This window comes from Pogona vitticeps, chromosome 15 (assembly GCF_051106095.1).
Source record: "Pogona vitticeps strain Pit_001003342236 chromosome 15, PviZW2.1, whole genome shotgun sequence".
NCBI classification, from domain to species: Eukaryota; Metazoa; Chordata; class Lepidosauria; order Squamata; family Agamidae; genus Pogona; species Pogona vitticeps.
In genome coordinates this window covers 9,272,275-9,504,465 of record NC_135797.1, presented here as the reverse complement: position 1 = coordinate 9,504,465, position 232,191 = coordinate 9,272,275, and the positions used below count along the sequence as shown (strand labels likewise).

General features: G+C 45.1%; 2 protein-coding genes and 5 long non-coding RNA genes across 12 annotated transcripts; 5 read left to right on the top strand and 2 right to left on the bottom strand.

Annotated features, from left to right (window-relative positions):
- The first annotated feature begins 14,393 nt into the window (after positions 1–14,393).
- LOC140702813 (uncharacterized) lies at positions 14,394–54,414 on the top strand. 3 transcript variants are annotated; one of them, XR_013539341.1, is made up of 16 exons: positions 14,394–14,531; positions 17,852–17,952; positions 19,323–19,448; positions 21,251–21,416; positions 22,991–23,096; positions 24,510–24,671; positions 24,798–24,895; positions 27,028–27,291; positions 27,981–28,140; positions 35,643–35,803; positions 35,930–36,027; positions 37,659–37,802; positions 45,451–45,628; positions 47,140–47,221; positions 51,010–51,176; positions 54,120–54,414. It is a non-coding gene; the product is annotated as an uncharacterized LOC140702813 (long non-coding RNA). The 3 variants fall into 3 exon arrangements; XR_013539340.1 differs by having other exon boundaries at positions 19,323–21,416; XR_013539342.1 differs by lacking the exon at positions 37,659–37,802 and having other exon boundaries at positions 19,323–21,416.
- A 5,081-nt stretch (positions 54,415–59,495) lies between these two features.
- LOC144584868 (uncharacterized) lies at positions 59,496–79,878 on the bottom strand. Its single transcript, XR_013539348.1, has 2 exons — positions 79,040–79,878; positions 59,496–70,108 (listed from the first exon to the last, which is right to left on the bottom strand). It is a non-coding gene; the product is annotated as an uncharacterized LOC144584868 (long non-coding RNA).
- Positions 61,196–65,991, top strand: LOC144584867 (uncharacterized). Its single transcript, XR_013539347.1, has 2 exons — positions 61,196–61,275; positions 62,508–65,991. It is a non-coding gene; the product is annotated as an uncharacterized LOC144584867 (long non-coding RNA).
- A 1,796-nt stretch (positions 79,879–81,674) lies between the features above and the next one.
- LOC140702795 (uncharacterized) lies at positions 81,675–96,043 on the top strand. 4 transcript variants are annotated; one of them, XR_013539344.1, is made up of 4 exons: positions 81,675–82,884; positions 84,709–88,834; positions 88,961–89,060; positions 93,981–96,043. It is a non-coding gene; the product is annotated as an uncharacterized LOC140702795 (long non-coding RNA). The 4 variants fall into 4 exon arrangements; XR_013539346.1 differs by having other exon boundaries at positions 81,675–84,874; positions 86,999–88,834; XR_013539345.1 differs by having other exon boundaries at positions 81,675–87,115; positions 88,672–88,834.
- A 6,255-nt stretch (positions 96,044–102,298) lies between these two features.
- Positions 102,299–116,026, top strand: LOC140702792 (C-reactive protein-like). The gene is made up of 2 exons (XM_072983993.2): positions 102,299–105,176; positions 111,033–116,026. Exons 1-2 carry the CDS (start codon positions 105,113–105,115, stop codon positions 111,653–111,655), a joined length of 687 nt encoding a protein of 228 aa, XP_072840094.2. The 5' UTR covers positions 102,299–105,112; the 3' UTR covers positions 111,656–116,026.
- Positions 112,124–221,123, bottom strand: LOC144584866 (uncharacterized). Its single transcript, XR_013539339.1, has 2 exons — positions 220,276–221,123; positions 112,124–115,498 (listed from the first exon to the last, which is right to left on the bottom strand). It is a non-coding gene; the product is annotated as an uncharacterized LOC144584866 (long non-coding RNA).
- Positions 118,433–120,714, top strand: LOC140702791 (C-reactive protein-like). The gene is made up of 2 exons (XM_072983992.2): positions 118,433–119,016; positions 119,765–120,714. The coding sequence occupies exons 1-2, from the start codon at positions 118,953–118,955 to the stop codon at positions 120,385–120,387; spliced, it is 687 nt and encodes a 228-aa protein (XP_072840093.2). The 5' UTR covers positions 118,433–118,952; the 3' UTR covers positions 120,388–120,714.
- Positions 221,124–232,191: the final 11,068 nt, after the last annotated feature.

The following is a 232,191-nucleotide window of genomic DNA, read 5'->3' as shown; positions in this document are numbered from 1 at the left end:
ATGAGAGAGGGTGGGTCCGACACTCATGGTGTGGGACTATCTATGCGATACGGAGCGCCCCTCTCCTGAAGCCAGAAGCCAAGAGATGGCGTGGGGGGCAACCCCTTTGAGTCCATGGGACTATGACAAAAGTTGTGTTTCAGAAAGTTCTGGCCTGTTGCCTAACTTAAAAACCTTTGTTCCTGTAAGCAACGTGCTGGTGGGATGTGGGAGAGAATAAAGATGAAACTTTAAAGGTTATAAAGACGACACCTTTATTATTATTTCCCGCCGAAGAAGAGGGTCCGTCCCAGGGGAGGGAAGAACCTGTTCGCACTGGCGCCCAACGTGGGGCGGGCCCAGTGGCGGGAAATGAAGAAATTCTGGAAGTGAGACAGACAATTAAGAGAGAAGAGAAACTGATAGAGAATTTAGCTGAACAACAAGTGTTGATAACCAGACAATAACTGCAGCAAAATAAGGACGGTGAAAACGGAGAAAAAACATCCAAAGAAGTAAAAAAACAAACAAACATAGGTTTATTTATTTATTTATCTAATTTCTATGCCACCCACACTACCCAAAGGTCTCTGGGCGGCTTACAACATTTAAAATACAATACTGTAAGTATTCAACATTTAAAATACAATTAAATGTCGCGGGACCCATGCCTATCCGTATTCAAAAAATGAGTGCTACAGACGATCCTGAAGCATATTTGCATACTTTTGAACGGGTAGTCACAACGGCGGGATGGCCCAAGGAACAATGGATTTTGATTCCCTGTTTAACCGGTGCACTGCAAGAAGTCGTTGACACTTTGTCCTCAGCAGAAGCGGCGCAGTATGACATGGTAAAGGGGGCTATACTACAGACCCTAAATCTGACAGAGGAAGCGTACAGGAAACGATTTAAGGAGCTTAAATTGAAGGCAGGCATGCACCCTCGCCCCCTTAGTCATAGAATGAAGGCTAATTTAATTAGGTGGCTGCGTCCAGAAGAAAAGTCAAAAGAGGACATCTTGGAGATCTTTGTAATGGAACAATTAGTCATTACTTTGGGAACTAACCTCGTAATTAGGTACAGAGAAATCGGCCGAAGCGGTTGGAGGAAGCGATTCACCTGGTTGAAGATTACTGTATGGCTGAAGAAGGAGAGAGAGAACATCATAACCCCGCCCAAGAGACGTTCCACCCACAAGATGCTGTCGTCCCAGGACCAAGATATATGCATTGATTTCATGTTTTACAGAAGCCACAGAGAGCAAAGGGTCTGTCGTGCTAAGAAGAATTCAAAACAACATGCTGTCGTCCCAGCACCAGTTATATATGTCTTGATTATATACGTTAACCATCCTAGACACACAGAATTCATTAAAAATTCTAGAACGGCAAGAATAAACATCTGTAACTACAATATTGGAACACATTTCTAACCAGCAGAGGACAAGGAGGCATAGGTCCTTTAGCAAAGAAATCCAAGAATAAATGCTAATAGAGGACAACTTCTGTTTCCTGTTGAATACGTTAGCTGATCCACCAGCTTGTATCTACAAATGTACACAACGTAATGAGGCAGCTAGCAGACCAGGTGGAAGTAAGAACTTGTTCTCTTAAAAATAAGAAGTTGTGAGACATTACAAATTAATTTATCTGTTCTTGTAAATTTCCAGTCCATCGCAACCTTCTCTCGCCATGAACAATCACATTTTCCTTGCATGATATTGTTAACGATTTTCTAATTGATAAAGAGAGTGACAGTTGAATTGTCACTTTCAGGCCTACAATGAAATTTTCAAAGAACGGCAATACTGAGTGTGAAAGAACCATATGATCTATCACTCTTTTGAGGCATGAAGAGAACATTATCAGAATTAGACCAGGCTCTCTTTGAGCAGCATGTTGACCCTCCAATCCTGTTAGCAGGTCCTATGAATGCCAGAATAGGGGGAAATAACTATAAAATAGGAGATGCATTGGCACTTACAACGGAAGATTTAAATTGTCTTGCTGAGGGGAATCCTAAGGATCCGGGGATAAATAAAGCCGGAAAATCTTTTTTTGGTCTCCTTTATAAATGTCTCCTGTGCGTCTGTCATGGAACTGAAGGCTTCAGCAACATGGCGTCCCTTTGCTGGGCTTCCCCGGATGGATGGATGGACGTGAGACCCTGAGTCTGTCTCCTGGGAGCAGCCCCAGGAGGAAGGGTGAACGGCAGGTCATAGAAGGCCATTCACCCCTCAGCACTTCCTCTTTGTTGCTGGCATTGTTTGCAATAAAGAGAGTTCGCTGTTCGCTGTGGGCCGGACCTCACGGCTTCCATACTACGGATTCGGAGGGCAGCACTCGGCTCCCTCCTGCGGTCCAATATTTCCCTTTTTTCGTAATTTAATTTACGTTAGGATTACTTCCATTAGCCTTTCGTGACCACCTGCAACAGTTTAATGTGAGTTTTGAACAGGCAGGGTTTGGCCCCAGGAACGATTCAAGGCAAACGTCCGGCCTTGGCCTTTTACGCGAAGATCAGGGGCTTTCCTGACTATTTTCATCAGACTTCCGCATAGGGAAGATGATGGAGGGTTGGTCTAAGAAAAGAGGTAGGGCGAAGGATTCCAGGGCTCCTATATCGCCAGAGCTTTTGAAGGGTATTTGCCGAGATGAGTTTGAAATCCACCTATTCCGGACAGCATCTTTAATAACATTTTTTGCCGCCCTACGGATTAGTGAAGCAGTCGCTTCTGGAAAGGGGGACCAATCTAGGGCAGCCTTACAATTGGGCAATGTCAGGATAGAAGATAAGACGGTGCTGCTCCACATACGCCAATCTAAGGCTGATCGATGGGGAAAAGGAGCGGTGGTAAAGCTGGCCCAGTGTCATATGGCTCTTATCTGCCCAGTCAAGGCTATGGTGGAGTACTTGGAAATTAAGGGTGCGGAACTAGGTTATCTTTTCATTCAGAGCGATGGGTCCCCCCCCCCCCCGACGAACTAACAGTTTTGGGAAATTGACTGATCTGGTGCTTCAAAGGGAAGGGAGTCCAGGGCCTCAAGTTTGGCACGCACTCTTTCAGAATCGGTGTGGCCTCCACCGCGGCAGCCCTCGGCTATGGTGCGGAGGATATTAGACAGCAAGGTCGCTGGGCATCATCCTCTTATCGTAGGTATGTCCGGGCACTCCCTAATGTGTAGGCAGGGGCCTACTGTGTTTATGTCTTACAGGTGTCCCACTGGAAGCAGGACGGATACACATCGTGCTGCTGGGTCGCAGTTATGTTTTTTGGGCAGCGAAAGATGCTGCCGCATCCCCATGGGGGAGCAACTTTGGCCTTGATGCAAGCGCTCATTTTGAATGGAGAGGGCGCCACGGCGTGCTGTGGAATCAGCTTGGTCGGGCGGCTGCCTTCGGACGACACCCGCCGGACGTGCTGGTGATACACCTGGGCGATACACGATATGGCACGGTTGAGGGGCATCTACCCTGACATGCGTATTGTATGGTCGACAATCACCCCTCGTCTCCTTTGGAGGGATGGGAGACCATTTTTGCCCGTAAACACTGCCCGTCGCAATGGTAACAGGGAAGTCTGCAGAGCTGTTTGCAGACGCCTGGGATCTGTGGTCGGCCACCACAGGATCTGTTGGGATAGGCTAGAATTTTTCCGGTCAGATGGCGTTCATCTGTCCGAAGTTTGGATGCCTTCCAGGAAGACATCAAGGGGGGCCCGCTTGGAGAGCTAGATCAGCTTGATGGCGGGCATGGGACATAGCAAGGCTAGTCCCAGCGCTCTGGCGGGTGGTTTGGATTAAACAGGTATTTGAAGGAGCAAAATCAAATTGTAGTGGCAGGTAACTATACCTTATCCGAACGCGGATAGTGCAATTACAGTGCTTGGGGGGAAGATGCGCTGGGGACACACCCGGACCATCAGTCGGCAGACAGCGAGTGCCACGAGGTCCGGAGCGGTCAAATTTTGGCCGGGGGGGGGGTTTGCCACTGTTTTCAAGGGGGGGAGGACTGAGGCCAGGGTTTAGCGCATTGGTGGTTGGTTTAGAAGGGTCATTTTAGCCCCTGAAACCTGAATCCGCATTACGGCAGGACCTCCCCTTTACCAAATGATTGGCAACACTGATGAGATCTGAATAAAGTCGAATAAAGTGTGGCCCGTGTTTAACCCACATTCTCAGTCTCTCGTATTTATTCCTGGGTAAGGGGGAAAAAGAGGTAGACCCAGACTCAAGTCTATGTACATTCATTGACCCATTAAAAAAACAAGACTTACTTTATCAGAATGTTTATCTGAAATAATTTTCGCCAGTGCCCAGTTTGCACCAGCTCAGAATCTCTCAAACTTCAAAACTCTAAAGGCAATGGCCTCCATTTGTTTAAAATGTTGAAAAACATTATGCCTTGCCATACGCTTCGGAAAACTTTATTGAGTCCTATAAAAACAGAAAAATAATAAATTATTCCCTGTACAAGAACTACTCTTGGCATTTTTATTTGAAGGGTTAAATTTAAACCGTCTTAAGCTAAGAGAGTCATGCAATTTCACTTTCCTAGGCAAAACAGTCAAGAAGCTAAATTAAATTAGAAATTTCACCTGCCTCTAGTATTCTCTTTCTGTTCCTGTACAGAAGAGCACCGCAACAATGGACATGTTTCCCCCTTTCTAGCAGATTTACGCAACTAGTATGTTGCTCCTCCCTAGGCACCCGAAGTCGTTCCCAGTCCATGGGTCCTGTAGCCAAACCCACTCCCAACCCCCCTATGGGGTCTTCTCTCCCTTTTATCTCCACTGCTCCCGCCTCAGTCTCCACCCTCTTTTTCCTCACTATTCCCGCCAAATCGTCCAACGGCTACCCTTAGCCCACGCAATTCTTTCTCTGAGTCCTGGGCATCAGAACCCCATTGTCCAGTTCTTCTAGGTGTTGGCACGGGTGACATTTGGACCTCCTTTTCTGCTTCTGTTGGAAGGGACGGCACTCCGGCGAGAGATTCTTCTCTCTTGCCCCTAGTCTCACATTTTGCTGATGCAAACTGGGCATTGGGTGAGAAAACCACTTCAGATGAACATCCTAATAAAAGTCATTATTTTAATGTTAAAGAAGTGTGTTTGTCTATTTATTTGTTTCTATTCATGGAGAACTCCATCTATTTGCACCAGTAATAATATTCTGAGCTCGTGGGAACGGAGGGGGGAAACCCCAGGGAACTAAATGTGCAGGATTTCATTTCCTCAAGACTCCGACATTTAAGGCAGCAAGCAGCAGCAACACGACCTTCTCATGGTGCCTCCTTGCCAGTTCCCCTTCTCTCCGAAAGGCCAGGAGAGAGGAGGAGGAGGAGGAGGAGGGCAACGCTGCCCCCTCACCGCTGACAGAATGCTTTGTCAACAGTCGACAAACACCAGCCAGCCGAGGAGTCGCCTTCCAAGGGAGAAGCAGGGGGGACGCCCAAGTCCAGGCTGTGGCCAACACAGGACCATACCTTGGTGTTTCAACTGGGCCGGCCTTTGTCGACAGCACGCGATAAGACGAATAGAAGCTGCTTATATAAAAGAGCAGTTCAATTTCACTAAAATACAGGTGTGAGTCTGTGGGCCCAGGCAACTGATCATGTTATGCCTTAACTATGGGTAAAGCTGGACACCCCCCCCCAATGTGTGGGGGATCGGTTCCAAGCTGGAGTTGCCCAGGAAAAGTCATAGATCTACAGGGAGACTATTTGGAGGATCCCATGCCTTTGAGTAAATGAGAAAGGGAACCGCGGAAGGGGTTACTGCACCACCCGGAGAAAAGTCTGAAATTAAGAAAGCTAATACAATGGGGGAACGCAACATCCAATTTGCAGAGTTGGCAGCTAGAAGAACTGAGAGGGAAGATCAGAGGAGCGGGTGAACAGCAATGGGGCTGTCCAACCGCTCAGACAGTAAAATACCAACGTCAGCGATGCTGGCAGTCTAGGGCTAAAAGTAATGTTACCCGGGTAATGACAGATGTTTTGTAAAATGTACAAATTTGAGACGAAAAGACGGTGGCATTTCTTGATAACCCCTTTAATGTTCGCCATTAGAGAAGTACCTCCAACGTCTACTGCTTTTTCCCCTCTTGAGAGGATGTCTGGGTGAGATCCTCGAGGACTGTTGGATCTAGTGAGAGAAAAGCAGGAAAGACGAGCCGCCAGGAGCAGTCAAGCCAGTAATTGAGACGAGAACTCACTTAAACAAAGTGGCCAAATTGGCAAAAGTCCAGCTACAAAAAGGACGACAAGGGCAGAAGGAAAGATAAGATTTGAAAGTACGACCTAGACCACTCGAACCAGGACAAAAAGGGTGGCTGTTGCGACCTGCCGATAATGCAAAACTCTTTGCTCTTATGAAGTAATAAGACGCGTAGGGCAGGCAGACTATGAAGTAGTCATGCGTGACAGAAAGAAGATGAAAGGCCTTCTTCACGTTCATTTGCTGAAGGAATGGAAGGGGGGGGGGAAGAGGTCCTTTGGGGGGAGGCAGAAGAAGAAGACTTTGGACCTGAAGGAGTCATTTGTAAAAAGGAACCAGAAGCACTACGCTTAGGAGAGGAGTTGAAGACCGAACCAGTGGGACAGATAAGGACTCCAGAACAGGCGTTCAGAGATGTGTTTTCCTACAGGCCAGGGTCAGCTCCTACAGGACAGCATCAAATTCATACCCCGCCTCAAGGTCGTGGTTCAGGGACTGGAAACCAAAGGTTGCCCAGGACTGCTCCGGCCTCCCATCTGCAGCTGGAACCCGCTTGACCAAACGGTCAAGATTGACCAGAATCTGTTAAAGAAAAAGCACATGAACCTCAACCACATTTTCCCACCAGAAATGTGTAATGGAGGGGGTGCATGGAGGTGCCCCCAAACACATCACCAGGAGAAAAGGGGGGGGGGTCCAGAAATGTCCTTTCTTGTGTGATGTCTGAATTCAACCAGTCCTCAAGCCACTGCCCATTGTACCACCTGCCTTTTAATTTAAAATCCTGGGGCTTCAAGATGAACCCCACAGCTGGCATGCAAGCCCAAAAAGGTTCTCCACCACTGGGACTCTGACGGGATTTGATTTTGGCGCATTGCCTTGTGCCAGGGAAATTAGCAGAGGAGAGCTAGGCCACGTAGATCTGGGGAAATAGTGGGGTTTTTTGGCCCACAGCGGCACTCACCTATCTCTTAGCACACACCCCTTTGTAACTTGAACCCAGTATCGCCTTTTTTTCACCATTCCTTCTTTTTTGGCTTTATTTGAAACCTCTTGCAAAGTGGGATCATCTTGCTGCCACAGTCACGTCTGTTCGCGAGGCGCCCCTTCCAAAAAATCCTCTCCTCGATCTTTCCTCGGGCATTCTCCTTGGAACCGTTCGTTTGTGTCCTCCAACTGCAATCCAGACCAAGGAACATCTCCTTTGGGAGGCTCGGGTGCACCCCTCCTTTCCGTTTCCTTTCTTCTCCTGCTCCCTCAATGTCTGCCCAAGGTGTATGAGACGCTTCCAAGTCCCCACGAATACCCCTCGCCCACAACGTTTCTCCCAGATGAACGCCTCGGGGAGCCTCGACCCTGCCCCAGAGTTGCTTCTGCCCCCTCTTTGAACCCGATCCTTCTGGCTCCCAGTCCAATCCCAGCCATGACGGCTTGTCGGCAGAAGCTGGGATTGCCAACCTGGTCTGAAGTTCTGACCCAGCCCACGCCCAGGAGAGCTTGAGTGAGAGGGAAGGAAGAAGGACGATCCCATCCCCTGCCAGGACCAGCGGAAGTTCCTCCTTTATTCCCACCTCCCTCCTTGCGAGCGTTGGGGATTCCTCCTCAGTGTTGTGCTCTGGTGGCTTTCCCCCCTTTCTTGCCTTTCACCCCACCGCTGTATCCCACCCCCCAGGTTGGGCACGCAAGCCCAAAAAGGGTTGCCACCAGATGTTCAGATTCCTCTGAAGTCGAGGGCGCTTCCAGGGGTCTTTCCAAATCATTGATTAGGTCCTCCAGAGAGTCCCGGGGGCTGATCATTGCACTTCCCGGGGCTTCAAGATGAACCGCAGCTCAGCTGTGGCAAGCGTGCCATACGTTTGCCAGCTCTGACTTAGACCACATACCGATGAAGGTGACGGGACGAGCCCCGCGCTGAGGCCTTTGTCTACCCGCGGTGGGGGAGACGTCAGAGGACCTGCCCCCAGCCTCTACAGCGAGATCCAGCTGCCGGCGAACAAGAATAATCCAAGTCAGTATTTACAGGTGTTTATTCCTGCAATTCTTGGAGTTATAATGAACTTTGTTGGTGTAACATGTTTTACATATTATACAGACACATATAACTGGACCCTGCATGACTGCATGTTGTGTGGAATCCTCCTTAGCACGACAGACCCTGTGTTCTCTCTGGCTTCTCTAAAAAAATGTTGGGAAATGAGAGAAATTGCTTTTCTAAAGTACGCTATGCAAGAGACGTGTATCCCTGGGGATACAAATATGAAGAGCAGCAGCGCAGGTGCCACGGAGGTCCATTCCTTTCCCCCAGAACCGTTGGGGCTCAGCTTATGATCTGTTTTATAAAGGGAATTGTGATTGCAGAAATAACCCTGCCTTATGTCAATCTCCATGCCTTTTTTTATACTCCACCCAGCAAGAGGGCAGAAGACGGCGGTCCCAACACAAGCCCGGCCTCCCTTTCCATTCCAAGGTTGCCAACATCCCCAAGCCCAGATGGGGCCCAAATGCGAGACTGAGCTGAACAATCTTTGCTTTTTTGGGAGGGGACCAAATACAAAGAACCAAATCCTAGATCCCTCCAACATTTCAAGTCCCCACGAATACACCTCACCCACAAAGTTTCTCCCCCACGGCGGGGGAGACGTCAGAGAACCTGCCCCCAGCATCTACAGCGAGCTCCAGCTGCCGATGGGAGGCCGCCGAACAAGCACAGTCCATGTCAGACCATCTACCTCCTAGAGTGGTCTGGGAGTCCAGATAGGCGGGATATAAATCAAAGAAATAAATACCAGTGAAGGTGATGGGCCGAGCCCCACGCTGAGGCCGGAGCAGGGACTGGGGCGTCTCCGCCCATGGCCGAAAAAGAAGACGGAGGCCTTTATAAACTGAGGGTCCGAGAAGAATGCCTGGGAGGTTAAAGCTTGTGTTAATGGGGAAGAAAAAAGGGCTCCAGTGGCTCCTGGGTGTGGAAAGACTTTGGTGCGTCGATTGAGAGGCATTCATCTGGGAGAAATGTTGTGGGCGAGGGGTATTCGTGGGGACTTGGAAGCGTCTCATACGGCTTGGGCAGCCATTGAGGGAGCAGGAGAAGAAAGGAAACGGAAAGGAGGGGTGCACCCGAGCCTCCCAAAGGAGATGTTCCTTGGTCTGGATTGCATTTGGAGCACACAAACGAACACCATGAAATGGAGGGTTCCAAGGAGAATGCCCGAGGAAAGATCGAGGAGAGGATTTTTTGGAAGGGGCGCCTTGCGAACAGACGTGACTGTGGCAGCAAGATGATCCCACTTTGCAAGAGGTTTCAAATAAAGCCAAAAAAGAAGGAATGGTGAAAAAAAGGCGATACTGGGTTCAAGTTACAAAGGGGTGTGTGCTAAGAGATAGGTGAGTGCTGCTGTGGGCCAAAAAACCCCACTATTTTTCCAGATATATGTGGCCTAGCTCTCCTCTGCTAATTTTCCAGGTACAAGGCAATGCGCCAAAATCAAAACCACTTAGAGTCCCAGTGGTGGCAAACCTTTTTGGGCTTGCGTGCCCAACCTGTGGGGAGAAAAAGCGGGCCGTGTCCCGCTGCAGTGGCAGAACCAGAAGTGGGGGCAGAAGGGTGGATCCTGGCACGGAGGTGCCTCGAGACCCATTCCAGATCCGGAATGGGGTCTTCTCAGGTTTGGCTGTGCGGGGGTGTGTGTGTGCAAAATAGTGATCTGGCGACTGATGGCTTGCGTGCCGGGAGAAAGGGCTCCGCGGGCCAGCTGGCACAGAGGAATGGATACCCAAGTGCTCGTCCCAGCACCTTAATCGGTAGATGGTCTGACTAGGATTTTTCTTCTTCGCGCATTTGCCTTGTACCTGGACTATGACCATAGTAAGAGTCTGTCCAGGTAGAGCTAGGAAAGTGTGGGTGGGGCTTTTGGCCCACAGCTCCCAACCCCACACAGCCACTGGGATTGCTCCCGGAAGGGCCCCCTCCCACCCACCCCACACGGAGGGCTGGTGGTTCACTGGTAGAGCTTAGCAGGTTGATGGACCCAGCTCTAGTATCTGCCATAGCTTGTCAAAGGAGCAGAAGGATCCGTCCAAGATGGCGGCCGGGGGGGGAAAGCCAGGCGCTTTTTGGGAATGAGTGACACCCACCAAAGGTAGGACGAAAGCTCCCAGCCCAGGGAAAGCAGCTTCGGAAAGGCATGCAAGAGCAGTGCCCAAGGCGAGCCTTTCCTTTGATTGCAGGGAGAGGGGCAGACGTTCATTAAATGTTAGACAATCGGGGTCCACTGGTCCGAAGCCCGGTAATGGGACCTGGCACTTCAAAGGGAGGGAGTCCAGGGCCTCAAGTTTGGCACGCACTCTTTCAGAATCGGTGCGGCCTCCACCGCGGCAGCCCTGGGCTATTGTGCGGAGGATATTAAAGTCTTCATCCGGCAGACCCTGTTGCACAGGAACGCTCTGCTCTCCTCCTTCATCCTGGGCCGGGAATTGCCAACCGCCCCTCAGGACCCCCCAAAGCCCGCCCCTGCCCTGCATGAGGAGTTGTGCAAAGAGGAACCCCCAATGGATCTTCTGGTCGATGTCGCCTCGGGGGGGGGGGAAGGATTCCGAAATCATTGTAGATCACAAGCAGAATATGAGCCAATCGTGTGATGCAACAGCAAAAAAGGCCAATGCTATTTGAGGCTGCGTTAACAGAAATTTAGTCTTCAAATCCCATGAGTTGCTAGTTCCCCTCTATTCTCTCTGTAAAGGACAGCCTGTCAGGAAATGTGAAGTTAAAAGTTTTGATTAAAGATAGGGAAAGGTTGCAGTTTTCCAACCCTGAAATTAAAAGAAACCAAAAACAAGTCTGAATTTTAATCTCATAAAATTAACCAGTGTCAAAACTGTTAATGCCACCATGATGTCTTCATTGTGCCCAGAAGTAAGTCTAACTCAGAGATTTATTTATTTATAAGGCACCTTTCTCCCCATGAGAGCAAAGGCAGCTCTCAACAACTACGACTATAATCCACAGTTTTATAAAACCATATACATAGCATATTAAAAAACAATAAAACATATAAAAATAAAAATAAGATTAAAAACAAGTTTAAGACATTAAAAGATTTTTTAAAAAATCTGTAAGTTATTAAACAAAGCAAACCTGAGACACTTGTAGCTTAAAAGTTGGGCCAATCTGGCTTCTTGGGGCAGTGTATTCCAAAGACTGGGAGCAACCACTGAGAAGGCCCTCCCTCCTGTCCTTGCCAAAGGAGCTTGGGAAGGTGGCAAAGCCAAGACAAGGGCCTCCCCAGAAGAGCCTTCAAATAGCCTGGATAAATATAGGTAAATGACCAGTGCTTTGAATTTGGCCCAGAGACAGGCTGGCAGCCAGTGAAGCTGTTGTAATAAGGGAGTTCCACACGCCCTGCAACCAGCACCAGTCAGCAAGCTGGCTGCAGCATTTTGAACCACTCTTCAGAGGCAGCCCCATTTTTACCGCAGGTTGCAGACAGGACGCAACTAAGGCACGTGTCACTGAGGCCAGATGAAAGGGTCAGGCGCAGGATGCACCTTGCAGTGGGCTCTTTAATGCATACCCTAACGCAGAATAAAAGCGTAGATGTTTAGGCAGGCCTCCCCCCCCCATTACAGTAATTCCTGATTCTCTCTCTTCTTTCTATTTGATTTATTTCATATGTTTTCCATCTTTTAGAATTAATTGTGTTATAATTTTTTTATATTTGTGTTATATTGTATGTTGTAAGCCGCCTAGAGTGGTCGCAATGACCAGATAGGCGGGGTATAAATAGAAATAATAATAATAATAATAATAATACTGTTTAGGCCTCTTCTTGAGTCTTGTGTCTCTGGAGAAAAGAAGACGGGGGGGGGAGATAGGAGAGCCCTTTTGAAATACTTGAAAGGCTGTCCTACAGAGGAGGGCCAGGATGTGTTCTCCATCGTCTCAGAGTGCAGGACACGTCATGATGGGCTCAAGCTACAGAGAGCCAGAATTCGGCTGAAATGTCAGGGAAAACTTCTTAACTATTAGAGCAGTATAACAATGGAGCCAATAATTGGGGAGGTGGTGAGCGCTCCATAGCTGGAGGCATTTAAGAAAAAACAGGAGCACCCTCTGTCGGGTCTGCTTGGACTTGGATTCCTGCCTTGAGCAGGGGGTCAGACTGGGTGGCCTTCTAGACCCCTTCCACCTCCATGAATATTTTGATTCTATGCAGAGAAAACAGTGTTTGGACTCCAAATACGTGGTTCTGCTTGGAGGCTGCTGTTTAAAGCCATCTTTTTCCCTCTTCTAGAGGGTGCTCTCCCCTCGCCTTCCTCACTACGTAGCCCCCGTTCCCCTCGCCCTCACTCCCCTCACGCCGGCCTCATTTCCTGGCCCTGGCCTTCCCATGTCCGGATCGCCCCCTGGATTTTCGTCTCGTCCGGACCCCGCACCTCACCCGGGAGGGCGCCCGTCCAAGCTGCCGGCTCCAGAGGCCACCAACTCTTTCGCGGTGCCCACGCTGGACCCCTTCACCCATGGAGACTTCTCCGCCCCAAAAGAGCCACCCAGCCCGGTGGCTTCCAACCCTTTTTGCGGGGCCCCCGCTAGGCGGCTCTGCCCTCCTCCCTCCGTGCCAGGCTCGGTGGGCCAGCCCTGGTGGTTGGCATCTGGGGCCCCAAAATGAGCAGGCCCGGAAGAGGGACCCGCTTGCCTTCAGCTTGTTTTGGATGTGAGCAACGTACACGCCGACCATGCACTCGGCGCTGACTGGACAAGATTGGTGGTCAAACACTGGAAGCCCGAACCGCCGTGAAAACGGGGTGAGGGGGTCGGAAGTATTTCTGACTGTAAAAGGGGGCGAACCTTGAAGTACTCCGTGACCGGCCTTCTCCTCTCTGCCCTGACTCCCTCTTCCCAAATCCTTCCCATACCTTACTGGAATCCCTCTGCTCCTTTCGCACCCGGTTCTTCCTCGCGAGCGTCCCAAGGAAGCGAGGAGGGAATCTGCTGGACGTCGGTCACGCTCACAACAGGGAAGGGAAAAGGCCACCGGGTGCAAGAAAGGAGAGCTGTTTTCACTGCCTTTCCTTGTAACGAACACTAACCACTGAGCATTACTTTCCTGTCTCTGTTGCCCGCCCCCCACGCTCTCCAGAGGTGCAGACGTTCGGGGCAGGGAGCGTTCCCCATCGGAGAGCCATCTTCCTCCTGCCCTGGGTGCCCACCCCATTTGCCCCTGTGCCAAATCGACTTGTCACAACTGTGACGTGGGCGCTCTCCCTGTTGAACGCCGGGCGGGGGGGCCTCTTCAGCAGCCAGCCCCACACTCTTGCCATCCGTCCTCGCCTTGGGGGCGCCGTCCTTTTCGTTTTGACATCCCTCATGCCCCCCAAAACCAGCAGAGGAAAAAGCCAAGAGCTTTCAGCTTGCCAAAGCACACACACACACACACCTTTTGTCCCCGCTGGGTAAGCCTCCTGAGAGGCGGGGACGATGGGAGACCTTGCCCTGGCATCTTTCCTCAAAAATAGCTCCGGGCGGCGTTTGGCTGAGCGATGCCACAGGAGCGGGAGAAGAGAGCGCCAGGCAGCTGGGCAGTGGGGCCTGCAGAGCCTCTCAGGGTGGGCTTCGCCGCTGAGGGCGCTTCTTGGCCGCACTTCCATTCCCCAAAAGACCTTTGGCCCCTGTCCCAGAGGTGGGGGAGGGGAGGGCGTGGGCTGGGTTGGGCGTGGGTGGGGACAGGCCAGAGGCCCACCTGCCCTTCGAACCCGCTTCCCTCGTGGTCTTTGGTAGGGAAAGGAAGGGAGCCATGCAATCCGAAGCCAAAGCAAAAGCGGGCGCTCCCGGTTTCTCCGCCGGCAGCAGCTCCGATCATCCCCCCCGAAGAGGCTTCCCCGGGGGGGCTCACCTCATCTGCCCCCCCATGACTCGTCCTGCTCTCCTTGCCTCCTTCCCCTTCCTCCCAGGCCAGCGAGAACCTTCCCTTCGGAATGCGGGGGGGCCGGTCCGTTGCCGTGGAGATGCATCCTCCTGACCACGGCCGGACCGTTGGAACGTCAAGGTGGACCGTTGGAAGGCGAAGGCCTCGAGGTTTCCTGCGCCGCCATCTTTCTACCTCCTGGCTTTTTTGGAGCAAAAGGGAGCTGGCAAGGAGGCAGCATGAGGCCTTTAAAGGTCGCGTTTCTGCTGCTGGCCGCCTTAGCTATGGGCGCCGTGGGGAAATTAGATTTAATTCCCCTGGTTTCCCCGTTCCCACGACTCCTGCAATTGTGGGTGAGGATCAGGCGGGGGTCTTCCAGCTGAAACCCTGCCTCACCATCCTATTGGTGGTGTCTGTGATCTTCTTGGTCGGAGGTAGGATTTATTTACCTTGGATTTTTTTTACCTAAATGCAATTTAGCCATTGGGTGTATTCTTGGTTCCCCATTTTAATTTTCAGCACTGGTCTCTGTCCCCGAAGCCCAGGCATAGGAAGTAAGTCGGAAGAATCCCTTGCGTAGAAATCTGTTTGAAACAGGAGGAAGAGAGAGCACGGCACGGGAGCAGCGACCAAAGACATAGAGGAGTTGGAAAGGGGCTCTTAAGGCCATCCAGTCCAACCCCCTGCTCAGTGGAGGAGAGAAAGGCCCCAAATCCTTGAGGGAATAAAAAAGAGCTTCCCCTGACACACACACACAAAAAGAGAAGGCTTGAAATTTGGAAGGCAAGCCATTTGAGGGGAGGGCGGTCCAAATTGCTTGCATGTTCGTGATAACACAAGCCAGGGAATATCCTGGGAAGGAGACGACTTCGCCTCAGTTGCTCACTCAAAGAAGGCGACTTCTGTGGACGGAGGAGTTAAGGTTCATCATCTAAATGGGAGGGCCAGCATCACTTTACTTTTCTTACAAGGATCTTGCAATTTCTTTTCCGTCTTGTATCTCAGAAATATCTCTTTACACATTTTCCTAAAGCTCCTGTATGCAAAGGGACGTGGTGGCTAATTGGGTCCCTTTCCTTTCACTGCTTTCTGTCTGAGGATCATCAATATGTGTCAGGAGGCCAAGCTAGAAGTAACACCGTGACTAGATTTCTTTCTTTTTTAAAAAAATAAGATATGAGATGGGATGATTTAATCAGACAGCAGTATTGGGAGGGAAGGGAATCCTTTCTACTGTGCTTGTTTAACCAATGAGAATCTCTTTGGCAAAGCGGCTATTTGTCTTGCTGTTTGTCCATTTGTGCTTGGAAAATGCCTTTCTAAACTCTTAATCCGAGAGTCTTCGGCAAATTCATGTTGGGGCTTCTCTGGATTTGCCTGGCACCATATTTTGGAGTTTTTGATGGTTTTATTATTTCTAGAACTGCTAGTGGTAGTGCTGTGTAGTCTACCAGAAGTGTAATAGTTATTCCTCAAGGACATACAATGAGAGCATCAGTTCTGTTTTTGAAATGATATCCCATTTTACTGAAAGAGTGCACTGAAAGAGTGTGGGAAATGTTTTGCTTCAGTTCATGATGCTGGATATGACGAAACCGAATTTCTTTTCATTAGGATTTTGTAAACAGAGAACTAAATAAAATAAGTTCAGCCAATATTCAGATCTTATATTCCAACTTTCTTTTGCAGTTGAAATGCTAATATTAGGCTTAGTCAAGGGTGGGCAATTAATTTCTAGGGGGGGGGCTACATGAAAAATCTGAACGGTGTTCAGGGCCCGAACCAACTTTACTTAAAAATAAAATGAAACAGTGATGTTATGATTGTTTTTATTTTAAACTCGTTAATCTACAGAAATACTAAAGAGGTTTTTGTGGTATGTTAAAGATAAGCAACTGATCAACTTTAGGCAAAAAGCTATAAATGGTCTTGATGTTCAAAGCGGTCCAGGGGCCGGACAGGAGCGGCTCGCAGGCCGTATGTGGCCCTCGAGCCGCTCTTTGACCAGGTCTGGGCTTCGTGAAGAGATTCAGGTGTGTCTTTCTACACTGTGAAGGGAAGCAGCTGGTTGGCAGGGTCATGCTTTAAATTTTAAGAAATATTTTTAAAGTATAATTGTCAAAGAAAAATCCAATTTTAAAACTTTAAATTCTGATTTAAATCCAATCCACCTTGCTGGTCACTAAAGAGAAGGCCACGGCTACAGGATGTTTATAAAATAAAAATGCAAGAGTAGTGTGATCCCTTTATTGAACCACTAAAAATATCAAATGAATTGCCAGCGTTCATGGGGAAAATTCCCCTTCGTCAGGCTGGGCATCACCGCTTCATGGTACCACAGAAAAACTGTTGCTCAGAGTCCTAAAAATCCAGGGCAGGTCTCCGTCCTGGCCTGAGGTGAGTTCAGGCCTGGGTTGCAAACACCAGCCGAGGGGGGGGGGGGGTGTCTGCGGCCTTGAGCGCCATTCCTTGGAGTGCGGTTAGAAGGTTCCACCCCAAACTTCAAACAAAGGCTTATCTGTGCCGTTCATGAAGGGGATGGTGCCCGGCCAGATGAAGCCAAATTTCCTTATGAAAGCTTCCAATTTGTTTGATTTTTTTTTTAAATGGCTCAAGAGGTATCACCCTGCTTTTGCATTAGGGCAATCCTAAGGGACGCATAGCCATTTCCCTCGGTCAGTCTTACCAAACAGGGTGGAGAAAAATTAATAGTCTTTTAAAAATCAATGTTTTTAAAACTTCAAATTAAATAATGATTAAACTAAAAAATGATATTTGATTTAAATTGTCCAACCCCCCTCCGATTTTTTTTAAAAAATTAAATCTTGATTTGAATCAAACCCTGATACAAAATACAGTCTTTTTGGCGCTTGGCAAACCCCTTTTAACTCGTTGTAGCATTGTTTTCACATAATTAGTACCCCTTTGACCCTTTGTAGTCCTGCACATTCATATTCAAGGAACTGGTCTCAAACTATTTGTCAAAATTTATTTGATTGGTATTCCATGAGAGTCTCTTTTAATGCTTGATTAACAGCAGTTTTACTGCCGATCTTTCCCGGCCCTAATGATTGACGCCAAAGAAGATGTGAGTGTGCGGAGGGTCTCTTCTCGTCAGAGTCAATGCTCTGCCCTAGAGACGGGCACTGCCCGCTGTCCCGGCAGTTGGGTGCCACCTGGCAGGTCCTCACCCACCGGTGTGGTGCCAGCGCCCTGGATTCTGCCCCCCGCCTCCTCCCCCAGGCACCCCCCCAGAGAAGGAGGCGGAGCAGGAAAGGCTGCAGCGTTGCTTCCAAGAGGGTGCCTGCAGGAGGAGGTGGGGGGCAGGATCTGGAGCAGCTGGGCAACACCTGTGGGCCCGATCCACCAAACTGCGCTAAGTACCCATCTCTATCTACTCTGCTCACATCACCATGTCAAATTTTTGAGAATCCCTTTTTAGCATAGACTGAACCCAGCAGGACAGGATTCTCTGGAATGAGAAGACATGGACCTCAATATGATCCTTTTATTCATCTTCTGATCAGCTTATCAGGATGCTCTGATGAGAAGATGATAATATACTGTTTATCGAACGAGGGTTCATGTGTTACTGATTGGGTCGCTTCCCCACCCCCACCCCTGCATTGCCAGGCATATGAAAGCCCAGCTGGGTTACTTGCGTTGGATATGTTGTCCATTTCTGCCTCTTTGAGTCCTGTTGCTTAATTTCCACTTACTGTGTGTCTATTTAGCAGTCCTTTCTTTCTTTCAGCTCTGCTGAACATACTTTTTGAACCAAAAAATCCTCCTGCATATATCATCACATTTTTCATTGGAGTCGCAATTGGAACAGCAGCCCGTTTTACGTCGCAGGTACTGTGTCTGCACTTCATGAAGTGGGAGAAAACAAAGAAAGCAGACTATATATTTTCTTGTACGCATGAATAGAAAATAGTAGTTTGCAATTTGGGAAGTTTGTAGTTTGCGAAGGGTGTTCTTGCAGCATCAAAAATAAATTCCAGCAACAGGAAATATTTTTCATTTCGTAGCACAATAAGTACTGACAGACTGGAATATCCCCACCCTCATGCCGTACATAACGTGATAGCATATCAGTGCTCAAAAGCTTGGGCCAGTTGGAATCTGACCCTTTGTTGTTTCATTTGAAAAATACCGATACAATTCCACCTGGCCTGCTAGCTGCCTTATTACTTTGTGTACATTTGTAGATATAAGCTGGTGGATCAGCTAATGTATTCAACAGGAAACAGAAGTTGTCCTTTGTTAGCATTTATTCCTGAAATTCTTTGCTAGAGGACCTATGCCTCCTTGTCCTCTGCTTCTTAGGAAAAGTGGCTTGATATGTCCCCCCACCCCCGGTTTTGGTTCATTGTTTAGATCAAATTGATCCTTCACTTTCTGGTACCTTGAACACTTTAGCCAGGGATCTAGTGAGAGATCATTTTCTGGAAGATCTAAATCTTGAATATGAATTGCAAGCGCCTTGCAAAAAGCATGTCTCAGAATTCAGGAGCCATTCTACGTACCGAGGACAACATCTCGAGAGTGAAGAGCTCTGCTGGGAAATTTTAGATCTAAAATACACCTTAGAAATGATCCGTCTCCCGTCCTTTGTGCCCTTAACCTGCCTGTGGAGGGTTTTGGGGTTCCAGGGAAGGAAGCCCCTCTGGCCCCCAGCAGAGCCGTCTCCATCCTCCAGAGAGAGGTGGGAAGAGAAGGTGGTGGGAAGGCCGCCTACCAGGGCTTGGAAGGGAAACGGCTGGGTGTTTGCGGGGCGACAGCTGGATCCGAGGGCGCTGCTTATCCAATTGGGAGGAGGATGTGATCTGAATTTCAGAACTGGTTTTGGGAAAGTCGGTTCTCTTCTGGGAAAGAGAAGAAAAAAGAAAGGAGAAAAAAAAAGAGAAAGATAGTGTGATTTCCCCGGTACAAATCCAAATAGAGTTAAGATCAGTTCTTTCACTGTATCAAAAGTGTCAAGTTTTAAGTATTTTTAATGCTTTTGTTGCTTCAAATGTTTATGTCTTTGTTGCTCTATCAAAAAGCACTGTAAGCTCCTCTAGAAAAGCAGCACCAATCTACCTTCTCTCTGGTATAGAATATAAATAAATAGAAGCCTCACTTCTGTGGGGCAGAAGGGGGGAAGTATGTAATATCTTATCTATATTTTATAAATAAATCATTCTCAGCTAATGATACCTTCTTTTCATTTATATTGTCAGTTACCTTTGGTGAAGACCTTTTCTGACATTGATCCAGAATGGTTTTTCCATCTATTTACACCAATAATAATATTTACAGCGGCATTTCAAATGGATTTTCATGTATTCCAAAAATCATTTTGTCAGGTAAGTTGTATAATGTCCAGTTTCTTATTTAGAGGTTTACTGTCCTCACACACGAGGATAAGGACCCGATTGTCCAGAAATGTGTGTCGTCAGAGCAGTCCTTCTGAGGAACAACAGGGGCTTCAGGAGGGGATAATCCGAGGAGGAGGAGAAGTGGTGCAGATTGCAGATGTGCCTAAGTACCAGCTGTTTCTCCTCCAAAATCTCCTCCAAAGTCATTCCCCCATTGGTTCTGCATTATTGTTAAAATTATATAAATAAATTTGAGGAATCCTGTTGGAAGAAATCAATTTGCAACAAGCGGCTGAGAAGTAAACTGAGATTAATAGGTGGGGAGTTCCAAACACTTGGAAGTTTTCATTATATGTGATATGTAACATAAATTACTAAGGATTACTGAGAAAGCTATCAGAAAGTGAAAACGTTGACCCAGTGTGTAGCTGCTGTGAAAAGGGTTTTAATTTTGTACTGTTTTAATGCGGCTCCTTGGGCATAATAGGTTGATTAGGGAAGTATTTCTTTTATATATTTTGGAAGATTAGATTTGTTTACAATATTGTCAAAGAAATAGCTATTGCAGGACTTGAATGGATGCACCATTTTAAAATGATAGGCCAAGGAGCCATACGTCCTGTTTTGGGAACCATCTTTAGTTAATATAATCTATGTTTAACCTTTTTCTTCCTTTTTAATTCATCATATTTTTGAGTAATATATTGGATGCTTTTGACTGTTTTTATCTCTTTGAAGCATTTTGAGTTAAGGAAAGTCATGTATCTCGACAAATAATAAATAAACATGCACCAGATAAATGTCCACAGAGATTTCTTAGCGTGCAGGAATTCACTTTAAAAACTCATGCCTTTTGTGTAAGTGTGCAACAGGATTTCAACCAATATCTTTAAAAATGAATCTAGGAAATTGGGCTGTGGGCTTCTCATTTCACAAAGTAAAACGCTTCTGAAGTCCTTCACAGCCTTGTGGGACAAATATGCCCATGTGCAGCCCTGAAGCCGAAGGGTTGTGGAAGGTCCACATGCTTTCAGTGCCTGCTGCCAGACTGTTGGATGGCTTCAGGGGACATCCTGAGCATCCACTCTTGCTCAGAGCATTACGAGCATCCTCTACAGCTCGGGAAGAAGGAAGTGCAGCCACTAGAATGGAGGACTTGCTTGGGACCCCTGTGAGCAGGGTGTACATTTGACAAGAACGTATCGATTATCTGCAATGAACGTTTGGTGGGAGTCCCCTGTGCCTGAGCTATAGGGCCATCCTTGCCCACTCTCCTGTTCTGATGGAGGTGCTTCTTTCACCCCTGATTCTACTGTGGGTTGTGCTTTTTGTATCTGATGTGTGGGAACTGAGCAAATAGGCAGGAGCTGTGCCTAGTGGAGCATATGCTGAGGGGATAGAGTTGGGTGCCGTCACGACGTTAACCGGGCTATAGCACCGTCCCAAACTGAGCTTTACTCAGGCGTAGAACCATTCAAGGGGTTATGGGAGGTAAGTGAGTTGTTTTGTATGTGTTCATGAGCTGTTGTGAAATTGCAGTCAGACAAGGGTGAAGGGGAAACCTCCCTAATGTGTGTAAACGGGTTGATTGGTATAAATACATAATTCTTACATTCCCAAACTTTCAGTCATTTTGAGTTTCTTAACATTCATACTCCTATGGCATTAAAACTTCAGTCCTGCCTCCCTTCATTTAATATAAATGGATGTAGTAAATAATTCTGAGATACTGTAAATGATCTGTGTACATTTTAATTCCAATACTGTATATATATGTATTGTATTTACAGGTGTTTATTCTTGCTGTTCTCGGATTTTTAATGAATTCTGCTTGCATAGGATTGTTATCGTATAAAATTAATGTACATAACTGGTCCTGGGATGACAGCATGTTGTTTGGCATTCTTCTTAGCACGACAGACCCTTTGCTCTCTGTGGCTTCAGTAAAAAATGTTGGTAAGTAAGAGAAATTGCTTTTCTAAAGAGACGTCCATCCCTGGGGACACAAGTATGAAGAGCAGCACCGCACCTGCCACGGAGGTCCATTCCTTTCCCCCAGAACCAGCCGGGAGTGATTTCAAAAGAGATTAAGAGCCTTCATTTTCGATTTGCTCCAACTATACAATATTGGTTTTAACTAGAAATGGAGGTGTTCGTATACGAACATGAATACCCCCGTACTGGTGGTGGACATGACGAGGGTCCAGCCCCACACAATCTGACTCAGCATGCCATTTCCCAAGGGTAGGGTCTTGCACTATTTATTGTGAAAACACTTCCTCTGTTTCTTGAAGCCCACAACGGACAGATCTGCCTTGCAAGGAGACCGTTCGAGTGTCGCCTGCTGATTGAGGAAGAGAGGAATACCTGTAACGTGTGGACTGGTATAATTAGTTGCCATCTGCCTCCTTTCTGTCTAAAAAGGGTATAAAACCCATCTGAAATAGCCTATTGGTGTGCATCCCGGTCTTTGCACCGGCTGTATCTCCACCGGTGGAATACAGCTGTTTTGAATGCCTCGCGCGCTCCAGTTGTCTCTGGCTCCGACCCCCACTTCAAGAGCAAACCTCGAGGTGTCGGTTTAGCACACCCACAGGAGGAAAGGAGACACTTTCAACCACAGCAAAATGAAATCCAGTATCCGCAGGTGGTCAGTGTCTTTATTAGAGTAAACTTGCAAGTTGTTTCATCCCTGAATCCTTTTCCTGTCCTGGTGGGGTGCAGGAGAATGTGGAGGGGTGACTCCCAGGTGAACCGCTGGTGCTTAAGCCTTTGGCGTAGAAGAGGAGAACCGAGGCCACGGAGGCCAGAAGGCTGACAAGAGAGAGAGAGGAAGAGAAGGACGGTGAAGTAAACAAGGAGAAGGAAATGAATGAAACCTTCTTCGCCTCGGAAATAACTGGGGAGAAGAATTGCCTGTCATTTGACGGAGCTTCGCAGTTCTGTGAAACTGAAAGGCTCTTTGAATTAAAAATGGGTTAGTTCTACATAACGTAATGTTTGTGTGTGGCAGGGAAAGTATATCTACATTTTCCCACAGAGTTTATATCAGCTGAAGGATATAATGAGAGCCGAATTGCATATTTATTTTAAAAAAAGAGTACATTTCCTAATATTGCAGATTTCCTCTTCCAGACATGCAGTTCTCACAAAGATCCACATCTGCACCATCGCACTTGCAAATAAAGGTTGTGCTTCTTTTCCACTGACCAAGCAAAGGCAGTAGAAAGCATGTGGAACAAGTTTGTTCAATGTTCAAAAGATGCATTTTACATGTTAAAACACCCTTGCTCTATTGATGTACTAACTATATCATCTAATTTTTAGTCTGTGGGAGCTTTAGAATAGGTGCAAGGAGACTTAGGAATCTTTAAATCAGGATGTTATTCTTCATTTTTTTTTCTGGTTGATGATATGATAAAAATGATAAAAATACAGCTGGATTCAAATTGTGGGAATTCACACTTCTTTAAACTGTCTAACCACTTGTCAAGCATCAAATTAGACATGTTTCTTTTTTCGTTTCTTAGGTATTTATTAACCCAAATAGAGGTGAATCTTTGTTGAATGATGCTGCCAGCACAATTATTTTTCCATTCTATTCCAACCTAGTGATCCAAAATAATCCGGAAAGATGTAAGTCTATTGCTTCCTGTCATTTTTTTCTTGCATAAAGATACAATTTGTGCTGTGTCGTGACTCTAATTGTTAAATGTTAGAAGGGAGGTTATAAAGGAGATTAAGGAGGGAGGTTAGAAGGCAGAAGAAATAATGTAATGAAATATTTTTTTTCCTATGTATCTTTGATTTGTCAACGTGCATGCCACAATCTGGACATTCCCAGTGTTCGCAGAGTAGAAGCATTCCAAACCTGGAGACGTTGTGGAAGTTTATGCTTTAATCAGAAACCCAGTAGAGTGGGTGTCCTTCGTTTCCACTTAAAATAGTTCAGGCTGGTGATTGGGTATCATAAGTATCTCCAGAACACATCAATGTGACTCTGTGGTTTTGCTAACACGTGAAAAAAAAAACCCGTACTATGCATATCCTCATAGAAGTACGGTAGGCTCCATTGAGTTCAACAGAACTCTAGTTTTAGGCTTGATTTTTTTAAGTCCCAAAAGAAGACTGCAATCTGCTACCAGTAGACTATATTAGACGTGCGTGTTCTATACTAACAACGATGTTTAAATTTTAGTTTTCTGCATATTGCCCTCTGTGAAAGATACTGGTTTGGATCAGAATTAACGATAAAATCCTGTGTTTCTCTACTCAGAGGTAACTCCCAATGAGTGTCATTGTACTCCCAGATAAAAATAGACGATGAGTCGTGCTTTGGGCTGGGCTTAAAAGGTGCTTTCGTGTTCCTACTAAAGTCAGCACAAAACATTTCACTGAATTGAGTGGAGAAAGACTGAAGTCTAAGAGCCCAAGACTAGATGGTCAAGGGCCAGATAAGCATCACTAGAGCAGATGAAGTGATGCGGCAGTCCAACCCCTTCTTTCTTTCGGGCCATTCTTGCCTTAGCCTAACTTTTGACAGCCTGGGGGCTGTGTTCCTGGACTGCAAGAGATTTGGATCTGACTCTTTCACTGGGCAAATCTTAGCCAGCAGGGCAGTTCTGCCGGAAGATTATTCTGGTAGGAGATTTCTGAGGTTAGCTGAAAAGGTCTATATTTAATCTAATCCCTTCAGCCAATGGTCTTTGTGTGTCCTAATGATTTAAAAGGGATTAAAAGGTGCTTTTAAATACATATATAATTGGCCTGTGTTAACTCATGCTTTATATAAAGCATTTGGTTTGTTTAAATCTTAAATCATGCTTGACAGACAGACAGACAGACAGACAGACAGACAGACAGACAGACAGACAGATAGATAAAAGCATCTTATAAAAGATATAAAAAAGCATGAGTTAACACAGGCCAGTTGTTTGGTGCATAAGAGTCTTGAAGTACAATTAACTATAAAACAGTACTTATAATTCTTTGAAAATTAAAATAGTGTAATGCAAATAGCAAATGACTGAATTTTGTTTCCTTTCACAGTTCAAGCGATTTTTTTCCAACTGATTTTACAAATTTTTGGAAGTGCGGCACTGGGATTTTTAAGTTCAAAAATAGGAACCTACTTGTTTGCAAACATTTTCACTGATGAGATCCATAGAGCAATTTTGAGTTTGTCAGTGGCATACACAGGTTTCATCTTGGGTAAGCCGACCATGTTAATTCCTACCAAATGCAATGACTAATGCTTAACTTTTAGTAGAGACGTGTCTGAGGATGAATTGAACTACAGTAGTGATATTAATCTTTGGTCCTTTCTTCTGTCTCCAGCTGAATGCTTTGGGATGTCTGGAGTTATCGCTGTTTCTGCATTCAGTCTGCCTGGATGCGGTAAACTTTAGTCCAGGAATGGATGTGCTCCTTGATCAGTAAGTAGTATATTTACTATATTTCTACTTGAATAGTTTTGAATAGTTTTGTAAATACTTGCCCTTCCACATGTCATTTAAGGAACTTAAATGCAAAGAATTTGAAGTGGTTGTTGAGGCTGAAAGCTATTTTCAGTACATTGTGATATAGATTATCAATTTATAGAATTTCAATTGTAAATCCAACTCATAAAGAAAAAGATGCATAGTACTGAGGCACTAAAAGCCTTTAAATAGCATTAAGCGGTCACTAGAAACACTGAATAATATTTTTGCATTTTGTAAAAGTAAGAAGTACACTTACAACTTGATATAGTTGTAATTGAATAGTTTATTAGAGGCACAGAAGAAAAAGATGTTATCGGATAATTTGCCAATCTCGCGGCGTGAAAGGGGGCGATCTGTGGTCAGTGCCTGAGACTGCTTTCGCTCTGCAGTGCCTTTGGGCGCCTCAGATTGCACGGAAGCCTTTCAGATTTAAACCAAGTGCTTCTCGATTGCCACTGGCAGGACTGCGATGGCTGGCAGGGATCTGGCAGAATTGGCTTTACTTTGACAGGCTCCCCCCCCCCGAAGTCTGAGGGTCTCAAAGGATTCCCCAGGGCAAAAGGGAGCCCCGGGGAACCTCATAATTGAAAAGGAGGGAGATAATTAGGCTTCTCCTTACTTTACCCAAAAAAACATTTCACCTCAGGGAAAGCACTGCTTCAAGAACTTGGTCTTCCCCCAGCTTTCCACCGATTCTCCTACTGTTTACCCTAAACTTGTACCTCAGAGAATCGTCTTAGTCGACAGGGAAACTGACCTTTTCACACAATTCTTAACTCTTTGCCGAGTTAGAATTTCCAGCCTATAAATCCTACCGTACAGGATTTGCCAGAGACCTCCTCAGGAGTTCCAAACTCACCTCTACCTAGTCTCTAAATCCACCACCTAGAATTTTTCCAGACCTCTCCTGGTGTTTTAAAATCTCCTGGTGTTAATATCTCACAATGCTGCCACCAAATATGTGACCACCAGCCCTATCCTGGCTAATCACCTGTAAACTATCCCTTTTGTTCACTGGGTTTGCCTATATTCGTAATTCTTTACCATTACCTTAAAACGTTTAGCTCAGGAAATATGTCAAAACTCTTCCTGAGACTTATTTCTGTGTCCAGGCTAAGCTCTCTCAGTGACTCTTTACTTTACCCAAAATGTTTTTACCTCAAGAGTTCACTACACCACTTGTTTCTAGGTTCATACCGCATTCCAGCAATGCTTCTACTAATTAACCTCAGACCTCCCTCTGGACCTATTACAGCCAGAGTGGAGGAAGGCAATAGGGACAAAGGATTCTCACTAGTCTTTTAATTAGAGAGAATGGAAAAATACTCTAAAAGAAGCCTAGGGTTAAATTGGATGAGTTAGTAACTCATATTTTAAGGGAGATTCTAGAAACAGGGAACAGCGAAAGGTATTTCTGCACCACCAGAAGAAAAATTTCTGAAATTAAGAAAGCTAGTAACATGGGGGAACTGAAGGTTCAATTTTGCAGAGTTGTCAGCTAGATCAGTGGTTCTTAACGTGGGTGATAATGCCCCCCAGGGGGCGATTTCATTTTTCAGGGGGGCAGTAGAACGAAAAGGGGCAGTGTGGGGGCGTTGGAGCAGAAGGGGGCGGTAGGGGGGCGCTGGAGCAAGCCAAACCTGTGAAGATGGCTGCAGCCTTTTTACAGTGTGCATGAATATATATTTTCCTCCAATCTTAATTTAGTTTCAGAGTTTTTGTCTTGAAATTTTTAGTTCCTGCATTGTGGTTTGTTTATATACCCTTTTAATATTTCTTTTTCTGTCTTAAAATCTGCTTGCAACTAAATCATTAAATGTTCCTTTTTGGGGGCATTTCATTTTCTTGGAATTGAATTTTGTTTTCAGGGGTCATTGGATTTAAGTGTCTTAAATAAATAAATAAATAAATAAATAAATAAATAAATAAATAAATAAATAAATAAATAAGATATCATCACCATGGGGAGGGGGGCGATGATAACTTCCTCAATGACTCAAGGGGGCGTTTCTTTCAAAAAGGTTAAGAACCACTGAGCTAGATAACTGATTACATAGATGAAATGACATGATTTTGTATTGTAGGACTGGACATACAAGATGTGTGCTTGCTATTTTAACTTGCATTTGATGGATATCCCAAACGATGAACAATGTGACTATTATGATCCAATGACGGATGTTGTCATTCTTGTCCATGGTGCTGTAAAAGATTGTCAACTGGGCCAGTGTTACTATGCACCCTGTATTCTACTGAAAACATGCCGCCATGTAAGGAGAATTGGTGTCCTCATTTAGCCCATAGCTCAGTTTCAGCACCGGAAGGGAGAGAGCACAAATCCTGCAAAGGTAGGTTCCCTGATGGGATGGTAAAGACCGAGTCTTTGCTCCTCCCCTCTTTCCTGCTATTTGGGGCCCTTGTGCCTCTTGAATCCAAATGGGACTGAGCTTTCTCTCCATACTCATTCTAAACATCTTAAAATCTCATTTCTTTTCTCTTTCAAGAAATAAGCACCTTAAAAAAATGTCAGAAATATTTCAGAAACCATGAAGAAACTGTTTTAAAGCTATAAAATGTTCTTTTTTGATAAGTCATTTCTCCTCTTTGCTTTAATAGATTACTGCTAAATTGAAACTTCTCATGGTGGCAAACTGCCGCAAACCCACTTTGGAAACCAGCTCTAAAAAATCTTAAGGAAACGACTCTTAGCCCTTCTCCTTTCTGCTGGAGTTTTTTGTTTTGTTTTGTAGGTTTGCTTAAGTCAAATACTGCTAAACTGAAGGCTTCTGACATTGTGAACATCCACTGCTAATCCAGTTTGGAAATCATCTCTCTTCCCCCCCCCCAATCAGCTCCTTTAAAAATCTTGCAGAAATCCATTCAAAATGTTTTTCTTTGCTGGCTGTTATTGTTTAAGGCCAGGGTGAAAGCTTCCAGCCAGGAAAGCCCTTGCCGTCCAGTCCACTTTGGGATACAAAGTTAAACAAACAAACAAAAAACACAAACAGAATGTAGTTTTTGATGCACTTTTTTATAGCTGACACTGCCGATGAAGGTGATGGGATGAGCCCCGCGCTGAGGCCTTCGCCTACCCGCGGTGGGGGAGACGTCAGAGGACCTGCCCCCAGCATCTACAGCGAGCTCCAGCTGCAGATAGGAGGCCGGTGAACAAGAATAATCCAAATCAGTATTTACAGGTGTTTATTCTTGGAATTCTTGGAGTTATAATGAACTTTGTTGGTGTAACATGCTTTACTTATTATACTGACACATATAACTGGACCATACATGGCTGGATGTCATTTGGAATCATTCTTAGTACGACAGACCCTGTGCTCTCTGTGGCTTCTCTAAAAAATGTTGGGAAGTAAGAGAAATTGCTTTTCTAAAGTACGCTATGCAAGAGACGTGTATCCCTGGGGATACAAATATGAAGAGCAGCAGCGCAGGTGCCACGGAGGTCCATTCCTTTCCCCCAGAACCGTTGGGGCTCAGCTTATGATCTGTTTTATAAAGGGAATTGTGATTGCACAAAAAACCCTGCCTTATGTCAATCTCCATGCCTTTTTTTATACTCCACCCATCAAGAGGGCAGAAGACGGCGGTCCCAACACAAGCCCGTCCTCCCTTTCCATTCCAAGGTTGCCAACATCCCCAAGCCCAGATGGGGACCAAATGCGAGACTGAGCTGAACTCTCTTTGCTTTTTTGGGAGGGGACCAAATACAAAATAAATCCCTCCAACATTTGCAAGGTGAGATTTCAAGAAGCGGCTTAAGTTGCTTTGCCCCCCCCCCACTCTCTCCTCTCAGTTTCCCTGGCCCAGCAGATGGGACCCAAATGCTGATGCTTTTGCTCCCTGAGCTGACACAAATAGGATGCTGTCTGGACAGAGGAGCGCATGCTTTCACCCCGGACAAGCAGCCTCTGAAAAAGAAAGGAGCTAACAGCTGCATTTTCAGGCACACGGAGTACTTGTAGCAGTGGGAGCTCCTGAACCCATCCCCAAGAATCCCCACTGCTGTCTAGGGAGCCCCCTAAATCGTATGAAATGGAGCAGAGCAGAAGTGGAGCCTACAGAGGCCTCATCACTCTGGGTCCTGCAAAGTCACAGCTCAAAATTGGCATTTGGTCAAAGGGGGGGGGAGCATTCTGTGCTGGAAAACACAAATACCCCATGGATTCACACACACACCCAAGCTCTTGCTGGTCTTCACAGGACACCGTGATCAATCAGAACTATCTCACAAAGGCCCTTTGCCCGTCTGATCCATCTTGGAGCCTTTGCGTGCCTCAGATTGCAGGGAAGCCATTAAAAGTTTTTTTTAAAATGCTTCTCAATTGCCACTGGCAGGACTGTGATGGCTGGCAGGGATCTGGCAGAATTGGCTTTACTCTGAAAGGCTTCTCTGCCCCCCCCAAGTCTGAGGGTCTCAAAGGGTTCCCCAGGGCAAAAGGGAGCCCCGGGGAACTTCATAATTCAAAAGGAGGGAAATAAGGAGGTTTCTCCTTACTTTACCCAAAAAACATTTCACCTCAGGGAAAGCACTGCTTCAAGAACTTGGTCTTCCCCCGGCTTTCCACTGATTCTCCTACCATTTACCCTAAACGTGTACCTCAGAGAATCGTCTTAGTCAACAGGAAAACTGACCTTTTCACACAATTCTTAACTCTTTACCTGAGTTAGAATTTCCAGCCACAAGGCTTATAAATCCTACCGCACAGGATTTGCCAGAGACCTCATCAGGAGCTCCAAATTCTCCACAACATCTTTGGATCTTACTCCTCTACCTAGTCTCTAAATCCACCACCTAGAATTTTTCCAGACCTCTTCTGGTGTTTTAAAATCTCCTGGTGTTAATATCTCACAACGCTGTCTGCCCACCAGCCCTATCCTGGCTAATCACCTGTAAACTATCCTTTTTGTTCACTGCCTTTGCCTATATTCCTATTTCTTTACAATTACGTTAAAATGTTTACCTCAGGAAATATGTTAAAACTCTTCTTGAGACTTATTTCTGTGTCCAGGCTAAGCTCTCTCAGTGACTCTTTACTTTACCCAAAATGTTTTTACCTCAAGAGTTCACTACACCACTTGTTTCTAGGCTCAAGCCGCTTTCCAGCAATGCTTCTACTAATTAGCCTCAGCCTTTTACCTCAGAGAATGGCTGGGCTGTACTAGGTTTTCTCAGTGTCTCCTTACGTTACCCAAAAACATTTCACCTCAGGGAAAGCACTGTTTCAAGAACTTGGTCTTCCCCCAGCTTTCCACAGATTCTCCTACAATTTACCCTAAATTTGTACCTCAGAGAATCTTGTTAGTCGACAGGGAAACTGACTCGGGAAGAGTCTCTGCCCCCCCCCAAATCTAAAGCAATGGTGGATATCTTCTAGGCAAGTTTCTCTAGCTTTGAAGAATATTTCTAAATTCGGTACACCATCCCCTAAAGCTGGATGGCATGGATGCAAGTGTGGATGGAGAAAGAGTTCCCTCAGAGGAGCATGTGCTCAGCCCTTCTCCATCTTGGAAAACAAGGCCCTCCTTCCAGGACGAAGGCACATAAGAGGGAGAGGAGGGACTAAGGCACAAGAGCGGCCAATAGCAAGGCAGAACAGAGTGATTGGCAGAATCAACCACTGCCTACAGTTACACAAGGGATCTGCATACTCCAATTTATTTTTATTTATTTTTATAAAACTTATGTACCACCCATTTAGGACATGTCTACTCCAGGCAGTTTACACAAAATACAAGAAAAAAAAGATACAAACGTGATAAATGTAAACATAAATGCATTAAAGTTCTCCAACACGACTGGGATTAAATTGCGAAGCCTCCAACGTCACAGGCTTCAATGTTAGTATATAATGTTTACTAAAATGTGATGTAAGCAAAAGATACATTTTTTTAAAAAAAGACATATATTTTATCAGCTTATTTGATAGTGTGAAGGGTAAAAGGGGCTAAAGTGGGAGCTTCTGCTTGGCTGTTGGGACCCGATCAAGCCACCAAGTTCTTTGCAACAGCCCTCCTCACAAGGCTCTCTTTAAAAAAGAATAAGGCCAGAGAATCCCAGGCTAACAACGTCTGGCTAACGGTGACCCCCCACGTGCCTCTACATAAACACACACAAAAGAAATATAACAAAATGGTACGGGAGGGGGGAGGGGAAAGGTTTATTAACTGCAGACCTTAGTATTTCTGTACCAATGGTCAAAATATAGCTTTTGAGTGAAAAATAAAGAAGGCCTTTGTCTTACATATTCCAAGCAAGTGTTTGTATAGTGTGGATGTTGAAACTGTTTTACATACAGGATCATTTCATCCCTACTACTCTATACTAAAGGGATCATGATTAACTCCATATGACAGATGGGGAACCAAGGATGAGAGACAAAATGGCTGACCAGGCCACACAGTGAGGGAAATTAAAACTGGAGACTTCTTCCTTCGTCAGTCCACCACCTTCACAAGTCCCTCTGATGGGGACGCAGGAGAGAGACTTCTCTGTGGCTGGCCCCGGGGTTTTATGGCTTCCTCCCGCAGGACGCCAGACTGGCCCCACTTTTGCTCTCCTTCCGCATGAGGGCAAGGACCTTTCTCTTCAGGAAATCTTTCCCTCAGGAAGCAGCTACCTGATTACTGTGGTTTTTACATAATTATGATGCATTACTGCTTTGAATGGATTTTTAGAAGGAGGGTTCCAGCTCTTCTTCAAAATCGTTTCCCTCGCCAAGCCAAAGAAAGCAAAGCAACGTGGTCGGGGGGGGGGGAACGACCCCTCAAAAAAATTGGAGGGAAGAAGGGTATTCTTTTTTTAAAAATGCCAGAGAATCACAGGCTAACATTTTCTGACTAAAGGTGATCCCCTCACGCCCCTACACAAACACACACAAAAGAAATATAAAGAAATGGTATGGGGGGGGGGAGAAAGGTTTATTAACTGCTAACTTTAGTGTTTGAGTGGCAGTGGTCAAAATATAGCCTTTGAGTGAAAAATAAAGAAGGCTTTTGTCTTATATATTCCAGGCAAGCGTTTGTATAGTGTGGCTGTTGAAACTGCCATACAGGATCATGTAATCTCTACAATTCTAAGCTAAAGGGATTGTGATGAGCTGCATATGGCAGATGGGGAACCAAGGTTGAAAGACAAAATGGCTGACCAGGCCACACCGTGACTTCAGAGCCGAGGGGAAATTAAAACTAGAGACTTCTTCCTTCATCAGTCCACCACCTTCACAAGTCCCTCTGATGGGGACACAGGAGAGAGCCTTCTCCATGGCTGGCCCCGGGGTTTTATGGCTTCCTCCCGCAGGACGCCAGACTGGCCCCACTTTTGCTCTCCTTCCGCATGAGGGCAAGGACCTTTCTCTTCAGGAAAGCCTTCCCTCAGGAAGCAGCTACCTGAGTACTGTGGTTTTTACATAGATGATGCATTACTGCTTTGATTGGATTTTTAGAAGGAGGGTCCCAGCTCTTCTTCAAAATCGTTTCCCTCGCCAAGCCAAAGAAAGCAAAGCAACGTGGTCGGGGGGGGGGGGGACGATCCCTTGAAAAAATTGGAGGGAAGAAGGGTATTCTTTTTTAAAAAATGCCAGAGAATCACAGGCTAACATAGTCTGGCTGGCAATGACCCCACCCCAAATTTACAGAAGCATATACAAAAGAAATATAAATAAATGGTATGGGGATAGAAAGGTTTATGAACTGCAGACTTTAGTGTTTCAAAAGGAATGGTCAAAATATAGCCTGAAAAATAAATAAAGTCCTTTGTCTTATATATTCCAGGCAAGCATTGGTATAAAGGACCATGTGGCCTTTGAATGAAAAATAAAGAAGACTTTTGTCTCATATCTTCCAGGCAAGTTTCTCTAGCTTTGAAGAACATTTCTAAATTCGGTACACCATCCCCTAAAGCTGGATGGCATGGATGCAAGTGTGGATGGAGAGAGAGGGCCCTCAGAGGAGCACGTGCTCAGCCCTTCTCCATTTTGGAAAATAAGGCCCTCCTTCCAGGAAGAAGCCACATAAGAGGGAGAGGAGTGACTAAGGCACAAGAGCGAACCAATCACAGTGCAGAACGGAGTGATTGGCAGAATCAAGCCCTGCCTACTGGGACACCAGGGGATCTGCATACTCCAATTTATTTGATTTCGTTGTTCATTTCATTAGACTTACTGTATATACTGCCCATCTAGGACATTTCTACTTGGGCAGTTTATACAAAATACAAGGGGAAAAAAAGATACAAATGTGATAAATGAAAACATAAATGCATTAAAGTACTCCAACATGACCACAGCTTGTAAAATAGCCCCCCCCCAAAAAATGAAAATAGAAATATTAAAATTAATAAAAATAACCCTTTAAAAAACATGAAACAGATGGCACCGACTCATATCAGAGTGGATAGAGGAATCCTCTTGCAGTGGATTGATGGGCCTCCCCCGAGAGGTCACCTGGATGACCTTGTGGGTCAGGCAGATGACATTAATTAATTTATTTGAGACGCTCCAAGAAACAACATGGGCCCGAACTGTGCAGGGCTTTGTATGTCACTGTCAAAACCTTGAACCTGATCGGGGACGCCACAGGCAACCGGTGGAAGCGAGCCAAAGCTGCAGTGACGTCCAATTGACTCGCACCAACCACCAGTCTGGCTGCCACGTTCTGGACCCGCTGAAGTCTCTGGATCAGGTTCAAGGGGAGCCCCACACAGAGGGAGTTGCAGTAGTCAATCCAGGAGATAACCGGGGCCTGCAGCAAAGGTCCTGAGGGAGTCCTTGTCTAGGTAGGGGCGAAGGTGGACAATTAGCCTGAGCTGGTTAAAGGCTGATCTGGACACGGCTGCAATCTGGGACTCCCAAGAAAGATAGGGATCCAGAAGAATGCCCAAATTCTGCGCTTGACCTCTACACTGGAGGGGAGCACCATCCAACCTAGAGACCACCATCCCCAACCTCTCAGAGGTCCCTCCCCAGGAACAAAATGTCTGTTTTGTCCCGGTTCAGTTTGTTAGCCGTGGTCCCCCCCCGATTTTTTCTGATCCCCCCCAGGTCTTCCCATCTAATCCTACGTTTATTTTCTAACCACACCAAGCCTTTTAGCATTCCCTAAACTTTAAGGTACCACAGTACACTAGGACCCTCTTATCCACAGGATCAGCATCCGCGGATTCACTTATCCATGGTCTGAAAATATTGAAAATATTAAAAGAAAACTCCTAGAAATATATATATATATTGCTAAAGAGAGCCAGACACCTGCTATGTATAAACCTCCCTACTATTACAGTATAGTGTTCATTATAATCAGCGTTTTTCAGTATCCACGGGGGGGGGGACTGGGAACCAATCTCCCACGGACAGGGGGTCCTACTGTAAATTGTATTACACCCCTGAAGCACACAAAACAAAATATAAAACAATCTCTTCCTTTGCAACCATACCTTCAAGGGCCAAGAGAAGTATTCCTATTATTGCAGCATATAATTCCCTTGGTTATGCCTGAATTTGCATTAAACGCATTCCCCCAGAATTAAGACACATTTTTTTAATAAAAAGGGGGGGGGAGACTAACAGGGAGTTGAGAGGGAAATGACCCCCCAAAAGAAAACGGAAGCCCCCTTTTCTTTCCCCTTCCCGCACTTGAGCACAGCAAAACAAAAAACAACCTCTGCAAAACGCCCCATCCTCAACTGCCCTGCTCTCAGCCATTGCAAATGCAAAGTTGTGGATTCCTGTAAGGAGTCCGTCCATCTCACATTTGAGCTTCCTCTTTTCCTGCTGCCTTAAAGCTTTCCCAGCATTATGCTCTGTCCCCAGGGAATCCTCTCTTCTCGTGATGTCCCCAAAGTAGGGCAGCTTCAGTTTCAACATTTGTGCTTACATAGGAGTAGATCTGGTTCCTTGAATAGGCTACGTTTTTGCACTCTGCCTGTTCCATTACTGGCTGTCCCATGGATGACACTTAATAATGACTGAATGTAGAGAGTGGAGAAGGACTGAAGTCTAAGAGCCCAAGACTAGATGGTCAAGGGCCAGATAAGCATCACTAGAGCAGATGAAGTGATGCGGCAGTCCAACCCCTTCTTTCTTTCGGGCCATTCTTGCCTTAGCCTAACTTTTGACAGCCTGGGGGCTGTGTTCCTGGGCTGCAAGACATTTGGATCTGACTCTTTCACTGGGCAAATCTTAGCCAGCAGGGCAATTCTGCCGGCAGATTTATTCTGGTAGGAGATTTCTGAGGTTAGCTGAAAAGGTTTATAATTAATCTAATCCCTTCAGCCAATGGTCTTTGTGTGTCCTAATGATTTAAAAGGGATTAAAAGGTGCTTTTAAATACATATATAATTGGCCTGTGTTCACTCATGCTTTATATAAAGCATTTGGTTTGTTTAAATCTTAAATCATTCTTTATAGATAGATAGATAGATAGATAGATAGATAGATAGATAGATAGATAGATAGATAGATAAATAGATAGATAGATAGATAGATAGATAGATAGATAGATAGATAGATAGATAGATAAAAGCATCTTATAAAAGATATAAAAAAGCATGAGTTAACACAGGCCAGTTGTTTGGTGCATAAGAGTCTTGAAGTACAATTAACTATAAAACAGTACTTATAATTCTTTGAAAATTAAAATAGTGTAATGCAAATAGCAAATGACTGAATTTTGTTTCCTTTCACAGTTCAAGCGATTTTTTCCAACTGATTTTACTAATTTTTGGAAGTGCGGCACTGGGATTTTTAAGTTCAAAAATAGGAACCTACTTGTTTGCAAACATTTTCACTGATGAGATCCCTAGAGCAATTTTGAGTTTGTCAGTGGCATACACAGGTTTCATCTTGGGTAAGCCGACCATGTTAATTCCTACCAAATGCAATGACTAATGCTTAACTTTTAATAGAGACGTGTCTGAGGATGAATTGAACTATAGTAGTGATATTAATCTTTGGTCCTTTCTTCTGTCTCCAGCTGAACGCTTTGGGATGTCTGGAGTTATCGCTGTTTCTGCATTCAGTCTGCCTGGATGCGGTAAACTTTAGTCCAGGAATGGATGTGCTCCTTGATCAGTAAGTAGTATATTTACTATATTTCTACTTGAATAGTTTTGAATAGTTTTGTAAATACTTGCCCTTCCACATGTCATTTAAGGAACTTAAATGCAAAGAATTTGAAGTGGTTGTTGAGGCTGAAAGCTATTTTCAGTACATTGTGATATAGATTATCAATTTATAGAATTTCAATTGTAAATCAAACTCATAAAGAAAAAGATGCATAGTACTGAGGCACTAAAAGCCTTTAAATAGCATTAAGCGGTCACTAGAAACACTGAATAATATTTTTGCATTTTGTAAAAGTAAGAAGTACACTTACAACTTGATATAGTTGTAATTGAATAGTTTATTAGAGGCACAGAAGAAAAAGATGTTATCGGATAATTTGCCAATCTCGCGGCGTGAAAGGGGGCGATCTGTGGTCAGTGCCTGAGACTGCTTTAGCTCTGCAGTGCCTTTGGGTGCCTCAGATTGCACGGAAGCCTTTCAGATTTAAACAAACCACGTGCTTCTCGATTGCCACTGGCAGGACTGCGATGGCTGGCAGGGATCTGGCAGAATTGGCTTTACTTTGACAGGCTCCCCCCCCCCCCGAAGTCTGAGGGTCTCAAAGGATTCCCGAGGGCAAAAGGGAGACCCGGGGAACCTCATAATTCAAAAGGAGCGAGATAAGGAGGCTTCCAGTTCCGAATCCAGATTAGGGTGGAACAAAGTTCTGCTAACAGAGCATAAAGTTATGCTAACAGGATTTTGCCCTATGTGTTTCTTCTTTCTTTCTTTCTTTCTTTCTTTCTTTCTTTCTTTCTTTCTTTCTTTCTTTCTTTCTTTCTTTCTTTCTTTCTTTCTTTCTTTCTTTCTTTCTCATTTTTCCTTTCTTTTTTTCTTTCTAATCTCCAAATGCCAAATTATCACTTGAGATACCCAGTTGCTATAAAAGACAGTAGAATGTTCACCAGATAGTGAATCCACAACTGAACCAGTGGGGCAGGAACGTAAGAATGAACATTCACAGTTCATTGAGTTCAGCCCTGACTGAAATGACTGGATATGTGCAGCTAAACATAAATGGAGAGTACGTACAAAGCATAGAGGTTATACCCCAACACTAAAAGCATTATATTTTTGGAAAGAGGTGGGGCACATGATATAAACTCAGATGAAACCTACTGATGAGAATTTTATATAATATAAATTTATATAATATTAATTTATAATCCTGAAAGTGGTGAGTTACACTGTACAGTATATTTGAATTATGATGTTATTTGTCATTTATGTTATTGTTATATATTGTTATATTAAGGGAAAGGAAAAGAAAAAAAACATAAATGATGAAGAACCTGGATCAAAGCCACTCAAGTACAAATTAGAGACCGTAAATACTAGTTACCTCTAGTTTTGAAGGCAATGTGCCTCTGAATATCAGGGTTAGTTTGTTTTTTTAAATGGGGATGGTCTACCTCTTCAATTTGTTCAAAATATAATCCCAATTGCATCGTTGAACAACCTTTACTAATAGCAATCTTTGCAGCAGATGGGCAAGAGGTGGAAGATGCTCCAGATAAGTTAATGTTTCAGGTGATAAGTAGTTGCTGTATAACACTTCCCCAAGTGTCATGATTTAACATGTGCTTTTTCTTAAACAGATTATTGTCATTCTTGACCTTTGTGGCACAGTTTTTGATTTTTTTAATAATGGGAATTGTGATTGGACAGAAGACCTTTCCTTATATCGATGTCCACACTTTCTTTTATACAATAACGGTCTACCTTTCACTTATTCTTATACGGTAAGAATTGTTTTTCTTTTTGTCTTGTTTCATATTGCCCACCTATTCACAACTCCTTAGCTAAACACTCTTAGATTTCAGTCCTATGCATGTTTACTTAGGAGTAAACCCCATTGAACACAACAGGATTCACATTTGAATGGGTCCAGTATATCTAGCATTACACTTAGGTTTTTTTTTTAGATTTTCAATCTCCTTGAAACAGTCACTCCTTTTTATGTGAGTGAAGCTTTCTTGGGTGATCCACATGCTGAGAACCAGAGAGATTAGAGCAGGGCAACTTCAGAGGATTCGGGAGCCATTTTGACTTTCTCCAAAATCTCAATACTGCTCTTCACATAATTTGGCTCCCTCCATCCTGGGGGCAGCAAATCAGTAGAAAAGAACAAACTATGTTTGTGAATTGCCCTTAGCTACCAATCTAGCTCTGTATCTCAGATTCGCATCAGCATCAACCTTTCTCTTAAATCTCCACCTTCATCAAATTACTTTAGAATTAGCAGGTTGCTCACCTTCTTCATATACTTTAAGTTTCTTCAGTGAATTCAACTCCTCCTCTATTGCTTCCTTCCATTTCTCCTGTTCTACTTTTGGCATTTTACATATTTCTTCATATGTCTCTGGCTCAGTTACATTTAAACAGTAATATGCACTGGGTTTAAATCTATCTGCTGGTCTATGTTCTCTCGCAGATCTCCTTGGTATTACCCTCTCTTCCTCCTGAGTTTCCCTTTCCTCTGAAACAGAAGGGATTTCAACAGGTTCTCTCTCTTTCTTAATCTCCTGTTCTGGCTGTAAATTTTCATCTTCATCATTTTCCTTATTCTCTTGTATGTCTGGCATGTGGATGATAGGTTCAGGTGGCAAACTAATCTTATCCCAGTAAGCATGCTCATTAAAAGATGCACTGCTACTTACTATTACTTTGTTTGTATTAGGTAAACCAAATCTAAATGCTTTCTTATTCTGTTGGTATCCTAAGAAATACATTAGTCTAGCCCAGTGGTTCCTAACGTGGGCGATAATGCCCCCCAGGGGGCGATTTCATTTTTCAGGGGGGCAGTAGAATGAAAAGGGGCGGCGTGGGGGTGCTGGAGCAGAAGGGGGGCGGTAGGGGGGTGCTGGAGCAAGCCAAACCTGTGAAGATGGCTGCAGCCTTTTTGCAGTGTGCATGAATATATATTTTCTTCCAATCTTAATTTAGTTTTAGAGTTTTCGTCTTGAAATTTTTAGTTCCTGAATTGCGGTATATTTTATGCCCTTTTTATATTTCTTTTTGCGTCTTAAAATTCACTTGCAACTAAATCATAAAATGTTACTTTTGGGGGGCATTTCATTTTCTTGCAATTGAATTTTGTTTTCAGGGGTCATTGGATTTAAGTGTAATAAATAAATAAATAAGAAAGAAAGAAAGAAAGAAAGAAAGAAAGAAAGAAAGAAAGAAAGAAAGATATCATCACCGCAGGGAGGGGGGCGATGATAACTTCCTCAATGGCTCAAGGGGGCGTTTCTTTCAAAAAGGTTAAGAACCACTGGTCTAGCCTTCCTGTCACCTTTCTTTCTACAGTGGTGCCTCGCTTAGCGAGGTTAATCCATTCCGGATTAACCCTCGCTCAGCAAATCCATCGCTAAGTGAAATAAAAAAGCCCATACGAACGTATTAAAACTGATTTAATACGTTCCTATGGGCTTAAAACTCACAGTTCTGCGAGTTTCCTCCATTGCGGCGGCCATTTTGGATGCCTCGTTAGCGAGGCAAAACAGCGGTCAGCATTTTGTTTTAGCAGCGGCCATTTTGGAACCGCCGATCAGCTGTTCGCTATGCTTTGATCGCGTCCGCGCGATCAACGCATAGCGAAAAAAGCCCATAGGGGCCATCGCTGAGCGAACGCTCCAGTGATGGACTGGGACCCCTCGTTGTGCGGTTTCATCACATAGCGAAGCGCTCACTATGCGAGGCACCACTGTATTTTCTTTAGGGATATGCACTCATGCTGGTGATCCAAATACATGCAAGAATTTTAAATTTGGCTTTCTCCCAGTCCAGATTGTGTAGGGAATGTTGTTTATTCCAGTATGCCAAAGTATATGTATATTTATTTATTGTATTTATACCCCGCCTATCTAGTCATTTCGACCACTCTAGGCGGCTTACAACAAATGATAACAAGTTCTAAAAAATTTATAACAATTAATTAATTAGATGATTCTATAAGATGGGAAAAATAAAAATAAATCAGATAAAGAGAGAAAAAAAGGAAAGAGGACAGGAAATAACTGGAAGGGAAGGCCTGCCTAAACATCCATGTTTTTAGTTGGTTCTTAAAAGTACCCAGCGAGGGTGCAGCGCGAATCTCCGGAGGTAGGTTATTCCAGAGACGAGGAGCCACCGCTGAGAAGGCCCAGTTTCTAGTTCTTTCTTTCCGGGCCTCCCTTGGCATCAGGCTCCTCAGCCTCACCTCTTGGCTCGCATGGGTGACATGGGTAGAACTAGTTGGGAGTAAGCGTTCCGCCAAGTATCGAGGTCCTAAACCGTTTAGGGCTTTATATGTAAGCATTAACACTTTGAAGTCAATGCAGAAACGGATGGGCAGCCAGTGCAGCATGGCCAGAGTAGGAGAGATCTGCTGGTGTTTTCTCAATCCAGTAAGGAGTCTGGCCGCCGCATTCTGCACCACTTGAAGTTTCCGCATCAGCTTCAAAGGAAGCCCCACGTAGAGCGCTGTCTTTCTGCGTTTAATACCATGTTTATTCAGAATTGACAGGAACTTTGCATTAGTAAATTCTGTTCTATTGTCAATCTGAATTTGTTTAACTTTCTTTCCTGTTTTTATTTCAACAAATCTCAACCATTTTTCAAATTCTATATGGGTTGAGCTCTTATCTTTCATTAAATAACAGAAACCAAACCTAAATTTGTGGTCCTATATAGATAGAATGTATTTTGCTCCTCATAGGAATGCTTGTTTTGGACCAATTAAATCCATAGACACTAGATCTAAAATATTCTCTACTTGTATATTACTGTATTTATTAGTTGGAGCACATTTACTTTTGGCTATTTGACAAGCTTGGCAATTTATATACTTGTCACATGGTTTTAAATTTATACCAATTGAATTTTCTATCGTTTTACACAATGTTTTGTACTTAGCATTGTCAGCGATCAGCTCCCCTAGAGGATGCTTGACCGGTCGGACAGAGAGTAATTAGAAGCTTGTGTTCCCTCATTAGGCCAAGTCGAGTCCTGGTAACTTCAGCCAAAGGCTGCCCCAACACTTCTGCCTACAAGTCTGCCCTAAAAATATACTTCTGCAACCTTAGAAAATTCCAAAAAAGAAAGACACATAAGCTTTATAGTCAGTAGACATACTTAGCTCAGTCTGGGTAGGACTCAGTAGCAAAATGTGGCCCTATATTTCTCCCTTAGGGTAATGCTAAGACAGCTCCACTGTTCAAGAGACCAATTGATTTTTATAATTATTAATTTATTAAGAAAAATATAGAAATTCACAAAATAAAGTCAGTTTAATGCATAAGCCAGCATGTTATCATTTTCAAGGAATGATACAAAATATAAGTGAAGCAATAATTCTCTTTAAATACAAAAACACTAAAAATCCTAGAAAAATCACTAAAAAGCTCTATTAGGGTGGGCAAAGGCTTAAAGCCCCCCTTTTCTACCTAATCCCCTACATCTCTATCAGTCTGTTACCTGCACTGCACAGCAGGCAACAAGACCTAGCAAACTGTAGTCCAAAAAGGTCCAAAAATGAGAAATCAGGAAAAAGGCTTTTGTCCACAGTAAGAGTTCCTTTTTCAAGCTTAGCTGGAAACCCCCTGTAACGGCCTCCCTCTACCTCACAAAGGGGGGTCGTTACGTCACTCTACTTCACTCTTCTTTTCCACTGCCACCAACCATTCCCTCAAATAAGTAGCTTCAGGCCAAAATAGGATTCAAAATAAAAACTCAAGTTTATTGGGTACAAATAAAAGGAATGGTAAATCACTTATAATTAAATAATAATTCAATCACTATAATAAAGGCACTAGCATACACAGACTCTCACAATATATCACAGATCTCCTAACTCCTCTCTAAACCCTATCCAAGCCCTATCCAAGCCCTATCAGTCCCTATCTAAAATCTCTCACACACATTCACTCCCATTTATATAACAGCTCCACCCCTTATGTCCCACCCTCCGTCACACCATTGGTAGATGACTCACAGCTTTAGCAGTGACGGACAGGTGAGGTCATAGCTGTATGTAACACCCCCCTCCTTCTCCGTCTCTCACACTTTCATCCAATCACGGCATGAAGTCAGGTAAACAGACCCTCCTTCTCTTCTCTCTTCTCATGGGAAACAGGTGTTGTTTTCCTAGATCCGCCTGCACTCCGCCATAACAAATGACCAGTCTTCTTATCTAGGAATGTCCTCCTCAGGCCTACAAGAGAACATTCCCACATCCCTCTGCAAGAACACACTGTCAGCATGCAGAAATCATTTATACAGAGAACCAATATGGAATCCATTTTACATTGTTCACTACTACATATCCCATTCAGAAATTACATTCTAGCTTCAATAATCTAAACCATGACTTAGCCTTAAATGCCATAAATGAATACAGTCCTTATGGGGACATACATTTTCATAAACATTATTTACATTCACATTGCTTAACCTGTATACATTTGTTCTTATAAAATGTGCTTGTAAAACCTTCTTTTGCTAATGAGCTGACTGATATTAAATTATGCTTTAGCTTAGGCACATATATCACATTAATTGGTTGTGTTAGACATGGTAGTTTCACTTTACCTTTACCTATTATTTTGGCAGTCACAGCATCGGCCAAAAATACCTGTTGATTAAATACAGCTTGGAAATCGTAGATCAGCTTCTTATTTTTGCACATATTAGCTGTGGCACCCTAGTCAATAATCCATTCCTCATTGTGGTCTTTAGAGTTGTAAATAGTCTCTGTTAGATGTGATTCTTTGTCTTGTCGTGGCGGCTTTCTTTCTCTCTTCTTTTTAGATTTGCAATTTCTTATCAAGTGTTGTCTGGAACCACAGACAAAACATTTATTATTTTATTTATTTATTTATTTATTTGATTTATAGCCCGCCTATCTGGACTGATGGACCACTCTAGGTGGCTTCCAGGTTGAATAATTGAATAATTTCAGCTGTGACCTCCTCCTCCCCAAGTTCATTTGGCTTGTTTCTTTGTAATTTATGCTGATTAGAGGGTTTAGTGTCACGGAGTTGCATATTATCTTTCCTTTTCTGTTCCTCCTCCAAAAGCCTATTAGTAACATTCAAAATAGTCAGTTCAGCTTGGGGTAGAACCTCCAAGTTTGACACAAATTGGTCATATGTGTGGTCCAATGAAGAGAGAATTATGAAAGCTTCTTGTAGCTCTGTAAATACTATATTCTTTTATCTTAAATCCATGAGCATTGTTTTCATTTGCTCTAAATGTTGTAACATGCTCTCACCAGTTTGTAATCTGGTACAGAATAATTTCCTTGCTAACTGTATCTGACTCCCAATGCTGACTCTTACAAAGAGTCCCCTTGGATGAGCCAACACCTGCTTCACTGAAGTTAGGCCTGTAAGATGGATTAAGAGACGGTCTTCTAGAGTCAAGCCGATTATTGCAAGTGCTTTGCTATTCTGTACCTTTTTTCTTTCATTTAACACAGCTGGTGGATTTTCAACTATGTCCCATAATGACTCTTTTTGGAGAAGTAGCTGGACTTTCTGCTGCCATGTGGAGTAATTCTCCCCATTCAGCTTCTTTATAGTCAGTCCTGACTATCATTTCACTGGGCATTTTACAGACTGTATTTTAAAGCTGTTTCTACTTACTGCTGCAGCTTCTGCTCATTTTGGCTCACTCCCTCTGGATTCTCTCAGGTCAGCATTTACCTTGGCTGTGTATTCCTGGGCCCATAACCAGTGACAGAGTTGTAGCAGGTGCCAGGTGACACTAACAAGTAGAATTTCCAGATCGAAGAAGTCAACTAGCAAAGATACAGTTTTGATAGCAGAAATTATATTAAATCAAGTTTGTTGCAGAATATATACATACAGCTTTGTCCTTCTTCAGTCCAATGGTCATTCACAGCAATATCAACAGATTTTAGGCATTAATCAGTTCAGAGTCCTTGTAAATCAGTCCAGCAGTCAGAGTCTTCTCCAAGTTCTCTCCACGACGTCACATCAACACACCACCACCATAATGTGTGCTGAGGCTGCTGGCTTTATTCTTGGCTCAGCCAACCCTTGGTTTCCCTTCACAGCTGATACAAGTATCTTGTATCATCCCAGCTGTAGAAATTGTTACCTTTAAATTCATTCTTAGCATGGATCCTGACAAATACAGCATTTTTGCTCTTTACAACTGCTTTATACAAAACCGAATTAACAATTCCTTTCAGGTTTATATCAAACCTGTCAGAATACATCAATAATGATTTAGTAACAGGTTCCTTTATCTATTTTTTTGTACAAATGTAAAATTTATTTATTATTTATTTTATTTATTTTATTTATATCCCGCCTATCTGGTCAATTAAGGACCACTCTAGGCGGCTAACATAAATGTCATATATGTTTTGGTGTGGGCTTTTGGATTAAAGAATTTAAAGAATCAAATATCTCAAATGGACTATACCTCCTCAAATGTATGATTTTTAAATAGTTTTAAATAGTCTAGTGCAGAAAATGGAAAGCACAGTTTTAAGCTGCAAATTCTTTCTTGCTATTGAAATAATGGGGAGTTTTTTAACTGACCCACTGAAGCTGTTATCATTCATTCATTCATTCATTCATTCATTCATTCATTCATTCATTCATTCATTCGTTCGTTCGTTCGTTTGTTTGTTTATTTGTTTATTTGTTTATTTATTTTTATTTATATACAGTACATACATGCACGCACGCACGCACGCACACACACACACACATACATACTCACTCCATCTTTCCACTAAGAGCATTCAGCAGCTTACAAACTTCCTAGGAGAATAAAAACAGATTTTAAAAAAACAGATATTTCACTAAACTGTTCTTCAGTAGCTGTCATATTTCTAGAAAGAAGGCATTTGACTTTCCTCCCATTGCAAGTAGCAGTGTGGCTTCCTTGACTTGTGGACCATGGGAAGGGTTGGTGGACGATTGTAAGGACCTCGTTTTGTCCATTTGGACTGGGACACCACAGACCTCCTAATTAGTAAAGCACTGTAAAAGACAGCATATTGAAAAATCAATCAAAGTGATCTTGGATAAAATGGAAGAGCATTAAAATTAGCAAAACCTCTCAGCTAATGCACTTAATTAGAGTTATAGTAATAAGTTTCTTCTTGAAATACAAGGAAGTGGAATCTGAGACTTCCAGCAATCCATCTCTAGAGGCCTTTCTCCAGGTCATTCTGATATATTCAGACATATCACCACAAGCCAAGGGGAAAAAAGAGGATTGATAAATGCCATGATTTATTATATGAAAGCTGATATAATATGGATCTCTTGTCTAACGAATACATTTGGCAGTCATTTGCTTAATTTTTTTTAACAAATGCAATATAAACACATCCTCCTTAATTATTATTCTTTCTCTTTTTTTATTCAGTGCATTAGTTATGTGCGTACTGACTCCTTTCTTGAGCCATTTCGGCTTTGGGTTTAACTGGCGCTGGGGAGCTGTCCTTGTCTGGAGTGGCGTCAGAGGCACTTCCACTTTTAACACGGTTCTGGCATTTAGTCGAACCCCAAGTGTAAAGTCAGAAGACCTTGAGATTAAGACTACGGTAAACTTAAATACTTTGGAAATTACTTCATATACGTACGTCTATATGGTGCATTCTATATGTCTTGTGACGGAGGGATTGCAGGGAGTGATTACTGGAGATGGGAAACAAGTAGACCCTCCTGGAGACATCTTGCAAACGTTCAGCTCCAAGTGACCTGTACTTTTCTCACCAATGGATGGTAAGATCCTGCAGGCATCTGCCACCGAGAACTGGGCTGTTCTTTGTGGGCAGAGTAGTGTTGCGCAGAGGATTTACCTTTGCAGTTTAGACGTTTGCAGAATACAATTGTCCTTTGTATTCTTGATGAGAAAATGTCCACACTGGTAATTCTTACATCTGGTCCACTTTATTTTGTCCTTATTTCTAGAGTGCCAGTTCTGTTAACTCGCCACTTAGATCTTGTTCCCGCAAAAGCACCTCATTTACTGCTCATCAGTGGCCTCACGAGAAAAATTGTGTCCTTCCACCAAGACCCTAGAAGGACGAGTTTTGGAAGAGCACTGAGTTTTGGTTAAAAATATCTAGGTGCACAGGAGAAGTGCAGGGAGTCACGGTGCAGAAGTCTCCTCAGAGGAGACCCCCCTTATTGTCTCCACCAGTGGCTCTTTCAGTCTCAGTAACTCACCCTGAGACACTGGCAAGAGGAAGAATCACCAGCCGACGGTACAAAAAAGGGACCGTTTAGAGCAACAGGCCTCAACAGACTCACAGCCGGCTTCCAGCAGACATCTGCAGACTACATTCGCAGGGCACTAAGGGTGCACGAATACCAGCAGACTAAAAAGGCTGCTAAGCGGAGAGGGGAGGCTCCCTTTGAAATCAGAGGCGGGTCTCTGCTCGATGGATTGACCGTGGCCCTAGACCAGGAAGGTCCCTCCCAGGCAAACTTAATGAAAGGCAGCATGCAAGGTTGAAATAACTCTGGGAATGGATAATCTGTGGGTCCTGGCTAACGTTCCTTCTAATTTTCTGATGTTCCCGTGTGAGGCCCCCTCCCACCCCCTCGCAGGGAATTTTGGCCGCAACCAGAAGCCAATGGGTAGCAACACTGGCTCGGCTGTGCGGTCCCAATGCAGAACTTCAATGCTCACCATCGAGCCTTTTAATGTATGCCTTCAATTTTACTGACCTTTACTTTTTTGATACACACTTAAGGAAAATGTAAATTCAGTATGTCCCTTGACTGCTGTGATACAGAAATCATCTTCATTTTATATAGGTACTTTGATGCCACTGACCTATTATTATTTTAAGTTAGAGAGAGTTAAAAATTGTCTTGCTGTTTTGGTGAAAATAGCTTTAATCTTTCAAACGTAACTAGATAATTTTTGTAAGTGAAGTTACTGGGTACTAAGTGCTAGTGAGCACACTGGGACTGAATCAATATGCTTAGGATCATTGTATCAGAAAATGGCCTGATACGGGGAGGGGAATTAACAAAATATTGTAGCATTTTTAAAAAGTATCAAATTTGTTCTCTGCTAATTGTACGCATTTTTATATTTCAGATATTATTCTATTCTGTATCATCATCTTTGCTAACCTTGATAATTAATTCTACCACTGTGAAAAAGCTGGTTATCGCATTAGGTAAAATGTTTAATATATTCATTGTTTCTTTTGGAAGAATAATATATTTGTTGATCCTCTGATATAGTTTACAGAACAATTAAATAGTTATGGTCAGTTAAAAATTAGTTATTGAATGATGAAATGTGCTTTTTAAATTAAAGTTGCCTGTTCTGCCCAGAATATAAATTTGTCAACCCCTTTTCTTATCCCAGATACGTTATTTGTCAGAGGCCACCTATTCATATGCTTTATTCTGTCCGTCTTTTGTGCTTGTTTCACCGTCTAACCTTCAGTACTTAGACAGATATCCCATGTTCTCATTCCTGGATTGTCTGGGACATACTTTTGAGTAAGCAGATAGGGTTGTCCTGATTGTCCCATATTATTGCCATAAGGATGATGATGATGTAAATTATTGTTTCATGCTAAATGTGTGTAATTTAATTAAGTTAATTCAGGCTCTTACTCTAGTAGGAAAATAAACCTGTTTTTTTTTCTCATGGTTGTGTAAAATGCCGTGCAGAGATGGTGTGATAATGGGGTGGATTCTGGTTCTGAAAATCTGTCAGCATCTCTTAGCTCCTCAATTTTCTCTAGTTTGTTTCTGTCAAGTTACAAGCGTGACTTTGCTGAGCCTAAGCTATTACGTTCATCCGAAATAAAGTAGTCATAAGAAAATATAGCAAATAGTCTTGTTTTCTGTCTGTTTCACTTCGTTTGTTTAGTCGTTTAGTCGTGTCCGACTCTTTATGGACCAGAGCACGCCGGGCCCTCCTATCTTCCACTGCCTCCCGGATTTGGGTCAAATTCATGTTAGTCGTTTTGATGACCCTGTCCAGCCATCTCGTCCTCTGTCATCCCCCTTCTCCTCTTGCCTTCACACTTTCCCAACATCAGGATCTTTTCCAGGGAGTCTTCTCACCTCATGTGATGGCAAATGTATTGGAGCCTCAGCTTCAGGATCTGTCCTTCCAGTGAGTGCTCAGGGTTGATTTCCTTCAAAATTGATAGATTTGTTCTCTTTGCAGTCCAGGGGACTCTCAAGAGCCTCCTCCAGCACCACAATTCAAAGGCATCAATTCTTTGGCGGTCAGCCTTCTTTATGGTCCAGCTCTCACTTCCATACATCACGACAGGAAAAACCATAGCTTTTACTATTCAGACTTTTGTTGGCAATGTGATGTCTCTGCTTTTTAAGATGCTGTCAAGGTTTGTCATCGTTCTTTAATTTCGTGGCTGCTATCACCATTTGCAGTGATCATGGAGCCCAAGAAAGTAAAATCTGTCACTGCCTCCATATCTTCCCCTTCTATTTGCCAGGAGGTGATGGGAAGAGTGGCCATGATCTTAGAATTTCAGACCATTTTTTGTGCTCTCCTTTTTCACCCTCATTAAGAGGTTCTTTAATTCCTCCTCGCTTTCTGGCATAAGAGTGGTATCATCTGCATATCTGAGGTTGTTGATATTTCTTCTGGCAATCTTAATTCCAGTTTGGGATTCCTCCAGTCCGGCCTTTCCTATTATATATTTTGCATATTTTTGTTGGCCATGCTTTCTAAGGCCCACTTGACTTCACTCTCCAGGATGTCTGGCTCAAGGTCAGCAACCACCCTATCTGGGTTGTCCAGGACATCCAAATCTTTCTGGTATAATTCTTCTGTGTATTCTTGCCACCTCTTCTTCATGTCTTGTGCTTCTGTGAGGTCCCTACCATTCTTGTCCTTTATCATGTCCATCTTTGCACAAAATGTTCCTTTAATATATCCAGTTTTCTTGAACAGATCTCTGGTTTTTCCCTTTCTATTCTTTTCCTCTATTTCTTTGCACTGTTCATTTAAGAAGGCCCTCTTGTCTCTCCATGCTATTCTTTTTAAGTCTGTGTTCTGTTTTCTGTAACTTTCCCTATCTCCCTTGCATTTTGTTTCCCTTCCATTCTCTGCTATTTCTAAGGCTTCGTTGGACAGCCATTTTGCTTCCTTGCATTTCCTTTTCTTTGGGGTGGTTTTTATTGCTGCCTTCTGTACAGTGTTTCGAGCTTCCATCCATAGTTCTTCAGGCACTCTGTCCACCAAATTGAGTTCCTTAAATCTGTTCTTCACTTCCACTGTGTATTCGTAAGGGATTTGGTTCAGATCCATCTTTGGCTGCAGAGAATATAATCAGTCTAATTTGGGTATTGCCCCTCTGGTGATTTCTATCTGTAGAGTCACCTCTTGTGTTGTTGGAAAAGTGTGTCTGTGATGACCAGCTTGTTCTCTTGACAAAACTCTATGAGCCTTTGCCCTACTTCGTTTTGAACTCCAAGGCCAAACTTTCCAGTTGTTCCTTTTATCTCTTGACTCCCTACTTTAGCATTCCAATCCCCTAGAATGAGAAGGACATCTTTCTTTGGTATCAGTTCTATAAGGTGTTGTAGGCCTTCATAGAATCGGTCAATTTCAGCCTTTTCAGCATTGATCATTGGTGCATAAACTTGGATTATTGTGATGTTGAAAGTTCTGCCTTGGATTCGTATTGAAATCATTCTATCATTTTTGAGATTGTATCCCAACACAGCTTTTCCCACTCTTTTGTTGACTATAACGGCTACTCCATTCCTTCTATGGGATTCTTGCCCACAGTAGTAGATATAATAATCATCTGAATTGAATTCTCCCATTCCCGTCCATTTTAGTTCACTGACACCCAGGATGTCAATGTTTATTCTTGCCATCTCCTGTTTGACCACCTCCAGCTTCCCAAGGTTCATAGATCTTACATTCCAGGTTCGTATGCAGTATTTTTCTTCGCAGCATCGGACTTTACTTTCACTTCCAGGCACGTCCACAGGTGAGTGTCCTTTCAGCTTTGGCAAAACCACTTCATTAGCTCTGGAGCTACTTGGACTTGTCGTCTGCTCTTCCTCAGTAGCATGTTGGACACCTTTCGACCTGAGGGGCCCATCTTCCAGGTCATGTCTTTTAGCTTTTTTGTTTCTGTTCATGGGGTTTTCTTGGCAAAGATACTGGAGTGGCTTGCCAGTTCCTGCTCCAGGTGGATCCCGTTTAGTCAGAACTCTCCACTGTGACCTGCCCGTCTTGGGTGTCCCTGCACGGCATAGCCCATAGGTTCTCTGAATTACTCAAGCCCCTTCGCCACAACAAGGCAGCAATCCGTGAAGGGGTTGTCTCACTTACTCTGGGACAAATTTTGAAGATTTTGTGCTTTGTGAGAGATGTTCTGTCAACCATGGCAAATAGAATTTGTATGAATATTCACAGAGAGTATTTTGCTGGCCAATTCCTTAGATGTGGTCATTACACATTTTACATGCCTAGAAATCTATAGGAGTAGAGGAGAAAATGTGTGAGAGAAAACCACATGTGTTGCCTGCAGAGAACGGCCTTCTGTTTGATACAGAACAAATACAGGCTTGCTGGAGTAAAGTGGGCTTAACTTGAGTGCTGATATTTTGTAAGCTGCGCTTGGACTTTTTGGGCTAAATCTCTTCAAATAGCTCTGATTTCTCCCTTAAAAACATACTAGTTGCATAAATCTGCTAGAAAGGGAAAAACATGTCCGTCGTTGTGATGCTCTTCTGTACAGGAAGAGAAAGAGAGTACACGAGGCAGGTGAAGTTTCCCTTTGATTTAGTTTCTTGAATAAGTACTGTTTTGCCTAGGAAAGTGAAACTGCACGACTCTCATAGTTTAAGACTGTTTATATGTAACCCTTCAAATAAAAATGCCCAGAGTAGTTCTTGTAGGTATTTGCTGTTTCCTTACACTTCTTACAGGGAATAATTGATTATTTTTCTGTTTTTATAGGACTCTGTAATGTTAGTTTTCCAAAGCGCATGGCAAGGCATAATGTTTTTCAACATTTCAAACAATTGCTGGCCACTGCCTTTGCAATGTTGAAGTTCGATAGATTCTTAGCTGATGCAAACTGGGCACTGGCTGAAAAAATTATATCAGACGAAGATCTGGATAAAGTAAGTCTTGTTATGTTAATGCGAAAGAAATATGTTTGTCTATTTATTTACAGTATTTATATCCCACCTTTCTCCCATGGAGGACTTAACAAGACTTGCAACACGATTTAAAAATCAGATAAAGTTCAAACCCACAATAAAGTTCAATAAAAGATTATTAAATAAATGATTACATCAGAACAAACACAGGATTAAAGAAATCAAGGAGCTATTGAAAAAAAATTGCCAAAAAGGAGTATAACACCTACCATTGGGGGAAAAAAAGGACCTACTCACTATCCTCTACAATCAGTCATTGGCCAAATGCATGGGTAATAATAAACATTTCTCTGCCAGCAGAAGGGCTGGAGGGACCCTTTGTCCCCCTTTGGAAGGCCATGGAGGCCTTTATAGGATACGAAGGGCAGTCGGAATTATGTCCAGAAACGAACATGTGACCAGTGAAGCTTTTACGGTGAAGAACTGAACGCAGTCCCGTGTAGAGTGTTTTAAAGGAAGGCAAATGGGATATAACGAATGCATGTGTCACTGGTCAGACCGTGTGGCCACTTTCCAGAAAATCTCAGGGACTGGGAATTGGTCAGGGGCACTGGTCAGATATCAGAGAAACTGTGATGGAGATATACGCGGGTAGTGGATATTTGACCTGCTACTGCAAGAGGCACTCAGCGGTTCATGCAGAGAAGCATCAAAACACAACTACAAGGTCACGATGCCCTCTCCTCTGTTTCTGGCGGTTCCCAGGTCCATTTCTTTCCCAGCTGTACCTCCCTTGCCCCACCAACCGGCCTACTGCCTGCCTTGAGCGCTATCCCTTAAAGGCATTCGTTGAGCTCTGCCCCTTCTTCGGATACAAGAGTCCTTTTGCAGGAGACTCCACAGCTCAAATTCCCATGTTATTTGGTTCCAATGATTTATAGCGCATTTTACAATAACCTTTGCATTTGTCTCCAGTAAGTGATGGTAGCCTAGGAACAAAGTCAGCATGAAGTCTGAGATCTGGCTAATTAAAGTTATGTACCGTCAAGTCAGAAGTGACTTGTAGTTACCCCAGTAGGTAACGTCTGTAAGTAGAAGCAAAATTTCCCATAGGAATGCATTGAAAACCATGTATTTATTTATTTATTTATTTATTTATTTATTTATTTATTTATTTATTTATTTATTTATTTATTTATTTATTTATTTATTTATACCATGAAATTAATCCATATTGGAATGGTGGCCACAACTCGAAATTCTGTAAGTCAAAGCAAAATTTCCCATAGGAATGCACTGAAAACCATTTAATCCATTCCGGCTGTTTTTCGTTCTTATCTAGAGGCGCCATTCTTACATTGAAGCATTAGTGCCCACAGGAACTAATGCAAAGCCAGTTAATCCGTCCTCTATCACTAGGGGGAGAATTTTTCTTCTTTTGACCTAAGATGGACTTTAGTCAAAAAAAGGGCAGGAAAGGAGGGAGGGTGGAGGGAACTCCATCTAAACAGAACATCCTTAAAAACCAGCACCTTTTAAAGAAAACCAAGCACCTTTTCGTTTAAAAAAAGGGCAGGAGAACACCTTTTAAATAGAACACCTTCAAAAAAGACACAGAATCCAGCAAGCATTATTCCAGCACAGAACTCTTCATCATAAAAAGAGAGCATAGAGGGTGAGAGAGATAAGACAATGCATGGGGGGGGGAGAACCTCGAGTCCACAGAAAACTCCATTTTAAACTCCATTTTAAAGCCTGCCTGCCTGCCTGCCTGCAACCAGCAACCATTATTACAGCAAACAGATCCCCAAAGAAAAAAAAGACGTTGAAGCCACTTTTTACACTCACACATTTTAAATCAACCGAGAGGTTACAGTACACAAACCCTAGGGGCCACAGAATGCAAAAATAAATACATAAATTTTACATTTTAAAATTATACAGTCTAATTTTCACATTTAATTTTAATTTAATATTGCAGTCTACTTTTCACATTTTATATCCACACTGCAAGACCCATCAGGGCACAGAAACATAACCCTCCCACCTAGCCCTACCCCTCCACCAAGCTGCAAAAACCCCTGTACAGCACAGTAAATAATGTACAGTGTTTGTATTCACCCAGAACAGGCAGTCTCTCTGTTTTAAAAAAGTCAACAATCTAAAAATCCAAATTGTAAAAAAGCCAAAAAAATACAGTCTGTAGAGTACAGTATCAGGCAGTCTGAAGACTCTCTCCTTATCCACTCTCTAACTGCTGGGACGAGCAAGGTAGCAGAGAAACAGCCTCTCCGCTGGCCAACGGTTAACAGAAAGTTCAAATTTCACACTTTCCCCACCTCATTTTTTTGTTCTTATCTTGAAGCTCCGTTAGCAAGTAGAAGCAAAATTTTGCAAACGGAGCTGTTCGTAAGTTGGACTGTTCATCGGTAGGGACGCTTGTAAGTAGAGGTTCTACTGTGTAGTGTATTTGTTCTCAATAGACTCACTGATGAACACACTGCTCGGCTTCTGTCTATTTCATGAGATCTCTTGCTTCTCAGTGACAGGTAGAGTAGGACCCTCGGATCAGCTGGACCAATACCTGTGGTTTCATTCAACCACGGGTGACTGGTCAATTCTCACGGCCCTGTAGCTCCATTCCTTGGGTCCAGGGGCCATGTTTTCAGAATGCCAGGACGAGGTGGGAAGCAAGGAAGAACTTCCGCTCATCCGGGCAGGGGACGGGATCGTCCTTCTTCCTTCCCTCTCACTCAAGCTCTCCTGGGTGTGGGTTGGGTCAGGCCTTCAGACCTTAATTAGCTCTTCTCGAGTTCACAGAACCAGGAACAAAACCAGTAAGCACCAAAATATAGTTGAATTAGGGTGGCACCAGCTAACTATAATTTTAATGCCAAGATCGTTGATTTGATGTTGAGACTTCTAGTGAAAGTGATTTTACTTTCTTGTTTTTCCTCTCTGCAGTTAGATTCAGAAGAATTCAATCAACGGATGAAAAAAGGCACCCAAAGGATCACATTGGGGAGCCACGGACGGCCAGCAGCCAGTAAGGCCAAGGGAGCTAGACGCCAACAACGTTTGAGAACCGTGCCATGCATATTTATTCCATCCCGCAAGGACAGTCCAAAAATGCAGGATGCTGCTTTGTTGCATATCGACGACTGAGGAGAAGGTCTTTTTTTTTTTAACAGAAAGACCTTGCAGAAGACTTAACATCTCTAAATTGTTTCTTGAAGAATAAATAATTAGCTTTGCATCAGCTTCTGAGAACACTCTGTGTGTGTTTGTGTGTGTGTGTGTGTGTGTGTGTGTGTGCGTGCGTGTATGTGTGTGTGTGTGTGTGTGTGTGTGTGTGTGTGTGTGTGTGTGTAGGATAGGCCTTAGTCCGCACAATGCAGAAAGTGAGAGGGCTTCTGCCTATGAGCCCTGCTCCACTCCATCCTTGGCCCAGTGGATGGCTGCACGGCCAGTGACTTTTGTTCTGCCCAGAGGGCTCAAGGGATGAACGTGATGCTGAGGGAGGGAAGAGAGACCGAGAGAAAGGGAGGGAGAGAGAAGGAGAGAGTTGTGACATCCGAGTGGGGCAGATGAATAAACTGTGTGATGAGGAGAGAAGGATAAGAGGCTAACTCCCTCATCCGATCTTGGTGTCTGCGCTGATGGGAGGACGGGCTGTTTGTCCACTCACCAGATGGACGGCTAGTGCGTTTCAGGGTTGAGCTGATGGGATTAACAAGGTGTGTCGTTCTCATGGCGGTGCCACCATGTCTTCTTACACCCCAGTCAAAGGAAAGTGTACTTTTCTGCCCTCCCTGACTATTCGGAGAAGGAGGAGGACTTACACTCTCCAGCTTCCCTCACGCTTGCCATACATCTCCAGAAACCAGGGAAGCTTCCTCTCTCCGGCCCTGGTCACCTGAAGGAAATGTTCTCCAGTTATCCCCCAGTTCGTTTTCTGATTTCTTTCTTTTCTGGTCAGAGAACCCACAGCCAAGATCGAGAGATTTTCCCAGGCACTGGTGTAACTTGGGAACGTTTCCCCATCGCCAGGAGGGTTGTGTTATTTTGCAGTTTTGTTGTAACTGTGCATTCCTTACCAGGATGGCCTTTGTGCCCCATTTCTTTTCGGAATTGAAGCCAGGAAAGTGGCCACCATGACTCCGGCTCGTATATCCATTTTTACAAAATTGTCCTGCCCAGTACATTGATACGTTAGTAAAAGTATGTCACTGGTGTTTGTGTGTGTGTGTGTGTGTGTGTGTGCTTGCCATCCCATGACTGGCGAGTAAAGATTTTTTTTATGTCTCTGGGAAGATACATTGATACATTTGTCGATCGCCGGTCCTGCCACGCGGATATCCCGCGGCCATTGTGTGCAATGCACTTTTACAGGAGCTGCCAGTGTCACAGAAGACACAATTCTAATCTCCTGCATTTGTGAGATGTGTGTGTTGGACTAGATTACTCTCATGTTCTCCTTGAAGTCCAGAATTCTGTGTGTTTTGTAACTTTCAAGAAGAGTTCAGTTCTTCTCACATGTGTCACTTCCTTGTAGGTTGCCTTCTCTTTTTCTAATTTCGAAGTCAGTAGCTGTTATTGGAAATCCGTTAAAGAAAAGAGTCCCTGGGAAGATAATGGGGAAGCTTAATTGGGCCGAAGAGGAGGGACTGATCTCTGCCAACACTGCACTCTTTTTCTTCTACAAATTGGCTACTGTGCAATCCAGAGACGAGTGTGGGTTTCATGAAACAGGTCTTTCGTTATCCTGCCTAGTTTCGCCCTCGGTTTTGGAGCACTTGAAAGGCTGGATGGTCAGAATGGTTCAAGACTCCAGCGTAATTTGTTGACTTGGACATGTGAAATGGGACATTATGACACATCAAGCAGTACACATAGATCTTTCATGTCACTTTCGGGGGTAGAGTGGAGCCAGGACTGACGGGATTGCTACCTTCTGAGTGGCTTTATCTGCCACCACTACCCTTGAAGTTTCCCGTTCCCCCAAACTTAACTGAAGTCCTCACAGGAGTTGGGTGAGAGAAGTATTTTGGCAAGAACAGTGTACTGTTGTGACCCATCCTGTTGCAAAGCAAACGATTTGAGGGTTGTTTGGTTTTGAACATGGAATTAAGAGTTATTGACTTTACAAAAGACCTGTTCCTCATTTGTTAATACGGACCAGTACAGCTGCCTGCATTTTTGGACTTTGACTATCGGGGCTGGACATCCAGAATTACCACTACACCGCTGGCCCACCCTGGCCGTACTTTTCAGCAGAATCAATTAATAGTGTTAGTGGTTAGTTCATAGTCAAATGATAGGTGTGGTTGTATTGATGTGGAGTTACTGGCGAGTAACAAAATTGCCACCCTTTAGTATCAGAGGTAGTTTGTGGAAGATAAAGTGAAGCTTTTATCAAGCTGCATTTTTGAGCTTTGGAATACACAGGCTTGTGTCCAGTAAGGATCATCTTGCTGGTGGAAGGAGAAATTAGGCTGCTTTCCTACCTTAATTTTCTTTCTCCTGTGCTGTCCTCATTCTCCATTGCCACCACACCAAGCTCAGTTACCCAACTCACACTTAACAGCAGATCTGAAGTGGTCTGCAAGACGGAGGGGCATCACTGAAAACTGTCTCCTTCCCTCTTCTGAAAGGGGACAGTGCCTTCTATCAGTGGAGTGACTTCCACTGGATTAAAAACCTCAGCACCCTTTTTTCGTTTTCATGTCTTGTTTTGTGTTTTGCCCGTGGGTGATTGATTGATTACGCATCGTTCAGTCTCAAGAGACTATGGTAACGTGCTCTGCATGGAGGACTTGGAACCGCGTCTAGTGTGGCTGAGAAGGCCAATTCGAGAGTGACCATCCCTTCCACACTGTTGAGGTCCATTCCTAAGGCCTTCAGATCCCGCTTGCAGATCTCCTTGTATCGCAGCTGTGGTCTCCCTCTGGGGCGATTTTGCTGCACTAATTCTCCATACAGGAGGTATTGTCGAATCCGATGTCAAAGGGATCTGATGTTGAGCTATCAAAAACTACGGTGCCCTTCATTCCCCCATGAAAGGTCCTGATGATGTTAAAGAGTCAAGGTGGACATCCAATCTTGGGAAGTATTTGAAAAAGGCCCTCCCTGCTAACCAAATCAAAGGCCTTTGTGAGATCTATGAAGGCCACAAAGAGTGGCTGTTGTTGTTCCCTACATTTCTTCTGCAACTGTCGGAGGGAGAATACCACGTCAGTGGTGGATCTATTGGCTCGAAATCCACACTGTGATTCTGGATAGACTCTGTCTGAAGAAACCTGGAGCCTCTTCAGTACAACACGGGCAAGCAGCTTCCCTACAACGCTGAGAAGAGAGATGCCACGGTAGTTATGGCAGTCGCCCCTGTCTTCTTTGTTCTTATACAACGTGACCATGTTTGCATCCTTCATGTCTTGTGGTACTCCACCTTCCCTCCAGCAGAGACAAAAGACTTCATACAGCTGGGGGGTGATGATCTCTTTACAGCACTTCAGCAGGGATGTTATCCTTCCCAGGTGCCAATACTGTATATATGTATTGTATTTACAGGTGTTTATTCTTGCTGCTCTTGTATTTCTAATGAACTCTGCTTGTCTAGGATGGTTAACTCTTACAATTTAGAGACGTAACTGGACCTGGGATGACAGCATGTCATTTGAAATAATTCTTAGCACAACAGACCCTGTCCTCTCTGTGAGGTTTGTAAAAATGTTGGTAAATAAGAGAAATTAGTTTTATTAAGTACGATCTCAAAGAGATGTGGCTGCTTCGTATTCGTATCCCTGGGGATGAATACGAAGAGTGGAAGCACAGGTGCCACAGAGGTCCATTCCTTTCCCCTAAAACCAGCCTGGAGTGATTTTACAAGAGACTACGAGCCTTCATTTTCTATTTGCTCCAACTGTTCAATATTGACTTTAACCAGCCATGAGGGGTGACTGCTGTGAGTGTTTCCAAATAACTACCGTTTATACTTGAGTATAAGCCGACACAAATATAAGCCCAGGCACCCAATTTTACAAAAACAAAAAACAAAACCCACCTGGGAAAACTTCTTGTCTCGAGTTTAAGCCAAGGGTGGAAAATGCAGCTGCTACTGGTAAATTTCAAAAATAAAATTTGATACCAATCAAATTGGGAGGAGGAAGGTGGGTACATAGAATATGCAGAAGGAGAGAAGGATGGGAGAGAGTCCTAGGAGCAGACATTCCCCTAAAGATCTTTAAGAGACATAGCTGACAGGGAAGAAGGAGGGAGGGAATGGGCTTCCCTGGGCTTGTAAACAAAGACGCCCTCATTGTGACTCTGTTTAGAGTGCTCTTTGAATTACCTGCTGACACACTGCGGAGGAAAAACTTTTCGTCTACAACTCTTTCATTTGGACATAGACTGCTATTATCCTCCCAGCACGGCGTCTGCCTGCCAGTCTGAAAAATGCAGGGCACTTAATCCGGGTCATCGGACCACCCACAGAAGCTCCAGGTGCCCATAGATGAGTGGGGGAGTCCGGAGAACACCAGCACTGCAGGGGAGAACATGTAATTTTGACACTGACTCGAGTATAAGCCGAGGGGGTGTGTGCTTTTTCAGCATAAAAAATGGGCTGAAAAACTAGGCTTATACTGGATTATATATGGTAACTGGTGGTTTTTATCAAAAGAAGTATTTAACAAAAATAAATACAATTTGATTGATCAAACCAGAATACTTACTTAGCTTTCAGGCATATTTTCCTCATATGGGGCAACAGAGTGTCACTGCGCCTACTCAGGGTTTCTGTCTGCTCATTTCTGAACTGGCTGTAGATTTTTGTGGGGAAAGCCCTTCTGGAACAGAAAGGATGGCTGGGAAGACTGCAGCTCGAATGTCACCATCTAGCTGTAACCTTGATTTTATTCTGTGGGAAATGTAGTGTAGTTGGCCCTGAAACCAGCGTTCTTCTCGAAATACAGAGGAGCAAAATATGGCTAATTTAATGGCTGTATTTGTGTGTCCTCATCAAGTACTTGGGATATTGCATTCAAGAATGGATCCATGTTTTTCCAGAAACTGGGAAAATAAACTTTGACAGCTTGTACTTTATTACGGTCAAAGACCAGTAAAACCAAATCAATATAAAATAGATACATATAGTTACTTTACAAAACTGTAACTATATGTATCTTGTACAAGTTAAGATCAGAGGTTTGTAGAGATCAATTTTTTAATATTTGGACAAAACCAGGAAGCTGCAGTGTGTCGTAAATCAGGACTAGAATTTCTCTTGCCTGTCATTCATGACAGAAGAGGAAGAGGACAAAAGAGATGAATACACAAGCAGAAGATTAAGCAAATTTATTCTATGATTAAAATAAACAAATAAATCACAATTTATTGTTCAACCTTCAACAAGCTGATCATTCTTTTAAATGATTTTGAGATCTTGCAATTTTGAAAGCACTGGTGTCGTGAACTTTGGGGAAACTATTTTAATTCTTCAGGTCAGTTTTATTCATAAGTGGGGATGGGCTATTGATAGGTGGCAAAGAAAAAAAGTTAATTTTAAACAACATCTACAGGTAAGCAATTTTTTCTTTCGTTAACAACTGGAAGTTTAAACAACATGAAAGGCTAAAGAATCCTTCCTCTGTTTCTTGCCGGCACGCTTGAAGACCACAAAGTACATATCTGCCTTGCATGGAGACTGCTCGATTGTTGCACGCTGAGTGATCTTCTTAAACGTTTCACACATTGGAATCTTTTTTCTTCTTGGCCCTTTGGGCAAACCAATCGTCCTTTTTAAGAGAGAAAAAATGATTTGAACATGGTTAAGCACAAGCTGTAGGTGGCAAGAAGAACCATCCATCACAACTTCACCCAGAATGAAAATTGAAGAATTAGCCTCAGTTTTATAAAAGGTGGCTAAAGCCGATGAAGTCTGCCAATGAATGCAGTGGTACCCAACCTTGGGCCTCCAGATGTTCTTGGACTTCGACTCCCAGAAATCCTGGCCAGCAGAGGTGGTGGTGAAGGCTTCTGGGAGTTGTAGTCCAAGAACATCTGGAGGGCCAAGGTTGGGGACCACTGAACTATAAGGAACAAAGAGGAAGCAGACAGCAGTGACAACAGAGTTTTACGGGAAATGGCAGGGTGGGAAGAAAGAAGAGGCGCCTGAGCCGAACGCCAAGCCCCTCGCACCATGTCCTCAATGGGCAATCAGCCGTGAGGCCAAGGGAGACTAACCCCCTGCAGCCGTGGGGTGCTGGGGAGGGAGGGGTGAAGACAAGAAGCAAACAGAAGCCCCCGGGGAGTTTGAAGGGTGGGGGAGGCAGCTTGGTGGAATGTCTTCATCCCAGGAGGCTGTGGGTTCCAATCCTGGCACCTCCTGATGAAAGACTTGGTTTGGCAGGGGCGTAACGGAAGATTGCTCTGTCCAAAAAACACAGCCTCCAAACTTGTCAGAAGAAAGATTCTACCGTTCCATCTTAAATCTGCCATTTTGTTCGGTTCGCTGAGGACTAGGAACTTATTCCTTGAAAGAATGGGGCTGAGGAGCCTTTGCGAGGTTTCCAGGTTCTCTCTCCATTCCCCCCTATTTAAAAGAGAGAACGAGGCCCTCTTTCTGCCAGAAAAAGCCGTGGCTTCTCCTGAGCCCAGCTCAGCAGGTAACTCTGATCCTAAAGCAATGAAAAGGATCACGCTCACACAGAGATGCTTTAGCAGCAGAGGGAGGAAGTGGTCCATTTACACCTGGCCAACGTTTCCCACCTCGCATAAGCCGACTCGAGACAGACAGACAGACTCTGTCCAGCCATTGTGAGGATCTACGTCCAGCACACCAAAGCCTTCTCTCCACAATCTGTCCACTATTTTCCCCTCTATTCTGATTTGCTGCTTGTCAGGTTATGATCCCAGCTTCCCTTTATTTGATCCACCGAATGAACCCTACTGGTGTGATGTATTCTTCAGGTTCTGAATGGTAAAAATAACAACGAAAGTAAATCAAAAAGGTTTCTGATGGATTCTGTCTCAACTCTGCCCTGAACAAGCAAAGCACCGCTACGCTATGGGAGGTCCTGAAGCTCACGAATCCACCAGCATCACCTTTATCAAAAGAGAGGTACACCTGAAACTTGCCAAGATGCCAAGCAAATGTAGGGAGAGCCTCCCTCCAGAAAGTTGCTTGGGTCAAAGCGCCTGAGTTAGACAGAAGTGGAGGTTTCACAGGACGACGTGGGACCCTGTGGGGCTGTTTGGGTCACCGGACCCCTGCCCAGGCGGAGCCGCGTCTTCTCCCTGCTCCCAGCCAGCTTCACGGCCAGTTTCTCCGCAGAACAGAGATGAGGCAGACGTCAGCAAGCGCACTCCCAATTAACTTCTGAGTTTGGCTTGGTTTACTCTGAAGTTGGTAAACAGCTTGTTCCTGGGATTCCTGATTTAACTTTTTTCTCTCCATTCAAAAGAAGGGGCAAGAGTTCCCGCCTGCCAACCCCAGGAACAGAGTATACTTGGTTGGTATAGATTTAGGAATATATTCATGCCCTGGATTTTGACCTTTTGACCTTGCAGCATAGCTAGAAAGTAGCTACAGCAGTTTGATACCAGTTTAACTGGTAGAGCTATGTGAAAAGGGCTCCCAAGATCTGTAATTTAGTGAGGATTTTAGATCTTTTTAATTTTTTTTGCTATAGAGCTGTCATGACCTCCCCTGACCCACATGCTCCATGTACCTGCTACCCACCAAAATCAGGGGTTTTGACTAGAACACAATCCATCTAAACAGAAAGAAACCCTCCGCGTGACAAGGTGGATAAAGTGCTACTCAGCTTAATTTCGGAAACCTTTTATAAGCAGTTTGGACTTCTGGCTCTAGACCTGCCCGTCATTGGCATACAACCCCCGACAGATTAACTAGCAGAAATTTATCCATGGACGGCGTTCATGGCTCTCCATCCTGCAGTTCACAATGAGATCATAGTATCTATATGCCTTCTCTAAAGTTAACACACAGTCCTGGTTCACTTCAGAATTCATTAACCTCCACTGAAGTACCCTACATTTAATTTTCCTTAACTTGCCATTGCTCAACAATACAAATCAGGTGTTCAAGGGAAGCCACAGTAGCCGAAATAATATTTGTTATAAGAGAAAGAAGCTTTCCTTTGTGTGTCTATGAAGAGCCAAGTGGAGTGGGCTGCTATGGTCCTTCAAAATTTCTCGAAAAATCCCTTCCGTCACAATTCCTTTTAAGAGCAGGGCATGAACGTCCTCTAAGCCCCCAAATGCACACACCTTCTGCCATTTTTACACATCTCTTCAAATGCATGATTTAACTTGCTATTTGTGTTCCAGGATGTCCTGACTCTGGAGCAGAATGGGGAGCTATGGAAAGAACTCTGCCCATCAGCCAAGGGAGCCGTAAGGCTCTAGACGGGGGCAAACGGCTACACAAAGCACCAGCTGCCCCTTTACAGTTTTGTAAAGCTGTTCTTTGGGAAAAGCGGGGAAGTTCCACCAGAAGTACAAAGAGAGGGTTCTCTGCCCACACACCACCCTCAAACAACAAACCAGTAGACGCCCGCTTTAACTCCTTGCCAGCAGTGCTGCTGGACCTATTGTTAACCCATTTCTCGATAAATAAAATGTGTATTTTTGAAATACTTCCCCGCTGGTGGGTGCCTGTAGAGAATCAGACTCTAAGCGTGTATGGAGGCTCTTGAATGCGTCTGCATTTCCTCTTCGCATCTCTGCCAATCAGGCTGGCGTCGGTGAGAGCTTCCCACTGCCTGGGATGTCTCTCAGGGCAGTGCCTTCCGTACTGAATGTTTGACGACTGCTGGGAAAGCTCATGGTTTAGGTCTCTGACTGTGGAGCCGGAGGCAGGACTAGAGGGTCCTCAGGTTCCCTTTCGGCTCTGCAGCTCTAAGATGAGGTTCAAGCAGGCCATGCAGCAGAACATGGCCGTGGGAGAAACTTTGGCCTGTTATTCCCGCTCATCTTACCCCTGTCGGTTGTTACCCCACCTTTCTCCTTAAAAAGAACAGCAGCACTATGTTGTGTCTGAGTTCGATTAGTCTTGAGAGACTATATGGTATCGTGCTCTGTATGGAGGACTTGGAACAGCGTCTAGTGTGGCTGAGGAGGCCAATTTGAGAGTGACACAATCCCTTCCACACTGAAGACAAATCCAATCTGTCCCCTGTCCAGCTCCCTGATTTGGCTGCTTTCAGGACTGCCTCTTGGCCTCGGCCTGCCGGACAAGGGTCTCTTCAAATTGGGAGAGGCCGTGATGCAACACCTGCCTCTAGGATGAACGCTCAGAGATCAAGGTTTCCCATCTGTTAAGGTCCATTCCTTAGGCGTTCAGATCCCACTTGCAGATGTCCTTGTATCGCAGCTGTGGTCTCCCTCTGGGGCGATTTCCCTGCACTCGTTCTCCATACATGAGATCTTTTGGAATCTGACCATCAGCCATTCTCACAACATGCCTAAGCCAACATAGATGTCACTGTTTCAGTAATGTATACATGCTAAAAATTCCAGCTCATTCTAGGACTACTCTATTTGCAACTTTGTCCTGCCAAGTGATACCAAAAATGCATCGGAGAAAATGCATATGGAACGTGTTCAGCTTCCTCTCCTGCCCTGCACAAAAGGTCCAGGACTCACTGCAGGACAGGAGTGTGCTCAGGACACGGGCTCTATAGACCTGGATCTTGGTATATGCCGTCAGCTTCTTATCAAGCCATACTCTCTTTGTGAGTCTAGAGAACATGGTAGCTGCTGTGTCTGAGGATGTGCAGTCCTTTTTTTCCAGGCTGTTTTTAGATCAGGGTGGCTTTGCAACCCATTCATAAATATGCAAAGAAAAGCAGTTTTTTATAAAGGCAGGAGAAAGCAGGGAGGGACAAGACTTAATTTTTTAAAGGTTGCATTTTTTAAAGCAGTGGATGAGGAGATCAGTGGCATAGCCAGCTACATTCAGTCTGGCACCCAACCCTCTTCCCTCGCATGGACTTTGTATACCTTACGAAGTCCCCCCAATTAGTGGTTGTGAAGGAATTGGGGGGGGGTTAGGTACAAGGTGTCCCATTCCCCAGCTACAGCTGATTAGCATACCTCAGAGTAATAGACACCCCTAAGGCTGAGAAATGGGGAAGAGGTGGAGCAAAGCTGGCATGAGAGGAGCTGGATGTCAAGGATTTTGTTGATCTTTGCCCAGAGCTGCGATTATCTGGATTATTGGCAGCTTGGAGGTAATTAATGAGCGGGGATCCAGGTTCCCCTCGCCTTCCACTCATCACCTGAGCAGATCAGCGTCTGGCCCAGGATGCGAGCTTCTCAGCTGCTGCGTTGACGCGCTCATGTCCACTTGACAAGGGAACAACTCACCTACTCGCCTCTTGACATGACGGATGCGGCTCTGAGCCATGAACGGTCGCCAACAGGATGAGAAGGAAATGTCCCTGCCTGCCCCTGTCATGGGTACAAAGAAACTAATCTGCAAGGCCTGGCAGGTTAAACATCCTTGAGGCGTTTAGCCCATTCTGTCAGCTGCCCGGGGCTTGTGGCGCGAATTGGGGTCGAGCTGCACAGGCCATGAGGCCCGTTCCGAAGGCTGGCAACCTCAGATTCGTGTCACTCTTGAAGTTATTAGAACAGATTAGAACAGCTCAACAACACATGGCATTTCCTATAGACCTATGGTGTCATCAACGCACTCTGCACAGAAAAAGGGTTCCCTGCTCCAAACAGCTTGCAGGGTTAAGTCCAAAATTATTCCCTGAGAGAATCTGGGTAATTTATTTTTCTTTTACATCAAGAACCTTTTGAAAAGCATGTAGACTGTGCTAAATAATAGCATCCAACTGTGCCGGTTAGGTGGAGAAATATACATTCAAATATACAAGTGCTAACCAGATCAAATGCTTTTGTAAGGTCTATGAAGGCCACAAAGAGTGGCTGTTGTTGTTCCCTGCATTTCTCCTGCAACTGTCGGAGGGAAAATACCACGTCAGTGGTGGATCTATTAGCTCGAAATCCACACTGTGATTCTGGATAGATTCTGTCTGCAAGCACCTGGAGCCTCTTCAGTACAACACGGGCAAGCAGCCTCCCTACAATGCTGAGAAGAGAGATGCGACGGTAGTTATTGCAGTCGCCCCTGTCTTCTTTGTTCTTATACAACGTGACCATGTTTGCATCCTTCATGTCCTGTGGTACTCCACCTTCCCTCCAGCGTAGACGAAAGACTTCATACAGCTGGGGGGTGATGATCTCTTTACAGCACTTCAGCAGGGATGTTATCCTTCCCAGGTGCCAATACTGTATATATGTATTGTATTTACAGGTGTTTATTCTTGCTGCTCTTGTATTTCTAATGAACTCTGCTTGTCTAGGATGGTTAACTCATACAATTTAGAGACGTAACTGGACCTGGGATGACAGCATGTTGTTTGAAATAATTCTTAGCACAACAGACCCTGTCCTCTCTGTGAGGTCTGTAAAAATGTTGGTAAATAAGAGAAATTAGTTTTATTAAGTACGATCTCAAAGAGACGTGGCTGCTTCGTATTCGTATCCCTGGGGATGAATACGAAGAGCGGCACCGCAGCTGCCACGGAGGTCCATTCCTTTCCCCTAAAACCAGCCTGGAGTGATTTTACAAGAGACTAAGAGCCTTCATTTCTATTTGCTCCAACTGTTCAATATTGACTTTAACCAGCCATGAGGGGTGACTGCTGTGAGTGTTAAATGACTACCGTTTATACTTGAGTATAAGCCGACACAAATATAAGCCCAGGCACCCAATTTTACCTAAAAACAAAAAACAAAACCCACCTGGGAAAACTTATTGTCTCGAGTATAAGCCAAGGGTGGAAAATGCAGCTGCTACTGGTAAATTTCGAAAATTAAAATTTGATACCAATCAAATTGGGAGGAGGAAGGTGGGTACATAGAATATGCAGAAGGAGAAGGATGGGAGAGAGTCCTAGGAGCAGACATTCCCCTAAAGATCTTTAAGAGACATAGCTGACAGGGAAGAAGGAGGGAGTGAATGGGCTTCCCTGGGCTTGTAAACAAAGATGCCCTCATTGTGACTCTGTTTAGAGTGCTCTTTGAATTACCTGCTGACACACTGTGGAGGAAAAACTTTTCATCTACAACTCTTTCATTTGGACATAGACTGCTAAAATCCTCCCAGCACGGCGTCTGCCTGCCAGTCTGAAAAATGCAGGGCACTTAATCCGGGTCATCGGACCACCCACAGAAGATCCAGGTGCCCGTAGATGAGTGGGGGAGTCCGGAGAACACCAGCACTGCAGGGGAGAACATGTAATTTTGACACTGACTCGAGTACAAGCCGAGGGGGTGTGTGCTTTTTCAGCATAAAAAATGGGCTGAAAAACTAGGCTTATACTGGATTATATATGGTAACTGGTGGTTTTTATCAAAAAAAGTATTTAACAAAAATAAATACAGTTTGATTCATCAAACCAGAATACTTACTTAGCTTTCAGGCATATTTTCCTCATATGGGGTAACAGAGTGTCAGTGCACCTACTCAGGGTTTCTGTCTGCTCATTTCTGAACTGGCTCTAGATTTTTGTGGGGAAAGCCCTTCTGGAACAGAAAGGATGGCTGGGAAGACTGCAGCTCGAATGTCACCATCTAGCTGTAACCTTGATTTTATTCTGTGGGAAATGTAGTGTAGTTGGCCCTGAAACCAGCGTTCTTCTCGAAATACAGAGGAGCAAAATATGGCTAATTTAATGGCTGTACATATTTGTGTGTCCTCATCAAGTACTTGGGATATTGCATTCAAGAATGGATCCATGTTTTTCCAGAAACTGGGAAAATAAACTTTGACAGCTTGTACTTTATTACGGTCAAAGACCAGTAAAACCAAATCAATATAAAATAGATACATATAGTTACTTTACAAAACTGTAACTATATGTATCTTGTACAAGTTAAGATCAGAGGTTTGTAGAGATCAGTTTTTTAATATTTGGACAAAACCAGGAAGCTGCAGTGTGTCGTAAATCAGGACTAGAATTTCTCTTGCCCGTCATTCATGACAGAAGAGGAAAAGGACAAAAGAGATGAATACACAAGCAGAAGATTAAGCAAATTTATTCTATGATTAAAATAAACAAATGAATCACAATTTATTGTTCAACCTTCAACAAGCTGATCATTCTTTTACATGATTTTGAGATGTTGCAATTTTGAAAACACTGGTGTCGTGAACTTTGGGGAAACTATTTTAATTCTTCAGGACAGTTTTATTCATAAGTGGGGATGGGCTATTGATAGGTGGCAAAGAAAAAAAGTTAATTTTAAACAACATCTACAGGTAAGCAATTTTTTCTTTCGTTAACAACTGGAAGTTTAAACAACGTGAAAGGCTAAAGAATCCTTCCTCTGTTTGCTCCCCCAAGCCCCAAAATGAAGACGCAGACAACGAACGTTTGGTATTAAATATGGGCCACACTTTATTAGCCAAAACCGAATTCCTTTAAACCAAATAACACCAAATCCAAATTGAGGGGGCCTGCAGTAGTGCGGGGAAATAACACCCAATAATTCCTTCTATGCCAATGGGCGAGTCCCAGTCCCCAGGTTCCAGCTGTCTACCGACCGAAGGAACCTGCAAGGCTTCATTAAAAACACCCCGGACCTCCAGCCATCTCATTTAATGTCTTTTGGTCCAAAAGTGTTCCAGCGCATCAGTTGCCTTCAGCCCTGTAATCGCACGATCCGCAGGAACTGTCAGCACTAACACACTGTTTGCTTAATGAATATTACCAAAGGGAAACACCGTGACGACCAGTTATTCCCGCACTACCCGCCAAAACATGAGGACTAGCATCAGCTATGTCCCATGAGCCCACCAAAACGACCAAACTCCTCAAGCAGGCCCCCTCTCAAATCATCCAACAAAATGTCCAGTCCTGCCTCAGACAAGTGTACCCCATCCTCGCGGAAATACTCCAAGTTGGATGTTAGAATTCTGCAATGGCCAATCACAGAACCGAGGCCGCATTTGCTGACACCTCTGCACACTTCCTTATTCACCAAACGACGGGCATTATTTACCCTGTCCCTATTTTTAGCACCACGCCATTTTAAGCGCGGAATGATCGTTGACCAAACGATCCTCATCCTGGGATACAAGGCATGCAGCCTCTCCAAATCCCTCAATATATCCAATATTAGCGCCTTACCGGGCACCTGGGGCAAGTCATTGCCCCCCAAATGAACTACCAAGATGTCAGGAGGCGAACATCCAAAGGCTGTCACCCGTCCAAGTTGGATCCATCGCATGCCACGCATGCCCCTCCAGGTAATGGAGGCCTGGGCTCCCAGCCCTAAATCACTTCCCCAATGGGAAGCGGCAGCGTATCGAGCCGCCCAATAGATGTAGCTATGTCCCACAATCATAACGTTCCATCGGGCCTCCGGCATCTCTCCACCTGAAAGACAAAAACAACCCCTGCCTTCTTTCGTTAACAACTGGAAGTTTAAACAACGTGAAAGGCTAAAGAATCCTTCCTCTGTTTGCTCCCCCAAGCCCCAAAATTCCACGTTAGGCAATTGTCTGACATATTTACTGTAACAGCCCAATGACCAACGACCCAACTGTTTTATTCGTTCAGCGTCATAACCCAAAGCCGCTGCTGTTGAAGCAGCCCCTATTCTAAATGAATGTGTACCAAATCTCATACCCTGAACCCCCACTCTTTCCAGCGCCAAGTCCGTTAGATTCCAAAATTGATATTTTGTAAGGGGTGTACCATCCGCATGTTGGAAAAAATAACCACCAGTGCTCCCCCTTACTTGAATAAATTGAATTACAGCTCTCACCGGGCATATTTTGTCTATGCTACAACGCCCCAACCTTACCTGTCCCCCTTTTCCTTGTTGGTCAGTCTTTGATCTCCTAATCCTAAGAATAACCTGACCATTATGACTCCACACGTCTTCCCACTGCAGTGCCGAACGTGAGCTATCTGTTTTACTTAAGGCTACTAACTCACTAATCCTCAATGCCCCAAAAAATGCTACCAAAGATGCTGCACGAAAAAGCACTTCTTCGTATCCATCCCTACATATCATACTCCAAAGGTCTACCAGACTCTCTAATATCCCTGGTGATATGGGAGTCCTGTCATCCTTTGACCGTCCCCTCTCCCGAGACCATCCTTCAATCGTCTTCCTAACTCTAAAATCACCCAACCAATCCTTCAGACCTTTCGCCTTCGCATGAAATTTCAATGCTGCTAACTTACCCTGAATGGTACCCGGGGCTAAACCGACTCCCCCCTCGATCCCTCCCCACCATCCCCGAGGAACAGCCCAGCCGATACCCTGGGAGCTCCCACCAATTCCCAACCGCAGGACAAGGTAGCGACGGGTAGAGGGGGGGAGGCGGGGGAGGGAGCGCCTAACAGCTGATGGTCGGGGCTGCAGGCGCGGCCCGCTCCCCGCACCGCCTCCCGATCTCCCTGCGGCACACGAGCAAGCTCCCTCCTGCCGCGCCAGAGAAGGGAAGGACCCAACTCCCAAGCTCCAAACCGTCCAAAATACAGCCTGGCCACTGTCCCAAGCACCGCAAGAGCACTCCTCCGTCTCCGTCTGCCAGCAGCAAAGGGGCCCGTGTGACGAACCGGCGCTTCCTTAAATAGCGCCGGTTCGCGCCAATAGTCCCACGTGGCCCCTCGTCATCTGCGCTTCCGGAACCGGGGCAGCAAAACACGCTGCGGCTTACAGAGGCGTCTCCACGCCCCTCTCCGCGCGTACGTTTCTTGCCGGCACACTTGAAGACCACAAAGTACATATCTGCCTTGAATGGAGACTGCTCGATTGTTGCACGCTGAGTGATCTTCTTAAACGTTTCACACATTGGAATCTTTTTTCTTCTTGGCCCTTTGGGCAAACCAATCGTCCTGTTTAAGGGAGAAAAAAATGATTTGAACATGGTTAAGCACAAGCTGTAGGTGGCAAGAGGAACCATCCATCAGAACTTCACCCAGAATGAAAATTGAAGAATTAGCCTCAGTTTTATAAAAGGTGGCTAAAGCTGAAGAAGTCTGGTAATGAATAAGGAACAAAGAGGAAGCAGACAGCAGTGACAACAGAGTTTTACGGGAAATGGCAGGGTGGGAAGAAAGAAGAGGCGACTGAGCCGAACGCCAAGCCCCTCGCACCATGTCCTCACTGGCCAATCAGCCGTGAGGCCAAGGAAGACGAACCCCCTGCAGCCGTGGGGTGCTGGGGAGGGAGGGGTGAAGACAAGAAGCAAACCGAAGCCCCCAGGGAGGGGGGTAGTTTGAAGGGTGGGGGAGGCAGCTTGGTGGAATGTCTTCATCCCAGGAGGTTGTGGGTTCCAATCCTGGCACCTCCTGATGAAAGACTTGGTTTGGCAGGGGGGTAACGGAAGATTGCTCTGTCCAAAAAACACAGCCCCCAAACTTGTCAGAATAAAGATTCTACCGTTCCATCTTAAATCTGCCATTTTGTTCGGTTTGCTGAGGACTAGGAACTTATTCCCTGAAAGAATGGGGCTGAGGAGCCTTTGCAAGGTTTCCAGGTTTTCTCTCAATTCCTCCCTATTTAAAAGAGAGAACAAGGCCCTCTTTCTGCCAGAAAAAGCCGTGGCTTCTCCTGAGCCCAGCTCAGCAGGTAACTCTGATCCTAAAGCAAGGAAAAGGATCACGCACACACAGAGATGCTTTAGCACCAGAGGGAGGAAGTGGTCCATTTACACCTGGCCAACCTTTCCCACCTCGCATAAGCCGACTCGGGACAGACAGACAGACTCTGTCCAGCCATTGTGAGGATCTACGTCCAGCACACCAAAGCCTTCTCTCCATAATCTGTCCACTATTTTCCCCTCTATTCTGATTTGCTGCTTGTCAGGTTATGATCCCAGCTTCCCTTTATTCGATCCACCGAATGAACCCTACTAGTGTGATGTATTCTTCAGGTTCTAAATGGTAAAAATAGCAATGAAAGTAAATAAAAAAATAAATATTTCAGATTGATTCTGTCTCAACCTGATGTCTGCAGCCTGATGTCTGAACAAGCAAAGCACTGCTACGCTATGGGAGGTCCTGAAGCTCACGAATCCACCAGCATCATCTTTATCAGAAGAGAGGTACACCTGAAACTTGCCAGGATGCCAAGCAAATGTAGGGACGGCCTCCCTCCAGAAAGTTGCTTGGGTCAAAGCGCCTGAGTTAGACAGAACTGGAGGTTTCACAGGACGACGTGGGACCCTGTGGGGCTGTTTGGGTCACCGGACCCCTGCCCAGGCGGAGCCGCGTCTTCTCCCTGCTCCCAGCCAGCTTCACGGCCAGTTTCTCCGCAGAACAGAGATGAGGCAGACGTCAGCAAGCGCACTCCCAATTAACTTCTGAGTTTGGCTTGGTTTACTCTGAAGTTCGTAAACAGCTTGTTCCTGGAATTCCTGATTTAACTTTTCTCTCTCCATTCAAAATAAGTTCTTGCCTGCCAACCCCAGGAACAGAGTATACCTGGTTGGCATAGATTTAGGAATATATTCATGGCGTGGATCCTGACCTTTTGACCTTGCAGCATAGCGAGAAAGTAGTTACAGCAGTTTGATACCAGTTTAACTGGTAGAGCTATGTGAAAAGGGCTCCCAAGATCTGTAATTTAGTGAGGATTTTAGAACTTTTTATTATTTTTTTTTGCTATAGAGCTGTCATGACCTCCCCTGACCCACATGCTCCATGTAGCTGCTGCCCACCAAAATAAGGGGTTTTGACTAGAACACAATCCATCTAAACAGAAAGAAACCCTCCGCGTGACAAGGTGGATAAAGTGCTATTCAGCTTAATTTCGGAAACCTTTTATAAGCAAACAGTTTGGACTTCTGGCTCCAGGCCTGCCCGTCATTGGCATACAACCCCCGACAGATTAATTAGCAGAAATTTATCCATGGACAGAAATTTATCTCCATCCTGAGGTTCACAATGAGATCATAGTATCTATATGCCTTCTCTAAAGTTAACACACAGTCCTGGTTCGCTTCAGAGTGCATTAACCTCCACTGAAGTACCCTACATTTAATTTTCCTTAACTTGCCATTGCTCTGTAATATAAACCAGGTGTTCAAGGGAAGCCACAGTAGCCGAAATAATATTTGTTGTAAGAGAAAGAAGCGTTCCTTTGTGTGTCTATGAAGAGCCAAGTGGAGTGGGTTGCTACGGTCCTTCAAAATTTCTTGGAAAATCCCTTCCGTCACAATTCCTTTGAAGAGCAGGGCATGAACGTCCCCTAAGCCCCCAAATGCACACACCTTCTGCCATTTTTACACATCTCTTTAAATGCATGACTTAACTTGCTATTTGTGTCCCAGGCTGTCCTGACTCTGGAGCAGAATGGGGAGCTATGGAAAGAACTCTGCCCATCAGCCAAGGGAGCCGTCAGGCTCTATACGGTGGCAAACGGTTACACAAAGCACCAGCTGCCCCCCAGTCACCAGCTGTTCTTTGGGAAAAGCGGGGAAGTTCCACCAGAAGTACAAAGAGAGGGTTCTCTGCCCACACACCACCCTCAAACAACAAACCAGTAGACGCCCACTTTAACTCTTTGCCAGCAGTGCTGCTGGACCCGTTGTTGACCCATTTCTCAATAAATAAAATGTGTATTTTTAAAATACTTCCCCGCTGGTGGGTGCCTGTAGAGAATCAGATTCCAAGCGTGTATGGAGGCTCTTGAATGCGTCTGCATTTCCTCTTCACATCTCCGCCAATCAGGCTGGCTTCAGTGAGAGCTTCCCACTGCCTGGGATGTCTCTCAGGGCAGTGCCTTCCGTACTGAATGTTTGACAACTGCTGGGAAAGCTCATGGTTTAGGTCTCTGACTGTGGAGCCGGAGGCAGGACTAGAGAATCCTCAGGTTCCCTTTCGGCTCTGCAGCTCTAAGATGAGGTTCAAGCAGGCCATGCAGCAGAACGTGGCCGTGGGAGAAACTTTGGCCTGTTATTCCCGCTCCTCTTACCCCTGTCGGTTGTTACCTCACCTTTCTCCTTAAAAAGAACAGCAGCACTATGTTGTGTCTGAGTTCGATTAGCCTTGAGAGACTATATGGTATCGTGCTCTGTATGGAGGACTTGGAACAGCGTCTAGTGTGGCTGAGGAGGCCAATTTGAGAGTGACACAATCCCTTCCACACTGAAGACAAATACAATCTGTCCCCTGCCCAGCTCCCTGATTTGGCTGCTTTCAGGACCGCCTCTTTGCCTCGGCCTGCTGGACAAGGGTCTCTTCAAATTGGGAGAGGCCATGATGCACTGCCTGCCTCTAGGATGAACGCTCAGATGTCAGGGTTTCCCATCCGTTGAGGTTCATTTCTTATCAAGTCATAGTCTCTTTGTGAGTCTAGAGAACGTGGTAGCTGCTGTGTCTGAGGATGTGCAGTCCTTTTTTTTCAGGCTGTTTTTAGATCAGGGTGGCTTTGCAACCCATTCATGAATATGCAAAGAAAAGCAGTTTTTTATAAAGGCAGGAGAAAGCAGGGAGGGACAAGACTTTTTTAAAAAAAGTTTGCATTTTTTTAAAGCAGTGGATAAGGAGATCAGTGGCATAGCCAGCTACATTCAGTCTGGCACCCAACCCTCTTCCCTCGCATGGACTTTGTATACCTTATGAAGTCCCCCAAATTAGTGGTTGTGAGGAATTGGGGGGGTTAGGTATAAGGTGTCCCATTCCCCAGCTACAGCTGATTAGCATACCTCAGAGTAATAGACACCCCCTAAGGCTGAGAAATGGGGAGGAGGTGGAGCAAAGCTGGCAGGAGAGGAGCTGAATGTCAAGGATTTTGCTGATCTTTGCCCAGAGCTGCGATTATCTGGATTATTGGCAGCTTGGAGGCCATTAATGAGCAGGGATCCAGGTTCCCCTCGCCTTCCGCTCATCACCTGAGCAGATCAGCGTCTGAGCCGGGACGCGAGCTTCTCCGCTGCTGCGTTGAGGCGCTCATGTCCACTTGACAAGGGAACTGCTCACCTACTTGACATGACAGATTTTATTTATTTTATTTTATTTTATTAAATTTATACCCTGCCCATCTAGACACATGACTACTCTGGGCGGCTAACAATAAACATGTAATAAAAACAGTATAATAAAATTAAAAACAATAGTAATATAGTTCAAGATGGGAAAAAAATAAAAATAATCAAGTGATGACAGGAAGGAAAGCCTGCCTAAAAAGCCAGGTCTTAAGTTGGCTCTTAAAAACACCCAGCAAGGGAGCCAGACAGATCTCTGAGGGCAGACTGTTCCAAAAGCGAGGGGCCACTGCTGAGAAGGCCTGGTTTCCTGTTCTTTCTCTCCAGGCCTCCCTCGGCGTAAGGCCCCTCAGGTGCCCTTCCTGGTTAGAACAAGTGGTTTGGGTAGATCTAAGTGGGAGGAGGCGTTTCGCTAGATACCGAGGTCCTAAACCATTTAGGGCTTTATTTGTCATCCTTAACACTTTGAAATCAATGCACAAATGAACGGGCAGCCAATGCAAGGCAGCCAGAGTGGGGGAAATATGCTGATATTTTCGCGTCCCACTGAGAAGACTGGTCGCCGCATTCTGCGCCATTTCCGCATCAATCTCAAAGGTAGCCCCATGTAGAGCGCATTACAGTAGTCTAATCTCGAGATTACAAGCGCATGGAGCAAAGTGGTGAGCGCCCCAACATCAAGATATGGGCGCAGCTGGGCTCTGAGTAATGAACGGTCGCCAACAGGATGAGAAGGAAATGTCCCCTGCATGTGTACAAAGAAATTAATCTGCAAGGCCTGGCAGGTTAAACATCGTCGCAGCGTTTAGCCCATTCTGTCACCTGGCCTGGGCTTCTAGCTCAAATTGGGGTCGAGCGGCACAGGCAATGAGGCCCGTTCCGAAGGCTGGCGACCTCAGATTCGTGTCACTCTTGAAGTTATTAGAACACAGATTAGAACAGTTCAACAACACATGGCATTTCCTATAGACCTATGGTGTCATCAACACATTCTGCACAGAAAAAGGGTTCCCTGCTCCAAACAGCTTGCAGGGTTAAGTCCAAAATTATTCCCTGAGAGAATCTGGGTAACTTATTTTTCTTTTACGTCAAGAACCTTTTATAAAACATGTAGACTGTGCTAAATAATAGCATCCAACTGTGCCAGTTAGGTGGAGAAATATACATTCCAATATACAAGATAGGAAGACACACACACACAAACACGACTGCCTTGACTATGCCGGCCCTTGCCTTAAATTGACGTGTTTCATGTACTCTCCTTTCCAGCCTGTTTCCTGAATCTTGGGGACAATCGCTCCTGTTTTCCTTCGCCCACTTTCCCACTCATTTGCCCTGGAAATTACAGGACCTTCCAAAGACTCTGAGGCAGCTGAACCAAGAACAATGCCAAAAAAGGCACAAAAATACGACAGTCAGTGCCACCTTGTGAATAATCTGTGAACATCACCGCATGGAAAGGTTACTAGACTTCAAATACTATTTATTGTATATTTACTCAAAATGTGCTAGCTGTGTCTTGCATTTTAAGTCTTGTAAACAAACAAAAGCATACATAGAAACACACACTAGTTCCAGGCTTGTTTTAGTGGCACCAGATCCGTGTCCTCAACGTAGGCCAACCTTCCATTCTTCTTGGAGGAATTCCCTGACAGGGAGGCTTTATTGCATTTTCCAGCACCGTCCCTCTGAGCATAGGGTAGTACACATCCCTCTAATTCTGATACATCTCTCTCCTGTTTGTCAGGGTGAAAGGCTGCAGCCCACATGCCGAACACTGTATTTGTGGATGCTGCCCTTTTCTTGCCCTCAGAGCCAAGGGGATGATGACTGAGTTGATGGATTGGATGGAGTGATGGATTAGAACTCGGGAGATCTGTGTTCAAATCCCTGCATGGATTTGAAACTTACTTGGCAGATGGCACAAGTAAAACCGCTCCAAAATACAGCATCTCATATACCCCTAACTCTCTCCGCCTCCTTCTCTGGGGGGGCGCCTGGGGGAGGAGGCGGGGGGCAGAATCCAGGGCGCTGGCACCACACCGGTGGGTGAGGACCTGCCAGGTGGCACCCAACTGCCGGGACAGCGGGCAGTGCCCGTCTCTAGGGCAGAGCATTGACTCTGACGAGAAGAGACCCTCCGCACACTCACATCTTCTTCGGCGTCAATCATTAGGGCCGGGAAAGATCGGCAGTAAAACTGCTGTTAATCAAGCATTAAAAGAGACTCTCATGGAATACCAATCAAATAAATTTTGACAAATAGTTTGAGACCAGTTCCTTGAATAAGAATGTGCAGGACTACAAAGGGTCAAAGGGGTACTAATTATGTGAAAACAATGCTACAACGAGTTAAAAGGGGTTTGCCAAGCGCCAAAAAGACTGTATTTTGTATCAGGGTTTGAGTCAAATCAAGATTTAATTTTTTAAAAAAATCGGAGGGGGGGTTGGACAATTTAAATCAAATATCATTTTTTAGTTTAATCATTATTTAATTTGAAGTTTTAAAAACATTGATTTTTAAAAGACGGTTAATTTTTCTCCACCCTGTTTGGTAAGACTGACCGAGGGAAATGGCTATGCGTCCCTTAGGATTGCCCTAATGCAAAAGCAGGGTGATACCTCTTGAGCCATTTAAAAAAAAATCAAACAAATTGGAAGCTTTCATACAGAAAATTTGGCTTCATCTGGCCGGGCACCATCCCCTTCATGAACGGCACAGATAAGCCTTTGTTTGAAGTTTGGGGTGGAACCTTCTAACCGCACGCCAAGGAATGGCGCTCAAGGCTGCAGACACCCCCCCCCCTCGGCTGGTGTTTGCAACCCAGGCCTGAACTCACCTCAGGCCAGGATGGAGACCTGCCCTGGATTTTTAGGACTCTGAGCAACAGTTTTTCTGTGGTACCATGAAGCAGTGATGCCCAGCCTGACGAAGGGGAATTTTCCCCATGAACGCTGGCAATTAATTTGATATTTTTAGTGGTTCAATAAAGGGATCACACTACTCTTGCATTTTTATTTTATAAACATCCTGTAGCCATGGCCTTCTCTTTAGTGACCAGCAAGGTGGATTGGATTTAAATCAGAATTTAAAGTTTTAAAATCGGATTTTTCTTTGACAATTATACTTTAAAAATATTTCTTAAAATTTAAAGCATGACCCTGCCAACCAGCTGCTTCACTTCACAGTGTAGAAAGACACACCTGAAGCTCTTCACTAAGCCCAGACCTGGGCAAAAAGCGGCCCGAGGGCCACATACGGCCCGCGAGCCGCTCCTGTCCGGCCCCTGGACCGCTTTGAACATCAAGACCGTTTATAGCTTTTTGCCTAAAGTTGATCAGTTGCTTATCTTTAACATACCACAAAAACCTCTTTCGTATTTCTGTAGATTAACGAGTTTAAAATAAAAACAATCATGACATCACTGTTTCATTTTATTTTTAAGTAAAGTTGGTTCGGCCCCTGAACACAGTTCAGATTTTTCATGAAGCCCCCCCCCCCCTATAGAAATTAATTGCCCACCCTTCACTAAGCCTAATATTAGCATTTCAACTGCAAAAGAAAGTTGGAATATAAGATCTGAATATTGGCTGAACTTATTTTATTTAGTTCTCTGTTTACAAAATCCTAATGAAAAGAAATTCGGTTTCGTCATATCCAGCATCATGAACTGAAGCAAAACATTTCCCACACTCTTTCAGTGCACTCTTTCAGTAAAATGGGGTATCATTTCAAAAACAGAACTGATGCTCTCATTGTATGTCCTTGAGGAATAACTATTACACTTCTGGTAGACTACACAGCACTACCACTAGCAGTTCTAGAAATAATAAAACCATCAAAAACTCCAAAATATGGTGCCTGGCAAATCCAGAGAAGCCCTAACATGAATTTGCCGAAGACTCTCGGATTAAGAGTTTAGAAAGGCATTTTCCAAGCACAAATGGACAAACAGCAAGACAAATAGCCGCTTTGCCAAAGAGATTCTCATTGGTTAAACAAGCACAGTAGAAAGGATTCCCTTCCCTCCCAATACTGCTGTCTGATTAAATCATCCCATCTCATATCTTATTTTTTTAAAAAAGAAAGAAATCTAGTCACAGTGTTACTTCTAGCTTGGCCTCCTGCCACATATTGATGATCCTCAGACAGAAAGCAGTGAAAGGAAATGGACCCAATTAGCCACCACGTCCCTTTGCATACAGGAGCTTTAGGAAAATGTGTAAAGAGATATTTCTGAGATACAAGATGGAAAGGAAAATGCAAGGTACTTGTAAGAAAAGTAAAGTGATGCTGGCCCTCCCATTTAGATGATGAACCTTAACTCCACTGTCCACAGAAGTTGCCTTCTTTGAGTGAGCAACTGAGGCGAAGTCGTCTCCTTCCCAAGATATTCCCTGGCTTGTGTTATCACGAACATGCAAGCAATACCAGAGGAAATCTGAAAAGCATCTCCTCAAATTTGGAGCGCCCTCCCCTCAAATGGCTTGTCTTCCAAATTTCAAGCCTTCTCTTTTTGTGTGTGTGTCAGGGGAAGCTCTTTTTTATTCCCTCAAGGATTTCGGGCCTTTCTCTCCTCCACTGAGCAGGGGGTTGGACTGGATGGCCTTAAGAGCCCCTTTCCAACTCCTCTGTGTCTTTGGTCGCTGCTCCCGTGCTGTGCTCTCTCTTCCTCCTGTTTCAAACAGATTTCTACGCAGGGGATTCTTCCAACTTACTTCCTATGCCTGGGCTTCGGGGACAGAGACCAGTGCTGAAAATTAAAATGGGGAACCAAGAATACACCCGATGGCTAAATTCCATTTACATAAAAAATCAAAGATGAATAAATCCTACCTCCGACCAAGAAGATCACGGACACCACCAATAGGAGGGTGAGGCAGGGTTTCAGCTGGAAGACCCCCGCCTGATCCTCACCCACAATTTCAGGAGTCGTGGGAATGGGGGAACCCAGGGGAATTAAATCTAATTTCCCCACGGCGCCCACAGTTAAGGCGGCCATCAGCAGAAACACGACCTTTAAAGGCCTCATGCTGCCTCCTTGCCAGCTCCCTTTTGCTCCAAAAGGCCAGGAGGTAGAAAGACGGCGGCGCAGGAAACCTCAAGGCCTTCGCCTTCCAACGGTCCACCTTGACGTTCCAACGGTCCGGCCGTGGTCAGGAGGATGCATCTCCACGGCAACGGACCGGGCCCCCCGCATTCCGAAGGGAAGGTTCTCGCTGGCCTGGGAGGAAGGGGAAGGAGGCAAGGAGAGCAGGACGAGTCATGGGGGGGCAGATGAGGTGAGCCCCCCCGGGGAAGCCTCTTCGGGGGGGATGATCGGAGCTGCTGCCGGCGGAGAAACCGGGAGCGCCCGCTTTTGCTTTGGATTGCATGGCTCCCTTCCTTTCCCTACCAACGGCCACGAGGGGAGCGGGTTTCGAAGGGCATTAGGGCCTCCGGCCTGTCCCCATCCACGGCCAGCCCACGCCCTCCCCACCCCCACCTCTGGGACGGGGCCAAAGGGGGGGGACAGGGCTTTTGGGGAGTGGAAGGGCGGCCAAGAAGAGCCCTCGGCAATGAAGCCCCCCCCAAGAGGCTTTGCAGGAGGGCAGCAGGGAGAGCCCGCCGTCCATTTCTCTCCCAGCTGCTCTGAGGAATGCCGCGGAAGCACCAGGGAACCGGGCAGCCTCAGGGGGGGCGACGGATGCCACCGTCCCTGCGGAGGAGAGAGGCCTGGGACGTGGACTGCCAGCTCGGAAGTCTCCACTGCAAGCAGGGCCTGCGTGGGTCTCCCCCCCTGCTCCCCCCCCAATGCTTTGAGAGGGTGCCTTATATTGTTGTACCCTGTAAGGTCTTCTCCCTTCTGCTACACGGCTTGAATGGGTGGACTTTTCAGCAGGTTACATAAAACAGGCGCAAACATTTAAAGCCTGGACCTACTGCTGAATGGGAAGATTCTTTTAGATTGAGAGGCTGACTGATAAAGAAATATTAAGGCAAATGAACAAAATGGATGTGTCATATGTAACTTTCCGGCCATGCCCTCCTGATACGCAAGGCGCACCTCTTCCTCAGGAAGGTTTTGATCTGGTTGTGGATGAGGAACTCGAGATTGGAAGAAACCCTTTGTTCTGAGCAGGTGGGGTGGACCTCGAGCCTAACGTACGAAGGGCGAAGATGCTGCAGCCAGCTTTTCCGGCTTCCAAAGAATTGCGATGTATTTGGGGGTCAGTCTAAATGACCTCGTCAATTGTGACTTTTTAAAAAAGTATGTGGCAATAGTCAGTCATAAATTTGAGTTAAAACCAAAGGCAATACTAATAGTCAAATGGTGGTAAATATATTTCACAGAAAATGAACAATTTAGGAACAAGGAATTTTGCATATGAAAACAGTTGCTTATACTCCTGAGTAAAATGGATTAGCAGAGAGAAAACTAAGATATATTTTAGAAATGACAAGATGCATGTTAGCAGATGCTGGATTGCCAAATAAATTTTGCAGTGAAGCTATGGGACAGCAACATATATTCAAAATAAACTGCCAACTAAGCACAAAAAAAAAAAACAGTGTATCAGATTTGGCATAGAAAAATTCCATCTCTGAAGCAACGCTGCAGCTTCCAAGAGGGTTCCTGCAGGAGGAGGTGGGGGGGCAGGATCTGGAGCAGCTGGGCAACACCTGTGGGCCCGATCCACCAAACTGCGCTAAGTACCCATCTCTATCTACTCTGCTCACATCACCATGTCAAATTTTTGAGAATCCCTTTTTAGCATAGACTGAACCCAGCAGGACAGGATTCTCTGGAATGAGAAGACATGGACCTCAATACAATCTTTTTATTCATCTTCTGATCAGCTTATCAGGATGCTCTGATGAGAAGATGATAATATACTGTTTATCGAACGAGGGTTCATGTGTTACTGATTGGGTTGCTTCCCCACCCCCACCCCTGCATTGCCAGGCATATGAAAGCCCAGCTGGGTTAGTTGCATTGGATATGTTGTCCATTTCTGGCTCTTTGAGTCCTGTTGCTTAATTTCCACTTACTGCGTGTCTATTTAGCAGTCCTTTCTTTCTTTCAGCTCTGCTGAACATACTTTTTGAACCAAAAAATCCTCCTGCATATATCATCACATTTTTCATTGGAGTCGCACTTGGAACAGCAGCCTGTTTTACGTCACGGGTACTGTGTCTGCACTTAATGAAGTGGGAGAAAACAAAGAAAGCAGACTATATATTTTCTTGTACGCATGAATAGAAAATAGTAGTTTGCAATTTGGGAAGTTTGTAGTTTGCGAAGGGTGTTCTTGCAGCATCAAAAATAAATTCCAGCAACAGGAAATATTTTTCATTTCGTAGCACAATAAGTACTGACGGACTGGAGTATCCCCACCCTCATGCTGTACATAACGTGATAGCATATCAGTGCTCAAAAGCTTGGGCCAGTTGGAATCTGACCCTTTGTTGTTTCGGTTGAAAAATACCGATACAGTTGTACCTGGCCTGCTAGCTGCCTTATTACTTTGTGTACATTTATAGATATAAGCTGGTGGATCAGCTAATGTATTCAACAGGAAACAGAAGTTGTCCTTTGTTAGCATTTATTCCTGAAATTCTTTGCTAGAGGACCTATGCCTCCTTGTCCTCTGCTTCTTAGGAATGTGGCTTGATATGTCCCCCCCCCCCAGGTTCTGGATCATTGTTTAGATCAAATTGATCCTTCACTTTCTGGCACCTTGAACACTTTAGTGTATCTTTCCCCAAAGCCAGGGATCTAGTGAGAGATCATTTTCTGGAAGATCTAAATCTTGAGTATGAATCGCAAGCGCCTTGCAAAAAGCATGTCTCAGAATTCAGGAGCCATTCTACGTACCGAGGACAACATCTCGAGAGTGAAGAGCTCTGCTGGGAAATTTTAGATCTAAAATACACCTTAGAAATGATCCGTCTCCCGTCCTTTGTGCCCTTAACCTGCCTGTGGAGGGTCTTGGGGTTCCAGGGAAGGAAGCCCCTCTGGCCCCCAGCAGAGCCGTCTCCATCCTCTAGAGAGAGGTGGGAAGAGAAGGCGGTGGGAAGGCCGCCTATCAGGGCTTGGAAGGGAAACGGCTGGGTGTTTGCGGGGCGACAGCCGGATCCGAGGGCGCTGCTTATCAAATTGGGAGGAGGATGTGATCTGGATTTCAGAACTGGCTTTGGGAAAGTCGGTTCTCTTCTGGGAAAGAGAAGAAAAAAGAAAGGAGGAAAAAAAAAGAGAAAGATAGTGTGATTTCCCCGGTATAAATCCAAATAGAGTTAAGATCAGTTCTTTCACTGTATCAAAAGTGTCAAGTTTTAAGTATTTTTAATGCTTTTGTTGCTTCAAATGTTTATGTGTTTGTTGCTCTATCAAAAAGCACTGTAAGCTCCTCTAGAAAAGCAACACCAATCTACCTTCTCTCTGGTATAGAATATAAATAAATAGAGGCCTCAATTCTGTGGGGCAGAAGTGGGGAAGTATGTAATATCTTATCTATATTTTATAAATAAATCATTCTCAGCTAATGATACCTTCTTTTCATTTATATTGTCAGTTACCTTTGGTGAAGACCTTTTCTGACATTGATCCAGAATGGTTTTTCCATCTATTTACACCAATAATAATATTTACAGCGGCATTTCAAATGGATTTTCATGTATTCCAAAAATCATTTTGTCAGGTAAGTTGTATAATGTCCAGTTTCTTATTTAGAGGTTTACTGTCCTCACACACGAGGATAAGGACCCGATTGTCCAGAAATGTGTGTCGTCAGAGCAGTCCTTCTGAGGAACAACAGGGGCTTCAGGAGGGGATAATCCGAGGAGGAGGAGAAGTGGTGCAGATTGCAGATGTGCCTAAGTACCAGCTGTTTCTCCTCCAAAATCTCCTCCAAAGTCATTCCCCCATTGGTTCTGCATTATTGTTAAAATTATATAAATAAATTTGAGGAATCCTGTTGGAATAAATCAATTTGCAACAAGCGGCTGAGAAGTAAACTGAGATTAATAGGTGGGGAGTTCCAAACACTTGGAAGTTTTCATTATATGTGATATGTAACATAAATTACTAAGGATTACTGAGAAAGCTATCAGAAAGTGAAAACGTTGACCCAGTGTGTAGCTGCTGTGAAAAGGGTTTTAATTTTGTACTGTTTTAATGCGGCTCCTTGGGCATAATAGGTTGATTAGGGAAGTATTTCTTTTATATATTTTGGAAGATTAGATTTGTTTACAATATTGTCAAAGAAATAGCTATTGCAGGACTTGAATGGATGCACCATTTTAAAATGATAGGCCAAGGAGCCATACGTCCTGTTTTGGGAACCATCTTTAGTTAATATAATCTATGTTTAACCTTTTTCTTCCTTTTTAATTCATCATATTTTTGAGTAATATATTGGATGCTTTTGACTGTTTTTATCTCTTTGAAGCATTTTGAGTTAAGGAAAGTCATGTATCTCGACAAATAATAAATAAACATGCACCAGATAAATGTCCACAGAGATTTCTTAGCGTGCAGGAATTCACTTTAAAAAGTCATGCCTTTTGTGTAAGTGTGCAACAGGATTTCAGCCAATATCTTTAAAAATGAATCTAGGAAATTGGGCTGTGGGCTTCTCATTTCACAAAGTAAAACGCTTCTGAAGTCCTTCACAGCCTTGTGGGACAAATATGTCCATGTGCAGCCCTGAAGCAGAAGGGTTGTGGAAGGTCCATATGCTTTCAGTGCCTGCTGCCAGACTGTTGGATGGCTTCAGAGGACATCCTGAGCATCCACTCTTGTTCAGAGCATTACGAGCATCCTCTACAGCTCGGGAAGAAGGAAGTGCAGCCACTAGAACGGAGGACTTGCTTGGGACCCCTGTGAGCAGGGTGTATATTTGACAAGAATGTATCGATTATCTGCGATGAATGTTTGGTGGGAGTCCCCTGTGCCTGAGCTATAGGGCCATCCTTGCCCACCCTCCTGTTCTGATGGAAGTGCTTCTTTCACCCCTGATTCTACTGTGGGTTGTGCTTTTTGTATCTGATGTGTGGGAACTGAGCAAATAGGCAGGAGCTGTGCCTAGTGGAGCATATGCTGAGGGGATAGAGTTGGATGCCATCAGGATGTTAACCGGGCTATAGCACTGTCCCAAACTGAGCTTTACTCAGGTGTAGAACCATTCAAGGGGTTATGGGAGGTAAGTGAGTTGTTTTGTATGTGTTCACGAACTGTTGTGAAATTGCAGTCAGACAAGGGTGAATGGGAAACCTCCCTAATGTGTGTAAACGGTGACTATTCTAGATTTCAAATGGTTAATTGGTATAAATACATAATTCTTACATTCCCAAACTTTCAGTCATTTTGAGTTTCTTAACATTCATACTCCTATGGCATTAAAACTTCAGTCCTGCCTCCCTTCATTTAATATAAATGGATGCAGTAAATAATTCTGAGATACTGTAAATGATCTGTGTACATTTTAATTCCAATACTGTATATATATGTATTGTATTTACAGGTGTTTATTCTTGCTGTTCTTGGATTTTTAATGAATTCTGCTTGCATAGGATTGTTATCGTATAAAATTAATGCACATAGCTGGTCCTGGGATGACAGCATGTTGTTTGGCATTCTTCTTAGCACGACAGACCCTTTGCTCTCTGTGGCTTCAGTAAAAAATGTTGGTAAGTAAGAGAAATTGCTTTTCTAAAGAGACATCCATCCCTGGGGACACAAGTATGAAGAGCACCACCGCAGGTGCCACGGAGGTCCATTCCTTTCCCCCAGAACCAGCCGGGAGTGATTTCAAAAGAGATTAAGAGCCTTCATTTTCGATTTGCTCCAAATATACAATATTGCTTTGAACTAGAAATGGAGGTATTCGTATACGAACATGAATACCCCCGTACTGGTGGTGGACATTCCGCCAGTCTCTGTGGCCGGCATCTTCAGAGGACTGGAGTAGGAACCCTGTCCAACAGAGACTGGCGAAACATCAGGAAGAACAACTTTCAGAACACGGCCAAAGAGCCCAAAAAACCCACAACAACCAAAAGAGCAAAGCAATTGGTTTCTGCAAGTAGCTTTAGGTGAAACAAGTCGGTTTCTCTGGAGGCATTCAACAGAAGGGCAAAGAAATAACCAGATTTTTGTAAAAAAAAAAGCTGAGGATTATATTTTAGATGCACGGCTACATCATCCATTAGACCTGGACGGATTATTTTTTTACCTAGTTCAGAATCTCTTGTGCAGCCCCTCTTGAGTAGTAGAATGTTTTCTTTCACAAAAGTTCGCTTGTGGCCTTTACAGCTAAATGTGGCATTTTCGAGAGCAGTTCCGAAAGGGAAAGGTTGGGGACATTTTAATATTTAATGCTCCTTTAATGAAGGGCATTTCTCTGAGTTTCATTGGCCTTGCCGCACAATCTCTCACTTAGCCAGACCTATCTAAAGGCTGGCTAACCTCGCCAAGCTTGCCACAGAGTTGTTATCCCCAGAAGTCTTACTCAGGACGCCATTTCCCAAAGGTAGGGTCTTGCACTATTTATTGTGAAAACACTTCCTCTGTTTCTTGAAGCCCACAAAGGACAGATCTGCCTTGCAAGGAGACCGTTCGAGTGTAGCCTGCTGATTGAGGAAGAGAGGAATACCTGTAACGTGTGGACTGGTATAATTAGTTGCCATCTGCCTCCTTTCTGTCTAAAAAGAGTATAAAAACCATCTGAAATAGCCTATTGGTGTGCATCCCGGTCTTTGCACCGGCTGTATCTCCACCGGTGGAATACAGCTGTTTTGAATGCCTCGCGCGCTCCAGTTGTCTCTGGCTCCGACACCCACTTAAAGAGCAAAACTCTAGGTGTCGGTTTAGCACACCCACAGCAGGAAAGGAGACACTTTGAACCACAGCAAAATAAAATCCAGTATCCGCAGGTGGACTGTATCTGGTCAACTAAACATCAGAAAACTTGCAAGTTGTTTCATCCCTGAATCCTTTTCCTGTCCTGGTGGGGTGAGGAGAATGTGGAGGGGTGACTCCCAGGTGAACCGCTGGTGCTTAAGCCTTTGGCACAGAAGAGGAGAACTGAGGCCCCGGAGGCCAGAAGGCTGAGAAGAGAGAGAGAGGAAGAGAAGGACGGTGAAGTAAACAAGTAGAAGGAAATGAATGAAACCTTCTTTGCCTCGGAAATAACTGGGGAGAAGAATTGCCTGTCATTTGACGGAGCTTCGCAGTTCTGTGAAACTGAAAGGCTCTTTGAATTAAAAATGGGTTAGTTCTACATAACGTAATGTTTGTGTGTGGCAGGGAAAGTATATCTACATTTTCCCACAGAGTTTATATCAGCTGAAGGATATAATGAGAGCCAAACTGCATATTTATTTTAAAAATAGAGTACATTTCCTAATATTGCAGATTTCCTCTTCCAGACATGCAGTTCTTGCAAAGCTCCACGTCTCCACCATCGGACTTGCAAACAAAGGTTGTGCTTCTTTTCCACTGACCAAGCAAAGACAGTAGAAAGCATGTGAAACAAATTTGTTCAATGTTAAAAAGAAGCATTTTACATGTTAAAACAGCCTTGCTTCTAACTATATCATCTAATTTTTAGACTGTGGGAGCTTTAGAGTAGGTGTAAGGAGACTTAAGAATCTTTAAATCAGGATGTTATTCTTCATTTTTTTTTTCTGGTTGATGATGTTATACATGATAAAAATACAGCTGGATTCAAATTGTGGGAATTCACACTTCTTTAAACTGTCTAACCACTTGTCAAGCATCAAATTAGACATGCTTCTTTTTTCATTTCTTAGGTATTTCAAACATACTTATTAACCTAATTAGAGGTGAATCTTTGTTCAATGATGCTGCCAGCACAATTATTTTTCCATTCTATACCAAACTAGTGATCCAAAATAATCCGGAAAGATGTAAGTCTATTGCTTCCTGTCATTTTTTCTTGCATAAAGATACAATTTGTGCTGTGTCGCGACTCTAATTGTTAAATGTTAGAAGGGAGATTATAAAGGAGATTAAGGAGGGAGGTTAGAAGGCAGAAGAAATAATGTAATGATTTTTTTTTTCCTAACACTGAGAAGTTCCTACGTATGAGTCTTTGATTTGTCAACGTGCATGCCACAATCTGGACATCCCCAGTGTTCGCAGAGTAGAAGCGTTCCAAACCTGGAGACGTTGTGAAAGTTTATGCTTTAATCAGAAACCCAGTAGAGTGGGTGTCCTTCGTTTCCACTTAAAATAGTTCAGGCTGGTGATTGGGTATCATAAATATCTCCAGAACACATCAATGTGACTCTGTGCTTTTGCTAACACGTGAAAAAAAAAAACCGTACTATGCGTATCCTCATAGAAGTACGGTAGGCTCCATTGAGTTCAACAGAACTCTAGTTTTAGGCTTGATTTTTTTAAGTCCCAAAAGAAGACTGCAATCTGCTACCTGTAGACTATATTACACGTGCGTGTTCTATACTAACAACGATGTTTAAATTTTAGTTTTCTGCATATTGCCCTCTGTGAAAGATACTGGTTTGGATCAGAATTAATGATAAAATCCTGTGTTTCTCTACTCAGAGGTAACTCCCAATGAGTGTCATTGTACTCCCAGATAAAAATAGACGATGAGTCGTGCTTTGGGCTGGGCTTAAAAGGTGCTTTCGTGTTCCTACTGAAGTCAGCACAAAACCTTTCACTGAATTGAGTGGAGAAGGACTGCAGTCTAAGAGCCCAAAACTAGATGGTCAAGGGCCAGATAAGCATCACTAGAGCAGATGAAGTGATGCGGCAGTCCAACCCCTTCTTTCTTTCGGGCCATTCTTGCCTTAGCCTAACTTTTGACAGCCTGGGGGCTGTGTTCCTGGGCTGCAAGAGATTTGAATCTGACTCTTTCACTGGGCAAATCTTAGCCAGCAGGAAAGTTCTGCCAGCAGATTTATTCTGGTAGGAGATTTCTGAGGTTAGCTGAAAAGGTTTATATTTAGTCTAATCCCTTCAGCCAATAGTCTTTGTGTGTCCTAATGATTTAAAAGGGATTAAAAGGTGCTTTTAAATACATATATAATTGGCCTGTGTTAACTCATGCTTTATATAAAGCATTTGGTTTGTTTAAATCTTAAATCATTCTTAGATAGATAGATAGATAGATAGATAGATAGATAGATAGATAGATAGATAGATAGATAGATAGATAGATAGATAGATAGATAGATAGATAGATAGATAGATAGATAGATAGATAGATAGATAGATAGATAGATGATAGATAGATAGATAGATAGATAGATAGATAGATAGATAGATAGATAAAAGCATCTTATAAAAGATATAAAAAAGCATGAGTTAACACAGGCCAGTTGTTTGGTGCATAAGAGTCTTGAAGTACAATTAACTATAAAACAGTACTTATAATTCTTTGAAAATTAAAATAGTGTAATGCAAATAGCAAATGACTGAATTTTGTTTCCTTTCACAGTTCAAGTGATTTTTTTTCCAACTGATTTTACTAATTTTTGGAAGTGCGGCACTGGGATTTTTAAGTTCAAAAACAGGAACCTACTTGTTCGCAAACGTTTTCAATGATGAGATCCCTCGAGCAATTTTGAGTTTGTCAGTGGCATACACAGGTTTCATCTTGGGTAAGCCGACCATGTTAATTCCTACCAAATGCAATGACTAATGCTTAACTTTTAATAGAGACGTGTCTGAGGATGAATCGAACTACAGTAGTGATATTAATCTTTGGTCCTTTCTTCTGTCTCCAGCTGAATGCTTTGGGATGTCTGGAGTAATCACTGTTTGTGCATTAGGTCTTTGCCTGGATGCGGTAAACTTTACTCCAGGAATGGATGTGCTCCTTGATCAGTAAGTAGTATATTTACTATGTTTCTACTTGAATAGTTTTGAATAGTTTTGTAAATACTTGCCCTTCCACATGTCATTTAAGGAACTTAAATGCAAAGAATTTGAAGTGGTTGTTGAGGCTGAAAGCTATTTTCAGTACATTGTGATATAGATTATCAATTTATAGAATTTCAGTTGTAAATCCAACTCATAAAGAAAAAGATGCATAGTACTGAGGCACTAAAAGCCTTTAAATAGCATTAAGCGGTCACTAGAAACACTGAATAATATTTTTGCATTTTGTAAAAGTAAGAAGTACACTTACAACTTTATATAGTTGTAATTGAATAGTTTATTAGAGGCACAGAAGAAAAAGATGTTATCGGATAATTTGCCAATCTCGCGGCGTGAAAGGGGGCGATCTGTGGTCAGTGCCTGAGACTGCTTTAGCTCTGCAGTGCCTTTGGGCGCCTCAGATTGCACGGAAGCCTTTCAGATTTAAACAAACCAAGTGCTTCTCAGATTGCACGGAAGCCTTTCAGATTTAAACAAACCAAGTGCTTCTCGATTGCCACTGGCAGGACTGCGATGGCTGGCAGGGATCTGGCAGAATTGGCTTTACTTTGACAGGCTCCCCCCCCCCCCGAAGTCTGAGGGTGGCAAAGGGTTCCCGAGGGCAAAAGGGAGCCCCGGGGAACCTCATAATTCAAAAGGAGGGAGATAAGGAGGCTTCTCCTTACTTTACCCAAAAAACATTTCACCTCAGGGAAAGCACTGCTTCAAGAACTTGGTCGTCCCCCACCTTTCCACCGATTCTCCTACTGTTTACCCTAAACTTGTACCTCAGAGAATCGTCTTAGTCGACAGGGAAACTGACCTTTTCACACAATTCTTAACTCTTTCCCGAGTTAGAATTTCCAGCCTATAAATCCTATTGCACAGGATTTGCCAGAGACCTCCTCAGGAGCTCCAAACTCTGCAGGGCATCTTTGGATCTTACTCCTCTACCTAGTCTCTAAATCCACCACCTAGAATTTTTCCAGACCTCTCCTGGTGTTTTAAAATCTCCTGGTGTTAATATCTCACAATGCTGCCACCAAATATGTGACCACCAGCCCTATCCTGGCTAATCACCTGTAAACTATCCCTTTTGTTCACTGGGTTTGCCTATATTCGTATTTCTTTACCATTACCTTAAAACGTTTAGCTCAGGAAATATGTCAAAACTCTTCTTGAGACTTATTTCTGTGTCCAGGCTAAGCTCTCTCAGTGACTCTTTACTTTACCCAAAATGTTTTTACCTCGAGAGTTCACTACACCACTTGTTTCTGGGTTCATGCCTCTTTCCAGCAATGCTTCTACTAATTAACCTCAGACTTTTACCTCAGAGAATGGCTGGGCTGCACTAAGTTTTCTCAGTGTCTCCTTACGTTATCCAATACATTTCACCTCAGGGAAAGCACTGCGCTTCAAGAACTTGGTCTTCCCCCAGCTTTCCACTGATTCTACCATTTACCCTAAATTTGTACCTCAGAGAATCGTGTTTTTCGACAGATAAACTGACCTTTTCAAGCAATTCTTAACTCTTTCCCCAGTTACAATTTCCAGCCAACAGGCCTATAAATCCTACCACGCAGGATTTGCCAGAGACGACCTCAGGAGCTCCAAACTCTCCACAACATCTTTGGATCTTACTCCTCTACCTAGTCTCTAAATCCACCACCTAGGATTTTTCCAGACCTCTCCTGGTGTTTTAAAATCTCCACAGGATGCAGCATGTTTTGCACCAGTATATGAACACAGAAAGATTTTCAAAAGGAGTGGAATTCACATCACTCTCATAAAATTCACCTGGGATAGATCACAAAATTCAAATAGCAGCATAAAATGCAAAATTTGCAGAAAAGTGGTGTGAAATCAGATTGAGTTCTAACCTAAAATATACCGCCGCCGCCGCCGCCCCCCCCAAAAATGCACCTGCGGGTGCAAATTAGGTGCCTTCAGATACAACTGGTCCTGCTGGCTTGGGAGTTTACGTGGTGGGAAAATGTGGTTGAGGTTCATATGCTTTTTCTTAAACAGATTCTGGTCAATCTTGACCATTTGGGCTCAGCTTGTGATCTGTTTTATAATGGGAATTGTGATTGCCCAAAAAACCTTGCCTGATATCAATGTTCACGCCTTCTTTTACACAGTAACAGTCTAGCTTTCACTGAATCTTATACTGTAAGAATTGTTTTTCTTTTTGTCTTGTTTAATATTGCCCACCTATTCACAACTCCTTAGTTAAACACTATTCCAGTCCTCTACATGTCCATTTAGGACTAAGCCCCATTTCCCATATCATAACATCATATGTAGGGTTGAGGGTTGAAATGGCTGGCTGCCTTAGCCTGAAAGGCCAGTGATGCCAAAGGCCCTTGAATAGCACGAGGGGGCAAGCCTCGATCCCTAAGGCACATACAGAATTGTATACAAAATTGTACTTTTTCAAGGAAGAAGGCAGACAAGAGAGAGGAAGGGCAGAAAGTGTCTCTGCCCCCCAACAGAAAATAAATCTAAAGCAATGGTGTCTATCTTCCAGGCAAATTTCTCTAGCTTTGAAGAGTATTTCTAAACTGGATGAACCACCCCCTAAAGCTGGATGGCATGGATGCAAGTGTGGATGGGGAGAGAGAGAGGGCCCTCAGAGAAACATGTGCTCAGCCCTTCTTCATCTTGGAAAACAAGGCCCTCCTTCCAGGACAAAGGCACATAAGAGGGAGAGGAGGGACTAAGGCACAAGAGCGCCCCAATTGCAGGGCAGAACAGAGTGATTGGCAGAATCAACCCCTGCCTACTGAGATATTATGGATCTGTAAACTCCAATGTATTTTTATTTATTTTTATAACACTTACATACCACCCATTTAGGACATGTCTACTCCAGGCAGTTTACACAAAATACAAGAAAAAAAAGAGAAATACAAACGTGATAAATGAAAACATAAATGCATTAAAATTCTCCAACACGACTGGGATTAAATTGCGAAGCCTCAAACGTCACAGGCTTCAACGTCAGTATATAATGTTTACTAAAATGTGATGTAAGCAAAAGATACATTTCAAAAAAATTAAAATGACATATGTTTTATCAGCTTATTTGATAGTGTGAAGGGTAAAAGGGGCTAAAGTGGGAGCTTCTGCTTGGCTGTTGGGACCCGATCAAGCCACCAAGTTCTTTGCAACAGCCCTCCTCACAAGGCTCTCTTTAAAAAAGAATAACGCCAGAGAATCGCAGGCTAACATTGTCTGGCTAAAGGTGACCCCCCACGTGTCCCCTACATAAACACACACAAAAGAAATATAACAAAATGGTACGGGGGGGGGGAGGGGAAAGGTTTATTAACTGCAGACTTTAGTATTTCTGTACCAATGGTCAAAATAGAGGCTTTGAGTGAAAAATAAAGAAGGCCTTTGTCTTACATATTCCAAGCAAACGTTTGTATAGTGTGGCTGTTGAAACTGCTTCACATACAGGATCATGTAATCCTTATAATTCTAAGCTAAAGGGATCGTGATGAGCTCCATATGGCAGATGGGGAACCAAGGTTGAGAGACAAAATGGCTGACCAGACCCACAGTGAATTCAGAGCAGTGGGGAAATTTAAACTGGAGACTTCTTCCTTCGTGAGCCCACCACCTTCACAACTGCCTCTAATGGGGACGCAGGAGAGAGCCTTCTCTGTGGCTGGCCCCGGGGTTTTTATGGCTTCCTCCCGCAGGAGGCCATACTGGCCCCACCTTGGCTCTCCTTCCTCAAGAGGGCAAGGACCCTTCTCACGAGGAAGGGGGAAACACTATTATTTGTATTTTTGTTGTTGTAATTGTTTTGTTTTTAAAATAAAATAAAAAAATTTAAAAGGGAAGGAGGGGTCCAGCCCCTCTTCAAAACCGTTTCCCTCACCAAGCCAAAGAAAGCAAAGCAAGGTGGTTGGGGGGGGGACCCTCAAATAAATTGAAGGACCGCGCGAGGGAACTCTGTTTTTTTTTTTAAAAAAAATAGTGGTAGAGAGTCCCATGCTAAAATTGTCAGGCTAAAGGTGACACCCCCCCCCGCTCCGAAACTACACAAATACACACAAAAGAAATATAATGAAGTGGTACGGGGGGGGGGGGAGAGAAAGGTTTCTTAACTGCAGACTTTAGTATTTCTGTAGCATGGGTCAAAATAGAGGCTTTGAGGGGAAAATAAAGAAGGCTTTTCTCTTATATCTTCCAAGCAAGTTTCTTTAGCTTTCAAGGACCTTTCTAAACAGGGTAAACCACCCCCTAAAGCTGGATGGCATGGATGCAAGTGTGGATGGAGGGAGAGGGCCCTCAGAGAAGCATGTCTCAACATTGGCTGTTAATAATAGAAGATCCCTCCTTATTCAGTGTTCATAGTTTGAAATATCCTCTTTTAATAATATTAACCTCTGTAGTATATTCACTCATTCCATTTACTACGTGAAAATCCATGATGTATTTTTGATGTTGTTTATTCTACAGGCAGTAATGGGGGGAAAGGGAGCAGAACATTGATCAGATCTTGTTCATGAGGAAGGGGGAAAGGAGGGGTCCAGCCCCTCTTCTTCAAAACCGTTTCCCTCACCAAGCCAAGGAAAGCAAAGCAAGGGGGTCAGAGGGGGAGGGAAACCCTCAAAGAAATTGGAGGACTTAGGGAAAGTACTCTCTTTTTTTTCCAAAAAAATTACACCAGGGAATCCCAGGCTAACATTGTCTGGCTAAAGGTGATCCCCACACGCCCCTACACAAACACACAAAAAGGAATATAAAGAAATGGTACGGGGGGGGGGTGAGAAAGGTTTATGAACTGCTAACTTTAGTGTTTCAGTCGCAGTGGTCAAAATATAGCCTTTGAGTGAAAAATAAAGAAGGCTTTTGTCTTATATATTCCAGGCAAGCGTTTGTGCAGTGTGGATGCTTCGCATACAGGATCATGTAATCCCTACTATTCTAAACTGAAGGGATCATGATGAGCTCCATATGGCAGATGGGGAACCAAGGTTGAGAGACAAAATGGCTGACCAGGCCACACAGTGAGTTCAGAGCCGTGGGGAAATTAAAACTAGAGACTTCTTCGTCAGTCCACCACCTTCACAAGCGCATCTGATGGGGATGCAAGAGAGAGCCTTCTCTGTGGCTGGCCCCAGGCAGTTTGGGGGATCCCCCCCCCATACTGGCCCCATCTTGGCTCTCCTTCCACAAGAGGGCAAGGACGTTTCTCTTCAGGAAATCTTTCCCTCAGGAAGCAGCTACCTGAGTACTGTGGTTTTTACATAGATTATGATGCATTACTGCTTCAAATGGATTTTTAGAAGGAGGGTTCCAGCCCTTCTTCAATATCGTTTCCCTCGCCAAGCCTAAGAAAGCAAAGCGACCTGATTTGAGGTTTGTTTGGTTTTGAGCAAGGAATTAAGAGCCTTTGACTTTACAAAAGACCTGCTCCTCCTTTCTTAATATAGAGCAAGGAATTAAGAGCCATTGACTTTACAAAAGACCTGCTCCTCCTTTCTTAATATGGAGCACTGAAGCTGCCTGCATTTTTGGATTTTGTCTATTGGAGCTGGACTTCCAGAATTACCACCAACTTTGTTAACAATTGTAATTACCACTACACCACTGGTCACCAGTAGTGTAGTGGAGGAAGGAGAGGAAGCTAAACACCCAAATCATGCGCTTGACCTCTAAACTGGAGAGGAACACCATCCAAGCAAAGATCATCCCTCCTAACCTATTGGAGGTCCCCTCTAGGAGCAAAATGTCTGTTTTGTCCCGGTTCAATTTAAGCCTGTTAGCCCTGTTTCCCTTAATTTTTCTGGTCTCCCCCCCCCCCTCGTCTTCCTATCTCCAGTCCTAGGTTTATTTTCTGACCACACCAAGCATTTTAGCATTCCCTAAATTTTAGGGTACCACAGTACACTGGGAACCCCTTATCCGCAGGATCAGCATCCACGGATTCTCTTATCCATGGTCTGAAAATATTGAAAATATGAAAAGAAAAATCCTAGAAATATATATGTTGATGAAGTTGAAGCTACCCTAACTCACCCCCAGAGAGAGCCAGAGGCCTGCTATTTATAAACTTCCCTACTATTATAGTGTTCGTTATAATCAGCGTTTTTCAGTATCCACGGGGGGGGGGGGGGAGGGACTGGGAACCAATCTCCCACAGACAGGGGGTCCTACTGTAATTCGTATTACACCCCTGAAGCACACAAAACAAAATACAAAACAATCTCTTCCTTTGCAACCACATCTTAAAGGGCCAAGATAAGTATTCCTATTATTGCAGCATATAATTCCCTTGGTTCTGCCTGAACTTGCATTAAATGCATTCCCCCAGAATTAAGACACATTTTTTTAAAAAAAGGGGGGGAGACTAACAGGGAGTTGAGAGGGAAAGGACCCCCCAAAAGAAAATGGAAGCCCCCTTTTCTTTCCCCTTCCTGCACTTGAGCACAGCAAAACAAAAAACAACCTCTGCAAAACGCCCCGTCCTCAACTGCCCTGCTCTCAGCCATTGCAAATGCAAAGTTGTGGATTCCTGTAAGGAGTCCGTCCATCTCACATTAGAGCTTCCTCTTTTCCTACTGCCTCCCAGCTTTCCCAGCATTATGATCTTTTCCCAGGGAATCCTCTCTTCTCATAATGTCCCCAGAGTAGGACAGCCCCAGTTACAACACTTGCGCTTACACAGGAGTAGAGCTGGTTGCATGAATAGGTCAGGGTTTGGCACTTTGCCTGTTGTACTACTGGCTGTCCCATGGATGACAGTTAATACATACATGATTGAATTTAGAGCTTCCTTTGAGTATGAACATAGAGAAAACGCTGCGTTGCAAGCGCACATGACTTTGGAAACGAAGTGCAATCACCCTTCCTGCAATGAAGATGGATGTATATATGTAATAAAGTTTGTGTGTTTGTGCAGTAATTATAATAAACCCAATGGTTCAAGACTCCAGTGTAATTTGTTGGCTCAGAAATGTGAAAAGGGACATTACACATCAAGCAGTACACATGGATCTTTCATGTCACTTTTGGGGGTAGAGGGGCGCCAGGGCTGACCAGATTGCTACCTTCTGAGTGGCTTCAGCAGCCAATACTACCCCCTTCAAGGTTCCTGTTCCCCCAAACTTAAGTGAAATCCTCACAGGGGTTGGGTGAGAGAAGCATTTTGGCAAGAACACTTTATTGCAGTGATTCATCCTGTTGCAAAGCAAATGTTTTGAGGGTTGTTTGGTTTTGAGCAAGGAATTAAGAGCCATTGACTTTACAAAAGACCTGCTCCTCCTTTCTTAATATGGAGCACTGAAGCTGCCTGTATTTTTGGACTTTGTCTACTGGAGATGGACTTCTAGAATTACCACCAACCTTGTTAATAATTGTAATTACCACTACACCACTGGTCACCAGTAGTGTAGTGGAGGCAGGAGAGGAAGCTGAACACCCAAATTATGCGCTTGACCTCTACACTGGAGGGGAACACCATCTAACCCAGAGATCACCCCCCCTAACCTATTGGAGGTCCCCTCTAGGAGCAAAATGTCTGTTTTCTCCCTCTTCAGTTTAAGCCTGGTAGCCCCGTTTCCCCGCATTTTTCTGGTCTCCCCCCCCCCCCCGTCTTCCTATCTCCAGTCCTAGGTTTATTTTCTGACCACACCAAGCATTTTAGCATTCCCTAAATTTTAGGGTACCACAGTACACTGGGAACCCCTTATCTGCAGGATCAGCATCCACGGATTCTCTTATCCATGGTCTGAAAATATTGAAAATATTAAAAGAAAAATCCTAGAAATATATATATGCTGATGAAGATGAAGCTAACCGAACTCACCCTCAGAGAGAGCCAGAGGCCTGCTATTTATAAACCTCCCTACTATTATAGTGTTCATTATAATCAGCGTTTTTCAGTATCCACGGGGGGGGGGGGGAGTTGGAACCAATCTCCCATGGACAGGGGGTCCTACTGTAATTCGTTTTACACCCCTGAAGCACACAAAACAAAATATAAAACAATTTCTTCCTTTGCAACCACATCTTAAAGGGCCAAGATAAGTATTCCTATTATTGCAGCATATAATTCCCTTGGTTCTGCCTGAACTTGCATTAAATGCATTCCCCCAGAATTAAGACACATTTTTAAAAAAAAAAAAGGGGGGGGAGAGACTAACAGGGAGTTGAGAGGGAAAGGACCCCCCAAAAGAAAATGGAAGCCCCCTTTTCTTTCCCCTTCCTGCACTTGAGCACAGCAAAACAAAAAGCAACCTCTGCAAAACGCCCCGTCCTCAACTGCCCTGCTCTCAGCCATTGCAAATGCAAAGTTGTGGATTCCTTTAAGGAACCCGTCCATCTCACATTTCAGCTTCCTCTTTTCCTACTGCCTCCCAGCTTTCCCAGCATTATGATCTTTTCCCAGGGAATCCTCTCTTCTCATAATGTCCCCAGAGTAGGACAGCCCCAGTTACAACACTTGCGCTTACACAGGAGTAGAGCTGGTTGCATGAATAGGTCAGGTTTTGGCACTTTGCCTGTTCTACTACTGGCTGTCCCATGGATGACAGTTAATAAATAGATGATTGAATTTAGAGCTTCCTTTGAGTATGAACATAGACAAGATGCTGCGTTGCAAGTGCACATGACTTTGGAAACGAAGTGCAATCACCCTTCCTTCCAGGAAGATAGATGTGTATATGTAATAAAAGTTTTGTGTGTGTGTGTGTGCAGTAATTATAATAAACCCAGTGGTTCATGACTCCAGTGTAATTTTTTGGCTTAGAAATGTGAAAAGGGACATTACACATCAAGCAGTACAGAGGGATCTTTCATGTCACTTTCGGGGGTAGAGTGGAGCCAGGGCTGACCGGATTGCTACCTTCTGAGTGGCTTCAGCAGCCAATACTGCCCCTTCAAGGTTCCTGTTCCCCCAAACTTAACTGAAATCCTCACAGGAGTTGGGTGAGAGAAGTATTTTGGCAAAAACACTTTAATGCAGTGATTCATCCTGTTGGAAAGCAAATGATTGGAGGGTTGTTTGGATATGAGCAAGGAATTAAGAGCCATTGACTTTACAAAAGACCTGCTCCTCCTTTCTTAATATGGAGCACTGAAGCTGTCTGCATTTTTGGACTTTGTCTACTGGAGCTGGACTTCCAGAATTACCACCAACCTTGTTAATAATTCTAATTACCACTACACCACTAGTCACCAGTAGTGTAGTGGAGGCAGGAGAGGAAGCTGAACACCCAAATTATGCGCTTGACCTCTACACTGGAGGGGAACACCATCCAACCCAGAGATCATCCCCCCTAACCTATTGGAGGTCCCCTCTAGGAGCAAAATGTCTGTTTTCTCCCTCTTCAGTTTAATCCTGGTAGCCCCGTTTCCCCGCTTTTTTCTGGTCTCCCCCCCCCCCAGTCTTCCTATCTCCAGTCCTAGGTTTATTTTCTGACCACACCAAGCCTTTTAGCATTTCCTAAATTTTAGGGTACTACAGTACACTAGGAACCCCTTATCCGCAGGATCAGCATCCGCGGATTCTCTTATCCATGGTCTGAAAATATTGAAAATATTAAAAGAAAAATCCTACAAATATATATGTTGATGAAGTTGAAGCTACCCGAACTCACCCTCAGAGAGAGCCAGAGGCCTGCTATTTATAAACTTCCTTACTATTATAGTGTTCGTTATAATCAGTGTTTTGCAGTATCCACGGGGGGGGGGGACTGGGAACCAATCTCCCACGGACAGGGGGTCCTACTGTAAATTGTATTACACTCCTGAAGCACACAAAACAAAATACAAAACAATCTCTTCCTTGGCAACCATACCTTCAAGGGCCAAGAGAAGTATTCCTATTATTGCAGCATATAATTCCCTTGGTTCTGCCTGAACTTGCATTAAATGCATTCCCCCAGAATTAAGACACATTTGTTAAAAGGGGGGGGGAGACTAACAGGGAGTTGAGAAGGAAAGGACCCCCCAAAAGAAAATGGAAGCCCCCTTTTCTTTCCCCTTCCTGCACTTGAGCACAGCAAAACAAAAAGCAACCTCTGCAAAACGCCCCGTCCTCAACTGCCCTGCTCTCAGCCATTGCAAATGCAAAGTTGTGGTTTCCTGTAAGGAGTCCGTCCATCTCACATTTCAGCTTCCTCTTTTCCTGCTGCCTTAAAGCTTTCCCAGCATTACGATCTTTCCCCAGGGAATCCTCTCTTCTCATGATGTCCCCAGAGTAGGACAGCCCCAGTTACGACACTTGCGCTTACACAGGAGTAGAGTTGGTTGCATGAATAGGTCAGGGTTTGGCACTTTGCCTGTTCTGCTACTGGCTGTCCCATGGATGACAGTTAATAAATACATGATTGAATTTAGAGCTTCCTTTGAGTATGAACATAGACAAGATGCTGCGTTGCAAGCGCACATGACTTTGGAAACGAAGTGCAATCACCCTTCCTTCCAGGAAGATAGATGTGTATATGTAATAAAAGGTGTGTTTGTGTGCAGTAATTATAATAAACCCAGTAAAGAGACAATCCTTATCTATGAGTAAGTTATACCAAAATCAGTGGGACTGCCTTTTATTTAGATATTCGTCCTATTTTTATCCCACCTTTTCCTCTAGGAACTCAATGGGGTTTTTATAAAACAACTGAACAGACCCTTGGTACTTCCCAACAGGTCGTGAGCGGTTTCTTGCGAGGGGGAGAAGATACGACTTAGTGGAGGTGGAGGAGATGAAGGGTGTTTTCTGGGGCCGGGGTGTGTGTCAAAGTGCGGGGTAGCTCTCCGTGGGGAGGAGAGGGCTTGTAAAACTGCAGGGCAGATCCATCTTGGGGAAAGCTGGGGTAGGTCTCTCCCAGCGAGGAGAGCCAGGCAGAGCCTCCCTCACCAGGAGCAGTCTATCTGTGTGTACCTTGGTTGGCCATCCTTTGAGCCCTCTTGATGGCCACGCTGTGTTGGTAACTATGGTTAGCCAGAGTTACTTTCCTGGGACCCCAGCTGCCGGCTGCTCTGATTTCCACGCCACTGCCCCCCCACTGAAGGGGTGTGTGTGTCCATGGTCATGTCCCCCGCCCTCCATCAGGGCCCTTGAAAGGAAGCCATTTAGTCTGAGGGACTCCCTCAGCAGGTGGAGTCCACTATTTTCTTAGCATACGGACTTATCGCGCACCCCCAGCGTCCCCTGTGTGTTTTGCCTCTCACACAAGTCCACCTTTGGACACGACTTGTTCTTTACCCCTTTTTCGCTGCCACCAGAGGATATTATCCTCACTATATCAAAGATGAGTCTCACACTCTTGCTGCCAAATAAAACAAGATTTATTTAAGGATAAATAAGTGAATCGCAGAAGGAAAATCATAGATGTTCTATTATCTTTCATTCATTAAAACGTGGATTTGATTACTTAAAAGCTAGATTGTACTCCTTTACTTTAATCACAGTCTCAATATATGCTGCCTGTCTATCTACTTCTAATTCCTTTTAACTTGTTAATATTCTCTAACTAACTAAGCATCAAATATCTTATCTAAATACTTGTCAGGCTTCTCTCTGTCTAAACCCTCGATGGAGCAGGAGTGGCGTGTGGGCTGTCCGACACAGTACTGTGTTTTATCTTTGGGGAGGTGGGAGGTGACCCTCCTAGGTGGGGTTTGGAGAAGGCTGAACCAAGGGGGCAAACGCCATCTCAGAAGGTCCTCCTGGAGAGCAGAGTGGTTCTGTCATGGAGGAGACTGCTTTAGTGGTGGATGCCCAGTTGACCCTCCCAAGGGCGAGCCATCCCCACAGGAATTTACTGTGGCAGAGGAGGGCCTGGCCTCCGATGGTGGTGAGGGCAACCACAGTCTCGTCTCGGCACAGCCGCCGGCAATGGCTTCAACAGAGGAGGTTGGCCCAGTGGAGATGCCTGTGGCTGCCCTCCAGCCCGGAGAGGTGTAGGAAAATGGAGAACATCACAGGGGCTGCTGAAAGTGGTCGTCCGAGTCCGTTAGAAGAACCCGGGATGCTTTCCAAGTCAGCACAGGAGAGACAATGGGCAAGGGATGGAGAGGGTGTGGATGAGGAGTGCCCAGAGAGGGTGCCCACGATGCGGAAGGAGAGGAGCCATTGGGCATGGAAGAGGCCACCCCAGGGGAGGAAGGAAGGACGAGAAAGCACATAGGAAGCAGGCAGGAAAAGCTTTCCAGGAAAGCTCTCAGAGAACGGGACCGTAAAGAGAGAGAGAGAGGAGGACAGTAGCTCCGAGGATTTGGGCCCAGCCTTGGCGGAGGTGCCCATCGAAGGGGCACAGCCTGGCAAGGAGCAACCCAAAAGTCCAGACGCTCCTGCAAGACCAGCAGAGGCGCCTGGCACAGGTTTGCCACCACGGAATAGCCAACGGGCAGTGGCCTCGGCTGGAGTCTCCCAAAGAGACACCGAGGTGCAGACGGTCATGCCAGCATCCTCCTCCCGTCAGCATCCGGGTCGCCATTCCACTGCGCAGGGCCCACCTCTAAACCGTGTGGCTAATGCTGGCCGGGGTGGAGAGGGGGTGTCCGGTTTGAGGAAGGAGGCAGAGGTGCTTTATGGCCATGGCTGCCCAAGAAAGTTTTCAGGGGGGGACCTCCCGCTTCAATTCCTTGAAATGTGAGGAATCCTGGAGGAATCCGCAGGTTTTCTTCCCAGAATGCATGTGTCTGTCGTTGCCGCCCCCCGCGGGGGATCCTTGTGCCCCCTCCATCCTGCAGGGGCAGGATGGCTCCGGTGGAGTCACCCGTCACACCCTTGGCAGTCGATCTGGTCTGTGCCAGGACAGAAAGCTGGTGCCTGTGAGGTCCAGCACGTGCCCCCTGCTCACAGACTGAGGATCTGGACCCTTTTAGCTGCTCTGTGTCCTATTCCCACTTTCTTAGGTTTTCCTCTGGGGAAAAAAAGATATGGTGCTGCAGTGTACTATTCTGGATGTTTCGTTCCCTCCTTCCTCCGAACATCTGCATGAAATATCAGGGAGGGATATTAGGGAGAAGGGCATGATATCTCGTTATCACCAGGATTCAATGTTGTTGTTTTTCTCCAGAGACACGGCAGAGAATGCACACTTTTTCTCCCTTCTGGCCCTTATTTATGTGGCAGTTTTTAAAAGCACGGTTTTGATCTAGATCAGGGAGGAAAACTTCATCTGGCTAATTTTTAAAAGATTTGCATCTCACGCCATCTTGGCCTGAAAGAATCATGGGAGTTGTAGTGTGAAAAAGCAGAAGGGGCAAGGATTCCAAGTCAGCAAGGTACAAGAGAGCAGGACCGTGGACGTGAGCCAGAGAATGGAGTTGTTGTTTCCACAGATTTCCAAGCCTTCTAAGTACAAATTATAGAGGAACAGTGACAATGCGCTAATTGCGGAATGTTATGGACCCTAGAGGGCGTAGCTTTCACCAGAGGTTAAAGGCAATCCAAGAAGATATGAAGCAGACAGACAGCTTTGCAATGCAAACTTATATTGAATATTGTAGCATATACATCCAGCATTATCCATTTAGTACAGTCCTAGGTCATTCACAGAGTGGCAATTAGTCAGTCCGTTTTACCAAGCCAATAAATCAGAGTTCCGTGGCGAATACAAAGCCATGAATCCGTCCAGAAACATTTCCTCATTCTTCTCCTGTCGATCCACGCCCCACACGATTGAGTATACTGGAGCTGTTAGCTTTATCTACCTCTTCAGACGGTGATGTGCAGCTTATTGAAATCCCGCTCCAAGTTTGCAAGACACGGCTCCTCCGGCAGGATGTCTCCCAAGGCGCACCTCCGGCCCCGCACCTCATGCAGAACGCTCTCCAGATGTTCATCCATGGAGGCCAGCTGTTGTGCATAAGCTTGCTGGATCTGATTGTACGCAGGCTTGCAGGAGCTGGATTTCACTTGGATGCAGGCAAGGGCCTGAGGTGCTGCGCATGTGGTGCAAACATCCGGGTCGATCTCTGTGTCACACTCCTGGTTTGCCTGCCTGGGAGCGAAAGAGGAAAAAACATTGGTTTGTTCATTCGTTCGTTCATTCATTTCACTTGTATACTGCGCTGGCCAGTTTACAACCAGAATTAAACTAACATAAAGTAAAACAAATGGGTTGAAAAGCAAGCGGTTGCTTCTGCTTATGGACATGTTTTTAAATCAAATTAGTCTGGCAGGATTTGTTCTTGAGAAATCCTTGTTGGCTTCTAGTTATTACTGCACTGTTTTCTAGTTGGCTTCCTACTGACCATTCCATAATCTGTTCCAGACTTTCCCCTGGGAATGATGTCAGGCTGACTAACCTTTAGTTTCCAGGTTCCTCTTTTTGCCCTCTTTAGAGATTGGACCAACATTAGCCCTCCTCCCATCATTTGGCACCTCACCTGTTCCCCATGATAATAATAATAATGGACAGCGCTTCTGAGAATTCTTTGGCCAATTCCTTCAGTACTCAGCCCTGGAGAGGTGAACTTGTTCAGGGTGGTAAGGTCTGCCTTGACTATTTGTTTATTGATCCCCAGCTGCAATCCTGTCCCTCCCCCCTTGCACTTCACCTTTGTCTGGAGGCTCACAGTCTGGGAAACGACTGAGCTAAAATAGGAATTGAGCCACCGCTGCTTCTTCTATGTCATCATTTTTCTATTTTCATAGAGTAGCTATGCCACTATTTCTTTTCTTTGTCTTTTGCTATGCAAGTAACTGAATAATGCTTTTAAAAATTGATTTTAGTGTCTCTAGTTAATCTCAGCTCATTCTTAGCCTTTGCCCTCCTAATGCCACTTCTGCATTTTCTTGTTACTTGCCTGGTGACCTCACCTTCTTTGGACCTCCTATACATGCCTCAGGTCATTCCTGAGCTTTTTGTGAAGCCACGCTGACCTTTTTTTTGCTGCCTCCCACCTATTTTTCTCGTTGGAATTGTTTGTAGCTGTGCTTTTAGAATTTCTTTTTAAAGAAACTTTCACTCTTCTTCAACTCTTTTTATTGTTAGGATCTCCTGCCATGGGACCTTACTCATTGTTCTTCTGAGTTTATTAAAATTGGTTTTTTAAAAAATCCAGCCTATATGTATGTGGCTACACTCTGCTATGGTTTCCTTTTTGAAATCAAGAATTCTAGTAGAACATGGTCACTCGCGGAGAGAGTTTCTCCCTTAGTGCCACTTCCTCCATCAAGCCATTTCTATTGGTTAGAATCAACTCAAGGATAACTAACTAGTCCTCTAGTTTCTTTCTCCACTTTTTGTAGGAGGAAATTATCGGTCGCCCAAATCAGGAAGGACCATGCTTAAGAGAATTTACCCTCCCAACAGATATTCCGGTAACTGAAATCTCCCATCATTATTACTACATTGTGTCTCTTTGACGGTCTTGCAATTTGTTTATCAAAAGTTTCATCCACTTCCTCTCCTTGATTGGTAGCTGGGAGTCGACTCCAACTAATTGATCCAGATGCTCTCAATGGGACGTCCAATCTCCTCCTTCTTTATTTCTCTGCAGGAATGTGTATTTTTGACATATCCTGAAACTCCGCCTCCCTTCTATTCTTTCTGTTCTCTTTGAACAACTTATATACTTCCATTGCTGTCTTCCAGTCGTGGGAGTCATCCCGCTAAGTTATTTCTATCAAGAGAATAATTGGTAGAAATCTGTTATTGTTGTAGCAACTTCCTTGTAACGAATTCAGGATCCAGGTGCTCGAAAAACAGCAGAAAACATAAAAAATACAGTAAGCTTGGCCAGAAAGACTTTACATCAAAATGCAATGTATAAGCGATAAACAGAATTGAAATCGAACCTATAGAAATTCTATGCAAAGGGGTTAGATAAGGAGAAAAGGATTAGAAAGGAGAAAATGTTGCTGTAACCCTACCAGAACCTAAAACTTCAACGGTCTCTTGGGATTAATTCAGAGGAGGTTTGCAAAAGTTTTACAATTCAGGGGCTTGGTTTTATCCAGGCAGGAAGCTGTTTGTATAAATAAAAAGCCGGTTCTGCGTCCCTTTTGACCTCCAGCACAGCTCACTCTGCACAAAGTCAGCATGGCGATCTCTCCTCTCTGTCTTCTCGTTCTTGCTGGCTTGCTGGGATCCTTGGCTACCGAAGGTAAGAAATCTGATGAGACTGGACAGTGTACCTGCATTAAACCCTTATAGCAGTTTGATTCCACTTTATTTAATTGTTTATTAACATTTTATGAGTTTTCACTATAGCTACATTTAGGTCATGCTTGTTCAACATTGTCTTACATGGGCTGCTTATAATTATTCATTTTTGCATCTTAGTTTCTTAGTTGTCTCTTCAAAATGTATACATTTCTAAAAAGCATTTGAACCATTCATGTGTGCATTTTAGTGTATAATGTTCACTTCTGTCAGAATATTGCTCTCATACGATGTTCTTGAAGTATGTTATCAAAATCCTCTTTATATAATTGTTTAGCCATTTCTATCTCCACAGTTTCTGTCATGTCTATATCAATATCATATCTAATATATGTTAATTAAGTATTATTTGTTTTACCCCTTTCTTATATCTATCTTCAATTTACCTTAAGACCCACCTTGTTATTCCTGTATCCTGATCAGTGATCCTTTATTTCAGATTGCTTCCCTTTTCTAATATATAAGACATGTCCCCTTACAATTCCAGAAGTTAGGTGTATACATGCTTTTGCCTCTTTGTTGTGGGATTTCACTATTTCTAAAATTGCTTGAAGGGTAGATTTTGTTTCATCCCAAAATTTTCCTTGTTGTAACATGATATACCAAGATTGTGTTCCAAGTAAAAGTTGTCCAATTGCTTAATCAGTCCAATTTCATCAATAATTGATTCAAAACATACACTTCAATAGCTTGATCATCTTTAGGTTACATTTGAGCCCACTTTAGCTGCTGGGGCTCCACCCGAAGGGATGTAGTTTGGGGAGAGACTGAGCGTTTTCTGCTTGAGAGCTCTCTGGCTTTTTCCCCAAAGCCTAGATGGGCATTCTAAGGGTTTTGGCAAAGAACAAAATCCTAGGCGTCTGTTGGATGGACCCCACCAGCTGTTGGTGAGAAAACAAGGGCTGATCACAGACATACCCATAGATGTACTGATGGATAGATATATTACCGTATTTTTCCATGTATAAAACTATACTTTTGTCTAAAATCTTTAGACTAAAAATTGAGGGTCGTCTTATATACGGAAGCTGAAGAGAGAACAAAAACAAGTGGAGGGGAAAGCAGGGATCAAAGCGATCCTGCAGCGCTTTGATCCCTTTCCCCCTACACTTGCTAAGCCCCATTTAAATTTCTTAACTTTGGATTAGAAAGGGGGGGTCTTCTAAATGGGGGCATCTTATACATGGGAAAATATGGTAAGTTGTCTTTTTTACTTACAGGGCAGTAATGAAGGTGGAGCAACTGAGCCTTGGCCCCCAGGGCAGCAGAATTTAGAGAGTGTCAAAACCCAGAGGTGAATCTAAATGTGAATATTTAAAAAAAAAATAAACAGCACTACTTCCGGGCTCTGTCCACTTCCCTTTTAACAAAAGCATAAACGTTTTTATTTTGTGGGGGACCCAACTTTTTCATCCTTGTTCCTGGAGGGGGGTTCCTGCCCATGCTGCAGGATGATGGAGTGGATGAGAGTCGGTGCAACTCTCCCTGGGTGTCAGAACAGAAAATTCTACTTCTGTCTGCAGCCGAGGTGAGGAGAGGTCGATTGTGTATACAGTAAATGTTACGTGGAGGCAGGCTTCAGGAAAGGCAGGAGTGTAATAGATCAAGCCATCGTGTAATAAGCAAATACACTAAACCGCCTTACAAATATTTTTATGTCTCCTGTCAGCCTTTGACCTGACAGATAGAGATTGACAATGGTGTAAACTGGCTAAAACAAGCATTGATAGGAGACTCCTGTAGCTTATACAGCAGTTGCACACAGAAAATACGATGCAGACTGAGGTTCTGATTCTGGCTCTAGGGTGAAGCAGTGTTTGTGCCTCTCTGCCTTAAATAGTTTTAATCCGTTTTAAATAGTTCTTAAATAGTTTTAAACAGTTTTAAAAAGTTTAAACGGTTTAACTTTTTAATGTTTTTAATTGCTCCAACCTTTCAGTTTTTAATCTTGGCTCTGGAAAATCTTTTAACCTTTTTGGTAGTTGCAGCAGGATCCTATAGGGAGTTGGCCTCCCAAGCGGGGAGAAGCCCTAGGAGATTAGCCTGAGCCTCCTCTCACTCTCAAACCAACAATAACTGCTCCATCCAGCCATAGCACTGAGCTGGAAGACTATTAAAAGCAGAAAAAATAATCTTCAACAAGGAACGAGACTAAAGAGATGAGGAAGATCTTCTGGCTCTGCTTGGCGAATCAACTGCTATTTAAGAGACAGCTGAATAAAATGCTGAGCAAAGCCATCTACAGAGGACCTATTGGGAACATTGGGAATATCAGAAGACCAAGAATACGATCAGCTGTGATGGGGCAGAAAAGAATGTTCCCTTACATGGGAAGTGAGGCAGCAAATCTAGACCCCCATAGCCATTTAGGAAAACCTCATACAAAAACTAAATCCAATTCTGGTTTGCATTTTCTGTGAAGATTCTCAGAAACTGTAAAACCAATCTAAACCATGGTTTAACCATAGCTGTGCATCAGCACAACATTTATTAAACTGGCAGTTTCAACAATGCCAACGATTAGAAGGTCAGGCCAGAAGTGATGCCCTCTGAAAACTTTTGATATACTGTATATAAACTGCTGATACAACAAGCTAAGAAAGAATATACAGTGGTGCCTCACATAACGAGCGCACCGTTTAACGATGAATTCGCAAAGCGATCTGTTTTTGGGGATCGCTAATGCGATCGCATACCAATGTCTAGATAGGCAAAAACTCGCTTTGCGACGATCGGTAAGCATTTCGCTTACCGATTTTCGCAAAGCGATTTTTAAAAATCAGCTGTTCGGAGGTTCCAAAATGGCCGCTGGACTCCCAAAATGGCCGCACGCAGCGTTTTCGCGCCCTGCCCTCGCTTACCGAGGGCACGAAAATGGCTGCCGGATGGGGAAACATCGCATAACGGTGAGTTTTGGAGCCATAGGAACGCATTAAACTTGGCGTTTTCAGTTCCGTATAGCGATGTTTCCCCATAGCGACGGTTAATCCGGAATGGATTAACCTCACTATGCGGGGCACCACTGTACCAGAAAACTCTGGGGACAGTTAATTGAAGCAGCTAAAGATAAAAAACCATCCTTTGGGGGTTTAATCTCAGGTAGATCCTTGTATACCAGCAGACAAATGGGTCTCCTTTTTTTTTTTGCAAAACTGTATGAGGATGCTACTGACCCTTCCTCTCTAACAAGTTTAGAAAGCACCTCTAAATGGCCTGCTGTAACCCCAGGAGGGATTCCATCATATATAGCAGTGGTCCTCAACCTTGGGCCTCCAGATGTTCTTGGACTACAACTCCCAGAAGCCTTCACCACCACCTCTGCTGGCCAGGATTTCTGGGAGTTGAAGTCTAAGAACATCTGGAGGCCCAAAGTTGAGGACCACTGACATATAGAAGAACAAAAAAATGCCAAAGCCCTTGGACCAGATGGCATTCCACCAGAATTCTTAAAAGAAAATAAGGAGTTGTGGGCAACCTTTCTGGCCCCACTTTTTATGCATATTGATACCACAGGTGATATAGTGGTGCCTCGCTAGACAATGATTATCCGTTCCACTGAAACCGCTGTTTAGCGAAATCATTGTCTAGCGAAAAGCATTTTCCCATTGGAATGCATTGAAACCTGTTTAATGTGTTCCAATGGGGAAGAATCGTCGTTGTCTAGCGAACATCGGCCATAGGAAAGCCGCTTTGCGAACCGCCGATCAGCTGTTTAAATTGGTGTCTTGCGAAGCTTAGGTCCCGAAAACACCCGTTTTGCGAGCGTGGAGGGAGCTCTCAAAATCGTTGTCTAGCGAAAATCGGTTTGCGAAGCAGGGACCAAACATTGTCCAGCGAAATTCCCCCATAGGAATCACTGTTTTATGAATCGCTATAGCGATTGCAAAAAGCCAATGTCTAGCGAAAAAACTGTCATGTGGGGTAACTGTCTAGTGAGGCACCACTGTATACCCAGCTCCTGGAAAACAGCCACTGTAGTCCCATTTTATAAGAAGGGCAACAGAGAGGACCCGTCCAACTACAGGCCGATTAGTCTGCTAAACATCATAAGCAGGGCACCTTCTGGATACATTTTTGGATTGGATTGAGCAAGAGAACGTCATAGTGGCAGAACAAGCAGGGTTTAGGCCAGGGAGATCGGCAATAGATCAATGCCTAGTTATTCAACATCTCATTGAGAGACTAGGGGTACAACCTCCCTTTAGGCAGCCTTAGCATTCATTGATTTTAAATGGGCATTTGACTCCATATCTAGAATGCGACTCTGGGATAAACTGACAAAGTTCTCTATAGATAGAAGACTTCTGGGTCTTATAAGGGCCTTAGACGAAGAAACATATCCAAGGGTTAGATGCACATTGGCTTTGTGATTCCTTAGAACTCACTAAAACTCAAGTTACCGTATTTTTCGCACCATAAGACACACTTTTCCCCCACAAAACAGGGGGGTGGAAAGTCTGTGCGTCTTATGGAGCGAAGAAAACAGATTATATTTTCCTGTTTTCTTCTCCTAAAAAATTGGTGCGTCTTATGGAAAGGTGTGTCTTATGGACAAAAAATACCGTAGGCAGGATTCTTTGGTTTAACTCTCCATTTAGGCTCGGTTCCTGCCTCACTGCTTCTGCTCTTTCCAGAGGCCTCTGATGGGCCGTTATTTGCGGAAATGGGATGGTAGGAGATCGAGCTCATTAGTATGATCCAGTAGGATTCCTTGGATGTTCTTCGGTCTGTTTCTTCATTTGAATTATTTTTACCCTGCCTTTATCCTTAAAAGGACCAAAAGCTTACAACAGTTAAAAGCTAAAACAAAGTGCGTATACAAATATCTAAAAAGAATTAAACAGGTATTGCATTTCAAATAGTCAATAAAATCAATACTGAAAACATATTTTTTATTTTTTAAATTAAATTACACAACATAAGCCTACTACCACACAGTAAAAAACCCACAATAAAATGCAATTACATATCACATAGTGCCACCATCACCTTCAAGGGCTAGCATTAAACTTCATTCAATCCATTTTCTCTCCAAAAATTGTTTCTTCCCTCGGTGTACAGTGGGGTCTTGACTTAAGAACGGCTTGAGTTAAGAACATTTTGACTTAAGAACCACTCTCATAGGAAAATATTGACTTGACTTACATACTTAGATTTGAGTTAAGAACTGAAAAAACCCACGTGGGAGGCAGGGAAAGTGCAAAATTGGAACTTTCAGTTAACTGTTGGCCAGTGAAAAGGGTGCCTGTCTGTTTCCTCACTCCTCCCAGCGTTTAGAGAGTGGATTGGGAGACAGCCTTCAGACTGCCTGGTACTGCCTGGACTGTATTTTCCCTGCCTTCCCCGAACCTTTCTTGACCTAAGAAAAAAAGAGACAAAATATCCCCCTCTAGTGGTCGAAGACAGAATAGCAGCTTCCCATTAGTTTCTATGGACGGAAAAGAGCAGATACCGGTCAAATGGTTTTCAATGCATTCCTATGGGAAATGCAGATTTGACCTGAGAACTTTTTGACTTGAGAACCGCCTTCCAATACGGATTAAGTTCTCAAGTCAAGACCCCACTGTATACCCTTCCCTCTCCAAAATACATATTCTAAGAATACACTCCATATTTTCTTAAAATCATTATTTTTTGATTGCCAACTTCTTATTTTCATATCACATGTCAGTTTCCATTCTGAGTTACAATAGACTGATCTTCCATACATTTTGGGAAGTGCTAGACTAGATCCAAGTGACAACGGCCTGGGATCCTAAGGGGAGAAAGAATTTTAATATTTCTTGCTTCCCTGCAGATCTTCAGAAGAAGGTCTTCGTTTTCCCGATAGAATCAAACAACTCTGCTGTGTTTTTGAAGGCCCCGCTCCAGCAGCCGCTGACCGGTTTCACCGTGTGCCTGAGATCCTACACCCTCTTGACCCGTGGATACGGCCTCTTCTCTTATGCCACCAAGAGAAACTACAATGAAATCCTCCTCTACAAGGTCGACCCAAACGAATACAGACTTTATGTGGGAGATTCCGCTGTGACCTTCAGCCTTCCGGAAAAGCAGGGCTCAAAATCTAATTGGGAACACATCTGTGTGAGTTGGGATTCTGCTACGGGATTAGTGGCCTTGTGGGTGGATGGCCGTCCTTTGCCACGAACGGGGCTGAAGAAAGGTTACTCCATCAATCCCGAGGCATCGATTGTCCTTGGGCAAGATCAGGACTCCTTTGGAGGTGGCTTTGCTACCAAAGAGTCATTTGTGGGAGAGATGAAGGATGTGTACATGTGGGACAGGGTGCTGACCGCTGACGAAGTGAATCTTGTCTGGAACGACATCAGAGTTGATAACTGTCTGATTAACTGGAAAGACCTAGATTATGAGACCAGAGGTTATGTGGTTCTTCAACCTTCCTTGTTTCCGAGGTACTGATTGAGGAAATGTTCTTCTCTCTCTCTATCTTAAAGCAGTCTAAAAATTGTACAACACTAATTCAGTAAAGGTTGTTATGTCGATTTCAATGACCTTAAGACTTCGATGGACAAACTGTCAGCGTATTCTTCCAATAAAACTTTAATTTTGTTTCATTTACTATTGATAAGAATTTATACAAATCTCATCAAACAGAAATTCAACGAAGAATTTTGCAATATTTTCCATAGTAAACATGGCTGTCCTTGATGATTTTTTAAAGATGGATTTGAGAAAAATAAAATCTAGCATATTTTACCTTAACTGAGTGCTTAATTATTACAAATCTGTCTCTTTCTGAGAGGATCTACAGATGTATAAAGGGTGTTTTATAACCCTTTCTTAGAATTTTGTTTCAGTTGGTTTTGAAAAAATCTGGTAATGTTAATTGTATTTCTGTTTGGGATAGAGAACTATAAGATGAACAAATAAGACAAAGAAATAGAATACTTTATTACAATCAACAGATCAGATGTGAATAACACAGAACAGCCGCACAAGAATAAACAGAATCAATAAAACTATAATATACATTATGAGCAGCAGACTCTTGGGGGAACAAATTCCATAAATAATTGTTAAGAGCATTACCCCTACCCCCAGTTCATACATATTCATATACACATACATACATACATGTACAGTGGTGCCTCGCATAACGATGTTAATTGGTTCCAGGAAAAAAAAACGTTATGTGAAAACATCGTTATGTGAAGCACCGTTTCCCATAGGAATGCATTGAAAACCGGTTAATCCGTTCCAATTGGAACGGATTATCCGGTTTTCTGCCACACCCCATGGCTTTGATCTGACCCACGGTGGCTACCTCAGCCATGGCTGCTGGCAGACCAATGTCCATCAGTAACAATTAAAGTGGCCAGCTTCTCTGCAGCAGCACTAGTCTGCAGGCGAGAAATGGTGCCTTAATCCTGTACATATATACAGTGGCATAACGAGCGCCCCGTTTAACGAAAAAATCGCATAGCGATGGCTATCCCAAGGCCTCCTTTAGCTCTACCTCCCCTGGAACTCGGTTCGGCTTTCAGTGTACAACTTGTGAAACCATCTAGCTCCAGGTCTTTTGTCTCCCAAAAATCTCTTGGAGGCATCCTATATCAATTCCACAGCATACAAAATGATTATATCCGCTGACCGTTAAGACCACAAACATTTACATATACAGTACATTAAAATGCACAACAAAATGACATAACAGCGGTAAGATTGTACGTCTGATAACCATACAGACTCTAATCAGCTCCATATTCTTTACCATATCTCCAGTACTTCCTATTCTATCATTATCATTCAGACAGCTATCCCTTAATTTTTTCGCTAGCCGTCCAGACGTGGCCACTCTCTTTGTTACCTCCTTATTCCTATCTTCCAAAAGCTTCTGAAGGAGTTCCTTTCTATCTCTGCCATCCAAAGAAGGTATACAGTGGTGCCTCGCACAACGGGTGCCTCACACAACGATGAATTCACACAACGATGCATTTTTCTGTTAAATTTGCCGCCTCACACAGCGATGTTTCCTATGGGGGATTTTCACACAACGATGTCTCTTTTTTGTTCCTGTAAAAGTGTCTTACAATGTTTGGAAGCTGTTTTAAATGCTTGCACTGGTTAGCCCACATCCTGAACCCTATGCAAACTGATTTTGGTGTTGTTCTGACACTTTGTTAATTTATGATGATTTTTTGTTTTCTCCATTGGAAACCATTAGACAGACCATTCAATGGTTTTCAATGGAGAAAACAAAAAATCATCATAAATTAACGAAGTGTCAGAACAACACCAAAATCAGTTTGCATAGGTTTCAGGAGGTGGGCTAACCATTGCAAGCATTTAAAACGGCTTCCAAACATTGTAAGACACTTTTACAGGAGCGAAAAAGGACTTCGCAAAGCCATTGAAATGTATTGAGTCAGCTTCAATACATTCCAATGGAGGAAACATTGTTTCACACAGCGATGTTTCCTATGGGGATTTTCACTCAGCGATGGCAATCCGTTCCAATTGGAACGGATTAACCGGTTTTCAATGCATTCCTATGGGAAATGGTGTTTCACAGAACAATGTTTCACACAATGTTGATTTTTTTGGAACCAATTAACATTGTTGTGTGAGGCACCACTGTACAAGGTTTTATGAGCCATTCCCGGATCTGGTCAGAAGTTTTACACTCTAGGATGACATGACTCAGTGTCTCTATAGTCCCCTCACCATATACACATAACCGACTCTCGTGCCTTCTATTTTCAGGATACTCTAAATCATTTAAGTACGGCATAGGTAGCCATCTATTCAGGGAGTTTATTTTAATAAATCCTTTGGCCCTGTTTGTATCATGTTGTCTTTCTATATCTAAGATCCTTTGCTTAATCAAATTTTTGGCTTGGATCATATTCATTGACAATAGATATTGTCGTGAGAATCCATAATATCCCAGCTAACATTCCAGCATTTTCCGCCATGTTGGGACAAAGCAATCTTGCAATGTCAAATGGACTAGCCCTGAGGTATTATGATTCAATTTTAGGCAATATGTTATAGCAGCTATCCATAGCCTGGCCTCAACAGTTACTAGCCCAGCTTCCAGTCTTATGGCTGTGTTTGATGCACATATACGAACCTGTAATATGGCTCTTAGAAATTTTGACTGCTGTCTTTCCAGAACAGTCAAGTTAGCTGGTATACTAAATGGGGCTCCGTAGATCATCTGTGCTAATGATTTCATCATATAAAGTGGAATAGCAGCTGTCACATTTCTTCCCCCCCCACCTGCGTCCAGAAAATTTTTTGTATAGCTCCCATGCTTTTGGGGGGCATTTGTTATTGCATGTTTTATATGTGCATTTCTTCTAGATTACTATTGAATATAGGCTCAGGCACAGGTACATGAATTAGCTCAGTTGCTTCCAGTTGTAAGAAGCTGAAAGAGCTAGCTTTGGCCGTGGCTTTGTCAGTAAGTATTATTATGTCCCTACTGGTTAAGTCTGGGCATTCTTGCAAAATTCTGTCCTGTTGTGGCTTAAGTCACATGCTTGAAGATGTACAGTATTTGCTGGTTAGTTGAACTTGGTTAAGATCATTTGAATGTACAGTACCTGGTGGAACATCCATAGTGGGTTGTTTGGTAGTTGTGTTGGACGGGCAGTTCTTAAAAGGTGAAGGGTTGTAGTCTAAACCAGTGGTTCTTAACCTTGGGTTACTCAGGTGTTTTTGAACTGCAATTCCAAGAAACCCCAGGTGGTGAGGGCTTCTGGGAGTTGCAGTCCCAAAACACCTGAGTAACCCAAGGGTAAGAACCACTGGTCTAAACTATTTCCTTTATTTAAAAGGGGGCAGATCTTTTCCTTGTTCTCCTTCTCTGCTATTCCTTGGATGTTTCTACCTTGAAAAAGTCCACTCGTCATTGCCATGTCATTATCAGAAACTTGGAGGTGAATAAGGGTATCTTTCAGGGGCAAGTAAGCAAGGTTCAAGATAGCAGGACAGTGGACGTGAGCCAGAGAATGGAGTTGTTGTTTCCACAGATCAATTATAGAGGAGCAGCAAGCAACAAACGCCTAGAGGCCTTGAATCCGATGTTCCTCTGGCAAGTTTTCATGCGAGCTTTGGATCTTCGTGTCTCGAGTCTCTGCCTATGCTTGTCCCTCAATTTGGCTACTGGGGTTGGAGAATCTGGTGGTGATTCCGTTCTCTGTGCTTTTAATTGCCCAACTGAAAATAACACCTCAGATGCCAAATTTTCTTCGGCTGATCTCTCTCGGTCCTCTTGTGCCGGTAGGAGCGATCCACCTTGGAGGAATAAAAAGAGACACCCTGTTACAAGATGGGGGGAGGATACGTGGATTCATGAGAAAACGAGAAAAAGAGAATCAAAGAAAATACTGATTGTTAATATTTAGGTGCCAGGTGGAACTCAATAAACTGATTAAAAAACAACTGCAATTAGAAATAATAAAGAAAGACTATGACTATTACTGTGTGACAGGGGGTTTTAATGCTGTTTTTGACAAAGAACTGGATACAAAAAGACAAATTAACAAAAAAAAGAGAGCGAAGAATAATCTCAAGAAACTTTTACAATTGGTGGGAAAAATAAATATGATAGATGCTTGGAGGACATGTAACCCAAAGACAAGAGATTATACTTTTTCTTCTAACAGACACAAATCGTGGTCAAGAATTGATACACGTTGGATCTCAACAAGCTAAATGAAAGAACTGCAGCAAATAGACATTTTACCAAATACATTTGCCGGTCACAGTCCAATTTTATTACAACTGGTAGCAAACCAAAAGAATTTAATTGGAAGCTTAATACTTCACATTTAAAAAATGAGGAATTTATTAAGCAAGCAAAAAAAAAAAAGACATGGATTTCTTCTTCAAACAGATTTATGAGGCCGGAAACACCAATGAAAATGGTTTGGCAGGCAAGTAAGGCATTTTGTTTAGAGGAGTAGCCATAAGATTCACATCAAATCAAGAAAATGTATGATTATTTGTTAGAAATTAAAATGCAAGCTGAGATGGTCAAAGAATGTATAATTAGATGGGCAAAAAATATAGCACATAACATTGATATTGATCAATGGTTGCAAAGATGGCAACATAATATAAAGCTCACAAAATTGGTTAATTTCAAGGAGAACATATAAGATGTTTTATAGATGTCATATGACTCTGCAAAAACTATCAAAGATTTATATAGATGTATCAAATGTTTGTTGGAAGTGTGAAGCACACGAGGGAAGTTTTTAATCACATGTGGTGGACTTGTAGAGTAGCGAAGAAATTTTGGATAGGTGTACATACTCTGTTACAAAAAATATTACTTTGTAAGGTTCCACTAACCCCAGGACTGTTTTTACTGAGTATTATACCAAATATTATAAATAAGACAAAGAACTACTTAGTTATATACATAGTCACTGCAGCCAGAATTCTTTATGTTAAGAACGGGAAGAAATCGGTGATACCGGAACAAGAGGAACTTATTGAAAAGTTACAGGAAGCGGCAGAAATGGATCTCTTATCAGAAGTGCTGAAATACAAAAGGCACGATAGGATTTATTATATAAATGGCTTGAGTCACCAGTCTTTTAATAATATAGATTAAAAGGAGGACGTAAATGTAATTTAGAAACTGGAGGGCAACTATATAGCAGAAAAATGGAAAGTCAAGTTGATATGGCAACATATTTTATGTTCTCCCCCTGTTTCTTTTTCCTTTTTCCTCATATCCCTCCCTTACTTTTTGTATCCCCTACCCCAGTGGTCTCCAACCTGGGGCCTCCAGATGTTCTTGGACTTCAGCTCCCAGAAATCCTGGCCAGCAGAGATGGTGGTGAAGTCTTCTGGCAGTTGAAGTCCAAGAACATCTGGAGGCCCAAGGTTGGGGACCACTGCCCTACCCTATCCTAAATTGTTAATAAGACATAAGACATAAGACATAAGAAATTTATTTGTCATTGCGCTCACAAGTGGGTGCAACGAAATGAGGTGCTCTTCCCCAAGGTAAAACTGGACAACACTACAAAAAAAAGTTAAAATATACACAACTTTCACCATCCAAATATAGATACCCCGTTTTCTCTCAGCAATTAAAATTCCACCAAAAACCTATGGCCCCGCATTTAAACTCAATACTGCACTTGGGTAAAAACTGTTCTTGAATCTGCTTGTCCTTGCTTTCAATACCCTGAATCTCCTTCCTGATGGTAATAGTTTAAAGAGCTGATATCCCGGATGAGAGGAGTCTTTCAGTATGTTAGATATCTTCCTCTTACAACTGTTCTTATACAATTCTTCCAAAGAGGGGAGTGAACAGCCAATGATGTTTTGGGCCGTCTTGATAAAAAACAAACAACAAAAAAAACCCTCAGTTCAAGGGACTTCAGTCCCTTCCTGCCTTTTCCTCCCCAAGGCCTAGACTCACCTTTCTCCTCCTCCTCCTTGGCAGCATCGTCCACATCAGGATTGGGTCCGCCTATCCATCGCTTGAGGACGTGCGCAACAAAAACTGTGAGGCACAACATTTTGTGATGGAGACAGAGACACAAGACCGACTCTGAAACCTCCACGCTGCCTGTCCCTCAAGAGAGTGACTGTTGATCCGCCTCCTCCTGAGTAAATTCTGTTGTCAGAACATTGCTGGGCCAACGTTGCCCGCGTTGCCAGCAGGAAGAAGGACGCCAAGCTTTACCTAGCCGAGGGCAGCCTGGATTTTGACAGGACCCATGGTAGTTGTTCAGAATGATGGCCGGCAAAGGGCCCCTTCCAGCTCAACAGTTCTAAGAGGATGATGGTGGCGAAGCTGCTTCATTCTTTTCCTGCATTCTCCATGTTCTATTCCTGTTTTCAGACGGGCACCCTAATATTGCAACGCTCAGAGACTTAAACCACTGAGCTCTCCAGCCAGTTCTACTAACATCTTGTACGTCCTGGTTTTCTCTCTCATTAAAATGGTTCTTAAAGTTTCTAAAAATCTCAGTTTTTTCTAGTGCAGAAGGCATGTATACACTCGTTGTTATGGGCCATAGACTTAGGGTGATCCTAACGGGGCTATTTAAAGCGTGGTTTTACCAATTCCACACAGAAAGGATTTCTCCTTTCTGCCAATGACCAGATGCCGTACACGAGAACATGAACCAGACCCGTGTGGTTGTTGTTGGAATTGTTTGTAGCCCTGCTTTTAGAATTTTTTTTTTTAGAAACTCCCACCCATCTATTCTTGTTAGGATTTCTCTTTCTATTCTCTCTGTTCTTTTTGAACAGTTTAGATGCTTCCACTGCTTTGTTCCAGTTGTGGGAGTCATCTCACCAAGTTTTAGGTATTCCTCCCGAGTCACACTAATTGGTAGAAAACTGGAACGGTTGTAGCTACTCCCTAGTAGTGACTTCAGTATCCAGGGGCTCAAAAAACACAGCAGAAAACATGAAATTAAGCTTTGCTAGAAAGGCTTTACGTCAAAATGCAATGTAAAAGCGATAAACAGGAAACCAAGAAAAGGAGTTAGATAAAAAGCAAAGGAGCAGGAAGAAGGGAATGTTGCTGCTAAGCTCTGCACAGTAACTAGAATCTAAAATCTCTCCGGTGACTTTGGGGATTAATTCAGAGAAGCTTCCAAAGAGTCACTATTTAGGGGCTTGGTTTTTTTCCAGGCAGGAAGCTGTTTGTACAACTAAATAGGTGGTTCCGCGTCCCTTTTGACCTCCAGTCCAGATCACTCTGAACAAAGTCAGCATGGCGATCTCTCCTCTCTCTCTTCTCGTTCTCGCTGGCTTGCTAGGATCCTCGGCTACCGAAGGTAAGTAATCTGATGAGACTGGACAGTTTATCTTTGCTAAACCCACTTTAGCTGCTGGGGCTCCACCCGAAGGGATGTAGTTTGGGGAGAGACTGAGCGTTTTTCCACTTGAGAGCTCTCTGGCCTTTTCCCCAAAGCCTAGCTGGGCCTCATAAGGCTCTCGGCAAAGAACAAAATCCTAGGCGTCTGTCGGATGGACCCCACCAGCTGGTTGTGAGAAAAGAAGGGTTCATCACAGACATATCCGTAGATGTACAGCAATCTCTCCCCTCTGTCTTCTGGTTCTTGCTGGTTTCCTAGGATCGTTTTGCTAATGAAGATAGTAAGTAATGTGATGAGATTGGAGAGTGTATCTACACTTCAATCCTTATAGCAATTTGATTCCAATTTAGCTACTGGGGATCCATCCTAAGGAAAGTAATTTGGGGGAAAGACTGCGCATTTTTGGCGTGAGAGCTGGTGGCTGCCCTGAGCCCCTCCGAAGCTGAATGCTCCTTTTTATGGACCATTGATCTGATCCAACAAGCTTTTTAATATATTCTTACTCTCAGCAGACAGGGAAACCTTGACGGTTTAGCTGAAAGCCCTACTAGTCCACTCTCTGTTCCCCGAAAACCTCAACAGGTGCCCTTTGGGAGAACAACAAGAAGGACTTGAAGTTGGGGACAAACACAGTCCTAGACGACCACTTGAGATCCTAAGTTGAAAGGATTTAAAAAGAATGTTAATATTTCTTGCTTCCCTGCAGATCTTCAGAAGAAGGTCTTCGTTTTCCCAACCGCCTCAAACAGCGCTGCGGTGTTTTTGAAGGCCCCGCTCCGGCGGCCGCTGACCAGCTTCACCGTGTGCCTGAGATCCTACACCCTCTTGACCCGTGGATACGGCCTCTTCTCTTATGCCACCAAGAGAAACTCCAACGAACTCCTCCTCTACAAGGTCAACCCAAACCAATACAGCCTTTACCTGGGAGGTGCCACTGTGAGCTTCAACCTTCCGGAAAAGCAGGGCTCAGAATCGGATTGGGAACACATCTGTGTGAGTTGGGATTCTGCGACAGGGTTAGTGGAATTGTGGGTGGATGACCATCTTTTGCCACGCGTGGGGATGAAGAAAGGTTACGCCATCAATCCCGAGGCATCTATTGTCCTTGGGCAAGATCAGGACTCCTTCGGAGGTGGCTTTGATATCAACCAGTCACTTGTAGGAGAGATATCAGATGTTTACATGTGGGACAGGGTGCTGTCTGCTGATGAAGTGAATCTTGTCTGGAATGACAACAGAGTTGATAACTGCCTGATTAACTGGAGAGACCTAGATTATGAGACCAGTGGTTATGTGGTTCTTCACCCTCCTGTTTTTCCAAGCTACTGATTGAAGAACAGTTGCTAAACAAATCAATTCCCTTAACAGCTGGTCTTCTCTATCACTAGCTTAAAGCAGTCTAAAGATTGTACAACACTAATTCAGTAATGGTTATTATGTTGATTTCAATGATTTTAAGACTTCCATGGACAAACTATCAGCATATTCTTCCAAGAAATCATTACTTTAATTTTGTTTCATTTTCTCTTAATAAGAATTTATACGAGTGTCATCAACCAGAAATTCTATGGCAAATTTCCATATTAAAAATGGCTATAACTATGATTTTAAAAAAATTGATTCCAAAAAAATAAACATTAGCATATTTTCCCTCCATACTGCTTGATTTTTACATGTCTGGCTTCCTTCCTCCCTCCCCATCTCTCTGAGATGATCCACATCAATATGTTTCAATTCATTTTTGAAGAATCTATCAATGCTCACCAATTTCTTTCTATCTGGGATGGCAAGAACTATAAGATTAACAAGAAATACAGTGGTGCCTCGCTTAGCGATCACTTCATTGAGCGATGAAATCACTTAGCGATGGACCTTTGGCCATCGCTGGAGCGATCGCTTAGCGATGGCCCCAATGGGAAAAAAATGCTTTGCGATGATCGTGGGGAAGCGATCACTGCAAAGCCCCCATTTTTTGACAGCTGATCGGCTGTTCCAAAATGGCCGCCAGAAAAAAAATGGCCACCGCTGTTTTGCCTCACTTTAGAGGCACCCAAAATGGCCACCGCTATGGAGGAATTTCGCTGTGAGTTTTTAGCCCATAGGAACATATTAAACACGTTTTAATTTTATTTATTTATTTATTTATTTATTTATTTATTTATTTATTTATTTATTCAATTTATATGCCGCCCAAACTACCCAGAGGTCTCTGGGCGGCTTACAATAATTAAAATTCAATACAGCAAAAGATAAAATAATTAAAATACAATTAAAATACAATTAAAATTGCCATCAGACCCACAGCTAATATTATTTCAATTAAAAGCCTTCTGGAACAGGAAGGTTTTGACCTGGCGCCGAAATGTCATCAGCGTCGGTGCCAGACGAATCTCAGTCGGGAGGGCATTCCATAGTCTGGGGGCAGCTGCCGAAAAGGCCCTTTGTCTACAAGCCGTCCCTCTTACCTCCTTAAGGGACGGCTCTTTCAAAAGGGCCCCCTGGCTAGATCTTAACTGCCGGGTAGGTTCATATGGAAGGAGGCGGTCCTTCAGGTATCCAGGGCCCAAGCCGTTTAGGGCTTTATATGTCAAAACAAGCACTTTGAATTGGGCCCGGGCAGCAACTGGTAGCCAATGTAACTTATACAGAATCGGCTTGATATGTTCCGTGGCAGCTGCACCACTCACCAGCTGCGCAGCTCGATTCTGGACCAGTTGCAATCGCCGGACCGTCTTCAAAGGCAGCCCCACGTAAAGCGCATTGCAGTAATCTATGCGGGATGTTACCAGTGCATGTGTGACTGTCATGAGACTCCGCTCGTCCAGGTAGGGCCGTAGCTGGTATAATTTCCGCAGCTGAAGGAAGGCGCCCCTGGCCACCAAGTCCACCTGGGCTTCCAGTGTTAGACTGGGGTCCAGGAGCACCCCCAAGCTGCGGACCCTGTCCCTTAGGGGGAGTGTAACCCCATTCAGGGCAGGGAAATGGCCCTCCAGCCTGTCCGGCGAAGCACCCACTAACAGCACTTCCGTCTTGTCTGGATTGAGTTTCAATTTATTAACCCTCATCCAGTCCATTATCAGGTCCAGACACGAGTTCAGCACAGAAACTGCCTCACCTGGATTGGTGGAAAACGAGAGGTAGAGCTGAGTATCGTCAGCATATTGCTGACTCCTCAGCCCAAACCTCCTGATGACCTCTCCCAGCGGTTTCATGTAGATGTTGAACAGCATGGGGGACAGTATTGAGCCCTGAGGAACCCCATGACATAACTGCCATGGGGCAGAGCAACTGTCCCCCAGCACCACCCTCTGGACACGGTCAGCCAGGAAGGAGCGGAACCACTGTAAAACAGTGCCCCCAACTCCCAACCCAGCCAGCCTATCCAGAAGGACACCATGGTCGATGGTGTCGAAAGCCGCTGAGAGGTCCAGGAGTATCAACAGGGTCACACTCCCCCTGTCTCTCTCCCGGCAAAGGTCATCGTACAGGGCGACCAAGGCAGTCTCTGTACCAAAACCCGGCCTGAAACCCGATTGAAATGGATCCAGAAAATCCGTTTCATCCAGCAGCGCCTGGAGTTGCCCGGCCACAACCCGCTCCAACACCTTGCCCAAATAAGGTCGGTAAAATGAGTACCCAGCTTGCTGGGGGGGCAATGTGTAGCCTTTATAATTAAAATTGTAAACCGCCCGGAGAGTGCTTGTAGCGCTATGGGGCGGTATATAAGTCCAATAAATAAATAAATAAATAAATAAATAAGGGAGGTTCGCCACTGGTCGGTAGTTGACCACCAGCCTTGGGTCCAGGTTAGGCTTTTTAAGGAGTGGTCGAATCACCGCCTCTTTCAAGGCGGTAGGGACCACTCCCTCTCCCAGAGAGGCGTTCACGGCCTCCTGGACCCAGGTGCGAACCCCCCTGGCTGATCTTCCAATTAGCCAGGATGGGCAAGGGTCGAGCGGAGTGGTGATAGAATGGATAGATCCAAGCACCCTGTCCACATCATCAGGTCTCAACAATTGAAACTCATCCATTAATACTGGACCTAAGCACGGCGCACTGGACACATCCTCTGATTCTGCAGTAACTGTGGAGTCCAACCCACTGCGAATCTGAGCGATTTTTCCCTCAAAATGTATGGCAAACTCATCACAGCGAGCTGATGAGCAGTCCGGGACCTCCACCGGATTTCCCGGTTGAAGAAGATCCCGGACCACCCGAAACAGCTCTGCTGGACGACATTCTGAGGAAGCAATACGGCTGGAGAAATATTGCCGTTTCGCCAGCCGTATTGCCACGAAATAGGCCCGATAATGGGCTCTAAGTCGTGTTCGATCGGACTCCCAGCGGGATTTCCTCCACCTGCGCTCCAGCCGTCTCCCCTCTCGCTTCATCGCCCGCAGTTCAGAAGTATACCAAGGAGCTGTCTGGGCTCGGCGAGCAGGGAGAGGACGCTTAGGCGCAATCGTGTCAACCGCCCGGGTCATCTCCCTATTCCATAGGGTGACCTGAGCTTCGACAGGAGCGCCGACCATATCAGACGGATAATCCCCCAGAGCATTCAGGAATCCATCTGGATCCATTAGTCTCCGAGGGCGGATCATCTTAATAGATCCCCCACCCTTGCAGAGGGAAGAAGACGCTAATAGACTGAACTTGACCAGGAAGTGGTCTGACCATGACAATGGGGTCACGACCAGCCCCTCCACATCCAAACCACCATCTTCCAGTCCCATTGAGAAAACCAGGTCCAAGGTGTGGCCCTTCTCATGCGTCGGACCGATGACACATTGAGACAGCCCCATGGTTGTCATGGTGGCCATGAAGTCCTGAGCCGCCCCAGTCAAGGCAGCCTCGGCATGGATGTTGAAGTCCCCCAGCACCAACAGCCTGGGAGTCCTCAACATCAGGTCCGAGACTACCTCTGTCAGCTCAGGCAGGGAGACTGTTGGTACGCAGCAGGGTGGGCGGTACACCAACAGAATCCCTAACCTGTCTCGCGAGCCCAACACACAATACAGGCCCTCGAGACCTCCTCTCAAAGGGACAGGAAGCCTGGTCAAGGAGATAGAACTCCTATAGACTATAGCAACTCCCCCTCCCCGACCCTCCGAGCGACCCTGGTGCTGGACTGAGTACCCAGGCGGACATAGCTGGGAGAGGGGAACACCACCCTCCTCTCCCACCCAGGTCTCAGTAATGCACGCCAGGTCAGACCCCTCATCCAGAATTACATCATGGATGAGGGCAGTTTTATTTTGTACTGACCTGGCGTTCATCAACAGCACCGTGTGGCTCGAGGGTTTGCTGATATGGTCGCCTGATACCATCTGGTTGGGGGTAGAACTAGAAGAGGGGATAGATGTAAGATATCTAACCTCTCTTCTCCTATGCGGGCATGTCCTACCCCCACCGCCATTCCTTCCCCTACCCAGCACCACCTCAATGGCTGCCCCCTCCAACACCCTCCCCCCTTCCTGTTCCATTAGATCCACTGTGGGTCTCTTCTTCATTGCTGGCAATTAATAACAATTTAAAAACATTTAAAACATATATAAAATAAAACTTTTCTAAAGCCCCTTCTCTCCCTCCCAGCCATGTAGCTCATGTTGAGAGGGGGATGAGGCAGCCAGGAGCAGCAGGGCCTGATCCTGCAGGCACAGGGGAAGGTTGAGCCAGCTCCCTTGAGAAAGGGCTGGCATCCAACAGGGGCCCGACCACAGTTCCACTGCCTCTCACCCAGTGGCTGTGGCCGGCAGATGGTCTCTTGTTCCCTCTGTCAGCAGGCACTCTCGTCCGGTCAGGTCCCGAAGGAAGCTCCAGTTAAAACCTTTTTCTCCCCCTGGGCCAGGTGGCCGGTGTTGGTAGGGGATGAGGCGTTCCTACGGGCTTTTTAAAATCGCTTAGCGATTAAATCACTTAGCGATGGTTTTTCCTGCATGGATTAACGTCGCTAAGTGAGCCACCACTGTACAGATACTAACCAAAAATAGGTTGTTCTTCACAGAAAAGGATTTTTTTGTTTAGAATGTACATGTGCTAATTTAAATAGATTCCAATATTATAATCAAGTATTATTGTTGCAACTTACTGTATTGCACAAGACTGACTAGGTAACCACCTTGCAAAACAGCACTGAGAGACAGGGGAGGTATAATTCAATTACAGTGGTGCCTCGCATTACGTTAATTCATTCCAGCAAAATTGCTGTAGAACGAAAACATCATCAGGTGGTGCAGAATGTGGCGGCCAGACTCCTTACTGGAGTGAGAAAATACCAACACATTTCTCCAACTCTGGCCGCACTGCATTGGCTGCCCATTCATTTCCGTGTCGACTTCAAAGTCTTAATGCTTACTTATAAGGCCCTAAATGGTTTAGGACCTCGATACTTGGCGGAACGTCTGCTTCCACCAAGGTCTACCCAGATCACCCGTGCGAGTCAGGAGGTGAGGCTGAGGAGCCTGACACCGAGAGAGGTCCGGAAGGAGAAGACACGAAACCAGGCCTTCTTGGCGGTGGCTCCTCGCCTATGGAACAACCTCCCTCCGGAGATTCGCACAGCCCCTATGCTGGGAATCTTTAAAACCCAATTAAAAACATGGTTATACATCCAGGCCTTCCCTCCAGTCAATACCTGATTTCTTTCTATTTCCCTTTATTTTTTTCTTCTATTTTATTACAGTTATTATTGAACGACTATGCACATTCTTGAATTTATTGTTTTATCCTATATTTTAAGCCGCCTAGAGTGGACGAGATAGGCAGGGTATAAGTCAAATAAATAAATAAATAAATAAAGCGAAATTAAAAAGCCCATAGAAATGCATTAAAACCCGGTTAATGCATTCCAATGGGCTGGAAACTCACAGTCCAGCGAAGATCCTCCATAGCGCGGCCATTTTCTGTGGCTGTAGAGTGAAGAATCCATCCCATAAAAGAGCGGGGAGCCATTTTATTTACGCGGCAGCCATTTTGAAACCACTGATCATCTGTTTGAAAATCGTCATTTTAAGAGAATTGGTTCCTGAATCAGGGAACCAATCATCGCAAAGCGAAATTCCCCCATAGGAAACATCGTTTTGCGATCGCTTTTGCAATCGCAAAAACGTCAACATCAAGCAGTTTCATCGTTAAACGGAGCGCTCATCTTGCAAGGCACCACTGTAAATAAATAAGGCAGAGTAATGGGAGATATCAACTTCCATTATCCTGATATCTGTTGGGAGGCCAATTCTGCCAGGTACAGTCCTTCCGAAAATTCCATGTCTGTGTGCCTGATAATTTTCTCCCACAAAAAGTGGAGAAAGAAACTAGAGGACTAGCTATCCTTGACTTGACTCTAACCAGTAGGAACAACTTGATGGTGGATGGGGCAGTAAGGGGAACCCTGGGCAAGAGAAACTCTCTTCTAGTAGAATTCTTGATTTCAAAGGAAACATATGCTGGACTTGTTTTTTTTTTAAGCCAGTTTCATTAAATTTGGGACAAGGATAAGTAAAGTCCCATGGCAGGAAATCCTAACAAGAAAAGGAGTCCAAGTAGGCTGGGAGCTTCCAAAAAAAAATTCTCAAGGTACAAATTCCAACAATTGCAACAAGAAAAAAAGGTGGGAGGCAGCAGAAAAGGACAGTGTGGCTTCACAGAAAGCTCAGAGAGGACCAGAAAACAACAACAACAACAAAAGAAGACGGATAGGAAGCAGAAAGAAGGCCAGGACACCAAGGATGAGTACAAGAATGAGTATGTTTCGTTTCCACATTGAATTCAAGGTCACGATGATAACATTCAAAGCCCTAAACAGTTTAGGACCTCAGGACCTATTAGAACACCTGCTCCCAGCCAGATCGGTCCGTAATACCCGTTCTTCCCGGGCAGCGTGGTTGAGGACGTTGATCCCGAAGGACAGAACTGGAGGGAAAGAACAAGAAACCGGGCCTTCTCGGTGGTTGCCCCCCCCCGCCTATAGAACAACCAGCCTATGGAGATCCCTGCTGGGCATCCTCGCTAGAGAAGTTCAAAGGGGCTCTTCCGCCAGGCTTTCCTGGAGCACTAGGATCTCGCCCTCCCTTTTTACCATACTTTTTGCCATCCTCTCCATCACTCCCTTTAAACCACCTTTATTGACATCTGTTTTAATGTCCCTGTTTGTTATGTATTAATTTATTTTTATCGTGCTTTTTAATATTATTCTTTATATTGTTGTTAGCTGCCCAGAGTAGCCAGATGGTGTGGGATATAAATTTAAACAAACAAACAATACAGACAAGTAGCAAGGAAATGCAGAAATGGCATTAGGAGGGCAAAAACTGAGAATGAGCTGGGATTCGCTAGAGGCACTAAAAGCAACACACACCCACCCCACACACATTCTTCTGGTATGTGTGTAGCAAAAGCAATTTGTAGCTCTACTATATTTTTTGTGGGAATGAGTCCTAATTGCCCCAAACCCTGAAACTGCCTTTACTTTTTTGTAAAATGGAACTGCTTCAGGTTATATTAAAAAAACAGTAAGCCTTTTGCTTAAACCTACACATTTGACTGCAATTTCTTCAATACAATAATGCAATTCTACAGCTGTGTTGTCATTTAAACAACTGGAGATGCTGCAGGCACTAAATCCTGTGTTTGATGCACTTGGAGGATTTTGGTGGGTTTTCAAGTTTCTGCCTTGCAGGGTTGTTTTGACACTAGGAGCAAGAACCTGCTGGTTTGGTTCGCTGTGAATCACCACGGAGCATGTGGCTCAGAGGGTGCTGGGAGAAGGGCTTACAGGAAGCAAAACGTAATGGAGTCTGGAGGTACGTTTGCAAGTACGTGAAGGAAACCATACGCAAACAAACGATCATGCATCTATAACTATTTCCAAAGAAGTAGCCTTCTTGCACATGTTGTTGTTTAGTCGTTTAGTCATGTCTGACTCTTCGTGACCCCATGGGCCAGAGCACGCCAGGCCCTCCTGTCTTCCATGGCCTCCCAGAGTTGTGTCAGATTCATGTTGGTCACTTCAATGACCCTGTCCAACCATCTCGTCCTCTGTCATCCCTTTCTCTTCTTGCCTTCACTCTTTCCCAATATCAAGGTCTTTTCCGGGGAGTCTCCTCTTCTCATGAGATGGCCAAAGTATTGGAGCCTACGCTTCAGGATTTGTCCTTCCAGGGAGCACTCAGGGTTGATTTCCTTCAGAACGGATAGGTTTGTTCTCCTTGCAGTCCAGGGGTCACACTCAAGAGCTTCCTCCAGCACCTCAATTCAAAAGCATCCATTCTTCGGGGGTCAGCCTTCTTTATGGTCCAGCTCTCACTTCCATACATCACTACTGGAAAAACCATAGCTTTGACTATGCGGACCTTGGTCAGCAAGGTGATGTCTCTGCTTTTTAAGATGCTGTCGAGGTTTGTCTAGGAGTGGTGATCTTGAGCACTCCGCTGTTATTTCCTTTTGACTTTCTTTGTGCCAGGCTGGAAAATTAACCCTAAAGTGGACTTTTAAGGCCATCAGGCCGTGGATACAAATATTTGGAATTTTAATATTTGCTTATAACCATTTGGGCAGCTGAAATAGAATGGCACAACAAGGATAATTTTGGAATGAAATAAAATCTACTCTTCAAACAATATTAGATACAGTGAGATCTCATTATCAAGAGGCCAAATTATCCAATCAACACCAGAAGAACTATAGTCCGCAAGCAACAGGGAATAATAAAGAAGGAAATGGGAGTATCTCAGATGATGTATGCCAATCAAAGCAGCAGCTGGAGGAAGTTAATCTAAGAGAAATATCAGCCTTGGACCAGAGGAGAGTATTAGGGGAAAACAAAGGGAAAAAACAGCAAAATTAACCAAAAAAAGCCTGGAAGACCCACTGAAGATAGAACAAGCACATAAAGACATAAATCAGATCTACAAAATGATTTCAGAGGACATGAAAGATGACAGAATGCTTAGAGACACAGAAATATTAAATGACAAAAGAGAAATTAGTGAGGGAATTACCTAGAAAGATGAAAAAAAGGAAAACGAGGAAGGGCCCCTTAATATTGAAAACATGCATACATTTATCATCTGGAACTGTAAAAGGGTGTATTCTCTATATTAAAAAGGAGAATTAAATTGAAATAAGGGAGCCCTAATCAGAGTAAAGATGTAATATGGTGGTTTTTTATTTTAGGTAAACTAAACTAGATATAAAGCTGGGTCATGGATCTGGATCTCTTTTCAATAAGAATGTTATTAGAAGATGCACTTGGAGGATTTTGGTGGGTTTTCAATTTTGTGCCTCGTAGGGTTGTTTATATATATTTGTATTTTATGCGGTGAGCCACCTAGAGTGGTCTTAACCGACCAGATAGGTGGGATATTAAACAAACAAACAAACAAACAAACAAAAATAAATACATTGTTTTGACACTAGGAGCAAGAACCTGCTGGTTTGGTTCGCTGTGAATCACCATGGAGTCTGGAGGTACGTTTGCAAGTACGTGAAGGAAACCATACACAAAGAAACGATCTTGCATCTATAACTATTTCCAAAGAAGTAGCCTTCTTGCACATGTCGACTGGCAAAATTAAAGGGCCCATTTTCTCAACATGCAGTGACACGACGCAGCAACATCATCTCAAAAACGTCCCTGTTGAACAGGCGTGGCTGCGGAAATTTTTCCCCTTTAAAGATGCCGAGAGGAAGGAAGGCAAGATGCGAGATTTTCTCAGGAGACCATTTGATGATTGCAGCTAGTTGAGAGAGTCAATACGCATGCGCTACAGATGTAAAGAAAGCCCAAAGAACCAATGATGTGTCCTTAGCCGTATAAAACACACACAGACAAAGGGTCATAAAATGAGTCATTGAAAGTGGTATTTCATTTGAGTCTCTTTTTCTGTAAATAACTGAAAGGTAAACATTGCTTTGGGCATATGGTTGTTTCCTCAGAAGATAAGGGAGAAACCTTGTTTTATTATACTGTTTGCTAGATGGATACGTGTCTCCCTCCCATCAGTTAATGGCCCACATTCCCACGATAACCACACTACAGTACATAAGAAACTGCATTGGTATAATTGCTAATTCGAACAGACGCGGTGATGTTTCAAAGCTGAAACAAGGAGGGATCCCCTCATGTCCGCTCTCTCAGCTCCTATGTGCCCTTTCCCTCGAGTCTCTGTCAGGACAGACATGGAATTGTCGAAGAAAAATGGCCAGATATAAAATCTACAAAACAACAACAACATCTTGTGCTTGTTGTTTTGTGAGGGACCCTGTTAGCTAAAGGCGGGAAGGTGGAACAGCCCCTCCAGGAAGCATTCAGCCGAGTAGGATGATAAGCCACCTTCACCAATGGATTTAGAGAATGTTGATTTTAGCATAGCCGGTGGGAAGAAGACCTTAAGGGATGGGTTTAATCCTTCCTGGACGCAGGGCAGGCAGGGAAGCGGAACTGAAGGTGTGGGATCAGGTGGCTGTTCTGATCCCTTTCCAGAGTGCCGACAAAACGGTCTGGATTGCTCCTTTTTGCCAAGGACCAGATGGCGTACACGAGAACATGAGGCAGACCCGTTTGGACGTGTTTGGCCTAGTGACGGGGTGGGTCTTTTGTTTCCTTGTTCTTGTTCTTTCTCTTCCTCCCTCCCTCCCTCCCTCCCTCCCTCCCTCCCTCCCTTCCTTCCTTCCTTCCTTCCTTCCTTCCTTCCTTCCTTCCTTCCTTCCTTCCTTCCTTCCTTCTCTTTCTTTCTTTCTTTCTTTCTTTCTTTCTTTCTTTCTTTCTTTCTTTCTTTCTTTCTTTCTTTCTTTCTTTCTTTCTTTCTTTCTTTCTTTCTTTCTTTCTTTCTTTGTGGAAAAAGACTGGAGCAACTTGGACCGGATCCTCTTTGAACCGAAGGGTGTCCTTCAAGGGTCTGTGTGCAGTAGAGATTGCACCCTTGGAAGCAAACCTTCCCAGTGTGATCCGACATGATCTTCATCTTGCAGACGGATCTCGCCCCCAGAAGAGTTTAACAGGCACCTTCCACGAGGGCTTCCCAGGGGTTCTTTCTCCTGCTTTTACCCAGAACAAGGTCCACTTCTTGCTATTCCCTTCTTACTCTCATTCTGGGCTTTTATCTCTCCCTTTCACATATCCTTGTTTTCTCTTAAAGAGAATTGGAAGCCCCCCCCTTCCCCACCTCGTCTGCTCCTCAGGATGTGTCCCTGGGTCCTCCTCTTTCAACTCAAGCAAGTTCTCTTCTAAATCCTTGGCCATCAGATAGAGTGCACAATAGACAATCTTGCAAAAGAAAAAGTAGGATAAATGAAGAACATGACATGGCTTTCCTGTTTGAGGTGATTTTCCATTTGGCTTTTAACAATTGAGGCATATTAACACTGGAAACCTTGAAAGCACTGTAGATTTATTTGACAATTGGCTTAGTTTGCCTTCAAGAGGAATTTCATCTGCATGTGTACCAACAGTTCCGATGAAATGTTAGGTAGCAGAATCTTCAGTTGGAAGCGGCCTCAAAGGCCATCGAGTCCTACTCACTACTTAAGGCAGGAACTTCTTGCTTGTTTCTGTAGCCCCTATCAGAACATCTAAAAAATGAACTTGAGTGCTGACATTGACTTGTATACCACCCGTTAGGTTGATATACACTGATGCCTCGCATTGCGTCGTTAATTCATTCCAGCGAAATCGCTGTTGAACGAAAATGTCGCAATGCGAAATAAAAAAGCCCATAGACACGCATTAAAACGTGATTAATGCGTTCTTATGGGCTTAAAACGCACCATTCAGCGAAGATCCTCCATAACACGGCCATTTCTGGTGCCTGGTAAGCGAGGAATCCGTCACAGAAAACAGCGGGCAGCCATGTTTTTTTCCCGGCGGCCATTTTGAAACTGCCGATCAGCTGTGCGAAAATTGTGGCTTTGTGATGATCAGTTCCCTAAGCAGGGAACCGATCATCGCAAAGCGAAATTCCCCCATAGGGAACATCGTAAAGCGATCACTTTTGCGATCGCAAAAAAATGTGTCGCAAAGCGATTTCATCGCTAAACAGAGCGCTCGCTAATATTGATTGAAACTAGATTAACGGGGGCTACTCATTCTCCCTCGGTTTGCCTCAGTCCTTCAATTATTTGTTTTATAACTCAGATATCCTGTAAGAGAGTTTGTGATGTGTTTGCCAGCAACATATTTTGTTTTCCCCTTACCCTGAAGCAGACGGGATCCTGGAAGGGCTTTGATTCCAACGGGGGGTCTTGTAGGGTCCCTCTGTTCAGACGCTATCCGAAAATCTTCCTCTTTAGGCGGATCTGATTCAAGTGGGAGATCCTCTGACTGGCACTGATTTGGATCAAGCGCCAATGAAATCATTGGATCCTGCACAAGATACTTCAGGATTCTCCCGGACATGCTGCTGTTCTGGTGATGCAGATCTGGGTTGAGAAGACCATTTCGTTATTTCGGCCCAGCCCTGCCCCCCTGCTTCCCCAAATCTGGTCTGCTGCTCCACAGAGAACCCAGATGGGCAGGGTTGCAGTGCCAGCAAGAAGTAAACAATTCAGTCCAGTTCAATCCAGTTGTTGTTCTTTATTCGTTAAGTTGTGTCCGACTCTTCGTGACCCCATGGGCCAGAGCACGCCAGGCCCTCCTGTCTTCCACGGCCTCCAGGAGTTGGGTCAAATTCATGTTGGTCACTTCGGTGACACCGTCCAGCCATCTCGTCCTCGGTCATCCCCTTCTCCTCTTGCCGTCACACTTTCCTAACATCAGGGTCTTTTCCAAGGAGTCTTTTCTTCTCATGAGATGGCCAAAGTACTGGAGCCTCAGCTTCAGGATCTGTCCTTCCAGGGAGCACTCAGGGCTGATTTCCTTTAGAATGGATAGGTTTGTTCTCCTTGCAGTCCAGGGGACTCTCATCATGCCTTTCGCACAATGTATTCTGTATATAAGTTAAATAAGCAAGGGAGACAATATACATTGTTGTACTCCTTTCCCAATCCAGGAGTTCAGGGGACTCTCGAGAGTCTCCTCCAGCACCACAATTCAAAAGAATTCATTCTTCGGTGGCCAGCCTTCTTTATGGTCCACCTCTCACTTCCATACATCACTAATGGAAAACCATAGCTTTGACTATGCGGACTTTTGTCGGCAAGGTGATGTCTCTGCTTTTTAAGATGCTGTCGAGGTTTGTCATCGCTTTCCTCCCAAGAAGCAGGCGTCTTTTAATTTCGGGGCTGCTGTCACCATCTGCAGTGATCATGGAGCCCAAGAAAATAAAATCTGTCACTGCCTCCATATCTTCCCCTTCTCTTTGCCAGGAAGTGATGGGACCAGTGGCCATGATCTTAGTTTTTTTGATGTTGAGCTTCAGACCATTTTTGGCGCTCTCCTCTTTCACCAACAAGACTACAGAGAAGGAAAAAGCACCTAGCAGAGGGGCAGAGCTCTCTTTGAACTCAGAAGCAGGAGGGAACTACTGGTTGGTGCCGGTGAGATTGCCAGTCTCCCCTCCCAGCCCAGAAAGACCCCTCCCAGCGACACCTACTAAAAGATCCATGTGGTTATTACAGAATACCAATCCAAGAGTAGGGGATACTTTTATAGACCACTAAAAAAATCATAACAAAATCTGTGAGCTTTCGTGGATCAGGACCGTCCACTTCATCAGGCATGTATCCGTGTGAAGAATTTAAAGTCCAAAAGTTCATGGCAAGATGGATTTTGCCAGGAAAGTTACTCTTAGATGGCCTCTTAGTTTTAAAAAACTGGGGTGCGAATTCTCCTTCCTATGTGATGTCAGTGACACCCATCGACATGAATACCTTTCTCTGATGGCCATGGACACCTTCAAGGTCTCAGCTTTGCTCCAGCCTGCTCTCCTCCTCCCTTGCTTTCTCCACTCTGGGTTTCCCTTCGAGATCAGCTAAAAGCCCTCCGGTCGGATCAGAGCACCCTCGTGATCTGAAGACAAGAGTCCACTATGAGAGGCGGGTTTGACTGCACGCAGGGTCTCCAAAAGACCCAGATGGATCCGGGTTGGGTGGGAACCTTAGGGGCAAGGACTGGGGAGGAATGAGGGGTTGATAGAGTTGATTTGGAGGTTATCTATGAACAGGGGGATTAGAAATGTCTCAGAAAATGAAAAGTGCTTAGGTTGGGGTTTAGTGGGAGAATTTTCACCTAAGAAGAGGGGTGATGTGCTGAATTTTAACTTGGAAATTTCCAAAGTATTGCCTGTTGAAATACATCAGTTATTGCACCTCACCCTGGAATCTTATAATGAGGGTCAGTTTGGAAATGATTTAATAAATGAATAAATTAATAGTGAGCTTGTGCAAGAAGCTGACACCAAGGACAAAACTTGGGGGATCCGCCATGCCTCCTGGCACCCACCCCCAATGCCATCCACGGGAGAAGTGAGTGGCATAAAAGGCTCCGTCAGAGCCTTTTATCAGTGTGAGACTCATTAAAGACTCACAGGCAGTAATATTCATATTAATAATATCTTCTTGTGGGAACATTTGGGTCACCTAAGAGTGGTGCTTGTTCCTGCCTTGGGCCGGGGAAAGGTCCACACAGAGAGGAGAGATCAGTTCCTGCTGAGGAACCCTATTCGGAGCACCTCGGAGAGCCTCTCCCTTCGAGCGCCCAGTTATTGGAGCCTCTCGAGAGAAACACAGGCACTCCCGAGTGTGGTTGTACCAGGACATTACAGTCATGTGAATGTTTTAATTAAACAATCAGTAAATGACCTGGTGGGCCTTTCCTCTCCCAGGCTGCCTCTCTTCCCATCAAGGACACGGTGCTGACTTTGGTGGGATGCCAGTGTCTCACTTGGGGACACAATTCACCACAACCTGTTCACTAAGATGGCATTTCCAAAGCAGAAAAGAACAAAGGAAACACCCCAAACCCATTAAGAGGAACATGAAAAAGGGACAAGAGGAAGCCATTTCAAGGTATCTCAGGGTACCTGCCACGAGCTGAGAATTTGGAGAAGGGGAGAGATCCTTCTGGAACCACTTACGTTGGCATCAGGAAATTTAGGCGCAAGCCAAGAAATGTAGAAGGGTTAGTAGCATCATGTACTTAACGAAACTGGTACCGCCAACTTGGACCACTCCCTCGGAAGGCCAGAGCAAGTAGTATAAATCTCTCCCCATCTCAGCCTTTCCCAACATCACCCCTGGACTTCCTTCGGCTGCTTCTGCTCATCGTCTCCAGCCCTTGGTAAGTTACCTTCCAAATTCTCACGTAGGTATAGGTTTAAAAAATTTCTTGTTGTTGTTTTTTCTTTTCTTTGCAGTATGCAACAAATTTGCAAAACTCTTTCTAAATTTATTTCCAAAACTCTTGAGATTTCTTTCACACTGAAATTCAAAGGAGAGTCCATTTGACGGATTCACCTGCCCGGAGAGAATATTTCTTTGCTTGCTAAGCTTTCACATCCCAGCTGTGAATCTTTGCTCCTTTACCTTTTGTTTGGGGTGGAGAATCTGGGTTTCCACCACTGCTTTCTGACCGTGACCGGCAGGTGTGACAAAATTCTTCACACCCAACAACGACCTTTACGTCTCCCGTCCGGCCACTGCCGCCAGGTGAGAGTTTTGTTTGCCTCCAGGTTAGCAAGGATTCGTGGACATTTATAAACAGGATCCCTAAACAGAATTAAACTAAATAAATAGATGTTGTTGACCAAAATGAAACAGACACATTTTTGCCAGCCTTAATTATAAAAGGAAGAGGAGAGGAAGGAAGGAATTCCGTGGACTTGAAGCTTATCTCGGAATCTAATTTAAAAAAAAAAGATGTGCAGTCTATCTAAAATGTAGAGTATGTTAGTAATTCCCCATCGTCCTTGAGGCGAAGGGTGTCTTGGGATCCGTTCTCTACAGATGCTCGCCTGTACCTTTGGGGTGAGGTCTCCTTCCCGACCCCAGGCCCTGACCCTGATCCCAAGAGGGCTCTGAGGAAGCACAGCTTCTCCTCTCCATGGCCTGGGCTTGGACAGGAGCAGGGGGGGTCACAAAGAGAAGGCCCTTTTATCGCCCCCAATTTCCCAGCGTGGACAGACTCCTAGTCAGGGAAGAAACGGTAACATTCCTGGTGGGCTGATGGCTCCTCTCTCCCCTCTGTGTTCCTTAATATTTCCTTTGTCTCTTCCCCCCTCCAGATACCTCTCCAAGATGTCTCTCACACCTGGGGGATTGATGCTCACACTGCAAGGATACGGATCCGTTGCCAGTGGCAGGATGGTTGATTTCAATAGGCCTGGGATCTCTGGCCCTGATTTAATGAACACTGCCCTTCAACAGCCCCAGATAGGGTTCTCCCCGATCTTACAGTCTCTTATCTTCACTGTTGATTACTAGAACGTGGACTACCGCCAAGCCACCTTTGCCAATCTGAGTGAGTTCTGCTGTACCGCAAAATCTTCACGCTTCTGAGCAATTTCCTCCTTTTTGGACCGCTGGGGAGCTTCGGGACGTGGCTCGCCCTGGCCTGCCATTCTGCGACCCCGGAGCGGGTCCCTGTGCTCCCCGTAACGCTGGCCGACAGGGACCACTCGGCCCCTGGATGGGAAGGCGGCCACTTTTGTCTCCCTCCTCGCCCGAAGGGAAGCTGTCCTCCACCAGACTCACCTGGCCTCACCGTCTAACAAAAGTCACCCCCTGAAATTTCAAAAAAACCCTACACAAATATGGAGGCCGCATCCTGATGGTTGCTGTTGCCTTTTTCAGGAGTACCATCTCCTCGTCCGTTCACTTCATTCATCGAACTCTGGATCTCCCTTCTCATCGCCCGGAATTCATTGAGGCAATCAGGACTCACGTACAAGAACCCTCCACTTTTTACTCGCCCGGAACAAAGCAAAGGAGCTCAATGGAAGTCCACGAAGGCCATCCGCTCTTTTCCTCCTCTCTCCCCGGCCTCTCTTTCTCTTCCATGTTTCCTTCCTTCTCATTCTCCTGGATCACCCTCTTCTCTCCTCCATGCGACCTCGTGTGCTTTACTCTTTTTCCTTCAGGTTTTTCTTTGAGAGGGAGCATCCTCTCCGTTCCCCTTTCCCAATAAAGCTTGACTGCAGCATCACACAACGGCTCTTTCTCTCTCATTGGGTCTCCTCCCACTCTTGTCTCCCCTGGCCCGGGGGAACCCCACTCTCCCTGGACCCGAAAGAAGCCCCTAAGCTCGGGGCGGAAAGAAAGAGCATCCCTGCCAGCAATCTGGCGTGTCTTGACAAGAGCCTGAGCTTCAAAGAGACCCGGAAGTCAGAACTGGCTTCTTTGCTGACCACGGGGAGAGGGAGAAAGCTGGATTGGGGCCAGGGTGTTGCGACAGGAGCTTGGATCAGGGGGTGCAAAAAAAGCAAAAAAGAACAAGAAAAAAAAGAAGAAAGCAAAAGAGAACAAGAAAAAAAGGAAAAGGAAAAGAGAAATAAAAGGAGGCCACCCTTTCCACTCTGCCACAAATTTGGGTTTAGTTTAAATACAATAGGACCCCCATGTCTGCAGGGGTTTAGTACCAAGGCCCCCCTCCAATACTGAAAAAATTCAGATCATTGTAGTGAAAGACAGTATAATAGCAAATGCAATACGTAAAAAGTTCTCTGGCTCCCTTTCGTGTCCAGTTCTGATAATGACATCATAGAAATACAATTTCTCAAGTAAAACGAAGACATTGCATGTTCTCTGCCGCCCTCTAGCGGCCAGTTCTGCTAACGTCATCATTCATATACAGTATATAGTGGTGCCTAGCTTAGCGATGTTAATCCGTGCAGAAAAAATCACTGCCAAGCGATAACATCACTAAGCGGAAAAAAAGCCCCTAGAAACGCATTAAAACGCGATTAATGCATTCCTATGGGCTAAAACCTCACCTTTAAGCGAAGATCCTCCATAGCGCTGCCATTTTCGGTGCCTCTAAAGTGAGGAATCCATGATTGAAAACAGTGGGTGGCCATTTTGTTTACCCGGCAGCCATTTTGAAACCGCCGATCAGCTGGCCCAAAGGAAGGCTTTGTGATGATCGCTTCCCTGCGATCATCGCAAAGCGAAAATAGCCCATAGGGACCATCGCAAAGCGATTACTTTTGCAATGGCAAAAAGTCCATCACACAGCGATTTCGTCGCTATACAGAGCGATCGCTATGCGAGGCACCACTGTATATCTATCTTATATTTTTCTTTTAAGATTTCTAATATTTTCAGACCGTGGATAAATGAATCAGTGAATACTGATCCCGTAGGTAAGGGGGTCCTACTGTAGTCAGAATTAGGATTTGCTCAAACCCCTGAGGCCGATGGGGAGCCCGGTCCCCTTGGCATGGGAACGGACCTTCTGTATCTTGGTGTCCTCGGCTTTCCTCAACCAGGTGCCAGGCGTGAGGAAAGCCCAGAAAGGAAGCAGTCCTAGGAGACACTTCTGGAAAGATGAGAACATTTAGACGACACGGGTGAAGGACTCCCCCAATGGAAGGCGGGAGGACGGGGAGGAAACAGGGCACGCACTCACTCCTGCACAGCTGATTTGCGCTGCTGTTTGTGCACACGCTCATTCACACGAGAGCGCCCGCGCACTTGTTCGCTCATGCGCGCACGTGCGGGGGTGCCCCGCCTTCCCCAGCCGGTCCACAGAGTGAAAAATATTGGGGACCCCTGCTCTATATCACTGGTTCTTAACCTTGGGTTACTCAGGAGTTTTGGACTGCAACTCCCAGAAGCCTTCACTACCAACTGTCCTGACTGGGGTTTCTGGGAGTTGCAGTTCAAAAGCATCCGAGTAACAAAGGTTAAGAAACACTGCTCTAGAGCACCAGTCGAAATATATATATATATTAGGTTCTTCTAACTCTTCTTTGGACCTTAAACCACAGTCCTTTTTTAACAAGTCCTGATATCTTAAGAATTTCGCTTCTGCTGAATCCGGGAGACCAAAACCTGCTCTTTGTTTAGCACCTTGCATTGCTTTGATTTTAATTCTTGGGGTTTTTTTTTTTAACCTTGCCAAACAAGTCTCATAATTATCTTCTTAAGTTCTTGGGGAAATGACTGTTCTAATATCGCAGGAATTGTCCGAAACAAAAATAAAAGTTTAGGTAGAATATTCATTTTGCTGGCTATTCTGTATCCCTTTAATTAATTGCATATAATGGTCTTTGAATAGTGTACTTGTTTTCTTTGTGAGTTGCATTCCTAAGTATCTGACTCCCTTTTCTCCTTGAAAGTTAGTCCTCTCTATCAGTTCCTCTCGTAAGACCAAGCCCGGGCAGAAATTGCCGGCCGTGGGTCCCGCAAAGGGGCGCACTCCCATCTCTGGGTCTTTTGGAGGCCCTGTGTGCAGTCAAGAGGAAGACGGTTTGTGGGGTGGGGGGGCCATCGACTGTTACCGCCCTACGTCTGGGTTGAGATCTCAGCAGGTCAAGGTGGACAAGGTGGGCTTGTTGGGTTGGAGGAGAGAAAACCCACGAGAGGCGAGTTGTGTGAAGCTGCGAGAAAAGCTTTAAAGGGAAGCAAGAATCCCGAGAAGACTCAGACCGGAAAGAGATGGTGAAAGAAAAGAAGAAAAAGACAAGCATCCTCTAGACTGAGGGCAGGAAGAGTCTGGAAGCTGAGCAGATCAAAGAAGCAGGGAGGGATGGAAGGAAGGAAGGAAGGAAGGAAGGAAGGAAGGAAGGAAGGAAGGAAGGAAGGAAGGAAGGAAGGAAGGAAGGAAGGAAGGAAGGAAGGAAGGAAGGAAGGAAGGAAGGAAGGAAGTCTTCTCCAACTTTCATCAGGCGGCCTTTGCCTTTGCCAAACCCGTCTCTCATAGTGGACCCTTGTCTTCAGATCGTGAGGGTGCTCTAATCTGACTGGATGGCTTTTGGGTGATCTCGAAGGGAAATCCAGAGTTGAGAAAGCAAGGAAGGAGGAGAGCAGGCTGGAGCAAAGCTGAGACCTTGAAAGTGTCCATGGCCATCAGAGAAAGGTATTCACGTTGATGGGTCCCACTGACATCACAGCGTAAGGTAAGTCCCATGGACCTCTGACCCCACCAGTGAGCGGAAGGGATGAGAAAGGAATGGACAGAGCCCCGCATGTATCCCTTCGTTCCTGACGGTTGCTAAGCCCTTCCTCGGAGAAAAATACATGCACAGACCTCTTCTTCCCAGTGAAAAATGTTCATGTCCCCAAATTCAGACATTTGAGGCACACGGCCAGGTTTTTCTGAGCGGACGAAGGCCCTGCCAAGGCCTCCGTGGTATTAAAAAACCAGAATGATTGGCACTGGTTCAATTTGACTCACAGTTTTCTGAAGGCGAGGGAAATTCTCCTTCAAAAAGAAAGGAACCACGTTTTTTTTCCATTTATCCCTGTCAGATCTTTCGGAGGGTGACTTACCAAGAGCCGAGAAGAAGCGAGACAGCAGAAGCCAGAGGAAGTCAGAAGGCGTTGTTCGAAAAGCTCGAGATGGGGAGAAATATATACCGTTCGCTCTGGCTCTCAAAGCCGGCGGCTCTGGGTGGCAGTAGCCATTTTGTGAAGTATATGATGCTACTAATCACACTAAGCCTCTGAGGAGATGTTCACGCCTCTGGACGGGAGCGTAGGTGGTTCCGGGAAGGGTCTCCCTCCTCCAAATTAAGGTCCTTGTCAGGTGTCCGGAGGCATTTTGGGAACGCTTTGTCCAGGCGCTTTTACGTGTTCCTCTCAATGGGTTTTAGGTCCCTCCCTTCTTCTCCCACAGAAGTTGCCCTGGTGTCATTTTGATTGACAGGGGATAGGAAATACCCACACAAGGTGAGGGTTGAACCTCAGAGGTGGTGGCTCGGGATGATTGATGGAAGGAAAACCCACAATTTTTAAAAGAGGGACACCAAGTAGAGCCAAGATAATCTAGATCTAAGGTATAGCAGAAATCCCACCCGAGGGTGGCCCTTTTTCAACACGGAAGGAATCCTATCGGGAGCGATTCTGGTGGCATCTGATGGTGTAAATGGAGAGAAATTCAATGGTGACAAATACAGCCCTCAGTGGTGCCAAGTCTGTCACTAGAAGGATCCCACCAACACTCCATGATGCCTCTCAAGGTTCAACAGAATCGTTATTTAAAAGAGGCAAACGTCAGTTCGTGCTGAAAAACGGAACCCGCCCTTTCATTTGAGTGACCCACGATCAGCCCCCCCCTGCGGGACGGTCACTCCACTGCTGACCTTCCATGTCTGCTGATGACTTCTTCTGAAAGGATAGGAGGGGTTCACGGCTGTCAAAGAACTTCTAAGCATGGGGGGGGGGGGGAAGAAACAAGGGCAGGCATGTGGGCAAGCAGAGGTTCTGTTGACGGAAAGGAATCGTAATACGGGATCTTAACGAGCCCTTAAAGGATGGTAATGCGCCACTGGCAGTCTCTGTGGAGAATCGAACCTCTGCTTATCAATATGGGGTCAGGTCGACTTTCCGTATGATGAAGAAAGGGGAAGGAAAACCCAAGCAGGACCACATCAGGCACAGACCGGCCAACGCTGGGGGAGAAGCCCGTGCGAGATCTTCAGCCGACCGGTTTTCTGCTGGGAAGCGTCATTGCAAACACAGCCATGCAACAGCTCCGGATTTCAGCCGCGCTTGGCAGGGCCTGTGTTTCTCTCAGAAGGCTCCAATAACTGGGCGCTCAAACGGAGAGGCAATCCCAGGTACTCCGAATAGGGTTCCTCAGAAGTAGGGCCGGAGCTACTACAAGGTGAACCCTCAGTTTAGGGGATGCCTGTGTGTTTTTCTTCTTTCCTTTCACCATCCCTTTCCGGTCTGAGTCTTTTCGGGATTCTTCTTACCCATTAAAGCTTGTCTTGCAGCCTCACACAACCTGCCTCTCGGGGGTTTTTTTCCTCCTCCAAAACAACAACAACCCCACCTTGTCCACCTAGATATCCAACCGCCGAGAGCGCAGACCGGAGAGGGGCGCAAAACTGACCGCCGAGGAGCTCAGAATTGACCTGAGAGAGGCACAGTTTTATACAGGCTAGTTTCTTGACAAAAATGCAACTCAAAATATTCACAAATTCAGCTCTTGCGCTTTCTGTTTTTCCTACAATTTGTCTGTTATTGAAAATTGGTTGGGGGTGGGGGGGCGCAAGTCGTGAGTCTTGCCTAGGGCACAGAAAAGCCCAGAACTGGCCCTGCTCAGAAGGAAGGGACCCGACCTCTACCTGGAGCTTTCCCCGGCCCAAGGCAGGCACAAGCACCACTTAGGGGACCTAAATGTTCCCACAAGAAGATATGATTAATATTAATATTACTGCCTGCATTTCTTTAAAGAGTCTCACTCACTGAGGCTCTGACGGAGGCAGTCCCTCTTCCTTCGCCAGTAAATCCTTTGGTCCCCAAATCTCAAGGCTAATTGAAGAAGAGACCATTTGTTTCAAGGGACCAAACTGTTCCCATCATTAGTATGATGATGCCTCCCTTCCTTGCAGGCTCGTCTCCATTAACCTCACACAGGTTTCCTTCTTCTTTACCTGCAAAGCTGGCTCCACGGGGAACTGAACACGCAACCTCTAGCTCGGCAGCCAGAGACCTCGGCCAACGAGTGATGATTGATTCTCAAGTCAACAGTCCTGGAAGCAGCGATGGCCTGTGAGAGACCCACACCTGGCATTTTCAGGTGGGGTCTCCCTCCCTGCCCCGGGCACCCCAATAAATCTATGGGGAAACCAGTGCCAACAACTCTGGCTTTTTAATACCTTTTTTTTCCACTTAGGCAATGGCAGGGCCTTCTTCCACTCAGAAAAACCTGGCTGTGTATTTCAAATGTCTGAATTTGAGGACGTGAACATTTTACACGGGGAGGAAGGGGTCTGCACATCCCTTTCCCCGCACTGAAGGGCTTTGCAAACGTCAGGAACTAAGGGGCATTTGTCGGCTTCTGTCCATTCCTTTCTCATCTCTGCTGCTCCCAACGTCAGCGTGACATTGAATAGTAACGTGGTTCATGGGAATGTGAATTCACTTTCCTTTTCAGTTAATCCTTCATGTTTGCTCTGTCACTTTCCCCTCTTACCTGAACTCCTTCCAAGATGTTGGACATACTAAATGTGCAACCTTTTAGGAAAGCACCTATTCTTGTGACATTCCAAGGAAGCATTTTAACTTCTTTTGGGTGGAAGAGGATCCATCACTGGGTCTAAATAGAAGCGGCACAAAGGGGGGGGGTCGGCCTCTTGTTGCGTGCCAAAGACCTACAGAGCAGGAGACTTCACCGTGGCAGTGATCCACCAGAGAAACCGTGGTGGCGCTCTGGCTCTCCTTGGTCCGGACAGCGCAGGTGTAATCCAGGGACCCGTCCGGAGGCCTCTGGGCGATCCGCAGGGTGGGCTCTAAAGAGAGGACCGCCTCGGCCCGCTCTCCGTTGGACCGAGTGAAGTTCACGTCGCCTCCTCTGCCTGTCACGGCGCAGTGCAAGGGAATGTTGCAGGTCCTGTTCTCCGAGGAAATGGCGATGGTTGCCGGGTTTCGTTCTTCGCGGCCTTAGAATGGCAAAACCGCAGGGCAGATCCATCGTGGGGAAAGCTGGGGTACGTCTCTCCCAGCGAGGAGAGCCAGGCAGAGCCTCCCTCACCAGGATCAGTCTATCTGTGTGTCCCTTGGTTGGCCGTCCTTTGAGCCCACTTGATGGCCACGCTGTGTTGGTAACTATAGTCAGCCAGAGTTACTTTCCTGGGACCCCAGCTGCCGGCTGCTCTGATATCCACTCCACTGCCCCCCCACTGAAGGGGTGTGTGTCCATGGTCATGTCTCCCGCCCTCCATCAGGGCCCTTCAAAGGAAGTCATTTAGTCTGAGGGGCTCCCTTGGCAGGTGGAGTCCTCTATTTTCGGTCTGTACGTACTTGACGTGCACCCCCAGTGACCCCTGCGTGTTTTGCCTCTCACACAAGTCCACCTTTGGACACGACTTGTTCTTTACCCCTTTTTCGCTGCCACCAGAGGATATTATCCTCACTATATCAATGATGAGTCTCACACTCTTGCTGCCAAATAAAACAAGATTTATTTCAGGATAAATAAGTTAATCACAGAAGGAAAATCGTGAATGTTCTATTATCTTTCATTCATTAAAACATGGGTTTGATTACTTAGAAACTAGCTTGTACTCCTTTACTTTAATCACAGTCTAAATATATACTGCCTGTCTATCTACTTCTAATTCCTTTTAACTCATTAATGTTCTCTAACTAACTGACTATCAAATATCTTATTTAAATACTTATCGGGCTTCTCTCTGTCTAAACCCTCGATGGAACAGGAGTGGCGTGTGGGCTGTTCACCACAGCACTGTTTTTTATCTTTGGGAAGGTGGGAGGTGGGCCTCCGAGGTAGTCTGGAGAAGTAACCAACAAACGCCTAGAAGTCTTAAATCCAATGTTACTCTGGCAAGCTTTCATTCGAGCTTCGGATCTTCGCATCACAAGTCTTTGCCGAAGCTTGCCCCTCAATTTGGCTACTAGGGTAGGAGAATCGGGTGGTGACGCAGTTGTCTGTGCTTCCAATTGCCCCGTTGAAAATAACACCTCAGATGCCAGATCTTCTTTGGGTGAACTCTCTTGATCCTCTTGTGCCGCCAGGAGCGATCCACCTTGGAAGAATAAAAAGAAACACCCTGTTACAAGATGGGGTGAGGATACGTGGATTCATGAGAAAATGAGATTTGGGGGCTTGCTGCGGTGCAGCCGGCAGTTCTTGGAAAAAGCTCCCGGGAAAAGCTGGAACTGCCCAGTCTGGGGGTCCTTTAGATTTAGAATATGAGGGATCAAAGGGAAGACGAGGAGAAGTCTCTCTGAAGCAGTTGGTGAGCAACAGAGGTGAGGGAAGCCAAGCAGCAACCTGGTATTTCTTCCCTCTGAAGAAGCCACCCGAGTATAGATTGGATGCGGGTGCCATCTTTGGCAGTGAGCTGTGAGAAACCCACCCCCCAGAGGGGAGGAGAACAAACAAATACGGCGTTAAAAATTTACAAATTTAAAAGTGGTCTATTCACGGCTTGGTTTTTTTTTTCTTGGTAAAGGGTATATTAAAACTCACACAATCTCTAGGAATATTGAGATATTGTCAAGGAAAAGCCTGAAATGACCTCCAAAAAACCAAAGCATCAGACAAAGCATGGCAGAATACCACACAAAATTTATTAACAACAGGATTTCAACAAATAAATGAACGTCTCATCCAAATAGAGGATCAGATGAAAGAGATGAAAACTGGATTATGAGAAGCCAAACAACACATAATTGAAGTGAAATCAAAAACACAAGATCTTGAGGAAAAAGTGAGAGGTACAGATAACTAGAGTGAACCAAACTGAAGAAACCCTGGGGGGGGGGCAGTACAGGAGAATAAAAAAGGAAATGTTGATAGATTAATAATGCTAGAGATGGAGAGAGCAGCGAAGATGCTCAGATTTCAAAATATGCCAGAAAAGGAAGGGGAGGACTTAGAGATAATAATGAGTAAAGCCTTGGCTGCAGAAATAGGGGTGGAAGCAGCTGACTTCCATCTTTTTTTGGAAGCAACTTACAGGGCAAATACAGCATACACCAGAAGGAATAACCTACCTGCAGAAATTCATGTGAGATTTACAAAGCATTCAGAGACAAGGTTTGAAGAGTCTCACAAGATAAACAATTGATAATAGAAGACAAGGAAATAAATGCCTTAAAACAAGTTCCCTGGCAAATGAGGCAAAGAAGGAAGCAATATTCCACCCTTGCATCGTTACTGCAACAAATTGGAATTTCATACAGATGGCTGACACCAGAAAAAATGAGAAAAATCTGAAAATATAGGGAGAAGGAAAGAAGGAGGGGATACCAGAAGCAAGACCTCAAGAGAAATCAGATCAGTAATTAAAATCAGAATCAGATACAGAGCTCGGAGAAAAGGCAGTAGCTGAGCCAAGACGTACCAGAGCCACAACGAAGAGAAAACAGAAAGGTAGTAATCAACAAGACGACTAGAAATCAAATGAAGATTTTTTTTCAGTCCATATAAATGGCCTGAACTTGCCGCAAAAACAAAGATCTTTCTACAATTGCAGAAAAAGAAAGCTGATGTAATTTGCATTCAGGAAACCCATATGAAAAGAGCAGAGCAGAAATTGCTGGAATGTTCAAGGCTAGAAAAAATGTTTGCAGCTTCGGAGATAACTAAGAAGAAAAAAGATGTGGCTACGTATATAAAGAAAGAATTGGAACCAAAACTATTTTTTCCCTCAGAAAATGGAAGGATATTAATGGTGGAAATCCAAAGAGAATCAAGGAAAATACTAATTATTAATATGTAGGAACCAAGTGGAACTCAATATTTTTTTTAAAACAACTGCATTTAGAATAATAAATAAAGACTATGACTATTACTGTGTGATAGGGGATTTTAATGCTGTTTTTGACAAAGAACTAGACACAAAAACAGACAAATTAACAAAAAAAAGAGAGGAACAATCTCAAGAAACTTTTTACAATTCATGGAAAAAATAAATATTATATATGCTTGGAGGACATGTAACACAAAGACAAGAGATTATACTTATGATTATTTGTTAGAAATTAAAATGCAAGCTGAGATTGTCAAAGAATGTATAATTAGGTGGGCAAAATATATAGGACATAACATTGATATTGATCAATGGTTGCAAAGATGGCAAAATAATATAAAGCTCACAAAATTGGTAAATTTCAAGGAGAACATATATGTTTTATAGGTGGCATATGACTGCAAAAACTATCAAAGATTTATACAGATGTATCAAATGTTTGTTGGAAGTGTGAAGCACACGAGGGGAGTTTTTATCACATGTGGTAGACTTGTAGAGTAGTGAAGAAATTTTGGATAGGTGTACATACTCTGTTACAAAAAATAATTACTTTGTAAGATTCCACTAACACCAGAACTGTTTTTACTGAGTATTATACTAAATAATATAAATAAGACAAAGAACTACTTAGTTATATACATAGTCACTGCAGCCAGAATTCTTTATGCTAAGAATGGGAAGAAATCGGTGATACTGGAACAAGAGGAACTTATTGAGAAGATACAGGAAGCGGCAGAAATGGATCTCTTATCAGAAGTGCTGAAAGACTGTCCAATACAAAAGGCAACTGAACGATGGGATTTATTATATAAATGGCTTGATTCACCAGTATTTGAATAATATAGATTAAAATGAGAACGTAAATCTAAGTTAGAAACTGGAGGGCAACTATATTACAGAAAAATGGAAAGTCGAGTTGATATGGCAACATATTTTATGTTCTCCTCCCCCTGTTTCTTTTTCCTTTTTCCTCATATCCCTCCCTTACTTTTTGTATCCCCTACCCTATCCTAAATTGTTAATAAAATACAAACAAACAAACAAAAAAACCCTCGGTTCAAGGGACTTCAATCCCTTCTTGCCTTTCTCCCCAAGGCCTAGACTCACCTTTCTGCTCCTCCTCCTTGGCAGCATCGTCCACATCAGGATTGGGTCCGCCTATCCATCTCTTGAGGACATGCGCAACGAACACAGTGAGGCACAGCATTTTGTGTTGGAGACACAGAAACGAAACACAAGACCGACTCTGTGAAACCTCCACGCTGCCTGTCTCTCAAGAGAGTGACCGTTGATCCCCCTCCTCCTGAGTAAATTCTGTTGTCAGAACATTGCTGGGCCAACGTTTGTGAGGTCACACAACGCTGGCAACCTGAGCTGGCCTAGTGGGTTGACCAAAGGAAAAGGGCGAACCCTTGTATGTCGGTGACCTCCCTATTCGTAGATGCATGAAAAAAGGAATATCTCCCTTCTCCGAATCTCTGATACTGTTAAGCCGTGGTTAAGCACAAGCACCAAATAGGCTCATTTGTATAGATAGATTTATCCATCTTTTAAAAGATGGTTTCCCCACCTTTCTCCTTAAAAAAGGAGCCAAAACAGCTGAACATCCTTAAAATAAAAGATAATATTCAGTTCTTCCAAAAAAACCACACACACAGGTTTATGAATGTGGGGTCTTGAGCGTCTGTGTTCATGGGTCGAAAAGCCAGGAAAGGGCCCAAATGGCGGCACGATAGGACGCCCGCGTTGCCAGCAGGAGAAAGGACGCCAAGCTTTACCTAGCCGAGGGCAGCCTGGATTCTGACAGGACCCATGGCAGCTGTCTAGAATGAGGGCCGGCACAGGGTCCCTTCCAGCTCAACAGTTCTAAGAGGATGATGATGGCCAAGCTGCTTCCTTCTTTTCCTGCATTCTCCATGTTCTATTTCTGTTTTCAGACGGGCACTTTAATATTGCAACTCTCACGAGACTTAAACCACTGAGCTCTCCAGCCAGCTGTGAAACCATCTTGTTCGTCCTTTTTTTTTTCATTAAAATGGTCCTTAGATTAAAGTTTCTAGAAATCTCAGTTTTTTTCCAGTACAGAAGGCATGTATAGACTTGTTGTTGTGGGCCATAGACTTAGGGTGATCCTGATGGGGCTGCTTAAAGAGTGGTTTTACCAGTTCCCCACACGCTGTGGGTTTTAATGGCTGAGAGGGGATTCGAACCCAGGTCTCTGGAGTCTCACTCATTAATTTGGCCACTGCCCCACACAGGATATCACATATATATAGCTATACACCACTCCCAAATAAGGGAGCCACAATATGATAAGCAGCAGAGGCAAACCAAGTATCTTATCCAAATTAAAAATCCTCTTAAGGTATTTCTTAAAATGGAAAAAAACAGTGTTGAGATAAATATAATGAAGTCATAGGAACTCCCTGCTAGTGGGGACTGGGCCATAGCTTAGCAACCTTTTATTTTTGGACTACAACCCCTATTCTCCCCAGTCAGCGAGTTCTTGAACTGACAGGGCACGGTTTTCTCCCTGCTTCTCACAGGCCTTCAAACATCTGATCTGGGTCAGGGTTGAAAAGCAAGCGGTTGCTTCTGCTTATGGACATGGTTTTAAATGTACTGTTCATCGGTTCTTCTGTTTTATCTTTGCAAAAAAGTGGATTATGGTTAACACTCTTTTAACAGAGAATGCTAGCTCCAATAACTTCACTTCAAAAATTTTGTTTCTAAGATTTCGCTTTTAATGTTTTCAGACCGTGGATAATTGAATCAGTGGATATGGTCCCACAGATAAGGAGTCCTACTATGCTTGCAAACCACCCTGTTCCGCAAGTGTTTTTTGCATCCTGCGTCAGATGAAGACGGTAGCAGCTTCTGAAAACATGCATTGCATTGAAGGCCACCCAGCCTTTCTCAAAGGCAGGAGCCGCTATCCTGTATTTTCCGAGACTCCCACTGGCCCACCAATTCCCTGAAAATTCCCCAAATGAAAGCCTTGCTTGGAAAGCCTCACTAGGTGCCCTTCTAGGTGCGTCGGGTGAAATTTTTATTATGCTCAGGAGGCATGACCTGGGGAGTTCGTGCTGGGTCTGAACCGACTCATGCGTGTTTTCTCCTTGCACTGAGATTCTAGGGATTCGAATCCAAGACCTCTTCCACACAGAGGAAGAGCTCTGGGGAGGGGGGTCTTCTTCCCAAAAAGCACAAATCCTAAACTTTGTTTGTACTCGAACCCGCGCAAAAATCCCCTTTCTGAGCTAGACAAAAAAAAAACACACACAAGGGAGGCGACTGGAGGTTTATTTGGTCTCGCTTCACAAGTTTCAGGCTATCCCTCGCTGGGCCGGGCTAGACACTGTAGGGGTTTCCTGGCACGTGTGCCAGGAGGGGGCATGCCAGAGAGCTGGGCACGTGTGCAAACATTTCAAATTAGGGTGGCACAATTGTTGTTGTTGTTTAGTCGTTAAGTCGTGTCCGACTCTTCGTGACCCCATGGACCAGAGCACACCAGGCCCTCCTGTCTTCCACTGCCTCCCGGAGTTGGGTCAAATTCATGTTGGTCGCTTTGATGATGCCGTCCAGCCATCTCGTCCTCTGTCGTCCCCTTCTCCTCTTGCCCTCACACTTTCCCAACATCAGGGTCAAAAAACGGCTTGAAACTCAACATCAAAAAAACTAAGATAATGGCCACGGGTCCCATCACCTCCTGGCAAATAGAAGGGGAAGATATGGAGGCAGTGACAGATTTTACTTTCTTGGGCTCCATAATCACTGCAGATGGAGACAGCAGCCACGGAATTAAAAGACGCCTGCTTCTGGGGAGGAAAGTGATGACAAACCTTGACAGCATCTTAAAAAGCAGAGACATCACAAAAGTCCGCATAGTCAAAGCTATGGTTTTTCCTGTAGTGATATATGGATATGAGAGCTGGACCATAAAGAAAGCAGACCGCCGAAGAATGGATGCCTTCGAATTGTGGTGCTGGAGGAGGCTCTTGAGAGTCCCCTGGACTGCAAGGAGAACAAACCTATCAGTTCTAAAGGAAATCAACCCTGAGTGCTCACTGGAAGGACATATCCTGAAGCTGAGGCTCCAGTACTTTGGCCATCTGATGAGAAGAGAAGACTCCTTGGAAAAGACCTTGATGTTAGGAAAGTGTGACGGCAAGAGGAGAAGGGGATGACTGAGGACGAGATGGCTGGACGGTCTCTGCGAAGCAACCAACATGAAGTTGACGGAACTCCAGAAGGCAGTGGAAGATAGGAGGGCCTGGCATGCTCTGGTCCATGGGGTCACGAAGAGTCGGACACGACTAAACGACTAAACGAACGAATGAACGGAAGCCATTTCAAGGTATCTCAGGATACCTGCCACGAGCTGAGAATTTGGAGAAGGGGAGAGATCCTTCTGGAACCACTTACGTTGGCGTCAGGAAATTTAGGCACTGTGATGAGATGGGTTTTTAAGTTAAAATCTTTTAAAGGCATATGGGTTTTGTAATTATGAAGTGAGCCAGAGAGGTTCCATTTTGTTTCTTTGTATATAGTATCTGTGCTATGCTGACAAGTTGTTTTCTAGGCGAGCAGAGAGCATGTTATTCTGAAGGCCTGAGAAAAAGGACTCGGTGCGATTAGATGGGAATTGTTGTGACTCTTTGATAAACCACCGTAACCCAAATAACATCTGGTGTGTATGAGAAAGAATTCATGTGATGTAACAGGACTGTTTGCCTAGTAACGAACTCTGATTGGATGACATCGTGGGAAGGTGCATTAGGCCCTTGCCAGTTACTCTTGAAAAAGGAACTTTTTACCTATGGACATTGTCTTTCCAAGACCGACCTTTCAGTGATTCGTGACCTACATTTCAGCCATATGGGACTTACCCTGATGTCTTGAGACAGAGTTTGGTGGCCTACCTACATGGACTGGTTTCTATGCTTTGCTGGATTACTTTTGAACTTATGGGATTTTCCTAAGGACTGTGCATTGACTATTTTCTATGGACTGTTCTATGGAATATTCTTTATGGACTTCTTTTCTTGGAATACTCCATATGGACTATGCTCTTGTAATTTAGTAAGGACTATGGTACATTTACTGGATTTTTCTTTTCTAAGGACTATGGGACATATAATGGATTTTTACTTTTGTTTAGGGATTTTTATTCTATAGGATCACTGAGGACTATAGCCTTTTCATAACCTACATGGATTATTTTTGTGTTTTGTAAGATTTTTGAACTCTTTTATATTTTTCATGTTTTCTTTGCCTCACTACATCTTTGTAACTAAACAGCACAATGCTAGTTTATTTGTTTTGGTTTAATTTGGCTTTGAATATCTAGTAACATGCTTTTTCTTTAATAAAATAAAGATTATAAAACTCATTTGGTTTCCTGAACAGTACACTTGTCATAGGGTCATCTGAGAGTGCTGCCTCGGCCTAGCTTACTTAGAGTCCTGTCAGTGGTGCAAGTTAAGTCTAAGGACTACAAAGCCCACTTGACCTTTTCACAATAATATCTGAGAGTACCAGGGTGTTCTTATGTGGGCAGACTTGTGAGAAGGAGTATTGTAGCATAGCTGGCTGAATTGGACTCTTCAGCCCATTTTAGCATGTGCAAGCTCCTGATTGCTCTCTGTCCAAGCGTACACGTGTGTTTTCGAACCCGTGTTCGTCACATGGTGGCAGCTGCGCGATGAACCACGTGCTGGGTTTTGTAGTACCTCAGGATGACCAATTTTTGTTCTATCTAACAGCTTGAGTGACCCTGATCCACAAGCTAAGTTTTGATTGCAGTGGGACACTGAGGCTTCAAGGAGCTAGGTGCTTCCCTGGGTGTAAACAGTAATTTCCTAGGAAACGCTGTTTGCCAGCAGTTAGATCTAAAGGCTGTGGTGAGAGGTGTTAAATCTTCAGGCTGTGGTAATGTGTGTTAGAATCTGGGGTGCTCTTTTAAGAAAGAGATTCCCAGTGGGACAAGCAAACTGTTAGGAAGCAATTGAATTTAATCAGTAGGCATGTGCAGGTTGTTACAACGTTGTAGTGAGGAAATTCCAAGATGCATGTCCTTTATTTTTAGAGTGCTTGCACTCTGTAAAAGCAGCAGGTCATTTCACAATCTTAGGATTGCATAAATGACTCTGGCCACTTTGTTCTGGCTATATTGTTTTGGAACTTGCATCCAGGTTTTTTTTTCCTTTTTTTTTTTTTTTTTTTTTTTTTTGTTTGTTTTTGGCCTAAGCGTACTCCTATAATCTTAGGATTTGCCGGAGCACCTGGCCGTGTTCCAGACTAGCTCTGGGTCTCCCCACTACGATCTTAGGATCTGGCAGGAGTACCTAGTTGCATCTGGCTTGGCCTAGAGTCATGCCCTATGATCTTAGAGGTATCTATCTGCACCCAGTTCAGTCATTGATCATCTCTGTAATTCTAGGGTTCACAGAGTGATCACGGTTTTTCTTTTCTCTTCCTTTTGGATTTTTCAGTATTTTGGTTTTGGCAGCTGTCTGGCCTCTCACAGACCTTAGGGTCACCGAAGGGACAGCAGTTGGTCAGAAGTGCAGAAGAGATTTTTAATTTTATTTTGGTTTGGCAGCTGTTTGTTCTCTCGCCTATCTTAGGATAGCTGAAGGGACAGCAGTTGGTCAGAAGTGCAGAGGAGATTTTTAAATTTTCCTTTCTATTATTAGAGTTTTGTTTGGCTTTATCGCTGACCTAGCCTAGGCTAAAGTGCCAGCAGGAATGGAGGAGCAAAATCAGTCTAAAACCGTGGATTTACTCTTAGAAATGGCTTCGCAATTTTTCGAGGAAGCCAAGCAGAAAATTAGGGAAAGAGATTTCCTGATACGTGAGCTTTATCAGGAAAACGTCCTTTTAAAACGTTTTCTTAGCACAGAACCTGGCTTGATGCAAAGGTTTTTCCAAGTTCAGCAGGGTTCCTTTGGGGATTACTGCAATGAGACGCTTCATACAGTTGGAAGCAACCCTGAGATGCAAGATGTTTGTGTGGAAAGAGTTAACGAGGCCCAGTGGAATGCTAAGGAGCATTCCAGAGAAGACAGCGATTCATCGTCCGTCCAAACAGAGGATTTACAGGCCCTGGAGACGCGCGCAGAGAGAGGAATGCAGGAAAAAGTTTCCCGAGAAGCTGTGTCCTTGAGGAAATTAACATCGGGCGACCAATGCAGTGCATTGGAAATCAGCTCAGCACCAACGTCAGCTCTTTCTCAGAGCACAGGACAGGTGAGAAGTTCTGAAATAATTTGGGAGGAGACTATGGGTTTGCTAGAAGAAGGAGAGCAAGGGATTTTCCAAAGTAATAAAGCAATTGCTGGGACTGAGAGCTTAGAAGCAACAGGACTTGTGTCAGCAGATCGTGATGCATGTCAGATCTCAACCAACCCCCCTTCTCTTAGCCCAGAGGGAACAGTGAAAGCAGACCCTGTTAGGTTGGCAGAGACCCCATGTAATTCATGGCAGTTCGGAAGTAAAGAAAAATACCAAGGGGGTGGCCTACTCAAGGTACCGGAGAAGTCAGCTGAGGAAGCTGGAGGAGTGAAGGTTTTCTCAGAGTCTTTGCCCAGTGCCATAGGAGGAGTTATTTGTACAGAGACTTTGCAGCATGGACTTTCACATTGTGAGACTGTTTATAACACAACCAATGATGGGGGAAGCGCTAACTATTTGGGATTACAAAGTATTGATGTTTCTACAGAGACGGAAATCATATCTGAAAAATTTGGCCCAGTACCACAGTTAATCTTCTCAGAAAGATCTTCAGAAAGGAAAGCAGAGGTTTGGGACAATACTTATTTTCAACAGCCTATTTTCCAAGGAAGTGGTGAGAATGCTGATACTGTTTCTGAGGCTATGCAGAGTACTCCCGAGGGAACTTTGTTGCAACAGCGGCCTCTTGTGACCAAACCTGATAGCACAGCTAATTCAGTGATACATGTGTCCAGGGGTGTGGCATTTCTGGACCAAGGCGTGGAAGGCATTGATCAGTTTGGCCCAGGACAGATGTTGGAGCCTGTGTTAGCTAAACCCCAAAACGTCTTCTCGAATTCACCGGGAGAAACTGATGTGGTGAAACTTTTTATTACAGTCAATGAAGGATTTACTGCTGTTTCTGTTCCTATAGATCTAGAAGGGTCTAAGGGCAATTTAGGGTCTGGAACTGTTGAAAGGCTTTATCCGATTTTAATTAAAGGGGAACATCGCCCTTATCCATCATTTAATTGCCCTCAGGGAATTTACCAACTCAGAAAACTAGCACCTGGAATGGAAAATACCTATGTTACTTTTCAGAAATTGGTTGTAATTTACAGCCCTGATCCAATTCAAGCAGACCAAAATGCTTTGTCATTCTTAGAGAAACAGAGACATCCAAGCCCAAGATTAATGCAGTGGTATTTCAGATTGCAAACATATGATTTTGATGTTAAATGTCTACCAGTAAAAGAGGCTTTAATTCCCCATTGCTTATCTCGAGTGTTTTGTGCAGATGCAAGGGGAGAAAATGGCTAGAATTGTTAAAGCTCTGATGTTTAATTTTCTTGTTATTCTGTACGACTATGTTCCTGAGCATACATAGAGTGTTTTCTCTATTATTACTACATATCAGTATATTAGATTGTCAAGTTATTATGATGTTAACCCTTGTTTCACTATTTTACTGTTTGATAGCTAGAGTATTATCTGAGCATATGCAGAGTGATGTATTTGATTAAGTATACTAACTTGTTTATTCTTCTGTTTTTCAGACTAGTAGAAGTGTCTAACGCAAATTTCTATCATGTATGGTAAATTCTGTAATTATGATAGTTCTCATGTATCAATTGTTTTGCTATTTTAGAATCATATTTGAAATGTATTACTTTATGCTCATGTTAATATCTTTCTCTATTTTGTTACTGCTTAATTATGACATCTCATCTTATTCGGTTATCAAAATTAAAACTTAAATTGTTTAGGAATTTTGTTAATCTTCAGGGGGCTTGTGATGAGATGGGTTTTTAAGTTAAAATCTTTTAAAGGCATATGGGTTTTGTAATTATGAAGTGAGCCAGAGAGGTTCCATTTTGTTTCTTTGTATATAGTATCTGTGCTATGCTGACAAGTTGTTTTCTAGGCGAGCAGAGAGCATGTTATTCTGAAGGCCTGAGAAAAAGGACTCGGTGCGATTAGATGGGAATTGTTGTGACTCTTTGAGAAACCACCGTAACCCAAATAACATCTGGTGTGTATGAGAAAGAATTCATGTGATGTAACAGGACTGTTTGCCTAGTAACGAACTCTGATTGGATGACATCGTGGGAAGGTGCATTAGGCCCTTGCCAGTTACTCTTGAAAAAGGAACTTTTTACCTATGGACATTGTCTTTCCAAGACCGACCTTTCAGTGATTCGTGACCTACATTTCAGCCATATGGGACTTACCCTGATGTCTTGAGACAGAGTTTGGTGGCCTACCTACATGGACTGGTTTCTATGCTTTGCTGGATTACTTTTGAACTTATGGGATTTTCCTAAGGACTGTGCATTGACTATTTTCTATGGACTGTTCTATGGAATATTCTTTATGGACTTCTTTTCTTGGAATACTCCATATGGACTATGCTCTTGTAATTTAGTAAGGACTATGGTACATTTACTGGATTTTTCTTTTCTAAGGACTATGGGACATATAATGGATTTTTACTTTTGTTTAGGGATTTTTATTCTATAGGATCACTGAGGACTATAGCCTTTTCATAACCTACATGGATTATTTTTGTGTTTTGTAAGATTTTTGAACTCTTTTATATTTTTCATGTTTTCTTTGCCTCACTACATCTTTGTAACTAAACAGCACAATGCTAGTTTATTTGTTTTGGTTTAATTTGGCTTTGAATATCTAGTAACATGCTTTTTCTTTAATAAAATAAAGATTATAAAACTCATTTGGTTTCCTGAACAGTACACTTGTCATAGGGTCATCTGAGAGTGCTGCCTCGGCCTAGCTTACTTAGAGTCCTGTCAGTGGTGCAAGTTAAGTCTAAGGACTACAAAGCCCACTTGACCTTTTCACAATAATATCTGAGAGTACCAGGGTGTTCTTATGTGGGCAGACTTGTGAGAAGGAGTATTGTAGCATAGCTGGCTGAATTGGACTCTTCAGCCCATTTTAGCATGTGCAAGCTCCTGATTGCTCTCTGTCCAAGCGTACACGTGTGTTTTCGAACCCGTGTTCGTCACACCTGCCACGAGCTGAGAATTTGGAGAAGGGGAGAGATCCTTCTGGAACCACCTACGTTGGCGTCAGGAAATTTAGGCGCAACCCAGGAAATGTAGAAGGGTTAGTAGCATCATGTACTTAACGAAATTGGTACCGCCAACTTGGACCGCTCCCTTGGAAGGCCAGAGCGAGTCATATAAATCTCTCCCCCGTCTCAGCCTTTCCCAACATCACCCCTGGACTTCCTTCGGCTGCTTCTGCTCATCGTCTCCAGCCCTTGGTAAGGTACTTTCCAAACTCTCACGTAGGTATAGGTTAAAAAAATTTCTTATTGTTGTTTTTTCTTTTCTTTGCAGTATGCAAGAAATTTGCGAAACTCTTTCTAAATTTATTTCCAAAAGTCTTGAGATTTCTTTCACACTGAAATTCAAAGGAGAGTCCATTTGACAGATTCACCTGCCCGGAGAGAATATTTCTTTGCTTGCTAAGCTTTCACATCCCAGCTGTGAATCTTTGCTCCTTTACCTTTTGTTTGGGGTGGAGAATCTGGGTTTCCGCCACTGCTTTCTGACCGTGACCGGCAGGTGTGACAAAATTCTTCACACCCAACAACGACCTTTTACGTCTCCCATCCGGCCACTGCCGCCGGGTGAGAGTTTTGTTTGCCTCCAGGTTAGTAAGGATTCGTGGACCTTTATAAACAGGATTCCGAAACACAATTAAACTAAATAAATAGATGTTGTTGACCAAAATGAAACAGACACATTTTTGCCAGCCTTAATTATAAAAGGAAGAGGAAAGAAAGGAAGGAATTGCATGGACTTGAAGCTTATCTCAGGATCTAATTTAAAAAAAGAAAGAAAGATGCGCAGTCTATCTAAAATGTAGAGTATGTTAGTAATTCTCCATCATCCTTGAGGCGAAGGGTGTCTTGGGTCCGTTCTCTACAGATGCTCACCTGTACCTTTGGGGTGAGGTCTCCTTCCCGACCCCAGGCCCTGACCCTGATCCCAGGAGGGCTCTGAGGAAGCACAGCTTCTCCTCTCCGTGGCCTGGGCTTGGACAGGAGCAGGGGGGGGGGTCACAAAGATAAGGCCCTTTTATTGCCCCCAATTTCCCAGCGTGGACAGGCTCCTAGTCAGTGAAGAAAGGGTAACATTCCTGGTGGGCAGATGGCTCCTGTCTCCCCTCTGTGTTCCTTAATATATCCTTTGTCTCTTCCCCCCCCCTCCAGATACCTCTCCAAGATGTCTCTCACACCTGGGGGATTCATGCTCACACTGCAAGGATACGGTTCCGTTGCCAGTGGCAGGATGGTTGATTTCAATAGGCTTGGTACCTCTGGCCCTGATTTCATGAACACTGCCCTTCAAGAGGACCAGCTAGTGGTCAACCCAATCTTACAGTACTTTGTCTTCACTGTTGATGTCTAGAACGTGGACGACCGCCAAGCCACCTTTGCCAATCTGAGTGAGTTCTGCTGTACCGCAAAATCTTCACGCTTCTGAGCAATTTCCTCCTTTTTGGACCGCTGGGGAGCTTCGGGACGTGGCTCGCCCTGGCCTGCCCTTCTGCGACCCCCCCCCCCGGAGCGGGTCCCTGTGCTCCCCGTGACCCTGGCCGACAGGGACCACTCGGCCCCTGGATGGGAAGGCGGCCACTTTTGTCTCCCTCCTCGACCGAAGGGAAGCTGTCCTCCACCACACTCACCTGGCCTCACCATCTAACAAAAGTCACCCCCTGAAATTTCAAAAAAAGCCTACACAAATATGGAGGCCGCATCCTGATGGTTGCTGTTGCTTTTTTCAGGAGTCCCCCCTCCTCATCCGTTCACTTCATTCATCGAACTCTGGATCTCCCTTCTCATCGCCCGGAATTCATTGACGAAATCAGGACTCACGTACAAGAACCCTCCGCTTTTTACTCGCCCGGAACAAGGCAAAGGAGCTCAATGGAAGTCCACGAAGGCCATCCGCTCTTTTCCTCCTCTCTCTCCCCGGCCTCTCTCTCTCTTCCACGTTTCCTTCTTTCTGATTCTCCTGGATCACCCTCTTCTCTCCTCCATGCGACCTCGTGTGCTTTACTCTTTTTCCTTCAGGTTTTTCTTTTAGAGGGAGCATCCTCTCTGTTCCTGTTTCCCAATAAAGCTTGACTGCAGCATCACACAACGTCTCTCTCTCTCTCATTGGGTCTCCTCCCACTCTTGTCTCCCCTGGCCCGGGGGAACCCCACTCTCCCTGGACCCGAAAGAAGCCCCTAAGCTTGGGGCGGAAAGAAGGGGCGTCCCTGCCAGCAATCTGGCGTCTCTTGACAAGAGCCCGAGCTTCAAAGAGACCCGGAAGTCAGAACTGGCTTCTTTGCTGACCACGGGGAGAGGGATGGGAGAAAGGTGGTTTGGGGCCAGGGTGTTGTGACAGGAGCTTGGATCAGGGGATGCAAAAAAAAGCAAAAAAGAACAAGAAAAAAAAGAAGAAAGCAAAAGAGAACAAGAAAAAAAAAGGAAAAGGAAAAGAGAGAAATAAAAGGAGGCCACCCTTTCCACTCTGCCACAAATTTGGGTTTAGTTTAAATACAATAGGACCCCCATATCTGCAGGGGTTTAGTACCAAGGCCCCCCTCCAATACCGAAAAAATTCAGATCATTGTAGTGAAAGACAGTATAATAGCAAATGCAATACGTAAAAAGTTCTCTGGCTCCCTTTCCTGTCCAGTTCTGGTAATGACATCATAGAAATACAATTTCTCAAGTAAAAAGAAGACATTGCATGTTCTCTGCCACCCTCTAGCGGCCAGTTCTGCTAACATCATCATTCATATACAGTATATAGTGGTGCCTCGCTTAGCGATGTTAATCCGTGAAGAAAAAATCGCTGCCAAGCGATAACATCACTAAGTGAAAAAAAAGCCCCTAGAAACGCATTAAAACGCGATTAATGCCTTCCTATGGGCTAAAACCTCACCTTTAAGCGAAGAACCTCCGTAGCGCTGCCATTTTCGGTGCCTCTAAAGTTAGGAATCTGTGATTGAAAACAGTGGGTGGCCATTTTGTTTACCCAGCAGCCATTTTGAAACCGACGATCAGCTGGCTCAAAAGGAAGGCTTTGTGATGATCGCTTCCCTGCGATCATCGCAAAGTGAAAATAGCCCATAGGGACCATCGCAAAGCGATTACTTTTGCAGTGGCAAAAAGTCCATCACAAAGCGATTTTGTTGCTATACGGAGCAATCGCTATGCGAGGCACCACTGTATATCTATCTTATATTTTTCTTTTAAGATTTCTAATATTTTCAGGCCATGGATAAATGAATCAGTTAATACTGATCCCGTAGGTAAGGGGGTCCTACTGTAGTCAGAATTAGGATTTGCTCAAACCCCTGAGGCCGATGGGGAGTCCTGTCCCCTTGGCATGGGAACGGACCCTCTGTATCTTGGTGTCCTCTGTATCACTGGTTCTTAACCTCGGGTTACTCAGGAGTTTTGGACTGCAACTCCCAGAAGCCTTCACTACCAACTGTCCTGACTGTGGTTTCTGGGAGTTGCAGTTCAAAAGCATCCAAGTAACAAAGGTTAAGAACCACTGATCTAGAGCACCAGTCGAAATATATATATATTAGCTTCTACTAACTCTTCTTTGGACCTTAAACCACAGTCCTTTTTTAACAAGTCCTGATATCTTAAGAATTTCGCTTCTGCTGAATCCGGGAGACCAAAACCTGCTCTTTGTTTAGCACCTTGCATTGCTTTGATTTTAATTCTTAGGGGTTTTTTTAACCTTGCCAAACAAGTCTCATAATTATCTTGTTAAGTTCTTGGGGAAATGACTGTTCTAATATTGCAGGAATTGTCCGAAACAAAAATAAAAGTTTAGGTAGAATATTCATTTTGATGGCTATTCTGTATCTCTTTAATTAATTGCATATAATGGTCTTTGAATAGTGTACTTGTTTTCTTTGTGAGTTGCATTCCTAAGTATCTGACTCCCTTTTCTCCTTGAAAGTTAGTCCTCTCTATCAGTTCCTCTCGTAAGACCAAGCCCAGGCGGAACCTGCCGGCCGTGGGTCCCGCAAAGGGGCCCACTCCGATCTCTGGGTCTTTTGGAGGCCCTGAGTGCAGTCAAGAGGAAGACGGTTTGTGGGGTGGGGGGGCCATCACCTGTTACCGCCCTACGTCTGGGTTGAGATCTCAGCAGGTCAAGGTGGACAAGGTGGGCTTGTTGGGTTGGAGGAGAGATTCATAACTAAAACTGTGAGCTTTCGTGGATCAGGACCGTCCACTTCATCAGGCACGTATCCGTGTGAAGAATTTAAAGTCCAAAAGTTCATGGCAAGATGGATTTTGTCAGGAAAGTTACTCTTAGATGGCCTCTTAGTTTTAAAAAACTGGGGTGCGAATTCTCCTTCCTATGTGATGTCAGTGACACCCATCGACATGAATACCTTCCTCTGATGGCCATGGACACCTCCAAGGTCTCAGCTTTGCTCCAGCCTGCTCTCCTCCTCCCTTGTTTTCTCCACTCTGAGTTTCCCTTTGAAATCACCCGAAAGCCCTCCGGTCGGATCAGAGCACCCTCGCGATCTGAAGACAAGAGTCCACTATGAGAGGCTGGTTTGACTGCACACAGGGTCTCCAAAAGACCCAGATGGGCCCGGATTGGGTGGGAATCTTGGGGGCTAGGACTGGGGTGGACTGAGGGGTGATCGAGTTGATTTGGAGGTTATCTATGAACAGGGGGATTAGAAATGCCTCAGAAAATGTAAAGTGCTTAGGTGGGGTTTAGTGGGAGAATTTTCATCTAAGAAGAGGGGTGATGTGCTGAATTTTAACTTGGAAATTTCCAACGTTTTGCCTGTTGAAATACATCAGTTATTGCACCTCACCCTGGAATCTTATAATGAGGGTCAGTTTGGAAATGATTTAATAAATTAATTAATTAATAGTGAGCTTGTGCAAGAAGCTGACACCAAGGACAAAACTTGGGGGATCCGCCATGCCTCCTGGCACCCACCCCCAATGCCACCCACGGGAGAAATGGGTGGCATAAAAGGCTCCGTCAGAGCCTTTTATCAGTGTGAGACTCATTAAAGACTCACAGGCAGTAATGTTCATCTTAACAATATCTTCTTGTGGGAACATTTAGGTCACCTAAGAGTGGTGCTTGTTCCTGCCTTGGGCCGGGGAAAGCTCCACGTAGAGAGGAGAGATCAGTTCCTGCTGAGGAACCCTATTCGGAGCACCTCGGAGAGCCTCTCCCTTCGAGCGCCCAGTTATTGGAGCCTCTCGAGAGAAACACAGGCACCCCCGAGTGTGGTTGTACCAGGACATTACAGTCACGTGAATGTTTTAATTAAACAATCAGTAAATGACCTGGTGGGCCTTTCCTCTCCCAGGCTGCCTCTCTTCCCATCAAGGACACGGTGCTGACTTTGGTGGGATGCCAGTGTCTCACTTGGGGACACAATTCACCACAACCTGTTCACTAAGATGGCATTTCCAAAGCAGAAAAGAACAAAGGAAACACCCTGAACCCATTAAGAGGAACATGAAAAAGGGTCAAGAGGAAGCCATTTCTTTGGAAGTCTGCATTCAATTTTCTGTAACTTTCCCTATCTCCCTGGCAGACTTCCAAAGAATAGCAAGAAGAGACAAGAGGGCCTTCTTAAATGAACAAGGCAAAGAAATAGAGGAAAATAACAGAAAAGGAAAAACCAGAGATCTGTTCAGGAAAATTGGAGATATTAGAGGAACATTTTGCGCAAAGATGGACATGATAAAGGACAAAAATGGGACAGACCTAACAGAAGCAGAAGACGTCAAGAAGAGGTGGCAAGAATACTCAGAGGAATTATATCAGAAAGACGTGGATATCCCGGACAACCCAGACAATGTAGTTGCTGACCTAGAGCCAGACATCCTGGAGAGTGAGGTCAAGTGGGCCTTAGAAAGCCTGGCTAACAACAAGGCCAGTGGGAGTGATGACATTCCAGTTGAACTATTTAAAATCTTTAAAGATGATGCTGTTAAGGTGCTACATTCAATATGCCAGCAAGTTTGGAAAACACAACAGTGGCCAGAGGATTGGAAAAGATCAGTCTACATCCCAATCCCAAAGAAAGGCAGTGCCAAAGAATGCTCCAACTACCGCACAATTGCACTCATTTCACACACTAGCAAGGTTATGCTCAAAATCCTACAAGGTAGGCTTCAGCAGTATGTGGACCGAGAACTCCCAGAAGTACAAGCTGGATTCCGAAGAGGCAGAGGCACTCGAGACCAAATTGCTAATATGCGCTGGATTATGGAGAAAGCCAGAGAGTTTCAAAAAAATATCTACTTCTGCTTCATTGACTATGCAAAAGCTTTTGACTGTGTGGACCACAACAAACTATGGCAAGTCCTTAAAGAAATGGGAGTGCTTGACCACCTTATCCATCTCCTGAGAAACCTATATGTGGGACAGGAAGCCACAGTTAGAACTGGATATGGAACAACTGATTGGTTCAAAATTGGGAAAGGAGTACGACAAGGCTCTATATTGTCCCCCTGCTCATTCAACTTATATGCAGATTACATCATGCGGAAGGCTGGACTGGAGGAATCCCAAGCCGTAATTAAGATTGCCGGAAGAAATATCAACAATCTCAGACATGCAGATGATACCACTCTGATGGCAGAAAGTGAGGAGGAATTAAAGAACCTTGTAATGAGGGTGAAAGAGGAGAGTGCAAAAAACGGCTTGAAACTCATAAAAAAAACTAAGATCATGGCCACGGGTCCCATCACCTCCTGGCAAATAGAAGGGGAAGATATGGAGGCAGTGACAGATTTTACTTTCTTGGGCTCCATAATCACTGCAGATGGAGACAGCAGCCACAAAATTAAAAGACGCCAGCTTCTGGGGAGGAAAGCAATGACAAACCTTGACAGCATCTTAAAAAGCAGAGACATCACCTTGCCAACAAAAGTCCGCATAGTCAAAGCTATGGTTTTTCCTGTCGTGATGTATGGATGTGAGAGCTGGACCATAAAGAAAGCAGACCGCCAAAGAATTTATGCCTTTCAATTGTGGTGCTGGAGGAGGCTCTTGAGAGTCCCCTGGACTGCAAGGAGAACAAACCTATCCATTCTAAAGGAAATCAACCCTGAGTGCTCACTGGAAGGAGAGATCCTGAAGCTGAGGCTCCAGTATTTTGGCCATCTGATGAGAAGAGAAGACTCCTTGAAAAAACCTTGATGTTAGGAAAGTGTGACGGCAAGAGGAGAAGGGGATGACCGAGGATGAGATGGCTGGACGGTGTCTGCGAAGCAACCAACATGAAGTTGACGGAACTCCAGAAGGCAGTGGAAGATAGGAGGGCCTGGCGTGCTCTGGTCCATGGGGTCACGAAGAGTCGGACACGACTAAACGACTAAACGAACGAATAAACGGAAGCCATTTCAAGGTATCTCAGGATACCTGCCATGAGCTGAGAATTTGGAGAAGGGGAGAGATCCTTCTGGAACCACCTACGTTGGCGTCAGGAAATTTAGGCGCAACCCAGGAAATGTAGAAGGGTTAGTAGCATCATGTACTTAACGAAATTGGTACCGCCAACTTGGACCGCTCCCTCGGAAGGCCAGAGCGAGTCGTATAAATCTCTCCCCGTCTCAGCCTTTCCCAACATCACCCCTAGACTTCCTTCGGCTGCTTCTGCTCATCGTCTCCAGCCCTTGGTAAGTTACCTTCCAAACTCTCACGTAGGTATAGGTTTAAAAAAAATTCTTGTTGTTGTTTTTTCTTTTCTTTGCAGTATGCAAGAAATTTGCGAAACTCTTTTTAAATTTATTTCCCAAACTCTTGAGATTTCTTTCACACTGAAATTCAAAGGAGAGTCCATTTGACGGATTTACCTGCCCGGAGAGAATATTTCTTTGCTTGCTAAGCTTTCACATCCCAGCTGTGAATCTTTGCTCCTTTACCTTTTGTTTGGGGTGGAGAATCTGGGTTTCCGCCACTGCTTTCTGACCGTGACCGGCAGGTGTGACAAAATTCTTCACACCCAACAACCACCTTTTACGTCTCCCGTCCGGCCACGGCCACCAGGTGAGAGTTTTGTTTGCCTCCAGGTTAGCAAGGATTTGTGGACCTTTATAAACAGGATTCCTAAACAGAATTAAACTAAATAAATAGATGTTGTTGACCAAAATGAAGCAGACACATTTTTGCCAGCCTTAATTATAAAAGGAAGAGGAGAGGAAGGAAGGAATTCCGTGAACTTGAAGCTTGTCTCGGGATCTAATTTAAAAAAAGAAAGCAAGATGCGCAGTCTATCTAAAATGTAGAGTATGTTAGTAATTCTCCATCGTCCTTGAGGCGAAGGGTGTCTTGGGGTCCGTTCTCCACAGATGATCGCCTGTACCTTTGGGGTGAGGTCTCCTTCCCGACCCCAGGCCCTGACCCTGATCCCAGGAGGGCTCTGAGGAAGCACAGCTTCTCCTCTCCGTGGCCTGGGCTTGGACAGGAGCGGGGGGGGGGGTCACAAAGATAAGGCCCTTTTATCGCCCCCAATTTCCCAGGGTCGACAGGCTCCTAGTCAGTGAAGAAAGGGTAACATTCCTGGTGGGCAGATGGCTCCTGTCTCCCCTCTGTGTTCCTTAATATTTCCTTTGTCTCTTCCCCCCCCCCTCCAGATACCTGTCCAAGATGTCTCTCACACCTGGGGGATTCATGCTCACACTGCAAGGAGGCAGATCCGTTGCCAGTGACGGGATGGTTAGTTTCAATAGGCTTGGTATCTCTGGCCCTGATTTAATAAACACTGCCTTTCAACAGCCCCGGCTAGTGGTCTCCGCGATCGCACAGTCTTTTGTCTTCACTGTTGATGTCTAGAACGTGGACGACCGCCAAGCCACCTTTGCCAATCTGAGTGAGTTCTGCTGTACCGCAAAATCTTCACGCTTCTGAGCAATTTCCTCCTTTTTGGACCACTGGAGAGCTTCGGGACGTGGTTCACCCTGGCCTGCCCTTCTTCGACCCCGGAGCGGGTCCCTGTGCTCCCCTTGACCCTGGCCGACAGGGACCACTCGGCCCCTGGATGGGAAGGCAGCCACTTTTGTCCCCCTCCTCGCCCGAAGGGAAGCTGTCCTCCACCAGACTCACCTGGCCTCACCGTCTAACAAAAGCTACCCCCTGAAATTTCATACAAACAACACAAATATGGAGGCCGCATCCTGATGGTTGCTGTTGCCTTTTTCAGGAGTCCCCCCTCCTCGTCCGTTCACTTCATTCATCGAACTCTGGATCTCCCTTCTCATCGCCCGGAATTCATTGACGCAATCAGGACTCACGTACAAGAGCCCTCCGCTTTTTACTCGCCCGGAACAAGGCAAAGGGGCTCAATGGAAGTCCACGAAGGCCATCTGCTCTTTTCCTCCTCTCTCTCCCTGGCCTCTCTCTCTCTTCCACGTTTCCTTCTTTCTCATTCTCCTGGATCACCCTCTTCTCTCCTCCATGCGACCCTGTGTACTTTACTCTTTTTCCTTCAGGTTTTTCTTTTAGAGGGAGCATCCTCTCTGTTCCTGTTTCCCAATAAAGCTTGACTGCAGCATCACACAATGGCTTTCTCTCTCTCATTGGGTCTCCTCCCACTCTTGTCTCCCCTGGCCCGGGGGAACCCCACTCTCCCTGGACCCGAAAGAAGCCCCTAAGCTTGGGGCGGAAAGAAGGGGCATCTCTGCCAGCAATCTGGCGTCTCTTGACAAGAGCCCGAGCTTCAAAGAGACCCGGAAGTCAGAACTGTCTTCTTTGCTGACCACGGGGAGAGGGATGGGAGAAAGCTGGATTGGGGCCAGGGTGTTGCGACAGGAGCTTGGATCAGGGGGTGCAAAAAAAGCAAAAAAGAGCAAGAAAAAAAAGAAGAAAGCAAAAAAGAACAAGAAATAAAAGGAAAAGGAAAAGAGAGAAATAAAAGGAGGCCACCCTTTCCACTCTGCCACAAATTTGGGTTTAGTTTAAATACAATAGGACCCCCATATCTGCAGGGGTTTAGTACCAAGGCCCCCCTCCAATACCGAAAAAATTCAGATCATTGTAGTGAAAGACAGTATAATAGCAAATGCAATATGTAAAAAGTTCTCTGGCTCCCTTTCGTGTCCAGTTCTGGTAATGAAATCATAGAAATACAATTTCTCAAGTGAAAAGAAGACATTGCATGTTCTCTGACGCCCTCTAGTGGCCAGTTCTGCTAACGTCATCATTCATATACAGTATATAGTGGTGCCTTGCTTAGCGATGTTAATCCGTGCAGAAAAAATCGCTGCCAAGCGATAACATCACTAAGTGAAAAAAAAGCCCCTAGAAACGCATTAAAACGCGATTAATGCCTTCCTATGGGCTAAAACCTCACCTTTAAGTGAAGAACCTCCGTAGCGCTGCCATTTTCGGTGCCTCTAAAGTTAGGAATCCGTGATTGAAAACAGTGGGTGGCCATTTTGTTTACCCGGCAGCCATTTTGAAACCGACAATCAGCTGGCTCAAAAGGAAGGCTTTGTGATGATCGCTTCCCTGCGATCATCGCAAAGCGAAAATAGCCCATAGGGACCATCGCAAAGCGATTACTTTTGCAATGGCAAAAAGTCCATCACAAAGCGATTTTGTTGCTATACGGAGCAATCGCTATGCGAGGCATCACTGTATATCTATCTTATATTTTTCTTTTAAGATTTCTAATATTTTCAGACCGTGGATGAATGAATCAGTGAATACTGATCCCGTAGGTAAGGGGGTCCTACTGTAGTCAGAATTAGGATTTGCTCAAACCCCTGAGGCCGATGGGGAGTCCTGTCCCCTTGGCATGGGAACGGACCCTCTGTACCTTGGTGTCCTCTGTATCACTGGTTCTTAACCTCGGGTTACTCAGGAGTTTTGGACTGCAACTCCCAGAAGCCTTCACTACCAACTGTCCTGACTGTGGTTTCTGGGAGTTGCAGTTCAAAAGCATCCGAGTAACAAAGGTTAAGAACCACTGATCTAGAGCACCAGTCGAAATATATATATATTAGCTTCTACTAACTCTTCTTTGGACCTTAAACCACAGTCCTTTTTTAACAAGTCCTGATATCTTAAGAATTTCGCTTCTGCTGAATCCGGGAGACCAAAACCTGCTCTTTGTTTAGCACCTTGCATTGCTTTGATTTTAATTCTTAGGGGTTTTTTTAACCTTGCCAAACAAGTCTCATAATTATCTTGTTAAGTTCTTGGGGAAATGACTGTTCTAATATTGCAGGAATTGTCCGAAACAAAAATAAAAGTTTAGGTAGAATATTCATTTTGATGGCTATTCTGTATCCCTTTAATTAATTGCATATAATGGTCTTTGAATAGTGTACTTGTTTTCCTTGTGAGTTGCATTCCTAAGTATCTGACTCCCTTTTCTCCTTGAAAGTTAGTCCTCTCTATCAGTTCCTCTCATAAGACCAAGCCCAGGCAAAACCTGCCGGCCGTGGGTCCCGCAAAGGGGCCCACTCCGATCTCTGGGTCTTTTGGAGGCCCTGAGTGCAGTCAAGAGGAAGACGGTTTGTGGGGTGGGGGGCCATCGACTGTTACCACACTATGCCGGCTGCTTGTCTGGGTTGAGGTCTCAGCAGGTCGAAGTGGACAAGGTGGGCTTGTTGGGTTGGAGGAGAGATTCATAAATAAATCTGTGAGCTTTCGTGGATCAGGACCGTCCACTTCATCAGGCATGTATCCGTGTGAAGAATTTAAAGTCCAAAAGTTCATGGCAAGATGGATTTTGCCAGGAAAGTTACTCTTAGATGGCCTCGTAATTTTAAAAAACTGGGGTGCGAATTCTCCTTCCTATGTGATATCAGTGACATCCATTGACATGAATACCTTTCCCTGATGGCCATGGACACCTTCAAGGTCTCAGCTTTGCTCCAGCCTGCTCTCCTCCTTCCTTGCTTTCTCAACTCTGGATTTCCCTTCGAGACCACCCGAAAGCCGTCCGGTCGGATCAGAGCACCCTCGCGATCTGAAGACAAGAGTCCACTATGAGAGGCGGGTTTGACTCCATGCAGGGTCTCCAAAAGACCCAGATGGGCCCGGGTTGGGCGGGAATCTTGGGGGCCAGGACTGGGGTGGACTGAGGGGTGATAGAGTTGATTTGGAGGTTATCTATGAACAGGGGGATTAGAAATGTCTCAAAAAATGTAAAGTGCTTAGGTGGGGTTTAGAGGGAGAATTTTCACCTAAGAAGAGGGGTGATGTGCTGAATTTTAACTTGGAAATTTCCAAAGTTTTGCCTGTTGAAATACATCAGTTATTGCACCTCACCCTGGAATCTTATAATGAGGGTCAGTTTGGAAATGATTTAATAAATAAATTAATTAATAGTGAGCTTGTGCAAGAAGCTGACACCAAGGACAAAACTTGGGGGATCCGCCATGCGTCCTGGCACCCACCGCAATGCCACCCACGGGAGAAGTGGGTGGCATAAAAGGCTCCGTCAGAGCCTTTTATCAGTGTGAGACTCATTAAAGTCTCACAGGTAGTAATGTTCATCTTAACAATATCTTCTTGTGGGAACATTTGGGTCACCTAAGAGTGGTGCTTGTTCCTGCCTCGGGCCGGGGAAAGCTCCACGTAGAGAGGAGAGATCAGTTCCTGCTGAGGAACCCTATTCGGAGCACCTCGGAGAGCCTCTCCCTTCGAGCGCCCAGTTATTGGAGCCTCTCGAGAGAAACACAGGCTCTCCCGAGTGCGGTTGTACCAGGACATTACAGTCACGTGAATGTTTTAAGTAATGAGTCGGTGAATCAGTGAATGACATTGCGGGCCTTTCCTCTCCCAGGCTGCCTGTCTTCCCATCAAGGACACGGTGCTGACTTTGGTGGGATGCCAGTGTCTCACTTGGGGACACAATTCACCACAACCTGTTCACTAAGATGCCATTTCCAAAGCAGAAGAGAACAAAGGAAACGCCCCAAACCCATTAAGAGGAACATGAAACATGAAAAAGGTTCAAAAGGAAGCCATTTCTTTGGAAGTCTGCATTCAATTTTCTGTAACTTTCCCTATCTCCCTGGCAAACTTCCAAAGATTAGCAAGGAGAGACAAGAGGGCCTTCTTGAATGAACAATGCAAAGAAATAGAGGAAAATAACAGAAAAGGAAAAACCAGAGATCTGTTCAGGAAAATTGGAGATATTAGAGGAACATTTTGCGCAAAGATGGACATGATAAAGGACAAAAATGGGAGGGACCTCACAGAAGCAGAAGACATCAAGAAGAGGTGGCAAGAATACACAGAGGAATTATATCAGAAAGATTTGGATATCCCGGACAACCCAGACAATGTAGTTGTTGACCTAGAGCCAGACATTCTGCAGAGCAAAGTCAAGTGGGCCCTAGAAAGCATGGCTAACAACAAGGCCAGTGGGAGTGATGACATTCCAGTTGAACTATTTAAAATCTTTAAAGATGATGCTGTTAAGGTGCTACATTCAATATGCCAGCAAGTTTGGAAAACTCAACAGTGGCCAGAGGATTGGAAAAGATCAGTCTACATCCCAATCCCAAAGAAAGGCAGTGCCAAAGAATGCTCCAACTACCGCACAATTGCACTCATTTCACACGCTAGCAAGGTTATGCTCAAAATCCTACAAGGTAGGCTTCAGCAGTATGTGGACCGAGAACTCCCAGAAGTACAAGCTGGATTCCGAAGGGACAGAGAAACTAGGGACCAAATTGCAAACATGCGCTGGATTATAGAGAAAGCCAGAGAGTTCCAGAAAAACATCTACTTGTGCTTCATTGACTATGCAAAAGCCTTTGACTGTGTGGACCACAGCAAACTATGGCAAGTCCTTAAAGAAATGGGAATGCCTGACTACTTTATCCATCTCCTGAGAAACCTATATGTGGGACAGGAAGCCACAGTTAGAACTGGATATGGAACAACTGATTGGTTCAAAATTGGGAAAGGAGTACGACACGGCTGTATATTGTCCCCCTGCTCATTCAACTTATATGCAGATTACATCATGCGGAAGGCTGAACTGGAGGAATCCCAAGCCGGAATTAAGATTGCCGGAAGAAATATCAACAATCTCATATATGCAGATGATACCACTCTGATGGCAGAAAGTGAGGAGGAATTAAAGAACCTTGTAATGAGGGTGAAAGAGGAGAGTGCAAAAAACGGCTTGAAACTCATCAAAAAAACTAAGATCATGGCCACTTTGGCCATCTGATGAGAAGAGAAGACTCCTTGGAAAAGACCTTGATGTTAGGAAAGTGTGACGGCAAGAGGAGAAGGGGATGACCGAGGACGAGATGGCTGGACGGTGTCTGCGAAGCAACCAACATGAAGTTGACGGAACTCCAGAAGGCAGTGGAAGATAGGAGGGCCTGGCGTGCTCTGGTCCATGGGGTCACGAAGAGTCGGACACGACTAAACGACTAAACGAACGAATGAACGGAAGCCATTTCAAGGTATCTCAGGATACCTGCCACGAGCTGAGAATTTGGAGAAGGGGAGAGATCCTTCTGGAACCACCTACGTTGGCGTCAGGAAATTTAGGCGCAACCCAGGAAATGTAGAAGGGTTAGTAGCGTCATGTACTTAACGAAATTGGTACCGCCAACTTGGACCGCTCCCTTGGAAGGCCAGAGCGAGTCATATAAATCTCTCCCCATCTCAGCCTTTCCCAACATCACCCCTCGACTTCCTTCGGCTGCTTCTGCTCATCGTCTCCAGCCCTTGGTAAGTTACCTTCGAAACTCTCACGTAGGTATAGGTTTAAAAAATTTCTTGTTGTTTTTTCTTTTCTTTGCAGTATGCAAGAAATTTGCGAAACTCTTTTTAAATTTATTTCCAAAAGTCTTGAGATTTCTTTCACACTGAATTTCAAAAGAGAGTCCATTTGACGGATTCACCTGCCCGGAGAGAATATTTCTTTGCTTGCTAAGCTTTCACATCCCAGCTGTGAATCTTTGCTCCTTTACCTTTTGTTTGGGGTGGAGAATCTGGGTTTCCGCCACTGCTTTCTGACCATGACCGGCAGGTGTGACAAAATTCTTCACACCCAACAACGACCTTTACGTCTCCCGTCCGGCCACTGCCACCGGGTGAGAGTTTTGTTTGCCTCCAGGTTAGTAAGGATTCGTGGACCTTTATAAACAGGATTCCGAAACAGAACTAAGCTAAATAAATAGATGTTGTTGACCAAAATGAAACAGACACATTTTTGCCAGCCTTAATTATAAAAGGAAGAGGAAAGAAAGGAAGGAATTCCGTGAACTTGAAGCTAATCTCAGGATCTATTTTTTTTAAAAAAAAGATGTGCAGTCTATCTAAAATGTAGAGTATGTTAGTAATTCTCCATCGTCCTTGAGGCGAAGGGTGTCTTGGGATCCGTTCTCTACAGATGCTCACCTGTACCTTTGGGGTGAGGTCTCCTTCCCGACCCCAGGCCCTGACCCTGATCCCAAGAGGGCTCTGAGGAAGCACAGCTTCTCCTCTCCGTGGCCTGGGCTTGGACAGGAGCAGGGGGGGTCACAAAGATAAGGCCCTTTTATCGCCCCCCAATTTCCCAGCGTGGACAGGCTCCTAGTCAGTGAAGAAATTGTAACATTCCTGGTGGGCAGATGGCTCCTCTCTCCCCTCTGTGTTCCTTAATATATCCTTTGTCTCTTTCTCCCTCCTCCAGATACCTCTCCAAGATGTCTCTCACACCTGGGGGATTGATGCTCACACTGCAAGGATACGGATCCGTTGCCAGTGGCGGGATGGTTGATTTCAATGGGCTTGGTATCTCTGGCCCTGATTTAATGAACACTGCCCTTCAACAGCCCCAGATAAGGGTCTCCCCGATCGCACAGTCCTTTGTCTTCACTGTTGATGTCTAGAACGTGGACGACCGCCAAGCCACCTTTGCCAATCTGAGTGAGTTCTGCTGTACCGCAAAATCTTCACGCTTCTGACCAATTTCCTCCTTTTTGGACCGCTGGGGAGCTTCGGGACGTGGCTCACCCTGGCCTGCCATTCTGCGACACACACACCCCGAGCGGGTCCCTGTGCTCCCCTTGACCCTGGCTAACAGGGACCACTCGGCCCCTGGATGGGAAGGCGGCCACTTTTGTCTCCCTCCTCGCCCGAAGGGAAGCTGTCCTCCACCAGACTCACCTGGCCTCACCGTCTAACAAAAGCCACCCCCTGAAATTTCATACAAACAACACAAATATGGAGGCCGCATCCTGATGGTTGCTGTTGCCTTTTTCAGGAGTCCCCCCTCCTCGTCCGTTCACTTCATTCATCGAACTCTGGATCTCCCTTCTCGTCACCCGGAATTCATTGACGCAATCAGGACTCACGTACAAGAACCCTCCGCTTTTTCCTCGCCCGGAACAAGGCAAAGGAGCTCAATGGAAGTCCACGAAGACCATCCGCTCTTTTCCTCCTCTCTCTCCCCGGCCTCTCTCTCTCTTCCACGTTTCCTTCTTTCTGATTCTCCTGGATCACGCCCTTCTCTCCTCCATGCGACCTCGTGTGCTTTACTCTTTTTCCTTCAGGTTTTTCTTTGAGAGGGAGCATCCTCTCTGTTCCCGTTTCCCAATAAAGCTTGACTGCAGCATCACACAACGGCTCTCTCTCTCTCATTGGGTCTCCTCCCACTCTTGTCTCCCCTGGCCCGGGGGAACCCCACTCTCCCTGGACCCGAAAGAAGCCCCTAAGCTTGGGGCGGAAAGAAGGGGCGTCCCTGCCAGCAATCTGGCATCTCTTGACAAGAGTCAGAGCTCCAAAGAGACCCGGAAGTCGGAACTGGCTTCTTTGCTGACCACGGGGAGAGGGATGGGAGAAAGCTGGATTGGGGCCAGGGTGTTGCGACAGGAGCTTGGATCAGGGGATGCAAAAAAAGCAAAAAAGAACAAGAAAAAAGAGAAGAAAGCAAAAGAGAACAAGAAATAAAAGGAAAAGGAAAAGAGAGAAATAAAAGGAGGCCACCCTTTCCACTCTGCCACAAATTTCGGTTTAGTTTAAACACAGTAGGACCCCCATATCTGCAGGGGTTTAGTACCAAGGCCCCCCTCCAATACCGAAAAAATTCAGATCATTGTAGTGAAAGACAGTATAATAGCAAATGCAATACGTAAAAAGTTCTCTGGCTCCCTTTTGTGTCCAGTTCTGGTAATGAAATCATAGAAATACAATTTCTCAAGTGAAAAGAAGACATTGCATGTTCTCTTACGCCCTCTAGCGGCCAGTTCTGCTAACGTCATCATTCATATACAGTATATAGTGGTGCCTAGCTTAGCGATGTTAATCCGTGCAGAAAAAATCACTGCCAAGCGATAACATCACTAAGCGGAAAAAAAGCCCCTAGAAACGCATTAAAACGCGATTAATGCATTCCTATGGGCTAAAACCTCACCTTTAAGCAAAGATCCTCCATAGCGCTGCCATTTTCGGTGCCTCTAAAGTGAGGAATCCATGATTGAAAACAGTGGGTGGCCATTTTGTTTACCCGGCAGCCATTTTGAAACCGCCGATCAGCTGGCCCAAAGGAAGGCTTTGTGATGATCGCTTCCCTGCGACCATCGCAAAGCGAAAATAGCCCATAGGGACCATCGCAAAGCGATTACTTTTGCAATGGGAAAAAGTCCATCACACAGCGATTTCGTCGCTATACGGAGCGATCGCTATGCGAGGCACCACTGTATATCTATCTTATATTTTTCTTTTAAGATTTCTAATATTTTCAGACTGTGGATAAATGAATCAGTGAATACTGATCCCGTAGGTAAGGGGGTCCTACTGTAGTCAGAATTAGGATTTGCTCAAACCCCTGAGGCCGATGGGGAGCCCTGTCCCCTTGGCATGGGAACGGACCCTCTGTATCTTGGTGTCCTCGGCTTTCCTCAACCAGGTGCCAGGCGTGAGGAAAGCCCAGAAAGGAAGCAGGCCTAGGAGACACTTCTGGAAAGATGAGAACATTTAGACGACACGGGTGAAGGACTCCCCCGAGGGAAGGCGGGAGGACGGGGAGGAAACAGGGCACGCACTCACTCCTGCATAGCTGATTTGCGCTGCTGTTTGTGCACATGCTCATTCACACGAGAGCGCCCACGCACTTGTTCGCTCATGCGCGCATGTGCGGGGGGTGCCCCGCCTTCCCCAGCCGGTCGACAGAGTGAAAAATGTTGGGGACCCCTGCTCTAGAGCACTGGTTCTTAACCTTGGGTTACTCAGGAGTTTTGGACTGCAACTCCCAGAAGCCTTCACTACCAACTGTCCTGACTGGGGTTTCTGGGAGTTGCAGTTCAAAAGCATCCGAGTAACAAAGGTTAAGAACCACTGCTCTAGAGCACCAGTCGAAATATGTATATATTAGGTTCTACTAACTCTTCTTTGGACCTTAAACCACAGTCCTTTTTTAACAAGTCCTGATATCTTAAGAATTTCGCTTCTGCTGAATCCGGGAGACCAAAACCTACTCTTTGTTTAGCACCTTGCATTGCTTTGATTTTAATTCTTAGGGGTTTTTTTAACCTTGCCAAACAAGTCTCATAATTATCTTGTTAAGTTCTTGGGGAAATGACTGTTCTAATATTGCAGGAATTGTCCGAAACAAAAATAAAAGTTTAGGTAGAATATTCATTTTGATGGCTATTCTGTATCCCTTTAATTAATTGCATATAATTGCATATAATACTGTACTTGTTTTCTTTGTGAGTTGGATTCCTAAGTATCTGACTCCCTTTTCTCCTTGAAAGTTAGTCCTCTCTATCAGTTCCTCTCACAAGACCAAGCCCAGGCGGAACCTGCCGGCCGTGGGTCCCGCAAAGGGGCCCACTCCGATCTCTGGGTCTTTTGGAGGCCCTGTGTGCAGTCAAGAGGAAGACGGTTTGTGGGGTGGGGGGGGCCATCACCTGTTACCGCCCTACGTCTGGGTTGAGATCTCAGCAGGTCAAGGTGGACAAGGTGGGCTTGTTGGGTTGGAGGAGAGATTCATAACTAAATCTGCGAGCTTTCGTGGATCAGGACCGTCCACTTCATCAGGCATGTGTCCGTGTGAAGAATTTAAAGTCCAAAAGTTCATGGCAAGATGGATTTTGCCAGGAAAGTTACTCTTAGATGGCCTCGTAATTTTAAAAAACTGGGGTGCGAATTCTCCTTCCTATGTGATATCAGTGACATCCATTGACATGAATACCTTTCCCTGATGGCCATGGACACCTTCAAGGTCTCAGCTTTGCTCCAGCCTGCTCTCCTCCTTCCTTGCTTTCTCAACTCTGGATTTCCCTTCGAGACCACCCGAAAGCCGTCCGGTCGGATCAGAGCACCCTCGCGATCTGAAGACAAGAGTCCACTATGAGAGGCGGGTTTGACTCCATGCAGAGTCTCCAAAAGACCCAGATGGGCCCGGGTTGGGCGGGAATCTTGGGGGCCAGGACTGGGGTGGACTGAGGGGTGATCGAGTTGATTTGGAGGTTATCTATGAACAGGGGGATTAGAAACGTCTCAAAAAATGTAAAGTGCTTAGATGGGGTTTAGTGGGAGAATTTTCACCTAAGAAGAGGGGTGATGTGCTGAATTTTAACTTGGAAATTTCCAAAGTTTTGCCTGTTGAAATACATCAGTTATTGCACCTGACCCTGGAATCTTATAATAAGGGTCAGTTTGGAAATGATTTAATGAATTAATTAATTAATAGTGAGCTTGTGCAAGAAGCTGGCACCAAGGAAAAAACTTGGAGAATCCGCCACGCCTCCCGGCACCCACCCCAATGCCACCCACGGGAGAAGTGGGTGGCATAAAAGGCTCCGTCAGAGCCTTTTATCAGTGTGAGACTCATTAAAGACTCACAGGCAGTAATGTTCATCTTAACAATATCTTCTTGTGGGAACATTTAGGTCACCTAAGAGTGGTGCTTGTTCCTGCCTCGGGCTGGGGAAAGGTCCACACAGAGAGGAGAGATCAGTTCCTCATGAGGAACCCTATTCGGAGCACCTCGGAGAGCCTCTCCCTTCGAGCGCCCAGTTATTGGAGCCTCTCGAGAGAAACACAGGCTCTCCCGAGTGCGGTTGTACCAGGACATTACAGTCACGTGAATGTTTTAAGTAATGAGTCGGTGAATCAGTGAATGACATTGCGGGCCTTTCCTCTCCCAGGCTGCCTGTCTTCCCATCAAGGACACGGTGTTGACTTTGGTGGGATGCCAGTGTCTCACTTGGGGACACAATTCACCACAACCTGTTCACTAAGATGCCATTTCCAAAGCAGAAAAGAACAAAGGAAATGCCCCAAACCCATTAAGAGGAACATGAAACATGAAAAAGGGTCAAGAGGAAGCCATTTCTTTGGAAGTCTGCATTCAATTTTCTGTAACTTTCCCTATCTCCCTGGCAGACTTCCAAAGATTAGCAAGGAGAGACAAGAGGGCCTTCTTAAATGAACAATGCAAAGAAATAGAGGAAAATAACAGAAAAGGAAAAACCAGAGATCTGTTCAGGAAAATTGGAGATATTAGAGGAACATTTTGCGCAAAGATGGACATGATAAAGGACAAAAATGGGAGGGACCTAACAGAAGCAGAAGACATCAAGAAGAGGTGGCAAGAATACACAGAGGAATTATATCAGAAAGATTTGGATATCCCGGACAACCCAGACAATGTAGTTGCTGACCTAGAGCCAGACATCCTGGAGAGTGAGGTCAAGTGGGCCTTAGAAAGCCTGGCTAACAACAAGGCCAGTGGGAGTGATGACATTCCAGTTGAACTATTTAAAATCTTTAAAGATGATGCTGTTAAGGTGCTACATTCAATATGCCAGCAAGTTTGGAAAACTCAACAGTGGCCAGAGGATTGGAAAAGATCAGTCTACATCCCAATCCCAAAGAAAGGCAGTGCCAAAGAATGCTCCAACTACCGCACAATTGCACTCATTTCACACGCTAGCAAGGTTATGCTCAAAATCCTACAAGGTAGGCTTCAGCAGTATGTGGACCGAGAACTCCCAGAAGTACAAGCTGGATTCCGAAGAGGCAGAGGCACTCGAGACCAAATTGCTAATATGCGCTGGATTATGGAGAAAGCCAGAGAGTTCCAGAAAAATATCTACTTCTGCTTCATTGACTATGCAAAAGCCTTTGACTGTGTGGACCACAGCAAACTATGGCAAGTCCTTAAAGAAATGGGAGTGCTTGACCACCTTATCCATCTCCTGAGAAACCTATATGTGGGACAGGAAGCCACAGTTAGAACTGGATATGGAACAACTGATTGGTTCAAAATTGGGAAAGGAGTACGACAAGGCTCTATATTGTCCCCCTGCTCATTCAACTTATATGCAGATTACATCATGCGGAAGGCTGGACTGGAGGAATCCCAAGCCGGAATTAAGATTGCCGGAAGAAATATCAACAATCTCAGATATGCAGATGATACCACTCTGATGGCAGAAAGTGAGGAGGAATTAAAGAACCTTGTAATGAGGGTGAAAGAGGAGAGTGCAAAAAACGGCTTGAAACTCATCAAAAAAACTAAGATCATGGCCACGGGTCCCATCACCTCCTGGCAAACAGAAGGGGAAGATATGGAGGCAGTGACAGATTTTACTTTCTTGGGCTCCATAATCACTGCAGATGGAGACAGCAGCCACAAAATTAAAAGACGCCAGCTTCTGGGGAGGAAAGCAATGACAAACCTTGACAGCATCTTAAAAAGCAGAGACATCACCTTGCCAACAAAAGTCCACATAGTCAAAGCTATGGTTTTTCCTGTCGTGATGTATGGATGTGAGAGCTGGACCATAAAGAAAGCAGACCGCCGAAGAATTTATGCCTTTCAATTGTGGTGCTGGAGGAGGCTCTTGAGAGTCCCCTGGACTGCAAGGAGAACAAACCTATCCGTTCTAAAGGAAATCAACCCTGAGTGCTCACTGGAAGGACAGATCCTGAAGCTGAGGCTCCAGTACTTTGGCCATCTGATGAGAAGAGAAGACTCCTTGGAAAAGACCTTGATGTTAGGAAAGTGTGACGGCAAGAGGAGGAGGGGACGACAGAGGACGAGATGGCTGGACGGTGTCTGCGAAGCAACCAACATGAAGTTGACGGAACTCCAGAAGGCAGTGGAAGATAGGAGGGCCTGGCGTGCTCTGGTCCATGGGGTCACGAAGAGTCGGACACGACTAAACGACTAAACGAACGAATGAACGGAAGCCATTTCAAGGTATCTCAGGATACCTGCCACGAGCTGAGAATTTGGAGAAGGGGAGAGATCCTTCTGGAACCACCTACGTTGGCGTCAGGAAATTTAGGCGCAACCCAGGAAATGTAGAAGGGTTAGTAGCATCATGTACTTAACGAAATTGGTACCGCCAACTTGGACCACTCCCTCGGAAGGCCAGAGCGAGTCATATAAATCTCTCCCCATCTCAGCCTTTCCCAACATCACCCCTCGACTTCCTTCGGCTGCTTCTGCTCATCGTCTCCAGCCCTTGGTAAGTTCCCTTCGAAACTCTCACGTAGGTATAGGTTTAAAAAATTTCTTGTTGTTTTTTCTTTTCTTTGCAGTATGCAAGAAATTTGCGAAACTCTTTTTAAATTTATTTCCAAAAGTCTTGAGATTTCTTTCACACTGAATTTCAAAAGAGAGTCCATTTGACGGATTCACCTGCCCGGAGAGAATATTTCTTTGCTTGCTAAGCTTTCACATCCCAGCTGTGAATCTTTGCTCCTTTACCTTTTGTTTGGGGTGGAGAATCTGGGTTTCCGCCACTGCTTTCTGACCATGACCGGCAGGTGTGACAAAATTCTTCACACCCAACAACGACCTTTACGTCTCCCGTCCGGCCACTGCCACCGGGTGAGAGTTTTGTTTGCCTCCAGGTTAGTAAGGATTCGTGGACCTTTATAAACAGGATTCCGAAACAGAACTAAGCTAAATAAATAGATGTTGTTGACCAAAATGAAACAGACACATTTTTGCCAGCCTTAATTATAAAAGGAAGAGGAAAGAAAGGAAGGAATTCCGTGAACTTGAAGCTAATCTCAGGATCTATTTTTTTTTAAAAAAAGATGTGCAGTCTATCTAAAATGTAGAGCAGGTTAGTAATTCTCCATCGTCCTTGAGGCGAAGGGTGTCTTGGGATCCGTTCTCTACAGATGCTCACCTGTACCTTTGGGGTGAGGTCTCCTTCCCGACCCCAGGCCCTGACCCTCATCCCAGGAGGGCTCTGAGGAAGCACAGCTTCTCCTCTCCGTGGCCTGGGCTTGGACAGGAGCGGGGGGGGGTCACAAAGATAAGGCCCTTTTATCGCCCCCAATTTCCCAGCGTGGACAGACTCCTAGTCAGTGAAGAAAGGGTAACATTCCTGGTGGGCAGATGGCTCCTCTCTCCCCTCTGTGTTCCTTAATATTTCCTTTGTCTCTTCCCCCCCCCCTCCAGATACCTCTCCAAGATGTCTCTCACACCTGGGGGATTGATGCTCACACTGCAAGGATACGGATCCGTTGCCAGTGGCGGGATGGTTGATTTCAATGGGCTTGGTATCTCTGGCCCTGATTTAATGAACACTGCCCTTCAACAGCCCCGGATAGTGGTCTCCCCGATCGCACAGTCCTTTGTCTTCACTGTTGATGTCTAGAACGTGGACGACCGCCAAGCCACCTTTGCCAATCTGAGTGAGTTCTGCTGTACCGCAAAATCTTCACGCTTCTGACCAATTTCCTCCTTTTTGGACCGCTGGGGAGCTTCGGGACGTGGCTCGCCCTGGCCTGCCCTTCTGCGACCCCCACCCGGAGCGGGTCCCTGTGCTCCCCTTGACCCTGGCTAACAGGGACCACTCGGCCCCTGGATTTGAAGGCGGCCACTTTTGTCCCCCTCCTCGCCCGAAGGGAAGCTGTCCTCCACCACACTCACCTGGCCTCACCATCTAACAAAAGTCACCCCCTGAAATTTCAAAAAAACCCTACACAAATATGGGGGCCGCATCCTGAGGGTTGTTGTTGCCTTTTTGAGGAGTCCCCCCTCCTCGTCCGTTCACTTCATTCATCGAACTCTGGATCTCCCTTCTCATCGCCCGGAATTCATTGACGCAATCAGGACTCACGTACAAGAACCCTCCGCTTTTTCCTCGCCCGGAACAAGGCAAAGGAGCTCAATGGAAGTCCACGAAGGCCATCCGCTCTTTTCCTCCTCTCTCTCCCCGGCCTCTCTCTCTCTTCCACGTTTCCTTCTTTCTCATTCTCCTGGATCACCCTCTTCTCTCCTCCATGCGACCCTGTGTGCTTTACTCTTTTTCCTTCAGGTTTTTCTTTTAGAGGGAGCATCCTCTCTGTTCCCGTTTCCCAATAAAGCTTGACTGCAGCATCACACAACGTCTCTCTCTCTCTCATTGGGTCTCCTCCCACTCTTGTCTCCCCTGGCCCACGGGAACCCCACTCTCCCTGGACCCGAAAGAAGCCCCTAAGCTTGGGGCGGAAAGAAGGGGCATCTCTGCCAGCAATCTGGCGTCTCTTGACAAGAGCCCGAGCTTCAAAGAGACCCGGAAGTCAGAACTGTCTTCTTTGCTGACCACGGGGAGAGGGATGGGAGAAAGCTGGATTGGGGCCAGGGTGATGCGACAGGAGCTTGGATCAGGGGGTGCAAAAAAAGCAAAAAAGAGCAAGAAAAAAAAGAAGAAAGCAAAAAAGAACAAGAAATAAAAGGAAAAGGAAAAGAGAGAAATAAAAGGAGGCCACCCTTTCCACTCTGCCACAAATTTGGGTTTAGTTTAAATACAATAGGACCCCCATATCTGCAGGGGTTTAGTACCAAGGCCCCCCTCCAATACCGAAAAAATTCAGATCATTGTAGTGAAAGACAGTATAATAGCAAATGCAATATGTAAAAAGTTCTCTGGCTCCCTTTCGTGTCCAGTTCTGGTAATGAAATCATAGAAATACAATTTCTCAAGTGAAAAGAAGACATTGCATGTTCTCTGACGCCCTCTAGTGGCCAGTTCTGCTAACGTCATCATTCATATACAGTATATAGTGGTGCCTTGCTTAGCGATGTTAATCCGTGCAGAAAAAATCGCTGCCAAGCGATAACATCACTAAGTGAAAAAAAAGCCCCTAGAAACGCATTAAAACGCGATTAATGCCTTCCTATGGGCTAAAACCTCACCTTTAAGCGAAGAACCTCCGTAGCGCTGCCATTTTCGGTGCCTCTAAAGTTAGGAATCCGTGATTGAAAACAGTGGGTGGCCATTTTGTTTACCCGGCAGCCATTTTGAAACCGACAATCAGCTGGCTCAAAAGGAAGGCTTTGTGATGATCGCTTCCCTGCGATCATCGCAAAGCGAAAATAGCCCATAGGGACCATCGCAAAGCGATTACTTTTGCAATGGCAAAAAGTCCATCACAAAGCGATTTTGTTGCTATACGGAGCAATCGCTATGCGAGGCACCACTGTATATCTATCTTATATTTTTCTTTTAAGATTTCTAATATTTTCAGACCGTGGATGAATGAATCAGTGAATACTGATCCCGTAGGTAAGGGGGTCCTACTGTAGTCAGAATTAGGATTTGCTCAAACCCCTGAGGCCGATGGGGAGTCCTGTCCCCTTGGCATGGGAACGGACCCTCTGTATCTTGGTGTCCTCTGTATCACTGGTTCTTAACCTCGGGTTACTCAGGAGTTTTGGACTGCAACTCCCAGAAGCCTTCACTACCAACTGTCCTGACTGTGGTTTCTGGGAGTTGCAGTTCAAAAGCATCCGAGTAACAAAGGTTAAGAACCACTGATCTAGAGCACCTGTCAAAATATATATATATTAGGTTCTTCTAACTCTTCTTTGGACCTTAAACCACAGTCCTTTTTTAACAAGTCCTGATATCTTAAGAATTTCGCTTCTGCTGAATCCGGGAGACCAAAACCTGCTCTTTGTTTAGCACCTTGCATTGCTTTGATTTTAATTCTTAGGGGTTTTTTTAACCTTGCCAAACAAGTCTCATAATTATCTTGTTAAGTTCTTGGGGAAATGACTGTTCTAATATTGCAGGAATTGTCCGAAACAAAAATAAAAGTTTAGGTAGAATATTCATTTTGATGGCTATTCTGTATCCCTTTAATTAATTGCATATAATGGTCTTTGAATAGTGTACTTGTTTTCTTTGTGAGTTGCATTCCTAAGTATCTGACTCCCTTTTCTCCTTGAAAGTCAGTCCTCTCTATCAGTTCCTCTTGTAAGACCAAGCCCAGACGGAACCTGCCGGCCGTGGGTCCCGCAAAGGGGCCCACTCCGATCTCTGGGTCTTTTGGAGGCCCTGAGTGCAGTCAAGAGGAAGACGGTTTGTGGGGTGGGGGGCCATCGACTGTTACCACACTATGCCGGCTGCTTGTCTGGGTTGAGGTCTCAGCAGGTCGAAGTGGACAAGGTGGGCTTGTTGGGTTGGAGGAGAGATTCATAAATAAATCTGTGAGCTTTCGTGGATCAGGACCGTCCACTTCATCAGGCATGTATCCGTGTGAAGAATTTAAAGTCCAAAAGTTCATGGCAAGATGGATTTTGCCAGGAAAGTTACTCTTAGATGGCCTCGTAATTTTAAAAAACTGGGGTGCGAATTCTCCTTCCTATGTGATATCAGTGACATCCATTGACATGAATACCTTTCCCTGATGGCCATGGACACCTTCAAGGTCTCAGCTTTGCTCCAGCCTGCTCTCCTCCTTCCTTGCTTTCTCAACTCTGGATTTCCCTTCGAGACCACCCGAAAGCCGTCCGGTCGTATCAGAGCACCCTCGCGATCTGAAGACAAGAGTCCACTATGAGAGGCGGGTTTGACTGCACGCAGGGTCTCCAAAAGACCCAGATGGGCCCGGGTTGGGTGGGAATCTTGGGGGCCAGGACTGGGGTGGACTGAGGGGTTGATAGAGTTGATTTGGAGGTTATCTATGAACAGGGGGATTAGAAATGTCTCAGAAAATGTAAAGTGCTTAGGTGGGGTTTAGTGGGAGAATTTTCACCTAAGAAGAGGGGTGATATGCTGAATTTTAACTTGGAAATTTCCAAAGTTTTGCCCGTTGAAAGACATCAGTTATTGCACCTCACCCTGGAATCTTATAATGAGGGTCAGTTTGGTAATGATTTAATAAATTAATTAATTAATAGTGAGCTTGTGCAAGAAGCTGACACCAAGGACAAAACTTGGGGGATCTGCCATGCCTCCTGTCACCCACCCCCAATGCCACCCATGGGAGAAATGGGTGGCATAAAAGGCTCCGTCAGAGCCTTTTATCAGTGTGAGACTCATTAAAGACTCACAGGCATTAATGTTCATCTTAACAATATCTTCTTGTGGGAACATTTGGGTCACCTAAGAGTGGTGCTTGTTCCTGCCTTGGGCCGGGGAAAGGTCCACACAGAGAGGAGAGATCAGTTCCTCATGAGGAACCCTATTCGGAGCACCTCGGAGAGCCTCTCCCTTCAAGCGCCCGGTTATTGGAGCCTCCCGAGAGAAACACAGGCACCCCCGAGTGTGGTTGTACCAGGAGATTACAGTCACGTGAATGTTTTAATTAAACAATGAATGAATGACCTGGTGGGCCTTTCCTCTCCCAGGCTGCCTCTCTTCCCATCAAGGACACGGTGCTGACTTTGGTGGGATGCCCGTGTCTCACTTGGGGACACAATTCACCACAACCTGTTCACTAAGATGGCATTTCCAAAGCAGAAAAGAACAAAGGAAGCACCCCAAACCCATTAAGAGGAACATGAAACATGAAAAAGGGTCAAGAGGAAGCCATTTCTTTGGAAGTCTGCATTCAATTTTCTGTAACTTTCCCTATCTCCCTGGCAGACTTCCAAAGAATAGCAAGGAGAGACAAGAGGGCCTTCTTAAATGAACAAAGCAAAGAAATAGAGGAAAATAACAGAAAAGGAAAAACCAGAGATCTGTTCAGGAAAATTGGAGATATTAGAGGAACATTTTGCGCAAAGATGAACATGATAAAGGACAAAAATGGGAGGGACCTCACAGAAGCAGAAGACATCAAGAAGAGGTGGCAAGAATACACAGAGGAATTATATCAGAAAGATGTTGTGGCAACCCCAGACCTACTGGAGTATCCCACCCTGTAGTTATGCTGCCACCAACCATTCGCTCCACCAAGTCACCCAGACCAGGAATGGATTTTAATAAACAAAAGAACAAGGTTTATTGAAACAACAAACAGGGTAAATAACAGGATTAGGTAAATAGGATACTGGAACTTGGTATAGTCCCAATCGTACACATACAACAGATTGGTTCCCACGGAACACTTTAAGGTAACGCACAGACCCTGAACCTATCAGTTCTGGCTACCTAGATAGAAACCTGAACCTATCAGGTATGTACTATCTGGCGAACAGTTGTACCCAGTCTGACCCACAGTCTGACCCACAGACTCCAACTCCACTTCTCCACACCCGCTCTCTTACGATGGACTTCCCCCAAATATATATACAGTACAGCTCCTCCCCCCTGATGTCCCGCCTTCCACTCCCCATAGGATGGAACTTTCCCTCCAAACCCATGACAGACAGGTACCATCAGTGCTCTATGTGACAGATGTGGATATCCCGGACAACCCAGACAATGTAGTTGCTGACCTAGAGCCAGACATCCTGGAGAGTGAGGTCAAGTGGGCCTTAGAAAGCTTGGCTAACAACAAGGCCAGTGGAGGCGATGACATTACAGTGGAACTATTTAAAATCTTAAAAGATGATGCTGTTAAGGTGCTACATTCAATATGCCAGCAAGTTTGGAAAACTCAACAGTGGCCAGAGGACTGGAAAAGATCAGTCTTCATCCCAATCCCAAAAAAAGGCAGTGCCAAAGAATGCTTCAACTACCGCACAATTGCACTCATTTCACACGCTAGCAAGGTTATGCTCAAAATCCTACAAGGTAGGCTTCAGCAGTATGTGGACCGAGAACTCCCAGAAGTACAAGCTGGATTCCGAAGAGGCAGAGGAACTCGAGACCAAATTGCTAATATGCGCTGGATTATGGAGAAAGCCAGAGAGTTCCAGAAAAATATCTACTTCTGCTTCATTGACTATGCAAAAGCCTTTGACTGTGTGGACCACAGCAAACTATGGCAAGTCCTTAAAGAAATGGGAGTGCCTGATCACCTTGTCTATCTCCTGAGAAACCTATATGTGGGACAGGAAGCTACAGTTAGAACTGGATATGGAACTGTTACATAACAGCACTGATGTTACCTGTCTGTCATGGGTTTGGAGGGAAAGTTCCATCCTATGGGGAGTGGAAGGCGGGACATCAGGAGGAGGGGCTGTACTGTATAAATATGTGATGCCTGTGTGGTGAAGGGACACACACTGTGAGACACTGAGAGACACTGGGTTGTGACGAAGCAGCAGCTGGGAAGAAGAAGCTGTTGTGGGAGTCTGTGTGTCAGACAGGGTACTTCTGTGTGTCAGAGTACCAACCTGATAGGTTCAGGTGTCTGTTGGGTAGCCAGAACTGATAGGTTCAGGGTCTGTGCTTCAAGTTAAGGGTTCTGGGTGAACCAAACTGTATGCTTGTATGAGTGAAACTAAGCCACGTTACTTTATCTTATTCACCTGATTGTTTTATTTTTCCCTGTGTGTGTTTAAATAAACCTTATTCTTTATTTGTTTAAAAATCCATCCCTAGTCTGTGTGACTTCTTACAGGGAATGGTTGGTGGCAGCTTAGTGTAACTGTGTGACGTATCCCAGTAGGTCTGGGTTTGTCACATTGATTGGTGTCCAGCGTGTGGGATACGACTGGTCCAGTTGTCCAGTGGTCCAGCAAAGCCTTGGCAAGTGTGCCCAGAGCAAGGGGGGTCTAGTCAGGGACAGTTTGAGGCGCGTAGGTAATCTTCTAGGTGTACCTCACGGGGAGGTGCGCTAGTAGAAGAACGTGCCAACTGGGGAGACTTAGATTAAGGTGCTCTGAGGCAGCCTAGTTTTGGCGGGAAAAAGCTGAGGCAAAACTGCGTAGTAACAGTGAGCTAGCTTGCCAGCTGAGAGGCCCAGCAGAGGGGGGTAGGCTCTGACTCGATACTGTTGCAAGTTAGTGCTGAAGAACAGCAGCAATCTCTAGGGAGAGCTGGTTCTGAGGCAAGAAGGAAAAAAGTGGTCGTTTTATTTTGAGGCTTGACTTTTAAAGCAGCCTGTTCTGAGGGGGGATTATGCCCTTGACTCGAAGCCAAGTGGCAGACATGAGTGAAGTGAAAGACCCCCAGATTGACCAAGGTTCTGAGGATGAATTTGGCTCAGTGCAGGGTGACAGCACAGGAGAGCAGAACCCAGAACTCAGAAAATTGCTCATAGTCCAACAACATGAACTGAGGATGAGGCAATTTGAAGTGGAGGAAAAATTAGAGAGAGAGAGAATGGAGAGGGAGGAAAGATTGGAGAGAGAGAGAATGGCGTTTGAATTAAGAAAACTGGAACTGATGAACCAGAACAATAATAACAATAGGGATTCTGAGGGAGGCCAATTGTCTAAGGCTGACCTGAAGAAATTCCCTGTGTACCACAAGGGAGATTGTCCTGAGGTGTTCTTTTCCTTAGTGGAAAGAGCGTTTGTGGACTTCTCAGTGAGGGAAACTGAGAAGATGACCATCATGCGGTCTTTAATCAGTGGTAGCCTGGCTGAGGTTTATGCCGAGATGCCTGAGGAACTGATGAAAGATTTTGCAGAGTTTAAAAAACTGGTGTTTGCCAGACATGGGATAAATGCAGAGCAGCTGAGACAAAGATTCAGGTCCCTCACAAAAAAACCAGAACAGACTTTTACCCAAGTGGGGGCCCAATTGGTGAGGCTGCTTGAGAAATGGCTATCGCAGGAGGGAACAGAGACCTATGAGCAGCTTAAAGACTTGATAGCACTGGAACAGTTCTATTCAGTCCTGCATGGGGAATTGAAATTCCAGGTGAGGGAAAGGAAACCGAAATCTGTGGCAGAAGCCGCGGAGGTCGCAGATTTTATTTCCCAAATAAGAAAGCCCTTGGGTGAGGGGAAATCTGTAGGTAAACCCAGAGAAACCTACAGCAAGTACTCTCAGGGACCAGGGAAAAGCCAGCAAGGGGGAGGGGCCCATGGTGAAGGGAAGCCCTCAGACATGAAACCAAGACCTCAGATTTTGGAGGGAAAATCAAAACAAGATGAGAGAGAATCAAAATACACCAGAAAATGTTATTTCTGTCAGGGAAAGGGTCATCTAATCTCAGAGTGTGAGAAATTAAAGCAGCTAAAAGGAATGGTGCCTCAGAATTCTAGTGGGACCAAGCCAAAAGCTGTGTTCTGTGTCCAGAAAGAGCAAGGCTCAGTGTCACTGAGGGAGCCTGTTGCCATGGCTACTCAGTCTGGAACAGCTACCTCTGCTGATCAGGCTGAGGAAAATGGTCCTCTTGTGGAGGTAAAGCGCTGCTTGCTGGTGAAAACAGATTCTCAGTTGTTTGAGACAGCCGGGGTGGACGTAGGAATACTTGACCGTCAGTATAGGGGGCTGTGGGACACTTGTTCCCAGGTAACCCTGTGCCATCCAGATATCATCCCTAGGGAGTTTATAATCCCAAATGAGAGCATGAAGGTGGCAGGGATTGAGGGGCAGGTAATCTCTCTGCCAGTAGCAGAGGTACCTGTCAACTTTCAAGGCTGGAGGGGAGATTGGCGGCTAGCAATTTCATCGACTCTGCCAGCAGCCGTGCTCGTGGGAAATGACCTGGCTGAACATGTGAAACGGGTGCTAGTGATTACACGCTCACAAGCCACCACGGGGACAGTTCAGGGGGGTAATGATGAGCCAGAGGCGGAAGCAGAGGGGAGTTCAGAAGCTGTGGTGGAAACCTTAACCACAGACAGCAAATTTGGACAGGAGCAAAAGGCAGACGCCACTCTCCAAAAGTGTTTTGAACAGGTGACTGACGCCCAGCTAACACCTGAAACCCCAGTGAGACTTCTGGAGAAAAAGGGGATTTTATATAGAGAGACCCTGAGGAATATCTCAAAAGGGGGAGATGGGATCAGAAGTCAGCTGGTGGTACCTGAAAGGTATCGCCCCATGATCTTACAAAGGGGTCACTCTGACATGTCTGCTGCACACTTAGGGGTGAAAGGGCCCCTTGATTTGATCAAACAAATTTGGGAGCAGGTCACCCAGGATGACCCACAAGACGTTGTGACATACATAGACACCTTGATGAATGACCTAAGGAGAAATCTAGAGCTGGCAGCAGAAAACCTGCAGGCTCAGAAGGTCAGACAGAAAACATGGTATGACCACAAAGCTAGAGAGAGACACTTTGACCCAGGGGAGGAAGTGCTTTGGCTTAGGCCCTGCAGGGAGAATAAACTGCAGCTCAAATGGGCAGGACCATATAGGGTCATTTCCAAGATGTCAGACCTGAACTACCTAATAGAGCAGGAGGAGAACCAAGCAAGGAGGGTGGTTCATGTGAATGCCCTAAAACCCTACTACAGAGGGGAACAGAGGGTTTTATTCGCGATAAAAGCAGCTGAGAGTGAGGAAGCTGAATTACCCTTCTGGGAGGGTAGAGGGGAAGTAAAATACAACCCAGAGGAGGTAAAGATCAGTCCTGCACTCACCCAAGACCAGCAGCAAGAACTAAAAATGCTGCTTAGTAAATATCAACAGGTGTTTTCCAACAAGCCGGGGATAGTGAAGGGAGTGATGCATCGGATCCACACAGGGGATGCACCCCCGCAGGCAGTATCCCCATACCGAGTAACGGGACCCTATAGGGACAAGGTGCGGAAGGAGCTGGACGAGATGCTTAGGGAGAACATAATCGTCCCCTCTTCTAGTCCTTGGTCCTCTCCGATAGTCCTTGTGGACAAGCCTGATGGGAGCATTAGGTTTTGTGTCGATTACAGGAAATTAAACCGTGTAACCACTCCTGATGCCTACCCAATGCCCAGGCTAGACAACCTGATTGAAACCATAGGGGGTTGTCGGTTCATCTCATCATTGGACCTGGTAAAGGGATATTGGCAATTAAGAATTGATCCCAGGGATCAAGAAAAGACTGCCTTTTGCAGCCCTTTTGGTCTCTATGAGTTTCGAGTCCTGAGCTTTGGTCTCAGAAATGCACCAGCCACATTCCAAAGGCTGATGGACCAGACCTTGGCAGGGCTCAGTGACTTTACAGTGGCCTACATTGACGACATAGGGATCTTCAGTAATACCTGGGAAGATCACCTGATACACCTGGAGTTAGTGCTGCAGAGGTTAAGTGCAGCAGGGCTCACAGTAAAGGCCAGCAAGTGTCAGCTGGGTAGCCCAGAAATAAAATACTTGGGTCACATGGTAGGGGGAGGAGTGATAAAACCCCTGGAGGCCAAAATAGAAGCTGTTCGTGATTGGCCCAGACCCAACACCAAGAAAAAAGTCAAATCATTTCTTGGGTTGGTGGGCTACTACAGAAAGTTCATCCCGAGGTTTAGCGAGATTGCGGCTCCGCTGACCGATCTGACGAGGAAGAAGGCTGATGACCTCATCCCGTGGACCAGCGACTGTGAGGCGGCGTTCCAGAGGTTGAAGGAGGCGTTAATCAACTATCCTGTCCTGCGTGCTCCAGACTTCGACCGGGAGTTCATCATCTACACCGATGCGTCTAACAGCGGGGTAGGAGCAGTTCTGTGCCAGGAGGATGAGAATGGTGACCAGCATCCAGTGTCCTACCTGAGTAGGAAACTTCAAAAAGGTGAGAGACATTTGGCAACCGTGGAGAAGGAGTGTTTGGCCATAGTCTACGCGATCCAGAAGGCCAAGCCTTACATCTGGGGAAGACATTTTATTCTGTGCACTGACCATTCACCATTGCAATGGTTAAAGACAATGAAAACCCACAATAGCAAACTTATGAGGTGGGCTTTAAATCTACAGGACTATGACTTTGAAGTGAAGGTGGTCAGAGGGTCAGTGAACTGTGTTGCTGACGCCTTATCAAGAAGACCTGAAGAGTGAAGACGGCGAAAGAACATGGACTATGTGTATATAATGATGACAAAAAGTAAAATGTACCTGTGTTTTTTTTTGAATTTGGTTTGTATGAATAAAGGTAAATTGATGTAATGTATATGGTAAATGTTTAAATGCCTATTTGCTATGGTTAACTTAGAGTGTAAGTATGAGTAAGTATAATATGGTATGTATAACTGTTGTTGTGTATTTTATACAGGTTGTTTTTTGGTGAAAAGCACGTTAGCTTTCCCCCTACAAAACAACTTATAAAGAGGGGAGGTGTTACATAACAGCACTGATGTTACCTGTCTGTCATGGGTTTGGAGGGAAAGTTCCATCCTATGGGGAGTGGAAGGCGGGACATCAGGAGGAGGGGCTGTACTGTATAAATATGTGATGCCTGTGTGGTGAAGGGACACACACTGTGAGACACTGAGAGACACTGGGTTGTGACGAAGCAGCAGCTGGGAAGAAGAAGCTGTTGTGGGAGTCTGTGTGTCAGACAGGGTACTTCTGTGTGTCAGAGTACCAACCTGATAGGTTCAGGTGTCTGTTGGGTAGCCAGAACTGATAGGTTCAGGGTCTGTGCTTCAAGTTAAGGGTTCTGGGTGAACCAAACTGTATGCTTGTATGAGTGAAACTAAGCCACGTTACTTTATCTTATTCACCTGATTGTTTTATTTTTCCCTGTGTGTGTTTAAATAAACCTTATTCTTTATTTGTTTAAAAATCCATCCCTAGTCTGTGTGACTTCTTACAGGGAATGGTTGGTGGCAGCTTAGTGTAACTGTGTGACGTATCCCAGTAGGTCTGGGTTTGTCACAGGAACAACTGATTGGTTCAAAATTGGGAAAGGAGTACGACAAGGCTGTATATTGTCCCCCTGCTCATTCAACTTATATGCAGATTACATCATGCGGAAGGCTGGACTGGAGGAATCCCAAGCCGGAATTAAGATTGCCAGAAGAAATATCAATAATCTCAGATATGCAGATGATACCACTCTGATGGCAGAAAGTGAGGAGGAATTAAAGAACCTTGTAATGAGGGTGAAAGAGGAGAGTGCAAAAAGCGGCTTGAAACTCATCAAAAAAACTAAGATCATGGCCACGGGTCCCATCACCTCCTGGCAAATAGAAGGGGAAGATATGGAGGCAGTGACAGATTTTACTTTCTTGGGCTCCATAATCACTGCAGATGGAGACAGCAGCCACGAAATTAAAAGACGCCTGCTTCTGGGGAGGAAAGCAATGACAAACCTTGACAGCATCTTAAAAAGCAGAGACATCACCTTGCCAACAAAAGTCCGCATCGTCAAAGCTATGGTTTTTCCTGTCGTGATGTATGGATGTGAGAGCTGGACCATAAAGAAAGCAGACCGCCGAAGAATTGATGCCTTTGAATTGTGGTGCTGGAGGAGGCTCTTGAGAGTTCCCTGAATTGCAAGGAGAACAAACCTATCAGTTCTAAAGGAAATCAACCCTGAATGCTCACTTGAAGGACAGATCCTGAAGCTGAGGCTCCAGTACTTTGGCCATCTGATGAGAAGAGAAGACTCCTGGGAAAAGACCCTGATGTTAGGAAAGTGTGACGGCAAGAGGAGGAGGGGACGACAGAGGACGAGATGGCTGGACGGTGTCTGCGAAGCAACCAACATGAAGTTGACGGAACTCCAGAAGGCAGTGGAAGATAGGAAGGCCTGGCGTGCTCTGGTCCATGGGGTCATGAAGAGTCGGACACGACTAAACGACTAAACGAACGAATGAACGGAAGCCATTTCAAGGTATCTCAGGATACCTGCCACGAGCTGAGAATTTGGAGAAGGGGAGAGATCCTTCTGGAACCACCTACGTTGGCGTCAGGAAATTTAGGCACAACCCAGGAAATGTAGAAGGGTTAGTAGCATCATGTACTTAACGAAATTGGTACCGCCAACTTGGACCGCTCCCTCGGAAGGCCAGAGCGAGTCGTATAAATCTCTTCCCGTGTCAGCCTTTCCCAACATCACCCCTGGACTTCCTTCGGCTGCTTCTGCTCATCGTCTCCAGCCCTTGGTAAGTTCCCTTCCAAACTCTCACGTAGGTATAGGTTTAAAAAATTTGTTGTTGTTTTTTCTTTTCTTTGCAGTATGCAAGAAATTTGCGAAACTCTTTTTAAATTTATTTCCAAAAGTCTTGAGATTTCTTTCACACTGAAATTCAAAAGAGAGTCCATTTGACGGATTCACCTGCCCGGAGAGAATATTTCTTTGCTTGCTAAGCTTTCATATCCCAGCTGTGAATCTTTGCTCCTTTACCTTTTGTTTGGGGTGGATAATTTGGGTTTCCGCCACTGCTTTCTGACCGTGACCAGCAGGTGTGACAAAATTCTTCACACCCAACAACGACCTTTACGTCTCCCGTCCGTCCACTGCCGCCGGGTGAGAGTTTTGTTTGCCTCCAGGTTAGTAAGGATTTGTGGACCTTTATAAAGAGGATCCCTAAACAGAATTAAACTAAATAAATAGATGTTGTTGACCAAAATGAAACAGACACATTTTGCCAGCCTTAATTATAAAAGGAAGAGTAAAGGAAGGAAGGAATTCCGTGGACTTGAAGCTTATCTCAGGATCTAATTTAAAAAAAGAAAGAAAGATGTGCAGTCTATCTAAAATGTAGAGTATGTTATTAATTCTCCATCGTCCTTGAGGCGAAGGGTGTCTTGGGGTCCGTTCTCCACAGATGGTCACCTGTACCTTTGGGGTGAGGTCTCCTTCCCTACCCCAGGCCCTGACCCTGATCCCAGGAGGGCTCTGAGGAAGCACAGCTTCTCCTCTCCGTGGACTGGCCTTGGATAGGAGCAGGGGGGGTCACAAAGATAAGGCCCTTTTATCGCCCCCAATTTCCCAGGGTCGACAGGCTCCTAGTCAGTGAAGAAAGGGTAACATTCCTGGTGGGCAGATGGCTCCTCTCTCCCCTCTGTGTTCCTTAATATTTCCTTTGTCTCTTTCTCCCTCCTCCAGATACCTCTCCAAGATGTCTCTCACACCTGGGGGATTCATGCTCACACTGCAAGGATACGGATCCGTTGCCAGTGGCGGGATGGTTGATTTCAATAGGCTTGGTATCTCTGGCCCTGATTTCATGAACACTGCCCTTCAACAGCCCCGGCTAGTGGTCTCCCCAATCTTAAAGTCCTTTGTCTTCACTGTTGATGTCTAGAACGTGGACGACCGCCAAGCCACCTTTGCCAATCTGAGTGAGTTCTGCTGTACCGCAAAATCTTCACGCTTCTGAGCAATTTCCTCCTTTTTGGAGCGCTGGGGAGCTTCGGGACGTGGCTCGCCCTGGCCTGCCCTTCTGCGACCCCCCCCCGGAGCGGGTCCCTGTGCTCCCCTTGACCCTGGCTGACAGGGACCACTCGGCCCCTGGATGGGAAGGCGGCCACTTTTGTCCCCCTCCTCGCCCGAAGGGAAGCTGTCCTCCACCAGACTCACCTGGCCTCACCGTCTAACAAAAGTCACCCCCTGAAATTTCAAAAAAAAAACCTACACAAATATGGAGGCCGCATCTTGATTGTTGCTGTTGCCTTTTTCAGGAGTCCCCCCTCCTCGTCCATTCACTTCATTCATCGATCTCTGGATCTCCCTTCTCATCGCCCGGAATTCATTGACGCAATCAGGACTCACGTACAAGAACCCTCCGCTTTTTACTCGCCCGGAACAAGGCAAAGGGGCTCAATGGAAGTCCACGAAGACCATCCGCTCTTTTCCTCCTCTCTCTCCCCGGCCTCTCTCTCTCTTCCACATTTCCTTCTTTCTGATTCTCCTGGATCACCCTCTTCTCTCTTCCATGGGACCTCGTGTGCTTTACTCTTTTTCCTTCAGGCTTTTCTTTGAGAGGGAGCATCCTCTCTGTTCCCGTTTCCCAATAAAGCTTGACTGCAGCATCACACAACGGCTCTCTCGCTCTCTCATTGGGTCTCCTCCCACTCTTGTCTCCCCTGGCCCGGGGGAACCCCACTCTCCCTGGACCCGAAAGAAGCCCCTAAGCTTGGGGCGGAAAGAAGGGGCGTCCCTGCCAGCAATCTGGCGTCTCTTGACAAGAGCCCGAGCTTCAAAGAGACCCGGAAGTCAGAACTGGCTTCTTTGCTGACCACGGGGAGAGGGATGGGAGAAAGCTGGATTGGGGCCAGGGTGATGCGACAGGAGCTTGGATCAGGGGATGCAAAAAAAAGCAAAAAAGAACAAGAAAAAAAAGAAGAAAGCAAAAGAGAACAAGAAAAAAAAAGGAAAAGGAAAAGAGAGAAATAAAAGGAGGCCACCCTTTCCACTCTGCCACAAATTTGGGTTTAGTTTAAATACAATAGGACCCCCATATCTGCAGGGGTTTAGTACCAAGGCCCTCCTCCAATACCAAAAAAATTCAGATCATTGTAGTGAAAGACAGTATAATAGCAAATGCAATACGTAAAAAGTTCTCTGGCTCCCTTTCCTGTCCAGTTCTGGTAATGACATCATAGAAATACAATTTCTCAAGTAAAAAGAAGACATTGCATGTTCTCTGCCACCCTCTAGCGGCCAGTTCTGCTAACGTCATCATTCATATACAGTATACAATATAGTGGTGCCTCGCTTAGCGATGTTAATCCGTGAAGAAAAAATCGCTGCCAAGCGATAACATCACTAAGTGAAAAAAAAACCCCTAGAAACGCATTAAAACACGATTAATGCCTTCCTATGGGCTAAAACCTCACCTTTAAGCGAAGAACCTCCGTAGCGCTGCCATTTTCGGTGCCTCTAAAGTTAGGAATCTGTGATTGAAAACAGTGGGTGGCCATTTTGTTTACCCAGCAGCCATTTTGAAACCGACGATCAGCTGGCTCAAAAGGAAGGCTTTGTGATGATCGCTTCCCTGCGATCATCGCAAAGTGAAAATAGCCCATAGGGACCATCGCAAAGCGATTACTTTTGCAATGGCAAAAAGTCCATCACAAAGCGATTTTGTTGCTATACGGAGCAATCGCTATGCGAGGCAACACTGTATATCTATCTTATATTTTTCTTTTAAGATTTCTAATATTTTCAGGCCATGGATAAATGAATCAGTGAATACTGATCCCGTAGGTAAGGGGGTCCTACTGTAGTCAGAATTAGGATTTGCTCAAACCCCTGAGGCCGATGGGGAGTCCTGTCCCCTTGGCATGGGAACGGACCCTCTGTATCTTGGTGTCCTCTGTATCACTGGTTCTTAACCTCGGGTTACTCAGGAGTTTTGGACTGCAACTCCCAGAAGCCTTCACTACCAACTGTCCTGACTGTGGTTTCTGGGAGTTGCAGTTCAAAAGCATCCGAGTAACAAAGGTTAAGAACCACTGATCTAGAGCACCAGTCGAAATATATATATATTAGCTTCTACTAACTCTTCTTTGGACCTTAAACCACAGTCCTTTTTTAACAAGTCCTGATATCTTAAGAATTTCGCTTCTGCTGAATCCGGGAGACCAAAATCTGCTCTTTGTTTAGCACCTTGCATTGCTTTGATTTTAAGTCTTAGGGGTTTTTTTAACCTTGCCAAACAAGTCTCATAATTATCTTGTTAAGTTCTTGGGGAAATGACTGTTCTAATATCGCAGGAAATGTCCGAAACAAAAATAAAAGTTTAGGTAGAATATTCATTTTGATGGCTATTCTGTATCCCTTTAATTAATTGCATATAATGGTCTTTGAATAGTGTACTTGTTTTCTTTGTGAGTTGCATTCCTAAGTATCTGACTCCCTTTTCTCCTTGAAAGTCAGTCCTCTCTATCAGTTCCTCTTGTAAGACCAAGCCCAGACGGAACCTGCCGGCCGTGGGTCCCGCAAAGGGGCCCACTCCGATCTCTGGGTCTTTTGGAGGCCCTGAGTGCAGTCAAGAGGAAGACGGTTTGTGGGGTGGGGGGGCCATCACCTGTTACCGCCCTACGTCTGGGTTGAGATCTCAGCAGGTCAAGGTGGACAAGGTGGGCTTGTTGGGTTGGAGGAGAGATTCATAACTAAAACTGCGAGCTTTCGTGGATCAGGACCGTCCACTTCATCAGGCATGTATCCGTGTGAAGAATTTAAAGTCCAAAAGTTCATGGCAAGATGGATTTTGCCAGGAAAGTTACTCTTAGATGGCCTCGTAATTTTAAAAAACTGGGGTGCGAATTCTCCTTCCTATGTGATATCAGTGACATCCATTGACATGAATACCTTTCCCTGATGGCCATGGACACCTTCAAGGTCTCAGCTTTGCTCCAGCCTGCTCTCCTCCTTCCTTGCTTTCTCCACTCTGGATTTCCCTTCGAGACCACCCGAAAGCCGTCCGGGCGGATCAGAGCACCCTCGCGATCTGAAGACAAGAGTCCACTATGAGAGGCGGGTTTGACTGCACGCAGGGTCTCCAAAAGACCCAGATGGGCCCGGGTTGGGTGGGAATCTTGGGGGCCAGGACTGGGGTGGACTGAGGGGTGATAGAGTTGATTTGGAGGTTATCTATGAACAGGGGGATTAGAAATGTCTCAAAAAATGTAAAGTGCTTAGGTGGGGTTTAGAGGGAGAATTTTCACCTAAGAAGAGGGGTGATGTGCTGAATTTTAACTTGGAAATTTCCAAAGTTTTGCCTGTTGAAATACATCAGTTATTGCACCTCACCCTGGAATCTTATAATGAGGGTCAGTTTGGAAATGATTTAATAAATGAATTAATTAATAGTGAGCTTGTGCAAGAAGCTGAAAACAAGGACAAAACTTGGGAGATCCGCCATGCCTCCTGGCACCCACCCCCAATGCCACCCACGGGAGAAGTGGGTGGCATAAAAGGCTCCGTCAGAGCCTTTGATCAGTGTGAGACTCATTAAAGACTCACAGGCAGTAATGTTCATCTTAACAATATCTTCTTGTGGGAACATTTGGGTCACCTGAGAGTGGTGCTTGTTCCTGCCTTGGGCCGGGGAAAGGTCCACACAGAGAGGAGAGATCAGTTCCTCATGAGGAACCCTATTCGGAGCACCTCGGAGAGCCTCTCCCTTCGAGCGCCCAGTTATTGGAGCCTCTCGAGAGAAACACAGGCTCTCCCGAGTGCGGTTGTACCAGGAGATTACAGTCACGTGAATGTTTTAATTAAACAATCAGTAAATGACCTGGTGGGCCTTTCCTCTCCCAGGCTGCCTCTCTTCCCATCAAGGACACGGTGCTGCCTTTGGTGGGATGCCAGTGTCTCACTTGGGGACACAATTCACCACAACCTGTTCACTAAGATGGCATTTCCAAAGCAGAAAAGAACAAAGGAAACACCCCAAACCCATTAAGAGGAACATGAAAAAGGGTCAAGAGGAAGCCATTTCTTTGGAAGTCTGCATTCAATTTTCTGTAACTTTCCCTATCTCCCTGGCAGACTTCCAAAGAATAGCAAGGAGAAACAAGAGGGCCTTCTTAAATGAACAAGGCAAAGAAATAGAGGAAAATAACAGAAAAGGAAAAACCAGAGATCTGTTCAGGAAAATTGGAGATATTAGAGGAACATTTTGCGCAAAGATGAACATGATAAAGGACAAAAATGGGAGGGACCTCACAGAAGCAGAAGACATCAAGAAGAGGTGGCAAGAATACACAGAGGAATTATATCAGAAAGATTTGGATATCCCGGACAACCCAGACAATGTAGTTGCTGACCTTGAGCCAGACATCCTGAAGAGTGAAGTCAAGTGGGCCTTAGAAAGCCTGGCTAACAGCAAGGCCAGTGGAGGTGATGACATTCCAGTTGAACTATTTAAAATCTTAAAAGATGATGCTGTTAAGGTGCTACATTCAATATGCCAGCAAGTTTGGAAAACTCAACAGTGGCCAGAGGATTGGAAAAGATCAGTCTTCATCCCAGTCCCAAAGAAAGGCAGTGCCAAAGACTGCTCCAACTACTGTACAATTGCACTCATTTCACACGCTAGCAAGGTTATGCTCAAAATCCTACAAGGTAGGCTTCAGCAGTATGTGGACCGAGAACTCCCAGAAGTAGAAGCTGGATTCCGAAGGGGCAGAGGAACTCGAGACCAAATTGCTAATATGCGCTGGATTATGGAGAAAGCCAGAGAGTTCCAGAAAAACATCTAATTCTGTTGCATTGACTATGCAAAAGCCTTTGACTGTGTGGACCACAACAAACTATGGCAAGTCCTTAAAGAAATGGGAGTGCCTGACCACCTTATCCATCTCCTGAGAAACCTATATGTGGGACAGGAAGCCACAGTTAGAACTGGATATGGAACAACTGATTGGTTCAAAATTGGGAAAGGAGTATGACAAGGCTGTATATTCAACTTATATGCAGAATACATCATGCGAAAGGCTGGACTGGAGGAATCCCAAACTGGAATTAAGATTGCCGGAAGAAATATTAACAATCTCAGATATGCAGATGATACCACTCTGATGGCAGAAAGTGAGGAAGAATTAAAGAACCTTGTAATGAGGGTGAAAGAGGAGAGTGCAAAAAACGGCTTGAAACTCAACATCAAAAAAACTAAGATAATGGCCACGGGTCCCATCACCTCCTGGCAAATAGAAGGGGAAGATATGGAGGCAGTGACAGATTTTACTTTCTTGGGCTCCATAATCACTGCAGATGGAAACAGCAGCCACGAAATTAAAAGACGCCTGCTTCTGGGGAGGAAAGCAATGACAAACCTTGACAGCATCTTAAAAAGCAGAGACATCACCTTGCCAACAAAAGTCCGCATCGTCAAAGCTATGGTTTTTCCTGTCGTGATGTATGGATGTGAGAGCTGGACCATAAAGAAAGCAGACCGCCGAAGAATGGATGCCTTCGAATTGTGGTGCTGGAGGAGGCTCTTGAGAGTCCCCTGGACTGCAAGGAGAACAAACCTATCAGTTCTAAAGGAAATCAACCCTGAGTGCTCACTGGAAGGAGAGATCCTGAAGCTGAGGCTCCAGTACTTTGGCCATCTCATGAGAAGAGAAGACTCCTTGAAAAAGACCTTGATGTTAGGAAAGTGTGACGGCAAGAGGAGAAGGGGATGACCGAGGACGAGATGGCTGGACGGTGTCTGCGAAGCAACCAACATGAAGTTGACGGAACTCCAGAAGGCAGTGGAAGATAGGAGGGCCTGGCGTGCTCTGGTCCATGGGGTCACGAAGAGTCGGACACGACTAAACGACTAAACGAACGAATGAACGGAAGCCATTTCAAGGTATCTCAGGATACCTGCCACGAGCTGAGAATTTGGAGAAGGGGAGAGATCCTTCTGGAACCACCTACGTTGGCGTCAGGAAATTTAGGCACAACCCAGGAAATGTAGAAGGGTTAGTAGCATCATGTACTTAACGAAATTGGTACCGCCAACTTGGACCGCTCCCTCGGAAGGCCAGAGCGAGTCGTATAAATCTCTCCCCATCTCAGCCTTTCCCAACATCACCCCTGGACTTCCTTCGGCTGCTTCTGCTCATCATCTCCAGCCCTTGGTAAGTTCCCTTCGAAACTCTCACGTAGGTATAGGTTTAAAAAATTTATTGTTGTTTTTTCTTTTCTTTGCAGTATGCAAGAAATTTGCGAAGCTCTTTTTAAATTTATTTCCAAAAGTCTTGAGATTTCTTTCACACTGAAATTCAAAGGAGAGTCCATTTGACGGATTCACCTGCCCGGAGAGAATATTTCTTTGCTTGCTAAGCTTTCACATCCCAGCTGTGAATCTTTGCTCTTTTACCTTTCCTTTGGGGTGGAGAATCTGGGTTTCCGCCCCTGCTTTCTGACCGTGACCGGCAGGTGTGACAAAATTCTTCACACCCAACAACGACCTTTACGTCTCCCGTCCGGCCACGGCCGCCAGGTGAGAGTTTTGTTTGCCTCCAGGTTAGTAAGGATTTGTGGACATTTATAAACAGGATCCCTAAACAGAATTACACTAAATAAATAGATGTTGTTGACCAAAACGAAACAGACACATTTTGCCAGCCTTAATTATCAAAGGAAGAGGAAAGAAAGGAAGGAATTCCGTGAACTTGAAGCTTATCTCAGGATCTAATTTTTTAAAAAAAGATGTGCAGTCTATCTAAAATGTAGAGTATGTTAGTAATTCTCCATCGTCCTTGAGGCGAAGGGTGTCTTGGGGTCCGTTCTCCACAGATGGTCACCTGTACGTTTGGGGTGAGGTCTCATTCCCGACCCCAGGCCCTGACCCTGATCCCAAGAGGGCTCTGAGGAGGCACAGCTTCTCCTCTCCGTGGCCTGGGCTTGGACAGGAGCCATGGGGTCACAAAGATAAGGCCCTTTTATCGCCCCCAATTTCCCAGGGTCGACAGGCTCCTAGTCAGTGAAGAAAGGGTAACATTCCTGGTGGGCAGATGGCTCCTGTCTCCCCTCTGTGTTCCTTAATATTTCCTTTGTCTCTTCCCACCCCCGTCCAGATACCTCTCCAAGATGTCTCTCACACCTGGGGGATTGATGCTCACACTGCAAGGAGGCAGATCCGTTGCCAGTGACGGGATGGTTGGTTTCAATAGGCTTGGTATCTCTGGCCCTGATTTAATGAACACTGCCCTTCAACAGCCACAGCTAGTGGTCAACCCAATCTTAAAGTCCTTTGTCTTCACTGTTGATGTCTAGAACGTGGACAACCGCCAAGCCACCTTTGCCAATCTGAGTGAGTTCTGCTGTACCGCAAAATCTTCACGCTTCTGAGCAATTTCCTCCTTCTTGGACCGCTGGGGAGCTTCGGGACGTGGCTCGCCCTGGCCTGCCATTCTGCGACCCCCCGGAGCTGGTCCCTGTGCTCCCCGTAACCCTGGCCGACAGGGACCACTCGGCCCCTGGATGGGAAGGCAGCCACTTTTGTCTCCCTCCTCGCCCGAAGGGAAGCTGTCCTCCACCAGACTCACCTGGCCTCACCGTCTAACAAAAGTCACCCCCTGAAATTTCTAAAAAAGCCTACACAAATATGGAGGCCGCATCCTGATGGTTGCTGTTGCCTTTTTCAGGAGTCCCCCCTCCTCGTCCGTTCACTTCATTCATCGAACTCTGGATCTCCCTTCTCATCGCCCGGAATTCACTGACGCAATCAGGACTCATGTACAAGAACCCTCCGCTTTTTACTCGCCCGGAACAAGGCAAAGGGGCTCAATGGAAGTCCACGAAGGCCATCTGCTCTTTTCCTCCTCTCTCTCCCCGGCCTCTCTCTCTCTTCCACGTTTCCTTCTTTCTGATTCTCCTGGATCACCCTCTTCTCTCCTCCATGCGACCTCATGTGCTTTACTCTTTTTCCTTCAGGTTTTTGTTTTAGAGGGAGCATCTTCTCTGTTCCCATTTCCCAATAAAGCTTGACTGCTGTATCACACAACGTCTCTCTCGCTCTCTCATTGGGTCTCCTCCCACTCTTGTCTCCCCTGGCCCGGGGGGAACCCCACTCTCCCTGGACCCGAAAGAAGCCCCTAAGCTTGGGGTGGAAAGAAGGGGCGTCCCTGCCAGCAATCTGGCGTCTCTTGACAAGAGCCCGAGCTTCAAAGAGACCCGGAAGTCAGAACTGGCTTCTTTGCTGACCACGGGGAGAGGGATGGGAGAAAGCTGGATTGGGGCCAGGGTGTTGCGACAGGAGCTTGGATCAGGGGGTGCAAAAAAAGCAAAAAAGAACAAGAAAAAAAGAGAAGAAAGCGACAGAGAACAAGAAAAAAAGGAAAAGGAAAAGAGAGAAATAAAAGGAGGCCACCCTTTCCACTCTGCCACAAATTTGGGTTTAGTTTAAATACAATAGGACCCCCATATCTGCAGGGGTTTACTACCAAGGCCCCCCTCCAATACCGAAAAAATTCAGATCATTGTAGTGAAAGACAGTATAATAGCAAATGCAATACGTAAAAAGTTCTCTGGCTCCCTTTCCTGTCCAGTTCTGGTAATGACATCATAGAAATACAATTTCTCAAGTAAAAAGAAGACATTGCATGTTCTCTGACGCCCTCTAGTGGTCAGTTCTGCTAACGTCATCATTCATATACAGTATATAGTGGTGCCTTGCTTAGCGATGTTAATCCATGCAGAAAAAATCGCTGCCAAGCGATAACATCACTAAGTGAAAAAAAAAGCCCCTAGAAACGCATTAAAACGCGATTAATGCATTCCTATGGGCTAAAACCTCACCTTTAAGCAAAGATCCTCCTTAGCGCTGCCATTTTTGGTGCCTCTAAAGTTAGGAATCCGTGATTGAAAACAGTGGGTGGCCATTTTGTTTACCCGGCAGCCATTTTGAAACTGACGATCAGCTGGCTCAAAAGGAAGGCTTTGTGATGATCGCTTCCCTGCGATCATCGCAAAGCGAAAATAGCCCATAGGGACCATCGCAAAGCGATTACTTTTGCAATGGCAAAAAGTCCATCACAAAGCGATTTTGTCGCTATACGGAGCAATCGCTATGCGAGGCACCACTGTATATCTATCTTATATTTTTCTTTTTAAGATTTCTAATATTTTCAGACCGTGGATGAATGAATCAGTGAATACTGATCCTGTAGGTAAGGGGGTCCTACTGTAGTCAGAATTAGGATTTGCTCAAACCCCTGAGGCCGATGGGGAGTCCTGTCCCCTTGGCATGGGAACGGACCCTCTGTATCTTGGTGTCCTCTTTATCACTGGTTCTTAACCTCGGGTTACTCAGGAGTTTTGGACTGCAACTCCCAGAAGCCTTCACTACCAACTGTCCTGACTGGGGTTTCTGGGAGTTGCAGTTCAAAAGCATCCGAGTAACAAAGGTTAAGAACCACTGATCTAGAGCACCAGTCGAAATATATATATATTAGGTTCTTCTAACTCTTCTTTGGATCTTAAACCACAGTCCTTTTTTAACAAGTCCTGATATCTTAAGAATTTCGCTTCTGCTGAATCCGGGAGACCAAAACCTGCTCTTTTTTTAGCACCTTGCATTGCTTTGATTTTAATTCTTAGGGGTTTTTTTAACCTTGCCAAACAAATCTCATAATTATCTTGTTAAGTTCTTGGGGAAATGACTGTTCTAATATTGCAGGAATTGTCCGAAACAAAAATAAAAGTTTAGGTAGAATATTCATTTTGATGGCTATTCTGTATCCCTTTAATTAATTGCATATAATGGTCTTTGAATAGTGTACTTGTTTTCTTTGTGAGTTGCATTCCTAAGTATCGGACTCCCTTTTCTCCTTGAAAGTTAGTCCTCTCTATCAGTTCCTCTCGTAAGACCAAGCCCAGGCGGAACCTGCCGGCCGTGGGTCCCGCAAAGGGGCCCACTCCGATCTCTGGGTCTTTTGGAGGCCCTGGGTGTCGCAAACACGGGTTCGAAAACACACGTGTAAGCTTGGACAGAGAGCAATCAGGAGTTTGTACATGCTAAAATGGGCTGAAAGAGTCCAATTCAGCCAGCCATGCTACAACACTCTTTCTCACAGGTCTGCCCACATAAGAACACCCTGGTACTCTCAGATACTATTGTGAAAAGGTCAAGTGGGCTTTGTAGTCCTTAGACTTAACTTGCACCACTGACAGGACTCTAAGTAAGCTAGGCCGAGGCAGCACTCTCAGATGACCCTATGGCAAGTGTACTGTTCAGGAAACCAAATGAGTTTTATAATCTTTATTTTATTAAAGAAAAAACATGTTACTAAGCCAAATTAAACCAAAACAAATAATCTAGCATTGTGCTGTTTAGTTACAAAGATGTAGTGAGGCAAAGAAAACATGAAAAATAGAAAAGTATTCAAAAACCCCAAAAGCCATTAAAAAGAATACAAACAGTTCCAGTCCAGGAAATCATTAGTAAACAAAATAATCCAAGTAGGTTATAAAAAGGCTATAGTCCTCAGTGATCCTATAGAATAAAAACCCCTAAACAAAAGTAAAAACCCCTTATATTTCCCATAGTCCTTAGAAAAGAAAAATCCAGTAAATATACCATAGTCCTTACAAAATTACAAGAGCATAGTCCACATGGAGTATTCCAAGAAAAGGAGTCCATAAAGAATATTCCATAGAACAGTCCATAGAAAATAGTCCATGCACAGTCCTTAGGAAAAATCCCATAAGTCCAAAAGTAATCCAGCAAAGCATAGAAACCAGTCCATATAGGTAGGCCACCAGTCCCAAATGGCTGAAGAGTAGGTCACGAATGACTGAAAGGTCGGTCTTGGAAAGACAAAGTCTATAGGCTAAAAGTTCCTTTTTCAAGAGTAACTGGCAAGGGCTTAATGCACCTTCCCACGAGGTCATCCAATCAGAGTTCGTTACTAGGCAAACAGTCCTGTTGCACCACATGACTTCTTTCTCATACGCACCAGATGTTATTTGGGTTAACTGTGGTTTATCAAAGAGTCACAACAATTCCCATCTATCTAATCACACAGAGTACTTTCTCAGGCTCTCAGAATAACATTCTCTCGGCTCGCCTGGAATACACTTGTCAGCATAGCAAAGATACTTTATACAAAGAAACAAGATGGAACCTCTCTGGCTTATTTCTTAATTACAAAACCCATATGCCTTTAAAAGATTTTAACTCAAAAACCCATCTCATCACACTGAGTGCAGTCAAGAGGAAGACGGTTTGTGGGGTGGGGGGGCATCGACTGTTACCGCCCTACGTCTGGGTTGAGATCTCACGAGGTCAAGGTGGACAAGGTGGGCTTGTTGGGTTGGAGGAGAGATTCATAACTGAATCTGTGAGCTTTCGTGGATCAGGACCGTCCACTTCATCAGGCATGTATCCGTGTGAAGAATTTAAAGTCCAAAAGTTCATGGCAAGATGGATTTTGTCAGGAAAGTTACTCTTAGATGGCTTCTTAGTTTTAAAAAACTGGGGTGCGAATTCTCCTTCCTATGTGATGTCAGTGAGACCCATCGACGTGAATACCTTTCTCTGATGGCCATGGACACCTTCAAGGTCTCAGCTTTGCTCCAGCCTGCTCTCCTCCTTCCTTGTTTTCTCCACTCTGGGTTTCCCTTCGAGATCACCCGAAAGCCGTCCGGTCGGATCAGAGCACCCTCGCGATCTGAAGACAAGAGTCCACTATGAGAGGCGGGTTTGACTGCACGCAGGGTCTCCAAAAGACCCAGATGGGCCCGGATTGGATGGGAATCTTGGGGGCCAGGACTGGGGTGGACTGAGGGGTGATAGAGTTGATTTGGAGGTTATCTATGAACAGGGGGATTAGAAATGTCTCAAAAAATGTAAAGTGCTTCGGTGGGGTTTAGAGGGAGAATTTTCACCTAAGAAGAGGGGTGATATGCTGAATTTTAACTTCGAAATTTCCAAAGTTTTGCCCGTTGAAATACATCAGTTATTGCACCTCACCCTGGAATCTTATAGTGAGGGTCAGTTTGGAAATGATTTAATAAATGAATTAATTAATAGTGAGCTTGTGCAAGAAGCTGAAAACAAGGACAAAACTTGGGAGATCCGCCATGCCTCCTGGCACCCACCCCCAATGCCACCCACGGGAGAAGTGGGTGGCATAAAAGGCTCCGCCAGAGCCTTTTATCAGTGTGAGACTCATTAAAGTCTCACAGGTAGTAATGTTCATCTTAACAATATCTTCTTGTGGGAACATTTGGGTCACCTAAGAGTGGTGCTTGTTCCTGCCTCGGGCCGGGGAAAGCTCCACGTAGAGAGGAGAGATCAGTTCCTGCCGAGGAACCCTATTCGGAGCACCTCGGAGAGCCTCTCCCTTCGAGCGCCCAGTTATTGGAGCCTCTCGAGAGAAACACAGGCACCCCCGAGTGTGGTTGTACCAGGACATTACAGTCACGTGAATGTTTTAATTAAACAATCAGTAAATGACCTGGTGGGCCTTTCCTCTCCCAGGCTGCCTCTCTTCCCATCAAGGACACGGTGCTGCCTTTGGTGGGATGCCAGTGTCTCACTTGGGGACACAATTCACCACAACCTGTTCACTAAGATGCCATTTCCAAAGCAGAAAAGAACAAAGGAAACGCCCCAAACCCATTAAGAGGAACATGAAACATGAAAAAGGGTCAAGAGGAAGCCATTTCTTTGGAAGTCTGCATTCAATTTTCTGTAACTTTCCCTATCTCCCTGGCAGACTTCCAAAGAATAGCAAGGAGAGACAAGAGGGCCTTCTTAAATGAACAAGGCAAAGAAATAGAGGAAAATAACAGAAAAGGAAAAACCAGAGATCTGTTCAGGAAAATTGGAGATATTAGAGGAACATTTTGCGCAAAGATGAACATGATAAAGGACAAAAATGGGAGGGACCTCACAGAAGCAGAAGACATCAAGAAGAGGTGGCAAGAATACACAGAGGAATTATATCAGAAAGATTTGGATATCCCGGACAACCCAGACAATGTAGTTGCTGACCTTGAGCCAGACATCCTGAAGAGTGAAGTCAAGTGGGCCTTAGAAAGCCTGGCTAACAGCAAGGCCAGTGGAGGTGATGACATTCCAGTTGAACTATTTAAAATCTTAAAAGATGATGCTGTTAAGGTGCTACATTCAATATGCCAGCAAGTTTGGAAAACTCAACAGTGGCCAGAGGATTGGAAAAGATCAGTCTTCATCCCAGTCCCAAAGAAAGGCAGTGCCAAAGACTGCTCCAACTACTGTACAATTGCACTCATTTCACACGCTAGCAAGGTTATGCTCAAAATCCTACAAGGTAGGCTTCAGCAGTATGTGGACCGAGAACTCCCAGAAGTAGAAGCTGGATTCCGAAGGGGCAGAGGAACTCGAGACCAAATTGCTAATATGCGCTGGATTATGGAGAAAGCCAGAGAGTTCCAGAAAAACATCTAATTCTGTTGCATTGACTATGCAAAAGCCTTTGACTGTGTGGACCACAACAAACTATGGCAAGTCCTTAAAGAAATGGGAGTGCCTGACCACCTTATCCATCTCCTGAGAAACCTATATGTGGGACAGGAAGCCACAGTTAGAACTGGATATGGAACAACTGATTGGTTCAAAATTGGGAAAGGAGTATGACAAGGCTGTATATTCAACTTATATGCAGAATACATCATGCGAAAGGCTGGACTGGAGGAATCCCAAACTGGAATTAAGATTGCCGGAAGAAATATTAACAATCTCAGATATGCAGATGATACCACTCTGATGGCAGAAAGTGAGGAAGAATTAAAGAACCTTGTAATGAGGGTGAAAGAGGAGAGTGCAAAAAACGGCTTGAAACTCAACATCAAAAAAACTAAGATAATGGCCACGGGTCCCATCACCTCCTGGCAAATAGAAGGGGAAGATATGGAGGCAGTGACAGATTTTACTTTCTTGGGCTCCATAATCACTGCAGATGGAAACAGCAGCCACGAAATTAAAAGACGCCTGCTTCTGGGGAGGAAAGCAATGACAAACCTTGACAGCATCTTAAAAAGCAGAGACATCACCTTGCCAACAAAAGTCCGCATCGTCAAAGCTATGGTTTTTCCTGTCGTGATGTATGGATGTGAGAGCTGGACCATAAAGAAAGCAGACCGCCGAAGAATGAATGCCTTTGAATTGTGGTGCTGGAGGAGGCTCTTGAGAGTCCCCTGGACTGCAAGGAGAACAAACCTATCAGTTCTAAAGGAAATCAACCCTGAGTGCTCACTGGAAGGAGAGATCCTGAAGCTGAGGCTCCAGTACTTTGGCCATCTCATGAGAAGAGAAGACTCCTTGAAAAAGACCTTGATGTTAGGAAAGTGTGACGGCAAGAGGAGAAGGGGATGACCGAGGACGAGATGGCTGGACGGTGTCTGCGAAGCAACCAACATGAAGTTGACGGAACTCCAGAAGGCAGTGGAAGATAGGAGGGCCTGGCGTGCTCTGGTCCATGGGGTCACGAAGAGTCGGACACGACTAAACGACTAAACGAACGAATGAATGGAAGCCATTTCAAGGTATCTCAGGATACCTGCCACGAGCTGAGAATTTGGAGAAGGGGAGAGATCCTTCTGGAACCACCTACGTTGGCGTCAGGAAATTTAGGCACAACCCAGGAAATGTAGAAGGGTTAGTAGCATCATGTACTTAACGAAATTGGTACCGCCAACTTGGACCGCTCCCTCGGAAGGCCAGAGCGAGTCGTATAAATCTCTCCCCATCTCAGCCTTTCCCAACATCACCCCTGGACTTCCTTCGGCTGCTTCTGCTCATCATCTCCAGCCCTTGGTAAGTTCCCTTCGAAACTCTCACGTAGGTATAGGTTTAAAAAATTTATTGTTGTTTTTTCTTTTCTTTGCAGTATGCAAGAAATTTGCGAAGCTCTTTTTAAATTTATTTCCAAAAGTCTTGAGATTTCTTTCACACTGAAATTCAAAGGAGAGTCCATTTGACGGATTCACCTGCCCGGAGAGAATATTTCTTTGCTTGCTAAGCTTTCACATCCCAGCTGTGAATCTTTGCTCTTTTACCTTTCCTTTGGGGTGGAGAATCTGGGTTTCCGCCACTGCTTTCTGACCGTGACCGGCAGGTGTGACAAAATTCTTCACACCCAACAACGACCTTTACGTCTCCCGTCCGGCCACGGCCGCCAGGTGAGAGTTTTGTTTGCCTCCAGGTTAGTAAGGATTTGTGGACATTTATAAACAGGATCCCTAAACAGAATTACACTAAATAAATAGATGTTGTTGACCAAAACGAAACAGACACATTTTGCCAGCCTTAATTATCAAAGGAAGAGGAAAGAAAGGAAGGAATTCCGTGAACTTGAAGCTTATCTCAGGATCTAATTTTTTAAAAAAAGATGTGCAGTCTATCTAAAATGTAGAGTATGTTAGTAATTCTCCATCGTCCTTGAGGCGAAGGGTGTCTTGGGGTCCGTTCTCCACAGATGGTCACCTGTACGTTTGGGGTGAGGTCTCATTCCCGACCCCAGGCCCTGACCCTGATCCCAAGAGGGCTCTGAGGAGGCACAGCTTCTCCTCTCCGTGGCCTGGGCTTGGACAGGAGCGGGGGGGGTCACAAAGATAAGGCCCTTTTATCGCCCCCAATTTCCCAGGGTCGACAGGCTCCTAGTCAGTGAAGAAAGGGTAACATTCCTGGTGGGCAGATGGCTCCTGTCTCCCCTCTGTGTTCCTTAATATTTCCTTTGTCTCTTCCCCCCCCCTCCAGATACCTCTCCAAGATGCCTCTCACACCTGGGGGATTCATGCTCACACTGCAAGGAGGCAGATCCGTTGCCAGTGACGGGATGGTTGGTTTCAATAGGCTTGGTATCTCTGGCCCTGATTTAATGAACACTGCCCTTCAACAGCCACAGCTAGTGGTCAACCCAATCTTAAAGTCCGTTGTCTTCACTGTTGATGTCTAGAACGTGGACAACCGCCAAGCCACCTTTGCCAATCTGAGTGAGTTCTGCTGTACCGCAAAATCTTCACGCTTCTGAGCAATTTCCTCCTTCTTGGACCGCTGGGGAGCTTCGGGACGTGGCTCGCCCTGGCCTGCCATTCTGCGACCCCCCGGAGCTGGTCCCTGTGCTCCCCGTAACCCTGGCCGACAGGGACCACTCGGCCCCTGGATGGGAAGGCAGCCACTTTTGTCTCCCTCCTCGCCCGAAGGGAAGCTGTCCTCCACCAGACTCACCTGGCCTCACCGTCTAACAAAAGTCACCCCCTGAAATTTCTAAAAAAGCCTACACAAATATGGAGGCCGCATCCTGATGGTTGCTGTTGCCTTTTTCAGGAGTCCCCCCTCCTCGTCCGTTCACTTCATTCATCGAACTCTGGATCTCCCTTCTCATCGCCCGGAATTCACTGACGCAATCAGGACTCATGTACAAGAACCCTCCGCTTTTTACTCGCCCGGAACAAGGCAAAGGGGCTCAATGGAAGTCCACGAAGGCCATCTGCTCTTTTCCTCCTCTCTCTCCCCGGCCTCTCTCTCTCTTCCACGTTTCCTTCTTTCTGATTCTCCTGGATCACCCTCTTCTCTCCTCCATGCGACCTCATGTGCTTTACTCTTTTTCCTTCAGGTTTTTGTTTTAGAGGGAGCATCTTCTCTGTTCCCATTTCCCAATAAAGCTTGACTGCTGCATCACACAACGTCTCTCTCGCTCTCTCATTGGGTCTCCTCCCACTCTTGTCTCCCCTGGCCCGGGGGGAACCCCACTCTCCCTGGACCCGAAAGAAGCCCCTAAGCTTGGGGTGGAAAGAAGGGGCGTCCCTGCCAGCAATCTGGCGTCTCTTGACAAGAGCCCGAGCTTCAAAGAGACCCGGAAGTCAGAACTGGCTTCTTTGCTGACCACGGGGAGAGGGATGGGAGAAAGCTGGATTGGGGCCAGGGTGTTGCGACAGGAGCTTGGATCAGGGGGTGCAAAAAAAGCAAAAAAGAACAAGAAAAAAAGAGAAGAAAGCGACAGAGAACAAGAAAAAAAGGAAAAGGAAAAGAGAGAAATAAAAGGAGGCCACCCTTTCCACTCTGCCACAAATTTGGGTTTAGTTTAAATACAATAGGACCCCCATATCTGCAGGGGTTTACTACCAAGGCCCCCCTCCAATACCGAAAAAATTCAGATCATTGTAGTGAAAGACAGTATAATAGCAAATGCAATACGTAAAAAGTTCTCTGGCTCCCTTTCCTGTCCAGTTCTGATAATGACATCATAGAAATACAATTTCTCAAGTAAAAAGAAGACATTGCATGTTCTCTGACGCCCTCTAGTGGTCAGTTCTGCTAACGTCATCATTCATATACAGTATATAGTGGTGCCTTGCTTAGCGATGTTAATCCATGCAGAAAAAATCGCTGCCAAGCGATAACATCACTAAGTGAAAAAAAAAGCCCCTAGAAACGCATTAAAACGCGATTAATGCATTCCTATGGGCTAAAACCTCACCTTTAAGCAAAGATCCTCCTTAGCGCTGCCATTTTCGGTGCCTCTAAAGTTAGGAATCCGTGATTGAAAACGGTGGGTGGCCATTTTGTTTACCCGGCAGCCATTTTGAAACTGACGATCAGCTGGCTCAAAAGGAAGGCTTTGTGATGATCGCTTCCCTGCGATCATCGCAAAGCGAAAATAGCCCATAGGGACCATCGCAAAGCGATTACTTTTGCAATGGCAAAAAGTCCATCACAAAGCGATTTTGTCGCTATACGGAGCAATCGCTATGCGAGGCACCACTGTATATCTATCTTATATTTTTCTTTTTAAGATTTCTAATATTTTCAGACCGTGGATGAATGAATCAGTGAATACTGATCCCGTAGGTAAGGGGGTCCTACTGTAGTCAGAATTAGGATTTGCTCAAACCCCTGAGGCCGATGGGGAGTCCTGTCCCCTTGGCATGGGAACGGACCCTCTGTATCTTGGTGTCCTCTTTATCACTGGTTCTTAACCTCGGGTTACTCAGGAGTTTTGGACTGCAACTCCCAGAAGCCTTCACTACCAACTGTCCTGACTGGGGTTTCTGGGAGTTGCAGTTCAAAAGCATCCGAGTAACAAAGGTTAAGAACCACTGATCTAGAGCACCAGTCGAAATATATATATATTAGGTTCTTCTAACTCTTCTTTGGATCTTAAACCACAGTCCTTTTTTAACAAGTCCTGATATCTTAAGAATTTCGCTTCTGCTGAATCCGGGAGACCAAAACCTGCTCTTTTTTTAGCACCTTGCATTGCTTTGATTTTAATTCTTAGGGGTTTTTTTAACCTTGCCAAACAAATCTCATAATTATCTTGTTAAGTTCTTGGGGAAATGACTGTTCTAATATTGCAGGAATTGTCCGAAACAAAAATAAAAGTTTAGGTAGAATATTCATTTTGATGGCTATTCTGTATCCCTTTAATTAATTGCATATAATGGTCTTTGAATAGTGTACTTGTTTTCTTTGTGAGTTGCATTCCTAAGTATCTGACTCCCTTTTCTCCTTGAAAGTTAGTCCTCTCTATCAGTTCCTCTCGTAAGACCAAGCCCAGGCGGAACCTGCCGGCCGTGGGTCCCGCAAAGGGGCCCACTCCGATCTCTGGGTCTTTTGGAGGCCCTGGGTGTCGCAAACACGGGTTCGAAAACACACGTGTAAGCTTGGACAGAGAGCAATCAGGAGTTTGTACATGCTAAAATGGGCTGAAAGAGTCCAATTCAGCCAGCCATGCTACAACACTCTTTCTCACAGGTCTGCCCACATAAGAACACCCTGGTACTCTCAGATATTATTGTGAAAAGGTCAAGTGGGCTTTGTAGTCCTTAGACTTAACTTGCACCACTGACAGGACTCTAAGTAAGCTAGGCCGAGGCAGCACTCTCAGATGACCCTATGGCAAGTGTACTGTTCAGGAAACCAAATGAGTTTTATAATCTTTATTTTATTAAAGAAAAAACATGTTACTAAGCCAAATTAAACCAAAACAAATAATCTAGCATTGTGCTGTTTAGTTACAAAGATGTAGTGAGGCAAAGAAAACATGAAAAATAGAAAAGTATTCAAAAACCCCAAAAGCCATTAAAAAGAATACAAACAGTTCCAGTCCAGGAAATCATTAGTAAACAAAATAATCCAAGTAGGTTATAAAAAGGCTATAGTCCTCAGTGATCCTATAGAATAAAAACCCCTAAACAAAAGTAAAAACCCCTTATATGTCCCATAGTCCTTAGAAAAGAAAAATCCAGTAAATATACCATAGTCCTTACAAAATTACAAGAGCATAGTCCACATGGAGTATTCCAAGAAAAGGAGTCCATAAAGAATATTCCATAGAACAGTCCATAGAAAATAGTCCATGCACAGTCCTTAGGAAAAATCCCATAAGTCCAAAAGTAATCCAGCAAAGCATAGAAACCAGTCCATATAGGTAGGCCACCAGTCCCAAATGGCTGAAGAGTAGGTCACGAATGACTGAAAGGTCGGTCTTGGAAAGACAAAGTCTATAGGCTAAAAGTTCCTTTTTCAAGAGTAACTGGCAAGGGCTTAATGCACCTTCCCACGAGGTCATCCAATCAGAGTTCGTTACTAGGCAAACAGTCCTGTTGCACCACATGACTTCTTTCTCATACGCACCAGATGTTATTTGGGTTAACTGTGGTTTATCAAAGAGTCACAACAATTCCCATCTATCTAATCACACAGAGTACTTTCTCAGGCTCTCAGAATAACATTCTCTCGGCTCGCCTGGAATACACTTGTCAGCATAGCAAAGATACTTTATACAAAGAAACAAGATGGAACCTCTCTGGCTTATTTCTTAATTACAAAACCCATATGCCTTTAAAAGATTTTAACTCAAAAACCCATCTCATCACACTGAGTGCAGTCAAGAGGAAGACGGTTTGTGGGGTGGGGGGGCATCGACTGTTACCGCCCTACGTCTGGGTTGAGATCTCACGAGGTCAAGGTGGACAAGGTGGGCTTGTTGGGTTGGAGGAGAGATTCATAACTGAATCTGTGAGCTTTCGTGGATCAGGACCGTCCACTTCATCAGGCATGTATCCGTGTGAAGAATTTAAAGTCCAAAAGTTCATGGCAAGATGGATTTTGTCAGGAAAGTTACTCTTAGATGGCCTCTTAGTTTTAAAAAACTGGGGTGCGAATTCTCCTTCCTATGTGATGTCAGTGACATCCATCGACATGAATACCTTTCCCTGATGGCCATGGACACCTTCAAGGTCTCAGCTTTGCTCCAGCCTGCTCTCCTCCTTCCTTGTTTTCTCCACTCTGGGTTTCCCTTCGAGATCACCCGAAAGCCCTCCGGTCGGATCAGAGCACCGTCGCGATCTGAAGACAAGAGTCCACTATGAGAGGCGGGTTTGACTCCATGCAGGGTCTCCAAAAGACCCAGATGGGCCCGGGTTGGGCGGGAATCTTGGGGGCCAGGACTGGGGTGGACTGAGGGGTGATCGAGTTGATTTGGAGGTTATCTATGAACAGGGGGATTAGAAATGTCTCAAAAAATGTAAAGTGCTTCGGTGGGGTTTAGTGGGAGAATTTTCACCTAAGAAGAGGGGTGATCTGCTGAATTTTAACTTGGAAATTTCCAAAGTTTTGCCTGTTGAAATACATCAGTTATTGCACCTCACCCTGGAATCTTATAATGAGGGTCAGTTTGGAAATGATTTAATAAATGAATTAATTAATAGTGAGCTTGTGCAAGAAGCTGAAAACAAGGACAAAACTTGGGAGATCCGCCATGCCTCCTGGCACCCACCCCCAATGCCACCCACGGGAGAAGTGGGTGGCATAAAAGGCTCCGTCAGAGCCTTTGATCAGTGTGAGACTCATTAAAGACTCACAGGCAGTAATGTTCATATTAATAATATCTTCTTGTGGGAACATTTAGGTCACCTAAGAGTGGTGCTTGTTCCTGCCTCGGGCCGGGGAAAGCTCCACGTAGAGAGGAGAGATCAGTTCCTGCCGAGGAACCCTATTCGGAGCACCTCGGAGAGCCTCTCCCTTCGAGCGCCCAGTTATTGGAGCCTCTCGAGAGAAACACAGGCTCTCCCGAGTGTGGTTGTACCAGGACATTACAGTCACGTGAATGCTTTAATTAAACAATCAGTAAATGACCTGGTGGGCCTTTCCTCTCCCAGGCTGCCTCTCTTCCCATCAAGGACACGGTGCTGACTTTGGTGGGATGCCAGTGTCTCACTTGGGGACACAATTCACCACAACCTGTTCACTAAGATGGCATTTCTAAAGGAGAAAAGAACAAAGGAAACACCCCAAACCCATTAAGAGGAACATGAAAAAGGGACAAGAGGAAGCCATTTCTTTGGAAGTCTGCATTCAATTTTCTGTAACTTTCCCTATCTCCCTGGCAGACTTCCAAAGAATAGCAAGAAGAGACAAGAGGGCCTTCTTAAATGAACAAGGCAAAGAAATAGAGGAAAATAACAGAAAAGGAAAAACCAGAGATCTGTTCAGGAAAATTGGAGATATTAGAGGAACATTTTGCGCAAAGATGGACATGATAAAGGACAAAAATGGGAGGGACCTCACAGAAGCAGAAGACATCAAGAAGAGGTGGCAAGAATACACAGAGGAATTATATCAGAAAGACGTGGATATCCCGGACAACCCAGACAATGTAGTTGCTGACCTAGAGCCAGACATCCTGGAGAGTGAGGTCAAGTGGGCCTTAGAAAGCCTGGCTAACAACAAGGCCAGTGGGAGTGATGACATTCCAGTTGAACTATTTAAAATCTTTAAAGATGATGCTGTTAAGGTGCTACATTCAATATGCCAGCAAGTTTGGAAAACACAACAGTGGCCAGAGGATTGGAAAAGATCAGTCTACATCCCAATCCCAAAGAAAGGCAGTGCCAAAGAATGCTCCAACTACCGCACAATTGCACTCATTTCACACACTAGCAAGGTTATGCTCAAAATCCTACAAGGTAGGCTTCAGCAGTATGTGGACCGAGAACTCCCAGAAGTACAAGCTGGATTCCGAAGAGGCAGAGGCACTCGAGACCAAATTGCTAATATGCGCTGGATTATGGAGAAAGCCAGAGAGTTTCAAAAAAATATCTACTTCTGCTTCATTGACTATGCAAAAGCTTTTGACTGTGTGGACCACAACAAACTATGGCAAGTCCTTAAAGAAATGGGAGTGCTTGACCACCTTATCCATCTCCTGAGAAACCTATATGTGGGACAGGAAGCCACAGTTAGAACTGGATATGGAACAACTGATTGGTTCAAAATTGGGAAAGGAGTACGACAAGGCTCTATATTGTCCCCCTGCTCATTCAACTTATATGCAGATTACATCATGCGGAAGGCTGGACTGGAGGAATCCCAAGCCGTAATTAAGATTGCCGGAAGAAATATCAACTATCTCAGACATGCAGATGATACCACTCTGATGGCAGAAAGTGAGGAGGAATTAAAGAACCTTGTAATGAGGGTGAAAGAGGAGAGGGCAAAAAACGGCTTGAAACTCATCAAAAAAACTAAGATCATGGCCACGGGTCCCATCACCTCCTGGCAAATAGAAGGGGAAGATATGGAGGCAGTGACAGATTTTACTTTCTTGGGCTCCATAATCACTGCAGATGGAGACAGCAGCCACAAAATTAAAAGACGCCAGCTTCTGGGGAGGAAAGCAATGACAAACCTTGACAGCATCTTAAAAAGCAGAGACATCACCTTGCCAACAAAAGTCCGCATAGTCAAAGCTATGGTTTTTCCTGTCGTGATGTATGGATGTGAGAGCTGGACCATAAAGAAAGCAGACCGCCAAAGAATTTATGCCTTTCAATTGTGGTGCTGGAGGAGGCTCTTGAGAGTCCCCTGGACTGCAAGGAGAACAAACCTATCCATTCTAAAGGAAATCAACCCTGAGTGCTCACTGGAAGGAGAGATCCTGAAGCTGAGGCTCCAGTATTTTGGCCATCTGATGAGAAGAGAAGACTCCTTGAAAAAACCTTGATGTTAGGAAAGTGTGACGGCAAGAGGAGAAGGGGATGACCGAGGATGAGATGGCTGGACGGTGTCTGCGAAGCAACCAACATGAAGTTGACGGAACTCCAGAAGGCAGTGGAAGATAGGAGGGCCTGGCGTGCTCTGGTCCATGGGGTCACGAAGAGTCGGACACGACTAAACGACTAAACGAACGAATAAACGGAAGCCATTTCAAGGTATCTCAGGATACCTGCCATGAGCTGAGAATTTGGAGAAGGGGAGAGATCCTTCTGGAACCACCTACGTTGGCGTCAGGAAATTTAGGCGCAACCCAGGAAATGTAGAAGGGTTAATAGCATCATGTACTGAACGAAATTGGTACCGCCAACTTGGACCGCTCCCTCGGAAGGCCAGAGCGAGTCGTATAAATCTCTCCCCGTCTCAGCCTTTCCCAACATCACCCCTAGACTTCCTTCGGCTGCTTCTGCTCATCGTCTCCAGCCCTTGGTAAGTTACCTTCCAAACTCTCACGTAGGTATAGGTTTAAAAAAATTTCTTGTTGTTGTTTTTTTCTTTTCTTTGCAGTATGCAAGAAATTTGCGAAACTCTTTTTAAATTTATTTCCCAAACTCTTGAGATTTCTTTCACACTGAAATTCAAAGGAGAGTCCATTTGACGGATTTACCTGCCCGGAGAGAATATTTCTTTGCTTGCTAAGCTTTCACATCCCAGCTGTGAATCTTTGCTCCTTTACCTTTTGTTTGGGGTGGAGAATCTGGGTTTCCGCCACTGCTTTCTGACCGTGACCGGCAGGTGTGACAAAATTCTTCACACCCAACAACGACCTTTACGTCTCCCGTCCGGCCACGGCCGCCAGGTGAGAGTTTTGTTTGCCTCCAGGTTAGTAAGGATTTGTGGACATTTATAAACAGGATCCCTAAACAGAATTACACTAAATAAATAGATGTTGTTGACCAAAATGAAGCAGACACATTTTTGCCAGCCTTAATTATAAAAGGAAGAGGAGAGGAAGGAAGGAATTCCGTGAACTTGAAGCTTGTCTCGGGATCTAATTTTAAAAAAGAAAGAAAGATGCGCAGTCTATCTAAAATGTAGAGTATGTTAGTAATTCTCCATCGTCCTTGAGGCGAAGGGTGTCTTGGGGTCCGTTCTCCACAGATGATCGCCTGTACCTTTGGGGTGAGGTCTCCTTCCCGACCCCAGGCCCTGACCCTGATCCCAGGAGGGCTCTGAGGAAGCACAGGTTCTCCTCTCCGTGGCCTGGGCTTGGACAGGAGCAGGGGGGGGCACAAAGATAAGGCCCTTTTATCGCCCCCAATTTCCCAGGGTCGACAGGCTCCTAGTCAATGAAGAAAGGGTAACATTCCTGGTGGGCAAATGGCTCCTGTCTCCCCTCTGTGTTCCTTAATATTTCCTTTGTCTCTTCCCCCCCCCCCTCCAGATACCTCTCCAAGATGTCTCTCACACCTGGGGGATTCATGCTCACACTGCAAGGATACGGATCCGTTGCCAGTGGCGGGATGGTTGATTTCAATGGGCTTGGTATCTCTGGCCCTGATTTAATGAACACTGCCCTTCAACAGCCCCAGCTAGTGGTCTCCGCGATCGCACAGTCTTTTGTCTTCACTGTTGATGTCTAGAACGTGGACGACCGCCAAGCCACCTTTGCCAATCTGAGTGAGTTCTGCTGTACCGCAAAATCTTCACGCTTCTGAGTAATTTCCTCCTTTTTGGACCGCTGGGGAGCTTCGGGACGTGGCTCACCCTGGCCTGCCATTCTGCGACACACACCCCGGAGCGGGTCCCTGTGTTCCCCTTGACCCTGGCCGACAGGGACCACTCGGCCCCTGGATGGGAAGGCGGCCACTTTTGTCCCCCTCCTCGCCCGAAGGGAAGCTGTCCTCCACCAGACTCACCTGGCCTCACCGTCTAACAAAAGCCACCCCCTGAAATTTCATACAAACAACACAAATATGGAGGCCGCATCCTGATGGTTGCTGTTGCCTTTTTCAGGAGTCCCCCCTCCTCGTCCATTCACTTCATTCATCAAACTCCGGATCTCCCTTCTCATCGCCTGGAATTCATTGACGAAATCAGGACTCACGTACAAGAACCCTCCGCTTTTTACTCGCCCGGAACAAGGCAAAGGAGCTCAATGGAAGTCCACGAAGGTCATCCACTCTTTTCCTCCTCTCTCTCCCCGGCCTCTCTCTCTCTTCCATGTTTCCTTCTTTCTGATTCTCCTGGATCATCCTCTTCTCTCCTCCATGCGACCTTGTGTGCTTTACACTTTTTCCTTCAGGTTTTTGTTTTTAGAGGGAGCATCCTCTCTGTTCCTGTTTCCCAATAAAGCTTGACTGCAGCATCACACAACGGCTATCTCTCTCTCTCTCATTGGGTCTCCTCCCACTCTTGTCTCCCCTGGCCCGGGGGAACCCCACTCTCCCTGGACCCGAAAGAAGCCCCTAAGCAATGTGGCGTCTCTTGACAAGAGCCCGAGCTTCAAAGAGACCCGGAAGTCAGAACTGGCTTCTTTGCTGACCACGGGGAGAGGGATGGGAGAAAGCTGGATTGGGGCCAGGGTGTTGCGACAGGAGCTTAGATCAGGGGATGCAAAAAAAGCAAAAAAGAACAAGAAAAAAGAAGAAAGCAAAAAAGAACACGAAATAAAAGGAAAAGGAAAAGAGAGAAATAAAAGGAGGCCACCCTTTCCACTCTGCCACAAATTTGGGTTTAGTTTAAATACAATAGGACCCCCATATCTGCAGGGGTTTAGTACCAAGGCCCCCCTCCAATACTGAAAAAATTCAGATAATTGTAGTGAAAGACAGTATAATAGCAAATGCAATACGTAAAAAGTTCTCTGGCTCCCTTTCCTGTCCAGTTCTGGTAATGACATCATAGAAATACAATTTCTCAAGTAAAAAGAAGACATTAACTCATTATCCCCAGCCACCGGCTAACAGTTCCCCAGTGATCTTGTGCATAAAGGAATAGAAGGAAGGGGGGGATTAATTTCTTCCCGAACCCAAAGAACCATAAATTCATATACTCTTTTTTTCTCTCTCCTTGCAATGGTGTGATTGCCATGGGCCACAGGTAACTGGATTACTGAAAACAACAACTCTCAAACTGTGGCTTGGAGATGAGGTTTAGGATGACACAAAATAATTGCACTGGAATAAAGGAGAGTTGTTGGGTCAATGCGAAATCCAATGCAAGAGTAGAACACTAAAAAATAATAATCATACAATACATGAGCTTTCGTGGATCAAAAAGCTACTTTCTCAGCCTGTACCAGGGTGAAGACTTAAAATCCAGGAGTTCATATGGGATCTCTCCTCACTTCCCTTACCTCTTTGGACTCCGGTCGACTTAAAGAAGGATGTTGCACACCAAAGTCTTCTAATAAGACAGGTTTATTGGTTAACCATTCTTCAGCGTTGTTTATGTCCTCACTTTCCATCTTTGGTTCTAATAACGAGTCGTAGCTTTAAAACCTTTCAAAATGCATCAATTTCCCTTTTAACGGAAGGGGTGAAGAACTCAACATTCCTGGACTCCACTTGGGAGCAGTGCCCGATCCATCGGCTGCGTGGCCAGATAATATCATTGCTGAGGGTGGAAAATCCAGCCCACCTCTGGCTCCCAAACTCTTTTATGCCCGGATTCTGCCTCAGCCTCGGCGGTCGGAAGGGACTGGCCCCACGGATTCTCCCAGGGTTCTCCATACATCTTTGTCGTTCTTGTCTCTGAGCTTCTCTTTATTGCCAAGCGTTATGCTCCTTTCGTTTCTCTCTTTCCTCTGTCTCCCTCACAATAAGGTAGCTTTCTACAGACTTGTCTTTTCCACTCCTTTTCTGCATATTCCCTTTGGAAGCCGGAATTCTATCCATTCCCCTCTCCAGGGATCTTCTTGAATTATTTCCATCGGATCTTCCTTCTTTTTTACTCTCTCCACCTGCATCCAACAGGCTTCCACCTTTTTACCACGCTCCTCCCTTCTCTCCTTCCTCTTTATCCACCCTTTTTTCCCATCAAAGTGGTGACCTCTGGCGTTTGTGAACCTAAATGCAACTCCTGTAACTCTCCCACAAAGTTTGTTGAGTCTTTCTCAGTCTTTCTGCTGGGAGAGACGGATGGTACACTCTGCAGAGGGCCCTTGGAGATACAGTGGTGCCTCACATTATGACGTTAATTCGTTCCAGCAAAATCGATGTAGAATGAAAACGTCGTAAAGCGAAAATAGAAAAGCCACTGAAACGCATTAAAACCTGGTTAATGCATGCCAATCGGCTAAGAACTCACCGTCCAGTGAAGATCCTCCATAGGGGCGACCATTTTTGGGTGCCTGTGCAGCGAAAAATGGCTCCTAAACAGAGCAGGGAGCCATTTTGAGCACCCGGCAGCCATTTTGAAAACCCGAAACAGGGAACCGATCATCACACAGTGAAATTCCCCCATTCAAAATGTCGTTTTGCGATAGCTTTTGCTATGGTAAAAAACTCATCGTAATGCGGATTCGTCATTAAATGGAGCGCCCGTCTTGCGAGGCACCACTGTACTCCCAGCTTCACAAGATGGCATGATGGATTTTGCCAAGAAAGTTACTCTTAGATATAAAGTCCAAAAGTTCATGGCAAGTTGGATTTCACAGCTGTGTCTTTTGTCAATGGAAGTGGGGAGAGGTGGAGGAAGCTGCGGTTGCTGTTTTAGGGCTACAGCTGAGGCAGCTTCGGATTGGATGTCACCCCCCCAGTTCATCAAACAAAGAAATGCAAGCCACATGTACACAAACACACCCCAACCCATTTGGCCTTTCTTTGAAACCAGCATAACTTTGCCTGGACCAGGGGTGGGGGGGTGGGATTTACATATTTCCTGACTTACATCTAAGAAAGATGGGCCTGGGGAAATCCATCTTGCCATTAACTTTTGTATTCTGACGTTCTTCACATTGGTACATGCCTGATGAAGTGGGTAGTTCTGATCCACGAACACTAGCAGATTGTATGATGATTTTTTTAATGCTCCAGAAAGTTATCACCTACTCTTGCATTTGTACAAAATAACTGCTTAGTCTAACAGCCTGACTTCCATTACAAGGAGGAAAGGAACTTAGGACTGTAAAGGGGGGGGGGGGAATCATCTTTAGCCTCCATTCCCGAAGATCCATAAATTGATACCGTCTCTCCTTTTTTCTTAGGTAAAGGTAAAGGTTCCCCTTGACATTTAGTCCAGTCGTGTCCGTGCTCATCCCCGTCTCCAAGTCATAAAGCCAGCGTTTGTCCGAAGACATTTTCCGTGACTAAACACAGAACGCCGTTACCTGTGATGGTACCTATTTATTTACTCACATTTACATGCTTTCGAAGTGCTAGGTTGCCAGGAGCTGGGACAAGCGACGGGAGCTCCCTCCGTCACGTGGATTCGATCTTATGATGGCAGATCTTCAGACCTTGCAGCCCAGAGGCTTCTGCGGTTTAGCCCGCAGCGCCACCACGTCCCTATTTTCTCACAATGGTGCAATTCGGGTACATTAGGCTCTGGATTTCAAGGTCTGATGCAAACTAAGTGTTTCAGACCAAAGTGAGGGAAAGTATGGTTTACTACCAAAAAAAACCCTTTCCTACGAAGAAGGTTAAAGGCAGGAGGATAAAAGGAAGCCCCAAGATGAGATGAACTCTCTCCATAAAGGAACCCACAGGCTTGAGTTTGCAAGATCTGAATGGAGGACAGGACTTTTTTGGGTGACACAATAAAAGAACTTCTCCAAGCCCCTGCTCCAAGCAGGGATCACAACTCAAAGTAGACCTGATGGATGGCTGTCCATCTCTCTTGTATGCGACTCTCGAGCCACAGAAACTTACTCTCGGCACCCCTTCTGCCCTACTGTGCCTGGTTTCCTTTTATTGTGGAATGGACCGCTATGATCATTTTCGGCATTTTCTCGTTTGTGCAAAGCTCCATAACAGATACGGCTTCTATAGCCATCGGGGAGTGGGGAGCGCCTTGCTACCGTGTTTCCCCGAAAACAAAACCGGGTCTTACGTTAGTTTTTGCTCCAAAAACGCGTTAGGGCTTATTATCAGGGGATGTTTTATGGGTTTTTTTTCATGTACAACAATCAGCATTGATGCAAACACAGTCATGTCATCTTCTTCTGGTTGCTGCACAAGGGTGGGGGGTGGGGTTTCAATTAATTGGGGCTTATTTTGGGGGGGTAGGGTTTATATTATGAGCATCCTGAAAAATCCTACTAGGGCTTATGTGAGTGGAGACAAAGAAGTGTGCCATCCTCACAGACACCCAAGAGTGAAGAAAACGAAGGATGTGTAGTAGGAGAATTGATTAAGTTAGACGATGAGGAGAATGTGACTAATAAGGCGATAGAAGTGTTCTTGGCGAGAGAACAAGAGACTGGGGGGGAGGAGTTAGAGACGTGGAGGTGGGACGATCCTATAAAGGAGGAAGAACCAGTGGAAGGGGGGAGATGCGAGGAAGGAGAAAAGCACACAGACCACGGTGGAAACAGGGGTAGAGAGAGAAAAGATTGCAACATTGGTAAAGACCTTTCCGAAACTAATGAAGGAGGACGGATTGTTGCCGCTACCTAAAGAAGTCTATAAGGTGGGCGCACGTGAGCAACGTGAGGGATGGAAGCAAGGAGTGGATCTAGCCAGCCCTTCGGGGGTGGACAGGGGGATCCCTGGTGGAACCAGTCCTCTCCTTCCCAGATCAGAGGGATTGGTCGTGATACATCCATGTTGCCGAACAACTTGTTCAGTGCTGAGTGTGCCAGCCGGGAACATGAACTGGGTTACCTGCTTTGGGGGGAAGAAACAGTAGAAGTTAAAAAGCATGGACCTGGGGGTGACCCCAAGAAGTATTGTTCAGTAAATGATGAAGAGTTGCCAAATCCGTTTAGTTCAGAATTGTTTAATGACAGAGTTAATAAAACAAATCCTTTTTTGACGGTTGCTTCGTCTCCGGCTGTCATTCCCGCCGAATCCTTGGGCCCGCCTACCTTGGAAAAGGAACCCAATCACAGCTTATTTTCAGATTAGGTCTTATTTTGAGGGAAACAGCCTGGGTATCACCTTTCTGGTGCTTTGATGCCTTCCGGGCACTGCCGAGCAAACCGCTTCAAAGAGCATCTCTTCCAAGTAGGGGGCAATGCAACGCTGTCGAATGAAATACAACAACTCAGGGCCACTTTTCAGTTTTTCAGAAAAAAAGAAAAATGCTGTAAGCCGCCCAGAGACCTCTGGGTAGTGTGGGCGGCATATAAATTAAATAAATAAATAAAATAAATAAATAAAGTTAGCAAGGCTAAAGGATAAGTCAACAGATAAACAGAAAGTGTGGCTAAAAGCACAGTAAACTGCAGCATTGAAAAACAAGCCCATGCCAATGTATAAAAGACTAGGGACTGAAAAACGACACACCATTAAAAATGTACTCGCAGCATTCCATCATAAGACTGGTTTCTTGGTTTAATTACTGGAAGTCTGTTTTAAAAAGGAAGTTTTTTTTCACTAGAGGGCAGTGCAAGCAAGAGAACGCCTTCCCCTGAACACCTTGTGAAACAGGGAAGCTTGCAATGAAGATGCGGATGTCATAAAACTAGGAAAGAAGCCAGAAAAGAGGCAGGCAGAGGGGTTAGGGCTCCTCGTGTGTTTTCAGGAGGAGAGGGGGGGCTTCTTTCAAGACCCGAAGTCAGAATTTGACCACCCCTGAAGAGCAGTCTTGCAAAATGAGAGATTTGCTCCCTGTGTTCGCTGGAGGGCGAAAGGGGACTTTTTGAGAAAATGTTCCTCAGTCTATTATTTAGGAAGTTGTGGTTTGATGTGAATTTTTGTGGATCAGGACCACTTAACATCAGAATTCGATATTAGAGTAAGACTGTAGGGCAGGCATATAAGGGACCCCAAAGAGCCCAAGCTTCTCAGCTTAACTGAGAAATCAGGAAATCGGAAATCATGCAGGTGATGGAAACAATACCAATGCAGGAAGAGGTGATACCTTGAATCAATCATTAAGAATATACAACAAACAAAAAGCAAACAGGGAGCTTTCTATGATAAATCATCATCTTCAAGATCGAGATGCCCTGGGGAAGTGATTTTAATCTCAAAGACTGTTCGGTCGGAGAATTCTTAGATATTTCTGCATGCATCTGGGTGGGTGTCCCCCCCCCAAAGAAATCCAAAGGAAACCAGATTTAGACTAAATATCAGGGAAAACTTCTTAACTGTTAGAGAAGTATGATGATTGAACCCATGACCTCAGAATATGGTGAGTGCTCCAACTCTGGAGGAATTCAAGGGAAAACTGGGCACCCATCTGTCAGATCTGCTTTGATCAGGATTCCTGCCTTGAGCAAGGGGTTGGACTTGATGACCTCGTAGGCCCCTTCCAACTCAATGATTTTGGGATTCTGTTATTCTTTCCCTACAAATCTATGACACTATGCATGTCTTCGGAACCCACCATTACTGGACAATCCTTTCCATGCAATACTGAGGGCTTTGTTATTCTTGCTTTGGCCTTCTCGTCTGCGTGCAAGATTGAATGCAATTCCTACACAAAATAATAGTGGTGAGATATTGTGCAGCTGCCATCGTTTACCGCTATAACCTGCTCACACCGTCATTTTTTCTATTTACTTGCAACACAAGCTTTCATACAATATATAGCTACGCTGCTTTACCTAGTATATTTTCAATATTTTTGTTATTTTTCTGTACTGCTTTATTTATTTAGTGGTAGTCCTTTAATAATGGTGGTGGTCTTTTGTGTGCATGTACACAAAATATTTTTTTAAGGAGACGGAAGAGGAAGGGTATTTTCTTTGCCTTTAAAATAGGTATCTCTGTTTTCCCCAGTGTGGCTGAAGAGATTGTGGTTGCTGTTTTGATCCTGGCTCTTACTCCCCGATGGCAGGTCTCATGTGCTTGTCTATTTACCACTGTTGCTTCTAATAAAAAGTCTAACTTTAACCTATCTTATGTCTTCTAATCTTTTTATAATCCAGGAAGAAGCAAAGAAAAATATTTACTTTGACGTATTAGTGATACATACCATATTTAGCCTTCTATTTCCTCTCCTGTCAGAGGTTAGGCATCATCACGGCTATTCAGACGTGGGAGGCAGCATCACAAAAGAATGATACTGGGCTTGTTGTTGTTTAGTCGTTAAGTCGTGTCCGACTCTTTGTGACCCCATGGACCAGAGCACGCCAGGCCCTCCTATCTTCTACTGCCTCCCAGAGTTGAGTTAAATTCATGTTGGTCGCTTGGATGACCCTGTCCATCCATCTCGTCCTCTGTCGTCCCTTTCTTCTCCTCTTGCCTTCACTCTTTCCCAACATCAGGGTCTTTTCCAGGGAGTCTTCTCTTCTCATCAGATGGCCAAAGGATTGGAGCCTCAGCTTCAGGATCTGTCCTTCCGGTGAGCACTCAGGGTTGATTTCCTTCAGATAATGGATAGGTTTGTTCTCTTTGTAGTCCAGGGGACTCTCAAGAGTCTCCTCCAGCACCACAATTCAAAACCATCCATTCTTCGGCAGTCGGCCTTCTTTATGGTCCAGCTGGGTTATAGCTAAGCATATTGTCACCGTTTTTCAGCCAGTATGTTTGAGGATGAAAGAAATATGACAAAAGTATAGGTAGGTCTCAGTGGTCGCTCAAACATGTCCTAAGATGTTCTGTTTCGGTCTTTGTGTTTTGAATTGTGTCATTGTGAGGCAGATGCTCCCTGATGGAAACTCTAGCTGATGGGCACCAAGAGGGTGTAGAGAGGCAAAGGGAGGCCTCAGGTGAGAGAAGGAGCCGCCGGAAGACAGCCCACACGTGGGCAAAGAGTCAGGCATCGGGCTGACCTTGGTGGGAGCCGATTGTAGGGGGAGAGGAAGGAGGGGAAGGCCTGTCGCCTTTTACAAGCTCTGAGGGAGAAAAGTGGGGAGAAGCGGAAGGCAAGGTGGACCCTGTCGATCTTGGCAGAGTGTGGAAATTTTGTGGATGAAAAAACTTCTAGTGAGACAGAGGAAAATGTTCAGGGACCTACAGAGCAGAATTAGCTTCAAATCTCCCCTCCGCAGATCACCCCTTGTTGTTGTTGTTTTACCACAACTGGCACTTACTGTCTCAATATCTCACTCAGAGACCCTGGTAAGATAAAGAATTAAAAGTTCTGTTTCCTCACAGTTCTGAATAGATTGAAACAAACAGAATTCTGTAGGGAAATAATGACCGGTTCCATGAACAGAACTGATTCATAGTCTGCTTGACCAGCTGCATGACTGACTGAAAAAGAGTGGGAAAGAATTCTTGAGTGTGGCTCTTTTCAAACTTCGGCCCAGAGAGGGGATAATTGGTTGCTGCTGGATTGATTGATTGACAGTCTGGTTGTAGCCAATGGCTAGAATTCAGGTTCAGGCAGAAATGACATGGCTGGGGACTAACACATTGCAGAGTTCTGAATTTCTGTTAAACTTCCTTTGGGAAAGTGCTCACAGAGGGGAGAATCGCCTCAAGTTCCCCCAAATAGTCCACCCCTTTCTCGTTAACTGGCACTGAAAGTCTCAATAACTCACTGTGAGAAATTTGTAAGAGGAAGAATAAAAACGTTTCATTACTTACAGTTGTGAACAGATCAACTGCAAATTAATCACTTTAACAGACTACAGAGAGGGGGAAAAAGCACTCAACAGAGAGGAGAGGCTCTCTTTGAATTTAGAGGCGGAAAGTAATGATTGGTTAGTGCTGGATAGATTGACAGTCACTCCAGCTGAGAAAGGTCCCTCCCCTCCGCACAAACTATAGAGAGTATGCAAGGTTGTAAAAGCTCCAGCATAACGAAGCCAGCTCTGCCACTAGCAAACCTTTGAGTACCAGGGGCAGCTCGTACTTCTAGCAGCTCCAGGAGTCTTCCTTTTATGGAGGCCTCCATGACTGAGGACATCGGCCTTCCCTGCTGCTCCCACCTTGGGCAGGGACTGCAGTGCTCACAGACCGATTACCTTTCTAGAGTTTAAAATGTCATTATATCAATGTTTGCTGATTCCAGTACAGTGGTGCTTCGCATTAAGACGTTAATTCGTTCCAGCGAAATCGCTGTAGAACGAAAACATTGTAATGCGAAAATAAAAAGCCCATTGAAACGCATTAAAACCTCTTCAATGCGTTCCAAAGGGCTGGAAACTCACCGTCCAGCGAAGATCCTCCATAGGGCGGCCATTTTTGGTGGCTGTCTTGTGAGGAATCCGTCCTTAAACACAGCGGGGAGCCATTTATTTACCTGGTGGCCATTTTGAAACCGCCGATCAGCTGGAGGAATATCATCGTTTTGCGAAGAATCCGTTCCCGAAGCAGGGAACCGATCATCGCAAAGCGAAAAAACCCCATTCAGACCATCGTTTTGTGATCGCAATTGCGATCACAAAAAGATTGCCGTAATGCGGGGCAATCGTAAAGCAAGCCACCACTGTAGAATGCTTTTCAGTGAATTTATACTAAATGTGCTTCTCATAAGGTAACAAAGTTGGATTCAGTCGGCAGGAGGCAAACAATAAGATCCAGAGTGCATTGTATGATTACAGAGAAGGTTTAGAGGTCATCTAGACCAACCCTCCACTTTACTAAGGCAAGCCAGCAGTAGATGCGTCCATCCCCCGTCCCCCCACCAATAAAGGCTATAGTGAGGAAGCACCCTGTACCGTCTAACTAAGTAGCGGGTTTTAATCACCACATTTTCTTTTGAACACCATAGAAAAGGCATGTTTAGGGTTAGCCATGGAAACACTTGTTGGACGGACCTGACATGACAAGCCAATGTGTTTACAGTGCCAAGGAGTTCCACGGGTTTTAAATCGCCTCCCATCCATAAAAGACCTAATTGGACATGTCGGCAGAACCTCCTGCCCTGATCCTTCGAAAGGAACAAGGAGCAAAGAAAAATTCAAATGTATCACATCTTTGACTGATCTCTTACCAGCTCCTTTTAAAAAATAAAAAGTGGGGAAAGGCCATTTGGAGTCGTGACTGTGCAAAAGAAAGGGGACGTGTTCGCAGAGCGTATCCAGATGGTTGCAAAGATAAGAGCATAATTTTCCATCTTCCGATTATGATAGGAAAGAGGAAATTGAACTCCGTCTGAAGTAATTAAAAGGGGAGCAGTGAGGTGAAGTACAAGAACCACCCAATTACTCGGAATTGTGTGCTTGTCGGGCTCGGCTTCAATGGGGGCTGTTTTCTGTCTCTCGTTTCAAAGAATTACCTCCCGTGGTGTCCATTTTTGGAAGCCGTTCACTCTGAGGGCAGAGTCCGGCCCTTAGGAAGAATACCGGTCACCCAGCCGCCCACTGCAAGGGTGGAGCGAGCCAGCCGGGGCTTGGGGGAAATTCCAGTTTTGGACTGCCGTTGTAACCCTTTCTGTACCCCCCCCCCGAGGTTGGCAGAAAAGGTGAAAGGGGGAAGGACAACATATTGTGGCGGCTTGAAAGAAGACGGACTGAGCCACTCACTGGTTGAGGCCTCTGACTGGAGAGTCGAAGGTCGGGAGTTCGATACCCCCTTGGTGCCTCCTGGACAGGGGCTGGACCCGATGATCCAGAGGGTCCCTTCCAGCTCTGCCGTTCTCAGGTTATTTTTATTAAATGTGATTCCATGTGATCTTTAACAGATTGAAATCCACTTCCTATGCCGTGTATAAATAGGCATATTCCTCTAGTGGTGAGGGATATATCCCAGGTGAGGATATAGTTAATAGTCAAAAGGGGAAATGAGTAATTAACACAGCAATGGGAATGTCAAGGGGTTGATTATATCAAATTGCTGACCTTCTTCGTCTTCTTGTTATGTGCAGTCAGAGTCACCCCTGACATGGTGACCCACACACACACACACACACGAGCAATCTCCACACTGTCCTGTCTTCAACAGCTCAGCTCTTGTATACTCAAGCCTGTGGCTTCCTTAGGGAGTCAGTCCATCTTGTATTTGCTCTTCATATTCTTGCTGGCCAGAGGTGGGACAATTATCTGAATAGTAGGGTAGATTAGCACAGAATGGCTAACAAAAGAGAGAAAGGCTGTGTGGTCCCCATACACCATTCAAAGGTAAAGAAGGGGTGATGCCACTGTTAGAGCACGAATCAGGGATGTTGTCAAGTCTTTGGGGCAGAGTCCCAAGTTCGAGTCCAAGTCTTTGGTCCCAAGCCCCAAGTCTGTTGTTGTTGTTGTTGTTTAGTCGTTTAGTCGTGTCCGACTCTTTGTGACCCCACGGACCAGAGCACGCCAGGCCCTCCTGTCTTCCACTGCCTCCCAGAGTTTGGTCAAATTCATGTTGGTTGCTTCAATGACACCATCTGAGTACCTATTACAGTGGTGCCTCGCTTGACGAGGATAATCCATTCCAGCAAAATAGCTGTAGAACAAAACCGTCGTCAAGCAAAAGTAAAAAGCCCATTGAAATGCATTGAAAACTGGTTCAATGCGTTCCAATGGGTGAAATACCTCAGCATCCAGCGAAGATCCTCCATAGGGCGGCCATTTTCCAGTGCCTGTATAGCGAGGAATCTGTCCTAAAATACAGCGGGGAGCCATTTTGCACAGCAGGAGGCCATTTTGAAGACCCGACAATCAGCTGTTTTGATCGTCGTTATGTGAAAAATGGGTTCCCAAAGCAGGGAACCAATCATTGTCAAGCGATTTTTCCCTATTAAAACATCATTTTGAGATCGTTATAGCGATCGCAAAATACTCATCATAAAGCGATTTCATCGTCTAACAAGGTAATTGTCAAGCGGGGCACCACTGTAAATGGAAACTATTTACCCAGAAAAAAGGGAGGGGTGGGTTCAGAGTCAAGTCCAAGTTGAGTCACCGGTGCGACTTTAGTCCAGCTTGCCAGTGAGTCCTGCAACTCAAGTCCCCATCCCTGCCATTCACAGGCACCAGCTTTCAGCCCTGGTGGGGCTTCATCAGGCAAGGCGCCACTTATGTGTGGAAAACCAGGCTTTCCGAAACTCATGGCGAGGTGCTTATTTTGTTGGTTTCATGTGCCATCAAGTTAGAACCAAACTGTAGGGATCCTTCCAGGGCTTTCAAGGTAAATGAGATCTTTAAGGGGTGGTTCTCCCACTTCCACGCCCCGGAGGAGCTTTCCTGGCTGAACAGGGATCGGACCCAGAGCCCCAGAGTCCTAGTCTGTCTCTCTATTCGCTACTCGCCACTCTGGGTATAGATTGTGGACTACAAAGGGGAGGCTTTGATGCCAGTTCCAAAAAGATGGCTGCGTTTAGAGGGTTGATTTTAAATCCCACCTGAAGCCATGTTAATGGAATGGTAAAACATAGCATTTGGATTTGCTTGGTCCAAAGGGATACCCACCCGCCCCCTTCCTCCTGCCCTGTTGCCTCCCTACCTGGTCCTGCCGCCACCTCCTCCTCTCCCACCACCATCTTCTTCAGAGACAGCGGCCCGATTTCCCTTCCAGCTGTTAGAAGCCACTGCATGCAAAGCATCTCTGTGGCCATCTTCTAAAGATGGCCACGGAGGAGGAGGCAGGACCAGGTCAGGAGGCAACTGGGGCAGTGGTAAGGGGGTGAGTGGGTGGCGTGGGGGACGGAGCTAGTAGGTCCGCACTCGCCAGGCACAAATGAGATAAATGAACCACAAACTGGTTTTTTTTCCTGGGGTTTTGTGGGTGTTTTGTGGGTCGCCAAGGGATGTGGTGGTGCTGTGGGTTAAACTGCTGACACCTCTGTGCTGCAAGGTCAGAAGACCAGCTGTCGTAAGATCGAATCCACGCGACGAAGAGAGCATCCGTCGCTTATCCCAGCTCCTGCCAACCTAGCAGTTCGAAAGCATGTAAAAATGCGAGTAGATAAATAGGGACCACCACGGTAGAAAGGTCACAGCATTCTGTGTCTAGTCATGCTGGCCACGTGACCACGGAGGATTGTCTGCGGACAAAGCACTAGCTCTATGGGTTGGAAACGGAGATGAGCACCACCGCCTAGAGTTGGACATGACTGGACAAATTGTCAAGGGGAACCTTTACCTTTATCTTTGTGGATTGCCACGAACATCATGAACTGCCAGTTTTCTGGCCCGTGCCCATTTATTTATTTATTTATTTATTTATTTATTTATTTTATTTAATGTATATCCCGCCTATCTAGTCGCGGTGGACTACTCTAGGCGGCCAACTTCTAGTTATGATGGTTTTGCATTGCCTCCGGTGCCTAAATCAAAAGACCTCTCCTG

What these genes read in the sequence shown, in the direction of transcription:
- LOC140702791 (XM_072983992.2), top strand. Translation starts at nt 118,953, where the DNA reads ATGGCGATCTCTCCTCTCTCTCTTCTCGTTCTCGCTGGCTTGCTAGGA. An exon ending in AGGATCCTCGGCTACCGAAG is followed by an intron (nt 119,017 to 119,764) that starts GTAAGTAATCTG and finishes GCTTCCCTGCAG; the next exon opens with ATCTTCAGAAGAAGGTCTTC.
- LOC140702792 (XM_072983993.2), top strand. Translation starts at nt 105,113, where the DNA reads ATGGCGATCTCTCCTCTCTGTCTTCTCGTTCTTGCTGGCTTGCTGGGA. An exon ending in GGGATCCTTGGCTACCGAAG is followed by an intron (nt 105,177 to 111,032) that starts GTAAGAAATCTG and finishes GCTTCCCTGCAG; the next exon opens with ATCTTCAGAAGAAGGTCTTC.